This window comes from Lissotriton vulgaris, chromosome 12 (assembly GCF_964263255.1).
Source record: "Lissotriton vulgaris chromosome 12, aLisVul1.2, whole genome shotgun sequence".
Taxonomy (NCBI): domain Eukaryota; kingdom Metazoa; phylum Chordata; class Amphibia; order Caudata; family Salamandridae; genus Lissotriton; species Lissotriton vulgaris.
In genome coordinates, this window is record NC_141700.1 from 571,937,408 (window position 1) to 572,225,765 (window position 288,358).

Genomic DNA, 288,358 nt, shown 5'->3' on the forward strand with positions numbered 1-288,358 from the left:
GGTGAGCTTGAGAGGATTGTGATCGCTATAAGTGGTGGTACTTACCGTCATATCAATCACTTTAGACCACAGTCTTAAGTCCGACAGAAAATAATCAATACAACTTATGTTAGTCGATTGATTATAGGTGCTTGCCCCACTCTGGTCAGACTTCATCTAGCCAATGATAGCCCCAAGAACAAACTCAAGGGTCAGTGCGTTAAGTTGTATGGCCTTATGGGACAATTTTTTGATTGGGACTAGATTCAAGTGGGGGGGGGAGGCGAGGCAAAGCTTGTCCTCCTCCTTGCTATCACACAGGTCATCCTGCTCTAGGGGTTGATAAGTGACATTGAAGTCCCCAGCAACTACTAGTGGGCAGTGACTTTCCCTGACGTCTAGAAGGCCCTCCAGTTCCCGTAGCGTGGGTGATGTACAACCTGGTTTAGACCCTCCTGCGTAAATATTAAAAAGGTCCACCCCTACCCCATCTTCCCACCTGAAACTTTTTACTAAAATCAATAGGCCACCTGGTGGGCGACTGCGCTTGTTGGTAATTGCTGGTCGGTGAAATGTGACATACCCAGGAATATAGATGGGAGTGGGAGACCATGTTTCTTGCAAAATACAAGTATCAAATTGGTCTAAATACTATGTCCAATGGTCAAGGTGTATCTTGGACCATACCCCTGTCACATTCCAATATAGTAGGGTAAGCTATAGCGATTCTACTTGATCTCCTGGGTGTGCTGCAAAGTCACCCTCATTCCTGGACTCAGCTTGCAACCCTGTCAGGGGCTCCGGTGGGTAAACCCCTATACACTCCTGCTGAGGGTATCAACCATGTGATGTTTGTTGGGCTTGGCGGTGATTGATATGGCTGATGGAGGAATCACAACATAGGAGGGGCTGGCTTTGGCTAGCAAAGGTGTTGACTTGGATACATCTAATGAAGTACTCATGGGGGAAGGTTGATGTTTGAGTCAATCGTTGGTATCAAGGGGTGAGTCTGAGCACTGTTAAGGAGCAGATTGTTGTGGAACTAGTAATAGTTGTTGCATGAAGGGATGGTACTTCAATCGGACAGCGTTGTGTGTTGGTGGACTTATCCTAGCTTCAAGAGCTATAAGATTGTGGACTAAGTTCTCATCGGCCAAGTGCAATTCTATACAGTCCACCAGGGAGTTTGTATGGGTTAGTCTTTTTGCCCATAAGATGTCCTCCCCGATCACGGAGCAACACCCTCTCACACGGCGAATCCAGTGTATACTCTTATTAATTAAGGAATCATGACCCTCGTATTTCCCATGACCAATGGTCTCGGGGACATTAGTCATGTAGGTGCTCTTGCTGGGCCCTTGAGGTTTGCCAGTCCTACCGCTCTGGTATTGGTGATAGCCTTTGTCAATAGAAAAGTAAGGTGATGGGCCATTAGGTGGAACCAGGACTAGTGTAGACTGTCAGGCGCTTTTAACTAGAGGATTTTTTTTCTTGTTTGGCGAGTTGGGAGTCAACCTGCTGGTGTGGCTCTCAGCTAGTGCATACATTGCGGGAGATGGGGCAGTTGGCCTACTGGAATTGCTGGGAGGGCCCATAGCCTTTACAGAGGTCTGTTTGAAAGGCTGTTCTTCAGGGGCTTCTCTAGTCACTAGAAGAGCGAGTTGCTCAGTGAGGGTTTGGACAGCATATTTTAGTTGATCTACATCAGCCCTCAAATCATTTAAGACCCTGAGGGTATCCTGCCCCTTAGGGTCAAAAGCGTAGTCAATGGTGTAATCTTCCCCCACTAGGGTAGCTGATGGTCCTCTACGAGGGTCAATGCAACTCAACATTGTCCCTTGTATGTTTGTGCCATAATGTACTAAACATAATAGGGCCAAGGCCGTGTTTCATGTACATGTCTAAGTTGGGAGTGCCTTCTGGAGGCGCAGGCTGACCCTCTTCCATACGAGCATCAGTAGAACAACAACAACCCCCCTCACAACATAATTCAATGAAACTGGACATTTTTCACGATAAAATTGGTTCACTATTTATGCCGCGCAGACACTAGCAAATGTCTTCTCAAAGTTGATCCTCAGGCCTCACCAAATACAAACTAGAATGGTACCATGTTCACAAAGTACTCAAACAAATTCAAGCGCTTGTTCCAAAACGGTCCTCAGACCGCACCAAGCACAAACCAAAATGGCGGCGTAGCTATCACAAAGCAAAGCAAACTCACCTGGTGCACACAGGTTGAACCAATTTATTCTCCACTGCGGACTCTTCCGACCAAATGGTCAGATTCAAGGGTTTCGCCATTTAGGACCCCAGTCGGAATGTCCACTGTCCGATGCACCGCACCGGTCAGACAGACAGGGCAGCTGAGAGTACCAGATTCTCTTATGCAGGGAACCCAGGTCCGCCCGTCCGACCCAAAGTGGCCCCGACCGCCCTAACCATCCGAGGGCAGGCAAGGGTCACTCACCCAATGGGGTCCCTGTTTGGGCGCCAACTGAATGAAGTGACCCGACTAGGGCACCCGGGTCACTCGCGACCACCTCTCAGCCTTCCATATAAATGAAGAGTCCGTCAGACAGTAGAGAATACAAACTAAATTTTTTATTAGTATAAGCTTGAGCGGAGCCCAATCCGACCAGCCTTCTTAGATTGCTGCAGATGGGACTGACCCTGCCAACATGGTAATACATAATATACATTTCCAGTACCCCCAAGGACATGCCCAGACTGGAATTCTCCAGTTAGTAGCCGGTAAACAAAGGAGATACAGAAGGATGAGCTGCAATCCTGAGACAAGGAAAATGCTATTGCAGTTTCAAGGTTACTCTGCCCGTACCCGCCACTAAGAGTGGGAGCAGGCCTATTCTAACGAGAAAGGTATGTAGTGACAAAACCGTCTATTCATTAGTGCAGTGAAGGTCAACCTTGGAGAAATAGAAAAAGAACATTGAGGCTGCTTTCTGCTGAGTCAAACAGAATGAGACAGAAAGTTAGTTTCGGTCACGGTACAAAATGGTGCTGCAAATGCTAACTTAAAACGTACAATGCAAAGGGAAGTCAACCAAAAACATTTTCCATTTCAACACTGTGGAGTCGGGAGTAGATTTTAATGGTATCATGTGGTGAGTTGAATCCTCACCCAATCTAACACTGATACAATGCAGGAGCAAGGGCTACCGCCCACTCCCACGCATATGTGTTTTTTAAGTATTGGGGAACGAGGTCAGAAAAAGCCAGCATAATTACCGTTTCTCCCTTTGGGCATGCCACAATAGTAGGTGGACAATCTCTTTCAGCTAAAAGGATGTGGTAGCCAAAAGCCAGGTTCTCCCAAGAGACCTTTCCTTTTTCTGGGCTTGTCCCCCTTCATTTGGAGTGTTATTTCATGTAACTTATGTCGGACGCTTACCCTAATATCCCGTGTTTCCACCGTGATATGTTCACACAACTCCGCTGTCACCAGAAATTCAATCAGGTTCTGGCAAGCTATTGTTACTTCTGCTGCGCTGTCTAGCATCGTCAGAGCCCATTCCCCAATCAGTAGTGAAGTCCATAGAATTCTGGGCATGTCTAACTTTGAAACTTGAGACTTGCTAATTTCTTCTTTTTGAATTGAGGTTTTGATTTAGGCTTTTCTTCTTTTTTGGAAGTGTAGTCTGAAGTGTGTTGGGCGTCTCTGGACTTTGTACACTCTTCTTGTCTGTGTTCTGACTGTCCTTCCCTCTCTGAGTTTTTCCAATGAACCCTGAAAGGGAAAGGAACGAGAGGAACGTGTATCAGTGTCCCGATACCGGTCAGGTTTTCTAATATTATCCCTAAACCTAAGGTTATATCTCCTTTCGGAGGGTTCCTGTTGAGGAGACCTACCTCTGGATTGAGATCTATTGTATTTATTCTTTTGTTGTTTATTATCCCATTTCTTCTTGGAAGTAGCAGGGGCTAGCTTAGTGTTATGCTTCTCAGGACCACCCATGATTTGAGGTTTTACTGCTCTAGCCCCCAAACTGTGTCTACCTAATTCTGCTTAAGCAGTTTCAATTATTTTGGGTAATTCAAGTTCTTGTTGTAGAGGAGTAAACTCCCTCAGGCGTTGGCGTATTGCCACCAATGCTGTTTCCCCTTTAATATTCACTATTAGAACATTGGAATGTTGGGAGCTCCATTGAAAACAATGGAGTGCCCTGGGCTTATAATGGCTGGTATAAGCCTGGAGCTCCAACATTCCAATGTTTATTTGTTCACAGCTCTGGTTGTGAACAAAGGCTTCAAGGAGCCTGAGGGGATTCCAACCCCCTCAGGCTTCCAAAAGGCTTTGTTTTTTTGTTAGAACATTCTGTCCTCTAGTGGCAGAATGTTCTAATAGCCTTATACCCTTCGTAGATGGGCTATACCGCTATTAAAGTCCCTCTCCCTTGTTAAAGGCCCTCGCCTTCGGCTCGGGGCCTTTAACGCTGGAGAGGGCCTTTAATAGCTGGTATAGCCCTCCACGGCGGGCTATAAGGCTATAATATTACAGCTGATACCTGGGCAAAATTACCTAGTAATTTCATCCCTAAAATCAGAGCAGGTTGTGCTCTATACTCATGCTGTATTTGTCTTAATACATTTGGTATTACTGCTAATGATAGGATACCATGAGTCCTGGTATATATATATTGCAGAGTAAACTGTACCTCAAGAGGTACTATCCTCTATCTGGGTTGTTATCCCAATGGGCAAGCAAATTGTTAACATTGTGTTTTTTTATGTGGCCTGGTGTTTGGAAATACCGCCTCTAGGGGTGTTATTTTTTGAGCCACCCAGAACGGCATTTGTTCAAGTTTAGTGGGCATCTTGCCCATGACTGCGTGTAACGTTTGTGGTGTAGTTGTAGCTGTTGATGTTTGAATCAAACCTGTTGGTGTAGCCGTTGCTGGATGAACTGTAAGTGACTTCATCAAGAACTGTGTCATATTTCTGTAAAGTTTTATTAGTTCTTTATGAAGTATAAGTAAGTCTCCTGCTGGCATTGTTTCAATGTCAGGATGTTGGTGTGTAGGCTGTTGGTACTGGCCACATTGCTCCATCTCTTCCGAGTGGACCAAGCCTTACTTTATTTCTTGTATGTGGAGGGCGCCTTTAAACCAGTATAAATGCTCCTGGTAAGTGAGCGGAACTTCAATGTCCTTGTACGGACAATATTCCTTAGGCACGTCATCTTCTGTGTAGTAATGAAATGTTTTTGATAGTGTATTTGCCTATGGGAATGTAACCCATGAATATAATAGGTCTGTTCTAAAAGATTTGTGTGCCTCAATCACCAAGGTTACTGGCCCACCCCTAGCTGTTAAACCATATGGAGCTAGTTTTAGAGTGATGGCATTTCTAACATTTTCTGTCATTTGTATTGCGCCTGCATCTTCTTCAGCTGATTTAGCTCGTGAACAGTGTTGTCCACTTGTTCAGTCATTGTCTTAGTAAGAAGAGTTTTTCAAGGGAACCAAGAGGTGCACAGACATAATATCGAGCCAAAATATCGATTGGACATAATATCGAGTTTTAAATATAGACTGGACAAAATATCGGCAGGACAGAATATAGATAACAAAAATATCGTTTTAAGGTAAGTGAAGTAATATTGACTGTTAAACATATAGATAGTTAAAATATCGAAGTATATAATCTAGATAGTAAAAAAAAAAAAATCGATTTTTTAATATCTAATTTTTTATAGTGTATTTTAATGTTATATGTGTAAAAAGTGTGTATTAAGGTTATAATTAATTTTATTTAATGAATTTTGTTTTTATAATTATTGCGTAATTTAATTCTGTAGCGGGTTGTGGGTTTATAGGGGAATAGGGTGGGAAGTAATTTAATTATAATTAATTAAATCTATAAATGTATTTATTGATAGTAATTTGTAATTAATTGTTAATTAATTTATATTTGTTAATTAATTTAATTGTAATTGGTAATTAATTTTTATTAATTGATTAATTGGTAATTATGTGAATTTTACTAATTTAATTCTGTAGCGGGTTGTGGGTTTATAGGGGAATAGGGTGGGAAGTAATTTAATTATAATTAATTAAAATATGTAAATGTATTTATTGATATTAATTTGTAATTAATTGTTAATTAATTTATATTTGTTAATTTATTTTAATTGGTAATTAATTTATTAATTGATTCATTGGTAATTATGTACATTTTACTAATTTAATTTTTGTAGCTGGTTGTGGGTTTATAGGGGAATAGGGTGGGAAGTAATTTATTCATAATTAATTAAATAATTAAATGTATTAACATTTATTTAATAAGAAATAATTGTTAAATAATTTTTAATTATTAAATAATTAATTGTTAATGTTTAATTGATTTGTATTAATAGGTGATTAATTTAAATAATTATTGTTAATTAGTAATTTTAAAATATTAATTATTATATTAGATAACATTTTTATTTATTTTTAATTAATTATTAATAGATATTCATTTTTTAATTTTTGAATAATATTAGAAGTATTTACTTTCCCTAATGTTGTATTCTCTGGAGTGGGAATAGTAATTGTAACCCCTACGCTATCCAACGCTTTCCCTACTGTTGCATCCACTGGAGTGGGAATAGTAATTTTTACCCCTACGCTATCCAACGCTTTCCCTACTGTTGCACTCTTTGGAGTGGGAATAGTAATTTTAACCCCTACGCTATCCAACGCTTTCCCTACTGTTGCACCCACTGGAGTGGGAATAGTAATTTTAACCCCTACGCTATCCAACGCTTTCCCTACTGTTGCACTCTTTGGAGTGGGAATAGTAATTGTAACCCCTACGCTATCCAACGCTTTCCCTACTGTTGCACCCACTGGAGTGGGAATAGTAATTTTTACCCCTACGCTATCCAATGCTTTTTCTACTGTTGCACTCTTTGGAGTGGGAATAGTAATTTTTATCCTTACTCTATCCAACGCTTTCCCTACTGTTGCACTCTTTGGAGTGGGAATAGTAATTTTTTTACCCTTACGCTATCCAACGCTTTCCCTACTGTTGCAACCACTGGAGTGGGAATAGTAATTTTTACCCCTACGCTATCCAACGCTTTCCCTACTGTTGCACCCACTGGAGTGGGAATAGTAAATTTTACCTCTACGCTATCCTACGCTTTCCCTACTGTTGCACCCACTGGAGTGGGAATAGTAATTTTAACCCCTACGCTATCCAACGCTTTCCCTACTCTTGCACTCACTGGAGTGGGAATAGTAATTTTAACCCCTACGCTATCCAACACTTTCCCTACTGTTGCAACCACTGGAGTGGGAATAGTAAATTTTACCTCTACGCTATCCAACGTTTTCCCTATTGTTGCACCCACTGGAGTGGGAATAGTAATTTTAACCCCTACACTATCCAACGCTTTCCCTACTGTTGCACCCACTGGAGTGGGAATAGTAATTTTTACCCCTACGCTATCCAATGCTTTCTTTACTGTTGCACTCTTTGGAGTAGGAATAGTAATTTTTACCCTTACGCTATCCAACGCTTTCCCTACTGTTGCAACCACTGGAGTGGGAATAGTAATTTTTACCCCTACGCTATCCAACGCTTTCCCTACTGTTGCACCCACTGGAGTGGGAATAGTAAATTTTACCTCTACGCTATCCAACGTTTTCCCTACTGTTGCACCCACTGGAGTGGGAATAGTAATTTTAACACCTACGCTATCCAACGCTTTCCCTACTGTTGCACTCACTGGAGTGGGAATAGTAATTTTAACCCCTACGCTATCCAACGCTTTCCCTACTGTTGCACCCACTGGAGTGGGAATAGTAAATTTTACCTCTACGCTATCCAACGTTTTCCCTACTGTTGCACCCACTGGAGTGGGAATAGTAATTTTAACACCTACGCTATCCAACGCTTTCCCTACTGTTGCACCCACTGGAGTGGGAATAGTAAATTTTACCTCCACGCTATCCAACGTTTTCCCTATTGTTGCACCCACTGGAGTGGGAATAGTAATTTAAACCCCTACGCTATCCAACCCTTTCCCTACTGTTGCACTCACTGGAGTAGGAATAGTAATTTTAACCCCTACGCTATCCAACGCTTTCCCTACTGTTGCACCCACTGGCGTGGGAATAGTAATTTTAACCCCTACGCTATCCAACGCTTGCACTCTTTGGAGTGGGAATAGTAATTTTTACACTTCTGTTATTGTACCTTAATAATATTGGCTATTATCTATACTAATATAATAAAGAAAGAGCCCAAACCTTTGAGGCGGGTAATCTCAGGAACCACAGCACCAATCACAACACCCAATACAGCGTTGGAAAGGGCAGTTGTAGCAGAAGGACATAGGCTATGTAGACGCCCACCATATACATTTAAAAGGTAAAAGAACCGTGCCAGCAAAGTAGTTCCTTGTGGGCGTGTCTGCGTTGTGCTGTGGGCGTGTGCTGGGGGCGTGACAAACGCTGAGGGCGTGTGGTATGTTCCGCCCTTCATGCCATGTCTCATATTGTGTGCTAATCCCACCCTGCTCCCTTTAAATACCCCTGCACCCCATAATCATAATCCACCCTTACCCCTTAAAATACCCCAACACCCTTTAACACTAACCCATCTTAACCCTATAAATATACCCTGTACCCCAAAACCCAAACCTATCCCTATCCCTAAACCCTAAAAATACCCCTGTACCACAAAACCCAAACCTAGCCCTGAACCCTATAAATACCCCTGTACCTCAAAACCCAAACCTACCCCTGAAGCCTAAAAATACCCCTGTACCCCAAAACCCAAACCTAGCCCTGAACCCTAAAAATACCACTGTACCCCAAAACCCAAACCTACCCCCCTGAACCCTAAAATACCACTGTACCCCAAACCTAGCCCTGAACCCTAAAAATAACCCTGTACCCCAAAACCCAAACCTACCCCTGAACCCTAAAATACCCCCGTACCCCAAAACCCAAACCTAGCCCTGAACCCTAAAAATAACCCTGTACCCCAAAACCCAAACCTAGCCCTGAACCCTAAAAATACCCCTGTACCCCATAACCCAAAACTATATCTGAACCCTTAAAATACCCAAACATCCAAAAACATATACCTCAGTACCCCAAAACATATACCCCTATATCCATAGTTACCTTATCCAAACATTTTTAAAAAAACATGCTTTTACAATTCATGCATTTACAACGAATTGCGTTGTAAATGTATGCGTGGTAAAAGCATATAAAATGTAATACCATGCGTTATAATGGCATTGCGGAGTCATGGTACTTTCGTAATGAAAGTATGCGGAGTGATGGTATGCAGAAAGAAAGTTCCGGAATAATGGGTGTTTACCCTCCCCCGGTAAGTACATTGGTGGCACGGCGGCCCACATCTCCAGCAACATACTCATATTTTTTCACCACCCATTTGAAAAATGCACAGGTCTCTCTCATTGATAGCAAGCACCGACATACACTTTTAGACACACCTCCCGCCATAAGTTCTAGAATTGCGAACTTTAGAGCTGGGAAGCTACGTTCGAATCTCGGCATCAGCTCAACATCCTGTGATTCCAGGCAAATCGCTTTGTCTCCCTGTGCCTACCACAAATGAATGTGTTCTTCTGTAATGTAAATTGTGCTCATGCCATGTTGTCGAGTTCGCGCTATATAATATTGCAACGAAAAATAAAGTAGGGAAACTCGAGTTCCCCCACTACTGAACGCGCACTCTTAAGTGCATCAGCAGTGCACTGTGTCGGAGCGTTTCACAGGCCTGTCACAGATAAGAACTGCTATCAAAACGAAATCCTACAAAACAATATACTACTGGCCGGCAGCAATTCATACCCGGACAACGTTGGGACGGGCTGCTAGTTTAATTATATTTTGTTACTATATATATATGTTTTAAGAAATATGAATGAATTTTTTTTTTTTACTTTCATTAATTATTATAAGTTAATTTAAGTATTTTTAAGTATATTTTAGTAATTAATTTTTAATATTAATTTAAAATTGTTTTTAGTAAAGTCGATATTTTTTAAAACTATATTTTTGTAAACGATATTTTTAACTCGATATTTTTGTACTTACCTGTTTGTAGATAGAAACTCGATATTTTGTCAGTCGATATTTTGTCAACGATATTCTTGATGGTCGATATTCTGTCCCTCGATATTATTTCAGTGATCCGAACCAAGATAAGGTGATTATGCACAATGTTAGGAACACTGTGTCCTTCAAGCTTGAATAACCAGCAGCCAATAAATAGGATTTTTGGCTACTCAGCTGTGGCAGAGTTTGTGCCTTTCCCACTCCAGACGTCTCTGGGAAAACGTGAGAAGGGGTCTCGGAGAATAGCACCACTAAACTACTCAGATTTTACTGTTAATATGGAAATAAGACCTTAGATTTAGTGGGTTTTATTGAGGCCCATCTGGAATTTTAAGGGGCAGAGGTACCCTCAAAAGTTTGTTTTGCAAAAGACAGTGCGTCTTTGTTAGGGTGGCAGTAACAAAGAGATTTGGGCATAAGATTGGTTCTAAATCATCCTGAGAATGTTCTAGGAGCTTAGTCTGATGTAAATGTGACCAGTAGTACATCTTGTGTTTCTTTATACAAAGAGCTCACTGGTGTGTTCATCAACAAGTTAGGGTTGCTGAAGGGTTTTATGCACAAGATCATTCTTAACAATGGTGCGGTGCTCAAAGTCCACAAGCCTCGGGTGGTACAGTTAACTATGAGAGAGCAACTGCATCTGTAATTGGTAGATTTGTGTGACAAGAACATGATAGAAGAGATTGAGGCATCAGAATGGTTGGCCCCAGTAGTGAAAGCCAAGAGGAATGGCGATCTGCATTTGTGCGTGGATCTTAGGAACTTAAATGCAGCTATTTAGGTAGACAGGCATCTCTTGCCAAATATTAATGATATGCAGTAAATCATCAAAGAGGCTTCAGTGTTTACGACCTTGGATTTTTCATCTTAATACCATCTGATTATGTTGCACCCGGAGTCATGCAATTGGACTTCCTTTATTATACCGGACGGGGCATACAGATATATGTAGATGCCATTTGGCCTAGCATTCGCGGTTGCTGTTTTTCAGCGTGCCATGCATCATTTGCTGAAAGGTTTGTCTCAGGCACGTATTTCCAAGATGACATATTGGTGTTCGGGGCACATGTGGTTGAACATGATTAAGCACTTAGGACAGCGTTACAAGTGTTGGCTGACAATGGTGTGACTATCTAGAAGAAAACATTTAAGATAAGAGTGAGTGGGGTAGAATATCTGGCACACTAGATAGATAAAACAGGTGATTCTCTAAAAAGTAAGTTGATTATAACTATTGAAAAAGTCCCTTCCCCAAGTAACGAGGACCAACTGTTGTTATTTCTTGGACTGACCAAATATTATTGTAAATCTATTCCTAATTTCGCTGACCAAACGAGGTGTATGCGAGAACTCATATCGAAGGGAAACGTGTTCATGTGGAGTGCGTGAAAGTTTTGCACATTGAAAAGTGGTATTGCGGCAGCACCTGCTCTCAAACTATTTGATGTTTATGACCCTATCATTATAAATACTGATGCATGCAATGTGGGTTTGGGAGTGGTGATGCTAAAGAATCAGAATGGTTTGGATGTGGCCATTGCATATGCCTCCAGACCTTTAGGAGCTGCAGAAAAGTACTACTCTACAATTGAGAAGGAGGCATTGGCCTGCTTTTGGGAAGTGAACTATTTCAGGAAGAATGTGTGGGGAACAGAGTCTGTGATCAGAACGGATCACAGGCAATTGTTGGAAGTGTTCTCTTAAAGGGGTTCTGGGAGGATCTCTCCAAGGACTGCCCAAAGGGTGATGAGTAGGAAAAAAACATGCTCTCATATGGACTGTTGACGGAATGGGAAACAAGGTGGATGAAGTAGAAGATTGCATAGTTGTCCCTGTGATAGCGGTTGTGGAAGGAAAGCTATCTCAAGGACTCCATCAAATGCACCGCCTAGGACGAGAACACACGCCAATCAAGGAAAACCTCAACTTTCAGATCTGACCAGATGCCAAAACCACCATCACAGGAGCCCTTGCCTACAGACACCCTGACCCCCATCCCAGCATCTGCAACTCCATCCTAGTCTTCATCACTCCCCTGGCTATTGACTCCAATCAATGTATTTTCCTAATTTCCTGGGAGACCTGAACATCCACCTAGAAGATCCCAACGATACAAACTCTACCACCCACCTAGAGAACATGAACAACATCAACCTTTCACAGCTGGTCACAGCTCCCAAGCACAGCGCAGGACACACACTGAACCCCATTTTCTCCACCATCGAGTCCAGTTCTCCCATACAACCAAGATCAAGTGGACAGACCACAATATCGTCCACTTCACCCTTGATGGCTCACTGGAGCCCCGACGAGACTTCCACCCACCCACACCGAAACTGGAGCAAAGTCACTGAACCCCTCTGGATCTCTGCCCTCAAAGAAGCAAGACCCATCCCCTCAGACACTCTCAAGCTCAGCGTTCAGAACTTTTCCAACTGAATCTCCACAGCCACCAACACCCTCGCCCCTGTGAAGGGAAGAAGGGGAGGCAATGGACTTGTTCGTGGAGGACTTGGTGGAGAAGCACTTGGCGCCGGGCGGCTTGAGTAAATTCTTTTCGGTTGAGAGGGCTCACAGACTGCCTGGTGGCCAACCGAGGTTGGGTGCGTCCCCGTGCCCCATCATTTCTAGACTATTCAATTACCGGGACGCCATCTTGCAAGCGTCGAGAAGAGGCGGCCCGCTACGGTTTCAGAACGCGGACATCAACTTCTTCCCCGACTTCACCCAGGCCGTCCAGAAACGCCGTCAGAGTTTTATGGGCGTGAAACGGAGGCTGAGGGAGATGGGGTTAAGGTACTCTATGCTTTACCCGGCGAAACTGCGCATTGAACATGGCGATCGGACGGTGTTCTTCGATTTACCGGATGCTGCAGGGGACTGGTTGGACACTTTGCCCCAGCGACGGACCACTCCAGAGGACCAGTCGTAGGGGGCGTTAGGAGGTCCAGGTTCCCAGGAATAAACTTTATAAAGTTGGCTTCTCTCTGGGAGGGATGCGGAGGACGGCATCATTCACTGACATTTATTTCTTCTTTTTTACTTCTTCTGTTTTCTCAATTTGGAGGGTAACGGGGGGTGATAGGATGCCTCCTTTCTCCTCTGGGGGCTTTTTGTAGGTTAGTTCTAAGGGGCGACAGGCACACTGCTAGTTGGGGTGGCTTCTAGTCTAATGCAGGGGTGCAGGGTGGGGGGTAGTTGGGTTGTGTGCTTTCCTTTTGCTCTTTCTCCCTTACTTTTCTCATGGCTAAGGTATTACTGTTTTGCTTTCATCACTTCGTTGGCTGCTTTCTGGGTGGGATGGCTGGGACGGGACATCATTGATGATGGGGGGTAAGACCCTAAATGTACTCAACTGGAACGTGAATGGGTTGGGGGATCGTATTAAACGTGGTGTTGTGATACAAATGCTTAAACGTTGTGTTCCGGACATTGTTCTCCTGCAAGAAACTCCTCTTATTGGCAATACTTGTAAGGCTCTGAATAGGAAGGGGTTCAAAATGGTGGCCCATTCCGGGTTCTCTACCGGGTCCCGAGGGGTGGGGATAATGGTGCGCATGTCTCTCCCCCTGGAGGTGGAGTCCACGCTGGTGGATGATAGAGGCCGCTATGTAGCCGTGGTGAGCAGGTGGGAGGGGCGCACTCTGGTTTTGGTTTCGGTTTATGTCCCCCCGGGGTTGCAAGCGGCTACCTTCCAGGATCTTGGTGGCGCCATTTTGGGTCTCCCGGAGGGGCTGTTGATACTGGGTGGGGACCTCAATTGTTGTTTCAGGCACATTGGATCGTTTCCCGTCCAGAGATCTTCGCAGTGCACAATCATGGCTCCCGGACTTCATGAGCACCATGGGCTTCATTGATTGCTGGCGACTTTTACATCCCGCGCAGCGACAATATACTTTCCATTCTGGGGCTCATGGCAGTTTCTCTCGCATTGATTACATTCTGGCGCCATCGGCTCAGGCACAATCTGTTTCTAGTGCTCGTCTCATGGCCAGGGGTATCTCGGATCACTCTCCGGTTTGGGTGTCGTTTGACTTTGGCATTGTGGCAGCGACTAGGGTGGTGCCGGTCAACCCCTGGTATTTCCGCAACCCTAAGACTCGAGACCTCCTTGCTAGAGCCATCGACCTGTATTTCACCAAAAACACGGGCTCGGTGACGTCGGCCGTTTCCCTTTGGGAGGCCTTCAAGACTGTCCTTAGGGGGGAGGCATTCTCCTTGATAGCCGAGGTGCGCAGACGACGGGATGAGGACTTGGTGCGGTTGGAGTCCGAAATTGCGGACTTGAATTCTCGGTTAGCGCCGGGACCGACACCAGAGCTGCTCCATGCTCTCTCCCTGAAGCAGTCGGAATACAGGGCCACTGCCACGGATGCGGCCAAGGCGATGGGCAGGGAACAGCAAAGGAGGATATACGATGCCGGAGACAAGGCGGGCAAGCTTCTTGCCTGGCTGGACAAGAAGGAACTGGCTTCTCGGGTGGTGCCCGAGATCCTGGGCGATGATGGACTGGTGGTTACTGACCCTCCTGCTATTGCCACAGCGTTTGCCGACTACTTTGAGACGGTTTATACATCAGTCTCCGCTCTGACCGAATCCGACTCGGCCTCCTTCTTGGAGGAGGTTGAGCTACCTTGCTTGTCTGACATTGAGCGTGATGACATGGACCGTGGCATAACGGTTGACGAGGTGGCGTTGGCGATAAGATCGTTGCGCTCCGGGAAGGGTACGGGGCCCAATGGTCTCCCAGTGGAGCTGTACAAAATTAAGGCGGACACTGTGGCCGCGCCCCTGCGGAATATGTTCCTGGCAGCTCGGGATGCCGGTGAACTCCCGCTTGATCAACGCCTGGCCACCATAGTGGTCATACACAAGGAGGGGGAGCCCCGAGACCTTTGTAGGTCGTACCGTCCTATTTCCCTATTGAACGCTGAGCCCAAAATTCTGGCAAAGTTGTTGGCCAATCGGCTCGTGGGCGTGATTGCGGACTTGGTCCATCCGGACCAGTCTGGTTTCATCCCTCGTCGGAACACCGCCCTTAATCTGAGACGGCTTCACGCTGTCATGGCGCGAGCGCACATGCTTAGTGAACCAACAGTCCTTGCCTCGCTTGATGCGACGAAGGCGTTCGACTCGCTCGAGTGGAACTACCTCTGGGCGGTGCTTTCTAAATTTGGATTTGGCCCTGACTTCATTAGTTGGGTTTGGCTCCTTTATTCCTCCCCGATGGCCAATGTGACGGTCAATGGCCGCTTGTCAGCCTCCTTCGCCTTGCGCAGAGGTACCAGACAGGGTTGTCCGTTATCGCCGCTCCTTTTTGCCCTGGCGCTGGAGCCGCTGGCCGCCTGGATCCGCACTCACCCTGATATTACTGGTATCAAATGGTCGCCCGGCTTTGAGGATCGCGTCTCGCTCTATGCGGACGACATTCTTTTGTATCTCACCTCCCCTTGTCGGTCCTTAATTGTGACATTTGACGTGCTGGGTACCTTTGGTAGATACTCGGGCCTGGTCATTAATTGGTCTAAGTCCTACTTATATGTGCTGCGCGGAGACACTCCGCGTCTCCCTAGAGGTTGTGCCATACAGGTCTCGCAACAGGGCTTCAAGTACCTGGGCATCTATATTTCAATGGATGCCCGGGTACGGTATGCGATCAACTTGCTCCCCCCTCTGGCGCGCCTTCGGCAGGACGTGGAGGGTTGGAAAAGACTGCCGCTGTCCCTGCTGGGCCGTGCGGCGCTGTTCAAGATGATGTCCCTGCCGAGGTTCCTCTATGAGCTTCAAAACACACAAGACCCAGTGCCATCTAAATACTTCGGGGAGATTGAGAGCCTGCAGCGCGCTTTGTTGTGGGAAGGTAGACCGCGCATTGCCGTCGTCAAATTGACCATTCCGTGGTATGACGGTGGTATTGCTTTGCCGGACATACGCCGCTATTATTGGGCCTCTCAGTTAGCTGCCATTAATCATGGCTTCTATAGGCCGGTGGCCAATCCGGGATACGCCATGGATCGCTGGCTTATGAACGACGGGATGTACTACAGAGCGCTGTACTCTAGATCTCTGGACCGGAAACTGACTGGTCCCACCAGGACTGCGGTGCACTTGTGGAGGGCGGTGACTAAGGCTCTGGGGTGGAAAGATAGGCTCACCATGGCTACTCCCCTTTATGATTCCGACTTATTGGGGAGTTTGTGGCACTCTAAGGGGTTTGACCGGTGGGACTTCATTGGTATCTCCAAGGTGGCGGATGTGATGTCCAAGGGGGTTATCAAAACGTTTGCTGTTCTAAAGGCGGAATTCCAATTGGGGGCCACGGAGTATTTCCGTTATGCGCAACTGAGGCACGCCCTCACGTCTTCCTTGCCTGTGGGTGAAAAAGTTCCTGAGTCATCCCCTCTTGAGGACAGAGTGCTGGACGGCCACATGCCGGATAGTGCCATCTCTCTCGCAAGGTAAACATAAATAAAATAATAAAATATAAATTATATATATTATATAATTTTTGAAAAATACAGTAGAAATCAGCAGCACTTTTTATATTCACTGTTTGTTTATGACCTATCCTGTCTACCTAATCTAACTAGTCCAAACCATCCTCTGCTTGCCAGAAATTACTATAAACTTTATATAAGAATTCAAAGAGAAGATGCCAAGATAATAAGCGATACACAGAGTAATATATCAAACATTAAAATCAACACCAATAGGTAACTTTGCATCAAAAATAAGACCATTAGGATATATGGGAAACTAAAGGTAGAAGTTTTAGAACAAAGACTAGTCACTGCAATTTTATACTAGAACGTAGGATTGGGGATGAGACCTAGAACATGTACTTAATCTAAGTATTTAAGCTATTCTTGCTAAGTTCACTGCAAACCACTAAAGGAAAGGGGAAAAAACGGGAACATGCTATGGTTTTATAAAATCAATGAGTTTCTAAAGGATGGGGGGAGAGAAGGAACCAACTAAAATTCAGACACATATAATTGCAATGGCAATAGAGCAATAACACAGGTAAGAATGCTTTTACCAGATCAGATAAAAGAGAGAGAGAGAGAGAGAGAGAGAGAGAGAGAGAGAGAGAGAGAGAGAGAGAGAGAGAGAGAGAGAGAGAGAGAGAGAGAGAGAGAGAGAGTGAGAGAGAGACGTAAACCCACAATCTATATTTACCTAGTTCAGATTGAAGACCAACCCTGGCCACGGGTCAGTTGGGAAGACGGGGACAGGGACCCTCAGAAAGGGAATGCCAGAATGCGAGCAGGTACAGCTCACGGACAGTAAGGACAGGATACCCCTCAGGTTCAGGTCAAAGACTGGGCCTCCCAGGGTACGACCAACACCCACAGCTTCGGACAGCAACGCCTGCGTTACCCACTCCTGCAAGTAATCCGCCAGAAACCCCGATTGGGTTTTCGAATTCCCCAGCAAAGTGCTTCGCCAGCACTTAAGATTTTCCACCCCTTATGAGATTGTGGAAAGTATGGACAAAGTGCTCCGCAGCACTTTCAGAATGAGCACCTATTGAGATCGTAGGGTCAGTGACAGGTCTGCTACTCGGACAAGTCGGACAATTTTCCTAAGCTAAACTAGGGCAATTATACGGTTTTGGGGACCCTTAGACCACCCACTAATGTTGCAAGTGACAGTTTCCCACATTGTGATTGGTCAGGAGAGGTGGTGCGGTCATTACCACCTCCTAGAAATTCAGTTTTCTCATGTTTAATATTCAATTTTGCACACCCGCCCCCCGGGTTCACGTTCCCATGCATAGAATACAGCAGTACAGGACAGTTCACAATAGGTAGCAACAGTATTGCTTTTTCCAAGGTAAGACTCCGTATTCCCAGCGATGTTCCCAGGCGCATTGGGCTTCAGAAGCCAGCTGGCTAGATTTAGCTTCTGCGCGGTTGGAACTTTCTCCGGTCATGTGACGGTGCCCAGCAGAGCTTCAAGTATGGCTCCGCTCATGATTGCCCCAGCCCACAAAGACGCGGTACATGAAAAGTAAGCGAAAACAAATTAAAATCATACATAAAAATGATCACACTGTATACCAAGATAAAACTTAACCAACCCTTACTTTATAATGACTATAGCATTAAGGATTAGTGCGAAAAGACAGATAGGCTAAAGCAGCTGCAGCGAGCAGAGAGCGTGGTGAGAGACAAGCGGCCATATTTAGCATCAATGCGCATGAGCACAGAATCCCTCCAGAATGCGAGTGCGTCACATCACATGGGTATGACCGACGCATGCGCAGACTGAATTTCGGCAAAGCAGCCATTTTCAGTGCAAGCTTCGTTTTAGTACGAAAAGACAAACAAGCAAGCATCCTGGGGACACCCGCGTGTTGGGAAAACGCTTTATAAATGACGAATGACGAGGTTAATATTATTATGCAGTTTAGACAAGGGTTTTGCATACGAGCAAGGCGTTTTACGGGCAAATCCTTGCTCCATCACTCTGACCTATAAGAAATGTATCAATTTACGGACGGATTTGTTGGTGAAAGTGCGAGACCTCTGGGTGAATGATGGGATTGAGTTGGATGACGAGGACTGGCAGTCAGCGGTCTCCTCCCCTAAGGGGGTGGCCATTTCGGCCAGGTTGCGTTTGGTCCAGCTGAAGGTGCTCCACAGGGTGTACGTCACTGGCCCCAGGCTGATTCGTATGGGGCTCTCCCAGGATGGCCTCTGCAGGAGAGGATGTGGTGCGACGGCCACTTTCATGCACATCATTTGGGAGTGCCAAGTCATCGCCTCCTACTGGGAGCGAGTGCATGCGGTTATGAGGGTTGTGACTGGTGTGACTTTGCCTGCGGAGGCTCGACGCTGCCTGTTGAATGTGTGGGGTCCGAATGATTATAATACTGCTCAGACCCGCTGGGTCACCCTGGGTAACATGGTTGCTAAGAGGGACATCGCACAGAGATTGGGTGCCCCAACCCCCCCACCGTTGCCTTTGGAAAACCAACATGGACTGGTGCATGCTCCGGGAGAAAACTGTTTACGTAGCCAGGGGTAGGCCTAAAATCTGGGGTTTGGTCTGGGGTGCCTGGAATTCGTATAGAGGAGACATCTGCGTGCCCCCAGAGACAATTCAACCGGAGGTCCATCTCTCTCCGTAGTTTCCCCCTTTACCCAAGTTTCACGTGGATTGATCCTGGATTTTGCTCCCCTTTCATATGTTTGCTTTCATGTACTGGTTATTTCGTGATGCTACTGCTCCCGCCTCTCCCCCTGGATATGTGCCTTACCGTTTTTCTATGCTCCTTTGCCTTGCCAACTTTATCTTCTTCTTCCTCTTTCTTCTTTCTTCCCCTTTCTTTCTTTTTCTTGTCTTTCTTAGATTCTTCTTGTTCATTGAGTTCATCTTTAACATTTATAAAATTAAACCTGATTGCTCCTTTTTCTGTTTTGTACACATTCCCGAACTGCTTTACCATGCTGCCTAGCCTCCGGGATGTACGGCTGAATAGCGGTGTACTTTGTTTAAGTAAATAATGGTTTAAAAAAAAAAATAATAATAATTGTATCAAAAAATGACAGGGGTAGCTCTCTTCAATGGATCTGTGTCGGCCATTAAGAGAAGAACTTATGTCAGTGTGCCGAGGTGGCCCCTATATAGCAGACGCGCTGAGTTGACTGACGCCACCTATCGGCACGCAGGGGACTGCTCAAGAAAAATCTTCCGGATCCAGTCTGACGCCATGGAAGTTCAACGGCAAGAAATCTGCGGCTTGTTGGCTCTATCCGATTTACAGTGCAATCGTAGTTCAGAAATGAAAGTACACTGCCACTGTCTCTTGATGCAATTAAATGAAAGACATGAAAATTCACTACCACTGTTTCATAATGAAACATTAAACTACACTACCACTGTATTATGAGACATGAAAATACACTGCCACTGTCTTATGAGACATGAAAATACACTGGCACGGTCTCATAATACGACATGAAAATACGCTGCCACTGTCTGAGATACGAACCCGTCCTCCGCACTTAAGAGATTAAAGCCATCTCCATGTTTTTCTCTCATTCTTACCTTCCACCTGAGACGTTTTCAGTCTCCTCTTCTGTCACTGTTGTGTAGCAAGAGTGACCGGGGCTCTAATGCAATAAATGTTAGACATACCTGCTCTTTACGCAGGGCCTTGGTGCCACTACCTGCTGAGATTTATAGCTAGCTCAAGCTTTAATTTTCTCACAACCTACCTTTCTTTATCAGCACATCACCCCAGTAGCCATAAGGATCCTCATTTTCCCCATAAAAACATCTTTTACATGTAATAATAAAGAAGCAAAGCCAGGAGTTTTTGCAGAGACGACAGGGATTGAATAGGTATAGAGCAATAATCCACTCTAAACTTTTAAAGGAAATTAGGTGTACAGAAAGGTAGTGAGAGAAACAACGTTCCTCCAGTATCAATTTAGGTCTCAATACAATTTAACTGTTCACCAAATTCATGTCACCAACTCTAAAGCATTCACAGTGGCCCCTCCCACACACTATTCAGCCATTGGTTCATTTGGATTCGCCTCATTAAGCCATTTCTTGAGGAAGAGGTTATTCTTTTTTTGAATCGGGAAAGCGCCTTTACATGTACTGTGGCTATTGACTGTTTGGGGTGGTAGTCCACCTCCTTAAACAGTGCCTACCATCCCATTGCAATATCGGTGAAGCAAAGCATCTATGCACTGCAAAGGAGGCACATTTGTGCTCTTAATAGTGTTTCACACTTTCGCTCTGGACAACTAATGGAAACTTACATGCATATTCAAGTAAAATATATTGTTCTTTTGTGTAATGTCCTCTCTATATCCTAGATATAAACATTTGTTCAAAGACGAAAGCTAGAAGTGCCGAAATATTAATGTAATCATTAAATTAACTCCTCATTTTAATTTTAACCCATTTAAAAGTATTCAGGAACAATTTGTTTCTCATGCTCCAATATGGAGTTGACAAGGACCTTTATTTGAGATTTAAATACCTCACTGCTGCAGTTCTTAACCTCTGTGTTCCGGGTCATATATCGGACTCCAGCACAGCTCATTATCAGGCCCTGCTATCTGCTGCATGAATACAATAATGTAAAATAAAACCAGACTTCCCTTAACTTTAAAAGGAAAATGTAATCCTGTGTTTATTTAAACTGAAGGATATGAGCTACTCTGAAGGCGTTTGTGAGCCACTGATAGATCGCGATCTACTGGTTGGAGACACCGGATCTAAATGTAAATATATATATATATATATATATATATATATATATATATATATATATATATATATATATAATCTCTAAACACGTCATATATATGGTAATGGAGAAGACAAAGGAAAAAAAACAATTACTACTCTTAAATGAGACATTTTTTATTTTCAGCTTTTAACACCCTCCTATAATGTCATAAGGAGGGACTGGATCTATGTAGCTGATTTAAATAAGAAGCTACTTTAACACGTACTTGGATGCGGGTAAATCCCCAGAACATGACATGAGCAAACACACACCAGAGCGCACTGACGGTGTACATTCTGTAAAATAGAACACATTAATTTCTCTTTCGAGACATTCTTTCAGTCGCACTCGTTGGGTTGCTGCTTATCTGTCCACTTCCCCAAACACAATATCCTGAGTGCCTGCAAGAGAGATTATAAAAAGAGACAGGAAGAAAAAAAATTCCACGTTAGCATTTTCTTTTTGTGGCTGCCTCCCACACTTACCAAGTCTTTTAATCAGCACAGATAAACCTCTGTTAAAAGCACTCCATAACGTGTACGTCTATTAACCAGATGGACCCATATAAAATAATATATATATTTTTTAAATGTATCAATTTAAGCACAAAAAAATAGCACATCCCAACACTTTTATCGTCCAATGCAGGTTGAATGAAGTCTTCCCTCTTGTAAACAATTACCTCTAAAATGTACTAGTACTTGACATTAAAATGCAATTCACCAAACTTGGATTGTGAGGAATTTACTTGGATCCCTGAACCAATTGCCATACAGAACTGGTTACTTACTTTCCTTAACTTTTTTTCCTGATGGGTGTGGTGGCTTCCTAAAATTTCTTAAATTAACCTCGGGAAACCGACAGGAAGATTCTGAACCAATTTTTGAGTCAATGACTCAAGGTGCACCCCCTAAAGCAGAGGCCTCACACCCCTAGAAGCAATATGGCATTGTACATACGGTGCTTGAGAACAACGGACATAAATTCTGTCCACGTTTTTCCACGCCCTCGAGAGAAAAGTTGGCAGGGTCACAAGTAATCTGCCGGAGTCACTGTATTCATCAGAAGGAATGCTACCAAAGGTAATTATTTTATTCTTCTAATGTATTGTACCAGCAAATTCTTTAATAGAACCATTCACAATACTGCTCTGCGAAAGTGGCGAATAATTCTGCACTTTTGAGACAAACAAATGACTTACCTTCGGTAACTATCTTTCTGGTGGGTACTCAGTCTAACTGCAGACTTCTGACCTTTAGAATATTCTCAAGGTACCAGGCTGGATGCGGACATTTTACAGCAGTGCTTGACTGTACCGCTAGTTAGTGTCATGCGGCTTCTGCATAGAGTTTTTAGACAGATACCTTACAGTGAGGATGACATCCACAACCTCAGGAGGCAGAGCACATGCAGTCAAGTGCCACTGCTCATCCTCCAAGCATGGAGGTGTAGATTGTGCAGGCACAGAAGCCTGCTTCGACAGAAGAGCCTCCTGAAGTGGTAGCCAGAAGGAGAAATACATATGCCCAGAAGCTGCTGATACCACAATCTTCTGGCCCAATCCGGAGACAATGGGATGACTTGGCCCAGTCATTCCAGATCTTCAGAACTCAGGAGAGGTAGCTGTGGAGAAGGCGTAAAGGAGTCCAGTGCTACACTCTAACCGCAATGCTTCTCCAAGAGACAGCATGTTTTCGAACTCCAACACACAGATGCATTGATAGTGCACATTATAAACTGTGGCGAAAAGATCTATCCAGGGCTCCCCACACTGTCAGAAGACGTCCTGCACCTATTTAGGGTACAACGGTCAGGAGCCACTGGCAAAGCCCGACCAATCTGGAATATAAAAGTCCTGCTAGATGGTTCATGATCAGGGAAATGCACTGACACTCCAGCCAACCCCAGAGGCCCACAGGACCCATGACCACTCTTCATGTTGCAGTGCCACATTGCCATGTGTTGTCCATGGGAACCTGCAACTGCCTTTCACTAATGGATGGCAGGAAGGTCTTAAATTCCATGCAGCTGGCCAGCAATACCAATAGATTTATATGGAGCAGAGTTTCTGCCAGAAACCAGAGTCCTCTGATTGCAACCTCTCCAAGTGATCTCCTTAGCGGGGACACATTCGTCACCACCATCAGCTTGGGGTGGGGGAAAATTCTGTCGCTGGTTAGGGCGAGATAGAGCAGCCACCACTGCATATCTTATACACTTTACTCTGAAACTTGGATAACATCTGTCATGTTTCCTTGGTGCAGGCCCACTGAAACTTCAGATTCCAATGCAGAGTCTGCATATGCCACTTGGCGAGTGGACAAAAAGGATGCCTGAGGCCAGCAGGTCAAGAAGACTTCAAGCTGAAACAGCGATATCCGAGCTTGAATGTCGTAGACTCGTTGCGAGGGAGGAAAGGTTCAGAACTGCACTGTATCTAGTAGAGCTCTGATAAAAGGAAGCCTCTGTGAAGGAATCAGGCGTGACTTTGGCTCATTGATCAGGCACCCAAAAAATCTCAAAAGATTAGAAATTGCCTAGAGAAGTCTTTGACCGACTGGTCAAGCCCTCCTTCAATTACCAGTCTTTGAGGTAAGGATAACTGGTATAACCGCCCTCCAAAGATGAGCGGTAACCACCGCCATCACGGCCTCCCTTGAACCACAGGTAACATCTGTGAGACTGCAGGACAGGCACATGAAAGTACAATGGATGCAGGCTCACGGCAATCATCACGTCTACCAGATTCAGGGCAGTGTGAACTTGGGGCAGCGCAGTATGTGCATTTCAATTTCTCCTTCTGCAGGTAGGCATTCCGAGGGCACATATCTGAAAAAGGACAAGGGCTTCCATCCTTCATCTGCACAAGTAAACCAAGGGAGTCACAACCTGTCCCTGCTTCCAAGGGCAGCACCCTCTAAATTATTTTTTGGACATTAGTTACCTCGCCTCTTGCCACAACATTGATAGGATCGCCATTGAAAGTTGCTCTGATGTGGGAGGAAGTTGGGGCATGTTGGGAGCGGTAAAGGCAAAGTATTGCAGGATGATCTGGAGGACACATCGGTCGGAAGATATGGCCTGCCACTCTGGAAGAAAATGTCTGATCCTGCCTCCTACACGGAGGTTGTGCGCCCATAGGGACAAAATAAAGTGGCTTGGAGGCTGATTCAGCACACGCAGATAATGTGTGAAGCAGTGTCCCAGGAGACCTGCACTGCGTCTGATTGTTCCCGATCCCTGGCCACAAAAGGACTGGGGTGACCGATACAGTGGTGGTGGGGTTTGTAGATGTCAGAGGACTGTAGATGTATATAACTCAGCCCCCTGGAGTAGCCTTAAAAGTGTTGGGCTGCTGAAGAAACTGTCAGGCAGGAATTGAAATGCTCCTAAAAGCACTCTGGCGCTCCTCAGGGGCCAGTAAGGAGTACCATACATGGGAGACCCTGAGCAGGTACAAGTTATATACAGGACCCAAAAGCAGTAACCACACACCATCATGGGCAGCCTGTAACATCAACTCGAGGACCAAGCTCCCTTGCTTGCAAGTAGTAGTTCTACAGTATCAAGTAATGTAATCTAGGAAAACAGGTATACCTTACTAGAGTACGACTTATTGTTCGACTGCATGCACTGCTGTCATTAGCGCATGAACCGGATGAGACTATACAGTCTCTGAGCAGCAACTTCTTTGTATTAGGCCCATAGTGCCTACTATGAAATGAGCCATGGCTCACGTCACTGCAGCAACCACCTGTGCATGATGTAACAAAATACATATATTTATTTAAAAAGTTGCACTGTGACTCGCATGGCCGACGAACAGAGGCATAACGGAGTACCGATCTAGGACAGGCTTTCGTCATGCTTTCAGCCACACAGCAAGGATGCCACTCTATACGCACATATAGAAAGACACATACAATCACACGCAGTCCCAGTACACAGGGAAACAAACATTCATACAAAGTTTGTGCCAGCTGAACACAAAGCTTACCTGTGGAAGTCCTCTTCCAAATCAGCTTGTTGTATGCTCTTAAACTTTAAGGCACACTATTCCTAAATTTTACAACTCATAGCTCTGGCAATCGGCACACCTGAGCCAGGCCCACAAACTACTACCAATCAGAAACCTGGATAGGGTTATATGTAGACCCTTTTGTCTCCATTCCGACAGGGCAAAAATGTGTATGATTTACAAGCCTGAAAACGCCATTACCTTTCATTGTGCACTCTCTAAAGTGTGTGCAGCATGTCCGATAGGTGTACGGCTGTTGAGTAACAGCCATTGTCAGACACATGCACGATGCAGCCAGTGGGGGCCTCTTCTGCTGCAATTGTGACATTGCAGCTTTTACATGCAAACAAATGATCATTGAAAAAGCTGCAATATTTTGAGGAATTAGTGGTAGAGAGAGGCAGCGGACCAGCACATTGGTGCCTCTATGGATGAGCAGCCACTAGTCACAGTCCAACATTTATCATGGATCCTGCTGCACTGTTTATAGGTTTACAAGATTTTCTCGGTCTAGGATTTAGGCTCTTTCTTCGGGTTTTTACCCACACTATAGGCACCATCTGTCTGCATGCAGCTGAGAACAGGCTACATTATCCATAGGCCCAATCGGCATTGGTCTTGGGCTTTACAATAATATTAGGCATCAGCTCACTAAGCACTCAGGACTGTGCTACAGAAGAATATGTTGTTCATAATATCTTAATATCTCACAGTTCCTATTTCAGAAACATGTGCCATCTTATAGTGAGAGTCAGCAGGCTATATGAGCATATAAAGCTAAACATTGACTGAAGCAACTTAAAAGAGAAGCTGTAGTGTGTGGAAGCAAAAACAGACCTGCATACCGTTTCTCCTTTGAATGAAATGAATGAAATGAATGAAATGAAATGGGGTTTTATAAAGCGCACTTCTACCCTGAGGCCTCGTAGCACTTAAGACGGGTGGGAGGAGGCAGCCATCAGACTGTGAAGTTACTGGAAGAGGAAGGTTTTCAGACGTTTGCGAAACTTGAGTAGGTCAGGTTCGCTACGTAGGATAAGGGGCATGGAGTTCAAACAGGAGGCGGCGTTCCAAGAGAATGAACGGCCCCCCATCTAGCTCATTTAATTTTCCGAGTTGCTGCCAGAAAGGTGGTACTGGAGCGTAGAGTTCTTGGGGGGTGGTAGGGGGTGACTAGGGAGCAGATCAGTGCAGGGCCTGCGTGGCACATAGCTTTATGGGCTATGCACATCGCCTTGAATTGGATCCTGGCCTGTATAGGCAGCCAATGGAGTTTTTCCAAGGCGGTTGACCCGGAGTGTCTCCGAGACATTCCAAGCAGTAGGTGTGCTGCAGAGTTCTGAGTGACCTGAAGTTTTTTGATGGAGCTCGCCGAAGCGCCTAGGTACAAGGCGTTCCCGTAGTCGAGGCGGGACAGGATAATAGCCTGCACCATGATCCTCGTAGCCTGAAAATTTTCCTCAGCATCCTCATCAGGCCGAAGCAAGTTGCAGGTGCTGTCTAGCCATACTCCAAGACTTTTGATCTGGTATTTGGGTTCTGGTAGGGTGCCCATATAGGTCGGCCAATCCATGGTTGCTCTGGGAGATGGGGTCTTCCCCAGGAACATCAGTTCCGTATTGTCCCCATTTAATTTCAGATGGGAGAGTGCCATCCAATCGGCTACTGCTTCCAGGCAGCTACCCAGGGTGCTAGACGCGCCCTCTGGATGGTTGAGCGCAACCACCAGTTGGGTGTCGTATCCGTCGGTGACAATTTTGATGCCGAAGGGGCGCACTATCTCTGCTAAGGGCTCCATATAAATATTAAAAAGGGTGGGACTTGGGAAGAGCCCGGGGGGACCCTGCAGTTGAGGGGCCATAGTTTGGATTGAGTGGCACCCTCCGAGACCTGGAACACCCGTCCTCCAAGAAGGATTGCAGCCAGGTGAGTGCTAGCCCTGTGACTCAGAGGTGTCTTATGCGTGAGAGCAAGATGTTGTGATTCACTGTGTCAAAGGCGGCACTAAGGTCCAGCAAAATATTTGCTGTAGTGCCGACTTGGTCCATGTACCTCCGTGCTGACTCAGTTACTACCAAAAGGGCAACTTCTGTCCCGAGCTTCGGGCGGAAGCCTGCTCGAGAGTCATGGAGTCCGTTGTTCGACTCCAGATGGTTGACCAGAGTGGAATTGATATGCTTCTCTAGCAGCTTGCCCAAACATGGCAGGAGGGAGATTGGGCGGTAAGAAGCCTTGCACCAAAGTCAGAGATGTCCCACATTACTTGTAAACTGAATATGTTAAATCACCTAAAGTTAATCTCACAAAGCATGTACTAACAGGAATCACATACAGGACATGAGGTGCTGAGAAACTATGCACTGGTAACATATGAGCCAAAATCTCCACATGCACTATTTTAAGCTTGTGACTTGAGCCATATATGAGAATCTAGACAAATACAAGCAAAGTCAATGACTCAAATCCTACAGTCACATAAAATGGTACTCAGTGCCTGGAAAACAACAGGCGCAAACAGGGGGAGTCCAAATGTTTAATGGCAGACCCAACTCCATCCAGAGTAAGAAGTGACCAAGAAATCAAACTTGGCAGCATCTGGACTCAAAATTCAGACCACAATCAATTTAATTCTGGGCCATAACAAGCTTTTATTCATAACATGATGTTCCATAAGTTTAGCAGAAAAATCTGTGCTTTGAGAAAGAGTGGCCTACAGAATGATCAAAGCCTATATAGACTCTTAGTAGATGCATTGGATAAACAAGTGTTTGTTAGAATTATTACACAATGATGACGTTTTTCAGAAAAAGATTTTCTACCTTTGACTAATAATGATGCTTTATCACACATTTTCAGTTTATAATTTTCTATGGTAGTTCAGGGCTGTTTCAGACTAACGGTCACAAGTATAAATGTTTAACTAATGAGCTGAAACAAACTGTCATATCCAGTTACATTCTCCCTTTTACAAGCAGATAATATTTTAAACCGGTAAATGTATAGATGATCAAACGTTGAAGAATCATCCCACATGAAAGATAAACCTACCGATGATTGCCACAACATCTGCCAACATGTGCCCCTGGGCCATCTTATCCAAGCCAGCCTATGGAGGAAAAGCATACATGTAAGAGGCTTGTCTAGCATTACCTGCTTTTATTCATTGAACGCCACATTAAAATCAACATATTTTGATATCCTTTTACAAATTAAAAATAATGTGAACACTGAAGCACATCAGCAGGTAGGATCATTATATGCCTCAACTGGGGAAAAAATGCAATTTTTTGATCAGTTGTTGCATTTTAGGATAATGAAATTCTAGCAGTTGAGGACACATTACAAACAATAAAATGGAGTACGTTCATTGGGCGGGACCAAACTTTTGAAATAAACAGAATAAAAAAATATTTGCGCACATGAGCTATCCCTCATGCTGCCATGTCCTGCCATGGCAGCATCCAGCTGAAGCAGTTGTTTGCATGTAACTATAAACAAAGACTTAAAGCTTAACAGGGTCGAAGAAACATGTTAATCCGTCCGAGGTTCATAAATTGAATATTAAATCAGGCAATTTTAACCGCTATATATCGAGTGTCATGTGGCCAAAACTGTGATGATTATTTAAAAAAACTCCTCAAAGTACTTGTTATAACCTCCGCACATCAGTATCCCCTTGCTTGGCGCTGGAGGTAGAAGGACTATGCGGCCACCCCAAAAAACATGCAGAACCAAGGCACAAGAGCTGGAGGATAAACTGTGCCTTAATTGCATGCGGACACAAATGGTACCCTACTGTTTCAAATGCTTCTCAAAGCCCAGTTGCATGGCACCTGGTTTTGGGAAGAACCAGCATTATCCTGTTGCAATACACAGCTGCAGTTCTAAAGCTAGCCTTGGCAATGGCACGAGTTAAGGAGGGAACATTTTAATATCGGCAAGCCTCAATCAGGCTAGTTCAAGCCCGTTCGCGATACCACCTGCAGAGTTCACCGGAGGAAACTGCCTACGTCAACAATGATAAGCGCAAAACGAATGAGGGCAAAATAAGTTTTTTAAACTCTGGGTAGTGGTGGTGCATGTTTGATCCACCCTCCAGCAGGAAGGCATTATAAGCCATGAGTATGAAGTGAAATAAAATGTTTCCTTTTTCCAAATAGTTCTTTGGATGCCCTCTATTACTAACACATTTGTGTTCCAGCTCTGAGTGCAGAAAGCAGTGCTCCATCTGAAAGACTAGACCTGCTTGCTTTTCAGTTCATTTGCTTCTTTTGTCCTATCCTCAAGATATCCAGGCTTTATATCCATCATGTTTTCTAGCAATGAGATTGTTTTCCTTCCAGTCGTGCGCGGACAATCCAGACCTACGACTGGCTCTGTCTGTCAAGTTACCTTTCATTCAATGCAGAAAGCCTTGTTGAAAATCATCATAGAGAGAAATGCCTTGGCCACAGAGGCGGACATAGATTCATGCCTATGCGCAAAATGTAAAAAAAGCTTTACTTCCCCTCAGAACAGATTCTTCTACTCCCAATGACTCTGCAGCAGTTACTCATTCTCCCACTAAGGCGTAGTGCTCCTAAGAGCACTCCTTCAAACACCGGCTTGCACCAGTAGCAATTCTTATGATTTTAAACACTTTATTACCTTTTGGCAGCTTATCTGTCACCCCGATCACACATACAAATTTTAGACCATCTACTGTGAACCAGCCTCTATGAATTTTCAAAGCAGCCTCATTTTTCCATTCAACACAATAATGTGAGGCTCATAAATTTGTTTATCTGTTATCAGGGTTTAAAAACCGTATGCAGAATGGCAAATATTTGCCTACAGGAAAAGATAGGATACAACTCACATTCGATCACTGAATGGAGGAGCTGAGGTACAGAGAGGCGGACTGGGTTCTGTGTACAACAGAGCAATCCAGCGCAAAAAAGGTTCCGGGAAGCCCATCCTGCGCAGTACTGTAAAACTAAATACCAAATCCACTGAGTCAAAGGCCTTTGCCGCATCCAATAAGGCTGCAGCTGCTAGCAATTCAGGATTCAATTGGTGAAACATTGCAAAGATAGTCCTGAGGTTTTGCGTAGTGGATCTTGGCGGTATAAAACCAGCCTGATCTGGCAATATGAGATTCTGCAACAAAGGTTGTATCCATGTTGCAATAATTCTAGCTAAAATGTTGGCATCTATATTTATTAAAGACAGTGGGCGGTAGGATTCACACTTAACTGGGTCCTTGCCTGTTTTAGGGAGAGTGATCAGTAGCGCCTCTCTCAGCGAGGTCGGGAGCAAGCCCTCCTCATATGCCTCTTCATACATCTCAGCTAGATGTGGGAACAATAAATCTCGAAAAATTTTAAAAAATTCCCCGGGGAGCCCATCCACCCCGGGAGCTTTATTATTGAGAAGAGAGTCAATAGCCTCTTTGATCTCATCTTTCGTAAAGTGAAGACACAGGTATTCCCGATGATCATTCGATAGCCATGCCAGTGCAAACGTCGTCTAAGTAGTGGCAGATTTCAGAAGGGGACACAGTAGTTTGTGTGGAATGTAGGAGAGTATAACATTCTGCAAAGCAGTCTAGAATCAATGGGGTGTCATATGAAAGTTGTCCTTGCATGTTTGTTATTTGTGTTATATATGTAGACTGGTGGGGTGGCCGTATACTGTGCGAAAGCGCCCATCCTGGTCTACCCCCCTCTCCAAAGTTACGTGCCGTCTATTTACGGGAGATATACTTAATCTCATCTTCCGCGAATTCATGATAGTTATCAACCTTCTGCCTAATATGGGATAGTATATTGCGGTTCTGAGTGGCCGCAAATTCTGTCTCTAACTGTTGGATCTCCCTTTCTGCCAGTGATAATTGCTGTTGAATGGTTTTCAATATACCTGCACTCTTTCCTATACAGTGTCCCCTTTTAGTAGCCTTAAAGGCCTCCCAGATTGTTTTCGCACTACTAAAGGACCCTGCATTTAGATCAATTTATTTATTTTATTTATTTGAAAAGTTTTATATAGCACTGGCTAGACCCGGAGGTATCAGAGCGCTTTACATGAGGATCAGCTAGTTACAGGTAACAAAATTAGACCAGTTACAGGAGCCACGTATAGACATAGGAGGAAAACATGAGATTACACAGAAATGTGAGTTACAAACGCGTAGCATAGCCAAGACAAATATCTTGTGGGGAGTGACAGGTAGAGGGGTATGTTAAACAGGTGTAAGGGAACCAGGTAGGAAACAAAACGGGAAGGTGAGGAAAACAATGTCCGGCTGGGTAGGTGTCGGCCAAGGGGTGAACCAGAGCCAAACTCCTCTATAGCTGCATAGGACAACTCCACCGGGCATCAGCCAAGGTTGCTCAGGTAAAACAGGGGTAAGGAGTGCAGATAGGAAACACAACGGGGAGACGAGGAAAAACAATGTCGGATGTCCGGCTGGGTAGGTGACGGCCGAGGGGTGAACCAGAGCCAAACTCCTCAAAAGCTGCATAGGACAGCTCCACAGTGCATCTGCCAACGTTGCTTGGGCACCGAGGTGAGTATATTTGAAAAGTATTAAATTGCGCTGGCTAGACCCGGGGGTATCAGAGCGCTTAACATGAGAAAGGCATACAGAAAGATTACAGGGTTACATAAGTTACTGGAGCATAAACATAGCATAGCGAAGAACAGTGATTTAAAAATTACATCAGTTACTAGAACAATTAAATAACAATAGAAAACAAGTTCTGTGGAGCATGGGATGAGGTGGGGGGAAAGTAAAGGGGAAAAGAAAGCAGAACAGTTCTGGCAAACCTGCCATGGAGGAAAGTACTTCACGATAGGGGGAGCAGGCTCATTGGTATAGGCCAGCTGCGTCTCAGCATTTTCACTGCTGCTTTTGTTGGGCGGAGGTAGAGTGCATTCTGTCCGCTTCCGCCTCCATCTTAGGGTCAGGCGGTTATTTGTGAACGATCATCGCAAGGTTAGAAGGAAACTGATCCTGTGAACAAAAGCTGTCCGCCTTGTCGGGAAATGGGTCCGGTGAAAAACCCCATGAGAGAGGCGTTCCAGCGGGGCAGCACGGCCGATGTCTCAGGACCTTCCGAGCAGGATATTAAAGTTTCTCGTCCTCCGCCACTTTGAGACTTCCCATTTCTTTGTTTAGCGGGACATCAGCAGTGGTTTTGCCCAAAACAGCGCAATCGCCAAGCCACGAAAGACCACAATGGCAGCGCTCCATGCCCAGCGCAGCAGGGTGATTTGGCCCCAGAGCTACGGTGGCAGCTCGAATGGCCCCACCAAGGGGGGACCCGGGCGTCACCACTTCAAAACTGCAAGGCGTCTTCGGAGGAGGTAGGCTGGACGACACACATACTCCACAGGCAAAGGAAACAAACCCGCAGCGGAGAAGAATGTCCGATGGTACAAGGGCAACAGCTTCCATCCGCCTGGAGGTGGCGGGGTCGTCGATCATACAAGCCGGAGGGTTCAACGCTGCAGAGAAGCAGCGAGGCAGTTGGGGAAGAGGACTACGGAGTCCAAGCGGACCTTCAAACCGGTAAGCCACAAATAAATCGGAGATCAGGAAAAAATGTGGCATTTGAAGTAGGTAGTTTGGGAGTGGAGGTCTGGTAAATAGGGGATATCTACCGGTTTGGAGATCACCAACACGGGAACTCCAGAGGAGAGCTCCTACCTGGCGGCGTATATCGATCAATGTATTCTACTATAGCCTGATGCAGCGCAGAGCAAAATACCTGGTCTAGGAGTGCTCCCTGTTGCAAACGCCATGTAAACTGACGCAGAGTGCGAGTTGGGACTGCGAGCACCAGACGTCTGGGCGCATGGTCTGACAGTGTCTTAGGCATGTGGTCCATGTCCATGTACTAACATCTTGTGTAGCTAGCCAGTAGTCTATTCTCGACCACGTATTATGTACCATGGATGTGCAAGTGCCCTCCCGCGACCCGGGTATCTGAAACACCACAGATCAGTCATTGTGCATTCTACCATGCCATCTCTAATCGCCTTTGCCGCTTTCCTCCCATATTGTTCATTACATGAAGACCTAAGGCAGGATCTAAGCACGCGTTAAAATCCCCACCCCATATAATGGGAGTGGGTGGTAGATCTCGTAGTTTTGCCCATATAGAACCAAAAAATAAGCGTCTCATCAGTGTTTGGGCCATATGTTGTGACTATGGTTAAGGCGGTGCCTGCAAAGTTTCCCTGTACTAGGACGTATCGCCCCTGGTCGTCTTTGATGGAGCTAATAAGGGTAAATGGGGTACCACGTCGAACCAGGAGCATTACTCCTCTGGCATAGGTGGATTAGGAAGATGCCATTCTGTAAGAACCCCACCTTGCACCTATTCTCTTCTCTGTGGTATCTGTAAGATGTGTTTCCTGCAGGCAGGCAACATCTACCTTAGGTCGGTCTAGGTATGCCAGAACCTTGTGAATTTTCGTGAATTCTGAAGGCCTCCGACATTCCAGGTCAGGAATGTTAATGATCTAGTGTACTGCGTTCTTTTATCCGTATGCATCATTGCCTGTGAATTGGACTTGCCAGTGACTTGTGTGTTGGTCTCTGCGACGTAAGATGGTATCTTCTACAGTCATGCTGGCCAGGATTTTCGAATTTTCACCCCACCCATCCCCCTCCCACTTAGCCAACCCCGTAACTACGGCGAAGACAATGGAAAAAAGACCAGGTGACTCCCCTCACCCCTCCCTCCCGTTTTTGAAACAGGAACTTGGTGTGGTGCACACAGGTTGGCGGGAGCTGCCAGCCATGATATTCCGGCAATATAAAAATCGCAAGGGTGGTCACATCAAGAAACTCAAAGGTTTTGTACACCTGTGACCTATCCTTGATAGTGCAGCACATCTCTTGTCATAAGTGACCCTTTTTTGTTTAACTAAGCGCAATACACATATAACACAAAGTCATGAAAGGGTTGCTAAAAACCCAGTATCAGAGTATGCATTTATCTATGCGAGTGGTTACAGAGGCGTGTTCTTGTATCTGCATCTTGCAACCTCACACCGGCGGTGCCGGTGGAGCAAGTCAGTTATTCAACGTCAAATGTGTCCTGCTGTTCATCCGGGCCGCCCCTCGGTGACTGCCTCCTGGGGGCTTGGGGGCTTTTTTGCTGTAAAAACTTGAGCACATCCTTAAGTTCATTATACACAGTTGACTTGTCGCCATCCGTGATCCGCAACAGCGCGGGGTCATCATTGCATATGGAATGTTCTGGTCACGAAGCTGCTTCTTCACTGGCAGGAACTGCTTTTGGGATTCCTGGACCTGCTGTGTGAAGTCGGGGTATATGGAAATGTCCATTCCTTCATGCTTTAGACTTCCCAGTTCTATGGATTTCCGGAGCGCCGCATTACAATCTAGTTTAGTAGCCTGGCAATGATCGGCCTTGGTCTGGCGCCCAGTGGAGGTGGTGGGGCCAGTGATCCATGTGCCCGTTCAACAATAAAAACACCAGAGAAAGTTTCCCTTCCCAGCAGAGTCGTTAGCAGTCCTTCGATGTATTTTTCCATCAGGCCTGTGTTATTGTCTCCGCAATACCCATTAGTCGAAGGTTGTTCCTTCTTCAGCGTGCTTCGGAGTCTTCGGCCCTCGCCATTAGGGCTAGTATGGTTTTATCCATCTTACCCTGCCGCTGGTCCATTTGCTGGTGCACATCTTCAACATCAGAAATTCTTCATTCAGCCATTTCTATGCACTCCGTATTCTTCAGACATCCAATCCACTCTATGTGAGGGTGTCTATTTTCCAATTAATATTTGTTAGGTTGGCCTGTATAGTCGTAAACATGGAGTGCACATCCCAGGAAGCTTCTACGACTGTGGGCGCCACTGCGTTCTGAGTAGGTTGCTGAACCTCCTGACCCCACTTGGTTGCTTTTTTCATTTGTTCGAATTGTAACTTTGATTGGGTCCTGTCCGTTTTCCCCATGGTCCTCCTGTAGGGTCTGTAAGGGGTGCGTGCCTTTGCCTATCCAAATTAAATATTCAAAATGCGCCGTTATCTTTGACCTTTGCCCCTGTCTTTAGGCGCATCAGATACAGTCCGCTCAGGGATGCCTTTCTTACAACGGCGCTGGGCCCTCGGACGTCGCTGCCAACTTCCCCACTGTTAAGCAGTTTCTCCCGGGCGTTGTTTTATGATTAGCTTGCTGTGTGCCAGTCTATGGCGTGGCAAGTGGACCTCCCCATCAGCAGTTCCTCTATGTTGCAGCTAAATTTGTACTGCTCTTTTTCGGACCCAGCACCTTCCAAACAAAACCCCAAGGCAGACTCAGGTGATGTTCAACATTTGGTTCCTAATCTACTTGTGCCTGTGGGGCCCACCAACACTTATCAACGCACTGAATTTCCTGGCCGCAGCCCTCTATGGCGCACTAGGGTAGTGGAAGTAGTTCATGGACAAGGCTGCTGCTGGCCGCGCTGTGAGCAGACTCGCCCTCCTGTGTATTGGGGCTGTAGCAGGCAGACCCTGGACTTGGTCTGCCCGATCGTGCTGTCTTCCCCTGTAAGGTGTATGTGCTGTGTCGACGGGGGCGCCGTCCCCCGGTAAATGGCAGCTGTGGCGTATCTTGATTATCGTGTCAAGCTAAGGTCTGCCCCAGCGCACCACCTTTACCCTTGGTTGCCCCCTCAGTCGACACTTTCAGTGTGTGCCTTTAATTTCTCACAATATCTGCATTGGGGGCCTTGCAGTCTCACCTTCACGATCCCACGGCCGTGGTTCGCCTTGATGTCCTCCCATGCCGGAATCTCAGGGTTAATGCTGCATAGGTTTTTGTGCCCTCTGGCGCCACAACCGATGCCGTCTTTCGCCACTCATTTGTTGCTCCGGCCTCGGTTACGCTGCTCAGGCCGTGTGAAGGGGTATTGAGTTTTTTGTGCGCCGCCCTCGAGTAGCGGCTGCGTGCGTCCGCCGCCTCCCTGCTACTTGCAGCAAGGATTGGCGATGCCGCACTGCAGGATGGGGGCTGCCACTTGCGTGCTCTACGTCACGGCCGGTGTTTACTTGAGCTCGCGGCTTCAGCCCACGTCTTCCTAACCTGGGCCTCCCTTACGCCGCACGGCCACGCCTGATCTCCAGCTTCTCCAGATTGATTTTCACGCCAAGCGGGTTTCTAAGGACGGATCCAGTCCTCCAATGCAGTTCTGCAAAGGACACAAGCTTCATGGAGCTCACTAGGTGCAGGATAGATTAAGGATTGTTACGTGACCAAAGTAGCTCGCTCAAGAAGCGGCCATCTTCGGGCTTGGCTAGCTCTGCCCCCGATATCTCATTTCTATAGTATATTTTCATTAAGATTAACCATATAAATTCCATTTCAGCTATTTAGTCTATTACCCATTCATCTAGATTATTTAGGCAGAGCTGAACACCATCACCTGAATATTAGTTAACATGATCGATTAATGTCACACAGAAAGATCCCGCCCTAAAACTATGTATTCGTAGTTCGCTTTGGTAGCAACATATGAATTTGTAGTGATTTACTTGTCAAACTGCACTCTACAAGAGCACTAAGGAAGGTTGTAACAATATCCAAGTTGCTTGACCTACATTAATGTCACTAAAATCTACTACACATGGTAAACAGCTGAGATGCGTTCAATGTACATGGCGGAGGTGTTGTCATTTGATGAGGCCTCAACTAGAAGTTTTTCTTAACACCAAAATATTGAATTCAACAATATTATGAGGTAGCATGTCTGAACTCATCTTTTTCAAGTTACCGACAATAACAATCAATCACCAGCCAAAGAAAAAGCTTAAATAATTTTCACAGCCAGTATTTAGTTTAGGTTCGTTGGACTTCTCAAACAACATGAGAGAGACCTGGATTCATGTCTTAGTAGCATTTTATTTTAATGTAATCACTATGATTCAAGACACAATGTGAGGAAAACCTTTTTCACCAATAAAGATAACGTCACACATTAACCTTTTGAGCAAAAAGTTTTTTTTTCTAGATGATTATGCGACAGCAGTAACATTCTCCTATTACCAACAAAATAGACGTGCAAGCAGATCTACCATACGCTTGAAAATTAGATCTAGCAGGAACAACGTTTTTTGAGAATGGCTTCCAAAGGACATGAATAACAAGTAGAGAGAGGAGAACCAATTCAAGGGGTTGGTATAACAAAAAGTGAATTAAAAGTACCCCTCTATTACAAACAATCGTTCCAAGACTAAGCCGTTAGGGAATGAACAGAGCCACCCATTCTGGAATCTGAATTGAACTACTAAGTTTTTAAAGTGTTACAGCTGCTTCTACACAATTTGATGAGACTGCATACATTCTTGCACATACGGATAGGACGTCTGGATGTATGACTACATTTATTGATCATCATTTGCAGGAACAGACAATAGTAAGAAACAAATCTTACCAAGTGAGCAAAACCTGGTGCTTTGATTTTGCAGCGATAGGGTCGGCTACTACCGTCCGAGACAAGGTACACACCAAATTCACCCTGTAAACAAGAAAAAGCCAAACTAGTCACAAAGAGAGCTTTACCAAGTCACAGATGACAATACACATGCCCGAGAAGGCTGCAGATGTACATAAAAAAAAGCATCACTGAATTTGAGCAGACTGAAGAAAATGACTTTTTTCTCTAGTAAATTAACTATTTTAAATGCAAGTAGAGTTTGGTGTTTCATACCCTGCTTTATATCTAGCTCCATAGACAAGTTTCAGCTGTTAGCATTACAGCTTACTTACATTTCACATTTGTATGTTACAGCCCTGTTTTGTACAGGAAACCACCATAACAAGAAGATCAAAACATTATATCATAAGTTCCTTAATAATGAAGAAATTAGCAAAGTTTTTAGACATGTACTGAGAACCACCCTATAGCAAGATTCCATTTTAATCTCAAACCAGTTTTGCCCAAAATGTCTCTAGGATGGCCATTGTTGACAGACAGTTCATTAGGTCTTCATTTCTTGTTAATCTTAGGATTTATTTGTAGTTAAAACATACTTAGTCCTGTAGTACCCAGTGGCAATGATAATAGAAAAATGAAGTACATTTCTTGCATCACCTCACTCATCCTTTTATTTCTCATCAGGCCACTTTCCTTTGTATTCAATATCATTTGTACTTTCCGGTATCTATAAGCTTGGGGTAAACAAAAGGTCAGCCCATCGACTGCAATACCCCCACCTCCAACAGCGATAAGTCAGAGAATTTGCCTCAAAGTTTAATAAGTGTTTAGGCTCTCAAAGGTCGTTGTTAAAGAACAACATGTCTCAATAGCTCAGTATCATGAAAAAGTCTGTGACAGAGTGAAATGGGAACATTGACGGAGCTTGTGCAGTCAGGATAAAAAAAGTTTGCTTTTATTCCACTACAGTTTCCAAGTCTTGGTATCTTTCATAGATTCACGGGCTTTGAATTATTCACCAGACTGGCTGCCCCTGTTGAAGAGTTGTGCCCAGAAGTAATAAAACAGATTTAAAACAACAGTACTGGACCTTATCAACCAAATCAATTTGGATGTGGCAGGCAGCCAAAGCGAAGGAGTGGCTTGTCCCGCCTCTACCATGGAGGCTTTATCCTCAGATTTTCACAACAGGTGAGGAGAAGAAACGTTATAAAAGCATCGTACAGAAGGAAACTAGGTCAATGTAACTTTAACAATACCAATACTAAAGAACAGCAGTTATAGTGAAGTATCTCTCTATTGTCCAACATAGATGTATATGCTTTGGTTTTAGAGAAGCAGCAGTCAAAATAGGAAAAATAGGGAAAGCTGAACTGATACTCATGTTATTGAAGCTGGTAACAGAGTACCATATGTCAGACGTTGCACCTTTCCTCAGACTGGCCTTGTAGGTCGTAGTAAGGAAAAAGGCTTGATACCTCAACCACATTGTCACTTACAAAATACCAAGCAAAAAATGAAATGCTAGTATAGCTCTTATGCCTCTTGTATTGAGCAAGGATGGATAAATAGTTTGCAAAGTTTTCTAAACATTAAGGTGTGGGCCAATGAACCATTTAACATCTCCTGAATGAGGGAAATTCCTCGAACAATAGGAAATGTTCACTAAATTACAGGACGATTATGGTAGAACTGTGCACGATATTTCAAACAAATTTGGTATTGGCTTGACACTTTGACCTTAATTTATTTTGTAAATGTTCTTTCATGGAGAAGGCCAGGCTGTCCCCATACTTATTTTAGTTTTATAAGCCAATAGGACATTAGTCTTCAATGTAATGAATAAAGTTTCAGCTTCAGATATGGACTCCAAACATCGATTTATGCTGCTTGACAGGAGGTGGATTGTATACAGGAGAAAAAGAGCCAAAAGATGTTGCATAAACTGTGTTGGGACACGTTGCAAGAAAAGATACGAGTCTTGTTGTCTTCAAAGTCTCAATATGACAGGCTGGACCGATCAACAGATACTTGGATGGAGGAATAGGTGTGGCCTAAGTGCCTCAAGATCAGTATGTAGATAATGCAACAACTGCCGGAGCTTGAGGTAATAGTGGATGCAACACTCTTCTCCCTCATTAGTAATAATGGGGATAAAGAGCTTCGGGACAAGTTAGAAGCCCTTGAAAACAGCACAGGAGAAACATCATCAGGATTTTGAATATACCACAAGGATTTGATGGAGAGAATATCAAGAGTTTTACGATCAGTCCCCTTATATTGACGAATAAAATTAGAAGAAGATATTCAAAGGGTTCCTAGTGATCCGTTTTCACGAAAGACAGCAAGGAAAACTCAGAGGAAAATCCTTGTTAATTTCAAGTCATACTCTCTTAAAGAGAAAATCCTTGTGGGTCCTTAAAGCAGGGAGCTATCAGAAGGGAGACTGGCCCCTCTCATATAAGGTCGGATCTCTCACGAGCTACGCAAGATAGACAATGGGAGTTAGGGGAGTTTATTCAAGACCTTAGAGAACTGGGTGCTACTGCTTATATTTGTTTCCCCGTCTACCTGAGACTTATATGGAACAACCAAATGCATAATTTTAGATACCCTAACAAAGTTAGCTCCTTAATTGAACAGACTAACGTGCAGCAGAAATGACAGACTCCATTGGCGTGGTGTAGGGGGAGAGCTTGAAGAGGAAATCTTTTAGAATACCTTTAGTTATTAGGGAGGGTTCCCCAGGGTGGGCCACCACCAAAAAACCCCAAAATATACACAGTTTTTTTCTTTTTCTCACGGGTGGGCGAGCATGTGGGAGAAAATAAAAGAAATAATACGTCCTCATCATATAAAATAGACCAGCTAGATGTGCTAGGGTCACAACTATATTCAGTTAGTCCCGGCCATCAAAGTTTAATCTATGACGAGCCTAGGGAGACCTAGACATTTAAAAGTTCTAACCTTGAGTGTCACTGGTCTTAGGGTTGCCTCCAGAAGAAAGAGAATCTTAGAATATCTTAGAGTATCTTAGGCTCTCAGATTGTGAGGTTTTCCTTTGGCAGGAATCGCATTTACATAAAGAGGAATGGGGAGAGATTAAAAGGACAGAACTGGATAGACCACTGCGTGTGTACCACCACTCAGTCATGCTCGGTGAAGGGGATGGCGCTTCTCTTTAAGAAGTCCATTCAAGCCACTCTGGGGGAGTGTGTTGTTGATTTGGCAGGAAGATGGGCAATAGCCCAGGTTAACATTTTTAGCTCTTGGTTGGCATTTGTAGGGTACTAAGGGCCTATTTTAGACTATCCCGCCCCCTTCGTGCTTTATTCCTCCATCTTGTACACCTTAACCTCCCTATTATACTAGGAGGGGATTTTAATATAGTAATTGATCCTGCTCAGGACAAATCGTCCATGAGGACAACCACAATTGCACCCACTATGAGAACTGAGCTGAAACTGCTGAAAGAGGATATTGGTCTTATTGGCATCTGGAGACTTAGGGGTAGCAAAGGAGAGAGTGCTGGGGCGAGGTTTACTTTTCACAAAAAAAATATGTCCACCAGTCCAGGTTAGACTTCTTCCTGGTAGATTATTTAATCAGAAAAAACACTACCAGAGTTACTAATATTCCGGAGCACTTATCGGGCCACTCAGCAGTTGGCCTAGAGTTTACACCGGTGAATAGGTCTTCTCGTAGCTGGACACATAACCCTACATTACTTTTAGATCCACAGGTAGTTGAGAAGTTGAAAGTTGTCACAAATAATTTTTTCCTTTTAAACTATGCGTCCACTTCCTTGAATATTGTATAGGACACTTATTAGGCCTTTTTAAGAGGCATTTTAATTAGTTTAACTGCTGCCCAAAATAAAAAGGTAAGGGAGGAAATTTGTATACTCGAATAGTCAGTATGGACCTTCCAACTAGAGCTTGAGAAGGCTCTCAATGCTCAATCATTGACGCAAATTGAACAATTCCTACAACTAGCAAGGCTAGAACTTTCTAACTACTTGGAGGCAATAGTGAGGAGGAAGTGGAAAGCCAGCAATCTTTCCCACCATGAATATAGGGAGGGTTGTGGCAAATTGCAGGCCTGGAAAACAAAATCTAATCAGACAAGGAATAGGATTAAGGCAATAAGATGTGAAAACACAGGTAAAACAGACTCAGACGATGCAGAGGTTGAAAACCCCTTTGCGCAATTCTTTCAAGATTTATATACAGAAGATCTGGTGGAGGGGGGACCAAATCGAGAACTTTCTTCAAGACCTAGAACTTCCATCCTTACAGTGGCCTCTAACGACGACTTGAATGTCACTATCTGTCTTGAAGATGTTTTTAGCGTGATCAGTAACTTAAAAAAAGGGAAAGCAGCTGGCCCCGATTCTATGAGATTTACATGATTCTAAATGAAGAATTGGCACCCATTTTGTTACAACTTTTTAATTCAGCTTTTTTGCATAGACAGGATCTCCCGCCTTCCTGGGACGAGGCCACTATAAACATAATTCTCAAACAAAACAAACACCCTAGGGCTGCGAGTCTTACAGACCTATCTCCCTCCTAAAGTGTGACTATAAAATGTATACACCAATTTTAACCTAGCGGCTCGAAAAGGTTTTGGGCACTCTGCTTCAGAGTCATCAGAAAAGCTTTGTTAAAGTTAACTATACAAACTAACGCATTACCTAATTGGGGCAATAGATTCGGCTGGGGAGCACAGTAGATTCCTGACAGTACTGACTTTCAATGCTGCTAAGGCCTTCAATAGAGTTAGCTGGCCCTCAATGTATAGGATGATTCAGCAGTTCAATCTCGGAGAGGAATTTTTAGTGGCAGTTAGTTCTTTATATAAAACCCCCTCGGCCAGGATTTTAGTTAACGGAAATCTCACCAAACCAATTCATATTGGAAGAGGGACCAGGCAAGGGTGCCCTCTTTCACCTCTCCTTTTTAACCTCTATATGGAGCCATTGGCATGCAAATTAAGCGCATGTAAGAATATGTATTCCTTTGTTTGCTATGGATAGGGAAAAAATTGGTTTGAATACAGCTGATTTGATGGTTTATTCAGGGGATTTGGCAATCTGGGATACTCTGGAAGGGTGTGGAAGGGTGTCCAGTTATGGTGTTAATCAGCAACGAACTGAGATAATGGAATACGCAGCACACCAGTGACCTGATAAGACGGGAAATAATGTACCTGGCAATTCAAGTAGTACACGATCTAAACAAATTAGCTCAGCTTAATTTTAATAAAGTAGCCTCTGGGGCCAGAAAGCTACTTAAGGCGTGGGGAGGTCTTTCAATTTCATTTATAGGCAGATCCAATCAATTTAAAATGTCAATTCTCCCTAAATTTACTTTTTCTTTTAATGCAATTCCAGTAGAATTCAAAAGAGAGTGGTTTAAGAAAGTACAAGGGGAATTTAGTAGTTTTATTTGGAGGGATAAAGGGGTCAGAATTGCTTGGAGAAAGCTCCATTGGAAAAAGGAACATGGTGCCATTGCAAGTCCAGACCTCTATTATTATTATTGGGCCTGCCACTTAAATAATGTATGACAGTTGTTGATGGACAGCTCCTTTTTGTCGCTGCTATTAAGAGCTCTTACTGCCGGCCTTCCCGGACATAGGATTTTTTTACTCTTTAAATTTGGCCATGCATAGTTCTTCACCAAAGTGAGACTTAAGATCCTTTTGGGCGCATGCAAGCGGTGGTACAGAGTAAGACTTTCACTAGAAATACCTTATTACAGTAGCCTTGCTCAGATATGGCCCACGGGACCCTAGCCTGACTCCTGGAAACATTCTTAATCCCCTTGCGCGACTGCGGTATACATAGATGGGGCAAATAATAGACGACAATCAGTTAGTACCCTGGCAGTATTTGGTAGATTTTACTGAGGGCTCCGTTTCGAAATGTAAATATTATCAACTAGCAAGTTGGGGAAAGGGCCTAGGAAAGGATGGCAAGGGGAACCAGTACTGGGAAGACAGGATACAGCAACAAGCACTCTTGGAGAAAGAAGTTTCAGAGCGGTACTGGATGTTACTCCAGGCCGGGGAAGAGGTGCAAACTCTGCTCACGGAGATCTGGAAGAGGGAACTGCCAAACCAGGACATTAAATTACTTTGGCAAATATCTAGGTCTTATTTGTGGCTATCTGTAAAGGATGCCCCGCTTAAGAGAAAACATCTGTTTACTGTCCACAAGGCCTATTGGATGCCAAGGAAATTGGTGAAGCTTGGAAATTGGGTGGCAAGAAAGTGCTTTAAGTGCAGCGAAGAAAAGGACGACGATGTTCATATGTTCTGGCAGTGCCCTTCAATCCAAATCTTCTGGCACAAAGTGGTTAAGACTCTCTCTGAGATTACGGGTTAAGAGATTAAGATGAGCCTGGCTTTGGTAATTTTCGGGGTGGTTGGTGGAAGGGGGGATTAATTGCTTTTTTCTAAGGCACAAAAATCACTTATTTGTGTTCAAATTCTGCTTGCATGAAGAGAGTTATGTATCAAGTGGATTCTCCCTTGCCCCCCTGGAGTCAGAATGGTTGAGTTCAGTACAAAGAATATCTAAACTATACCGCAGCAACTCTCATTCGAAAGTTCTGGGAGATATGGGAAGACTAGTACAATCATCACCCTGTTGGCAATATCTCTTAAGCACTCTTTCTTTTGTGCATAAACATATTGGTCCAATGATTAGCAGTATGCTATACTGGTCGTATGGGACTGTTATGTTGCCCTTTAATTCTTTAGAATGTTTCTGTATGCATTCCATTGTATCCTGGTTTCCCCTCCCTAGCAACTATGGTAGTTGCTGATGAAGAAGTCCTGTGTAGGTTGTTCCCTACCTTGCTCCTGTGTTCCTGTAATAAACTACACTTACTTCTCAACTTGTGTGGTTTCAACTTTACAATTTTGGCGACTTGGCTTCAAGAAGGAACACCAGGAATCTGAAGAACCCATATTTCTACAATTTTTCTTCTTATTTTTTTTTAAAAAAAGAGAAACTTCAAGGAAATTCATCTTGGAAAAATTCTACTTCAATGATTAACTTCTATCAACATTAAACTTCGACCTGCTTCTAGTCGAGTTTCACCTCTTAATAGCCTTGATGAATGCTTCCTGAATTTAACCTCGAGGTACTTGATGAATGCTTCCTGAATTTAACCTCGAGGAACTCTGTGAGTAACCTGTTACTGTTTACTCTGCTCCTCTCTTAACGGACTTAATTCATTCCGTTTTTGTTATTCTAATTTTTTGTGACTTTCTATTAACTTTGGATAATTGAAAACCTTGTTGCAGCTAATGCATCTTTTGAATCTCTGAAGCGATCGTTACCTTCAAGCGCTTCTGCACGCAGCTCATTCCATGCTCGCTCTCCCTTCGTCTTCGCTCCTTTGTTTGGATATGACGTCAGCTCGTCTTCACAGCGCAACGTCTTCCACGCATTGACGAGCGTCGAGGATCAGCGTCAGGGATCATCTCCTTGGCAACCAGAGCGTCCATTAGAGCATTGCGCGTAAGCTTCCAAGTTCATCACCATAGCAACACTTCGTTTTCGCTACGCGTTTGAAAGCGCGTTTTAAAGCAATTTACACCCGCTTTATTTTACCTTTCTCCACGCGTTTGAGAGCGCGTTTTCAGAGCGTTTACATTACATTACGCTCATCTATGAAAAGGTTTAATTTTATTTATCAAATTCTTTAAGAGTGAATTATTTATTATTATTTTCCTTTTTCTTCGTTCCAAGTGCACAGTCAAAGGATTCTCCTACCAAGTCTTCAAGTAAGATTTTATTACTCTTTATTATTTTCATTATTCATAATGACTTCTCAGAATTTTACAATTCAGTCACCACAACCCTTTTGGCCCACTGGTTTAGAACCTTGCATGAAATGGCTCCAGTGGAAAGCGTATTTTATGAACTTTATTGACACTATTGATGAGGATGGCAAAATGAAACCTGAAAGAAAGAAAAAACTTTTCTTACACTCATTAGGTGCAGGTTGTCTTAAAGTTTATGAAGAAATGCCTAAAAGTGGTGGTAGTGGTGATTCTAATGTCTTTGATGACATTCTAAAAGACTTTGACAGTCATTTTTCACCTAAAGTTTGTATAGGTATTACTCGTTACAAATTTTTTCACAGGAAACAAAGACCTGGAGAAAACATTGATGTTTATATTGCTGAACTTAAAAAAATTGCTGAGGATTGTAAATTCGATCATCTTCAAGAACAGTTTATCAGAGACCAAGTAGTTATGCACGCTTCTGATCCTTCCATTCAGGACAGACTTTGGATAAATGGAGACTCAGACCTCAAAGATATTTTAGCCATTGTCAGAAAAGCTGAGCTCTCCGGTCGAAGTGCTAAAGCTATTAAAAATGAGGAAAAAGCTGTCTCTGACTCTAAAACTACTAGTGATCAAACTGTTTCAAAAGTTCAAGGGAAATCCAACTACAAACAAAGGCTTCAACATAAAAATAAACCTACTGAGTTTAAAAAGAACGATAATTTGAAATGCTTTCGTTGTGGAAGCGGTTCGCACTTAGCTAACTACAAACTTTGTCCTGCATTGAAGGAAAAGTGTTCTAATTGCAATTTAATTGGACATTACTCCAGAGCTTGCAATAGATTGAAAACCAAAAAAGTTAAAATTGTTTATGATTCATCTTCTGATGATGAAGAAGATTTGAGTGACAAAGTTATGCATTGTTATGTTGATAATGATTGTGTGAAGAGTATTACACCTTGCTCTATGAATGAGATCTGCATACCTAAACCCCTTGAGAAAGTTTACATTTTTAATATTAATGACTCAGGGAAAAGGAATGTTCTTAAGAAACCCATTTGTAATATGCTTATTGGTGGTGTTCCCATTGATATTTATGCTGACTCCGGTTCCCCATATACCATCATTAATGAAAATGTTTGGAATTCTAAATTTGTTCAATATTTAGGAAATGATCTCTTTTCTCCTGACATCTCTGCTGAAGGATTTTCCGGTGGTAAGATCGATGTATTAGGTTACAAACCTTTATTATTCAAGTTTAAAGGTAGAGAAGCTTTATGCAAATTGTATGTTGCTAAAGTTGGACCTTCCGTCTTGGGGTGGAGAGATCAATGGGATTTAGATATCGTCTTGAATCCCAACAGTCCAGATCCTGTTTTGGTTATTAATGAGGGAACTGAAATTGGTGATGCCATGCTCAAGAAATTCCCTAAGGTCTTTAGTGGTAGAATTGGAAATTTTCAAGGTTTTTCCCACCACATTGTTTTAAAAGATAATGCTAACCCCAAAATTTTTAAGGCTAGGAACATTCCTATTTTGGTTCGGGTTGATGTTGAAAGGGAATTAGAAAAACTTGTAAAGGAAGACATTATTGAACCAATAGAGTCCTCCAATTGGATTTCTCCAGTGGTTATCGCAAGGCGTGCCAATGGCAAAATCCGTCTTTGCGTGGACCTCCGCCACTTAAATGAGAATATTGTTGTCGATAAATTCCCCTTACCCAAAATTAATGAAATGTTGTCTCTAGTTAATGGTGCCATGTATTTTTCTACAATAGATTTATCCTCCGCATACCATCAGATTTCCTTAGACACTGAGAGTAGACAACTTACGGCGTTTATCACTCCCATGGGATGTTTCCAATTTAAACGCATGCCATTTGGCTTAGCGTCTGCCGCTGCCATTTTCCAGCGCATCATGCACCAACTTTTCGGGAAACATCCTAAAGTTAAATTCTTTCAGGACGATATTCTTGTTTATGGTAAGGATAAAGATGAACACAATACCATTCTAGAAGAAGTCTTAGGTATTCTAGAGAGTAAGGGTTTAACCATTGAATATTCGAAATGCCATTTTGCAGTTAAGTCAGTGACTTATCTTGGACACGTGTTGTGTTGTGATGGTGTTTCAACCAAAACTAAATTAGTTGATGCTATAAAAGATGCTCCTTCTCCCGCCAGTAGAGATGATGTCAGATCATTTCTAGGGATGGTAGAATTTTATTCTAAATTCGTTAAAAATTTCTCATCCAAAGTATTTAACATTAGACAACTTCTAAAAAGCAAAGTTAAATTTGAATGGTCTCCTCTTTGCGAAGATGAGTTCAATAGTATCAAACTGGACATCGTTAATGCTCCAGTACTTTGTCCTTTTGATTTAGATCTTAGTTCTGTAGTTACTGTTGACGCTAGTAACAAAGGTCTGGGAAGTGTTTTATCCCAGATTGACAGTTCAGGTAAAGAACGCATTGTAGCATTTGCGTCTAGAGCACTTTCTGTTCCGGAGAGTAAGTTCTCAGTTATTGAGAAGGAGACTTTGGCTGTAGTTTGGGCTCTTGAGCATTTTCGCAGTTTTGTATGGGGAAGAGAATGTATAGTACGTTCAGACCATAAGCCTCTCACTAAACTCCTTTCTACTGAAGGCATGTATAATGCTACTGCTAGAATTGCAAGAATGTCCATGCGGCTACAAGATTTTGTTGTTAAGATTGAATACCTACCTGGTAAAAGCAACGTTATCGCTGACTTTCTCTCCCGTATGCCTACTGATCTACAAGAATGTGAGGTGAATGAATGGGATTCTCTCCATGTTGCTTATGTCCTTGATAGTAATCCTTTTTGTATAGATAAAAAGGTGTGGAAGGATGATTATCTCAAAGACAATACTTTAACTTCTATTATCACCTACATTCGGGAAGGTTGGACTGATAAGAAGGATTTATCGTCCGATCTTAAACCCTATTGGGAAGTTAGAAATGAACTAACTGTTTGTGATGATACAATTTTTAGAGGTGAGAAAGCCATTCCCCCTTCTTCTTTGAGGAAGGGCATTATTGACCTGTGTCACAAAGATCATTGTGGTATTGTAAAGACCAAACAAAATGTCAAACAATGGTATTGGTGGCCAGGTATTGATGTCCTTACTGAAAGAATTGTTCGTGAATGCATCATTTGTTCTAATTCGGACAAAGTCCTCAACACACTTAAACCTGACATGTGTGAGCCTTTGGTTCCAGAAGGTCCTTGGCATACTGTTGCTTTGGACATTATGGGACCAATTGGAGTCAATCATAAGTTTATAATCTCAATAATTGATGTATTTTCCAGATGGCCCAATATCACCATTGTTGACAAAGTTGATTCTTCTTCAGTTTTGAATTTTATTGATAAGGTTTTCATTGAGGAAGGCCTGCCCAATCAGGTCATCAGTGATAATGGCGTTCAGTTCACGTCTAAATTAACTAAATCCTATTTTGAACGTGTTGGTATTGTTCATAAGACTACCTCTCTTTACAACCCTAGCGGTAATGGACTTTGCGAAAGGTTCAACAGAGTTTTGAAAAATGCTATACAAATAGCTGTACAAAATGGTGAAGATTGGGAAACCTCAGCCTTCAAAGCTGTCTGGTCCTATAGGACCAATATTCATGATGCTTTAAAAATGTCTCCCTTTGAGATCATGAGAGGTCGTGTTGCCAGAACTAAATGCAATCCCAAATGGTTACACAAAAAGTCTTGCTTAGACATTTGCATGAACAAAGTCAGATCTGATGTTATTGATAAGCACCTTGAGTATAAGAGAAATTTTGATAAGAAATGTTGCTCTAGCACGGCAGAAGTTGATGTTGGTATGTGGGTAAAGGTAAAAAAACCCTGGAAAGTGTGTAAGGGTGATTCCCAATTTTCTGAACCTCTTATGGTTAAGAAGATACTTCGAAATGCCGTCCTTCTTAGCGATGGCAAAGTGTGGAATCTTAAAAGAATTGCCATCTACAGAGGTAAAAATTGTTTAACTAATGACTACTCCATTTCTCCTGACCTGCCATGTTCTTCCACTCCCAATTCTACTCCTTGTGAGGATCATGGTGGTTTTAGTGTTTCTGAAAATCTTTCCTCCGATTCCAACCCTTCCTCCCCCATTGTACATAATGTTCCTCCCAGTGCAAATGTAGTATACCCTCCTTTCAATTCAGATGGGTCAGTTCCGCCCTCTTGTGTTCCTGCTACCTCTGATCCTATTCCACCTAATCATGATGTCAATTCTACATCTGTCAATGAACCTTCATGTAGCAGTGATATATGTGTAAACCGGAAACGCATTTGCTCTAAACCTAAGTGGCTAGAAGATTTTGTTTGCTGAAAGTCTTATTTCTTTATCTTGTTTCTTTTCCTCTTTATCTCCAATTGTAAAAGAGGAAGATGTGTTATGTTGCCCTTTAATTCTTTAGAATGTTTCTGTATGCATTCCATTGTATCCTGGTTTCCCCTCCCTAGCAACTATGGTAGTTGCTGATGAAGAAGTCCTGTGTAGGTTGTTCCCTACCTTGCTCCTGTGTTCCTGTAATAAACTACACTTACTTCTCAACTTGTGTGGTTTCAACTTTACAGGGACCTGGGCTGCCATCTCACGATCGTAATCCCTCTCTCTATGGACCTTATTTGCGTAGGTGGCTCAGGTCTTTGACATGGCTGGCTGATTGTTGGCCTGTGAGGTTCGCATACCTCCCTGGAGGGAGAGATCAGGCCTTTCCAGCCATAGTTTTAAATCCTCCTGGCCCTTCAGCATAAACCAAAAAGGAGGACAAAAAAAAAAGTGCATCTATTGGCAGAATGAGTTGAGGATCTAATTCCTTGAAGAGTAGACATGGCATCTGAGGGCAGATCTTCGATCAAAGTATGGAATTGTAGTCAGACCTCAAAAATCTAAATGTTTTTACTAGCTCTGCAGGTCGAGTAACTCAATAATCTACTCGACCTAACTGTAATGTACTTGATTCATAAACTGGTCACAAATTGTGTGATCATTGGCAATTGTTTTTTTTTTTTTTACAGTCACCTTTTACTTCATTCTCACATTTCAGTGCACCTTCAAATATGGGAGTTCAGCATTTCTGCTGTACAAAACAAACGATTTGTTTGATTAAATAGACTAAACGTTTTCTCCACATGTAATAAGATTCTAGCCCACATATAGGGTACACATGATCCCTGACGTGCCTCTCAGTTACTTATAGCATTGCCCTCAGGGCAAGGGCAGGAATGTTTCATAATTCGTGTTTAAACACTCACTTTTAATAAATATATTACTAAGGCATGATGTGGTAAGGCACTGTCATTTACAGATAGGGAATTTCCCCTAAAAATGGCCAAAAACCTTACCACTACCTTGCAGCTTTACTGAAAAAACTATATAGTGTATTAACAATAAAATGTCAAAATCGGATTCCCGAAAACATATTTATCATTTGCACATCACCAAGTTAAGGGTCCTGATTTTTCATCCTATTAAAATATGTTTTTCATCACACAGAAGTACAAAAAACGGGTGTTCACACTGAAATATATTTTGAAATGTTTGTACAGTTGAAATACTATTTGAATGTAGTGTAGGAAAAACATGATACCCTACAGCATTTAATTATAGACTTTGTACAGCAGGTCAGACATTTCACTTTACAAAATTTTGGAACTCTGTAGTTAGAGAAGGAAAAGCAATTGTAAACTGACTTCGGTCTCTGAACACAGAGCAAATGTGACAAGATCAAAAGAAGATTTAAAGACATCTTTTTTTGCTCCTTCACTTTCTGACTGAACAGAACACCTGTTCTTTGTTACCTCGCCAGAAAGGACAAGTAGGCCTTAAATATAGTTCGACCTGATAAAATCTACTCGTCATAGCAAGTAGATATTTTGAAGCCTGATCGTTGATGCCATCTCACTACCTAGTTCACCTTTGATGTCTACTCTATTAAAGACGACAGCAAAAAGGTTATCATTCAGGCACTGGAAACTGTTGAGGGGTGTATGTATGAATTAGGCCGGAGGAATAAATTGTAAATTTTCTTGGATGAGCCTAAGGCCAAATCGCAACACTCTGTTGAGGATAAAACAAATGTTTCGGGTGAATCAGATGTAAACACCCTGATTTCATTTAGCCCCACAAATATTGGAAAACAAACCCTTTGCTTTGATGATTTTCTATGAATTTTCTATGAATTTTCGATTGTCCCTTTCAAGAAGACAGAATGTTCTAAACATTTGAGCACTTCTTTTATTGCTGGGGTTTGTGTTTTTTTATGAACTCCAAAGTATGGTTGACTCTGAAGGTAACCAGTAGGCATATGACCTCAATAGATACATTCCATGCCTCCTTATGCCAAGACATTCTACACTGTAAAAGGTATGGTGAACGTGGAGGTGCCAGAGTGAAGTGATGGTTGCCCTCTTGTTTCTTAGCCTCTTTAGTGGCTTGGCCCCTGCACCCTTTAGTGACTTGAAGGACTGCACTAGTAGCTTGTAATGTAGGTAAGGGTAACCTGGGGAGATCAGCAACACGACTACCAGTAGTGGTCGGCAGTCTGGTTGATGAGGTTTGTCCTCTTTCTTCATGAAAGAAGTATACCCTTTGAGACTGCAGGCAGGCCAAGAATCTGTGCATTTCAGTGCCCTTTTCAATTAGCTTAACACTTTGTCACTAGTATAATAACGCTCATTTCCAGTTAGGAGCAACTGCAAAGTCAACCCTCTTCACCTCAAAACTGCTATTTTGTCTACTGGTGAAACCTTGATTTAATGAACAGGATATCTATAAAATGACCTGATGTGCTCCTATAAATCAAGGGTGAAGGCAGGCATTACAAAATACTAATACCATGCTTGTGCAATATTGAATTAAGAAAATTAAATTAAAAACCAAAAAAATAATAAATAGGGGGAGCAAATACTATGGCACTTAATGGGTTGAAAACAATGACCAGTATCTTGATAAATCTGATCTCAGCCTTGCATCGGTTCCAGAAGGCAAAGGATGCAATACATGCTCTTAATTTATAGCTAAGAGGACTCAGAAACTACCCAAAAACTTGATAAAATAAAAAGCAGCCCCTGTAAAGGGTATCAGGGTTGTATTGGTTGCACAACTGGAGATTTACATTAGTCAGACAAATTAATCATATGCCATAGGTAAGGTTCCACAATTCAATGTAATGCAAATGGAAATTTTTAAGTGCAAAGGCAAACCACAGGAGAAAATCATTTTGTAACAGAATATAATACAACAGAGGGTCAAGCCCACTGAAGTGTCCTGTGACCTAAAAGAAAAAGAATGGAAGTCGGGATGGCACAGGCATGGCAGACGATCTTGTACGAAACAGAGCCCGCTTTTGTGTAGTTATTTAAGCAACAGATAAACACTGCAAGACAATAACTATCAAAGTAGAATTTACTGACCAATCACCCTTGAAATCCAAAACAAAATTGAATAGGAGTGCTTATTAGTAAAGTCTTGGCAAACAGAAAAGAAAAAATAAATGTAGTATGAATGGGATTATAAAGCTATTGGGATACAGCTCAGGAAAGAACTCAGATGCTAATACCCAATTTTAACAGCTGGAAACATTTAAATGCAGTACCTTAGGAGCTTCAATAGCAGTGTACGTGGCTCCTGGTGGCACTTGATATCCTTCAGTATACAGCTTGAAATGGTGGATCAGCGATTCCATAGATGTCTAACGGGAAACAAGAGACGCATAAAACATATTCCAACATACATACTTATCGTGACAACACCTTCCCTAAGACGAAGCTGAGGTTTCCGAACACAACCATTATCAAGGCTGTAGCCAACTTACCGAAAACATCAACCTGACAGGTGTGAACTTAGCTCCATACTCTCGCCAATCTTAGTCAGTCAGAAACCCCTTAGGCACCGATGCCGATAATGGACTATTATCATGATGTAATAAGCATCATCTATCCACAAACATTTATCCTAGTCAATACAACAGACAGCCAACATACTCTCTACTAATACAACTAGTTTTTCCTAGGTAGTTTTGATCACTTTTAGCATTGACATAGGACAGGTTTGTTTTTATTTACATTTTAACAGAAATTGAGGGATGAGATGAAGTGATATTCTCCTCACACTAGTACTTCGGATATAGACTATCTTTAAAGTTATGGTTTCAACTTCCATATTTTTGTGCTTATTTCCCTTACATAGGGATGCAGCGAGATGCACATTCACTCAAGTCTTTGGGAGAACTTAAGTAGTGATTGTTGTTTGTGGGTCTTCTTTGCAACTTGATATCTGGCTACGAGTGGGCTTCTTTTTAACAAAGATACAAAACATTTGCAATTGCCCATTATTCGTAACCAATGCTTTCGTTTTTCAAACAAAGAGGAATTGCAGAATGAAACCGTGTTCTTGTAACCACTCCCAATCTGCGCCCTTATTGCAGAAAATATGTTGATAGTCATATAGAGTGGAAAACCAAAAGTTCTGTCACACATTTAGTTTGCCAGACCTAGGATCGAGAATAAGACCATTACAATACAACACCAAAAGTTACTTCACTTTCGATTAAGGTGTATTTCAGAATTAAATGTTCATCCATTACATCAATTGGAAGCAAAATGAGAGGCTGTCATTTAGTCAGACCTCTGAGCAAGGATCACAAGTTGATTCAATTTCTATGCAAAAAGGCAGTGCTTTTTATATTAAGGCCGTAACATATTACAGTCAAAATTATTTTTTCAGGAATTTTCATAGTTGTTTCGGTGTGATGCAACTGACCATGTCATGAGTGATGAAATATGTGAGGTCATAAGCAGTGCATTGCAGGGATGTAAGTTATAGTTAGCTCAGGTAACTGTAACTGCTGGTTTTCTATGATTAAGTGAAATGTGAGCCTAACGTCCCTGTAACCTTTGTTTTTTTCAGTGACTTTTTAAGGTTAAAATGTTATTTCCCAACTATAACACCCCTATAATCTATGTTTTTTCCATTGAATTTCTACTGTTTCATTTTTATTTCTTAACTGTAACCTGTAACCTTTCAGATCAAGTGTGTGTGGGCTGTGAGTGCATGAGTGTCTAAGAGGGTGTGTGAGTGGGTGCGTGAGTGTCTCAATGGATGTGTGTGTCTCAGTGAGTCTGCGAGTGGCTACATGAGCTTCTGAGATGGCCTGAGTGGGTGTATGAGTGGGCGTGTTACTGGGTGCGTCAGTATCTGAGTAGGTCTGTCAGTGGTTGCACGAGTCTGAGTGAGCCTGTGAGTGGGTGTGCGTCTGTCTGAGTGAGTTTGTCAGTGGGTGTATGAGTGTCTCATTGGGATAAGCGAGTGGCTGGTGCTGCACTATGGAGGTGAGGAGAGGGTGTTGTGTCAGGGAGGGTTAGGAGAGTGGTCGGCCTCAGGAGGGATACAATGCTGGGAAGGAGAGGATTGCCTTGTCGCATCACATCGTGCAAATGGGCAGGGCCACTGGAAGTAATCGATTGTGCAGCTGCAGCTATTTTTGCAGAATGGTCACATTTGCCACATAATCCACAATTGGCTGCATAATCTCCAGATATTAATGAGAAAAGTAATGTTTCTAGCTCAAATGGTTCTAAGGGTAGTGAAGCCTCAGCGATACAGGATTTATTTTAATGAGGAGGGGGGGGGGCGAAAGACCCTCCTCCCAGGGCTGATTTCGACCCTCGGGACCCATTCCCTCGGGCCCAGTCATACACAAATGGGGGAGGAGGGCTATGCAGACCCTTTTCATGGGCGATTTTGGGCCCGGGGACCCACCCCCCTGGACCTACCCATGTCACCTGGGTGCCCCGAGTATGCAATGGTACCACTGGGGGAGCTACTCGTTAGTAATGTTAGTAGATATTGTACATTAAACATGCATAATGGACAACTCATTTTGTATTTCTATGTGTCACTCTTCATTTGTTTCAGATGATTAATAACTTTTTTTTTTTAATCGTCGCAACTTCATGGCAATTTGTCAATACAATGTTCCATTTTCACGGTGATGTCGTGAAGATCACATGTGTTTTCAAAAAGTGTAAAACATATATACACATTTTACACACTGTTTGACAAAAGGTGTTTACTAAATTCTGTTTGAAGTCCTCTTTCTGCATTTTATTTTTTTTACTTTAAAAAATATTTCCCAATTTTGCGGTGACGCTGGAAGTCGCAATGACATCAGTAGTCGCGAAGACTGCATGTTTTTCAAACAGTGTAAACCACATATATGCACATGTTTTAAGCAATGTTTGAGAATACGTGTTTTATAACATACTGTTAAAATGTGTGTTTCTTCAATCATTTTTAAAGAAAACCACTTTTAAATTGTATTTCCTGTTTTCCAAGTGACGCTGATAGTTGTGATGACTTCTGTATTCGTAAACTTAATGTGCATATGTAAGAAAGTGATTTGATTGGACAAGACAGCTTTCATTTATTGCTTTATGGCAAACCTACAGCATATCTCAGAGGTCAGTTATGTCTACTAAAACATGCTTTTAACACTTCACAAAGAGATGATACATGCCATGTGTAGTTGCCAGTGAGACTCCATAGGCACATTCTACACTAGTAAGCCTGACCAATGTTAAACAATGCATGTTTAACAAAGCCTAGCAGTCTCATACTACAAATGACTCAGTGTAACCTGCCTCTTTCTGCCCATTTCTGACCGTAATTTTTGTCTCTTTTTCCTCGTTTCTTGCCTTTATTTTGCCTCTTTCTGCTCGTTTCTGATATCCATTTTGCATCTTTCTGCTCATTGCTGACCTGGTATTGCTCTTGTATGGAGTCAGCTGCTTAAAGGAGCAATTCTGTAGTCCGTTTCCCTGCGTGCTTCCCAGCAGGCAGAGAAACAGATAAAATTCTGCTTTCAGCAAGCAAGAGCATTTTATCAGCTCTCGTTTGCTGGAAGCGGAGTGTTTGCTCCAACTTGGTGGAAGTTGCCCACCCATTACAATATTTGAGCACTGGGGAGGAGGTGATCCCCAGGGCATAAAAATGCCCAAGGAGGGGGCCCAGCATCCCCCCTTAAATTTTATGTAAGCCTGCATGCCCCTGGGACCTGGCTACCCCGGGGGATAAATAGTATAGAAGCACGAGCCACGGATCCAACACGACTCCTGCTGAAAAAGCTATTCAAAGAAATGCTTTTTGCCCCAGGCGGGGTCAACCCCCACCAAGAGGCCTAGAGGGTCAGGTAACTCCTACCCTGCCTACTTCTCTTTCTTATTTATTGTTTTAACTCTGAAGCCAAGTCCCAAGATGGCTGCCAACACTTACTGCTTGAAGTAGCCAATCACATTTCAGTAAGAGGACTTTTGGATCCTCAGAGGATCTGCTTCCTTATATATATATCCTTATTTCAATTTCCTTTAATATCTCCCAAACTACTGAATGAATTTACACCAAATTACAAAAAGGGTTCTTTCAGGACAAAGAGATACCTTTCTGACAAACTTGGTGTAATTCTGTCCAGAGGTTCGGGCTAAAATCTCTATGGGAATTAACACAGGAAACACACTTTTTTTTACCCCCCCCCCCCTTTTTCTCAGATCCCTCTTGATGGATCACCCCAAAACTTTTCATGAGCAACAAGAATCACCGGGGCACTTTTTGGAGGAAATTTCTTAAAGATTTATCAAATGGCACCAAAGATATTGTCAAGTCAAAAAACGGGTTTCCTATGGAAACATGGTCCTAACTATAACTACCTACTTGCAACCACCAGTAGGTAGGTAGGTAGGTAGGTAGGTACCAGAAGGTAAATATATATACCAGATGTATGGGAATATATACGTATTCCCATACATCTACTGGCTGACGCGAATCTGCCTGAGCGAGGGGAGCGTAATAATTCATGGTGGCTATGAGGTCTGTAATATCAAATTCCGAAGTCAAATCCAAAAAGGAACGGCTCCAACGCTACTTGGGATGATGCTAAATGAACTGATGCACACTAGAACATCTTTCAACTGATACAACAGCCCTGGTCACATGTCACTTGCGACTAAGGCCACTTTGTTCAGTCGAAACGCCATATTTACATCTTCATTAATTTTTTAGACGATACGAGCAGTGGAAAAAACGTTTTTTGGGTGTTGGGGCAAAAATGAAGCGATTACTCATTTTAGCCACCCTTAGGAAATTTTGCTCACGCATAAAGCCTGTACCACTGCAAGGAATTCCACCAAACTTGGCATGAAAGTAGGATTGTATTCACAAAGCATGCTTCTGTTTGCAGCAAATCCATTGAGAAGTTTTTGTGATATAGATGTTTTAAAAAAGTTGATGAGGAGTTAACACTTTTGTATATCTCTGCCAATTTAACTGGAGTCATATCTCACCATTCCGGTCATTAACATATAAAAAAATTGTTTTTTTAATCTTATTGGCTGGATAAGGGCTCTAAAAAAAAAGTTTAAATCTTGAAACTCTAAAGTTGGCTGTGACTCAAGAGTTTTGTTCTGTGGAATGCATTTCTGCACAGTCCTGTGGGCCCCAAAAGGTGTAGAAAAATAAAATCCTATACCAGTCAAATAAAAAAACAAAAAAAACACTACAAATGGGTACGTGACTCATGCATCAAAAAGGCGCTTTTAGGTCACGGAAGGGACTGCCACTTTCTGGGTGCTAAATTTGAAGTTATTGTTTCCAGACGTTTTTTTATATATTAAAGAGAAATCCTTCCAAAGGGAATTTGGGACACTTTTTTTTGCGTGACAGGCAAAGCTTGTCATGACAGCCTTCAAGGGAATTAACATTTTTAGTTGGGAAAGTTTTGTGTAAATTCATTCAACTGCACTAAAGTTATTAAGGAAACAAAAAAATTCTTTCCTAAGCAAACTCTGCTACAACCATAACAAAAGCTACGCTATCGCAGCCTCAGCAAAATAATATATATACACACACACACACAGTTTATATATACATAGCGAAAGAGGAGTAGTTAAAAAAAATGTAAATCACCTCTCTGATTCTATTTATGCTACAGATACAGCGCTCTACAGATTCATGCGGCGTAGTCATATGAACTGTTACTTTCTACAACAATATGCTTAGAAGGAGGGGCCTTGAGCTACCTTCAAAAGAATTCTTCGATGGCTTACCGTAGTGCCCTACAAATGTACATGATGGAATTTGCTAAGTAGTGAAGGGTCCAATTATTTTACTGAACTAATTTTCAGGTTTATGGGAAACTGCACAAAGGAAATGAGGCTGTATCACTGATTGCGCTTGTTTACCTTCATTTCTGATCGCTTTGGTGGTGATATTTTAGCATCATCTACTTTAATCTCCCCTTCTGGCATTTTGTTAAGGCACTGCAAGCAGATGCGCAAGGACTGGCGCATCTCTTCCACCCGGCATAGGTACCTGCAAAAGTGAATACACAAAATTAGCTTTAGTTACCTCACTGAGGATAGCAAGATAACTGATACTTCAGTAAAGTAATTGACAAATTTTAAAATGTACCAAAACATAATTAAGCCAACTGGAAATAAGCCGTTAACCCGGCCCTATTTTTCTAAAACCTATTTTGGGGGTTTTGTGCTTTTACTATACAAATTAAAGATGGTACACACAACTATTCACAATTAAGTAATGGAAATAATGAAAGGACCGATCTGGTGATATTTGACTACAATTCAGCTTCATATTGCTCAACCATTACGCATGGATGATTGCATTATATATATATAGCCTTTAAAGAGTGCAAACAACCAACACTCCCCCAGCAAAAATATATTTAAATATTTACAACAAATATCTGATCTTCCTGGTTCATCTAAAAAAAAAAAACAAAAAAAACTATTGCAAGTAAAAGTGTAGGTAGTGAGCGTTTCTTCCTTGCACTGTACACCTCGCACTTATCAACCTTTGATTCAGAATGAGACGATAATCTACATCTCTTCACCGAGATGGGTCGTAAGGATACCAGTGAATCAGTCATCAGACATATATATATTTTCGAACTGTGGTTTAACTTAATTAATATCTGCTCGGAGCATATTACTTTGATCTGGAATAGGAAATTCAATCATGCCGGCAATGACTCACAAAATACAGAGCCATTTACATTCTTCAGCCTAGTGGTTGTGAAACTTACATCTGCCAGGAAGGGACTGAACAAACTGAAGTAAGACTTCAAAGTGTATAGACAGAGTGTGCATACAAAAGGCATTTAATGTGCGCTCCAACGTAAATCGTGTTAAAACTCACCTGTCATAGCAATCACCCCTTGAACCAATGGGTACATCAAATTCCACTTGATCATACACATCATATGGCTGGGACTTGCGGAGATCCCACTGTATTCCAGAGCCTCGAAGCAGGACACCACTACAAGAGAAAAATGGATACAGGTAATTGGTAGAACCTTTAAATGTATAAGAAGGAAAGGTTTCTCATTTGTAATTCTAGCTCTCGAAATCGATATCTTCTAGGAGCGTATAATAATAATATCTTCACCAAGGTAAAGGAATCCAGAAGCACATTTTCAATACAGCAACTTTTCCATTTTTAAAATAATTACATGCTGAAAACTCTCATATAAATGCACATTTCCGAATTTGTTTGCTTTCAATATACTAGATTTCAAAATGGACCACAGAATACAGGGACCACCTCAGCTGAAAAGTCCACAATAAATTGCTCTACCAAAACGAAAAATAAGATTTTTTTTTAAAAAAATGTTTACGTTGTTAACTTTTAGTTGGAAGAAGTTGATCTTGTTGACACTAATCCTAAATAGGCAATAAGGCTCAAATAGCCCTGCTTCCCCTCTCCATTTAAGATGCAGGATGAACAACCTGAAGGCAGCAAAATATTCATCTAAGAAAACATAATTTTAATTCATGTGGAAGAGGTTCTGATTTTATTGCTCAAGAAGAGACAATGCTACAATATTTTCTACATTTGACTAAATCGTATTCAGATTTCTTCTCTATAAAATTACATTTATTGCACTTTACCACAGCACAAAATGCTCTTTTCAGACAAAGTTATCCACAATCCCTGTGGTTAAGGATTTTTGAAGGGTCTAAACAAAATCTCATACTGATTTGGTATGAAGGCATCTCTTCTATTAAGTAGCCAACCTCTCTCAGTGAATTGCACCAAATAGTTTCGAAACAAGCAGACCCTTCATTAGAATCTATACATAAAACTACCCTTCCTCAAATGTTGAGGATGGTGGTGGAAACTGCAATTCCAGCCTTTTGCTGAAACAAGTCTTGCATTGTATTCTTTCTTATGGTTTCAAGAAAAACACAACAATCATTCCTTCTAAAGGCCATTTTAGATTCCTGGATAAATTGGAGTATTTTATTTTCCTCTTTCCTTCCAAACCTAAACTCCTCGCCAGCTGTGAAATGGGTAAATATGCTAGAGTTATTAAGAGCTATTGTATAACCACATTGCTGCGGGGCATATTTTTGCGCTGTGCTGCTTTTTTCAAAAAGCCGCGTTAGATGACGAGCTCAGCTCGTCATCCGCACACGACCACCGTGGCTGATGATGAGCTGAGCTCGTCATCAGCAGCGAAGGGGTTAATATATTCTTACAACTGCATGCCTATGCATAGGCATTCCATAGTTACGGCTTATAAACGAGATCTCTACAACAGTTTGTGTTCTTTTGCTAGATATTGTAAATTAATAACCTAGCTGGAGCGCATCCAGCATCACTGAGAGCATTGAAAAGGCTAACTGGTGACTTGCAGTTAACCCTATGGTTCACTCTGAAAGAGGGGAAAAATTATGCTATTCTGATGAGAATGAACAGATGCCTGAGGGTTACACGACATCTTTGCTGATTATTGTTGCTAAAATCCTGGCTTCAGAAGGGACATGATTGAAGCCAAGCTTCTTTGTGCAATGTTTGTTTGTTTAGAAAACATTTCGGTCTCTTATCCAGTTGGATTTGCGTCTCTAGGCGAATTGATAAGCTTGTTATTCAAGTTTGACGTTTACGAATATTACATCCTATGATGGAGCAGATGTAATGCACTTGTAATCCTGGTTGTGCAACATGAGTAATTCAGTAACACTCCTCCCACTTCCTGTTAAGTCTGGAGCACAGATGTAAATTTGTAATTTAGATATTGACTCTGAACGTCTCATCGCAAAGAACTGCTGGACTTTCATAGCCTTCACTAAGACACTGGAGCTCCATTACCCGTTTGTTTATCCTTCTTGCAAGGCACTACACCGGCAAACATTTTAAAACAGTAAAGTGGAAGGTTCTGAATAACAAATCGGGGGAATGAATGTTTTCCATCGATTCAGATTGAATCCGAAGCACTTTTATGTGACAGTTAAAATAAAAACCATTTTCGATAGTCTCCGGCCTGAATCGGGTCTCTTACCATGTATGAGTCACTTCGAATTGGCTTTTCCACCAAGTGGTTTTCCAGGATACTTTTTTATTTCTATTTAGAAGGCATTTGAAACATAATAAAGAGATGCTCTTTTAAAAGACACATTTACATCGTGATTTTTTTATTTTGTTTTAAAATGAGAGATTTGCTAACTTTTATATATGCCTCACAAAACGCTAGACCCAAAATTGGATTGGAGACTAAAACATACCTTTACAAAGAAGTGAAACACAGGGTTTTCCAACAAAAGCGAGTAGACATGTAAAAGTAAGACACCTTATTGTATTTTCTCTCCTAATAACACCTTAGTAAATCTTGTTTAAGATCATATTGCACAGGCTATGAAGCTGCAATGTAAACAATGCAATAGGTCTCGCAGCATTAAAGTTTGAGTTACCGGCATTGTAAATGACAATGCTTTGCATTAATTTTTTTGTTTAATTTGCAATTGGTATATAAACATGGGTTGTGAATGGTTAGCTGTTGCTTATGCTAAGCAAAGTTGGCAGTAATATAGAGTGCTAGTCTTGCTTGTAATAAGTATGCCGATTTAAAGCGCTCCAATACCTGTGGGTAAAGTTTGCACTATATAAAAGTGAAAACTAATATGCTGTATTAGAAAGACATGAACACGCCATTCTGATAAATTAGTCCAAGTAATTCTTTAAAAGCATTTACATTTTTGTTTTGCTTATACATTTCCAACTCCTTTCATAAGGAAGCACTGTTCTTGTAGTCTTGTTGCACCTGTCAACACACAGATAATTGACAGTGGTACGATATCTGAAGTTTTTTAGGTGACATCACTGAAGCATACAGAGTTTGAAGACAGGCTACTCTCCCACACTGGAGGGCTTGTGGGGAGCTCTGAAGAGTCGTGGCTAGTGACAGGAGGGTGGACCAGCTCTAGAAGGTAAAACAGGTGTTGCATGCTGGGATAGGCTGCGGCGAAGTAACAATGAATTGCGTTCATAGCCGGGAAGTGTTCGTGGGCACTCCCGTCAACCTATTGTAACAGAAAAAATGGTTTGGCTCGGAGGGCCACGCCTGCTAGACAGCATGAGGGAAGGGGGTGCACTTATCTCTCATCAAACGGCAATATGCCCACAACTGTCAGGGAGCACAGAGTAAAGCAAAACCCAGCATGTGGCACGAGTAAGCCCCATAACAAAGCTGGAACATTAAGCTACCCACTGTAGAGGCAGGAAGGTCACATCTGCCAGGCAGAGTCAAGCGAAACCTTACAAGTGACAAGAGGGTAGGGCTAAAATGCCACACCTGGTAGGAAGGGGCAGCATCCAGTAGTGCCATCCCCGGAGAGTAAAAGGGCAACCCCTGTTTTTGTTTTTAAAACATAAATAAAAGGCATTGTCATTTACAATGCCAATAGCTTAAACTCGTGTAAATGCGAGACCTATTGCATTGTAAATGCTTGTTATTCTGCTCACCAGGACCTAGCATTTTAGGTCTGGGTATTGACAGTGATAGACCTATTGCTAACAATATACATAGAGTGGGCTTTGAATCTACTCCTTTCAACTGTTGGCTTTCTTTGTCCAGCCAGTATCAGCCACTGGTTTGAAACTTTGTTAATGAAATCTTGGCTCAGACCAGAGCAGTTTGCTATATGGGTACATCCTTCCGCCTCTATATGAATGCTAGACCTTCTTGTCTACTCATGCTACACCTCTCCCCCTCTAATGTCCTAATGCTGCATGCATCAGCACATTAATTGCAGAACTATTGGCTTTGCCAGTGCTTATGGATCTTGGTTTTGGTAACCAACTGCCTTCTGGGAGTTTTAGTCTAGCTTGAGAACTGATCAAATCCTCCTGAATTCCTCGAGCACGGTGGTTTGTGGAAAGCTGCAAAGGACTACGCCTGTATACATGCTGTCCCAGTGGCTGGGGTCATACGGTCACATTAGGCCAGTGGGCCAGTGGGCCAACCTCAGGCCGCGACAGTACTATAGGGAAAGATTGCTCCTCTGATAGGCTGTTAGGATTGCGTCAGGCCGACAAGTTAAACTTATAAAAGACGTTGTCAAAGCCGAAGTGATTTTTTTTTTAAACACTGGTCAGCCTTGACAGAATGCAACTTCCTACAAAATTAAGTCCCTTCTAGACACAAAAAGTTATTTTTCTGTGGTCTAGAACAGAACTAACGGCGGCCTGAGATTGGGAAAGGCCTGACAGACTGCTGTGGCTGAGGCTTCCCGGCATGACTGCGCTCGGAAGGCATGGGGCCTGTGTTCCTTTTCTGTAAATACACGGCAGGCTTCGGTTTCCAGCAGTGTCCAAAATAAAATTCATGAGCAAAAGGTTAAAAAATAAATTCATCTCAGTAGTTCGGCCTTTACCATTGCGTTGCCTGCGTCACTCACGAAAACGCGTACGGTGGGTCATAGGGCGGCACCCATGAAAAGGGATCATCTGTGCCCGCCTCAAAATAACCCAGCTGAGCGGCCAGAAATACCGGGGCCGGAGAGGGGCTGTGCGGACCGGTGAGACGGGCGCCGGAGCTCCACACCACGGCAGGCTCCAGTCACCCCGCTTGGGGGGGCTCGGCTTATAACTATCCCCTGTCAGGGGCCGGGAGGAGGCTGCCCTGAGGCAAGAGCAAGGGGGCACTGCCAGAGCAACAGAGGAGATCTTTGGCCAGGAGCGAGAACATGAAAACCTGTCCGGAGTGAAGGATAGTCCTGGCCAGAGAGAGTGCCTGAGCCATGAAGGAAGCGCTATGAGCAAGGGTCTCTCTGGGTTTTATATTTACAAACAAACGCGCATGAGAGAGCAATGAGAAAAGGGCAATACAAACCGTGGCAGGAAATGAGTCTGGTATGAAATAACCAGGCGAGGCTCCTGGAAGTGCTGCAGGCTCAGGCCATCCGCCTCCATTCCACCGACAGCAGTGCCAGAGAACGAAACTGAAAGCTAAGTCCAAGCGCGCATTCTAAGCTCATTCCGGCCTGCTGAATGGAGCGCGTGTTCGCGGCCCGCTCCAATCCGATTCTTTTACATGCGCGTGGCCATCTCTTGTCTCCTGGGAGGCTGAGCCGGTGACTATAGGTCTCAGGCGAGACCCCGCTTTCGCGCGGTAATCGCCACGAGACCTAATAAAAATGAACCCTCAAACATTATTTATTTGTCAAAAGGAATGTGATGTTTCAATAAAACTGATCTTTCATTGCTTTACCAATGTAACGTTATTTGCAATTAGACCCAACCCTTTGTAACTGTGCTTTGTTTTAGATATAAGGTTCTCAGACCGTGTGTCGAGAACCTAAATTTAATCCAGTCATGTTTATTCAGTATGTTCTGCGCAAGAGAAAAGTATAATCCAAGCGATAAATGAAAGAGAAAGTGTAAAGAAGTAACTAGTAAAAAAACAGGAAGCAAAAGTACCAGGCTAGTGGAAAATTAAGTCTTGCAAAATAAAAGAAAACGAAACTTTACAAATAATGGGGTCACTGCATACAGTTTCCCTTGCGGTTTTGGGCAAGGCTGAAAAGCCTACATATTGCTCAACTCCGGAATCATTTATGAGCACTGTCTGCCCTCTGGTGTCCACCATTGGTATCTGTTCTCCTGCAAAAACAAAGTAGCTTTGGTTCGTAATAATGCTCAGAGCTATTAAGCTCGGGTGAAATGTAAATTACGCCGGAGTAAATTCGCGACTTTCGCATTGCTCGAAGTTCCAGAAATTAGACAATTACGCCACTTAAATGAAATTGGCGGTAAAAATGTACACCGAATGCCTGGGAACAACAGAAGACGAGCAGCTGTTTAAATGCATTCTTGCACCCAAAAACCGACACGAGCATGCATTTCATGCTAAAATACAGCACAAAATGACAGGTTTGGATTTTGTGTAATTCTGCAACAGTTTACATTTAAGGTGTCTTTTTGTATAATGCTATAAAGTGGGACCGGGAACCCTACATGAGTGTCTTTTCAAAGCTGAGAGATATGAGCAGAGACAAACTGGCCTACCAGGCTATGGGTGTTTCGGTGGACTGACAGTTTCTGGGGACCTGCTGGCCACGTTCGTATTTACAGCGCTTCTAAATAAACAAATCAAAAACAAATGGTTTTAAGGTACGCTTTATGCGGGCATAAAGCGTACCTTAAAACCATTTGTTTTTGAACCTCAGTTACAGAAAGTATAATACTAGGCCTGAGCGAAATTTAATTATGCCGGCGTAATTTGAGAACTTTGCGTTATTCCCACAATTATGCTACTTCATGAAAATACTCACCACATGTGATAAAAATTTGCAGTGAAAAGCAACATTCGTCATAAAACTTTACTATGAACGACCTGTGGTGTTTTATTTAAATGTCTCCTTGTGCCCAAAATTTAGGATGCATTCTGTGCCAAAATGTAGCATAAAATTATGTTAAGCAAATTACGTAAAATTCACTCACCCCTATATAAAGTCATGGTATACAACACTGCCCAAAGGAGTTAAGAGTGCAAACTTTGATGTGAACTCCAACTCCTTGACACTTCTTTGTGGTGTCTTTTAAGCCAGGAATCCCATTTTCTTACCTTCAAGGACAAGCAGTGCACAATCATGTGCATGGTGTTGCAATTATGCAACGCAAAAGTCAGTGCAAGTTGTTTACATTTATCATTATTGATAGTCTTTGTAAAAAGCCGACACACTACTGTGGCAACTTACAATGTATTTATATTGTTGCCAACACTGCATTTGTGCCCCTAAGGTAGATGGAGGGCTCCGATACCCAGGTTTAGCAGCAATGTACTCTAACATCCTTCTAATTCTATATAGATGTGTTTTTATTCATTTCTTTAGTCTACTACTTTTTGACTGGAAACTACATTTTCCTTTTTTAGTCATGGTGTTAAAATCTCAAGTCCTTCATCTAATTTTAGACCAATTGTTTTCCTGCTTCGGTCTGGGCAATTGAATGAAGAGTTTAAATACATTTAACACCTACAACTGCATGCACTTAAAATAAGCAAGAGAGCACCAAAACGAAAACCATCATCTGTGATAAGTCTACTCATGAGAAGCAAGAAGCTAAATTCAAAACAACACTTCTGTGTTTCACATTCCATAGCTCTCTATTGGGCACACCCTACTACTGGCCTACAGTTCTCGAGAAAAAGCATTGAACTGGCAATCTGAGTAGAAAAGAGATCACATGAGCACATATGACATTTAACAGAGCTACTAAGGTTGAATTACCTGAAGCCATAATTAAGAGCATCTTCAGCGGATATTACACCAATGTCCACGGTCCTGTTCTTCCAGATTCGATTGTTGGTCAGCATCTTATTTTTTACAGATACAGGAACAGAAAAGCAAGTTAGGAAGTAACACAGAACAAGTTTTTCCCTTTTTCCCATCACAGAAACGTTTTTGTCAGTCATTCATTATTTTGCCGTTGGAAGTTTCAAGCCCTCTTTGAAGTAATGAAATATAATCGATTTGTAGAGCACATGCTAATCCAAACCAGCAGATCATTATGACCGCCCATACTGATAGCTAGGGAGAGATGACTATTTGATGGACAGCCATGTCTTCAGAGCCTTTCTGAAGGCGGATTCGGATTCTATTTGACACATTTGGAATGGCAAGGAATTCCACAGTCTGTGTGCTAGGTACTTAAAAGAGTGACCAACCCATATGGATCTGCGGATTCCGGGTGTCGTGAGGAGAGAGGCGGCGGACCTCAGGGACATTCCAGGATTATACGGTTTGAGCGCAGAGAATTTTAGGTCCCTTTCTGAGGAAGGTCCTATGCGTGATGCACAGAGATTTCAACTGCATCCGCAGCCAATAAAGTACAGAACATTGAAGTACAATCAAAAGGTCTATGAAGTAATTTACCCACTCACTGCTTTAAAACGTTTCACAAACGTTTTCTGTGAAAAAAACCCACACAAAACTGCCCAACTATGTTTAAAGGCTCTCTTCACAAAATATTAAAAGAAAGAAATTGAGAAGTAAGTTAGGTCCAGTCTGCTTATTTCCCAGTGTACTGAAACACCACCATCTCTTCACTGTCGGGCATCTGCTGTGACACGCATAAGCAATAATGGTATTTCTGTCATGATTCAGTGCTTACCTCTTCCAGTTCGTCAATACGAATCGAGAAATTTTTTAGGAACTCATAAATGTCATCCATGAGGCCAATAGGCATGTCCTGAAAAAGATGTAAAGACATTGTAAGGGGACATAGCGCGTCACATTTGAAGCAGCAGCAGAGGAGCATCAGCTAACATTCCAAGCAGTGCTGAAGCATCAACAAGAGGGGTCACCACTCCTAAGGGCTAGAAATAAACCAAGACAGAAACATGACTTTTGCACACACTGTCCAGTGGTAAGATAGCTTCAGAATGCTGATTTCCAGGCTTGAAAGTCAACACTTAATAAGCAATACATTAAACAAATGAAAATAGTTTTTTGGGGGGGAGAAAGCTGTGATAGCTGCTCACCCACACCATTTCTACGGCCGCCTACCACAGCTGCTCAGTACAACAGATAACGTTCCACAAGGCAAAGCCAACTTTATTGGCTGGTAGATTTCAAAAGGATTTTCCGTACACAAGAAAAACAAAATGAGTATATTCCCCTACCACTCCACATCCTTGGCTCCTTACCCCATAAAATAACAAGCATTTGCAATGCAATGGTCTCGGCATCATTAAAGGTAGAGCTATTGGCATTGCTCATGACATTTTTTTTTCTTTAAATCACAAATAATCGGCATTGTCATTAACATTGCCAATACACAATGCTCTGCACTCAACAGCACACAATGCTCTGCACTCAACAGCACACAATGCTCTGCACTCAACAGCACACAATGCTCTGCACTCAACAGCACACAATGCTCTGCACTCACTACTCTGCACTCACTACTCACTACTCTGCACTCACTACTCACTACTCTGCACTCACTACTCACTACTCACTACTCTGCACTCACTACTCACTACTCACTACTCTGCACTCACTACTCACTACTCACTACTCTGCACTACTCTGCACTCACTACTCACTACTCTGCACTACTCTGCACTCACTACTCACTACTCTGCACTCACTACTCTGCACTCACTACTCTGCACTCACTACTCTGCACTCACTACTCTGCACTCACTACTCTGCACTCACTACTCTGCACTCACTACTCTGCACTCACTACTCTGCACTCACTACTCTGCACTCACTACTCTGCACTCACTACTCTGCACTCACTACTCTGCACTCACTACTCTGCACTCACTACTCTGCACTCACTACTCTGCACTCACTACTCACTACTCTGCACTCACTACTCACTACTCTGCACTCACTACTCTGCACTCACTACTCACTACTCTGCACTCACTACTCTGCACTCACTACTCACTACTCTGCACTCACTACTCACTACTCATCACTCACTACTCACTACTCATCACTCACTACTCACTACTCTGCATTCTCCCTTCCGTAGTGTAATGCCCTTCACGGCCGGATGCAGTATGTAGGTACTCTCATATATTTCTTGTCACCTACGATGTAAGACTGTGTGTTGGATCTAGGAGGACATATATAGCAGTTTTGTTTCACTCATTGCACTAGCACTGTGCTTTTATCCTCTCTTCTCCGTTTGATTAAACACATAAGCCAGCATGTAAACATTTGTATTAATGAACACTGTGCCCCGGAAGTCAGGCACGGTCGCCTGTGACGGGGGCGGGGCCACGTCCAGACCGGAAGAGGAGGCAGGCGGAGTCAAATGCGTCTCGCGCCGGGGCTCCTGTGAGCGGTGTGGAGCCCGGGGCCGCGCCAGCAGGAGGTTGGGCGCCGCGTGCTGAGAGCAGAGTCCCCGACATTGGCCAGGTAAGTTCCAAAAGGCTGGGGGGGCTTGGTGCACTTGTGTGTGTGCGTGTATGCTCGTGTGTGTATGTATGTGTGCGACGGTGACAGGGGGGAGGGAGGGAGGGAGGGAGGGGGGGGGGGGGGGCCTCGGTGCACTTGTGTGTGTGCGCGCGTGTGTGTGTGTGTATGTGTCAGGGGGGGGTGTCTCTGTATGTATGTATGTGCGTGCATGCATGGGCGCTTGTGTGTGTGTATGCGCATGCGTGTGTGGTGCTTGAGCTTCCCAGGAGACAGCGCCTGGCCACAGCGCGCGTTCCCGTTTCAAATCGGCTCCAAGGATGCGCGCGGCCGAAACTGTCTCCTGGGAAGCACACTCGCTAACAAAAGATCTCGGCGAGACGCGCTTCCGCGCGTTTAGCCGAGCCCTAAAAAATCTGGCCAAGTCATTGCGTTTTATTTTTTCTTATTTCAGTTTTGGCTAAACTACTGTACAACATGGCTAAAAGAAACATTTACAAAGGCGATATCACATCTCATAGGCGAGATCTTTGCAAATAATAGTTTAAATGAGATAATATGAGTGATGTGTACACCAGAGACCACCCGTTACTATCTGTATGTAGTGTGAACACCATTTTGCATGCTTGGTTTTGTTTAATACTCCAAGGTGCTCGTGTTAAAGAGTTCCCTCTGCTGCCAACATCCCCTCAGCGGTGCAGAAGACTGTTCATAGTCTTTGTGTTATACGCATCTGTTTCTTTTCCCAGCTGTGTTCATGACGTTTCCTGAAGTCTGCGTTATATACACAGTTCTCTCTGCTGCAGTTCTCAAAGGCTCTATGCGGGGACAGCTGTCTAGTCAAGACCTAAAAAGTGGGGATTTTTAGAAGCGCTAATTCCATTTCTCAGTCTATGCCGGGAGCGGAGGAGCATGGGGCAAACCACTCTGCCAAGGAGCCAGGGGGCACTCAGAAGACGCCCATGATTAACAGCTACCGGAGTGTACCCCATCTTGCCACCCTCTCCACGGAGTATTGCATTTTCTTCCCACATAAACAGTGGAGTTAACCTTTACAAAGACACCGAATTCTGATCGGATTGAACGGAAATCCTTCTCCTGCACAGCGTGCTTGTGTTCAGAAGCAAGATCTAGTAGCCTCTGGAACAAGCATTTGCAATGCAATAGGTCTCGCAGCATTAAAGTTTGAGTTACTGGCATTGTAAATGACAATGCTTTGCATTAATTTTTTTACATTTGCAATTGGTAAATAAACATTGTTTGTGAGTAGTTAGCTGTTGCTTATGCTAAGCTAAGTTGGCAGTAATATAGAGTGCTAGTCTTGCTTGTTATAAGCATGCTGATTTAAAGCGCTCGGATACCTGCGGGTAAAGTTTGCACTATATAAAAGTGAAAACTAATAAATAAAAAAACAGCCTACCTGTACCACGTCCGTTCTTATGACAGAAGCATGCACAAAGAGAGAAGGGATAGAGGTGTGCACACACAAGGAAGCAGGGACGTGCACACACGAAACAATGGAAGCGCAGAGGTAAGCATAAACGCAGGGCACGGGGAGGCAGAGGGATGCACACAAGAGAAGCCGAGAGGTGCAAGCGGGGATGGGGAGGGACATGGATGTGCACAGCACGAAAGAGACAGGGAGTGTACAGGTGCACAGAGGAATGCATAGGAACCCTCCCTTCTCAGGGGTGCAGCCGCATCCATTATTGGTTAGTGACTGATATTTTTAATTCTATTTATCTCTGGTCTATTGTAAAGCGCTCTGATACCCGCAAGGGTTATGTTGGCGCTATAAAAAACTCTAAATAAGTTGCCAAGTTTTTTAGAACCCTGAAAATGGCAAGGGCATCAGAGTTACAAACTTATAAAAGTCATCCTCTCTTCAAAATGGCTTCTGTTGTGCAAAGTTTAGAGCACACAGCAAGCACCGTGAGGCAATGGAAACAGAGGATACTGCGCAGCCACCAAAAATGCACACAAAACAGAACTACTAAACACCAGCTCAACTTGGTCCATGTTTCATCCAAGTTGGAAGGATAAAACACCAGGTCCAGGACATGAACCTATGATCGTGAAATGACACTGAAATGCCTGCAGCAGACTTCTTATTAGTAAGCTATCTCAAACACCAATGAGTGACTTTACTTACAAAAACAAACAGATCCCAAACATTTATTTCCAGCCAAAAACGTGCAGATCCAAGAGAGTATGGCTGGGAAGTAATTGCAACCGGTTGTGGCCGAGCCCTGCCTCAGAAATGCCCACTTAGGGCCAAAAACAGAGTGTCCAGCTCTTCAAAACTGCAGCTGGCAGAGAGCCTTCAGCGCAGCCCAGTGACATTATCGCCTGCTCTGCCAAATACTAGCGCTTCGCACACATTTAAACCCCAAGAGTCGGAGGCGGAACAGCTCTTCCTTTAACCCTTCCACAGGCGACAAAAAGAAAGGGGTAGAAATGGTAAAGTCATCCCGTCATTTGCAGCGCCAAGAAGACAACGACCTCAAATGCTATACCGAAACACATCTTTTAAATGCATTTAGAATTTATATTTAAACATGTTTGGCAGTCGAGATGGGAGGTCATCTTACGCTCCTATTCAAACCCTGATCTCCTCGCTGAGAAGCATTTTGTGCTGGTTTAGTGGGGGCTTTTGGTGAAAGAGGGAATCCATAGGAGAGAAATCAGCAGCTTTGCTTTATTTTCGGTCCCGGGTCTTATTGGCGCTTATGAGTGTGGAATATTTGTTTAAATGTTTAAACCGAGCTGACACCGGCCCAGCAGACAGACGAGCTGCATGCGAAACCTATCGTGGGGCGGGACTTCCGTTTTGTGAAGCCCGCGCCCACGGATTGCCTGGAGGAGCACCGAGGGAGAGCCCCGCGGTCGGAGGCTGCACAAGTCCGGAGGGCCGGTGAGCGGGGAAGGGGGGGGATGCCTGTATGTGTGTGTGTGCGACGGCGGAGGGGTGGGGTGGGGGGGGGGGGGGGGTGCGACGGCGGAGGGGTGGGGGGGATGCTTGGTGCACGTGTGTGTGTGTGTGCGTGTATGGGACGCTAGGATATTAGTTAAGATCTTACAATCTGTCTTTAAAATAGATAGCAGACAGATCTTTATGTGGTTTCAGAATAGGTTTAAGGCTCCAGATGAAAGGGGCCAGTCCAGAAGCAATTGTCTTAGGGCCCCAATGCATACTCGGCAGGGGGGTTGGTACCAGCCTTTTATCGCTGCATAGCAATGGTTGTTGCGGGCCAGCAGAGTTTAGCCGAGTAAAGTTCACAGCGGTATGGAGGCCACATGAAAAGTCACTCACAGATAAGGTTGCAGGCAGCCAGTGACCACTGCGGTTGTCTTTGGGGTCCTACAGGGTCTCTGTATGTGTGGGTGCGTGCGTGCATGAGCGCTTGTGTGTGTGTCTGTCGCTGTTTCTGCGCATGCGAGTGTGGTGTTGCTGCTTCCCAGGAGACAGCAGCTGAGCGCGTTCGCGAGCGCGTGGCCAGCGGAAATCGCCTCCTTGAAGAGGCAATGCGCGTGGCCGAGGCTGTCTCCTGGGAAGCACAGTCCGTGACAAAAGATCTCGGCGAGTACAGCGCTGACGCACTGTATCGCTACGAGACCTAAAAATGGATAGGGCAATAAAGATCAATGATAAAATAAACTGTGGGTGAGGTGTATACTGGACCTCTATGAACTCGGAGGACAGTCATAGTGTTTGTACAGCCAAAGGCTGCGGATGGACACTATGTACCCAAAAGTGAAGTCCACATTTGATGTATGAGACACAAAAGTTTAGGATTTTTCAGAAGGCAAAATATAGGGCGCTTTGAGGAAAATACGGAACAGGGATGAGACTAAATGCATTTTTGACAAACAGAGAGTGAAAGATGAATAGCAATTGGAGATATATGTATAAACATATAAGAAGAAAAAATAGAGAGCAAGCATTTTATTTAACGTATTTTCCATTCATGTTAAAGGTCCTTTACTTTTCACCACTGGTGATAAAACAGTTCTTTTATAATTATTACAAAATATCTTTTAATGACATTTAGAATTTCAAAAGTTTTATTATTACTAAGCGATACTGCAGTAAACATTCTCGTTGTGCAGTGGATTTAACAAACAAGCAGGGAAACCGGATTTCTTTCTGAGATGCTAAAAGCTCAAGGATTTTGTTTCTAAACAGAGGTAGAACATAATTTAGGTGCATATTACGTAAAGCACAGTAATGTGAATGTCAATGAGGAAAATGGTGGCTTTCAGCGCTGGAGCTTTCTAAGGAAATTAAGAAAAGGTGACTTGACTCTTGAGCAGCGACAGCATTCTGAAATCAATCTCTATTAAATGTCTAGTGCTGGAGATAATGTACATTTATATAAAAATAACACTATTTGATTTTGCATCTTGAAATGTTATTTTTGATCGGGCATGTTATGTTTTTCATGCATCTGTAGCATGTTTGCTGCAACCTGTGTAAGTGGATTTCATTTCCTTGCTATCTGTGAAAATACTGCATATGCTCTAGGGACGTGTTACAGAGCTATTGGTTGACGTGACCACAAATAGATCGATTGGGGAAAAGGAAAATGCTTAAGGCTCCCTCTTCGAACATCCACATTCATATGTGATTGTTGCTAGCTTCAAAGATAGAATACCTGGCATCAACAACAATTGATAGTGAGCTGCGCCTGCAATGTCTGTTAAGTGATGAACGCTTAACTCGAATGTACAAACATAGGGTTGTGCTATGAACTCACCCTTGTTTCCAACATAAGTTAGTTTAATGCCTATGTAAGAGAGAGAAAGAGAGAGAGAGAGAGAGAGAGAGAGAGCGAGCGAGAGAGAGCGAGAGAGCGATATATATATATAAAATAAAAACACAAATAAAGTTGAGAGGGGTGAGGTGGGAAAGGAATCAAAATGGGGAGCTAAAGGTAAGGAAGAAGAAAACACGGGGAGTGAGGAGGGAGAGATACATGTGGAGAAAGGACAGACATGGGGAGAAGGGAAGAGGGTGATGAGAAAGAGGAAAAAGAGCAGGAGTGGGAAAGATTAAGAGCGCATGAGAAAGAGAGATGTTGGTGGCACGTCTCTCCAGTGCTGCATCTCTCTTCTTTGTTAGGTATTCATACATAGGCTGCCTCTGAAAATGGCAATCATCCTCCTGCCACACAGTACAGATTTTAACGTTGCACATCTAAAGAGGTCAATCTAACTTACTTTAGGGAACTACGCGGGTGATGCCACCAGAATATATCTTTTTGGGAAACGGTTATTTTAGATCCAAGGATGCTCAGAAAAGAGACTACACAGGGATGTTGCATAGTATCTTATATGTGAGCTGGCATTACAGCTCAAGAAGCGTAGCATAGTTTCAGAAGCAATGGCAGGAATGCAGAATACGATTAGAAAGATACCAGGACTGGTCATGTCCTGCTTTGAACACAAAAAGGAGGAGTCACGCACCAGTACAGAAAATCACCCTTGATTCTGGAAATGACAGTCTAGAGGGCAGCTGGAAGGTCCTATTCTGTCTTGAATAAGACCGGCGCTAACAATTTTCTGCCGCACAAAAAAATAAAGGATCATGGCCGGTTTTGAGCTGTACAACTTGTTGATGTAAGTCTATGACCTTTCAGTGCTGATGATAATTTTCTGTCGTGCATAGCTTGGGGACCTAAAATTAAACTGTACAGCTGTCCATGGAACATGATGTTGGGAGTCAGCCAACTTGGGCAATGGTCATTTTCTATTTACCTGGTGAACTCCTCCTGGGCGTACATACGCTGCATGCATCCTTGCGCCGGACACCCGCTCATAAAATTCAAACATCTAGAGAGATATTAAAACAAAATCATAAAAATTAGGCTCTTGTCTGCATAGGTAAAAAGTTAATAGAAGTTTAAAATCACCAACATATTCTAGGTGTATCTTCAGGAGTTGAAGCCAGCTTGCAACTTCTGAGGATCATCATAAATGTAAGAACTGGCAGATTTTGAAAAAGATGTCATTTTAGCTTTCAGCATGTTTCTTTCATATCCATTGTAAAAGGTCTGTCACAAACAACATAAAAGGGGAGTACCTATGTCATTCTCAGAGAGAAGGAATCTAGCTCTGGTTTTAACTAGGATGTTAAAAACTGCTCAGGTTGGTGATTTGTCTTTTACAGTAAAGGTTGAGGCAAGGAAGTCTTCTTAACGCCCTTTCATATGCTCTGTATTGGTAAAGTCACATATTGCGCAGGCAGATATGAACGCTGCCATCAAAGCTTCTTTACACTGGATAGCACAGTAAACAACACTTCTTGGAGAAACACAACATGCCTAACTAGAAGCATACAACTAAAACACAGTTGTTTCACTTTAGCTGTTAACCGTATACTGTGGCATTCCTGCTGGGATTGTACATGGGTGGGGGGGGGGGCAACAAATACTGGGAGTTAGGTTGCCATGACAGTAAACTAAAATCCTGATTAAGTCTGATCTTTAATTAAGCAATGGCTTTCTAAAAATGCCGGCAAACGTCAAAACCAGCAAATCCATTTTATTTCTTTGAATGTGTACTGCCACTAGCAGATGCTGCAGCAACGCAGGTAAACATGTTTTGCCTTGGTTTTCTGTTATTAATATGAAGTTGCCATCAAGTGTTAGGAATGTCTGTATGTTGTGGTAGGTACAGTTGTCAGTGATCTCCTTTTGAATTCGTTGTGGATCATCCATGCATTTTAATGAAACTAGGGCTGTGGTGAAGGTCACACCAATGGATGCAGTCAGAGTCCTTGTATCGTGCTAGATTGTGCATGGTCACCCAAGTAACCTACTCAAGTTCTCTGCCTATTTGTTGGTGTTAAGTTGAGAATTAATTTGAATGTTTATTCCAAGCTTAAATGAAATAGAACCACACCTCAAAGCAGGAAAACATCACATTTAAAAACCGGACAGCCACAAACTAATTCAGATATCCATAATATCTGACAGCATTTAAATCACATACATTATCCTCCTTAAAATGTGCAGCAGTGCATTCCCATTGGGATCCAAACCAAAGACGGAAAAGAGCATTAGCAATACAAAACATTCAAGACAAGAGCAGTAAAGGGCATTGGAGAGAAGCAATAAAGTGGCTTTTTTTCAAGCAGCATGGCTTGTGAAAGACGTTAAAGATTATACCCTGTATTTCCCAAAGAACACAAAACTTATCGCCAAAATGCACCTGGTGCTAAGTTCTTTTTACATGAGGTATGTTTAGAGGTGGAAAGAGGGCATCTCTCTAGTGTGGCTTAGTGAATGCAAAACTATGTTTAGACTGTTGTGCCATACTGAATGCCCTTGGTTTCGACGATTTGCAAGCATTTCTCCAATCACCTTTTGTGTGTTTGTTGCAATTGTGATTCTAAACACACTATTCAGGCTAAGTTTAATTCTGGATCGAACTGTTCAATAACAGCTAATGGGCAACGGCTAGAATATCCTAAGATGATAAGAAATGTGTTTTTTCTGCACTTAAGCTTGGCATAAAAGTGTAAAGTCAACATAAATTGATTATTTTTTCAATGTCATTTTTAGTGTCTGGAATGAGTTTATAATTCTTTAAATGCCAAAAGGCCATAGTGAAAAATAGAGTCCCCTCCTCAATGTGGAAATAATTCGAAATTACCTTCTCTCTCTCTTCAAACATCCAGAAGAAGGGGGTCATAGCTCCGATGTCCAGGGCATGAGTGGTGAGAGCCATAATATGGTTGGCGATGCGAGTGAGCTCCCCAAATAGTACTGTAAGGACAGAGGAAAAGAAAGACACAGGCACATCAGATAAGCCCTTCATACCAATTAAATGCAGAGCAAGGACTTGAAGCATACATGTCAGAGTGATGTGTTATGCTCGGATATCCATGAAGTAACCTTCCTTGCTCTACTATGCCTAGGATTTTGGTAAGTCACTCGGAGCTACAGAGGAAGCCAGCTGAAGGAGTCGAATGCAGAGTACAGCAAGCTGAGAGTGATGCATGAGCTCAGTCATCGCGGTAGAGGATATGGGGAGTCTTCCATGTACTATCTTGTCTTTCCTTTGTATTGCAGGGCCTTTCTTTAGGATTTGTGCTTGACCAAATAAACTATGTTGCTTTATTTTGATCCTATTAAAATCTTTATTTCAATCACACTTCAAAATTACTATAAATGTGCTTAATTTTTGCTTTTTTAACTGCTAAATGTGTACAGTTCATTTACAGGTATTTACATTTTGTTGAGTAATTCTACAAAATGACATCCCACAGCCTTTCCTTGACACTCCCTGTACCCCAGTAAGATTGTCATATAATCCACTTTACTTTTGTTTCTCTGACTGCAAAGTGAAAGGAATTTGTAAACACCAATCCCCAGGTCAAAGAAATAAGCAGCAAAGTGTCATAGCCCGACATTTGACCTCTGCCTTTGAAACGCAGCAAAGTGACATGATAAATGAGGAATTTAAAGACATTTTTAGTTATTTTTTGCTTGAACTTTTGCAACGTGCCAAAAATTGGCTCGCGAACACAGTTTGGGAAACACTGCTGTAGAATATATGTACGTACAAGAGAAGAAAATATAAAAGCAATTGAACATCTTCAAATCTTGAGGGTGGAAGAATGAACATTAATCTCAATAAGTGCACAGGGAATATCAGGAGACATGCAGTGGATTATGCAGCAGGCTGGATGTGAGGTATTGTGAGTAAGAGCGCTGATAGAGGGACAAGTCCTGGCCTCCCATTAAAGCATGGTGTAGAGTATTGGTCGTCTAGGTAAATTAAATTGTGCTATACCATAACACAATAATGATGGATAGTTCTAGAATTCCCTATACCTTTATGTAGTCCTATAGCAATGTGTCTAAACATATATTTAGTCACTGTATCTCAAAAACATTTTATTGCCCTTTTGGATCACTGTATTTGCGGACACAACATTACCTTTCTTCTTTACCTTTGAGAAAGGCCCATGTTCTATTCCCGATAGCTCCCTACCTGGTCTTCTGGTTTCTGGAGGTCTGTGCGTGGGCTCCTAAATGGAATCTTTTCTCATAACAAGGCCTGGACTGTTTACTACAATTACAACAAATGTAAGACGAAAACAGAGTGCTGGCATTCTGAAGCACTACTTCATAGAAACTCATGACCCTGTACTGCTAGGATTTCAATTGAGCTTAATCTGGATGAAAGTATAAGAATATTAAGACTCAAAAGAAGTGTCTTTAGATTCAAGACAACTGCCAACCAGCACAGGGCCCAGTGTGTTTTAAATGTTGCAACACCAGGCACTATCAACTGCACAATTTAAACTGTACAATGTATTTATATCATTTATAAAGCGCTCTGTCACATAACGGGTATCCTGGCCCTAAGGGAATCTAAAGGGGAAGAAGAGTTAACGATTCCTACAGTGTAAGCAGTAATTCAGCTTGCTAGTAGAGACGGTATTTTACAATGTTTCACAACATTTGGCCACAGCCCAGTTTCTCGTGTTCTTCTGAAGTGAAATAACTTGGGGGTAGATCTCAAAGCATCTGGAGCACTATTCCCTAAATGAGCTGCTGTGATCATGAGTGCTTGACCCCATTGTCTTGTTTTTCTGGCTTTGGCCACATTAGCGGACAAGGAGAGAAGGTTTGTGCCTGGTATATACCACTGATCTTCATTTGCAGAGGGTTTGGGCCAAATCCAAGGAGCGATTTGTTGACGTTACAGAGTGCCTTAACACCTTAGCAGCTATGGAACGTCCAGCTCCAGTGCTGAACGTTCCATTGCGCAGTTGCAGTTGGAACGTCCAACGGCCGACGGCAGCACTCCCGAGGTAGTGGTGCCGTCGGCCGTTGGACTGGGCGCAGCACTTATGAGGTTAAACCTAACTCTTGGTCTCAATGGCAACCAATGTAAGGCCTTCAAGGCCAATGATATACAGATTACCTTCTGGGTCTATTCAGGGCTACTTTAGCCATCACTGCTTGGACTCAGGGTAGACCATCAAGCAGGTATTCCTGGGTTCCCACCAACAAGGCATTGCAATAATGCAGCCTGCGGATTACCAAGCATCTGGGTGAGGAAGGCAGTAACAGAAGGATCTTATGTGGTATTCTAATTAGGAAGAAACAAGACCCAACAGTCTTATTTACATGAGATTCCAGGCTCAGTTTTTTGCCAAAGGTATCCTCTAGATTTCTGACAGCCTCTGACGGAACAGGAGTCCTGTCGGAGGGACCAGGCCAAATGTTAGGGGGTATGGAGCCAGGGACTTAGTTGCTGAGCAGCAATGGAATTCAGTCTGAACTTCAACAAGTTGAGCCAGCTACTGATATCATTCATACACTCATGGAAGGTGCCAACTGACGTCCTGTGATTTGCTTCCAATGATAAGATGAGTGCAATCAGCATAGTTGACCAAACTGACATTGTGTGACTTAATAAGTGATACCAAGAGGCTTACATATATGCTATAGGGAATTGGGCAAATTGATGACCCTTGTGGGCCGCCATATCGAGCAGTCCTGTACTCCAAGCAAAAAGGTGAGAGGGACACCAGTAGCGGTCTATCCGAAAGTGAAGAGTAAAGTCCCTTTGCAACCGTGCCCTTATCCCCAATTGACCTTACTCTGATTTACAGTATCAAACGCAGCAGACAGATCTAATAAGATCAGTACCACAGATTGACCATTATCTACTCTCATTTTAAGTTCACCAACAGATGTGAAGTTTTTCTGTCCCGTGTCCTGGTCGAAAACCAAATTGCTCTTCTTCGAAAATGTTGTTGACTTCCAGGAACAGAGAAAACGTTTTGCTGACAAAACGTTCCAGAATCTTGACGGGGTATGGTAGAAGAGGGAGTGGTCTGTAGTTACTTAAGATTGTAGGGACCAGCGATTACTTTTTTTAATAAAGGTGATACAATTGCTCTTTTCCAAACTGCTAGTACTTTGTCAGTTTGCAAAGATTGATAACAGATTTGCCAGAGCCGTGGAAATAGTTTTCCCGCCTGTTCCTTCCAAACCCTGTGAGGTGAAGGATCCAGGGGTAAGCCGGAGGAGATAAACACTGTAATAGTTTGAAATTCATCCTCTGCTAAGTGCTCAAAATGATCTAGTTCACTTACTTACTCCTTAGCACAGAGTCTCGACGAGACCAGAATATAAGGTAAAATAGTGATGCCTTCGATGATTTTCAAGATTTTGTCCTCGAAAAACACAGCCAGATTGTCACAAAGTCTGTGACGCCGGTAAAAGATGGTTCACACATTCTGGATTGGACAAATCTCGCATGATGTTGAACACTTTCTTTGCGCTGTTGGGTGCAACCAAGATAACGCTAAAAAAGTCTCCAGTTTTAGCTTTAGAAATTTCGATCTTATGCCAGAGCTGCTTTAATAGACAAAAATCTTCAGAGTGTGCATTAGTTCCAAACGAGTCTTCATGTATGAAACTGTAAAATACTACATGAAGAATCCAACCTCACTCTATAACTAGTTAAAAAAGCTAATCTTACTTGGATCTTGAGCTTCCAACATGTACAGAAGAAATGCAAAGCCGGTACTGGAACTCTGGAGCTTATGAGTCCTTGCCCCCTCGATAATGGAAAGCCTAATGAACGACTGTGGAATGAGGGTAAAATGAGGAGATACATTGGTCTGGATTCTGAAAATCAGCAGTCTGAAGAGATACTGCAATCTCCTATTCAGAAGCCACACAGCAAACAGGGAGATCCAGTCTGCGGCTTTAATACTGAGCCACACTCATATAGTGGAGGCTCAAGAGCTGTAGCCTCACGCAAAGGAAGTCTTAAAGCAGGTAGAGTTCTGGTGTGGCTTTCCAACTAAGCCACATCTGTGATCCACAAGGACAAAGGAATGACACACGGTAAGATTAAGATTGACTTTAGTAGGTCCCTCTATCCAGCACCTCCTTTTAAAATAGAAATTGGGGTTAAACTCATATAACTCCTGCTAGAATAAATATTCAACCTGAATAAATATGCATGTGCAGTAAAATCGTATACATAAATTACATCGCATGATCCTTTACCATAAATTTGGATATACAAGGAGGCTGGCTTTTGTTTATGAATACTGGTGGGAGAAGTATAATTGCATATGCAATTGAATACTTATGTAAGTTTAACTATTCCACCATTTCTATTGCAGTCAGAGGAATATTACAGCATGTTACGTGTTAATATAATACGTATCCTGTATTGACTTAAAATAATTTGTGTTGTACTGCTAATGTTTTTGTAAAGTGCATATGGATTCTAATTATCTTAATTATTTTAAAGTTGAATTATAACTGTGTCTGTAATCCAACTCTGCTGATTTATAAAACTATGGAAGATGCCTATGTTAAGAGAGTGGTAACAGAAGTCATTCATTGGTCCCGCCAGACAATATTGTATCATGTTAAGACTGTGGATGCAAAACGGTGACATTCTCCTTACCTCTGATCCACTGTGCCCTTGGTGGTGGTTGAATATTCAGCAGTTTCTCCACAGCCAATGAGTAGGCCTGTTCATTGCACATCATAGATACATAGTCCAGGCGGTCAAAGTACGGTAGGGCCTGTGGATAAAGAAAATGCAGCAGACAGCGACAGTAATTAAGGGTCTATGGCTACATGAATATTCAGTTTTTACGGTTGCAATATCAGTGGCTGGTGCTTATTGCATTAATTCACAAATAAATGATGTGGGCAATTAAGGTATTTGGAATCACAGTACCCAAGCATGGCCAGTCACAAGCATCTAACCTGACACCAGCAGTGCAACTTCCCCTCTCGCCGGTCATTTTTCGCTAAAGTCAATATCCCCCTCTGAGCGCTTTCATTCTTGAAAATACTGCACCAGCAACTGTACTCTGCCACCCACTTATTCGGAGCAACGTAGCAGAAATGAGAGCGTAATTTTGAGAAAAGTCCACTTAGCTGCCCAAGCCATGGCAACCTTGATAATCTTCACGAGGGAGAGATTACTGCCCAGCCAACTACCCTCAATGAGAGTTTTGTGGATAGTGGAGAAATGTTTTGGAATGTTAATACTGGTGTTTAGTTAGTGCTTTGGGTACAATTAACATAACAATAGATTCAATCCAATGATACTAATACATTCTAGTAACACATATTCGACAGCAAGAGCTGGATGGTCGTGGTTGAGTATTCAAAGATATCGGCCCACTGGCTTGCCCACCTTCTTATATGAAGCCTCCTACCTCAATTCCAAATTGTCAATATTTCTTCTGATTTATAGACTCTTTTGCACCTCCACTTTATGTCTGCTTTTTGTTGTTATTTCCAACAATTTCTTTCTAGGTTGACCATCAATGCCTCTTTGCTACCAACCAACAATGACATTTTAACCAAAGAGGGACAGAGCCCTTTAATGAACGGAACACAAAAGATTTATGGATGCCTTTGCACAAATACCAACATTGCGTTTTACCATACTAACTTAATATTGGACAAATCACTATCATATTGTAACTCAGTTCATTTATGTGTGAAATTGACAGCAATTCGAGATGGAGTAAAAGAGGAACTATTTAAAAACTGGCAAACTGCATTTGGTTGCAAGCAACACGTTACTTACCTAGAAACAAGTTACTTACCTTTGATAACGTCTTATCTGGTAGAGCCTTTATCTAGCTGCAGATTCCTAACCTTACGAATTCCCCAGGCATCAAACTGGATCCGGAAGATTTTTCATGAGCAGTACCTCTGCAGGTGGCGTCAATTAGGTCCACGTGGCACTGTCTGCACCAGAAGTGACATCTATGTCAACAATATAGGAGCCACCTAGGCACGCTATAGTCAGTTACTTTCACAACTTTCCACGCCAGAAGTGTGGAGTCATGAATAACACAACACTGACCACTGATGTGGATACATTAGGGCTCTGAAAGGAATCAGCCCTGACCCTAGAAATCTGTTTGCAGAACGGGGAAGATGGGAGAGCTCAATAAGGAATCTGCAGCTAGATATAGTCTCTCCTAGATACAACATTACCGAAGGTAAGTAACTTGTTCATCTAGCCACAGATTCCTTACCTTAGAATAGATACCCAGGCAATACCATTGCTGGTGGTGGATCTGTGGACCAATTCAAAACAAGGAAGGTCTGCAGGACCGAAAGGGCGAAGTGCCCATCCCTGCAAACCGGACTGTCCGGGAAGTAGTGTTTGATGAATATGTGCAAGGAGGCCCACGCTGCTGCCTGATAGATTTCCAGGACGGGAATTCCCCGTGCTAAGGCAGTGGTCGCAGCTTTATCTCTGGTGGAATGAGCTGGCAAGCCTTCAGGAGGTTGTTTCATGCCAATGCGTAGTAGATTTTGATGCAGAGGACGACCCAGAGAGTGATAGTTTGCATTTGCACTGCCCGACCTTTCTTCGCACCAACATACCCCACGAGGAGTGGGTCGCCCACCCGGAACTCTTGTGTGCGGTCAAGGTAGAACGATAGGGCTCTTTTTGGCTCACATCGATAGAGTCGCTCCTCTTCTTTAGAGGGATGTGGAGGAGCATATAAGATAGGCAAGGCGACTGATTGGCCTACATGGGGTGACCACTTTCCGCAGTAAGTAGGACCTTCTGCGAAGCACCACTTTCTCAGGATAGACTGAGAGGTAAGGCAGCTTAGATGATAAGCCTGCAGCTCACTCACTCCAGAGGCAGATGTAATTGCCACCGTGAAGGCTGTTTTTGATGTGGGAAACATGAGGGGACAGTTGTGGGGAGTCTCGAAAGGATCACCCATTAAAAGTGAGTACCACATTGAGGTACCACTGGGACATAATGAATGGCAAAGGGGGGAAAATGTAGAGGAGACCCCTTCAAAAACGTATGTACAATGGGGAATTTAAACAAAGAGGGTTGGTGAGTTCGCCGCAAGAAGGCAGACAAAGAAGAGAGATATCCCTTAAGAGCACGCAGAGCAGAGCAGAGCCCTGCTGGGCAAGGGAAAGAATGGAGAGTAAGACTTCAGAAAGGGGGGCAGAAGGGGGTTCAATGGGTTTTTCTGCACACCATGCCACAATATTTTTCCAACGGCAGGCGTATACCGTTTTGGTGGAAGACGCTGGGCTGCCAGGATGACATTACAGACTTTGGGAGGAAGGTTGAAAGCGGTCAACTGCCACTGCTCAATCTCCATGCAAGAAGGTGGAGAGTGGACAGATTTGGTTGGAGAACCCTCCCTGGCTGCTGCAACAGAAGATCCTCCCGAAGAGGTAGCCTGATTGGAGGAATGATGGCTATGTTCAGTAGCTCAGGATACCAAATTCTCTGTGCCCATTCCGGAGCCACAATGATTTCTTGGGCCCAGTCGTTCCCGATCTTCTTGACAACTCTGGGCAGGAGTGGTATGCTCAGAAAGGAGTACACGAGGCCTGAGCTCCACTTCCGACGGAAAGTGTATCTGAATGAGAGCCGCCTTCGAAACTCTAATGCATAAAACTGCTGACACTGCTCGTTCGAGGAAGGTGAACAGATCTAACCAAGACTCTCCCCACTGCTAAAAGAGACCTTGCACCACCTCAGTGTGGAAACACCATTCGTGATCCGCTAGGCATCGACAGCTGAGTTTGTCTGCCCAGGTGTTCTGGGATCCTTCCAGGTGTTGAACCACCAGATATATGCTTTGCTGTTCCAGCCATGTACAGAGGTGCAGGGCCTCTTGACAGAGGGTCCACAACCTCACCTGCTCTGTTTGTTGCAGTACCCCATGGGGGTGGTGTTGTCCATGAACATCTGCACTAGCCTTCCCTTGATGGAAGATAGAAAGGCTTTCAATGCCAGTCAGATCGCACGGAGCTCCAGCAGATTGATGTGGAGTCCGGATTCAATCAAAGACCAGGGTCCTCTGATTTCCATTTCTCCCAGATGGCCACCCCATCCCAGGAGTGACGCATCTGTCACTACTGTCAGCTCTGTTTAGGGAAGGGAGAGGGTTCTGCCGCTGACCCAATTGTGGTTCATAAGCCACAACTGCAGGTCTTTTGTAGTTCCCTGTGTGATCTGGACCATGTCGGAGAGGTTCCCCTGATAGTGTGCCCATTGAAACTTCAAGTCCCACTGCACAGCCTGCATATGCCATCAGACATGTGTTCCAAGCAAAATGCAAGAGGCCATGAGTCCCAAAAGCCTCAGGGTCTGCCTCACCAAAATCCAGGATAGAGGCGACACATCGGTATAATAGCCCTGAATATCCTGGACTTGCTGCTCAGGAGGATAAGCCAGATGAGAAGGATGGGAGCGTCTGAGAGGGATTCAGGTGTGACTCCGGCATGTTCACAGTGAACCCCAGCAAGTGCAGGAGGTTCGACGTAGTCTGGAGGTGGGAGACGACAACCTGGGGCAAGCCAGCCTGAAATAGCCAGTGGTCGAGATAGGGGAATACTAGCACCCCTAATCTTCGCAGATGAGCTGTGACCACGGCCATCAAGTTGGTGAACAGCCAAGTGGTGCTGGTGAGGTCCAAGGGGGAACACAGTGAACTGAAAATGCTTGTGGCCTACTGTAAACTGCTGACAGCACCGGTGTACAGGCAGGAAAGGAATATGGAGGTAGGCGTCCTGCAAGTCCAACGGTACCATCCAGTCTCCTGGGTCCAGGGCAGACAGGACCTGCGCTAGCGTGAGCACCTTGAATTCTCGTTTTTGAGGAAGAAGTTGAGGGCTCGTAAATCAAGGCTAGGACTAAGGCCTATTATGAGGAACACAAAAAAAGTACAGGAATAGAAACCACAGCCTATTTCTGTCATCGGAACCCTCTTTATGGCTTCCCTGGTCAAAAGAGCCATGACTTCCTTGAGGCAGAAGGATAGATGATCCTCAGTCAGCCGGTCTCGAGATGGTGGCATGGAGAGAGGGTTAGTTTTGGAGGGGAGGGAGTAGCCACTTTCGATGATCTGCAGGACCCAGCTGTCCAATATTATGAACTGCCAGTGGGACAGGTGATGGTGAATCCTGCCGCCAACTGTAAACCCAGGACTTTAAAGGGGCAGATCAGAAGGGCTTGGAGGCAGGGGAGAGACCAAACCGCTGGTTACCTGGCCCACCAGGGCTGTCGGTACCACGCCATTGTCCACACAGAGGCTGGGAAGCATATGCGGCTTGTGGCTGGGAGGATATTGGCACAGTTGGAAGAACCTTCTGCAGTCATGTAAGGAGCGAAAGGCAGATTAGGGATGACATGGGGCTGCCGAGAAGCCCAAGGACATAGCCGTAGCCCAGGAGTCCTTAAAGCGCTCCAGCGCCAAATCTGCCTTGCCTCCGAAGAGACAGGTGCCATAAAAGGGCATGTCCATAAGGGAAGGTTGGACACTGCCTGAAAGGCCAGTCATCCTCAACCAGGCATGGCGCCTCAGAATCACTGTCAATTAAACTAATATGCAGTGAGTCAATCATGTCCAATCCACAGTGAATTATGAACTGCATCCCTCCCATCGGCAACAGCCTGACAAAGGATGGCCCATGCTTCCTTCCAGACCTGAGCAGAACTTTCACAACCATTTCCCACAGAGTGTGGAAGCAGCGGCCCAAAAGACATGCAGTGTTCACAAACCGCAATGCTATGCAGGAGGAAGAAAACATTTTCTTCCCCAATAAGTCCAGCCTCTTGCATTCCCTGTCCAGGGGAGCGGTAGGGAATGTATCCTGGGAAGTTGAGGCTTGGACCACCAAGCACTCCAGGATAGCTTGTAGGGTGGGGAAACTTGGGTCTCCTGAATTGGGGCAATGCTGGCAGGCGATCGTCCTGTTCACAGGAGCTCCTGTGTTGGGTTTAAACTGGGTCTCCAACAGGACGTCAGTGAGTGCCTCACTGAACGGGAGTAAGGCTCAGATGAGAAGACTCCCAGTTCTAACACCTCTGCCATAACGTTAATCTTTACTGCCACCGAGGGCAACTGAAGGTCAAGGACCTCAGCCGCTCTCTGCGCCACTAATTGTGCATGAAGCTCTATCCTCCGTAACCACAGTAGAGGGAGAAAGCATGCCAATATCTGGAGAAGTATACAGTCCACTGATGTCACCAAGACACCCCAGTTCAGACACTGCCATATGCAAATCCGTCTTGGCCCTGTGCCTCATGGGAACAGTCCAGCCCGAACTGCCAAGCCATGTCTTCCCTGGACCGGAATCAAGCATCCTAGGACAGATTTCTGGCTATCAGCCGTCTTCAGCCAGGATAGCTTGACTCCAGTGGCGTAGTGAGCACGGGACCCACGTCTGGGAGTGATTCCGATCCAGGGAAGACATGGCTTGGTAGTTCGGGCTTGACTGTTCCCATGAGGCACAGGGTCAAGACTGATTTGCATATGGCCATGTCTGAACTGGGGTGGCTTAGTGAGCAAAATAACAATGGATTGAACACAGATCTGTGACTAGGGGGGGAATGTTTTGCCATTGTGCAACATTCAGTCCATCATTTTGTGTGTTTTGCTGTTCACCCTATGTGGGAAGGGTATGCCCAGACGTGGGTCCCATGCTCACTACGCCACTGGAGTCAAGCTATCCTGGCTGAAGATGGCTGATAGCCAGAAACTGGTCCTAGGATGCTTGATTCCGGTCCAGGGAAGACATGGCTTGGCAGTTCGGGCTGGACTGTTCCCATGAGGCACTGGGTCAAGACTGATTTGCATATGGCCATGTCTGACCTGGGGTGGCTTGGTGAGCAAAATAACAATGGATTAAACCCAGATCTGTGACCGGGGGTGAATGTTTTGCCATTGTGCAACATTTCGTCCATCATCTTGGGTGTTTTCCTGCAGAGCCCAATGGTGTGTCAACAGGGTCGGGCTGCCCAAATATGAAGCACATGGCCTCATAAAACTCAGAGGTGGGAGGGGTCACTGAGGCTCCCGGAAAATCGGGTGGCACAAAGACGGCCCAGGCGCAAGCTACGAAGAACCAGGCCTTGAATGCTGATGCTCCCTCGACTTGTTGGATGACAGACAAAGAGAAGTAAAAAACCACATCTACTTGTTACTCTTCTTTTTGTGCCTCTTATCTGAATGTCCAGAGGACTACAAGTGGAATGATGAAGACTTTGTGAACGGTGCCTCTCTTGACTGGGACCTCAATTTTCACAGTCACATGCAGGGCTGCCATGCGTTTTAGGGACTGCTCCCTCGAAGCCTTCAGATTCATGGCCCGGCAATCGGAGCATGACTTTCTGCTGTGGTCGCGCTCCAGACACCACAGGCAGACAAGGTGCGGGTCCATCACCAACATTGGTCCATGACTGGCGTCTCAGGGCTTGAATCCAGTCTTCCTAGAAGATATTCTGTCCCACCAGGAGGAATACCCCTCAAAAGAAGATGACAAACCATCAAAAAATGACAAAGGGGTAGCTGGCCCGGAAAGAAAATAACTTACATCAGCGCGCCTAGTTGGCGCCTACATAGGTGATGCGGATGTCACTTCCAGCACTTATGATGCCATGCAGAGCTGATCGACATAACCTACAAGCGCGCAGGGGTACTGCTCATGAAAAATCTTCTGGATCCAGTCTAACGACTGGGGACATTCTAAGGTAAGGAATCTGCGGCTAGAAGTCTCTATCAGATACTTGTTTTCAGATTGTTGCTAATTACAGGAAATAAGGGAATTGAGGTGTTAGAAAATAAAAAAAATTGTCAAACATCACTGGATTTATGGTAAAGTTGCTTAATGATTAGAATGCGATCCCCTTGGGTTTATAGTGAGCAACTTAGCCATTACACTATATGACGTTTGAAAAAAGGATGGCACAGTAGTGTGAAGAGGAATCTCATCTGGCAACAAACGTCTTCCGTGGGTCGTGGGAAAAAAAGTTTGATGTCCTGCGTAATAAGGACGGATTACCTGCAAATAGGTCTTGTATTCAATCAGCTTCTCTGTACCACGATGGAGTAAGCCAATGTGGGGGTCACATTTCTTCACAGATTCTCCACTGAGCTCCAGTACTAGGCGCAAAACTCCGTGAGCTGCAGGATGCTGAGGCCCAAAGTTGATGGTTAGGTTGGAAACATCCTTCTGAGCAGGGGGGTCCTTGTCTATGCAGAAGCACAAGTGCCAGAGACATTTTAGTTTTAAAGACGCTTGCATGGAACCCATAACATATTTGAAGCCTAAGTCTCAAGACCCAATTTTAAATAGAAAATGAGAAGAAATGAAGGTAGTATGGACGTGCAGTCCATTTGAAAATTGCAAGTAATGTGATTCACTGATGGATAGTGTTTATGTAATTTCCAAAACTCTAAGGTGGCGCCTTATGCACACACTGATACATCTTCCGAATACACTGCCCTCCCTGTTCCCTACCAGTTCTGCACACTGGTGGTGGATGATGATCTTGGTAGAGTGTAATGCATGCTACGAATTCCACCAGTGAATAAGACTTCTCTTAAGAACATTAAGGGGATTCTCCCCAGGGAATATTTTTAAAGAACTAGGTCAAATAGGGCATTTTAAAGCACAATTTGATAAAAAGCTATAGTTTCGGAGAGAGACTCCTGAAATATTCTAGTACTTACTAGTGGTGTCAAAGAAGCTGGACACTACACATTAGCTGACCCCATTTATTTTCAAAATCTGCCATAGATTCACCCTATATGTTAGCAATTACCTCTAGTACGTCACATCCAGGATGTTGTCATGGGTGCCACACACCCTATGCCACAAAATACACAGAATAGGCCAGAATTCTGCTTTAGGTGCCCCATGTATTAAACTAGTGCCTTTAAATGTCAGGAATTACGTTGTGTGCAAGGACTAGCATTTTGCCATATGTGCCTTCATACCATGGGTGAAAAAGCAACACTGGGTGTGGGCTTCCCACAGTAAGGCCAAGCCTCTTTAGCACTACAAAACAACACCAAAACCAGTACTGTGACCCTTATTTGACTTAAATTACCTGCGCGCAAAGAATTAAACTAAGTGCGGGATGAAAGCAAATTTCACAGATATAATCATTTTTATTTTTATGAAAGTATTTTTGAATAAATTCGTTGGTTGATATTCACCAGAAATTCAAAACAATTAGAAATCACAAACAACACAGGGTACAAATATTCATAAAAATGACATTTTCATAAAAGACATATTAGTGAGAAAAAAAAAAACAATCATACCTAGTTGATCAACATTTACATTCAAAAACTCACACTCTCATATAAACCATATATACAAACATCAATATTTACAATTTACAATGTCACAAAAGAAATTTTTAAAGGGGGAAGAACACCATAGAAGCTTTCTTTGGATTAAATGACCTATTTTTTGAAAATTTGTGAGGTACTATTGAGGTTCCGTGACAATTGTAAGTGGTGTTTTCGACTCGCACGAATATGGTCGAGTCTGGTATCTAAGAACCGCAAATGACGAGTTTAGTAAGTGTGCGCAGTTTCGCTGTGCTAACTTAAACCGTTCGTTTGTTATGTGGGTTTTTTCATCTGTACCCACGGGTTCCATCTTAGATACGGCATCCATTTTGTCTCTTGCCCTCAAGTAGCCAGCGAACGGACGATGTCCGCTCCGCGACCCTGGGACTCCCAAGATATTTGCGGAAGACACATGTTCTTTGTAAGTGTCTTTATGACGAGGGGGATGATACTGTAAGGCAGATGGCCCCACTCGAGGCTCATCTTGCCGTGCCGGTTTATTGTCTCAGCCGTGCATCTCATTAGGCACGTCCCTTTGATGCCTGTATCTCGTGTTTCCCGATACCTCCCCTTTTACACCCTTTCCGATCTCCCCACTGTCTCCATCTTCCTCTGCACCTGTTTTTGTTCCTATTTCGATCTGTTTTACTGCCGATTGGAATGCACTAATGTTGGGAAGATGGGTTTTTACAGTTGGGAACCGCCAAATGTTTCCGCACTTATGTTCCGGACCTTATGTGTATCAAAGTGACCAAAGCGACCCCTCTGGGGGATAATTATGGGAACCGGGTTGTAAACTTTTGTGTACCATGTTGTCCTATGGGTAAAATCTGAATAAAAGGAGCGATCCACAGAACCAATTTGAAGCAGTCTCCCCAAGTTGCACGTGTTGTACTTGTCGTGACTTCTGTGTTCCCTGCAGTAAATAAACCTTGAATCTTTGACGCCGAAGGAAGTGTCCCGTGTCTCTGTCATTCGTACGCCGGAGCAGGTTACCCACGAAGGTTTCAGGTGTTGTGCCCTGGCACCGCTGGGTCTTAAAGAACCCAGTCCTTCAGTTGGCGCCCAACGTAGGGCTGCATCAGTGGTACCGGTCCAAGCCCGACGATCGTGAGGAACTTCGTGTGAAATCTCCGAGGGAAGGTGCACTCCGCTTCATCGATCCTGTTGTCGAAACAAGTGGCCCGAAGACTTTTCCCGCGAAGATTCCCGCCTCCTGACGGCTGCGACGGACTGCTGCCCTGACTGTAGACCTGTTTTGGCGCCTGGCGTAGACCTAGGTATAGCGAGACGATTGACGGGCCTTCCTGGTGACGCCATCGATCTTTTAGTTAAGTATTTGTGGGTCGCTCCCAGAGTTCTTGGTTGTTGACACTTTAGCGAGTGTTTTTGTTGTTGACGCTGTGTGAGTGTTTTTGTCGGTGACAGTTTACTAGCGTACTTTGTTGTGTTATTTGACGACTGCAGCCGCCAAAAACCGAGGGTATTAGCTCTTTGCTGGGACTTGGTAAATCCCGTAACCCTTGAAGTTTGTGAAACTCGGCTAGTGTGCAAGATGCCTGGTCGTAGTACTTTGTTCAGTTGTTTCAGACCTTGTGGTGTGGATTCCCGACTGGAGGACTCGTGTCCGATACCTCCGGTTGGAACTCCGACTTATGAACTGTACAGTAAACATGGGCTAGGCCCGATTACCTTTAATGATTATTGGATTCGCTACACAAAGAAGGATGGTGTCCTTAGTTGGCCACCTCATGGTAGCTTTGAGACCCCGATCTTAGATAACCTAGAGGCTAAATTGTTCGAGAAAAAGTCAAGGCCGGCCATGTTTGATGCCTTTCGGTTGTGGCGTAAAGAAGCCCGACAGAAAGAAATCAGACAGACTAAACGAAATCAAAGAGATAATGTTGCTACTATTGTAAAGAAAGCAGAGCAATTTCAGCATGATAAGGAGGTTAAGGAGAAGGAAGTGTTTGATAGATTACAGCGTATGACTATAGATAAGTGCTATCCTGCTTTGCCTACGGAGTCGGAAAAGAAGGATGAGTCAGTTGAGGATCCTTTAATGTCCTATCTAATGAAGTCGCCACCTCCGTATGTACAGGGTACCACAGCCCCTGTGATTCCCCCTGTACCTGTTCCTGCACCTATTCTTCCTTTGCCTGTTCCTCAACCTGCACCTGTTCTTCCGACTGTTCCTGCTCCTTTGGCTGTTGCTATTCCTACTGCTCCTCCGCTTCCACATACTCCTGCTCACGCTACTGCTCCTGCTCTGTTAACCCCTGCTGTTGTTTCTGTCTCTACTCCTTCACTTGTTAGTCCTGTGTCCTATACTTCTCCCTCTACTCGTAGTCGTAATTCTCCTCTTGCGGCTAGTTTCTTTCATTCGCTCGGACCGGTTCTTGGGTCCGCTGGTTCAGATGGTCCTCAGAGACGTAGTCAGCTTCCTGGTAACAGGGAACGCGCTTCGCTATACAATATGGCGATGGGTTGGATGACACACCCCCTTCGAAATCCACCCCGTATTGTACTCGACACGTTTTGTCAATTTAATATACCAACCCAGAGATTTGTGTTCGAGGAAATGTGTAAGGTCCTTCGTGATCAGATATCGGCCGACGCACCTGACGAGGTGCTGACCGCTTTGTCTGATCTACAGCTTCAGTTTTCGGCTGGACTGATAGTGGACACCAATGTTCGACGCGCTGTTGAATGATTGTTGTCTTTCCGTCCCACTCCTATACCTCAAGCCTTTTTTGTTGAGGATGTCGAAAGACAGCAAGATGAGTCTGGTCAGTTTCCTATGCGGGAAGTTCCACCAGTATGGATGCCTGGTAACCCTGGGGCAAACCCCCCGATTTTGCCATTCTTCCAGAGAGTGTGGATACATCTCCCATGGAAACGCTCAGAAGTGTTACAGGTGAAGCAATCTTTGCCTGACCCTCGCAAAAATCCTGCAGGGTATTATAAAGAATTATCGCAGCTCGTAGACGCTACGGTAATGAATCTTGCCGATATTGACATGCTGTTTGGCAATGTCGTACCGCAACCGGTATGGGCTAAGATTCGTCAGGAAAACCATCCGAATGAATTAGGTGGTGCTTGGGCTGCCATAGTAGCGGCGGATGCCCGACAGACTGGTGGTGCTAAACCCGACCAGCTGGTTGCTGATCTTCCTCAAAGAATAATAACGTTAATGAAAACTCTTATGCCAGCTATGAGGGTCAATTGGGACAAATTGTCAGCTTGTAAACAGAAAAAGGACGAGAATGTCTCCGACTTCTTTACGAGGTTCGAGGAGGCATTCATCAACCATAGTGGACAGGATATGGGTACCGAGGGTGGTCAACGATTGTTTGTGGATAAATTTGTTTCGAACTTATTGCCCGATTTGAGCAACAAATTAAAGAATTCGGAAAGTGCATGGGCCGTTTCTACCTCAGCTCAGATATTGGCCACGGCACAATATTATGAGAATAGAGAGAAAGAAGAGAACGACCGTGCTGATAAAAAGACGAAAGAGCTTAAAACTAAAGTGCTGCTTCAGCAAGCGTATCCTCCACGTTCGAATCAGAACGCTTCGCAACAAAATAGATCGCAGCCGCAATCGAACAGATCACAATCTCGTAATGACTCCTCTTCCCAAAGATCCTCGTTGGGATACAATCAATGTGCCTATTGTAGACAGGAGGGTCATATCAAATTCAATTGTCCTGTTCTAAACGAACGTAATAGTGGTAACTCATCTAGAGGAGGTCGTGGTGGCTCACAGCAGGCACCACGTGGTAGAGGTCGTGGAGCTCAGAATGATCGCTCAGATAACTCATCAAATTCCGATAATTGTTTTGATCAACGTGGATCGTCGCAAGGACGATCTGCGCAGTACAATGTAGACGATTATTACGTCGATCAGGGAACTGACGACAGTAATTACTAGGACAGCCATAGACAAGGAGAGGGAGTGGTATCAGTTCCGGTTGATCAGAGAGGGCCTTACGTCGCAGTTGCTACATCGGGCGTCGTTGAGCCTTTTCTGTTGGACACTGGTGCAGCGAAAAGTTCCATAAAGCATTCGAAACTCCCTGGCGCACCTTTGTCTGGCTTAACAAATGTTTCCGTTGGATTCTCTGGCGCCCCCGTTAGCAATCCAGTTTCGCGCCCTTTGCCCCTTACAATTGGGCCTCGTGAGCTGGAAGCTCCGTTGATTTTGACCACGGGTTGTGGTGAAAATCTTTTGGGTCTGGATTTGCTTAAACGTTTGTATGCAACTTTGTATTGTTCCCCTGCGGGTATAAAGCTTACGTTGGGAGAGAGGGTTGTCTCTCCTATGTACTTGTCTCTCGATAAGCTTCCACCGGAATTGAGTTCTCTTCCTGCATCTTTGTGGGCAACAGGTCCCAATGATGTGGGCCTGCTTGACATCTCCCCTTATGTTGTTCAGTTGAAATCCAATGTGCGATTGCCACGTATTCCCCAGTATCGTATCTCTCTTGATGGTGAACGTGCATTGTTAGCGATCATCTATGATTTGATCGAGAAAGACGTTATTGAGGAAACACGGGGAAACGTGTGCAACAGCCCTGTACTGCCCATTCTAAAACGTACTGATCCTTCGAAACCACCTGTTTATCGTTTTGTTATCGATTTACGGGAGGTGAATAAAATTGTGATTCCTCAGTTCCCCGTTGTGCCTGACATCACGGCGCTACTGACTCTGATTCCAGCTTCTGCATCGTGGTTTTCGGTGATTGATTTGAAGAATGTGTTCTTCAGCATCCCGATTGCAGAAGAGAGCAGAGACCTTTTCGGTTTCTCTCTTGGTGGACGCAGCTTCCGGTTTAAACGCGCTCCTCAGGGCTACTGTGAAAGTCCATCGATTTACAGTCAAGCCTTGAAGGGTCAACTGGATGCGTTTAGGTTGCCGGCTGGTGCGGCCTTAATCCAGTACGTCGATGATCTATTGGTGGCTGCAGATACTCAGGACATTTGCAAAATTGCTACGGTGTCGCTGCTGCAACATCTCTGCAAGTTGAATCACAAGGTGTCACCTTCTAAACTCCAATATTGTTGTCAAGAAGTAACTTATCTAGGTCACTTGTTGTCAAAGGAGGGACGGCGTTTGACCCCAGAGAGAATTGCAGCAATTGCACGAATGGCTGTGCCAACCACCCAAAGAGATGTGCGTGCCTTTTTAGGTATTACGTCGTACTGCAGGCAATGGATTCCAAATTTTTCATTGCTAGCGAAACCATTAGTGGCTCTTACGTGCAAGGATGTTTCAACTCCTTTACCATGGACGGAAGAATGTCAGAAAAGTTTTTCTGAATTACGGGATTCATTGTGTTCGGCTCCTGTGTTAGGTACTCCTGACTATAGCAAGCCGTTTACATTATATGTTCACGAGAGAGAAGGTTGTGCGTTGAGTGTCTTAACGCAACCTTTTGGTAGTAAGCAACGTCCATGTGCATATTTTTCCTCGACCTTGGACCCGGTAGCTAGAGCATTGCCGAGTTGTTTGAGAGCAACAGCGGCAGCCGCGGTCTCCATCCGACAATCAGCAGGATTGGTCATGGATAATATGCTTACGGTGATGGTTCCGCATGCAGTCGACACTCTTTTGAATCGTACGAAAACTCAGCACTTGACGAGTGTGAGGTTGTCTGGGTACGAGTTGACGCTGTTGGCAAGCCACATTCAAATAAAACGTTGTAATGTTCTGAACCCGGCGACTTTGTTACCAATTAGCTCAGAGTCAGATGAAATAACAGAACACAACTGTTATTTGAGGACAGAGGAGGAAACGAAAGGTCGAGTGGACCTTAAAAACACCCCATTGGAAGACCCAGATGGTACATTGTATGTGGATGGTTCATGTTTCAAGTTGCCGAATGGTGATGTGACTACTGCTTATGCTGTTGTAACGTTGAATACTGTTGTTGAGACTGCACGACTAAATCAGAATTCTGCCCAAGCTGCAGAGCTGATCGCTCTCACTAGAGCGTGTGTGTTAGCGAAAGGGAAACGTGTGAATGTGTTTACCGACAGCCAATATGCATTTGGCGTCGCACATAGTTTTGGACGGTTGTGGAGAGAGAGAGGTTTTCTAACATCGCATGGTACGAAGATCCAGCATGGCCAGCTTGTGAATGATCTTTTGGATGCACTTACGTTGCCTAAGCAAGTGGCGATTGTTAAATGTAGTGCGCATCGTAAGGTGACGGATGATGTTGGTCGAGGTAATGCGTTTGCGGATGAGACTGCTAAGGAGACTGCCCGGAACATTAGCACTCGAATGTATGTGACGAGTTTGGTTAGGTGGCCTACAGAATTGAGTATGTGTGAGGACACTATCGAGAGTGTAAAGGCAATTCAGAATGAGGCCACCGAGACTGAAAAGGAGAAGTGGAAAGAAAGCACGGGAAAGTTGGACACGAATGGTTGTTGGATTGATTTATCGGATCAGAAAAGATGGATGTTGCCTGATGCGTATGTGCTGGCTGTTGTGACTATGGCGCATGGGTTAGCACATATCAGCGCGAAAGGTATTTGTAAGTTGCTGTCCCCTGTGTGGAAGAATGATGGTATTACGAAATGTGCTGAACGCTTGGTTAAGAACTGTATGGTGTGTATGATGTACAATCCTGGCAAGGGAACCCCAACTCCTCCTGGCAGTTTTGCTCCCCCTTCATGCCCCTTTGAGGTGATCCAATTGGACTTCATCCATATGGAGCGATGCAATAACCTGAAATACGTTTTAGTTGTGGTTTGCGCATTCTCCCGATGGATCGAGGCCTATCCACTCAAAGACAATACTGCTTTGTCTACTGCGAAAATCCTACTGAAGGAATACTTTCCTCGGTATGGAATGCCTAGAGTCGTGTGGTCAGATAACGGAAGTGAGTTTGTGGGGAGTGTGATGAAGAGTGTATGCAAGGGCCTTGGAATTAATCAGAAATTCCATAGTGCCAACCATCCCCAGTCAGCTGGTTTGGTTGAGGGGTATAACGGCACCCTTAAACTAAAACTAGCAAAGATTCAGGCTACGACTGGTCTCTCGTGGCCTGACGCTTTACCCTTAGCATTACTGTCAACAAGGGCAACTGTACACTCCCGAGTAGGGCTCAGTCCCTATGAAATAGTGTTCGGTCGTCCTGCCAATGTTTGGGGGGTCCCTAGACCGGGTGCCTTTTGTGATTTTGAGTATCCAATGTTGATTGATTATCTTCATGACTTGACCGATAAACTGAGGTTAATTCACCAACAGGTTCACGAAGCATTGCCGACGCAGACGGAGGGTCCAGGCCACCAACTCCAGCCCGGAGATTGGGTGGTGACGCGCAACTTTTCGCGCAAGACCAACTTGGACCCGAGGTTTACTGGACCCTACCAGGTCCTCCTTGCCACGAGAACTGCAGTTCGTCTTGAGGGGCGGAAGAATTGGGTGCATGCCACCCATACGAAGAAAGTCCCTATCCCGTTGCCAGCAGACTCGTGGGTGAGGAAAGGCATTGCATCAACTGAAACCGAAGGATTGCCGGCGTTTGTACCTTTCAGCGACGCACAACCTGTCGGAGAATCCTCAGTGCAGCATAGAGACACTGTTGAACATTTGTCAGCAAAAGACTCAAGACCAGAACATTCAGCTGATCAACAGGACGTTGCCCCTTCAACGGATCCTTTGTTTGACGAACAGACACGTCCTGGGAAAACCCGATACTTTTTGCGATCCAGCACTAAAGATTAATAAAAGATCCTGTTCTGTCCCTTGATAATTGCATTATCCCGTTTTCCACGATCAGTTTGAACACTCATATCATTGTAATTGTTTTGTACATATTCATTGAGCTTCGTTCCTTACACTTTTGCTTCCACAGCTGAGAGACATAGTTTTCGCATATATATATTTGTGAAATAAAGGCCGTAGGGCCGCGCGCGTACTTCCTTCTGGTTAGTAGGTCTTGACGCTAGGTTAAAGACCGTCGGTTCCTGGGAACTCCTAGGGATTGACTGTTGCTACACAGAACGAAGTGCGTCAAGAAACGTTGCGGACGGTCATAGGGAATGGCATTTTCGAAGCTGACGGATTTGGAAGGAGCTCAGGCTCATAGATTCAAGCTGCAGCAACTCAGTCGTACCAAATGTTTTTTGTTCCAAATATTCGTATTATTTTTGACTGTTTCTGCATTACTGGCGGGTGGGGTGTATTACACGATGTTTTACTTCTTACCTTCTGCTACACCTACTCCTACCCCTGACCCTAAACTCACCTCCACTGTTTCTCCTCATTCCTTTCATATCTTACCTGAACACGAGCAGGCTAGACGTGCAGAATTCCGCAACAATTCCTTTATTCAGCTCCTTCACCAGCATCAGTTAGTGGTTAACACTACTAATTGTTGGGTGTGTGGGTTGATGCCACATACTACGGATAAGGGAATTCCATATCTGGTACTACCGTATAGTTCCCAAGGGTCTGCTCGAGCATTTCAGACAATGTTTCGAAGCGCACTGGGTTTCCACCCCATTCGAGAACCACGTTCCCCCTACTCTGGTCCTACCTCGTATCAAAAACCTTTGTCTATAGCAATAGAGGATTTAGATAGTGATATCTATGATCCCTCGCTTATTCCTGAAGAAGAGGTACAAGCCTATAGGGTCCTAAGTAGAGGCGAGTATAGTGTGTTCACTAGTGAAAAACAGCTTAAAAGCTCACCTCCGATATGGGTCGTACCCCACATTGGTAATTTTTGTCTAATAGGTCGTGGCCGAAGATCGAAAGCCCGACTTGGAGAGAGTGCTTGCACTGAAAATTACATTCTGCCGATGGTCTCGTCCCCTGTGTTCCTGGCTGCCAAGGGTACATACTTTATCTGTCATGATCGTGCGTATGCATGGTTGCCCTCTGACTTCATGGGCTCATGTTTTATCGCAAACTTGTTGCCTCCGACGTTCACTGTAGATGCAGATTATCACAAGACTAGAGTTGTGAGAGGCGTAATTAGCGAAGAGGATACTGCCGGTCAAGAGGCAGGAGACTTTTTCAAGGGTTTCCTCCCGTTTTGGGGACCTATGGTTAATAGTAGGAACCTGAGACAGTTGACTCGAGTGGTAGAATCGACAGCTAACATTACTGCCAGTGCCCTTGGTAATATCACCACTGAACTTCAGGCGGATAGACTTATGACGTTACAAAACCGTATGGTTTTAGATGTGATCTTAGCAGATCGAGGTGGGGTATGTAAGGTGATCCATTCGAGCTGCTGTATTTTCATTCCTGATAATGCTCCGACTGTCTATCAAGCCATCTCGAAGTTGCATAAAATCTCCGAATCCATACACGTGGATGTAGGGGATTGGACGCTACTTGGGTGGTTTTGGGGCCTAATGTCGACTTGGGGTTGGAAGATTCTGATGATCATCGGAGTCGTTGTGGCGTTCCTGTTCACGTGTTGCCTTTGTGTGCAGTGCGGTCCTGCCTTATGTGGCCTCTGTGCTACAACGTGTATGAGACAGCCACCTGTTACCAAGGGGACTCGGTTGGACAGAGCTATGCTACAACAACATCTGGATGGTCTAATGAATATCGAGTATGATTCCGACTAGTGCTTGCCTACATGAGGGCAAAAGGAGCGTCTGAGGTTCCGTGACAATTGTAAGTGGTGTTTTCGACTCGCACGAATATGGTCGAGTCTGGTATCTAAGAACCGCAAATGACGAGTTTAGTAAGTGTGCGCAGTTTCGCTGTGCTAACTTAAACCGTTCGTTTGTTATGTGGGTTTTTTCATCTGTACCCACGGGTTCCATCTTAGATACGGCATCCATTTTGTCTCTTGCCCTCAAGTAGCCAGCGAACGGACGATGTCCGCTCCGCGACCCTGGGACTCCCAAGATATTTGCGGAAGACACATGTTCTTTGTAAGTGTCTTTATGACGAGGGGGATGATACTGTAAGGCAGATGGCCCCACTCGAGGCTCATCTTGCCGTGCCGGTTTATTGTCTCAGCCGTGCATCTCATTAGGCACGTCCCTTTGATGCCTGTATCTCGTGTTTCCCGATACCTCCCCTTTTACACCCTTTCCGATCTCCCCACTGTCTCCATCTTCCTCTGCACCTGTTTTTGTTCCTATTTCGATCTGTTTTACTGCCGATTGGAATGCACTAATGTTGGGAAGATGGGTTTTTACAGTTGGGAACCGCCAAATGTTTCCGCACTTATGTTCCGGACCTTATGTGTATCAAAGTGACCAAAGCGACCCCTCTGGGGTATAATTATGGGAACCGGGTTGTAAACTTTTGTGTACCATGTTGTCCTATGGGTAAAATCTGTATAAAAGGAGCGATCCACAGAACCAATTTGAAGCAGTCTCCCCAAGTTGCACGTGTTGTACTTGTCGTGACTTCTGTGTTCCCTGCAGTAAATAAACCTTGAATCTTTGACGCCGAAGGAAGTGTCCCGTGTCTCTGTCATTCGTACGCCGGAGCAGGTTACCCACGAAGGTTTCAGGTGTTGTGCCCTGGCACCGCTGGGTCTTAAAGAACCCAGTCCTTCACTATTAAGAAGTCAAAATCTTATGGTGTTAGAGAAAACGGTCTACGTGTTTCGAACCCCAGACAAATGGGGGGGGGGGCTCTCATCAGGACCTCATAACTGAAAAAGAGAGAAATGAGATCAGTGTCACAAATGTGAAAACTTACGGGGGGTACCTAGCTAGGTACCATACTCCACTTCAATCTAACCCACTCCAATCTACTCTACTTCACTCTGCCATACTCGACCCTAATCTACCCCACTCTACCCCATTCCAATCTATTTTATCAACTCCAATCATCCCCTGTAAACTACCCTACTCCAATCTCACCCACTCCGTTCCAATCTCCCTTACTCTAATCCAACCAATCTGCTCCACTCAGCCTAATCAACCCCACTTCACTCTTCTCCAATCTCTCTCGCTCCACTCTATTATTAACTCCACGCCAATCTACTCCACTCTATCCCAATCTACCATAATCAATTCCTCTCTACCTCAATCCATTTCACTCCACATGCCACCCAAAATCTACCCCACTCCAGTCCAATCTACCCCATTCCATGCCACTCCAATCTACCCTACCCCACTCCAAATTACCCTACTTCAAACTACCCTACTTCAATCTACCCCACCCTACCCCAATCTATCCCACTCTAATCTACCCCACTCCACTGCAATCTTCACCAATCCACCATAGTCCATATCTCTCTACCTAATCTACCCCACTCACATGCCATCCAACTCTACCCCACTCCAGACCAATCTACTCCACTCAATCCCACTCCAATCAACCCTACTCCAATCTACCCGACCTTTTCCAATCTACCCCATAACACTCTATCCAACACTTCACTTCTATCTATCTCACTCCAATATAGCCTGCTTCCCTCCAATTTTCCCTTTCATAATCCACCCAATCTACTCCACTTCAATCTACCCCACTCCACCCTAATATAACCCACTCCACTCTTCCCCAATCTCCCTTGCTCCACTCCATTATCGACTCCACTCAAATCTATTTAACCCCACTCCAATCCAATCTACTCCACACCAATCTACCATACTCAATTCCTTTCTACCTCAATGCACTTCAACCGACATGCCACCCAAATCGACCCCATTCCAGTCAAATCTACCCCACTCCATACGACTCCAATCCCTCTACCCCACCGCAGTCTACCATACTCCAATCTACCCCACCAATCCCAACCCCAATCTACCCCATACCTCTCTATCCAACACTCCACTTCTATCTATCTCACTTCAATCTAGCCCACTTTACTCCAATCTTCCTTTCATAATCCACCCAATCTATTCCACCCCAATCACACCACTCCACCCCAACCTGCCCCACTCCACCACAACCTATTAACATCCAGCCAATCTACCCCACTCTAATCTACCCAACTCCACTCCAATATACCCGACTGCTCTCCAGTATACCCCAATATACACAACTCCACTCTACCCCAATCTACTAAACCCCAATCTAATCCCACTTCACCCCACTCTACAGCAATCTACCCCCACCCCATTCTGCACCAATCTACACTCACTCCATTCTAAGCCCACTCCGTTCTACCCCAATCTAGCCGCTAACTTTCAGCCATGCTGAACAGCAGCCACACTGGTGTACATAATGGCTAAAACACATTGCCAAAACCAATATTGGAAAAAACAAGTTTCAGTTTCTAATGTTGATTCTTTATTCTTTGAAATAATCGAAGGTTAATCACAGCAGTGGTGAAAGGGTGGAGCTGCACTTCATGTGCAGATGCTAGAATTCCAGTGCTAACTGGGAAATATTTGCACAACTTCAAAACAAAGATTGCAAAATATGTTACAGTCCCCCAAAAAAAGAGCCTTTGGGGGTGCTGGCTCTATGTCATAACACTACCTGTACCCATCACCCCTCATGTGGCCACGCTGTGCAGCAGTGGTGCAATGTAAAAGCTTCTGAATTTAGAAGATGCAACCTTTATTTCTGGCGCCTCTGGTCATATGCAGAGCACAGGCTTTTTTCAGTTGTGAAAAGATTCACAGTAGAAATATTGCTGGGACTTGTGCTCGTGTGCATCACAGACTTGGCACCCGAGCCCACATACAGCATAATCGGCAATATGCTCAGGTATCATTTCCCCACTGGTACTATTAGATCTTAAAATAATTATTCATGTGAATTTAGCCTGAAAGACTTGACAAACTAAACATCATTCAAGTTCCACATATGCAACAATTATGCCCGTTACTCATCTGACCTTCAGTATGGCAAAGCCTTAACCATTCATTAAAATATTACAGAAAGCCTGACGCGTTAAATGATTATCTGACAAGGCAGATATCTTTCTGAAATTGATAACAAACAGATATTTTCCCTATCTTAATTAGCTTCGTATCCCTGTTAATATGGATAACAAGCAGCCCTTTTCCCCAGGTGCTTCACTGTTTAATCTGTCTAATAGATAACATTTATTAACCGCTTCCGCGCTACCGCGTTGTCCCGCTGTGCGCTGGATTTTCAAAAATCGCGGGTTACGTGACAAAGCCAGCTCGTCATGCGCGTAGCGCAGGTAACGCCCATGACGAGCTGGCTTTGTCATCCGTGCGGAAGTGGTTAAAGACATTGAATCATGAAACATATCAGAGCTACACCCAGAAACATGAATACATTGATTAATTATGCCACAGTCAGGATAAAACAAGCTTCCAAAAGCTATCGCAGGTAGGCCAGTTGATTGGGCAGAGGCATGCTAATCCACAGGACAGCATGTCTAGTGAGATGCTTTAGTACAAATACACACCCTTCGTACCATAAATACTACTTTGATGCCAGGCTGCCTGGCTATGAGCTACCGGTGAGGAGATCCCCTCACCTACGCTTCTGCAACCCTGGGTCGTAAATAATATTCTGCATCAGATGAACAAGGGCAAACCTACGACTAACAAGCAAAAACTTGGGGTTCCTCAATATAACGAAACAGCAACAAAACAGTCAGTGTGGACACTCACTACCCATAAAGATGTAAAAACACAGATACGTAATAAAATTATTCGTGTGTACACACTCTGCTTTGGCAAACAAATTGCAGGGCTCGTCCAAAGAGAAAGTGATGAGGTTAGACTACTATTTGTGATACATCCTCAGGAGAGATCATGACCGCTAAAGGACTTCCAAACTGCTATCGACATAGAAAACCCACAGAAGAGATGGAAATATGGGGGACAAAACATAACATCGCTAGCTGCCACTACTAAAGAAGTTGCAGACTCCAGCACACACTCACTCCACCACAAACACAGCTCATACATACTTGGTTCATGCCAAGCTTTCAAGGTCTAACCACAGGCACCAGTCCGAGTCCACTGCAAACGTGAGCTGAAACATTACCTTCCTGGCATACCAAAATGGTGTGTGGTACGGTTACAGGGGTAGATATTCAATTGAAATTCATCCAACTATTGAAATCCATGAAACAATTAATTGCCGTCAGCGTTTCTGGTGGGAACTCATTTAACTTCAGGAAAATGGCACAGTGGTGTCTCAGTCTCAGGTAACAAACAAGCTACCAGTAGTCCTCAGCAAGAGGAATCTGAGGTAGTGGCTCACTGGTGCTCAAGACATGGTGGGGAAATAGACAAGCATTTACAATGCCATAGGTCTCGCATTTAAAAGAGTTTGAGCTATTGACAATGTAAACTACAATGCCAATAGCTTAAACTATTGCAAATGCGAGACCTATTGCACTGCAAATGCAATTTTTGGAAAAGCGCCCCCATGCCACACTTTTACGTTAATGCTGGCCACGCCACTTTCTTTAGACAAGCCATGTCTAAAGAAAGGGGCGTGGCCACCATTAAAGTGAAAGCCCCATATGGGGAGCTTTTATTTTTAAAAAAATCTGTTTGTCAAGTTTTTTTAAAAGTGCCCCTTTACGCAGTTTCACTTTAATAGTGGCCGCGCACCTTTATGTAGTAGCGGCTCATCTAAAGAAGGGGCTTGGCCGACTTTAATGTGAAAGCAACGTATGGAGCGCTTTTACAAAAAAAAAATTGCAATTTAATAGGTCTCACATTCGCTAGCATTTAAGCTATTGTAATTTATAATGCCAATAGCTCACTCTCGTAATTGTGAGAAGTATTTAACTGCAAAGAAGCAGCCACAATTGTGTCATGCTGCTTTGAAAGTGAAAGCTTGCAAGACGCACTGAATGTAGCAGGAAAGCACACGATGCCTGCAGTACCAGAAACTCATTAAAGAAAATAGTGCTTACAGACTAAATAAAGATACTGTGTAACAACAGAAATAAAAGGGCCAGTCCCCATGGGAGGTTGCAAATGAAGACAAGGCGGTACTAAGGGGGGGGACTAACAAGCCAGCATTAACGAAGGACAATGACCCAAGCCAATGAAAAATATGGGCGGAGAGTGGGCGGTGCTTCAATTCCATACTTGAATACGGCATGCCTCGCAGAGCAGCGCATGCGCTACCCAGGCTCAACCTAAAAACAGACAACTATATGCTACATCCTTTTAGACTTAATGGAGCGCCATGGAACACCGTACAGTCCCTCTACAGGACAGACTGTAAGTGATTCAACTTTAAAAGCTGCACATCATACATCTAGTGGTGTGACCCTAGGCAGCGGCTCTGGCTGTACAATGACAGAGGGACCAATGTGCAAACCCTAGCTCCATTGTTATAGCCTGAATGTAAATGGGACCATAAAGCAGCATTTCTCAATCACTTTCCATCATAAGAGAAGACTGAACAAGGACAATAGAATAAACATTTGTACTACTTTTAACCAGCTGTAAAGTGACCTTCCATACAATAGTGGAAAAACAAGCATGAAAGGTAGAGAAGAACAAAACCCTGTGGCCATGATAAGCATACTGAACGTCCAAGAAAATCAACAGGATCATCTAAATTGGCAGTCAGGTTGCATTCCTTCGCAGAAGGTCTAGGCTCACCATTCCATGGGGCCGGTTTCCATTTCTGTGTTATGGCGTCAGGATACATGACTGCTCCTGCGTACTGCTCCGTCCATTCCACATCCGGCTGCCATTGCCTTGCTGTTCTGCGGTTCATCATAAAAAGAGAAGGCATATTAAGAGAGGTTCCAGAACACCATGCTCCGCAAGGACTCAAATGCATTCCAATACGTCATACAGCAATCTGGGGAAATATTGGCAACACAATGTCTTCTTCTCAGCCACAGATGAGCATATATTAAAACCATGGATAAGGCCACAACCAGGGGCCACTGGGCAAACAGTAAGTTCAGTGAAGAGTGGCATGGGTACACATCATGCAAACCTACCCAAAATATAATAAAACCAGGTCTTGAAATGTGTTCCTTCCGTCTAACCAAAGCATACAAAAGTATTGCAGGTAGTCTTGTTTGTCTTTTTTTTTTAAACAAGTAAAGAGTCGCAGTGACAGATTGCACTAAACAAATTCAAATTCTCTGGACCTAGAGTGTTTCAGGCCAGCCCCAGATGACTAGATTCTAACCTCTTCTGTCTACATTTGTTTTCCCTAAAATCAGCTTGGAAATGCAAAGCTCAAAAATGAATCCAAGTGTTGACATAGGAAATACTTTCTTGGCTTGTTTTGCAAAATAACAAAAACATGTTTGTGTTTACATGTATAATTGCCTATGTTTTACTGTGCCTGACAAAGAATGTTAAAAAAAAACCAGTACAAGTGTCTGAAAGCAGAAGGACACCGACAAGCAAGACTAGCAAATCCAATAGATTTCTCACCTTTCACATTGGGCTACAGAACTAGTGGATTTGATATTGTTTGTTCTGGTCCCGATATTGTATTGTATTTTTGAAATGGGATTCTCCCTATTTAAATTATGCAATGCACTTCTATTACTCATTACAGTATTACACTATTTACGCTTTGCAATTTATTACATTAACTTCTGGTTCAAAGTCAAAACTTGTCAGTTAAGGTTTACCTTGAATTGTTTACTTTAATTGTCCAATTAAGATTGCATTATTTTTATAACTTCTATAGCAAGACACTGAGGGATTGAGGTGAAAGAGAACCGCACTCTCCAACAATGATATTGTGGGATGGTCGAAAAATATTGACAATGGTGCAACGAACCATGGAGTGCATCCCCCCTCTACTCCAATATGGACAACTTCCCAAACACAAATTGCAAATAATAGTTCGGCACTCACAATTCGTAATCTATTGTGTATAATGCAAGAATTTCAGCCATACCAAGAACTTTGTTTTCAAGTAAGCACTTTTGCAGTTATGAATTTTTACATGCAAGTAAATCGTTCACTGCAATGAGTCTTTACACAGCAATGCCTCCCTATGGGAGAAAAGGCAATTGCTGCATACAGGTATTTGCGATCGGTTTCAGGGGATCTTTTTTGGGACTTAGAGTCGTAGCGGGCCAAGGTCCAAAGTACCACCAGCTATTACTTGTTACCTGCCATGTGGCATATGGATGCAGAGGCGCTGGTCGGGATGGGAGTTTTGGGGACAGGTCTGGGAGTTCCCAACGGTCCTGGGACAAGGTGACATAGCCAGTTTGTGGGTACCCAGGCTGTGGCGCAGAGTGGCATGGTCGGCTGTGCTCTGTGCATCCTAGGGCCTTGCAGTGGTTGGTTTTCGTGGTTAAGGGGGCAAAATAAGGACAACTGTCCCACTCTGGAAGTGGGTCTCTGTGGAGCGGACATACCTCGACGGTTGCTCGGTCTTAGTGCAAGTGGGGGCAAGTGGGGGTGGGGATGTCCGGATTGGACTCTCACGGATGCTGTTTTCTGCAACGGGTCCGGTACCCTGGGTATGGGTCTTGTGTAGCTCTGATTGATCCTGGTGCCCTCTCACTGGGTGGGGGGACCTGTCTGATGTTCAGGAGCACAGGGTCCTCTTCCTGGGAGGCTGCTGCATCAGGCTGGCCTGGAAGCAGCAACCTAGTTGACTGAACTTTGCGTTTTGGTGCCTGCGGACTGCAGGGGAGTAGCTCTTCTACTCCAAGGGATGTGATTATGCAATTTGCAAAGGCTGGCAGTCCCGGTGCTCTTGGAAGCTGGTCAGCTGCAGAACAAGTCACTAGTTACGACTGTCGAGACTTGGTGCAGGACCCAGGGTTTGGTGCCAAAAGTCCACAGCAGTCTTCAGTTCTTGCATTTCTCGTGGCTCTTCTTGATCCGTCAAATCTTAGTTTCTAGTGTCAGGGGTGCTACCTAAATACTCAATTTATGGGTGGTACGGGCAATGACAGATAGTAGCCAATGGGCTACTTACCTTTAAGGAGACTACATCCTCTATGAGTCCACTTACTGTGGGAAGTGAGCATAACCCTGACCTAGAGAGCTTAATTCCACCAAAACAGAGATAGTGGAATTCTAAAAGTCGTGTACATTTCAGGTAGCCCACCTAAGGGGTGGTACTAGCCCGAGAGGTGAACATGCCTCCTGACTAGCTAATGTTCTTACATGTCCTAGTGATAAATGGGACCGCAGCAAGGGATGGCATTTACCCTGCCTTGGGAAGCCTTGGGTCGCATATCAAAGGCGGCAGAGTCCTTTGAAGCCTTCTGCCTTGATATGTGATTATTTGGCCATCCTGCTTGGAGGAGGGGACAACACCTCCGGCCGGAGCAGGCACTGTTTCTGCCGTCAGAGCCCAGAACCTCACCTGCAGGGGGTCAGAGACCTGTCTGTGGTGGCATGCACACAGGTAGTCGGTAGGGTTTCAGGGGGCACCGCTAAGGTGCCCTCTGGGTGCACGCATACAATAAATTCATTACTGGAATCAGTGTGGGCTTATTCATCTGAGGTGTTTGATACCAAACATCTCTAGTTTCAGTGACGCCCTCATGTAACTGGGAAACTTGTAAACACAAGTGTCCAGCACATGTACTCAAAATGGCTTCCCTGTCCACTTGCAATATTGACTTAGAGATCACAGGGGCATTTCTGCTTATGCAGATATGTCCACATTTGTAGTAAGGTGCACCCTTTCTTAGGGCTGTAAGGCCTTCAGTAGGGGTGGCTTACCTATACTGCATGTCGTGTCTGCAGGCATAGCACACAGGAGGTGTGCCATGTCGTGTCCTCCCTTTCCTCTGCACCATGGCACGCAGCCTGTAATGGCAGTCTACAAGTTGGTGCTGAGGGGTGTCTTAGGGTGGCTCAAGACATTCTGGAGCCCTTAGAGACCATCTTTAGCCTGCTTGCCCTAGGGACAAAGGGTACCATTTACTAGGGGCTTACAAGGGGTGCTAACGGTATTGCCAACTGGAGGAACAATTGTACAGTTGTAGGGAAAGAGATCTGGCACTGGGGACCTGGATAGCACGAATCCAGTGCACTTCGGTCAAAATTGTATCAGATACCAGGCAAAAATCGGGGGTGACCATGTCAAAAAGTGGCACTTGTCTACAGTAGTTAACGAGGCAAGCACGTCACCAGGGCAAAACATGAGACAAGAGAAACACATGCATCCCATACTGCCCTCAGTCCTCCCGTGGCCACGGCACAACACGGGAGGTTTGGGGACATCCCCCTCGCCACTATTTGCATGGCAGGGGCAATACTGCTGGTCAGGAGAGGTGCAGGACTTGGAGCAGGGCAGCAGAGCACGCCAAAGCTCATATAAAGGCGACATGTTGCATACATCAGGGCAGGCACAGTCTGCGCAACCTGTGAACCATGCGGACCAGCAAAGGGCCAAGGCACAGAAAGGAGCAAAGCAGGACGCCCAGGGCCAGGCAGACCTATCAGTAGCATGGAAAGGCAGCACCACAATGGGCAGGGGAAATTGCAAGCCGGCCAATGAATAAATTAGGCCTTCCCTGAGGGGATCCACTTATATAAGCATAATAGACTAGGCTGGCAAGCTTGATTCCTTTGGCCGTGAAGGAGCGAATATAGTGCAAGGAGTTTATATACATATACTTTCGCTGCTGGAGGCCAAACAGGCAGGCCTGCACCAGGTGCAGCAGGACAAAAAAAGAAGAGGACAGGAGAGAGAGGCGCATGCCCAAGCTAGAGTGGTCAACTGAAAATTGGTTGCGTGTATTCCGCATTTTGGCTTGCGGGTTTGTTGAAACGTTGTCACACGCTGCAGCGGCTTTGTTCTTGTACGAGCAGAAGGTGCATGGCGTGCATTGAAAGTACTAGGAGGATGCATGGTTAAAGTATGATGAGGGCTTGAGAGCAAAAATACAGACATGGCTTGTCATAGATTGGGACCATCAGGACTTAGCTGGGTTCGCTGAGCATATGATCACTGCGTGAGAGGGAGTAGAGACACATGAGCAGTCCTTCCGTTCATATGGGAGCAAGCGGAGGACAGAGTGATACCATCAGGGCAGCAAAGGGAGGCAGTATATGGGTAGCAAGCAGGCACGGTTACAGCCCGCAGCATGTTGGAAGTTTGAAAAGGGCAAGTGCAAATGGGGTGCGGCTTGTAAATTGAAGCACACTTGCAGCAGTTGCAGGGGGAACCACCTGGCCAGCAAATGAAGGGGAGTAATGAGAAGAAGGTTCCCTTCAAAAATTAACAGCGAGTCAAAGAAGGGGGACTCAGGGTGCAAGGTCTAGCACCCACCCCAATTCAATGCCAAACTCTGATAAAGTTACTCAACCCTTACCATAAGAAAGACGATGCACACTTGCTAGCGAAAGGTTTCAGGAATGGCTTTCGCCTACCTTACGTGGGGCAGATGTAAGGGAGACTTTGCAACAATCAATCAGTCACAGACAATTCCGAATGAGCTAGAAGGTAGGTGGCCAAGGAGTTAGAGGTGGGCCGCGTGGCTGGCCCATTCGAGAAACCACTCCTAAAAGACTTTATAGTATCCCCACTGGGGGTAGTTCCCAAAACAGGAGCCGCGCCAGTTCTGGCTCATCCACCATCTGTCCTACACGAGTGTCAAGAAAATGGCAGATTAGACCAGGAGAGGTGCTCAGGACTATACACCACCTTGGATGAGGCAACTGATCTGTTAAGGGCAATGAGTAAGGGAGCCCTGATGACAAAGGTAGATATAGAGTCTGCCTTCCGCCTCCTCCCTGTTCATCCAGATAGTCACTATCTCCTGGGTTTCCAATTGGGTGGCGCTTTAAAAATGTTAAATGTCAGCCCACAGGATGTGTAATCCCATGTGTACTTTGAGGGGTTTAGCTCATTCTTGGAATGGGAACTACGGGAAAGGTGCCCAGAGAAGGGGAAACTACCCTTATCTGTACGACTTCCTTCTTGTGGGCTCACCAGACACTGAGCAATGCAGGGTAATGGTGGAGCAATTCTAAGCACTGGCAGAGCAACTCAGGGTCCCGCTAGCACAGGAGAAAGCGGAAGGCCCACCACACGTCTGACATTTCTAGGGATAGAGCTGGAAACAAAAGAAGGGTTAAGCAGGCTCTGAAACAAAAAAGCAGCAGACATAAAGGTAAGATATCAAAGGTCTAATGGACAGGAAAAATGAAACACTCAAAGAAATACAATAGTGGTTGTGGAAGCTCAACTTTGCTGCCAGTGTTATCCCAGCGGGCACATATTCATGCGCGGCTGGCCTGGCTAACAAAGGGCATCACACGAAAGCATCATAGGGCCAGGCTAGCCGTGAGGGTCAAGTGGGTCTTGCAGCATTGGCAGAGCTTCCTTAGCAAGTTAAACGGAACCCTGGTGGGAACCCTGGGTGATGGCAGAGCAGCTGAGCCTTTACACAGATGCGGTAGATAGCGAGGGCTTCCTTCCCATTTGGGAGGGGGGATATGGTGCACCAAGTAGCCCAAGAGGTGGCACAAGACTGGCCTGACAAAAAACGTGGCACTGCTGGAGTAATCCCCATAGTGGTGGCATGTACACTGTGGAGAGAGCGTCTGGCAAATAGGTGACACTACGGTCAGACAACTACACGGTGGTTCAAGCGATAAACCTAGGGGAGGCACACTTCTCAAGAGTGCTAGGGCAGCTCCAGTGGGATGCCAGCTAAACAGCAACATTGCATTTAAAGCTACATGTTTGGGATGGGACAACGCAATCGTTGATGATCTCTCTCGCTTAAAGTGGGTGAAGTTCTGCCAATTGGCACCGTGGGGGGATGACAGCACTACCAGCAGACATATGGACACAGTGAAGCTGACCTAGTACACTCATTGACTGGGTCCTGGCCCTGAAACCCACAGCCAACTATCGTGAGGGCTTGGAATGTTTCAGGCGGGCGACGGGGGAGGAGAGGGGGCACATAAACCTGCACCAGCAACAAGGTAGAAGGGTTTGTTATACAATGGGCCTCTGAACAGGTCAAGTCCAGAGCTCGAGCTCAGTCAAATCTGAGCACGTAGCATACCACGCGAAACTGTACAGGGGAGTGGACCCAATAAACAAATTTTACTGCCATGCAGCAATAAAGGGCTGGGACTGCATGTAACCAAGAACAAAAAAATAATGACATTTGGGACACCAGACTACCAATTGGTTTTGAGAGGCTGAAGCCGATCTTAAGGAACCTACTGGGAATATATAGATGGCCAAAGGAGACGCACTTGTTCAGGTCAGAGTTTGTCCTGGTGTTCTTTTGGGAGTTTGAAGGAAAATGGGCCAATTAGTTGTGTGGCAAGCACAAGTAATGGGTCCGCATTTGTCCACCACTGGGAACCAAACACCCCATTGTAGCACTTGACTGTTATAGGGTAGTGTTGCAGAGCAGTCCAAAGCTTACTTAAGGGAGGTGGTGTGGGCTAGTAATCTCCATTCAGTGATACACAATAATAACACTCAAGAAATGATTGCCCACTCTGTGCTTTTTCTTTTGAAAAAAGCACATTACACACACACACACACACACTACTCAAAACTATGCAGCAATTTACAAATATCCATAAAATGATGCAAATGCTTTTTGATGACCATGCGTAATCATTTGTACCCCGCCCGAAGGGAGGTCTAGATCAACACATTACATGGCAGAGCATTTACTTGTATTAGAAATGCAATAATGTAATATGACTGAATGAGCACACACTTAATATGGGCGAAAAAGCAGGTTTACTTGGCATATATGTGGTTGTCAGCGTCACTATTCCCTTAAAGAATTCAAAGAGAATATGTCTAGGCATGTATAGGTGACTTGTCTCATCAGTTACTTTTAGCCTGAAATACACACTTTCAACATAGCCTCTGAAGGCAGCAGAATTATAATCACAGCATTTAAGAGATTATATTTCTCACCCCAGAGGGTGTTTACAGAATTAACACTTTCAACAATAATATAAATCAAATACTGCATTCTTACACATAGCCCCTAAAGGACATCACTTTGGTAAATACACATGTGTATTTACCACCTTTCACCCCTATAGGGTGTCTCAACATTAAAAAAATCAAATTAAAGTTTTTCAGGCCACAACTGGTTGCAACCGTAACATTTTCCCCAGAGGGCACACTTTTCCCCAGCAATAAAACAAAAGTTCCAACCTTGAGAAACTTGAAAACACTTCAGGGGTTATCTTTGTAATGTCACAGACAACTCATTGGGAGGTCTTTGTAACTGCTCCGGGAGAGGGGGGGGGGGAGCGGGGGGGGGGGGGGGGGGGGGGAGAAGAGTCTGCACTGCACTGCTCCTGCAACTCCCCCATAGCTTCTTTACTCCTTTGGTGGTGACCCCGCTCTCCTGGGGCCACCACAAAGCCAAAATGATGGATTGGTGTAAGAAAATGCAACTAGGCCCCCGCAGGGGATTATGGGGTGCTCCTTGCGCTGGCCGCGTATCTTTAAGCAGTGGCGCTCCTGCTGTGCTGGATAGAGCTGCGTCATTTTCCTGTGGGCGTTTCTTTTTCTTTGCATGGACTTGCTTCTGTGTCTTGGGGTGCCCTTTCCCACCCAGGCACCCTGCATACATTTATGTATGGGGGAGAGCAGCTCGGGGAGCAGGCCTCGAAAAATCATTAACATTTTACTAGATCTGCAGGTCTAGTGACTTAAATAATCTACTCAACCTATTTGTAATGCTCTTGACCCATAAACTGGTTTCCAATGTTGTGATCGTGGGCAAATAATGAAGAAAATGGCAGGTCTATAAATTAAATTATCACATACGAGAGCTTATTCAAATGTGCGAGCTCAGGATGGCTGTGTACACAAAACTCTTGTCTGATTTAATAGACTAAACTTCTTTTCATATATATAGGATACACAAGTCCGCTGACTTGCCACTAACAGCATTCCCATCAGGGCGGGGGCAGGATTGTTTCTCAAGTCATGTTTAAAAACTATCACTTTTAATAAATACATACCTAAAGCATGAAGTGGTAGCACACAGTCATTTGTAATCAGCAGATTTTACATTGAAATGCCCACAAACGTTCCCACTGACATGCGGCTTTGAAGATAAAACTATATACTGTACAAACAATAATGTTTGGAAATAGAGTTTCTGCAAATATCTGTCATTTGCATATCACCAAGTAAAATGTTCTGGTTTATTTTGCTTTTATTTAACTCTTTATTTGCATCACACTTCTTAATTACAAAAGAATGTGCTTTTGTAATTCCTGATATATTTTGAAATATTTGTAATATTAATGTACAGGGTATTTATTTAAATCTTATGTGTTAGAGAAAAATAACTGACATCTTCAGACAGCTCACTTGACAAAATCCTCTAACTCTGGTAAGAGAGAAAAATAAACCTAATATTCCCAGTAGCAGTTAGGCAAAAGACCAACTGACATTTGATCTCTTTCCTTGAACAGACCGCAAACGTATCAAGATAACAACAAGGTTTAATGGCACCTTTATTGCTCATTCGCTTTCTGAATGAACAGAACACCCGTTCCTTTCCAGCCTAAGTTTACTGGGACTCGTAGGTGATAAAAGTAGCTCAACCTGATAAAGTTTTACTTGCAATCGCTAGTGGGCGAGCAGATTCTGAGGCCTGAGGAGCCCACCCCTGGCGGCTCTTGCCGGCTCCCCACAAGGCCAGCACACTCAAGTGCAACAGCAGGAACGCCTCTCTTCTGGTCTGCCCGCTCCTGCGGGCAGACACGTGCTGGACAGGCAGACACATGGGGGGGGGGCTCTGCAGCACTATCCCCTCTTCTTCTCCTCCTCTCCAGGGTCCCCGATTGGGGTTCTGGGCCCACCTTGGTCTTTGCAGGGAGCGCAATGTCGCTCTCCAGCTTTTCTTCAGTGTTGAGCCTAGAGATGGGGTCCTGGGCAGACCTTGGTCTTCACTCTCCCCTCCTCAATCTTCCTCTCGCCGGGGCCCAGGGATGTGGTTCTGGGCCCCGTGCAGCTTGGTGGGGGCGCAACGGCGCACCGCATCTTTATTTCCTCACTAAGGCCCAGGGATGGGGTCCTGAGCCCCTTCTTCCCATTACAAGAGAGCGCAGCAACGCTACTTCAATAATTTCCTTCTCAGGGCAAAGGGATGGGGTCCTGGGCCCCATGCTCATCCTGGCAGGCAAAGTGCGACGGCGCTTCCCACTTTTCTTTGGCTCCGGCAGCCTCTGGACCCTGGTCCACCCCAAAGGCACAGCGGAGGTCGGCAACAGCGCTCCAAGCGATTCGTCGCAGACTACAGACAGAAAGGCGGTCACCTGCTTCACAAAGGCATTTCCCTGTCCACGTTGGGCCAATTGCAATGCTTTTAGTTTCGTTTTGCTCCTGGTGGCTGGCCCTAGCCACTTGGAACACTTTATTCTGCCAAACTTTACAGGGACCTGATTTCACTAGTTCCCCGAGCCAGCCTTTTGCTTAGGTTTCTCTGGGCCTCCTACTCCTTGAGCCCAGAGCCCAGTCTTTCACCCAACTGGCCCTCAGGGAGAGTAAGGGGACCAGCTAGCCTGGTCCTCGGGAGTACCCCCCCTGGACCTGGGGTCAAAGTCAAAGTCCTGGGGCCTGGAGGCAGTCAGGGGGTTCCCCCTTCCAACTGTCCATGGCGGCTGCCTTCCTGTCCAGTGTCCAGCAGAAAAGCACAACCAAGAGAGCTCTCTCACCTGTGCAGGACCTTTAAAGTGGGGATGTCCAGCAAGGCCGTGCCTCTGGCCTATACTGATGTGCCACATCATCTCTCCGCCCCTGTTCCAACCGCCCTGCACATGCTCACGGTAGAGCTCAAGATGGCATCACCAAGGAGTCCCTTGCCACATGGGCTTGTGGGGTCTCGGCTCCACCCCTTGCGGACATCACTGCCAGGGTCTTCTCCCAGCAAATCTTTAAAAGGAGCCCCCATTGGTTTGGCTCAAGAGGTAAGGTCCTTTGTTGAGAGGCCTGGAGCAGGCCTTCTTCCTGGCTCAGAATGGCTACTGGCTGATTGATGCAGAGCAGTCCACGCCACCCGTTCCTTCTGAGGACCTGACCTAAACAAGGGTAAATGCTCCCTTTGTGGGGTGAGGCCTTTGTCCTGGCTGCTGGAGAGAAAAGTAATTAACCCAGCAGAGTGACAAAAGGCAGAGAAATAGGACATTCGTGGATGACCCAAAAGCTGTACAGATATGCTTTTGGACTCAACAGAATTGTTCCTTTTACACAGGTTTCAATGTCCGTTGGTGAATCTCTGGAGTCCCTACCGCAAAGAGAATAGGAGTGTCAGGGACTGTCCGGGACTATGTGGGGAACACAGTCAGGGACTTGGGCAAGGACTGGGAAGTGGGTAGAAAACATACACAGAAAGAGGAGTACAGCGCTGCCCAGGATCATACAGGGAGTTAGAGGAGAAAAAGGGATCCGAAGGGGAAGCCTGTACAAGTGAACAAGATGGGTAAGACTCGGAAGAAAGGGCACTCACAAGGCAATTTAGCATTCAGACTAACTACACCCAGGACAGACGTGCAAGACATATATATAATACAGCATTAACAATAAAGGGGAGTGCGGGGTAAAGCACTCGGGAGCTCCACACGGTAAGACTGAAGCTCAGTAAGTTTCTCACCCACAATTGCTGTTACAGATACTGACTGCAAATACCCACATATAGGATATGCATGCAACGGCAGGGTCTGTGGAGCTTATACCTAAGGTGATGTTAAAAATGCAACTCAAAGACAATACTCACAGTGAACAAGAAACACCACCTAGGTAGTCAGCTGTGTCAACGGATCCTGGCGATCAAACAGGAACACGCAAGACCGTAACAGCAAGGGGGTAGAGCTAAACAGAAGCACAATAGACAAGGAGCTAGCAAGGAGGAGTGCTTAACAGGAAAGGAAGGAAATCACAGGGCACATGTGGCAGAAAGCAGGTAACAAACATACAAGGTAAAAGAAGTAAGACAGCAGAATAGAAAGACAGCAAACTAGAACTGGAACCAAGGAAATGGGAAGAAAGGCAGGGACTGGAAAGGGATATACAGAAGGGGAGGCTACATGGGTATACTAGAATAGTGCAGGTTAAGGAATCAAGAAAAAGTAGCATAGCAGGCAGTGCTGGGGCAAGAACAAGAAGTGAGCTAAGGCTCAGGAGTCAAGGCAGCACTGCAGACAGTGCCTGTTCAGGAACAGGGAACTACCAAAGCTTCAGGAGTCAAGGTAGCACTGCAGGCAATGCTAGTTCAGGAAACAGGACATAGCTACCGCTCAGGAGTCAAGGAGTCAAGAGAGCACTGCAAGCAGTGCTAATCAGGAACAAGAAATAGCTGAAGCCCAGGAACAAAGAATAGCTATAGCTCAGGAACTCATGAAACAAGAGCACTGCAAGCAGTGCTAATTCAGGTACAAGGAATAGCTATAGCTCAGGAACCCAGGAAACAAGGTAGCACTGCAAGCAGTGCTAATTCAGGAGAAGAGAAACTGCTGCATTTCAGGAACAAGGAATACTAAGGCTCGGGGGTCAAGGTAGCACTGCAGGCAGCGCTAAATCAGGAACAAGGAAAACAGAAGCAGGTCAGGAACCAGGCATAACGAAAGCTCAGGAAACAAGAATAGCAAAAGCTCAGGGAGCACTGGAAACAAGGATTGGTCTCACCGGTAAACAGCTACAATGACCAACCCTGGCCTGAAGGGAGCGGGGGTTTAAAAGAGCTCACAGTAATCATATGCATCAGGTGTGAGCAGGTTAGCAGCAGCCAGCCAAAGGTGAGCTGAATTCCTCCACCCATCCTTGGCCTGCAGGGGTGGAGACAAAGCAGTGAACAGGGAATTCTGGGTAATGGAGTTTCAGGCAGGAGTAGGCTGGCTTCATGTATAAGCAGGCTGGCTTTCACAAAACCCGGCATGGATTGGGAATGGATGTCAATTCCCAATAAGTGTCCAAATGCCTGGAAGTAAGGATATGCATACAGGTGAGTGTCCGGAGGCATATTAGAACACTGGAAAGCCCCACAATTCGGCCCCCTGGTGGTGGGCACGAGAGCACGGGGAGCGAATTGTGACATGGAGCTACGCCCTAAGGTTGCCTTCCCATAGGAGTACAATGGAGTGTCCCAACAGTCAACAGTAATGCACACTGACTATCCCTTACATGTGTACACCTATAAAGTCTATTTCAGGTCACTACCCAACTCTGCATAATCCCTTCTGCACCTTCCTACCTGTGCGCAGTTCTTGGGAAGTGCACAACAGGAGTCTTCTACGTGCAGCCCTTTCACATGTGTACATGCATATGCACACATGTTCATGTGTAACCAGCGAGGTGTCTCTTACCCTGGCTGCATCGCAGTGGCTTATGTTAAGAGGCAGACACTGGCGGGAAACACGTGCAGTCCATTTTACCATGAATTTACCGTGGGTGAGTTACAAGTTAGGAGGCTACCCCCCCCCCCCCAAAAAAAAACAGGTGATCAAAAAGCAAAAGGAGGAGGAGTTCAAAAACAGGCCAAGTAGGGAAAGGAAGCACACAAGGCTGGAGTGTCTCGCAGCAAGTGAGAAGTGCCTGGTATGCATGAACCATAGCTACATGCAGGTCAGGGTGGTAGCCAACCCCCATTCATACACAAGGATGGCAGCTACATCAGCAGGTTCCAATTTACAGTGCTACTGCACCAGACCCTGGCGAAGCAAGGCTATACACCGGCACACTTTAGATCACACTTATTTAGCATCGGGCAGCCACAACGGCACATGGCATATAAAGGGATCAGGTGCACAAAGAGGTGGAAATCCTCAGCATTTAAGTCATACTTCATGTCTGTTGCAAGCGAACACTGGGCTACTTCCGGTTTGAACTCGGACACGGATGTACTACAGGCAGAAGCGTACTCGCTACAAGATCTATTGTGGCTCACTAACAGGACATGGGAGCAATTACTGATATAATTTTACGGTGAAAGGAGTTTACAAGGTTTTGCCATACTCGGCTCCCATTCTCAAGAATTTTAGAGGGATATCACTACTTTTGAATACAAGACTTTCGGCGGCGCATCTCAGCCCTTAGATCCCACAAGTTTTGTATTTGAATACATGCCTACGGTATATGCAACGTACTCAGCTTGCCTTTTAAACTTGGAAGGATACACCCCATGAATGGGTTACCAACACCGACACAAGACACGCCGCAAAGTGACGCAGAGTTAATTTAGATTATCTGGACTACTTGAGCCACCAGGTTGGAATTATAACCTGTTTTGAGGTCTATGATACAACTTGCTCCATTACAGCCCTGAAGAAGTCAACGGTTTAATACCCAATTGACGAAACATGTGTCGGCTGGTCTGCGGAGTAAAATTCTATTAAAGACAAACACTCCAAAAGGACCTCATTTCTTTATATCTTTCATTAACAATCAATTTGTTGTACTGTATTTTACATGTATGTGTGTGCATAGGACATGTTGTTGTACAGGGCTACTCTCTCACCACAGGAGAAGTAGAAAAAGGAACAGTGTGGATAGTAGGACACTTGTGCATCTCGAGGGCGCAGTGGTGGGCTGGAGCCTAGAAGCTGCATGGCGGAATGTGGCTGTGCAACATCAAGGTTATATGGCTGAGCAAACCAGGCATGAGATGGGCCCAGCTACTCCCTGGGGTGCAGGATGCGCAACGGTGCACGGGAATCCCGCCCACAATGATAATTCACCTAGGGGGCAACGATCTCGTGGCATTAGGGCGAAAGGCCCTGTTGGAGGCCATCTAAGCGGACCGGATGACTTTATCGCGGTAAAGAGATTCAGGTGGAAATTGAACATAACAATGAGCAAGTTCTGCAAGGGCATGGGATGGAAATTTGTGAGACATGGCCTCATCAACCGGAGGATGCCTGGCTATTACGCAGACAATAAGGTTCATCTGTCTAGCATGGAGATAGACATGTTCCTCCTGAATATCATGGGGGCTTTGAAACTTCTGGGTTTCTCCTAGTATTGGGGTAAGTTGTCAGAGGTCAGTAAACCACCACAAGCAAGGCAGGGAGATACAAGTGTTAACAATAAATATCTTCTCACAGGACATAAAAGGACAAATGCCAGAACAAGGTCCTTGGGATGCTTCACAGCAGGGACACTTGATGGCAAACAAAAGGGGTAAGAAATGGTCAGTGCTGGGTAAACACGACACTTGCAGCCCAGGCATGGCCACAGGGCCACGAACGCCAGCCAGTTGGTAGCAAGGGAAGACTCAACTCGCTGTGCCAAGTAATCAACAGAAGGAGAACTGTCACTGCACCTGACAAACAATGATTTATCACAGCCAAAAAGAGCCATATGTTTTTAAGGATGAAGCATTGCAGGTTATGTGAGTTATGGTTATTAAATATGCAATAAAGATAGACTGTACACTGCAGTACCAGTTATGAACCTAATGCTTTACTTTTAAAATGCAGGCAAAGCAGAGAGATGAGCACATTAATGACCAATGCCATTGTGATAAATTATATACCAGCTTATGATGTGAATAAACTGCGCCCGTTCTAACACCACAAAGGTCTTGGTGTCCATGACTGATGGGAAAAGTGAATGGCGGGAGGGTCAATGGGTTACTTGATCAGCGGGGGGGGGGTCTCACCAGACCTGGAGGCGCAGTCAATCCTAGAGGGATGGTGGCTAACCCCCCCCCCCCATCTCACCGTGGGCAGCACTATGAGTGCCCGGCAGCAGGAGGGTGAGAAAAAAGGGTGCCAAAAATGAGTGGTCAGTGGAGGTAAAACAAGTTATGGTTTAATGACCCAATCCGGGCAACAGGGGAATGGCAGCAGGTACGGTAGATAGGTGACCGGGTGAGGCGACCAGCATCATTGTCAACGCAGGAGAAGAGCTGATCCCACCCACCCATACCAGATAAACATGGGCATCACAGCTGCTAAAAGGCAAGGAGCTACAAGGGTTAACAATAAATATCTTGTCACAAGGACATAAAAGGACATTAGCCCAAACAAGGTCCTTGGGATGCCTCACGGTATGGACACTTGAGGGAAAACAAAAGGGGTAAGAAATGGTCAGTGCTGTGTGGACACATCACTTGCAGCCCAGGCATGGCCACAGAGCCACGAACTCCAGACAGTCTGTAGCAAGGGAAGCCTCAAAGCTGCGACCCGCTGTACTAAGTAATAGAAAGAAGGAGCACTGTCACTGCAGCTGACAAAATAATTTATGACAGTCACTAAAGAGATGTATGATTTTTAACCTCTTGTCCGCTGATGACGAGCCCCGCTCGTCATGAGGCACAGTGGAGCTGGGCTAATCATAACAGCCGCGCGGCGAATTCCACGCCTGTGCGGACGTTCTACGGGAGTGGGAGGAGTCATGACGCACAGCCCCTCCCCCCTCCCGTGGTTAAGGGGTTACATTTGAAATAAAGATAGGCCTGCACACTGTAGGACCAGTTATGAACCTAATGCTTTACTTTACTAAAATGCAAGATAAGCAGAGTGCTGAGCTGAGAATTTTCGCACTGTGCAGGCGATTTGAATAGTGGGCGGGATTCAAGACGGCCCTGGGCCGTCCTCCGCACACACCCATCATGACGCATGATGGCTGGGGGACGTCCCAAGCATGCAAGGGGTTAATGACCAATGTCATTGTGATGAATTACATACCAGCGTATGATGTGTATAAACTGCGGCTGTTCTAACACTACAAAGGTCTTTGTGTCTATGATTGATGGGAAAAGTGAACAGCAAGATGACCTTTGGGTTGTTAACGCAGCTGGGGGGGGGGGTTGTGCTGCAGTCCATTTTAGTGTGGTAGTGGGAGTGACCATCACACGGGGTGCACAGTCACGCTGTTTGTTACTGAGATCAGCGTCTCTCATCTCAAGTTTCTAGTGTGTATCTTTGACATTGTAGGGTCTTCCTTTGCCTAATATTCTGAAACAGTGATTTCTATCCTTCATACCGTTTAGATCTCCAGCTATCTTAAACTCTGATGCCATCTTTATCATCGACTGTTCTAGCATGTGGGAGGAGGCATTGCACAACATATTCACATTTCCTCTGAAACATGGACTTCTCTACCTTACCTAAAGCTTCAGTCGGTGGCTGGACACAAATCCTTAGAAATTTTGTAACACAATTTGGGGCGTTGGTCTGCCAAGAGTGTGGAAAGTTGTTTGTCAGCGTGACGAGAAAGATTCAAACTTAGCATTTAGCTGCTATCAGAGTCTGCAGCTAGGACAGTTGATAAAGGGTCAAGGAAATATTAACAGCTGACATGGTTAAACCTCTGGACAGTCTCCACTTTTTAGGACGCTCCTACTCTCTGCAGATGCAGGTAACCTTAAATTCAATGGCATTGTATCAACAGTGAGAAGCACTAGCTCAGTGCAAATGCATCTGGAAAAAAAGTGGCACTTCTAGCACGTCACATGGCACCAAGAAGGGTAATTTCGAATGTTTAGCTCTACAGGGTATTTTCTGCATGGTTTAGTCGCAATGAACTCTCCCACATAGTATGGAATGTCAGAAATAATAGCACTTGAACCATGATGTCACACATAAGCAATCTGAAACTTGACAGCTATGGTGGTTGACAACCCGATCCCAGATTCTGCAACGACGGAGAGAGCGCTATGGTCCCATGTGATGTGCACCACCGTAGCTCATTCTTGTCTTTGCACGTTGGGTTTTTAAGCTTTTGCTTACAATATCAAAATGAAAACCTACAAATTCCAGAATGCAAAACGATGGTGGCTGAAAAGGAAGGACTGGCTGATGGAGTTAAACCTTACACGTTACCATTTGGCAGTTATGAGCTGCGTACGACAATCTATAAACTCACCCCCACCATCTGCAGCACTATTTATTAGGTGGGGGCATTCATGACAGCTGACAAACATCCCTCTCACTAGGGAAACAACACTGGCTGCAGTGAGACAACGGATTTATCCCAAACGTCGCTTCGGTTATAGATACCCACATCCCCCTTTCTGGCAGCCCTGACTTTCTCCACCCCGTTGCTTTCACCTGCTGTGCTGCAATTGGGGCTTCGGACGCACCCCCTGGAGCAGTCCTGAAGGTGCCCGCAACTTCCACAGGCCCCTGAGCGCCGCCATCTTGGCTTTAGAGCCCGCCCACTTCTGCACAGCTCTTACGGTACCTTGGTGTCGCACAGCCTGACAGTTTTGGAGCCACGGAGGACATATTGGTGAAGGAACGAGTCGCAGGGTAGAGTACTAGAACACTCACCTTTTCTAATCTCGCCTACAAGACGACGCCGTCTTTGATGTGTAAATATAATGTCGATACGTACGACATGCAGTTGGTGTTATTAAAGAAAGAAAGGAAAATACTGAGAAAACGCCTTCTTGTCGTCATTCATGAAGATGCGATTAACTCTATTATTCGCCTATGAATGAGAGCTTAGAGTCGCAGAAACTGAAAACTAGCGAGAGTCCACACAAAAACATCTATGTTATACATAATCCCCGATTCGATCGGGAGGCTCTCTATTTTTGAAGCCAACAATGGCTTTATTTTAGGCGTCTTCTGCCTAAGATTACTCCAGCTTCAGCATAAGCCAATGGGAAAAATACGGCCCCACCTTGATTTCTTTTTCAAATCCCCTACTTCATAGTTTGAAAATGTTGGTGTGTAGTTCCAGACAACTTTACAGAGCGATATACACCCAGACACATTTACGAGCAACTTCTGCAACCAATGTTTTATTTTTGATTTGTGCTACTTGTAGTCCTGATTTCGTAATTGCATACATGTCATCACTTGGAAACAAAAAAGAAGGAGGTTTAGGGGAAAATGATACAGATGATTTATTTTCCCATTGTAATGTGTAACTTATATTGAAATGGTACGATTTCAGACCCGGGAAAGTTAAATTAAGGCATATGTGGCAACATTTTAAATTGGAAAGTGAAAGATGTGAGAAAGAAAATTATTGGAGGAATGCATTTTCCAAATTAGGATATATTGAAGTACATAGCTGCCAAGTTTTGAGATAGTTTATGTGTTACATTCCGCATTTGCCATGATTTTATGTGTGACACTTCATTGACTGAGTGACACTTTATCGTATGTAGAGTCATGTCACGGAGTACTAAGAGATTATTTGTGTCAATAACGCCCTTTTCTAATATGTAATGGTCTACAAGGGCTTTGAAAGAGCTGCGCCAACATTAAACACACATGATGCTTACATTGACATGCCAGAGCTTCAGGAAACAATGGCTTGGATCCAATGGGCAATTATCAGGCAGACCAAAGCTGCAGCATGGAGCATGTCACCAGTACTACAGCCGCCTCTATGCTCTTTACTCCTGCATCTGAGTCTGGTGATAGACAGAGGTGGGGAGTATAGTGACACTTTGAAGCAGCATTGCTAAACAGCTGGCTACTGGCACAACAGACAGAGAAAACCAGACATCATAAAGTGGAGATTCACTAGTGATATTTCATCCACCAAGCTATCTCTATGGTGAAAGTAATTCCACTTATGAATTCTTTTCTAAATTGACCACTTTTCTTATGAGTCGAAAACGTCTTTCCATCTACTCCTGAACCAACCTAGTGAATCACAGGTCAAAGCACCAGAGACCCTGACCATCCTTTTGTTGTTTTTACTTACTAGAAGATTTCTAGCACACTCCTATTTCTTTCCAGTTGTCATTCACTCCTACCTTTCTCCCCTCGCATTCCTCATATCTCCATTTTTGCTTTCCACCCCCTTATCTGGCTTGCTTCCCCATCTCACTCATCCATTAATTCACATTCTCATCCCATCTCAATTAGTAGTCCTTTCCCTCTACTCTTTATGTATGTATTTTCTCATGCCTTCATCCTCTCCCTCTCATCTTTTACCCTTTACCCTTGTATCCTCACCCTGTCTCACTTTAATAGCTCAAGTTCTCTATCTCGTCCTTCCAAACTCCTCTAGCTTTCCTGTGTTCTCTTGTTCATATTACTCCTCGCTCCTCCTTTAGACCTTATATCTTACCCTGGCACCTTTACCTCTATCTTCATGATGCCCTATTCATTCCCACATATGGTGTAGTGCTGCTGTTTTACATACTGTGAAAAGCTCTCTGTTATACACTGTTTAGATGGAAACTGTCCCCTTATAATATGCGACATTATCAGCTAGTTCTAGATTTTTGACCAACATCACATTGCACTCTTAGATTTGTAGTTTTACTTTTCTTTTTTTAATTAATAATTTGAATTTAAATGCACCAGTGTTCAAAGTGATGCTGGGTAAAAGTTCACGATTTAAGACTAGCAGAACTGGGAGTGAAGCATGACAGAAGCACATGGCTGCAACTTGTTATTGTGGTTGGTCCACTGAGCACCTGTCTTGTCAACACTGTGTTTCTGCAGACGCCGTGATCGTCCCACATGCTGAAAGTTACAGGTCAATTGTCATCTCTGATGGCATAACCATAGTCACACAACCTGCACTGAACCTTTTTTTGTAGCAGATTTGAGTATCTGGTGGTCTTAAGCTGAAAATAGTTGCACAGCATCTCATTTAAGCACTGGTATTTCTAAAACTAGAATGGTGCTTTTATGTTCACCATCAAGTTTAGCACAGACTATGACCCACTTGCTTTGTGTTACTACAGAGTTAATGATAGGATTCTACAATATACTTTGGATACTTGGCAGCAGGGTGGTCCAGGCATTGGTTTGTTGTTAACCTTCCAATTAGTTTCCCCAATCGTCCTTCTTGCCACCAATGACGGCTCAGCTCTATTGTCAGGACTAACTTTGCCTCCTTCGAAGCACCGCTCCTCCCATCGCTGAGTGATAGTCACAAGATGCTATTCTCCACACAGAGAGCAGCTGGATTTGTCAGGTCACTGAGCACCAGAGGAGGCCGATTGTGCTGCACAATCCTAAATGTGATTGAAACTTCCTCTGCCAAGAAAAAAACACAATTTCTCCACAGCTAAGCCAAGCAGCACACACACATGGTCTGACATCATTGCACCATCCCCCAACCAGCGCAACGGAAGGAAGAGATATTAGCTAATTTTACCAATCTTGAGAGTCAGTGCTGTCGTTTAGGCCGCAAAATGCTGCAACAACAAATGATGGATGGAATGCTGAATAAATCAAACATTTACCCCCAGTCTAGAGATCTGGGTGAAATCCATCATTCTTTTTACTCTCTACGCCGCCCCAGTTTGGACCCAGGCATATGCCAATCAGTCTTGACCTTGCTCCTCATGGGAAGAGCCCAGATCGAACTGCCAAGCCAGGTCCTACCTGGACTGGAAACAAGCATCCTGTGACCTGCGAAACCCTGATACCGGTTCCAGGATGGTTGTTTTTGGTCCAGGGAGGACCTGGGCTGGGCTATTCCCATGGGGAGCAGAGTCAAGACTGACTTGCATATGGCTGGATCTAAACTAGAATGGCATGGTATGCAAAAAACGATGGATTTAGGCCTAGATCTCTTTACTGGGGGTGAATGTTCGACATTGTTTCAGCATTCCGTCCATTAATTGTTATTTTTGCATTTGTCGCCCAAAGTGGGAAAGTTATGCCCAGACGTATGTCTCATGCTAACCATGCCATTGAAGTCAACTTAGCCTGGCTGATTAGGGTTGAAAGGTAAAAACAGATCTGTCAATAGAAAACTATGGGTACGTCACCTTTGTTGCAAGTTACCTGGGATGCGTTGAAAATCACAAGCAAAACAGGAACAGGGAAGGTGATACGTCGGTTCCTAATGCCAGGGAAGGTGATGCATTGGTTCCTTTCTCCAGGGGAGGTGATGCATTGGTATTCCTTTCTTACTGTGCGGGGAGGTATTATGTCAGCTTTTTTGCTGCAGCCCCAGCATTGATGTAGGTTCGGCACAGGTGCAATGCTTGGAAATCTGGACACTCTGGAGATTGCTGCAATGGCAGTCACACAGGCACTGCATCGATTTCTTTAGCTGCAGTCGAACAATGCATCAATTCTTTTGGCCGCACAACAGGGCCTGTGTCTGAGTCGGTGCGAGGATCTCAGACTCCGGAGATCAGTGCACAGGACTTGGCGTGCAGGTTTTTCAGGCCATTGACAGGTGCTGCTTCGATTCTTTGGCCGCATGGGTCGTATGTTGGAATTATTATCCGTTTAAATAATTCCTTCATGTTCAATCAGTCTTATTTATGAATTTTACTGAAACTGTGTGTTTTTTCACTTTTCAACAGTTTTACTCATGTAAAAACGTAATGTGTATTATTAATGTCTCTTTTATGGTTTTTCCTTTGTGAATAAGCTGAATAAAGAAGTTTATTATTATTATTATCCTCATGGTGGTGCAGCATTGAATAAAACAGCCGCAAGGGCGAAGAGTTGATTTAATAGTTTCTTCAGTTCTTCACAGGTTTGTGTAGCAGGAGCAGCCAACCAGGAGACCAGAAGTGGAAAAGGCACCCCCAGACAGGTAAGAGCTCCCAACAGTGGAGTTCAAGAAGACTTCAGGTGAAGTCTTTGTGTCCCTGAGACTTCAGAACAGGAGTCAAGCACACACAAGTCCTTGGAGGTTCTTCTATTGGAGGTTTCAAAGCAAAGTCCAGTCTTTGCCCTCTCCTTGGCAGAGGCAGCAACTGCAGGGCAACACCAGCAAAGCAACACACAGCAAAGGGGCAGTACTCCTCCTCACAGCTCTTCTTCCTTGGCAGAGGTTCCTCTTAATTCCAGAAGTAATCGAAAGTTCTGGGGTTTTAGGTCTAATACTTATACCCCTTTTTCCCTTTGAAGGCTTTGTAAGAAAGTCTCTCTTGCTCATTAAAAACCAGTGCTGTCCTCTTTGGTCCAGATACACTCAAGGGGACAGAGACAGCATTGTGCAAGGCAGCCACTGCCTATTCAAGTGTTCAGTGACAACTCTAACGCAGGAAGACCCACCAGGAAATGCAGGGCGCAACTCACCTCCTTTTGTGTGAGTGTCTGGGGAGAATGAACGAACAGGCCCTGTCAATCTAAACCCAGACATTGATTCCACAGGCAGGCAGAGGCACACAGAATGATAAAGCAAGAAAATGCCCACCCACTTTCTAAAAGTGGTATTATCAAACACAATGTAAAAACCATCTTCACCAAAAGATGTATTTTTAAATCCCAATTTCAGGGAACCTAAACTCCAAATTTCTATCTCTACTTGATTGAAAGGTACACTTGTAGAATGTTAAAAGGCAGCTCCAATGATAACCTATGGGAGAGACAGCCTTTCAATAGTGAAAATCGAATTTGGCAGTATTTCACTATCATGACATGTAAAACGTACTACTACATGTCCTACCTTTTACATATACTGCACCCTGCTCTCAGGGATACCCTTAGTATACCTTAATGGCGAGTTAAATGTAAAAAAAGAGCCTGGCAAGTGGGTGCACTTGCCAGGTCGACATGGCAGTTAAAAACTGCTTACGCAGACACTGCAGTGGCAGGTCTGAGACACATTTGAAAGGTTACTTGTGTTGGTGGCACAACCAGTGCTACAGGCCCACAAGCAGCATTAGATTTACACGCCCTGGGTACACACAATGCACATTACTAGAGACTTACCAGTAAATCAAATATGCCAATCATGGGAAACCAATCCTGACACAATTTACAGTAGGAGCTCTTGCCTTTAGCACTGAATAAAAGTGAAAAAGTGCACAGAGTCACTAAATCAGCAAAATGAAGTCCAGCAAACCATCAATAACAGGTGGTCAGAAAGCAAAAAGACAAGGAAACAAGCCAAGAGACGCCAGGTCTAACAATGGCAGAAGTTGCGGAGAGGCAGAAAAGTGTTTCTAAATGCGGTAGACTAACCCATGATGTGTGTTACTTGACAGGCATGGAAATAGAAGCAATTTTTATACGTACCAACATTTTATTAGGGGCAAATGAGAGATTTAAAATATAATAATCTGGAGACTGTATTTCTCCCGCTGACTTTTATTGAGGGGGAGGCAATTTCAGGATGGACACAGCCAAAATAAAGCAATTTTTGGCTTAAAAACCAAGAGTCTCCCGCATGAATTGGGTCTATTGGCATGTATGAATTTTAGGCGGAAGACAGCTAAAATATAGCATACGTGCCAACCCTCCCAATTCAGGTGGGAGACTACCAATTTCAAAGCTAATCTCCCGCTTTCGAATTCCTGCATACAGAAACCCGATTCAGAGTTTTGCAGAACTGCCCAAAAGAAAGTGTTGATGACTGTCAAGCACACTTCAATCTCCCCCTTCAAGAACTGTCTCTGACATCAAATGGTAATACTTTGTCCTTAATTGTTGGAGTGAGAAATTAGAGCATGTGACAGACTTCAACATTTTATTTTTGGCATTTTACATAGCATAAACAAAAACAGAGATTAGAACTCTGTTTTTGTTTGTGCTGTTATTAAACTGCCAAAAATGAAATACAGATTGTCTGTCATAATACACACCAACTGACCCGAATCAGGCAGATTGCCTCTGTATCAATAAAAGTCAGTGTGAAAAATACATTCTCCCAACTATTTTTTCAAATTCTCCCACATGCCTGTTCTAAAGTGTTGGCATGTAGGAATATAACTATTTGTTGTCATGCACGTTTTTGGCTTTAAGAATTAAGAGTCTCCTGTCTGATTCTGGGGCTGCTGCCTCTTTTTGTTGAACTCCATATAAAAGCACTGACCAGGCTGGTAAAAAAGAGCTGCGGTGGCAACCCTACCTGAATCCGATCTATTTGCTTGTATCTAATGGGATTAAACATTACTTCAAGCCCCAGAAAGAAAAGTAATAACCTGACTTGGATGAGTTACTTAGGCATGGATCTGGGAAACACAAGATCTCTGTTTTAGATGTAATAATGCGATAATTTAAAGAACTATAGTTTGAAGAGCACTTGTGTAACCTATAGTTTAGCTATCTAAGCCAGTATTAGAAATGGGAAAAGATGCACCCTTACCATCAGCTACAGAGCTCTATGTGCACCATGCAAGCCTCTTGCTAAAATACTGGTAAGATAAAGCAGGGGGCTAAAGTGCGTGCTGTAGAGAGCACATCTAAAATAACTTGCAGGTTCACTGTTACTGCCAAAGTGCATGGTGTGCAACACGAAGGTCACATATTTGTGTTCTATGTAATGTTGGGAGCTCAATTGAAAACAATGAAGTTCTCCAAACCTCTAATGGCCGGTAGCTGCGCGGAGCTCCAACATTCCGATGCTGTTGTTTACAGCTGCTGCCGGAGGGGATTTCAATCCCCCTCTGGCTCCATGAGGCCTTTGTTTTATTTGTTATTTGTTAGAACATTCTGTCCTCTAGCGGTGAAATGTTCTAGTAGCCTTATAGCCCTCCATTGCTGGGCTATACCAGCATTAAAGTCCCACTTCCTTGTTAAAGCCTTGTTTAATGCTGAATTGGGCCTTTAATGGCCATATAGCCCACTACGATGGGCTATAGGGCTATAGTAAGGTGCCCATATGACTCCATCTGACAGGAAGGCAACTTTTCAATTTCTGCGTTTTGATTTAAAGTATCAGTGCTGTAGCAAATTGGGTTATTAGTTGAGGGGGATAAGTACTCACCTCAGATAATAAACACAATCCTTGTCAAGGTGAACTACTAAAGTCACTAAATAAGCGTTATCGCACCCCCTGGTAGATAATGCATAGAACTGACAGACTTAACTTAGAGGTAATGTGTAAAGTATTTATGCAGTGGTAAAATAGTAATTAAGCCAAGATGCAAAACAATAGAAACCCCACAAACCAATTTGAAAAATAGAGTAAAATTTAATAAACAAAAGAGGACCAGAATGACAAAAATCCAATATAGAGAACCGGAGATATGCATTTATAAATATGTACATGGAAATAGTGCCAAGAAACACAAAGTGGAAATGATAATGTTAAAGTTTTTTAAATGTGCAATTTTGGGTGATAAATTATTTTTAGAACTAATGGTTTTTATGATCAATTCTAGCCGTAACCTAGTAATTAATAATATTCACTTGAAGCACATTTTCTGAAGCATTCAGAAGTGTGTGAGAAAATGTGTTTTAATTGTATCATATTTTCCATTTGCACACCATTTTATTAAAATGGATGTTGTATTTGATGAACTGTTCAAGCCTCTCCTACTCATTTCCCCTCCCAATCAATCTTCCCCTGCGTGACTTCTCTCCCCACAGGTTTTGCAGTCTTTGCAGAGCACAAGACACTGTGGTATAGTTCGCTATTTTCCCTCAAACTCATGTACTGTAAATGAAACTTTCTTCGTGTGCTGAATGTAACAAGTCGAAGGCTCTTCCACTGTAGCTTTGTGATGTGGGCTTGGTTGACAATACTGTGTATGAGGTATTGTTTTACTAATGTAACATATTGTGTAGCGCATTTTTGTACAGCAACAGCAAATAAGTTGCTTGAGACTTCTGTAAGGAGGGCTAGTTCTATGTGCATTATGATGATGTTTAATTCTCCGATTGGTTTAGGGTGTGTTGTCACTAGTCATACCACTATTAGTTTGTCGTTTTTGTTCATTACTGATGCTAGAAATATGTGTAAAAAACCCTTGTTTTGAGGGTGACCCAGCAAGACTTTCCTGTTCCTCTCGAAACTCTGTCCATTTAATCAGAGACTTCCCCCTGGGACTCTGACTGATTTATTAATTTGTTTATTTATTTATTGATTTGGCTGTTCATTTGGGATTTGAATTATCCAGATTTCTGGTTGTTTACTCTGAATGTATGTCTTCATGACATTTAATAGTTATTCTGCATTGTTTTTTTTGTTGTAATTTAAAATTAAACTCTTTATCCTTCCTCTGATCTAGAACTCAGTTATTGAGTGGTCACGTTATTATTTACTCTGCTGTTAAGGAAGGTGGTGACTCTTATTGCAAAATCAAGGAATACCGGATCCAAATATCGAGAGGTAGATTTTGGGCTGATCTAAATATTGGGCTCATTAGAAAATTGTGATTCGGCTACTACAGTAGTCAATGTCCAGTGTAGAACAGGACCTAAAGGAAATTTGATACTGACTGGCAATATTGCGGGGGTCAGACACAACAACCAGGTTCGCCCTGGGCAAAATAATTTACCTTCTGACTTTAGCCCTTTAGGCCTAATCCATCACAGGAGCACACTTCTAAAGCCCCTCAGGACCTCAGGTGAGGCACTTGGAGATGCACTAGGTGGCAGACTGAGTCCAGTCCAGGTCCAGTCACTACTGATCATCCGGACAGCTGCAGTAAAGGCTTCTTGTAGCTTGTTATATTGCCATAGCCGGAACACCAGGTCAGCCTTATGACCCTTGGAGTCCACTTCTTTGTTCTGGTTACAAGTGAGAGAGAGGAGGTCCAGTCCTCCAGGGCTCTTCTCAAGTTGCAGACAGCAGGTTCGGTCCTCTTCCGAACTTCCTCAGGCCCAGGAGTGTTTTGAAGTTGGTGCACATTTATGCCTGGTATAAGCTAGTCAGTGGAAAACACAAAACTTGGGCCCTGCCCAAGTTGCATCTAACATTTACCTGTGGCATGAGAGGTCTCTTTGAAGAGCACCGCAAGTGTCATATGAAAATCTCCAGCAGACCTGTCAAGCAGGAAGTGACATTCACGTAAAAGTTGACACATTACTGTCAAAAAGAATCCTCACAGTTCCATTCTGCATGTGCTGTCAAGTTCAGCTAAGCCATCTCTGCCAATTCAGGTTAGCTTATTGTTTGCTCCTGCCGACAAGTTCACACCTTATTCACACCTATTCAAAAGCGAATTACTGTCTGACTGAAGTGAGAAAGCAAAATGTAGATTTAGCTTTAGACGGGGTAAATGTAACTTTCTAAACCCCTCCCTTACACAATAATTATTACAATTATATTTTCCCCACTATATTGGACTTGTAACAAATATTTATTAAAAGTCCAAAAATGAGATTTCTAGCTGTTTTCTAGCCCTAGATAACATTCAATAAATTTAATATTGTATCCTACGTTTTTCCGATGGAACAGGCAATTTTGCTAAAATAAAATAGATTATAGGGCCTTTTCACTGTATAAAGACATGTTTAAAATTAAACCTGTACATGTCCTACTTTGAAATATTATGCACCCAGCTTTATGACATAACGTGTATTTGTAAGGCACATGTTCACCCGAGGGTATCTTGGCATTGAATAACAACTGTTTATTGTTACCCAACTTAATGGTACTCATTTTATCGACCTCAGAAGGATAAAAGGCTGAAGGGACCCACCAGGATTTGAAGGTGTGACCATGAGGTCGAACACCGGTCCCTGGAGTGGATGCATTACTCCACTAAGCCACCAGAGCCGGCTCAATGTACAATAAGGCCTAATTGATGGTAACAGTAATATTTAAAAGGAAGGTTTAGGCCATTCAAAAGGAATTATTTTGAAAGGTCCAATTTGCAGTTTTAAAACAGCACTGTCAGGCTACAATGACAGACCTGGAGAGACATTTTACAGTGCAAATGTAGTGAGTGGAATAGTGAGTTCCATGCTGCAACCCATTGGCGACATTTAGCTTACAGGCCCTTGGCACACTTAATGTCATATACTAGGGTCGTTTAGGCAATTAAACAAACCAATCAGATGTATACCAATTTCACCATGTTGAAAAGAGGAGCAAATGCCCTTTACCTCTGGTTAGCAGTGGTATAGCGTATAGAATTTCCTAGCCTGCAAAAATAGGTTCAACAAAAAGGTAAATACATCCAGGGTCACACTGCGAGAAGGGCACATTTTCAACAAAAGCATTCTTGTAATTGTGGTCTTGGTTTATTTTAAATGTTCCAACTCACGTCACAACAATGACATGTAAAAGCAAACTTTAGGGATGAAGAAAAGGTGTTCTGGTGACATGGAACTACCTAGTCACCCTATGCAAGAGAGGACAATAGTTAACAAAGCTTTTTTGTGCGACCCAAGGTTACAAGTTTCAGTCACAGTAAAATACCATTAAGTATTGTGTATCCCTGCGGCAAGCAGCTGAATGTCACACTCAATGCATTAGTCTGAATCCTTGTCAAGAATTTTGTAATTGTGAGCATGATGTATAAGAGTTTATGTCTTAACAGTTTGCAAAATCACATGCTGAGTCAGCGTCTCTTTGTTTTCACTGACGGAATGTTGAGTGTGGGTGCCAGGTTTGAATATCCAGCTGCATTTTGACCTCTATCTGCTCCCCACCGAGATGTCACTTGGATACCAAAGAACTCCCATTGACAATGAATTGAGTCAAGTACAGGCAGATGATATGGAAAAGAAAACATGACTGAAAGGATTGGTGACGGTACAACGCGTACCGTCACAACGCGTGCTGTTACAACGCGTCCCTTACAACGCAAGTCGTTACCACGACTTGCGTTGGGGGCGCGGATATCGAATAGTATAATTTACTATTCTAACACCAGTCCCCGTGGACACTAGGGAAGGTGTTGGAATAGTAAATTTACTATTTTTAATCTTCTAGCGCCCTCCAGCGCAAGTCGTGGTAACGACTTGCGTTGTTACGGACGCCTCGTAACAGCACCGCGTTGAAACATCCGCGTTGTAACGGATGTTTCCCGACTGAAAGCATGCTGGCTTCATTGCATATGATCCTGTGTCGGCACACTGCACACGGACAAATGGTGATTCTTTAAGACACGTCCAGAACCTATTTATGTCTCAAAAACAGTGAATGGAACTGAATCCGCATCTATAATCAAATATTGCATCAGTTGCAGCACATACATACTATAAATCAGAAGGTATAACATTCAAAAGAACAGTCATAGTGGGGGTACAACTTCCTGGTTTCCAGCACAAGTCCCAATAAAGGAGGACATACATTTGTTTGGAAGAGTAAAGACTAAAGTTTATTGGATGCCTTCACTTAGAAACCATCCATAATAGTTTTCCTTTTGTGCTCCACATTCAAAGTGATAGCTTTATACCTTTACAACAGTCCACTGAACGTTCACTAGCACCATCAAAGGACCAGCACTGTGCTAGAATCGCTCCATTGCAACAGGTCATGCCCAGAGAATCAGCCTGGTCCCCTTCACCTGGGATGCCGTCATTTTCATCTGTTGAGTTCCTCAAGGATTCTCACTCATCCACACCCTCTTGAACACACACAGTCAGCATCATATCTTACGCTGATGACACCCAGATCATACTCTCCCATTTTGACAAAATGCCAAACACCTGAACCAAGTTTTCTGCTTGCATGACCAGCAGCGCTAGATGGAGAAAAACCAAACTGCCTTATGTTCAACACAGACTAGAGGGAAGTAGTAATCTTCGGCATTGGCACCTGCCCTGGAACTCTGGTGGCCCACTCAACTCAGAAACCTCAGAATAGAAGTGAACAACCAACTCACCATGACAGGCCAAGTGAAATCAGTCCCCATTTTCTGCTTCTATACGCTGAAGATGTTCAAGAAAATCTTCACATTGTACCCTTTCAACACCACCATCCAGGACCTCATCACCAGGAAGCTAGATTATGGGAATGCATTCTTTGGTGGAATAAATGCCCAACTGACTAGAAGTCTCCAAACCATACACAACTTAGCAGCCAGGTTCACCCTCATCCCCCCACCCTGTGTACACATCACCACACTCCTCAGAGAGCTCCACTGGCCCCCAGTCCACAAACAATCACTCTTCAAACTCCTCATGGTAACAAACAAAAACATACACAACATTGGCCACATGTACCTCAACTGCATAAACGTTCACAAACCTACCAGACACCTCCGCTCAGCTGTACTCCTCCTCTCACACACCACACATATGCAGAAGTAGAACCCATGGTTGTGTCTTCCCCTACGTGACTCCTAAAGCCTGGAACATCAGAGCCACCTCCACAGTTCTTGAATTCTGCAAGAAACTGAAAACCTGGCCCTTAAATTAGCCTCACCTTGGCCCATGCAGATCTTACTTCAGTGCCAGGAAACCTTCCTGAGTGAATTGTGTGCTACACAAATACATATAGTTTAACATAACAATCCACAGTTCTTCCAGACAACTGTACTATGTGGCTGTGTTGTTGAATCTGCACACTTGAGATAGCTGTGCTCAACTTATTCATTTACAATATAAGCTTAGGCTATGGTCATAATCTTAAAATAGCTATGTTTCATTCAACTTCAGTTAATCAGACATACTGGATGGCCATCCACTTTTGTTAGTCGTCCCTTCATCAGTAAGGCACAGAGGGTAACCCTTCATGTCTGATGGCTGTGCTTCAAGAGCAACAATCTGACAAAAGCCATGCTTGATCACCTACTGTCAAACAGGAAAGCAGGGTGTCCATCCAATTCTAGGAGTTGTGTATTTCAAGATTAGTGGGTGACCTTTCACTTCCAGTGACATTCCATCAGTGTTGAATCTCACAGCATCTATATTTTTTTCACCTTCAGGCAATTAGGTATGCCCAACTTCCCTTCGACCAGGCCTTCTATGTGGCCATACATTCCCTTGCATCTGAACCATGTCAGGCAAAATTGATCCCTCCCACAATCATTTCTGGCTTCTCACAGTGGCTTGTCATTGTAACTTATTGTTCGGCTGTGCTTCCTAAGAGTCGCCTTTCCACTTGGGCTGGTGACTGACCTTCCGCTGCAGTTGATCGGCTTGTAAGTTATGTGTGGCAGCTACTGCAACAAAAACAAGTTAGCTCATGTTGTAATATGCCCTAAAAGCTCAGCTCAGTGGACCTCCCCTGTCACTGCTGTTGGAGGGTGATTTTTGGTCTACCTTTCTAAAACAGTGAGAGAATTCCGGAGGGCGGCAACGTTTTAGATATCTTTCTACAACCAAAAAGGCCCTGCTTTGGGGTGTGGGTGGAGTCCATGAACCATCTCAAAATTTGCAGATGGGTGCTGGTCTTAACTAAGTCTGCGGTCAGACCCTGTGTACCCTGATGAAGCCTTGAAGAGGTGTGGTCTCCTTCCAGGGTCGCATCACTAATATCCTGGCCCCTTGATCTCAGCTCTGGGGTTAGGTATGGAATAAAGATTGAACCTGCAATCTTTAATTAAAACATTAATTTGGCGGACCAAACTAAGGACCAAATTTCCCATGAAATCTAGTTTTTTAAATTGATCTCCATACTGAGCAAAGTTCATAAATTGTAGGTTTCTCAGTTCCCTCTCTCTACTCGCAATATTTCAAGGCGGTTTGGAGATCGGGTTGGGGATATGGGGTTCATGTAAGCCCATCAATGTACCATGCATCCTTAAAGGGAGCATTAACAGCAGCTCTATCCCTAAGAGCCAACGCCACAGGCTTAAAGAAGCAGCAATATGGCATGCCTGCTCCTAAATATTGACATGTATGCAAAACTGTCATTAGAAATGTCATGCTATCATGGCAGTGAGTAGTTTGGATTTATTGTGTGGTGGAGAGAGGGCAAGCAGGATATGGTCTCCACTAACGGCATGGTCTGAGAGCTAATTCGGAACCGAGCCCGATGATTATGCCAGAGGTTTTCTTTGGTCCTATCCTCCCGCAGGGCAAGAATCACCGCAAACGGGAGTGGGATGGGAAACGACCTACCTCTGGGTGATCTCCGTTGGCGACTTGCAGACTCCAGGGCGTGAACAATTAAGTCTGAGGTGGTGGCCCGGAGAAAGCCTTTCTAGAGTTAAAATTCTGGTGGCATTATATGAGGACTCAAAAAAAAAATGTCATGCTATGGGCACAAGGAATGGAGAAAGTGTGTGAGATCAAAAGTGCTCCCTACAACAGGTGTACATATGCAGTGTAGTACTCATATTGTTATCAACTAGGGTTTGAACAAATCAGTGTAAGAGGAGTAGCATATTCGACAATATAATACATAAAATATTCAGTTGAAAATGTAAAGTGAATTTTTAGGATATTTCTAACTATTCAATTAGCTACCTTTGTAGTCAACAAAGAAAATAATGAAAAACGTAAATTCTAAGCAAAATGTTAGACACAAACTAGAAATCTTCCATCAATTTGAGGAGAGTAGCTGGAATGAGCAGCAGTGTTCTCTGTTGTAGACATACAGAATGTTTCAGAAGCATCTAGTGAGCCAGAAGGAGTACTACCTGCAGTAAAGCATAGAACAATAGGGGGCCTATCCGAATAAAGGAGGTGCTTGGAAGTAGAATTGGGCAGGTGTTTTATGTTGTATATGCCACATGTGCATGCAATGGGTTCCAAGATTGGTAAGGAACCTACTTCTGGATAATCACAAACGCTGAGGGAAGATTACATCGCCATTGTTAGACATAGTAGCAGCTGCTACTAAACAGGGGTGGTGGGGCAGGAGGGTGGATGGAAATAATAAAAAATAAAGCACTTACCTATACTGCAGACCGCCGGCCGCCGTCTCTTCTTCTTCCTCCATCCTACGTCCTTCTTCTGCAGAAAGCACACAGCCTCCCTGTAACCCTGTAACTACAGGCCTGCCATTGCAGCCTGGGTAAGCTGGTGCTAGCACCACTTACAAAATATATAGGTTTCCCTATATCTAAGGTCCCTGCACTTAAAACCTATAAGTCACCCCTAAAGCAGGCCTTTCAATCCTGAGGGCAGGGTGCTCGGTTCTAAGTGTGAGGGTGCCCCTGCATGAGCAGGACATCACGACAACCTTCGGGGTCCATTCTCCTGGGTTGTAAGTGCATCTGCCATTACGATACATAGAGTGGCCTTGCATCAACACGCGATGACCATCTCTAAACTGTCTGTCAAACATATTGGAATCATACCCCCACACCGTAATTAGTGTGGGAGGTATGATTCCATGCACTGTAAAGCTCCTCCAGGAGGCCCTCAGTGCTCCTGGTACCAGTCTTCTAGACCCGGACAGCACAACATGGCTGCTGCCACCCAGAGACACAATTTTGCCCTTCTGCTGCTATGCCAAGCTCGAGCAGGGGAAGGCAGAACAATAGGTATCCTGTCACAGGGAGATGTGACCAACTCCCAGACAGAGTTTAGTGTATTGAGGCCGGGTAGGAGCACTTGCCAGCACCACTCAGTCTGCTTGAAGGGCAAATTTGGTGCCCTCCATGCATAGTCCAGTTCAAACAAGCTCAGGGAGTCATTGGCTTCCGCTCTGGCGTGAAACTGGACAAAGGTCATGGGAGTATCCTCCCCACTGTCTGACCCCTCCCCTGGGAGGCAACCTTGAATCGTTCTATCCCTCTCCTTTGGTTACTTAAGGGCTTTCCTGACGGTGAGTCCCTGGATTCGTCATGGAACAAGATTAATTTCAAGACACCACTTCTTCTTCGATCGTCTGGGCACTCTGGACTTCAAGGCTGCAACTGGGAAGACTCCTGCTGCTCCTGATCTCATCGCCCTGCTTTCTGCTGCAAGCTCCATACAGTAACCTTCCAAGCCCTCTGGGCATCCAAGACACCTGAAGGATTCTCCCTTGAAGTGAAGGAATCACTTCCCTGCATCTGCCGTCACCGATACTAAGCTGACCGGTCTGCTGATACCGGGCTCCCACGGACCCTGAAAGGCTCAGCAACACAGATGGTGGGACTTCACATCACTCGAGGCCTGTCCTGTCCTCTCACCAAGTTCGAGGCCAGTATCCCTCGTTGGAGCCGCAGGAACAGGACCTCTGAATACCGTGTCGACTTGCTGTTGCAAAGGCTTGTTGGCTTCCTTCCTCCAAGATCTTCGTGCTCCAAGTACCTCAACCTTGATCATCTCCTGTGTCCAAGATCTCCATACTCACAACATCACTTGCACCATGGGCCTGCATCTTTGGTTAGCTGTTCAAGGCCCTCTTGCATCTCCATTGCCTCCATCCTGTTGTCTTCTTTGAGTTATGTGGGCTCCCCTGATTGCTTGGGTCTGCCCTGACTTCCCTGCTTGTGGGGAGTCACCTGAGCCTTGCTGGTCCCGAGAATATACCTTCTTTAGTCTCCTCATTGGTTGCAGTTGCAAAGGCTTGTTGGTTCTCCCGACGGACACCGATCCCTCAACTCTCGACATCTGACATGGGACAGCTTGTGCATGGCTCCTGGGGCCATATGTAGGTAAATCAAGAATACCGAATCCTTAATACCGAATTTTACCGAATCGGTATTAAGAATTCGGTAAACGCGATGTAGATAAAAAAATCGGTAAACTTTACCGATTCGTTAAAATTCGGTAAAAAATACCGAATTTGAATGAATCGGTAAAAAAAAAAAAAAAAAAAATACTGAAAGAGGAATACCGAATCGGAGTTACAGAATACATTACCGATTCGGTATATACCGAATCGGTAATTCAAAAAATCGCAATTTGTGGAATCAGCCAATCCTGCATCACCCAATTACCTCCCAAACAGGAAGTGGCCACACCCAGGCAGCTGCACAGGACCTGGAGCTCACTGTGAGGCAGGCAGGCAGGTGAGCTGAGGAGCCAGCAGCAACAGAGCCTCACAGCTACAAGCAAGAAAACTAATACAAGAAAACAAGCATTGAAATGGCAAGCCAGGACAGGGAGAAGGAGGGAGGTGACAGGAAAAGAAAACTGAAGTTCAGTGACAAGGAGCTGGAGGTACTGATCCAGGATGTCAGCCAAGACCATCACAAGCTTTTTGGAGCCCAGTCCCACAAAGTGCCCGAGTCACAGAAGAGGCAAATCTGGAGTGGCATCCGGGACAAAATCAATGCCATAGGTGTGACCCAGCGCACCATAGAGGACATCAGGAAGAGGTGGTACGACCTCAGGAAGACAGCTAAACAAAGGATGGCAGAGAGACAGAGGCAGACTGCAGAAACAGGTGGAGGAAATAACCGAGCCCCAGCACCAACACCACTGGAACTGATGGTGGAGTCCACCATCCAGCCGGAGAGTGTGAGTGGCGTGGGAGACGCAGGCAGCTCCGCCAGAGCAGCAAGAAAACAAGGTAAGAAGCATGCCAGCATGCTGTGCTACCCCCTCCCCAACCCCAATCCCCATAGTGGCATTGGGGCTCCCACTCCACTCCGTGTCTTACTGATTACCTGCAATGCATTATGGGTGATGTAGTCAGAGGGAACTTATGTAAAGGACAGTCAGGCTAGCAAACACAATAGCATGGTAAAGTAATTGGCTACCTCAGGACACTCACTTTGCTCTGTAGGCATGATGTTTAATGTAATTCCATTGCAGACAGAGCAGGAGGGGAGGCAACATGAGGATGACAGCATGCCTGCAGGGACTACAAGCTCTGCGCCATCACAGCCATCAAATCCTCCACCACAGCCATCACCACAGCGCCAGGGAAGGCCGCAATCCCCTCTCACCCAGCCCCACTGCGACGATCACCAACACCACCACCACCACAGTCAGGCAGGAGGCATGCCGTGGCCACCCTCCAGCAGATGGAGGAGTCATTAGAGGAGGGCACAGTGGGCAACAAAGTCCAATACATGTGGGATTCAACAGGCTGGTACTCCATCCGAGGGTGCCCACATTTCATCCCGACGCCGCAGGGCAAGGCTGGACAGTCCAGAAGCATCCGAGCAGGGTGAAAGTGTGTTTGCTGGACTGGAAGGCAACATGTTGAAGGTCCAGCGCCTGCAATGGAGGGAGATGAAATCAATGCACAGGGAGGTGACACACATCAACAAGCACATGCACAGGATGGAAAAGGGCATCAGTGCTATGGGAGACAACTTGTGTGCGGGAATGGAGAGAGTAGCAACCTCTGTGGACAACCTCTGCAGCCAGCTTGAGCAGGACCGTCTTGGCAGGTGCAGGGAGAGGCAGAGGCTACATGCCTTTACCAAGTCCGTGAACCAGCTGGCCACTACTACATCAATGATGTGTCGCAGGTCCATCCCCATGTAGGAGGAGATGGCGCATTGCAGCAGGTATGTGGCCAGGGAGATGGTGTCTATGACCTCAGGTTTAGAGATTCTGCAGAATGCTAAGGCGGCCACAATGGAAGGGGGGGGTGACAGTGAGGAGGCTACCAGCCATGGTAGCATTATGCCCTCACCCACCGAGTGCAGGAGGCGCAGTGAACGTCATGGGGCTGCACAGGAACAGTCCAACACACCAGACAGTGTAGCTAGTGAATGTGCACGTGCAGCGCGTGGACGCAGGAAGTAGAGACCTATGCCTGTTGCCATACATGAGATGGGTGATGTAACCCATGTCCGATTGGACATTGATCACAATACTGGAGGTGTGCTTAATAAACATCTTCACATGTAACTGTTACTGGCTCTGTCTCGTTACTCACTCAGAAATAGTTTGACGTAATCTCTGCCCGTCTCTGTCTCCCATCATGTTCATTTGCAACACCAGCTACGCAGGGCTCTAGCTGAGGGTTGTCCTCGTCCTCCTCCTCTGAGTCAGTTAGTTCCACTGCTGTTCCTTTTTTTGTGGCCAGATTGTGCAGCATTGCACATGTAGCAATTATCTTGCAACATTTGATGGGGCTGTACAGACGTGCACCTCCAGTTTTGTGGAGGCAACGGAATCTGCTTTTGACCAATCCAAATGTGCGCTCCACCACGTTGCGTGTGCTCCTATGTGCCACATTGTATCTCCTCTCCCTTGGGGTGGTTGGGTTGAGATATGGTTTGAGTAGATAAGGCTGGAGGGCATATGTGCTGTCGCCTATGTACAGTAGTAAGTGCCATGAATTTGTGTGACCAACAGCTTGAGCCAGGGTGTACATCAGGGTGTGTCACATTTACTTACCTAGTAGGTATCCGTCTCCAAATTCACCAGCAAGCAGACGTGTATGGATGCCCCTGTTCCGGAAGATGTACGAGTCGGGGCTATTCCCTGGCCACGATGTCAGTTATAATGTACTTGGCATTACATATCACATTGATGGAGTGGGTGGACTTGCGGTTTCTGTAGATGTATTCACTTGCTGCAGGTGGGCAGATGGGTATATGTGTCCCATCGATGCAGCCAATTACGTGAGGGAACTGCGCAAGTTGGTAGTACTCCAGCTTGGTCCTCTGCAGCTCCGCCTGTGTACTGGGGAAGGTAATGTAATGTTCCATTCTGTCCATCATGGCATCCAGGAAGGTGTTGAAGAAACGGGATAGACAGCTCTGTGACACACCACCCACTGCGGCTATCACACCCTGGAAACTTCCTGATGCAAGGAGGTGCAGGCAACAGAGTACCTGGACATGGGTTGGGATTGCGTGGGCCCTTGGTGTCTGATGCTCCAGATAGGGTTTTAGGTCCCGTATTAGGTCAAGGATGGTATCTGGGTGCAGTCTGTACCTTTCATGGATTTCAGGTTCAGTCAATTGGAACAATGTGATGCGTAGTCTGTACACCCGCTCTTCCCGTCTTCACATCCTCACTCCTGCTGCTCTCAAGCGTAGCCGCCTTGCTATGAGGAAGAGGGTCGCCATTGTGTTCACACAGATGCTTTTTGGGCCTGTTTTTATGCACTGCACCTGATTACCACCTGCTCTGGAAAAGTGGTAAATACCGAATCGTTATTACCGATTTTGGTCATATTCGGTAATTACGAGGTTTGTTACATCGTGTTTTAGGGTTTTTTACCGAATTGTTATTTCCGATTCGGTATTCATTGTTTCGGTATTCTCAGAACGGTAAATAAGGAATCAGTATTTGTTTACCGAGTCGTTCTTATCGATTCAATTCGGTATTACATACATCTCACATGGCTAAATAACGGTCGGTAACGCCGAAATAGACCCGTTTTCGGTGTTACCGACTGGTATTTGGCCACCTACATATGGCCCCTGGTCTTCCACAGGATTGCCTGGTCCACACAGTTGCAGTTTCATGGTCACCATCATCTCTCCTGCAACACTCAATATCGGTGCGCATTCGGCTTCCATGCCTCCTGGTCACTCCTGAGTTGCTTAGACTCTGACCCCTCTGCTTGCAGGTACTTCTAAACTTGAATCCCCCTTTGAGTTCCACTGGACACTTTCACCTTCTTCAGCAGCAGCATTTTCCTGAAGTCCTCCATTGAGTTTGATGGCGGTTTCCAATGTAACTTCACACCTATGCATCGGGCTTCCCTGGTGTAGGTATCCTGGTTCCTAGGGTATCCATGGTTGGGGTGACTCTCCAACCTTCTGTATTCTATGGGGTTTCTTCAGGGTCCCCTGGGAAGGGTTCTTCTTCCTTAAAATTGTAACAGCGACTTACCCATTGACTTGTATTGAGCCCACTGTTGTGTTCCCATTCTGCACATGGTCTCTGTGGAGTTCCTGGTTACTTACCTCGGATGGTTCCTTGGGTCCCCAGCACTTCTACGTCTTCTGGGTATAGTTCTGACTCGAGTCATGGTTCACATACCACTATTTTAGTATTTGGTTTAGTCTCCTCCTGGCGACCACTGTGCATTTGCGCTACTTACCTGTTTCTATTGAAAAGTATTGTGTGCATTGTGTATATCTCTGGATAGGAGATATCTGTATGTGTTAGTGAGTGTCTTATAATAAATACATATATTTATAAATATACTGTGTGGTTCTTTTTCACTTAATCTATACCAATAAGACTATGTTCTGGTAAAACAAGCAGCTTTACACTCGTTCTGGACTAAGCCTGACAGCTGCTCTCCATAGCTACCACTTAGAAAGCTTTCTAAGGTTGTCTAAGACCTCTTAAATTACCATAAGGGTCATCTGGATTGGAGCATCGTGCCCACTTACATAAGTGTGCACCATATACCAAGCCAGCTTCTTACAGACAGCTACCCAATGAGAACCAGGAATAGGATAACTGAAACTTCAAACTCAAATCAGTATCATATAGATTATTCTCCCACATTTATCTATAGGTATGGATAACCAAGATTAGTGTTCACTCACAAGGAATGATGAGTTAGATTAAATAGTAGAGTTTAGTTATTCAATCTAAAACGTTAGGAACATTTGCATTCAATGTGATGATAATTAATACATGTAAGTATAGGATACTCATATAAATTTTGTAAGTCTCAACATTATACATATAAGAAAAGGCATATTAATCTTTGTCTTTTATGTGTTATTCAACTAATACATATGTGAAATACATGCTAAAGAAGTTTCGTGAAACACATTTTAAGTATAATTGTGTATCACCTACTTTTCTTTTGTCATTTTCAGTGCACACATTATCACATGAAATTACATTGTAGTTAATTTTTTACAAGGAAACCAAACTAAATCATAATAAATTAATTTTATTCGTATTACTTTTCATATTCATTACGTGAAAATCAATTCAATTATCAATAAAATCCATAACATGAGATTTTTCTCCTACATTATTCTAACACATATAAATGAGGGGAAATAGTATTTCATGATTAATAGTCACAGCTATAGTAATTAAACGATAAATATGCCTCAAACCTATTTATCGTCCGCATGCTTTTACGATGCAGTAACTACAATTCATATTCATTTCAATTTTCAGAATATGAAACATTGCACACGTTTTCTATGGTTTACCAGAAGTGGTCATAATCATTTCTTTTATCGATACAATCATTTGATTTAATCTCTGCCCTATCAAAGGCAAGTGAGCAGTTTGTAGCAGGCAGCAGTGAAGGGGTAGATTCTGCAACATCCCTAATGGTGCTATTGGAAGGGTTATTCTATTCAGCGGATTGATTTCATCCAGATCATAAAACTGGACACCATTGCCTTTAAAGCATATGTACATGAGGCCAAAGAGGCCCTTGATAATGAGGCCAAAAGCTGCATCAGGAATGAATGTCTAAGGCTATCACTGGACGCAGGTTTGTGCCACCACCTGAAGTAGATTCCAAAATGTCCGTCTTCATGTCCAGATTTACTATAGGTTGTAAAAAATAGTCTCAATTTGGATGTCAAAAAAAGTGTTTGCATCATTGACTAAGATACTGGATATGGCTCTCCGCGCCAAGAACATTGGAAGAGTGGTCAGCGCCGTGGTGTTAGCTGAAGGCCTATCAGGAGGTATGCCTCTTGAGAACATACACTGCGCTCTCTCAACAGAATGGCAGGGTTCCATCCTTAATAAAGTAGATCCGAACTTGGAAGACATTGCAGTTACAAGGGGAGGGCCCAAAGGCGATGAACAGCTATATGGCGAACCCTTTGCGACAGAGCTAAAGGCCTTTGTTACTACAGTCGCAGATCAGACTCAGCCCAAGTGACTTTGAAAAAGAATTGTATGAAAACCTTGTTGTGAAGGCTGATCACGGTAGAGGTGGCACTGCTGGCTGCAGTCAGCTCCAAGTTGGAAGCACTGAGCTGTACAGAACCAGAATTGGTTTGCCACATTTTTCCCCACTAGAGTCCATGGAGGTTGCAGCCTTTCAGAGAAGGCTTGAGGGAGCCGTCAATTTCCAATCAGGATTTGTATGTGAATCATACTTTGTTCCCAAGTGGGTCTTGGGAAACAGGACCAGGCTTTGCATGGAAAACTGGGAATGACTGAGAGTGGATAGGTGGGTACTACAAACTATTGAAGGTTTCCAACTAGACTGCTGCCATTTAAAGATGAAGGGAGTTCACCTTTTGATGAACATCCTCAGATAGGGCAACTAGATGGTCCAGTTAGACCTCAAGGACACAGACCTTGCCATTCCAGTATATAATATTCCCTTGCTTGTATTGAGGAAAAAGCTGTAATGGGTGAAGTGCTACATGAGCCCAAGCATGGATGCTGTATTACACTATAATGTGTCAGAGTTTTGTGCTGATGCACCTCAACAAGTGGTTACGTGTTGGGAGGAAAGGCCACGCTGTCACGTATATACCGAGAACCATATACATAGCTCAGCCATTAGACTAGACTTATCAGCATATAACTTGCTGAATGGCTGGACATGCAGTGCATCAAAGGGAGGACCCTTAAAAACATCCAATCAATCAATCAAGTGACTTGTAACACACAACTTCTCACCCGTAAGGGTCTCACATCGCTGGAAAACATTGCAGCAATCCTCTCATGCATCGGAAAGTCCTGCAGGAATTCTGACTATACACTCTACTCACACCACAGCAACTGGTGCTGGTGTAATGCGCTCTGATACCTTCAGGTCCAGATTGCGCTTTATAAAATGCCCCCCCCCCCCCCCCAAAAAAAAAAGATTGTGCAATAAACAAATGAATGAAGGCATTTACAGCTGACTAGATGGTTCATTGGCATGAGCCATCCCAACATATCAATCGGGTTACAGGCCTTTTTGCATGCACCCCACTCTGGAGGCTGCCTACCACCTGTCCTCAGAGAGGTGTGTACATGTGGCTAATGTGTTGGTGTATAAGACATTGAATACTCTCAGTTAGGGGCCCTCCAGTAGGCGATTAGCACATACAGTTGTAAGGTGTTCCATGGGGTTTGGTGATAGGCTGAGCAGCTGTCTTCCCTTTTGCCTGCCTGAAACCCTGTGCTGACCTTTCTCATTGTTCTACATGCAGAAACAACTGTATAGCCAAATGTATGTGTCCTTGCTGAAAGCATAAACCCCTAACAGAGCAGAAAGATATATTTGTGTTCAATGTCCTTGTACCAACATTGTTTGTAATTTGTAATTTGTAATTTGTAGGGGTATTTATAAAGCGCAGCGGTCGCTCCGGAAGGAGCATCATGGCGCTGAATTTCCAGGTAGAAGATCAAAAACACTTCAGAGTTGCTATGTGAATTAGATGGCTGCCTTGATGTAGTCATCCGGAAGATTAAAGATCCACGTTTTTAGCGATTTTCTGAAGTGTTTTTCTTGGGTTTGGAGTCTAAGATTTTTGGGCATGAGGTTCCAGGCTTTTGTGGCTAAGTAGTTTAAGGTTTTGCTACCTTTTGTCTTCATGTTGAACCTGGCAGGAATGATGAGATTGTCATGGGAGGAGCGCAGAGATCTACTCGGGTTGTAGTGGGGGAAGCGTCTGGCAAGGTATTTTGGGCCGGAGTTATTGAAAGCCCGGAAGGCAACAATCAGCATCTTGAAAAATATTCTCTTGTGAAGAGGGAGCCAGTGCAGGGATCTTAAAGCTGCGGATATTGATGATTTTCTGGGCAGCTTTAGAACAAGTCGGGCTGCGGTGTGAAGTGCACTTTGTAGCTTGTTAAGTGTAGCTTTTTTAGCTCCAGCGAGGAGACCATTACAGTAGTCTAAGCGTGAGATTATTAGGGCCACTGTTACGGTTTTCCTAGAGTCTAATGGTAAAAAGTCGAAGAATTTTTTTAGAGATTTTATAATTCCGAAGCATCGGCCCGCTACAGTCCTGACGTGTTGGTCGAAGGATAAGTCGGTGTCAAACAGGACACCAAGATTCCTTGCAGTTGTTACAGTCTGGGGGGGGGCGGCTGAGTCTTCCGGCCACCAGAGGGATGGGCAGAAGGTGGTATTTTTTCCGATGGGTAGGATCTCCATTTTGCTGGAGTTGCATTTAGGATGGTTTATATCCATCCATTGGAAGACAGCCTTGAGGCAGTTTTTGAGGTTCAGCTCAGCCTTGGTCGAGTTTTCCTCTAGAGGTACGATGAGTTGAGTGTCATCAGCATACGATGTTACAAGTATGCCGAATGACTCAATCAGGGATATAAGAGGTATGAGGTAAATGTTAAAGAGGAAGGGGCTCAGGATGGAGCCCTGGGGGACCCCCGAGGAAACCCTCTTCTCTTTGGAGTGGAAGGGACCAAGAGCGATAGTTTGGGATCTGTCGGTTAAAAAGGATTTTATCCAAGATAGGGCCACATCCAAAATACCTATGTCTGTTAGTCTACTAATCAGGATGGAGTGAGAGATAGTATCGAACGCCGTGGTGAGGTCTAGGAGAATGAGGACGGCATTCTTCTTCTGGTCTTGCAGCGTCTTTATCGAGTCTGTAAGTTCGATCAGTGCCGTTTCGGTAGAATGATTGGGGCGAAAACCAGATTGTTGCGGGTGGAGTACATTGTGAGCTTCAAGATATCTTTTGAGTTCTCTGTAGACCATTTGTTCAGTGATTTTTCCCAGGGCTGGGAGGAGCGAGATAGGACGAAGATTGGTGAGGTCGGACGGGGGTTTGTTAGCTTTCTTCATCAGGGGTTTAACCATTCCCTGTTTCCACAGGCGAGGGACAGATCCCGTGCAAAGAGATGAGTTAACAATATTGTTAATGATTGGATTCACCACGTCGATGAGTTGGTGGAGAATTTTGGGGGGACAAGGGTCGGAGGGAGAACCAGATTTGCACGCCAAGATAACTTCTCTGGTTTGATCTAAGGTGACCGGAGAGAAATTTTTAAGACTTCCACCTGGAAATTCTTTCTGAGGCGAATTGCTTGAGACTTGAGTTGCTTGTGGAGGGGGAAATTTTTTTGGGATGGCGTCGATTTTTTCCTCAAAGTAGTCGGCTATTTTGTTACAAAGATCTTGAGATGGGGGGGGATTTCGGGTTGTAACGCTTTAGGCTGAGTGAACGATTTCACTATTGAGAACAGTGTTTTTTGTTTCTGATTGGACTCCTCAATGGCGTTAATATAAAAGATTTTTTTGGCTGATTTTATGTTGGAATGGTATATTTTCCTCAGCTGAATATATGAGAGTCGGTCAGCATTATCGTACGTAGCTGGCCAGCAAGGACAAGTGGCCAATGGCACTGCCAGAGCCACACACATCTGCAAAAGGGTGGATGCTGCCCACCCCCAGCATCCAATGTTGTTAACTTCCAGAAGCCTATCCTTGGCTGTCTGTTTCTCATCTCCCAGATGTAGATGATTTTATAGGGTGCACCCGACCCCAAGGAAACCAAGTACCTTTTTAATACCAGTTTCTTTAGTTCTGTAAATACCCCCAGGAAAATGCACCTTTCCGTGAATGACTACCCCCAAAACCTGGTGAATGGCTGTACAGTGGACAACATTAAACCTGAGAGGTCACTTGACCTTTGATCGCCAGTGTTTGTGAATACAAGCAGATCCCATTGACATATTCAGGGGGTTGTATTTAGTCTTGGAAGAGCTCTCTGCAAATGTTCAGAGAAAGTTTGACATAGAGGCAGGAAACTAGCAGGATTAGGTCCTAGACTTCGAGATCTTCACTGTCTAGAAGTCTGTAGAGAACATGCCTTATTCAGCACAGCGCCTGACGCCTATGTATATAGAGCTAACTCTAATCACCAGTCTCTTCTTTGTGTGACTTTACCTCTTGTACATTTGCTATTTTTTCTGTTTGTATCTTTTATGTAACGCATGTAATCCTTAGTCCTTATGTTTTGCTACTGGTTCTTATGTAAAGCGCTCTGACACCTTCGAGTAAAGTTCGCGCAATAGAAAATCGCATTAAATAAAAATAAAATAAAATAAATAAATACAAATAAAAAAGATATACTCTGCCCTGTCGTGACGAGTCTTGAGCCTTAGAGGCTTCCGTAGCAAGGGGCCTGCTTCTGCAGCCCGGCACAAACAAAGGTGTGCTTGCAGAGCTCCAAAGTAAAGGAGCAGAAGAGAGACCGGAAGCTGCCAGGAACCCTCTGCGAATGCCTTCCCAAGATCCCTTTCTGCCCACTGCCCTGCCAGGGTACAGTGCCCTCTACCCCAAAAGTTAAACGTGCAAAGATAAGGTCTGCATACATTTCCAAGCGTGGCTGGGTGTTCGTAGAGAACTCATTATCTAGCAAAGTGGTTGAAAGGCAGTGCTTTAAATGAACAGACATGCCAAGTAGGGTATAAGGACACTCCCATTAGAAAGGCTGTCCATTTAAACCGTTGGTGAAAATATTTTGCAATGCATTGAACAGCTTTGCACTTGTGAGGGGGATTTAAACCACACAAACTTCTCAAGGTGGGGAAAATAGAGAACTTCGTAAAACGTCACTAGAATAAAAAAAATAAAACTGCCACCCAGCTTAGGTAATGTATAACAGCTAAATAGAAATACGCATTGTTGCCTGAGTATAAATGCACTAAACTGTGCATATCTTGTAATATGACATAAATAATGACATTTAGCAAAACGTTAGCAAATAACATTAACTAACAATGCATCTCTTCCATTTAGGCTGCAGGGTCATCACTTCTAATTGTGGCACCTGTTTATTTAAAGTGCACCCTTTTACAATGTTCTCCTAGATTAAAAAAAAAATTGTACAAGATGTCAGTTCACTGCACTTTGGCGACTTAACTGAGGATTTCGCATATTCATCAACGTAACACATAATAAAAGCTACATTTCATGTACTGCACAAATAATCCAGGAGGGGGCACTAGACGATCAATTTTAGAACATTTTCTTGCTTAATAATTGTTTAACAACAGTTTTTTTAGGTTTCGTAACCTGGCGAGGGGCGAAGCCCCTCCCAGATCGAAATCTGTTGTTTTTAATAGTGGGGTTAGAACCGCCTCTGCCTCTCATTGGCTAGCTCCATAAATGGAGGCTAGCCATTGGGAGGCAGAGGCTGTCAATCGCGTTTTCTCTCGAAAACGCGATTCGGGGGCGTTTCTGGTGCTTTTTTTAAGCCCCGCCCCTTTGTCCCGGGCCGCGCTGCGATTGGCTGCCGGCCCGGGACACCCCCGTGACGTCATTCCCGGGCCGCGCTGTGATTGGCTGCCGGCCCGGGACACCCCCGTGACGTCAGCCAATCACAGCGCGGCCCGGGACCTGACTTGTTTTAGTTTCCAAGCACTGTACACAGATTGGTAGGGGAAGTTTATTCCAGTAAAAGGATGTCAGTTAAGAGAAAGACAAGGTTCTCGAAAATCAAAGGCTACACACTAGAAATGATATTTCTTTAAGTGCATAAAACATTACATGGAAATAACTACAAGAAAAAAAACTGTTTATCGAAGTAAATATGTAATTCTTAAGAGGTCAAAATAGGTTACTCCCCTTCCTGTGCCGTCCAATAGTAAGGCGTGTTAGTAACTCATTGCAGCGCCATGTTTGCTAGGCCGCAGGTTATTCCCCTTGCATCCATCTCCTTGCCGTGGTTGGAGCCGGGATCTCTTGTGCTGAAGAGTATGACGGGAGGCACTCCGCCTCTGCAGAAGGTCTCCGAGGTAAGGGCTAGGGAGGAAGAGTCCCGTTCGCAGCAGACCTGGCTCCCGACGGCCACCACAAACACACACTGATCCGAGGCGCGTCGTCACCTCCAGTTCTCCGTGGTTTCCAAAAAGGGAAGCGTCTTTCGAGGGTCTTGGAGGTGAACTTCGGTCTTCATGCTCGTGCCCGGATGCATTGTCCGCCATTAAGTGCGAAGAGGTGGTCTCAAAGCGAATTGCGAGGTCCGTCGAGCAGGTTCTGAAGCTAGCACATGAATGTGTACCTTACACCGGTCGGGTAAGGTCCAAGCCTTTCCTGTGGCTTGTAAAACAGGACTGCGGTTTACGGATCCTCGTGCATTCCTCCTCAAAGACCTGGAAACCAGAAGCAAAGACTCGGTCCCGGGAAGCTGTTGTCACTCCGTGTAAGCCACAAGTAGGCGCGCATAGAAATTTGCTTCTAGTTCCACCCAGCTATTATAACACCAAACAGTGGTTTAAATGGGAAGATACTCAGTACCTCCACTTCTTTACATATGGAACGGATGGTACTGGTATTTCTCAGCACGGCTCCAGAGTACCGGCACGTCTCGGCAGCACACAGGTACTCTGGGATGGCGAGTACCTGCAGTTCTATATTTCCATTCCAAGCACTGCCCAAACCCATTGTTCCGGTGTACAAGTGCGCCATAAAGGAAGACTGTGAGGAACCCGTGTCACACTTTCGGCTTCTGACTGTAATGTCTGTTTTGCTATTGTGTTTTTCTTTCCTGTCATAGCTGTCACTTTCAATCTCCTCTCTAGCGCCAACAAACCTTGTGGGTGTATGTGCATTTTATAAGTTCGGATAACTTAACATTTTTTAATCGCACCTCATTACATACTGGCGTGTGCAGCCTATGTTGTGATGTTGGGCATGTTATATAGCGCGAATTCTTGCTGTATATGGCCTCGCAGCGCTAATTATGCCGCACAAGAACACGTAAAACTAGTGAGCATTCGTGGCACTTCCCCCCCGGGTTTTCGACGCTCAGATACTGTGTTGCTTATGCGTTTATTTCACGTTCCCGATACACTCTGTCTCGTCAGCTTTCCACGCAGTTATCTTTCACTCTGGAAAATGATTTACACATATAAATAAATGCAAGCAAAACATTCGGTAAAATACGCCTCTTCTAATTTATTTTTGCATCATGCTTTCACTTAAAGTGAAAGCGATATGCAATTATATACAAACGGCTGCCTTTGTGCAATGCAATAATGTGTTCCGGTGCCCGGCGTGCTCTTCTACTGGCACCACCTCTCTGGTCTCTTGCTTGGGCCGAGTCAGCCGTCCCTGCAGCGTCTCTTCCTGCCCGTCCGTAAGCTAGGCTCGGAATGTAACCAAATAAATTAAAAGGCAGCCTGCTAGCTCTCCACACACCGCCGCACCCGCCTTGGCTCAAGCGCTACCACAAGCCAGTTCGGAATTAGTTTTAGTGTGCAAGCTCGTAGAGTGCTATTTAGAAAACAATCATGAAGCCAGCCAATTTGGAGCTGTTCGTGGTAGGTTTTTATGTAATTATCGCGCTCCTTAGGTGCAGATGAGATGCCTTACTCACCACTGAACACTTTACCCGACTTTAAAAAAAAAAAACATTTTTAATCGTTGCAGTTTGTTGGGAAACTGCTTGAAATCCAGGATAAATCTAGAAAACTGCTGCCTACTTCAGGGGAACAAAAGGTGTCTGGAAAGTTAACTTATAAAGTGGCGGTGGAGCTGCACTGGAAGTGAAATGGAGATCTGGAAAAGGTTCTGCTAGCCCCATGTTGCACCGAGCGAGCCCAGATGGTGCTCGCAAGAGAGCGCCGATAGGGATACCACGGTTGTCCATCTGAGTTGTCATGAGTCCCCGCACACAATCTTTCTTTAAATGTATTTATGTATTAAATATATTGCTGTTCCTCAGGCCATGCCACGTGGGCTTCAGGCGGGTTACAGCCTGGTAAGGTGGGATAACGAGCACAGTGCATTACACTGTGACTGTTTGGTTAGTGTCTGGTATTCTCAGCATAGGGGAGATAGGGGAGAAGGGTTACTGTGTGTATGTTATATTTATTGACCTACATTGGCAATATCTGCCCAAGATGAGTGCCTTTAAAAGTGTCCTGAATGGCAGTGAGTTATTATTGACTGTTATTTCCTCCGTTAGAACATTCCGGAGTTTTGGGGTCCAACGCGGGAATGTGTTTTTCAGCACATTGCTCTTCCTCTTTAGACATTTCCAGAATCGGGTATGTTTTGTTTCTGTGGTGCGCGCCCCTGCAGTGATCATGAGCATGTCTTTTAAGTATGTGGGAATTCATTTCTGTGGGCCCTCGCTCTCTGCTCCTTTGACAGCTCTGGCGAAACCGTTGCATTGTAAATGCTTGTTTATTTTTTCTTATTTATTTAATGCGATTTTATATAGCGCGAACTTTACCCGAAGGTGTTAGAGCGCTTTACATAAGAACCAGTTGCAAAACATAAGGACTAAGGATTACATGCGGTACATAAAAGATACAAACAGAAAAATTGCAAATGTACAAGATGTAAAGTCACACAAAGAAGAGATATAAACAGAAAGAAAAATTGCAAATGTACAAATAGTAAAGTCATTCAAGGAAGAGATATGAATGGATATACTCTAAGAGTCACTTAGGAATGGTAGAGAGTACAAAGGTATACTGCATATACTATTGATTAGACTTATCTCTATATACATAGGGAAGGGATACGAATGGATATACTCTAAGAGTCACATAGGAATGGTAGACAGTACAAAGGTCTACTGCATATACTAGTGATTAGAGGTATCTTTATATACATAGGGAAGGGATACAAATGGATATACTCTAAGAGTCACATAGGAATGGTGGAGAGTACAAAGGTCTACTGCATATACTAGTGATTAGAGTTATCTCTATATACAGAAAAGCAGAGTTCCATTAAGTGGGGTCGGAGGGTGGGAGTGATACTGGGGTATGGAAAAAAGGCAAATCAGAAACATTTGAGGATCGTCAAGGGGGAAACGAGGGAGGAGGGTAAAGGCCGAGGGAACGGACAAGATGGTGGGCCAGGGTCAGGAGAAAGACGCGGCTGAGAGCAGCAGCAAAATGGCGGCCATAGAGGAGCAGAGCAGAGGGGGGCAGCCACAGGAGCAAGGAGGGAAAGGGATTGGGGGACCACCGAAGCCAAACGAGTCAATTAGACGGGCAAACGCTCAGGGGCCACTGGGCAGCAGAGTCGCCGAGGATGTTCAAAGGCACAGTCTCTGGGTCGCAAGGGCAGCAGTGCCCCTCAGGTTGCACGCAGCACGTCAAATGTCTGTGGAAGTCCAAGAGGGTGCCAGAGACGCAGTCCAGGAAGGCGCGCACCCCCAGGTTAAGACAGCAAAGAAAAGCCCGGGGGCATCACGCTGTAGTGTCGAGATTCTCCCCGAAACAGCACCCCTGTACCTGGCAATACGGAAAGGCAACAGCAGCGGAGTGGCTGTAAAATGAAGCATCCTCATATCGCCTCTTGGTTATTTGGCATACCTATGCTGAGGGCGAGACGGCAGGAAGTGAAAGTAGTAGAAGGGAGAACGCTGCAATGCAGGGCCCACCAGTTGATGCAAAGGTTCAGCAGTGCGCAGATCGATCTGGCAGAGACAGTGGTACCAGTGGTCTGTAGTCGCCGCCATCTTGGAACCAGGCAAGCTACGAGTTGGCGCCATATGGTGAGTTCCGCAGAGGAGAACAGGGGTACGCGTTGTTACTCGCGCTGGTGCACCCGGAACCGACCATACACCGCCAGATTCCAGGAGTTCGCCAGGCAAATAGCGGGAGTCAGCGGCCCAATGTCGCAAGAGTGCCGCCATCTTTGGGTCAGGCGAAGGACCGCATGGTGTCCCTGCCAGGTAGGCCTCTCGCCGAAGAGCAGGGAGCTCTTCTCTACACCCGTGCTGGAAACCGGCTAACCTTGGGTGCGAGAGTGGGCGAGGAGAAATTCAGGTCCCGGGTGGGCCGTCCTCACCAGATCCAATGCTCGGGGTCGATTGGCAGCCGCCATTTTAGCACGCAGGCCCAGAGAGGACAATCGACGCACCAGTCATGCTGAAGGTACTCACGGAGCAGAGAACTGGCCCTTCTCTTTGCTCCCTGTTGCCTAGAGACGTGTTTTCTGGTCCCAGCTCTTGTTTTCTGAGGCTGGATCCTGGCTTGCAATCCAGTGAAGTTTCTCGTCTGAGAGTCCCCTCGTCTGCTCCCTCCCTTCCCTCATGACAGGCTCCTCTTTCCTCTCGTTTACGTTGAGCCGAACACCCGCTACAAGGCCACGGCGGGAGGCAGCGGCTGGGCACTATGGCGTGATCAGACCTCGGAGCGACCCGCCCGCCTCTCCCATCTAAAGTCTGGCAGCACCGGATAGGATAGGATGTCAGTGGTCCTTATTACGGGATGCTCGTGGTCCCTCCGGTGAGATGTCTGTGCTTCCCCCGGTGGTCCCTCTGGCGGGATGTCTGCGCTTCCGTGCGCACGGTTCTCTGTTGTCTGTTGGCATAAAAACGGCCCTTGGAGTGCACAACGGTTTCAGAATATGTAAGGACAGATTTAGAAAACGTTTGCGCTGGGTTTGCGTAAAAAAAGTGATGTAAAACTGGGTAAAACATTTTTTTGTTAATTTTATTTTCTAGTGCAAAACTTGTTTTGCATTTGAAAGCTGTCTGAAAGTAATGCAAAATAGTGCAAAGCCTTTTTTGCGTTACTCTGTGTCAAAGGAAGCTTTCAATTGGTGGTATATGGGCATTCTCATGCAATAACTGATGCTTTTTGATGCAAAGCCCTATCTACTAACAATAGTAGATGAGATTTGCACCTAAAATTAACACCCGTTTGATGCAGATGTTAAAGAAAAAAGAGAAATGCCTTTTTTTTCTGCTAACCTTTTCCACTTTGCATGTCTAAAGCATTGTACAACACACTTCTGAAGTTCGAAAAGTTTTACGGTTAGCCTAAGCATAGTATTTTGTACTTCAAAGATACCGTTCCAATACAAAACCTATGCTAGACTCTCTCAGACACCCTTGCACTATGGTGTCATGATGTGTTCTTGGCTCTCGGCAGCCTGTTTGTGCGCCAGCAGGATAGTGCTGTATCTCTGTAGATATGTTGCTTTCCTGCTCTCTCCCTGTCACGCAATGTAACACAGCAACTTTGAATGAAGCGCAACTTTGGTTGATGCGCTTCGTTGTGTGAAAGTTTGGTGAATCTGGGTCATTGTGTATGAACCTATTCAGGTCAAATATCAACCAAAAATAATTTGAGGTTTCTGTTTTTTCTTTTAGTTTAGAAAGTATATGTCCTGAAGTCTGACCAAAAAGTGTTGGTTTCTCATTCACCACGTCTGCATGTGCCTCGATTTTTTGTGGGGTGAAATCACTTAATAGAGACTGTGGTATTGGGAGCATGTGCATGATCTCGGATCTCTGATCATGGGAAGTGGGTGTGTTTAATCTCTACTGAAAATACAATGGATGATTTAACCCCTTCGGGGCTTATGACGGAACCGTTCCGTCACGCGCCTCAGGTGAGCTGTGCTAGTGACGGAACGGTTCCCTCACGGCCCGCTCAACGCACCTGCGCGGTGCTGATTTCGCGCCTGCGCGGCGCGTTCTATTGAGCTGGCGCGTTCGTGACGGAACCGTTCAGTCACTAGCACAGCTCACCCGAGGCGCGTGACGGAGCGGTTCCGTCACTCGCGCAGGTGAGCCGTGCGACCCCCACCCCCTAGCACTGCGGCGGAATTGCCGGCGCAGTGAAGGGGTTAAAAAGTGTTGGTAAGTGTTTATTTGTTAGTCAAACAAACCTTTTGACCGAAAATCTACAGCCCAATGTAACAAATGGTTCTGTAGTCGCCAATCTTGCCATTCACAAAATCACAACCTTTGCAGAAGCAAAACCGTGTGCCGCAGGGTACACACAAGATACACTGGGACTTGTCAATGTCTTTGCAAGTCCCCTTGTAGAGATAATGACCAATGGCTAATCAGAAACAAAAAGAGGTGTTGGGTAGAAGGGAAGGCTCCCTTCCTTTCTTATGCTTTTCTATCGAATGTATCAATGGTTTGTACCTTTAATTACATTCACAAGCACTTTATTGGATACCAACACCCATAAGGGAGTAGTGTCCAGTTGCAAATTGGAAGCTTCATTTGAATAGAAGCTTCCACTTCCTGAATGTGGGCTACCAGTAATGGGGAGGAGCAGAGGGGGACTAGACAGCACTTATAGGGTCACCAGCATGCCCTCTGAAGAGCCTTCACAGAACGCTTCTAAAAGCAACAATTTATACAGATAAGGCTCCTCCACTTGGGTGAAGCAGCGCCGCCCCACTGTTTTCTCACAGTGCAAGAAGCAGAAACATAAAATGGTAATAACTTTCAGTTATTACCATTTTATGTTTGGTTGCGGGCAGGCTGGTGGGTGGGCGGTCTGCTCTGCGAGCAAGCAGGGAAGGAGTGGTATGTGCAAAGACTGTTTGGTCGGCTACTTGGGGCTGCCCAAGCGAGTCATGCTCACTTTGCCCATCTCCATGTAGGCTTCATTGCATAGTTGTGATTGGCTTAGCAGAAGGAGCCTGGCTGCCTGCTTCTGCTGCCTACTTCTGCTGCCTGTTCCTGTGAGCAGGAGAGCAGGAGGAGAGAAGACTCGGGACCCGGCCGGCAGAAAGATAAGCTACATTTTTTTACATTTAACCCCCCATCCCGCACCCGCGAGCCATGCCAACCACGACTGGATTATAGGTGAATTGATCAAGACTGGAGACAGTGTCCATAATGGCCCAGAGTGAGGTGGTCACCCTACCTCATTTTTGTATCATTAACAGGGACGTATCTTGGTCAGAAATATTGTGGGGTTTGAACTTCAGATTTTCCATAAATCACGCTGACATATCTGTTACTTTATGTGCATTTATAAAGCTCATTATGACCCGCAAGGGCATCCTGGCACTGAGCATGTGTGTGCTGAGCTCTACCTATGGTACGTTCACTAATTAAAAAGCTCGGTCTTCAGCTTCTTGTGGAATTCAAGAATAGAGGAGGAGGCTCTGATGTGGAAGGGGAGGCGCTTCAGGAGCGATGTGAGAGAACAGTGGAGAAGTGTGGCTCACTGGTTAGAGGAGGCAGACCTGGAAGCAGAGGTCAGCCCGGGACCAGGGTTTAATTCCCGGCTCAGCGGGGTCTTGAGTCCTAAAATGTCCATGGACTCGACAATTCTCGCTCCAGTGCCTTCTCGATTCACGGGTTCACACTCTGCGACTCTGGGCAATAGCTTGCTTAATCTCCACAAAGGCCTCTCGCGGCGGGATGCCTGGCTTTCACCTTGTGGATACCCTGCCGGGGTTATCTCACAGGGGAATACCAGGACGGGTTCCCTAAGCAAGCGCTTAGAAACCACTGGGTGATTTGCGCTATATAAATTCCTGTACATTTACATTTACAACAGCCGTCTTTCTCATCTGGTTCCATGTATGCGTGAGATGAGTGCGAGCAGGAGACCTATGGAGCGCTGGTGTCTGACTGAGTGGTTGGTGCAAGGAGATGACACTGTTCAGATTGGTGGGCCTAAGTTGTGTAGTGCTCTGAATGTGTGTGTGAGAATTTTGAAATGAGCGCGTTTATGTATTGAGAGTCAGTGGAGCTCCATGAGGTGCAATGTGATGTGAGTTCTGGGTGGGAGAATGAGGATGACTGTGGCAGAGGAGTTCTGGATGGTTTGTGGTCTTCTGGTGAGTTGCTTGGTGATCCCAATGACGAGGTGTTCCCGTACTCAACTTGCTGGTCACTAGGGCATGAGTGAAAGTTTTTCTAGTATCTAATTAAAATACACTATACGACAAGTAGGCCAGAAAGGGGCTTCAGTGGCTGTAGCGAGAGAAAGGAGCGTGAATTGTTAGGTGTGCCCATGGCAAAAACACAATATTTTGTAAAAGAAACAGATCTCTCAAAGACCTTCAAAGCAGATGGTGGATTAGAAGTAGAGAAAGAGAGAGAGAGAGAGCGAGAGAGTTTGTGTGTGTGTGTGTGTCATTTGTGTGTGTATTTAAAAATACAGGTCAGAACTCTGACTGAGATCTCCCCATAACCGACTGAAAGCACCTGTTCTCAACTATTTACTACAGAATACATTTATATGGGTGGGTGTAACTCCCCAAACAGTCCTCTTGAAGCTCCGCCCCTGACCATTATTATTAATGAGGCAGGATTCTGTAGCTCCTGATTACTGGTCATTTTGTGCTCCAATGGAGCAGGACTTCTTGAGCATTTTAAAATGAAGGCCGCAGAGCAGTTTGTGTTCAAAAACACCAAATGCCTGTGACCAGACCTTTCATACATCCACCCCCTAACCCATAAACTAAAATCAGCATAACACTATATTTGTAATACATTGCAAAATACAGTGCAAAAAATCCTTCAAATTAAATAATAGTGCCAACTCTGAATCCCACGCAGAACCCAGCTTTCCCCTAACCAAACGTCACCTATAACCCCAAATTTATATCTAACAAGGACCAAATGTTACCCGACCTCAACCATATTTCAAAGAGGGGAAAACACAAATATTTTCCCTTTTAGACAAAATTGAACTAGGGCAAATCCAATGCAATAGTACTATTGGGTACCATGCACACTACGCATGTGGAAATTAATTTGCATTAACATAAATTGCAATCCCTAAATGTTTCACAGTAGTACTCTTAGACCTTTGTGTGAATCCGATATTAAAAAAATCTACAGCTAAGTGTAAAGCTATGAGTTTAAATGTTTCAATTTCTTAGCAAATAGGCCCATTCATAGCAGGCTTGTCAAAAAGGAGAAGCAAGGTGAACAAGCATTTGCAATGCAATCGGTCTCGCATTTGTGAGAGTAAGAGCTATTGGTTTTATAAATGACAATGTCTTTTTCCCATGCGTTTGTGTTTGGAGTGGACTGGATGTATGTGGTGTGGAGTAGAATTATGTGGGTTGGATTGGAATGGTTAGTTGTGGAATTGTGTGGAGTGGATTTGTGTAGTGGAATTATGTGGCATGGTGTGCGGTGGAAATATGTGAACAGTAATTATGTGGTACTGAGTATAGTGGAATTATGAGGAGTGGGACTGTGTGTCAGAGTTTAATTAAATGGAATGGCATTTTGTGTTGTGGCGTTTAATTATGTGATGTCCTGTTAAATTTTGTGGCATGGTGGTGAATTCTGTGGTGTGTATTGGATGAATGTGGTGTATTGTGTTGTTGAGGTGAATTGTGTGGTGTGGAATGGAACTGTGCAGAGTTAAAGTGTGTGGCATGGAAGTGTGTGGAGTTGATTGAAAGAATGCTGATTGTACCGCTCCATGATTATGGGATCTCATATCTCAGCCAAGGCCTTGTATTACGGCAAGGCTTTGCCCTCTGCTGTCTTCACAGTGCCACTGTTGAAATAAAAATGTGTCATTTCCTTAGCAGTGCTGCCGCAGTAGTAAAACTTTCCAGCAAACAGGAATACAAGCTCTTGAACTAAATGCCAGTCCACTAAAATAAATTTCGATACCGAACCTTGGCATATTCATCAACAGCCATCTGGCACGCATTTCTTCTGACTTTTTACAGTGAACTTGCAATTTCAAAGTAAGCACTTACTTAATCCAAAAAATGAATGTCATTGAAAATAGGAATATCTCAGATTTATAGAAATGCCTGTATCACTGGGTTAGTAAAGTCTAAAAGGCTGCCGAAGCGCTTCTGAAATGCAACTGGCTGATTGAGCCTTGCACCCTTCCAGTTGTCCTGGTGAGTCGATTGTTTGCCTCTGGCACCGAGGCCATCTTTTTTTTTTAACCGAGGAGCACGAACACATTAGATAACTCGAGAATTACATGTTTCAACGCCTGCTCACCCCGTGCTTTGTGACAACTTCACACATTAAAATAACAAAAACAATCTAGCACAATTCAAAGTTATTTGTGAATTCAAGCTTGAGGTACAGGCAAAAGAAGCTAGTTTTAAGAGTACAAAACTCCTTTTGCATGTAAGAAGTTGCTTTTGTCTGATGGAAGTGTAGTGGGCAATCACCACAGGAATGCCATGCAAGTTAGAGAACAACCAGAAACGTACCTATTTATGGACATTTACAAAGTGGTCTTCGTGCCTTTCCCACCCTAGAAACAATTGGGGATTTCCTCCTCGTTAGATAAAGTGTTTATCTCTTTTTTGCTGGGACTCTCGACGTTGTAAGGAATGTAAGTGATGGGATTACTCCCAAGGAAAACTAAATCTGTACAAAAAAATAACAGATTCATTGCATTTTTTATTCATCGTGTGAAAATACACAGATTGTTTTCCAAAGCATGTGCTGGATCAGGCCGAGACCTAACAAGCGCGCACGGCAGCAGGTGGGGACGGGTGGCCTGCGCGTATCACTTGTGGGAGCGATATTTGCTGCCATATGGTGGAGCGCGCTCTCGCAAGTGGATCGCCACACGTGCACGCGTTGCCATTGATGGCAATGGAACGCGTGCACGTTTTTAGCTGAAAAGCTAAAGCGATCAGAAAAGGTATTTTTGCCAGGTAGCGCATGCGCGCTGCGTAGGCGAGACCTAAAAATTAGAGCAGGTCTGGTGTCACCTCTTTTGTTTCCTTATCTTGCCCTTGGTAGAACGTTGTCTTTAATGTGAAGGGTTTGTGGTCATCACATGCCCAAATCAAGTAGACACATTCTGCATTGGAGAAAGATACAATTCTAGAGTCTGTGATCACTTGAATAAGGAAATAAACGTTATTTAACCTCCTTCTATTTTAAACATTACTTTTAAGTCGATTGGTAAACAATGATACCTCGAGGAGTGTTATGTATCATCATGATATAGGGTTGTACATTGAAGGGGTGTCACCTAAGCCTGTAGTCTGTGTGTCGCTTTGATGATGGGCCAGTAGTTCACCAATGCATTTCGTACATATTGAAGTACAAACAAATTGGAAAGAGCACCATGCAGCTAATGGAGGGACGTCATTGGTCGACCCAAGGGGGCCGGTTGTATTTAGCCTTTTGCGGGGTGGACAGTCTCTCCTCTCCATCTTTGTCTTATTTCCCACCTTTGCTAAAAACACAACTCGTAAAAGAGTGGGCAGCTTGCTTGGGTGACATCAGTCAGTGGGAGGGGCAATGGGCCTACAAACCCAAGTTGAGCAGCTATCACCCTCCTTGTACTCGCCACCCTTGGAAACGGACTACGCAGAGGCCGCGAAAATCCCACCCAAACATGCCCTGACCTCGTAATGGCTGGGGAACGGAAACATTGAACTTCATCAACTGAACCCACAATATGTTTAGTAATGTCTGCTCTTGCTATGAGAGTTTTTGGTGAGTGCGGGGCTGGCCGGAGGGTGGACTCACCCAACCCCTGGATGAACACGAATGGACAGTGCATTGTGGTGTGGCTGGGTCATTCAGAGTAGCCCCAATCAGGGAGGGTGCATTGAAGTTCCTTATATGCTCTCGCTGTGAGGTTTTGGTGGGTGCAGGGCTGGCTGGAGGGAGGACTGGCCTGCCCATGGATGATTACTTCATTGGGGTGTAACTGCGTGCCCCGAGCAGGTTTGGTGCCTTGGATTTCACTGGTTACATTCACTTGTAAATAAGTGATTATTATATGTCATATAATGATGTGCTGTTTATAGAATTTCAAATGCAGCGACATAGACATTGGTTGGCCATCGGAGTCAGCTCTGAGTTGATGTAAATATGATTTGATAATGAATAATAATTATCTGTCATAAAGAGTTCTGCAAAGAAATGACATGCAAACTTTAACATGCTTGGTGTTTGATTTAAAGCAAAGAAATATGCGGCCTACTATGAATACTAACAAATGTTGGTCTGACTTATTTATGTTAAGTGTTTGGAAATTGAAGGGCTGATATTAACTGGGTACATGAGTGAGCGTACTAAAATCTGGGGCCCTATTACAGTAAGTGCCCCCAGGGGCACAATGGGCGTTTGCACCCGCGTTGCGTGACCCCGGGCAACTTTGGTATTACAGAAGCCTTCAGTAATACCAATAGCGCTGGCACACTCAAAGCACCAGCGCTACCTTCTGGGGCATTCCCTCATTTGCATTGAGGAGTGCCCTATAAAAATTAGGGAATTCCTTTGCCTCTGCGCCCGCGCCATATTACGGGCGCAAAGGCAAAGAAACTCTCAGGGGGTGCACTCACAGTGCGCCCCCTGAGAGCAGCCTTCTGGAGGGGGGAAAGGGGGTCCATCGGACATCCCGAGACATCCCTTTGCAGGCGGGTGCAGCACCGGCCTGCAAGGAGATCTCTAATCCCCTACAAAAGTGCAGGCGTGTTGCCACCTGCACTGTGAAAACAAAGAGCACCTGCAAGCAGCCATTCCATGTTTTCACATGAATGTGCTGCCCCCAGGGAAATGCGAGAACGCAGCTGCCCTGGGGCAGCACAATCATCGTAATAGGGCACATTTTCATTGTTTGCGCCCTGCACACCTTTTAAAAGGTGCACCCAGAGCAAACAATGAAAATGCATAATAAAGACCCTGAGGTCTGGCTAAGGGGTTTATGATTCTAGCTAGTCATGTAGCAGCACCCAGCAGTGCATAGTTGTAGGAAGCTGAATTAGATATACTATACCAAAGTAAGGCATAATGTGCACAGAGTCCAGTGGATCCCCAGAGGTATAGCAGAGGCTATAGATAATCAATCTATTTGTGGTAGTGTGTTTGAGCCATTAGGCTTATCAGCGGCTCTGTTCATCATTGATTGTATTCACCCAGGCAAGAAATGATGACACACACTCAGAGACAGAATCCAGACCAATTAGGTAAGTATAAAAAAGGTATACTTTTGTTTTATTTCTTGAACCAAGCAGAACTTGGCACAGTTGATAAAATATACTTTCAAATGCAAGGCTGTAGACAGAAATGCAATTGTAAATTAAATTGGTATTGTTACAGGTTGGTATTTGCTTTAAAAACTGAAATAACTTAGGATTACTTTTGCGTTTCTTTTTAGACACATTGACTACTCGGGGTGATATGCCTAGATATCACACTGTGGGTCCTATAATACAGAGGTAAGTAAGCCAATTCACGTTTCAAAGCACATTTACTTTTTTCCATACAAAAAGCAGGTCGACAAAACATTTTAGAGGGAAAACCATAACATGGGTTCCTATAGAGAAAAATAATGTTATCGGTTTGCAGGTAAGTAAATGACTTACAATGCTGGGTATTTGCGGTTGGAACAAAGGTTCAAGGAGGCCCTCGATTTACACCACCAGCAGCACTAGGGTGGCCGGGTGCAGTTTTCAAAGGTCCAATGTTAGCCAAAGGGGCTAGGGGAGCCTTTGGTTAGGGACTGCTCACGAGTGGCCACTCGGTTGTGGGAGCAAAGGTCCTGGGGTTAAGATCAGCACTGCACTGCCAACAATCAGCACAGGAGCTGCACCACCAGCGAAACAGGGGCGACCGGATGAAGGGTGCCAAGGATTCGTCCGGAGACCTGTTGTTCCCAATGGAGATGTGTGGTTCGGAAGAAAGGGTGTAGGCTCGGACAAGGAGGTTTTCTCAGGGCGACCACTGACAAGAGAACGTTGAATTGTTTGGGGATGCCTGGACACCATTGGTCGGGCTTCCAAGGCCATGGGGCGTCGGTTTTCTTACCAGCTCTGGTCGCAGTTGAAGGGACCCCTCAGGTTCAGGCTGCAGGTGTTGGGTAGAAGATCGAGGCAGGTCCAGGATCATCGGACCCCAGGTCAGGAATGCTAAGGAGACCACCTCGTGGTGTTGGGGCACTCAAAATCAGGCAGTGGGCGTCGAGTGCAGAGTGGTGCAGAACTGCGGGTCTGTGTTTGAGTCTTTGGTTGAGCAAATCTGGGAGACAGAGTCTTTTTCAGGAAGTCAGGGTGGGTCCTCCAGGTTCTGGATGGTCGTTGGCTGCTGGACACGCTGGGGTTTTGCTGGCTGCTGGTCTAAGTCGAGAAAGGCCGGTGGGCTGGGGCTAAAACAGTTGTTGTCTTCTTCCTCGATCCGCACGGCTCTTCTGTCCTTCTTCCTTTCTCTTCTTGAGTCTGAGAAGGCAAGGTTCATTGTTGCTCCTATGTGCTAAATTTAGGGGTGTTACAGGGGTGTGCAGGTTGGGACCAATAGGTCCCTTCCTTGGGGTGAGTACACCCCCTATTATGCCAACCTCCAGAGGTAGAGGGGGCAGGAGCCTCTCTCTTATTGGCTGTGTCACCTCCTCTTCAAGATGAAAGGGACTGCTGAGATGTGTGCTTCACTCTCCTCCCCGACCTGAGGGGTGGGATTGGCAAAGGTGGGCACACCTCTCTTCCTACCTTGGTTTCCCTGCTGATTCTCCCACACAAATTGAGTTCAGCATCGGTGGGAGCCAGTTGCTGGGGGAAGTAAAAGGCAGGATCAGATAACAAAGGTGGCAAGTCTTTGAAGTTTTCCCTTCGTGGACCCAGTCAATCCTGGGGGAGGAGGCATGACACCTCGGCCCAGGATGGGCTTTGTTTCTAGATCAAGTGAGCGGAGGCCTTCTACCCAGGTGTCCAGACACCTGCTTGGTGGTGGAAAATGGCGGGTAGCCATTCAGGAACCACATGAGGGCTGGTCATTTTCAGAGGGGATCTCTAAGATGCCCTCTGAGTGCATTTTACATTAAATCTCACACTGGCATCAGTGTGGGTTTAATGTGCAGAGAAGTTTGCTACCAAACTTGTATACACACAAAAAGAGGTAGGAATGTAGATTTCACACTTATTAAGTTTAAGTGGCATGTGCCCTGTGTGGAAAAACTGCCCTCGCCCACAAATTGAGGCATGCTTCATCATTGGGTTTGCTAACTAACATCCCTGTGCAGATCAAGGCCTGAGGTGGAGGAAAGAGAAGGGGAAGAGAATACAAGCATAGAAATAATAAAGGGACCAAAAAAATTAAATGTGCTAATTGTGAAGTCGAAAACAGACTCAGATATACCCTCCCTTTATGCTTTATTACTGGATTATTCAGCCAGGATTAAAAAAGAGAAAATTGGGAAGGTGATGTCAGGGATTATTAGCAGCCCCTCGCCCCTCCTCACTGCATACTTGTCAACATGTTTCAGACTGTTGATTAGCCCTCAAGGGGGTCTATAAAGCTTTCTTCAGGACCCTTGATCCATGTATATATCCCTTCTCTCCTACCTTGATTCTGTAGGAGTGGGTAATCATCCCTTTTATCAGAGATTACTCAAAACACAGTTCAGTGATATTGAGTTTTATAGTCGTGTGTGCTCAAATTGACGTGGGAGTGGGAGCGGCTCGCTGTAGTCACACATTTGTCAAGGTAAGACCGCTGCCTCTTCAATTCCACTTCTCCGGCACTGTTCCTACTAAACTTCCCAGGTTTCAGTAAAGCTATTGTAGAGCTGTGGAGTTCGTAATGATCAGCTTCCAGGCTATATACTCTTTATAGCTTACTGCACTTACAATATCAAAGAATGGACTTAGACACCGTAGGGGTACAGAGCTCATACAACTATACCCTCACCTGTGGTCTAGTGCACCCTGCTAGAGGGGTGAATTACCTAGCCCACAGGCAGTGGATTGCATGCATGGTACACAGGGATGTGTGCCATGTCGACTGTTCACTTTTCTACTCACCAAAACACGCAGCCTTCAATGGCAAGGTGTGGGTGTTAAGGTGCGGGGTCTCTAAGAGTGGCACAATATGTGCTGCAGCCCTTAGAGGCCTTCTCTGGTTACAATGCCCTTGGTTCCCATGGTACCTTTTACAAGAGGCTTACCTGTGGCCAGAGATGTGCCAATTGTGGGTTCAAAGGTACAGTTTTTTGAAAGAACACAAGGTCTGGAAACCTGATTGGCAGGGACCAAGGGCACAGCAGGGCAAAGTGCATCAAGTGTCATTCAAAAAGTGGGGGGTAACTCTGCAAAGGGGGGCACTTTCCTACTCTAGTTAACCAAATGGCTACATTCAGTTGAGGTCAGTGGTCTGTGTGAGTGGAGATACAGTAGGTCACTTGGCAAGAGAAAGGGTAGGGGGTTGCACTGAGTAGTTCTAATTTGGTAGGGCTGAAAGGTGAGGCAGTCTGCCTTCAAGTGATGTACACTGATACCTCACTCTTGTTGCCCTTGCAAGGAGAATACTGGATGCTGCCTCCTCATCTCTGTGAGGATGGGTCAGGAGAAGGTAGCTGACTGAGGAGGGTATAAACGGTGCAACATTCAAAATATCAACCTACTCAGCTGTAGAGCACCACGCTACAAGGAAGGTATGGGCAGATAACTCCATATTTCTAACTTAAGCTCTCTTTGGTTGTATTTTCCTACGATTTGCTTCCATTTGACATGCATCCAAATGTTGTGCTCACATCACGCGATTGCCTCTTCACATAGAAACAACGCACTTTTTTCACGGTGTACCATGGTCTCACGTTGCCATGGATTTGTCGCCTACTCTATGTCAGAAAGGAAGTCACTGATGAGGTAGGACTGTGGTTGGCTATAGACTGTGGTTCCGATGAAGCATGCTCTCCATTTCCCGCATGTATGGCTCTCAACGGAATGCGTCAGCAACATACACGCCAATAACCAATGTCGCAAAGGTATAGGAACAGATCTAGAGCATCAACAAACTTCAACAAGATGTTTATTAGCAGGATATATACATGTAAAGCTGGCTGCTGAATGCTTTCCCCAACCCAAACTCACGACGTACTCCAGCTGTGTTCACAACATTGAACATCTGGGCATGATTCACAGAAAACGGTTCAGTTACTGGGCTTTTTTCTTAGCAATTTCGAGGAGAGTTCAGGACATCTCAACTCCTGTTTCAACACAAACACATCTCAAAAGCAGATATATGTGTATATTAATGCGCATATGTGAAATAAAGTTGGCAACTTGCAGAAATCTTTCTCTCACCTCCCTCTTCTCTCTGCTGGAAATTATCTGCATCCACTTGATAGATCCTTTCCAGATGTTTCTCCTGCCCCATGTCAGCAAAAAAAAGATACATTTAAAATTGTAAAATAAATCCAGCACAAAGAAGTTGACAATGGCAGACGAAGGAAACCAAAGTATACAGAAAAAAAGAATTGGCAGACAAGGAAAGTTCACAAGAGAAAACTAAAATTGCTCTTAGTCTGAGACATCTGACAGCAAAAAGCTCACTAAGCTCACAGGTGTGCCTAGAATAGTACAGTTTACAGTATGTAAAAAAACTCATTCATCTGCCGCGAATAGATTTTTGATACTTGTGTCTTAAGCATCTGGTTGCTGTTCGATTTTCTGTTGTACTCACTGAGTGAGTGAGTGAATGGGTTGGTGAGTGAATGTCCCTCACTAAACTTAGAGGATCACTTAGAGTTTTGCGCCAGAACTCAGGGTTCCCCTGCCTCATTGAGAAATGGAGAAGCTGCAGGTTTTGGACGGTGAAGTCTAAGCTAGCCCTGATGTCGTAAACCCTCGACCCAGCAGTTCGTCTACCACAGGGCGGCCATGTCACACTAGTAATAACACTACGACCAATGGGTGTCCTTGCTCAGGCCCGCCATGCATGCATGGAGACCCGGAAAAGGAAAAATAAATAATGGCTATCACACTTGAGGACATATTTTTCTACTGGTCAGAGCCTTTGATTTTTTTGTTTTTTTTCTCCAAAATTCCACGTTTGCATGTTTATCCATGTAAAAAAAGAATGCAGAGTGAGGCAAAAAAAACTCAAAAAACTTGAAACCCATATTCCACTGTGCCTGCAATGCATCCGCTTCATCGGCTGAAAGAAGCAATATAGGCAAAGAGATTCCTGCAGGGTCGGACTGGCCACTATGGCAATAAGGCAGTGCCCAATGGGCTAGGCTGACAGGTCAATGAGAGGGTTGTTTTTTTGGCTGTTTGTGGGCCTGTTTTATACTCTCAATGCCAGTATTTATCGTTATTTCCCCTGATATAAAAAAAAGCAATGCCTGTAGCAAGCTCGAATCCATGCAGTCTTCCATAACTCGCAAACAGCGTGTCTTTACAAGTTCAAAACTACCCTAATTTGGAAACATGTGCCCCCTTTTTTTAATGCTTTTTTTACTTATTGGAAGGCACTTTTATTTTGGTGCCTGGGCCTGTTTTCTATCCCAGTCCGACCCTGCTTCCCCGCCACTCAGTCAGGGATCTTTAAATATGGTGGGCGGTCCTCCATCAAGAGGGGTAGAGGCAAAGTACTCCGTCGTGAAGGCGGGCTGGCGAGACATCAGTGGCGGTCTAAATGAGTACTAACTTTAGTAATCTGCTTCTGCAGCAGAAGTGATTGACAGGGATTACTTTTCAGACTGCACTTTATATAACACTAATGTCACTCCTCAGTCACTTGCTCAGTAGTGCTATCTGCGGGCCTCCCCTTTGCACTCCATCACCCCTGCCACTCTAGCCCTTGTTTCTGAGTATTAGAGCCTAGGTATCCTGAGGGACCCCAGCTTTATAGTGCAAAATAAATTCAAAAACATAAGATCTAGCTTATTAACAAATTCTGATGAGTGCTCTGAGAGAGAAATAGAGGAAATACTCTATGTTGAGCCATGATTAATTGAAATCACTAAATAACATTAGCTATAATAATAAACTTTTACACTTACTTTTTTCTGAAAGTTGTCAAATGGCCCTTGAAGATGAAAGTGAAACATTCTGATACTCACAATGGCCATTGTTCACTAATCTTGGTGATAGAGCGCGCAGGTCACCCGACTATAAACTTACCATACTCACCTGGGCCCATAATTCAATTACACATTTGCTTAATCAGGTAACCTCCGCTCTACTATCAGTCTATTTTTACCTACTAGGTCTTATACCATTGACTTACCAATCCTTGTCACTGGTACCTATAACCTATTGGATCAGGGAATTCGTTTTAAAGGCAGTTCAATAAACAAATAGAATTGCACTCATAAAATAACCACAGACTCTGGAAGTTTTGAACTCTTTATCTAAATTTCATCAAAAGTCATGATCGAAAGATTGAAAGCAATGAGACTATCCATAATCAAAATCAGAAATAGTGTATAACTATGCAAAAGATATGTTATGCCAATCATTTAGTCAGTAGAATAACGGGAAGGTAAGACCATGGAACATACTATTTAATAAAACAGACTTTGCACCATTTATCTAAGGGTAGGAAAAGAAGGAACATACTAAACAACACAGCTTTACGCAATTATCAAAGGGTAGGTAAAAAGAGGAACATAATATGCAACGACGAAACCAAATTGACCTTATAGCTATAGGGAAGGTAAAAGTGGAACATGCTATTAAATCAGATAACCAAGTTAAATTACTTTAAAGGGAGGGTGAAGAAAAAGGGAACATTTATGCATTCATGACAAGCGTTTTAGCATTCAACTATAAGGAGGGTAAGAAAGTGGAACACGCTATTAAACAGCAAAAACACAAATTTATCATTTATCCAAGGGAGGGTAAGAAAAAAGGAACATATGCAAATAAAACTTTAGCTCTAGGGAGGGTAAAGAAAAGGACGCAATTATACTGACAATTACCCACACAGATTTATATTTACCTAGAATGGTGTGAAGACCAACCCTGGCCACGGGTCAGTTGAAAGGACAGAAGAACCCCAAAGGTTGCAGTGCCAGTAGGCCAGCAGGTGCAGATCAGAATCAAGACAGGAAAACCCAGATTTGGATCAGGACCAGACCACCAAAGGTTAAGACCTGCACCCGCAGTTCAGTTGCAACGCCTGGGCTACTCCCTCTCTGCAAGGATTCAGCCAAAACCCCGATTGGGTTATAGCATTCACCAGCAAAGTGCTTCGCCAGCACTTTAGCTTCCCAGAACCCCGATTGAGTCAGCAAATCTTCTGGCAGAGTGCTTCGCAGCACCACTGCTCTTAATCACCTATTGAGTGCATTGGGTCAGTGACAGGTCAGCTATTCGGACAAGTCGGACAAATTTACTAGCTAAGCCTACCCTAGTTATACTGTTTTTCAGGTCAGTGTTCCACCTCCCAATGTTGCAAGTGTAAGGATCCCCAATTTCGATTGGACAGAAAAGTTGGACAGGTCATCACACCACCTAAATTTTAGACTTTTACCGTCTCTTATTCAAATTTCGTTCCCGCCCATCAAATTTCAGGTTCTCATGAAGTTTTTATTCCACCCAACAATGGATGTTCTATTGACCAATACATTGTTTAACATTGTTTAAACTTGGGTTCATAAGTGCGCTTTCCCAGGAGCATCTTCTAGTCAGTCAGCTCCTTGGCTATAGTCCAAAGGTCACTGTTCCAGAGACACGAGAATTTCGCGCAGCCTCAGTTTCAACAAAGATGGAGTACAGCGGTACAAGCCAGGCCAATTTTCAAAGTGTAACATGAAATGGAAAAGAAACAGTTTTAGAACACAGAATAAATGAATACACTGTATACCATGTATTTCTACACTACACCCATTACTTTATAATAAACTATAGCATTAGGATTAGGCAGAATGAACAGTTTAGCAAAAGCAGCAGTGCAAGCTTCTCGCATGTGAGAACACAGAGCAGCCATATTAGTACTAGTGCGCAGAAGCGACAGTTTCTCTCCAAAGCTGAGAGTACGTCATGTCACGTGAGTGTGATAGACGCATGCGCAGTAGAAAATACCGCGTAGCAGCAGCCATATTAGATGCAAACATATTAAGGTTTAGTAAACACATAAGCAAGCTTCACTCGGACACCCCATGTCGATGTAAAAGGTGCAAATTTAGTAAAACAAACATGTTGGTTACATAGTTAACGTTATTCGAGGTTCATGAATACGAGCAGGTCGCTTCTCGTGCGAATCCTTGCTCCATCATTGGTACAGTATTTATTCCTTGATATCTTAGAGTGTGTTAATAGTCTGGGTTACAAAGTTCTGAATGACAATACTTCTGAATAAAGCACAGTCGAACACTTTGGTGCACTATTCACAATAAAGCACTGTTATAAATATGGTCCTCTATCTGTGTGATTGCTGGGTGTCTCAAGTCGTGTGGCATGGCCGTCATGAAATGACGTAGACTCTCATACACTGGTGACGTAGCACAATCAAAATCTGGCCACATTGTAAGTGGGCAGAGCTAAATATGTAAGAAAACGTAAGTACAAAAGGCCAGAGCTTCTTAGGTGGCACTGCAGAATGCCTGGGTTGTCAACACAAATGATACAACCTCTGCAGAATGCCTTGGTTACCAACACAAATGATACAACTTAATGCTTCTTTCTTCCACCACCTACCATTGCTTTCTCTTAATCTCACCCTTGCAATTGATTTTTCATCCCTGCTTTCTCCCTTTTTCACTTCACTATCTTTTGCTTTTTCCCTTTAATTCTGCATTCTTTCTCTTGCTCTGGGTCAAGGTCTGATGATAAAACATAAGTGTCAGTCCCATTAATCTGCAACCACTGGCACGAATTAGCACTAGGTGTGGGAGTCTGTGGAACAGATCGACAAAATACATGGCAAATCAATTTCATGCTCATAATTTCTATGTGGATGGGTTTCAGATGTTTTGCATCTTGCTGAATTGTTTGGCCACTGCTAGGCAAGATGCGATGTGTGCTGCTAAAAGTTGGTTGTGCCCTGTGTTTTTTGCTCTACTCCATATGACCTGAGGGATCTATTGCCGGCCCTGAGCCCAGAGCCACAGTGAGCATCAGGGTGTTCAGTCTCATGTGCCCCTGGGTGCTTCTGTGGTTCTTGACCATGAGAGCCTGTAGGAGGGGTTTTCATCCCATGAATGAGGTGCAAACAATAGCTGTCAATATACAAACTACATATTTAAGCTCAGTATAGAAAAATGTAAGGCAGTATCATTTTAGCAAGAATGTTGTCACACAAACACAGGCTCTCCTCAAAAACAACAGTAAAAGGCACATTCTCAAGTTAATAGAGAGTAAAAAATTAGACTGTATTTCATTGCAACATGCAATACAACATATGTAATCTAATGAAAAACAATTCACAACTTATTTGCTTACATTCCTTTAGCACATTGTTGATGAGTGCACAATAAATAATGTCCGCCTTTCCAAAATAAATCTTTATAGTTACACTGACCATGAATCACCACCTAAAGATTTCTCTTACTCTTTATGCAACTATACTTGGGGAGCATGAAGGTGAAGCTTCTGTTTGCATATCATTCACAGCCAAATGCACTAGAGCCTATATTTACCACCTCCTAAATAATGGCATTGCAATGACTCCCATTAGACAAATTTGGTGGCCATCCTCATTTCCGCTGCTACCTCATTCCATAAAGTCTACTCTTTACAAAATGCTGCATTCCCCTTTGCAATGTATCTGACACTGATTCCTCACTAAAAATCTGCACCAATCTACATAAATACCATATGACATTTAGTCTCTCTTTATAATAAATCAAGGTTAAAAACATTAACACCCCATCGAATGTTGACACCATCATCCCATTGTTTTGAATAATGTAATATTTCACCCATATGCTTGCTTCAAGGTCCACCTGGTCTACACACATCCATACACATCTTGAAGAATCCATAGACTTTTTAAAATCTAAATCAACTGGTGCGAACCACTCATAAGATTCTCCATTCTCAATTAGGCTCTTGTTACACAATCACTCAAACTCTGCCTATAGATCCATCCCAATCAAACTGTTCTTATGCTGTGCTCCCCCCTTTAATATGTTATTCTGCAAAAGCACACCATCATTTTCTTCCACAATAAGAACTTTGTGGAAATAATTACGATCACATTTTTTTTCTCAGAGTATATTGTTGTAGTCACACCAACAAAAAAATTAATTCTAAAATACATAGACCATTAATTTAGTCTCCCAGATTGTGAATCTCACAGTAGAACCCTCATATGATATTATAAGATCATACCACCAAGTATTCATCATTACAATCAGGATAGGTTTTTGCCTTTTGCAAAGGAAATCAATGGAGCGTTCCTAACACATCTTCCCAAATCCACAAGTAATGTGTTCCAGAATCCTACACAATGTTAATTTATCTTCCAACCACCAGTGGTGAGCAATGTCGCACATCTAAGCATGTACCGTTGATTTGCATTACAATACCTTTCCTCTTTTACGTCGTGGCCAAGTCTTCTACCATGGTCCACCTGCCTTCTACAACATGTAAGATTTCTTACAAATGCAACACGTGAGCAGGGCCTCATTTATCCATATCCTTAAGCTTTTTAAATGTAAAAATGAGTTTACTCGATGTATTCACTTCCTTTATGCAACTGGAGAATTGCTTAGTAGTTCCATGACTTAGGAGAACATTTAAACACATTTACCAATCTTAGAGTAACTATAACCTACGTCAGCCATGTTTTCTTGCTCATTCTAGCATTGTAAATGTAAATGTAAATGTGTGTGTACTTGTAAAGCGCACTGCGACTCCATGGAGTATCCTGGCGCTGAAGACCGCTGGGGAACCCGTCCTGGTTTTCCCTGTAAGATGGTCCCTTTCTGGGTATCTCCAAGGTGAAACCAGGCATCCCCGGCGTCTGTGGGGGGCCGTTGTAGAGATGAGGCAAGCTTAATGCTCAGAGTTGCCGAGTGTGTTCCCTGGTTAGAGTAGGCACCGAGGCGAGAATTGGCGAGAATTATTGAGTCCGTTTTGACCCTGGTCCACGACCCGGCCGCATCGGGAATTGAACTCTGGTCCCGGGCCGTTCTCTGCTTATGGGTCTGCCGCCTCTAACCAGTGAGCCACACCACTCCATTGCCCATAGGATGTGTCTCCATAGTAGAAACCTATGTGCATTACAGAATAAATGTGGTTCGTGTCTGTACAGAGAGAGCCTCCTTCCAACAATTATTTCAGGGTATCCCCTAGTTCATTGAGTCTGATATTTGCAGACTACAATTTTTCTCTATGTCAATAAACTCTTTAAAAAAACTGGCAAACGGAAGTAACGTCTTCTTCATTTAGCAGCACTGCCAATTTAGCATCTTTACCAATTATATACCTAAGCACCCTTGGATGCGCTTTCAACTACAGGTGAATCAATAACCTTTTCTAATATACGTTCATTTGCAAGCAGCACCATCATGTGAATCATAGCAGTTACAGCTCACAGACAATGTGTGCAATACAGCAACATATCACCAAACATGTGGACATATTTACAATGGAATGGCGGAAAATGTCCTTAAGCACAAAATTCTAACGCCATGCTCCGCCAATACAAAAATGCAGGGATGAGCTATATTTTCAAAGATACAGCACATCCCTGTGTGTTCCCTAGTGCTGGTACTAAATTGAGCTGCCTAGCGTCAACGCAGGCCCTCCCTGCGTTGAGGGAATGATTGTTTATGTGCAGGAAGGGACACCTTCCTGCAAATAAACAATCATTAGTGGCATTTTGCTTTTTCTATACGTGCTGCATAACGCAGCCGACATGGAAACAGCAAAAAACGAGGGGACATAAAGCATTTCTCCTCATTTCGCCATGTTAGTCCAGGTTTTTCCCTGGTCTTAATTTTGGCGCTGCCTCCAATTTTACGCCATCCCTGTAAATAGGGGGTAGCATCCAAATCAATGGGTGTTGCGGTGGAAAGCCCACCGCAACACCCATTGTCCACCCCTTTCACGCTAAGTACACTCATTTCACACTAAGATTAGCGTGAAAGGGTGCCTTATTTACAACGTTAAGCCCCTTTATAAGGCGAAGCCCCTATCGACCCAGGAATGTCGTTAAAAGTGACATTCTTGTGGCAAAAGGGGCTTGTACATATGCCCCATAGACCCTTATTTTGAGACTATCAGTTATTGGTGCAGGCACATCAGTGGAAGGACCAATTCTGGACAGTATACCGCCACCAAAATGTCACAATTACAAGATTTGCACCTGAAACAGGGAACACTATGTGGACTTGAGAATACTGGATCATTTACCCCTTTTTTGTTGCGATTCTAGGGACACATCCTTTGACATTTTCTGTCTGGCCAGATCAGGGTGAAATATCAAGAGGAGGGTCTGTGGAGAGTCTTGAGTAAGGTCAGGAAGGTCCATGGAGTTAAAGCTCCAGAGGATACCACTACTCACAACGAGGGCCTTGGTAACTAATGCATTACAAAGACGTGCCCCAATTGGGCCTCTGTTTGTCTTGGACAAGCTATGCTGCCTGACCCTATTTGTTTTTTTATCCTGTCCCATTTTTAACTCCAGTAACCTCAATACACCACCAGCACAATGGAGGCAATACAGTAGTTTCTGTACTGTTTATCAGTAGAGTCTAGCTCTGCTGACAGAGGTTCACCCTCAACCTACAAAATTGCAACTCCTGGCCTTAAACCAATCAAATAAGAAGCATGTTAGTGGTGCAAAGTAGCCCCTTTCCAATGGCACAGTCCTGTTTAGCAGGAGCATTTCTATTGGCTTACCCATCTAAATGACTGTTCACTGACCTAGACGAGGTCCTTGCGGACCCATGTCTTTGACACATGTGTATGCATGTTGCATGATTCACTGTGGTGGGACAGGGCAGTGGTGTCCTGCTGCAGCTGATGAGGAGTCTCCCTTCTGATTCGCCCAGCCCTTTTACGGATGTAACAAAATGCATTCTCCTTCGATGGGACCCCCTCTTTGGAAAACTTGTGTTTTCTATCCGTGGGTGAGGCCTCCTCTTTGTTCGGAGTAGGTTTTCTCCTGCAATATACAAGGACCTGATCCCAATATTATTCCCTCTTAATATAAAATACATGGAACTCAATAGTTGACCCCAAGAAAGTAAAGTGAACACAACTTCAAAAAGCAAATACACACAACATAATACCAAAATGTGTGCCACATCTTCACTTGATGACACCTTTGTGGTTTTATTAATTGAAAGCTTGATATTCACCAGGAGTGGATGAACACCTGTGATTTATTTATTTGTATTTGTTTGTTTATTTCTTTATTGGTTTTATAAAACACTAGAGCAATCAACTGGTGCATCATAGCGCTAGGAGAGATGGGGTAGGAAAGATTGACAGAGTTGTTAAGTTATTCTAGTCCAAAAGGTTTAACAAATATGTAGGTAGATGATTCTGATCTTTCTTTGACTCAATCACTTGCTCTCTATTTACCAGTGGCGGCTGCAGCAAAACTCAATGTGGGGGATGGGGAGATGGAGGATTTGGGAAATAGTAATCATCTTTTTTAAACATACCTATCCTGCTGCCAACTCTGTCGGACGCCCCCTGATGGTGTCCCATCTGTCCCTGGGACACCAGTACAGGCTTTCCACTCAATCCCAGTGCTGCTCTCAATGGCATTAGAGCAGCACCAGGATTGGTCTGAGTGACATGGTGAGTCGCTCAGACAGTGCCTAGGAGTCTGTGTTGTTTCTATAACCCGGATGTGCAACACTGCTGGGATGGAGAAACCTAAGTGTGCATGTCTGTTTGGCTGGCCTAAGATGGCCAGCAAAACCATCATGCGCACTTTACAGTGCACCTACCACTCCTCCTCCCTGCCATGGCCCGGCTCCAGTCTGCCCGTCCACCCCAAGACTCCCTGGCACAGTTAGTTAGCAGAAAAAAATGATAATATTATTTTTCGCTGACTGACTCAGTGGGGTGACGCTCCTCCGTCATTATGGAGGAGCCGCCCCTGTATTTCACCACCGATCACTTGAGATTGGTCTCTTGTTTTATGCTTCCATCCCTTTTGAGAGAGATTAACATTGTATCCTACAGTTATGGTCTCTTGTGTCTTCTATATCATGACCTATTGCATGATTATAAACAGATCCTAGTAGAATTTGTCATTTTCCAATTTTCCTTAACATGTCTCCACTATACTTTCCTACTGTAATTTGAAATTAATTGTTCTGTTAATGAAAACCATTACAATTATAAATACAGTGGTTTAATAAAATTGATATAAACTAACAATCATGCAAATATAACAGCAAATGTTATGCAAAACATGTGTAAAACCTAATACTATAATAATAATAATAATACATTTCTTTATTCGGTTTTTATCATAGTAAAACCATAAAAGCAACAGTATAAGATTACAGCACAGTACATTTAGTAAGATATCCGAAAGAGAGATAAATTTGCTCAATTTTAAAGGTTCTTCCGGTGCCTAATAATACATTTTAAAAAGTTCAATACATGGTAACAGGTGCGCTCGGAGTCTAACATCTGCAAGGATATCATAGCCGGGGGACATTGTCTGAAACCCCAAGGCTTTAGTAATGGGAATAACCAAATTTTCCTGTGAGGATGAAAATATTTACAAAACAATATCGTGTGCATACACGTCTGTGGAGAAGTCTCATCACATGGGCATAAGGTCAGTTTTGAATCCCAAGTGTTCCTTTGTGGGAAGGCCACTAGTCTGTGGAAAAGATTAAGTCTAAATCTAGTCAGGAGCATCTTGTCATAAGTGCTGATTTTCAATTCGAGATACGGCTGAATTTGTGGGGTTAGCTGTACCATATTTGCGTGTTGTACAGATTGTTTGGTTGAAAGCAAAGTGATTCTGAGAGTCTCTAAATGGCTCATGGCTTTCTGTTTCAGCTCTTTCTTGTTTATCTCGGTCAGAGTTACTGGAGTGAGGTAATATCTTTCCAGGCCCAGGTCTGTGAAAAACCGCCTGACATAGGTAAGCCAGGCTATTTTGTGCGCACGGTCCAGTGCCATTGAGTCCTCTAGAATGTCCTTGGTCAACATGTTCTTATCGGATAGCCAGATACGTCTCCAGAGTAACAATGGCTGAACTTTTATCAAGTCCTCTATGTAGGGGATTCCCAGTTCCGCATGGCATGCGTATATGGATGAGTACTTGGGGGCAGATAGAAGAAATCTCATGAATGAGTTCTCAGCTGTTTGGAGAGAACCAACGTCAGCGTGTCCCCAAACACCGGCCCCATATAAAGCGATGGCTTGGCATTTTGCGGAGTAAATTTTTAGTAGCTCAACTGGTGGTCTCCTTCCGAGTCTTTGGGAAAAGTTCATCAGGGCGGCAATAGCTCTCTTAAAAAGATGTCTCCTGGACTCGATGGCTGCTTTCCAATTTAGCCTTTCATCAATCATTAAGCCCAGGTAGGGGTACTGTGGAGTTCTCTCGAGTTTTTGTTCGTTAAGGAGGATGTTCTTTGTTCGTTTTCTCCCTCCACCTGCCACCATTACGAAAGTTTTTTTGACATTTATGTGCAAATCTAAAGCGCCCATAAATCCAGCATATTTATTCAGGGATTTCTGGAGTTCTATTGGTGTACGAGCCAGAATGACGGCGTCATCCGCATAGAGCAGTGCGGGGATCAGGCGTTGTCTTAGTCTTGGCAGGTCCTGCCCCCCCCTCAACATCTTCTCTTCCAGCCCGTTTGTATATAGGGAGAAGAGGAAGGGGGCTAGGACACAGCCCTGCCTGACTCCTCGCTCCACTCTAAATGACGCAGTGAGCTCTCCCTTTGTCCCATAGCGCACTCTCGCAGAAGCGTCCGGGTATAATTCCCTTAAGAAATCCAGGAGTGGAGGGTCCACCCCCATGTTTCTCAAAAGGGTCCATAGCTTCACGTGGGATACGCAATCGAAGGCAGAGGACAGGTCCACGTATACCATGTACATTGTCCCCTGCTTCGCATGAATGTACTTGGACGTGATTAGACTTAGATTGAGGGCCTGTTCTACGGTTACAAAGGAGTTGGACCAGGACTCCCTCAAACCCAGTTTCGCAGTCGCAGTACATACTCTAGTCAGTATGGGGGCCCAGAGATCCGGAAGTTGTTTAAAAAGATCTACAGGTACCCCATCTGGTCCTGGCGCTTTGCCCCCTTTGCTTAAATTCAGAGCCTGCAGTACCTCAAGTATGTCAAATTGTATGCTGATTGGAAAGTCGACAGGAGGAAGGGGGTAAAGTGATTCTTCCGTTGGAGATGTTAGTTTAAAGATGTGAGAGAAATGATTTACCCAGGTTTCCTCTTCTATTGCTACGTCGATCTGGGGTCTGTTGGAGTCAGAGAGAAAAGGGGTTTTTACTATTCGCCAGAAGGACTCGCTGTTTCTTGTGAGTGTGCTTTTATGTAGTTCGTCCCATAGAGCTTGTTTCAGCTCTTGTTTCCTTAGTTTCCTGACCTTTTTGTACTGGAGCCTTAAATGTTGGATCAATTGTTGGTCTCTTTTCGGTTGTCTGAGAGCCTCTTTTAACTTGATTAGCGAGGTGGTACAATCATGGTTAAACCAGCCTAAAGATTTTGTGTTATTTTGATTGTTTTTCCTGGTCAGCATTACTTTTATTTTGTCTAAGATGATCTTAAAGTTTTCGAGGATGGTGTTATCGTCTGTCTCCAAGTCTAGACATTTTATTATATTAGGATATAATGTCTTTATTATGTTGTTGCTTAGTTGGATTGGATCTATCTTCCCCCATTTTATCGTAAATCCGTTTATTCTGCCCGCTTCAAGATGATTTTGGGATAGAGTGTGTGCAATTATTGTTGTCTGCGTTAATTGGTTTGAAAGATCTAGATCCAGTCTAAGCGCTGAGTGATCGCTTAGAGTGTTTGCCAGTAGGGTAAAGTCCCTGATTAGATGTCTCAGCCCATCCGTTGAAAGGATATAGTCCACAGTGGTCTCATGCCCCCTCCCTAGGTATGTGGGGTCTAAAGTATTGCTAACAGGGTTTTTCTTATTTACTATTGATAATTCCAGGTCTGTGAGAAGGTTGTTCATCGCTTCCCCTATTCCATCATGGTGGAAGTGCACAAGGGGGTAATCATGCTCGTCCACTATCCCACAATTCTGATTGTTCAAACGTGGGCAGGGGTGTAGATTGAAATCCCCTCCCCATAATAGATGGACAGTGGCCTTTTTTCTGTATTGCTGTCTATATTTGGCAATTTTTTCCTGAATTATCAAGAGGGTATTAGTGAAATGCTCCTCCTCTAGGTTGTTATAAAATTTATTAGAATAACAATAGCTTCTTTGCCTACTGAAAGGGAAAGCAGTTGAAAATTTGGCGTGATTTCTGTTTTTAGTAGCTTCAGGCTAGGAATTGTATTCGCTATGTATATAGTCAGACCCCCCTTAGGCCTGCCCGCGCTGCTAGGGAGGGCTGGGGAGAAAAAAGTTTTATAGCCCACAATGTGTAGCTCTTTCGTGGCCCATGTTTCTTGGAGGCATATTATATTGCCATCTTCGAGAAACTGGGCTGCTGAACCGTCCTCTATTTTGGGGCGGAGACCCGCAATGTTCCAGAAAATAATGGACAGGGGTTGTGTCCTATTCTCTTGGACTGCGGTCGTTTTCCGTTCCAGATCTGGGGGTGGGGTGATATGTTCATCAATGGGGGTCTCGGGTGATGGTCAATCGACCATTTCTAGGCTACTAAACCGATTCATGGTCGGTATGCCCGGCCAGTTTTCCCAGTGTGGTACTTCTCTATAGCTAGATTTATATGGTCGCTGCGGTGGTACACCCCATTGTTCCCATTCTCTTCTTCTATTGCGGGGACCCATGATCTGCCATGTACCATCCTGTTGATGGTAGTTGGGGTCTCCCGGCCACCAGGGGGGCTCGTGTTCGTTTTGTTGTGGGGGCATTTTTGGTCTAGGGATGGTAAATTCCCAGGGCTGTGGGACTGCTTTGCGCCACATATTGTCGGATTCATTAACCCCTTCCGTGCGGCCGCGATTTTCCCCGTGTGCGGCCGCCGGCAGAACACGGGCGGGCCATGACGAACCCCAGCCGTCATCAGCACACGAGCACCGTAGTGCATGACGGCTGGGGTTCGTCACCAGCATGGAAGGGGTTAAAGCGGTTGTTGTAGTGTTTTTTGGGGTAGAAAAAGGAAAGACACTTTGTGTCAATTCCACCGCTTGTATTGTGTTGTTCCCAGGAGCAAATATACTCGACAACTCTAGGATCCTCAAAAGTGATCACAATGCAGTCTCCCTGTATTACTTTTTTGGTGTGTCCCACCCATGGGGTCTTGCATACTGTTGCTATCCTAATGGACCAATTGGGGGGAGAAGGACGATTTGTATTTAGCCAATATTGGACCTTATTTTTTAAGGACCAATTCGGCTCTATGGTCTCCCCCGTTAATTCTGGTACCCCATCATCACAACCACGAATGGTGATGCTTCAGGTGGCAGATTCATATAGGGTCTGCCCTCATGAGCTCCTCTCGTGATTCCTTTGTTCACTATAGGATTTGATTTTTTCTGGGCAGAGTTTGTGATAGCTGGTGTTTTGGGGACTGGCGTCTTTGTAGTTGTTGTTTTTATTACAGGGGTTTTTGAGGCTATATTACTCTGAAGAGTTGATATTGTGGCTTCCGGGAGAGATTTCCCCGCTGCGGGGTCTTTTGCTACTAGTTGTTGCTTGGGTGGAGGGCAGGTTAGGGTTGTTTTTTTCTTTTGTGGGGCAGGTGCAGGTGGGTTGTCTATTCCCTTTTTTTGAGGTTCTCGGGTTGGGTTGGATTGCATGAATATTGTTATTTTTAGCAGTTGATTCTCGATGTTGGTTAGTCTGGTTTCAAGAGGTAGAAAGAGAGAGTGCAGTACTGAGGTCATTTTATTTACTAGATCCGAGGTGTCTGGTTCGTTGCTGTGAGGGATTAAAACAGGTGAGCCTGAAACAATGGTACTTAGAATATTATTGAGTGAGGAATGGTGTACTAGAACCTGATGGTCGGTAATATCAGCCGTTTTTGGGGTAGGACCTACCAAGTTTGAGGTCGCACTTGGGTCAGTTATGTCAGCCGTGTCGATACCTATGACTTTGTCTACTTTTTCCTTGTCCTTTCTTTTCTTAACAGCCCCCTCCCTCCTCCCTCTTGCTTGTCTTATTTCCTCTGGTGTGTGGTCACGTAGAATTTCGGGTGTTTTTTCTAGATCAGAGTTTGTGAGTGATAGGGAAAGTTGGGAGGCTGAGAGGTCTACAACATTCAGGAGACTAAGTCTTTTGTTACCTTGCAGCGATTGTGCTGAAGAACCCTCTGCCTCTGGAGATCTTGCTGTAGCCAATGGCCCCATGGAGGATCGCCTCGCAATCGCGAGGTCTGTGGATACTCTTCCCTCTATTAAGCTGATGCTTTGGTCAATAAAGGTGTTTGCCTTAGTGATAAAATCGTCCATTGGCCCTAACAGCTGCTCACCAATCCCACCCTTTTTTGCTTTCTTAGACTTGCTACTCCTGGTGTTCATTTTCAAGGGAAGGGTTTCACTGAATTTTGTTGCGTCGGTGGGCAATAGTTAGTGTAAGAGTCCGTTTATTCAGAACTTAGAGGGAGGGCCCGGCCCGGTCTCCTCACGATCTTGAACGGCCTCAAACGGCCCGCTCTTTGCCCGGTCTTCGCCCGGGACTGCGACCCGCACGCGTCCCGCGATGCGCGTTACTGGCCTTACTGAAATTCGTTTAGGCAGAGAGGGGGCGTGGCACTGGGAGGGGGTGCGGCTCATGCGGGTAGAGGACCCAGCTGTTGTTGGTGAATGCTGGTCCTCGCAGTCCCGGGGCCGGCGCCTCTCACCTCCACTGCGGCCATGCAGTTGGTCCTTCCCTCACGCTGTCGGCAGAGTCAGTTGCAGGAACTTCAAAGCTACTCCTGTAGCGAAGGGCGATAATAGAACACAAGAAACCCTCAGAGCGAGCGGCCCCCGCGGAGCGGGGGCCGCGAGAGGTTTTAAGCACACAGGTGGGGGCGTGGCACTGGGAGGGGGCGCAGCTCACGCGGGAAGAGGACCCAGCTGTTGTTGGTGAATGCTGGTCCTCGCAGTCCCTGGGCCGGCGCCTCTCACCTCCACTGCGGCCACGCAGTTGGTCCTTCCCTCACGCTGTCGGCAGAGTCAGTTGCAGGAACTTCAAAGCTACTCCTGTAGCGAAGGGCAATAATAGAATACAAGAAACCCTCAGAGCGAGCGGCCCCCGCAGAGCGGGGGCCGCGAGAGGTTTTAAGCACACAGGTGGGGGCGTGGTACTGGGAGGGGGCGCGGCTCATGCGGGAAGAGGACCCAGCTGTTGTTGGTGAATGCTGGTCCTCGCAGTCCCGGGGCCGGCGCCTCTCACCTCCACTGCGGCCACGCAGTTGGTCCTTCCCTCACGCTGTCGGCAGAGTCAGTTGCAGGAACTTCAAAGCTACTCCTGTAGCGAAGGGCGATAATAGAACACAAGAAACCCTCAGAGCGAGCGGCACCCGCAGAGCGGGGGCCGCGAGAGGTTTTAAGCACACAGGTGGGGGCGTGGCACTGGGAGGGGGCGCGGCTCACGTGGGAAGAGGACCCAGCTGTTGTTGGTGAATGCTGGTCCTCGCAGTCCCGGGGCCGGCGCCTCTCACCTCCACTGCGGCCACGCAGTTGGTCCTTCCCTCACGCTGTCGGCAGAGTCAGTTGCAAGAACTTCAAAGCTACTCCTGTAGCGAAGGGCGATAATAGAACACAATTCAGATACTGGCATTCTACCTCTCAACATCTCTGTCGTATCTGGGATGATCCCTGGCTCCCAGAGAATGCAGTGGTAACCAAAGGGACCACTGACAATCACACCTCGCATTGAGTGTAAGACTACCGATAGCAAAATCCAAACTGCTATTGCCTTGCAAGAAATGCAGTAAAAAAGGCTGATACTGAGAACTATATTTTAATTTATGAAAAAAAAAGAAAAAAATACAACCTGGAGACGGCGGAGTGTAAGTCTAAATCGGGTTAATTGGCGGAACAGTTGAAGCCGAAAATAACATGACTGAGCCAGTTTGTACCAATGAGCTTTCATGCCAAGGTAATTGTCAAGGTCAAACCTAAGGAATGGAGAGTTGAGGCTAACTTAAGACAGATGTAGTTGATCTGGAGGGCATGCCTTCCACAGATGAGACAAGAGCAACTTCGGTCGGAGGAATACCTTCTTTTGGACGTGTAGTTCTTTAGGTACGTCATCATCTTCATGGCTCTTATCAGTGCTTTAGACACCCTCCCAATGTATCTACCTCTTTAGCATGTGGGTATGGGTGTACACACACACACACGCACACAAACCACACACACACACACTTGCTTAATCACATCCTCTCCTCCATCCTCACTATTTCCAACAGTAGATCAGTCACACAGTGAAGAAAAAGAAGAAAGCATAGTGATGCAGGGAAAGCTATGAGATTTCACTACGCCACTCCTAGGGTGCCACTGCGTCAAATCCTTATGCCTGGTGCACAGCAGGCGTAAGGAGTGATGAAGGCCTTTTCACATGAGGCAAGCCCCATATCAAAGGACACTTTGCAGGAGGTGCTTCTGTTTTCAGACACACCCCAGCAATGTGCTACTTTTGCACCTACAGATACATCAGGAATACTGACGTATCAGTAAATCCTTGCGAAATGGAGCGCTGTACAGTAAGTATGAAACATCCATGGTACCGCAAGGATGGCGGACTGAAAAGTGTTGCATCTCCGTTTTTATGCAGTGATGTAACACTTTTCATGACTGAGGCCCTGAGTTCTTATTATTTTCTTCTTTTGACATATTTTGCTGCTGATTATGCTTCTTTTTCTTCACTGTGTGGCTGAATTTTTTTAATGTATCCCTATCCCTGTGTGACTGATCTACTGTTGGAAATAGTGACGATGGAGGAGAGGATGTGATGAAGCAAGTCCTATTTGACGAGACCTGAGCAGTGGAAATAAAATAGGATTGAGGTCCTCATTATGATTGGCCATCAGGATTGTGTGCTACATATTGGTTCAGATAAAAACCGACACCCTGGGTATAAACACCTATTGGAGGTTTTGTGCTAACAACAAGGAAGAATATAAGCATATTTTGAAGTTTTCTGCACCAAAGTCTGCATGTCTCGGTTTTTACCAGGTCCTTTTCATTGTTAAATTCTGTCGTTTTTTACCTGCTAAAATTTGACAGGGGAAAACTCTGTGGGTGCAGACTTTACCACATCTGGAAATTTACTATTGCTGTAAAGCAGAGGTCTTCAAACTTTTGGATGCCGAGACCCCCCTGTCAACATTTCGAGGAATAAGGACCCCGCATGACAAACATTTCTAAACCTGTAGGCAGGGCTACTGGAATTATGAGGCAGGTGACGACCAAATTACGCAACAGGCTTGACTAAATTAGTGGGAAGAAAATGTAAATGATGTTATGTGATGCCACGTATTTTGGGATAGCAGTGCTTCATTATTTTGAAATGTTTGACACACCGTAACACTGAGGAAAGATTTCACCCCATCAGTACCCGTTTAGAACCAAAATACAGCAATTAGCATCAGAAAGATTTCTAGTCAACCTTTGTGAAGGGCCTTCCACTTTGCAGGAATACGTGCTGCCACATTAGAAGCTCACCTGGCCCTGGCCGGGAGAAGCAGGGGTCCCTTAAACCCCTGGCGGTTTTGTGCAGAGCTAAGCAGTTTATGTAGATAATAATAGGCAGAAGCAGGGAAGCCACTAGACCAGAACTTCAGAGGGGGGGCTAACACTCCCAGCCAGGGTTGGCCATAACACTAATCGCACACGGTGCAAAGATTTTTTGATGCTTCACCCCTGTTTCCTCCTCCTCCATGAATTCCTTCACTACCACTCACCAACATTGCACCTCATCTCTCTATGGCTCCTTTCTGACAAACATTTTGTTTTTTTAATATCGCTACTCATAGTTTACTCGACTAAGATCTGTGGTATGCATGGTACACATTCTTTGTAGCAGGCTTATTAACCCTCAGCACTGTGTGGGTGACAAGAGTGCCCATGTGAGTACACGGTGAGCGATGCAACAGTGTGAGAGAAGGATAAGAGGAGTGACCTTAGGGTAAGTGAGGTGGCTGTATGAATTTGGGAGCGTGTGCAAGTTCAGAATGTGACAAATGAAGGAATGATTACTGATGGGCTTGTTTGAGTGAGTTGCATATTGAGCAGTGAGGGGGACAGGTGAGTGAAGTTTCACATGAGTGCAGGATGAGTAGTGTGCTCGTGTGACTGCAGGGTGAGGTACAAGGCGAACAGTGCATGTGAATTGTGAGCGCAGAGTGATCACTGTGAGTACAGGGCGAGCGGGTGAAGGGTGTGAGTGCCTGGTGATCAGTGTGAGTGCATTGTGATCACTGTGAGTGCAGGGTGAGCGGGTGAATGGTGTGAGTGCATGGTGATCAGTGGGAGTGCATTGTGATCGCTGTGAGTGCAGGGTGATCGTGAAAGTGATGGGCGAGAATGAGGAGTGAGTTGTCTGAATGCAGGGTCCATTCCCAGACACTTAAGGTAACGCAGCATGTTATTGAAGGCAGTGTAGGGTTTAAGATCTAAGTTAAACTATTGCTTTTATGGCATTAATCGGGGATCGAGGGTGGAGGAAATAAATAATGTGCTGATTAAGCATGGGCGGAAAATCCGTTTCGCTCGCGGATTTTGCGGATTTTCGGTAAATTCGCAATCCGCGAGATTCGCGAATCTCCCGCAAAATCCGCAAATCCGCGAGCAGCGGATTTTGCTCGCACTGCTCGCACTGTTCGCGTGAGTTCGCGGCTTCCCAGTACAACTTCGCGCCCCGCGAATAAGTGCAAAATTGCAGAAATACGATCTTAGCAAAACTGAAACTACTTACCAGGTTCAAAAGTTCAGGCTCATCATTAGTAGCCATTTCCTGTAGTGCTTCCTGAGGGGCCCCTCCAGAGTTCAGTTGCCAGTTGCAACTATTATGTGACCCTGCTCTGAACCTCAGAATAGTTACACATATGCCACAAAGGTCCTGAATTACAGCTAAGGGAGACAAGCAGGAGCCAGGCTGGAGGTTCAAATCCATTAATCAGCCCCTAATTCATTATTGTCAGTTGGGGCAGGGCAGGTGTTGTAACTAATTTTGCAACAATGAAAGCACTTAGCAAGTGCAAAAGATCACTAATCAGGAAGCACTAAGGAAGCAGGTGCCAGCTAAAAAAATATTCTGTGACACATTAATCAGCCCCAAATTAATTCAGGTCACTTGAGGCAGGGAAGGTGTGCTTGCGTTGCCACAATAATGTACACTGACTGGACAACCAGAGGGTGCTGTGATGAAACAGAGGGTGGCATGGGTGGGCCAGAGGGTGGCATGAGTAGTCAGAGAGTGGCAGTGGTGACAGAGAGTGGCAGTGATGAAGAAGAGTGTCCCAAACAGGCTGGACACGTAGAAACAACAAGTTCGCGAAACTTGCGACCCGACAGGTAAGTTTGCAATTTGCGACATTGTACAAAACCCTCGCGAACTGGCAGAAACCCGCGCAAACACAAAAAAAAAAAATCCGCTAATTCGTGAGAATTCGCGGATTTTGCGGATTGCGAGTTCGCAAATCCGCAAAATTCGCGAACGCGAGATTCGCAAAATTCGCCCATGCTTAGTGCTGATCCTGCTACAAACTTACAGTCCTATGGTTAGTGTTGCCAGCAGAATATTTTGATGGCACAGTCGGTACAACAATAAGCAGTCACGTAAAGCTGTATTTTCAGCACTTATATGTGCATACTTCGAACAGCAAATATAAATTGGAAGCACTTTTAATTGTGTTCAAGAGCTGCCTCAATGATCCATGACTGATAATTAAAGAGAATAAAGACAGAAAAGTCACATAACAAATGAATACATACTTTTTAATTTATAAGTCTATTTGGTGTCATGAGGAGGTCTTTGCAGGCTATTTAAACAGCAGGCATTTTTCATTGGGCAACCCGACTTTATATTGCTTTTCATGAAATGCATTCTAACACTACGCAGTAAATTTAAAAGACAAATGTAAGGAATGGGCAGAGTGGGGACACAGGGGGTACTGGAAACAGGAAAAAAATTAAGCCTCTGTAACCAGTTTACAAAGGTATGTAAATATGCAAATGCTCTTTAAAGACCTGTGAAAAACTTGGGCATGCCGGAGTTAAGACCCCAGACACTGCCCAGCTGAGTCCCCAGCAGCTCGAGTTGCACTGCAGCAGCCCGGTCCGACACACAGGACGGGGGAAGAGGGGGGCTGAAGCTCTTGGGCCTGGGCAGAATTGTGACTGGGAATGCGCGACCCCCTTTGTATCGCTCCACGGCCCCCCTGGGGGTCGCGTCCACAGTTTGAAGACCCCTGCTGTAAAGTCTGCACTGCTTGTCATTGCAATGCAGGTGAAACAGCTTCCTGCTTGGATAGCAAATTAATTGTACGCCCAGTCATACTTCATTTATTATGACTGGGCCAAGGACGAGTAGGACTAAGAGTAATGAGGATTACCAAAGTAATCAGGGCATTACCACTACGTCCCTCGTTCTCAGCCCAGTCATAACAAAAGAAGTATGACTGGGCCGATGACGAGTAGGACTGAGAGTAATGAGAAATAACAAAGTAATCTGGCAACAGCGAGGAACTCATAAGCAAGGCCTAAAGAAGAGGTACCGAAAGAGCTGGTGTTAACTGCCCATTGAAGAGGGCGGGACTCAAAGTAACAGGAGGTTGTTACCTCCAAGGAAGGGTGAATGAGTTAAATGCAGGAGTGCAAGCCTGCTGGATCAGCTATGGGGGAGGCTAGAGGTACATCTGTGTAAAGGAGGGAAGGACAGGGATCAGGGGTAGAATAATTGGCAGGTTTCAGCAGCAGACGTATAGTTTTGCCAGGAAAAAATCTGTATGTTGTTCTGGAAAGGGAGCTCTCTGCGGAGATGTGAATGTTATTTCAATGCAAAAACGGTTCCAAGGCTGAGTTAATGCTAAGAGGTAGGGACTTTCCTTGTTCTGTTAAAATAAGCACTTGTACCCCGATTCTTAACTTTTTGAGTTCTGTGCACCCTCCACTGAATAAACTGGAAGCTGCGGACCCTGCCTAAGCAAATTCCTATAAGTTAAACTTCAAAAGGAAACACAAAAATAACAAAGTATACATTAAACAAACACACAAATTACGACATATTTATTGCACAAATCAAAAAATATCCTAATTCTAATGTTTAAGGGAAGGTTTTTAAGCTTCTCAATAGCTGGTTTTATTTCTAAAAGATGAGATGATATGCTAGACAGTAGCATATCTGTTTGTGTTTTTTACACAAATGCATGCTCTCTTTTTGGCACATATGTCAGTGCTTCACTTGAGGCCACCAATTATCCATGCCTGATTCCATTACTGCTCTTGTGCTGCTCCCATGAATCCTGCTGAGGATGCCAACTTAAGTTTTAGCCTCAAATTTCAAATTCCTTTACAGTTACAGAACATCACAGATCATGTAATGAGTGATGTAATATGTGAGGTCATAAGCAGTGCATTGCGGGGACGTAATTTATAGTTAGCTTATCTAACTATAACTGCTGAATTTCAATGGTTTTGTACGATTGAACCCTAAGCCTAACTATAACGGCCCTGTAAACTTTGTTTTTTTCCAGTGAATTTCTCAATTTTTAAAAACTTTTTAATCCTAACTGTAACCTGTCACATTTGAGCATGGGTGTGTGAGTGGCTGTATGGTCTGTGGGTGCCTGTGCAAGTGTGTGAGTGTCTGTGTGGGTCTGTGAGTGGGTGTGTGAGTACCTGTATGAGTGGGTTTGTGAGTGTATGTGTGTGTCGGTGTGTGGGTCTGTGAGTGCCTTGTGGGTCTGTGAGTGGGTCTGTGAGTGCCCCTGTATGTATGCGAATGAGTGTGTGAGTGGTGCTATGGATTTTGTGCATTCGCATACTTAGGGTATTGAAAAGGGAGATCCATGGTCTCTGCTCTCACCAAGAGACAACAAGTAAGAAACCATTTATCACAGTCACTACACATCAGATTGTGCTCCAATAGATCAACAAGAAATTAACCTCCATTAACCCTTTCGATGCTCATGACGAGCTCAGCTCGTCATGAGGCACAGTTGAGCTGTGCTGATGACGAGCTGAGCTCGTCATGAACAATGGGAAAGCTCACAAATAAGCACAGGAGGGGAAAATGCACAGCAGCCATGGTGTTAAGGATTTCATATTGTTTTTTAACATGGAATACAAGAGGAAACACACTTGCTTTGCCTTTGCCAAGCCCAAGAAGTTAAGATTGCTTATGTTTTCCTGAAGTGGAGCTTCAACTGGGGCACCTGCTATCTTTATATTTGTAAGTGCTTCCCATTGTGGTTTAATTTCTGTGAAATAAGCACCCAGGCCAGAATCAAACCTCATTTTTTCCAAGAAGAATCCTCAGTTTTGCCGAAAACTTCTACCCAACTGTTGTGCTTTAATTTGGCTAATTAGTAAGTGCTACCTTGTTGGGTAAATGCCTTGTGCATATTTTACTCTACAGTTGCACCAAAGCACACAAGGAGTGCATGTAATTTCCGCAATGTGATTGTTCCTTCAGCATCTTCATCCACAAATCTGTGATAATGTGAATCCTCATCAAGAGAAGATGATGAAACTACTAAGAAGTGATTCTCCACCAAACAGGGGTACTTCCCCTTAACTAAGGGAAGTAAGTGATTCTTTGGTGGAGATGTTGTCGTATTCCTCTGAATCAAGAACACGTCACCAAAATTGGAAGGAAATGCGCTCCGAGGTCTTTTGGTAGGCTGTCCATCAAAATGGGGAAAGGTGGGAAGACCTTTACATACTACCTAGGAAAACAGGGCGTGGCCAAATGGTTGGAGCTTGCAGATGATTTTGGGCATTTGCATACCCAGGGTAATTGAAAAGGAGAATCATGGACTCTACTCTTACAAGGAGATGACGAAAAAGACATCACTTGTCACTGTCACCCCATATCAAATTGCGCTCCAATAGATCAATGATGAAGTCACTTCCATTGAGGATTTCAGATTGTTTTTCAATGAGGAATACGATAGGAAGCACACTTGCATTGCCTTCATCAATGCCCAAGAACTTAGGATTGTTTTATGCTTTACTAACGTGGAGCTTTAACTTGGGCACCTGCTATGTTTATATTTGTAAGTGCTTCCTGACTTACATATGCCCCAGGGACCACCACTTCCCCGGACAAGCCTTGTCAAGTGCCACACATCAAGGGCTAGACTATTGCAAATTGTTATCCTTCCCACATCCCCGAGCTGGCACCACATTGTCATGCAATTCTGAGAGCTCTTATTAGCCTCGTACATCATCAAATTAATAAATCATTACAGAAACTCAAAGCAATATTATTTTAAAACAAAGGCACATAAAAAACCCAGCGCTATTGGGAAACACGGAGTTTATGGAGTGCTAACATTTTCATTCCAATTTCCAGAAGCCACGGATAACCTGGATTTTAAACTTTGTTTCTCATCGCTTCCTACGTACAACTTGGATATCTTGGGACCCAACAAATGAGTTCTGGCCAGTAGGTGGCACCAGAAGTCCAGCTCATCACCTGCTGCATAATGATGTCTGAGAGCAAAGGCACAAGATGTACATATGGGGCATCCGGGCTGCATACAGGGGTATGGTGTGGAGTAGTATTGAGTATTAGTATTGTGGTACAATCAATGGCATCCACCTCGTGAGCCCCCCCCCCCCCCCCACCCCACCCCACCCTTGGGATGTCCTCAGTGTTTGATGTTCTCCAAATAAGGAGCATTGCACGCTCTTGTATCAATAATTCTGCTGAATGTTAATTCCATAAAACAATCAGTAGATGAGCACGCACATATGCATCAGCCAATGGCGTCTTTCCCTACCTGTGCGTCACTCTCTCTAGATATAAATGTACATATATTCCCGTTCTACTGCCTTGTTTTTCCATCCATCCGTCCATCCACTCATCATCCTCCTTGTGTGCCTACATTTATGTTGCATATTCATGTAGTTCTGCCTATTTGCCCCCCCAGACTTTGCTTATTACAGGTAGACTCTGCCTAAATCATAACTCTGGTCTTATTTTCTAAATTGACCTCAGTCTGGCAACCCTTGACCTACAGTACATGGCAGGCTGCAGAGAGTGTGGGACAGCCCACACAACTCAGAGGTAGCCCACTGTGTGTGTCAATGCGTACATCTGAGGATAGACCTCGCCCCCTTTGTGTTTCTGTCGCACAGCTTTGTAAAATGCCTGCTAAGATGATGAACTGTTGGATGCCCACAGTCCCATGGTGCTTTAATTCAAGAGCCGTGCTAATGGTCATCCATAAGCAGTCCAGGGTGGTGCAGCAGTTTCAGTGCATTTCCCATAACTTCCCTTTCAGGAAAAGAAGTTGCTGTTTGGCATTTATCTCATTTCATGGATTTTGCTGCTCGATTCTGCCAGCAATGACGTGTCACTCAAATTGTCACACATAATGCAATAGATGTCACACTCAAGCAGGGTAACACCATGAAAATGTCACACATAAGGGCTCTCAAAACTTGGCAGCAAGGCGGGGCTAACTTAAAAATTATGCAGGGCCGCGCAGACCCGCCGACCCCAGGGACCACCACTTCGCCGAGCCAAATACACTGTTTAAAGTCGGGGAGGGGCATGTGGAACCCTCCCTGCCCACAAACGGTACCAGAGACCCCATCCAGGGCCAGGCCAATCGTACCTTGGTGCCCTGGCCCCAACCAGCCGCACCCAGTGTGCATCTTTGGGGACTGTGAGGGGAGCCACAAGGCACCTGCATTCCCAGCTGACTCCCTGCCTTCTGTGGGGGCCAGCAATGCTCCTGAGCACACAGTGCTGCTAAATATGCAGCTACCTGAATGCAGAAGTAATCTTTCATCTGTTTCCCTGCCTGCATGACAACGAGCAGGGAAGCAGATGAAAACTCTGCTTCCAGCCAGCGGAAACAGTTTGACAGCTCCCGCTCGCTGGAAGTGGGGTTAGTGTTTGCTCTCGTTTGGCAAGAACTGTCTCAGCTCTTGTCAAGCAAAGGCAAACTGCTATCTCCCAACGGTGGCCTCCTCAGGAGATAGCAGGAGCAGGTGATGGGGGGTGGTAGTCCTCAGGGGATCCTAGGACCAGTGCTAGAGAGGTCAGGGTATTCCTACCCTTCCCCCTTTTCTTTTCTTCTTACTTTATTTTTGGGATTCGGCTGAAGCCAAGTCCCAAGATGGCTGTCAGGGCTTCCTGGTTAAAGTGTTGGCAGCCAAACCGATATCAGCACAGGGACATACAGATCCCTGGAGGATCCGCTTCCCTAAATATACAAATTTGGATTTCTTTTAATAAATTTAAAACTACTCAATGGATTTACACCAAGTAACAAAAAGTGCTCTTTCTGGACCAAGAGTTAGCTTTCTGCCAAATTTGACGTAATTCCGTCCAGAAGTTTGGGTTGTAATCGTAGTTAAAATCCCTATGGGGATTAATATAGGAAACACAGTTTATTTGACCCACCCTTTTCCTCGCTCCATGCACAACTAGAATCATCGGCACACTTTTGTGGTAAATTTTCGTGACGATTCGTCAAAAGGCACAAAAGATATAGGCAAATCAAAAAACACTTTTCCTATGGTCCTAACTATAACTACCTACTGGGAACCACCAGCAAGTTTGATATATATATAAATATATATATGTGTATATATGTGTATATATATATATATATATATATTCAATGAAAAAACCATAGGTTATAGACCATATATAGTTAGGAATTTGCATTTACAAAACCTTATTTTACTCGCATAAAACCATTGAAATTCCATATATAGTTAGTTGCGCTAACTATATATCGCGCACCCGCAATCCACTGCTGATGATGTCACATATTACATCATTCATGACATGGTCAGTGACATCACTGATGACATCACTGATGACATCTCAAATGACATCACTGATGACATCTCAAATGACATCACTGATGACATCACTGATGACATCTCATTTGACATTACTGATCACATCACTGATGATATCATTCATGTGATAATACGATGAACCTCTTCAGACTCTAATATAACCTTAGATACAATCAGTGTAAACAGACACTCACAGACTGTCACTCATCCATGGAGTTACTCACACACCTAGTCAGTCATGCAAAGAATCAATCACACCTCCATTTCCTCAACTATACAGTTATACAAACTTTACTTATTCAAACATATACTAACACATATTTACTCTCTTATACAATCCCTGATACAAGTTCACAATGATCCATACAGCCACTCACACATTCACTGGCTCTTATGCACAGTTATTTATATATGTCAACTCTCACATGTACTGTGTTTTACATATGTACTTACTTTGACATGTAGCACTGAGATATCCATTCACTCACCAATACACTCATGCACACAGTCAACCGCCCATACAGCTGTTACCACATGCACTTTTGAAACCATACCTCTAGTGAATCAACTGCTCACACATCTATGCACAGAGTCATACACCTCCCAGCCACCCACACACACACTCAGTCTCCCATACAAATACTAAGGTAACCAATCAATAACCCATATAGTTACTCATATAGCTACTTATCAACACATGCAACAGTTTACAGAACAACAGACATAATGATGCACAAATTAAGACAGTTTAGTCACTAACCCATGCACTCAGTGAGACACATTTAATCACTCACTCATACAGTCAGTCATGCACCTACTAAATCCTTCATCCAGACACTTATACATCCACTCATTCTTCAATATGTAAGACATATTTTAACTTCACAGAAACATACAGTCACTGGATGTTGTCATCAGTGATGTCATTTGAGATGTCATCAGTGATGTCATCAGTGATGTCACTGACCATGTCATGAATGATGTAATATGTGACATCATCAGCAGTGGATTGCGGGTGCGCGATATATAGTTAGCGCAACTAACTATATATGGAATTTCAATGGTTTTATGCGAGTAAAATAAGGTTTTGTAAATGCAAATTCCTAACTATATATGGTCTATAACCTATGGTTTTTTCATTGAATATCAATGGTTTTTTAAATGCAAATTTCTAACTATATATGGTCTATAACCTATGGTTTTTTCAGTGAATTTCATTGGTTTTTTAAAAGCTAACATCTGTAGCTGTAAAATGTATTATTCTTTAAATCCCAAAATATATATAGATATTTATTGATAATTTTTTTTTAATATTTTTTTCTTCGCTTCTAGTTCGCGAACCGGGAAGCTTTCCGTTAGCTCATCTTGATGCCGCGATCTAGTACGCGAACCGGTCAACGTTACGTTAGCGGAACAGTGACGCGCCGCGGAAGCGCGATGTATCACGTTATCGCGTAATGCGTCTAATGACGCGTCGCGTTAGCGCTCCCGGAAGTGCTCCGGACAGCGAACCGGAAGCGATCTGGGACGCGGCGCGCGCCGCGTAACGTAAGCGGAACAGGTCATGTGACTTGTTTATCAAACTTCTCATTGGTTCATTTCACTTTTGGTTTCCAAATGATGTATGACTAGGTCATGTGACCTAAAAATAACACTTTTCATTGGCTCAGAACTTTTGTTTTCCCCAAATCAAGTAAACTCCTCCTTATTTCCTCACTCTGACTTTCATCTTGGTGAGAGAAAGACCATTATTCAGAAGTTCCACAATGGCTTCCATTCTTGCTGCAGCTGGTGCACCCCCACCACCACCTCCACCTCCCCATAAGAAGAGAGGACCACCCAGTCAAATTATGACTAACAGAGAGGAGGAAGATGAGGAAGAAGAAGAAGAGGAGAGAGAGGGACAACAATTTGTTGATGAGTTGCCCCGGGTTTCTAAACGAAAAACCAGTTTCATCTGGCAGTTTTTCACCATCCCTCCTGGAACCAAGAAAGTGAATGCAAAATATGCCACCTGCCTCATCTGTGACTACAGATTATCGAGAGGCACAGAAAAGAAGTACAGTATGGGGAACTATACAATGCATCGTCACATGAGCAGGTGGCATCCCTTGAACTACAGCCGGGCTGAGTTGAGGGATCTTGAAGACAATCCGACGGCAACTCCTGTGGCAAGATCTACATCCACATTGTCTTTGACGGGAAGAGAGGCACAAGAGACTGTGCCAAACATCCAACCTAACTTCCAGCACATGAAGTTGTCTTGTATTTACTGTGGTGCTATGCTGTCATATGGCAACATGAGTGTCAACCTCATGAACATTGCATATGAAAATCATAAGTGCCCTAATGCACCCAAAAAGTAATTTTCTTTTTTTTTGCTCCAGTTGAGCCGTTTTGAAAGCCTGTTTTTTGTTGTCTCCCCTCCATAAAAAACACAAAAAAAACATAAAACAGTTCTAAAAATACAAAAAAATCAAAAAATGTTCAAAAAATAAAAAAAAAATATAAAACAACAAAAACAAAAAAAAACAGTTCTTTTCAGAACTACCTCCCCTTTCAAACAAAATTGCTAGAATGTTTATCACTCTGGCAAGCTCTATTTCTTTTGGTTCGCTTCAAGTTCGCTGACCGGTTCGCGAACTTTAAGCGAACTAAAAAAATATTTTTTTAAAAAAAAGAAGAGTTAGTATAAGGGAAGTAAACAGAGAATAATGTAAAAAGAAAGACAGCTAGAGAGAGTAAATGAGAGATACTGTCAATGACATCATCAGCAGTGCATTGCGGGTAAAAAGAGTGGAAAACATTTACCTTATAATTCTTGTTACCTTTTTTAAATATTTTTTCATACTTTCAATCTGTAAAACAAAGAACAAACATTTCAAAAAATATTAAAACATGTATTTAAAAATTAGAAAAGACAAGGGAAAAGGTTCAAAAACAAACAGTTTTTCAACAACTTTGACATTTACAGAAGTCTCTGCTTCTCTACGTCCCCTACACAATCCTAAAGATTTATATTCGAAAGAAACTGTATCTTGATATTGCTGAACTGAGGCCTATTTTGGAACATGATGTTTTTCTTGCACTGCTAATGTCTCACAATAGTGATGCAATAGCAGCGCAAAAAAGATGTAAAGTCATAATAAAATTGTGTCTAACATTGTAAATGATTGTTTTAGGATGCAAATAAGATGTGTGCTTTCAAGAGCTTTCTTTGAGGTGAGGCCTCTTTTTTTTATAAAAAAAACACTACCCAGAAGTACAGCACTCTAAGCATTAAAATTGATATTTACAGAACTCACCTTACCCATATGTACCACACATTTCTAAATGTATATCATAAGGACAAAAAGCATAACATTAATTATACATGTTAAATGGTTTATTTTTGCTGTTCTCAGAATGTATCAAATTTCACTTAAATCAGTGACTTGAAGGTATTCATCATGTAACAGCGGGAAAAAAAAACACAATCAAAATGACTGTGTTTAAAAAACCCATACAACCTAAGAAATCTGATTTCAAAACTTCTTAAAATTAACTTACTTTCAATGACGTCGAAGGATCTCCTATAAACAGCATCCACTCTGTATTACAATATCTTGTGTAACTGCATGCCAGAATGTTACACCAAATATGCAATTATAATTTCTCTTTGAAACTAATTCTATTAGTATATCACTAGAGACAAAACCACATTTTAAAAACACAGCTTTCTTCATCATTTTCTCCTTAAATCATACTATTCTCTATCTAAATTAAATAAATCTTTTCTCACCTTAGCAAATATTTTTTGAGTTTTGAAAACAGTCTCAGAAATACACCAAATTGTCTTCAGCAGAAGAAAAAGGATGCACTCCAAAGGCTGCAGCTATTGAAAGCACAGAAATACAGATATTCTTTTCACATATCTCTCATATTAGCCAATCATACCTCTTCCCTCACTTTTTTCAAATCAAAACCCTTCCCCCCTCTGCCCTGTCTGCCTTGTTTCCATAGCAACCACCTCCTGGAAGACCTCTCATGTTTGCAAATTCACACAACAATGTTTCAATTGAACTCTGAACTCTCAGTGCACCTGCGTATCCAGTGCAATCTTTCATTAAATGTTTCTTCCTTGACCATTCAAATTACATCTTTCAAAGAACACATCCATGCACCCTAACTTTCTGTTTTCAGAAATGGAAATGCACCAATCACTGCTAATGAATCATTAGCATTGTAAATCCACAGTTTTTTTTCTTTAGAAACTCCTACTGTTTCAACTGCCCTTTCATTACCACACTTCATCTGACTGCAGAACAACCTTCTTCCACCATGTTTAACGTCTGGATTGTTGGACATAGTTACATCCACTGGGCTCAAAGGTATGCTGAGAGCAGAAATTTACACAACCTCAATTTACAAGATGTGGAAATTAAGTGGTTGGGCCAAAGAGGATTAAAATGTCACCAATTGATACCATTGGTGAAAACCTTTATGCATTTGCCAAAACCTGACCTGTTAATAGTGCACTGTGGAGGTAATGATTTGGGCACTTTGACAGGGGTAGGTCTGGAAATGCTTTTAAAGGACACCTTGGAGCAATTAATGGCACTTTTTCCTCAAACTGCCTTGGTATATTCCAATATATGCCAAAGACAGAAATGGAGGTGGTCCAACCAATTTTGTCCACAAATTGAGAAAGCGAGGAAGCATGTAAACAAATCTGTTTCAGCTTACATGAGAGACCATGGAATGGGCTCTCTGTACAACAATAACTTGCGTTACTACATGCAAGATATCTACAGAGGAGATGGAGTTCACTTCTCAGATGAGGGCAACAGAATTTTCATTCTGAATTTAAGACTGTGCATTGGTACCTACTTATAAGTACCTAAATGTACCATAAACCCAAAAGCTCTTCTCAGAGCTACCCTACATCTGATCACTCACAATTATTATTTTTCTCTAACTTTTTTCACTAATTTTCCACAAAATTCGCTCCCCGGAGCGCTACCCGGTTCGCTAACCGAAAGCTAACCTCGCGGAATTTTTTAAAAAAAAAATTTTTTTCCGCACATATAAGCCTCCTCAGCCACGCTCAGAAAACCTAGGGGGTCAAGATAAGTCTACCATAACCCCTTCTACCCATTCTAAACATTATTTGCCCTCCATCTTGTATCTTAATGCGAACGAAACACAAAATGGTGGACTCCCGTGACGCTTAAGGTTCGCTAACCGGGCAGCTTCCCGGAAAGCGGTCCTAAGAAAAGGCGGGAAAGTAATTTACAGAATAACGACTAGAAACACTCTCACCAAATATAGATTAGCTCATACTACATAACAATCCCTTCCATTCTCACAAATTTCATTGAAATTCCATTTAGCCATTTAGCCTGTAGACCTCTCCAAGTACCGTGAGGTAAATTACTTCACAAAACACATCTGAATTGTTGGAATTGACAACCAATGAAAATGTTACTTTCATTTTCTACTTTTATTACCTGACATTTAATTGGTTATATACCTGTATATATATAAAGGGAGAGAAGGAAACACAGCCATTTTGACTACTACTTCTTGTTGTACCTCCTATTTCAAAAGCTTCAAAAAACTTCAACTTCTTTGTGAAGGTAAGTTATAATTTAATATATTGTGCACTATGACTTAATATAGTAGACTTTTTCTGCTACATATACACTATCCCTCTGTAGTAGTAATGTATTTAGATAGACTTCTCTGTTATAGTTATCAATGGAGTAAGGCTTGTCTTGGTTAAATCACATACACTTTTTTTTAGTCCTATTTCCACTCTCATACTATACACTGCCAAAAGATAAATTCACTGATAAAAACTGCCTATCTAAAATTAATCCCAACAGTGCCCTATCTCTACTAATATATATTTTTTTAATCCAAATTTCAGGCAAAATGGAAGGCGAGCAGCAAGTTTCATTTTCGATTGAACTGAAGGAGAGCAGCCAAGACAAACTTGATGACTTTATGGATGACAGTAGAGACCACGAACTTCTACAATGTGTTGAAGCAGTAGACAACTTGCTTCAAAATGAAAAACAATTACACCCTATAATAAATTATGACATTTCTGACAATGAAATGTTAGAAAATTTAATAAAGTATGAAACACAATCATAATAAAAAAAATAAATAAATAAAGAAAACAAAAAAAAACAAGAAAAACAACAAACAATTAACATACAGTATTAGAAAAGTCTTTCATTCTTTTATCCATAAAGTTCGCTGCCCAGAAAGCTATCCGGTTCGCGAACTTGGCGCTTACCACGCAAAAAAAAATTTTTTTTTTTGGACCCTCCTAGGCCCTTTTAAAACCTCCACATAAAACCTAGGGGGTCAACGAGGATCTACTATGCCCCCTTATGGTAATTTCCCCCTTTGTTTTGGCCTCCTCTTGTCTCTCGATCCTACCGAGAGACAAGATGGCGGCCGCTCCGGACTGTTTAGAATGTTGACAGACACCGGAGGGCCAATCAGCTTCTCATCGCAAAGTTCCGTTACGCGAAAGGTTCGCTAACCGGATAGCTGCCCGGAGCGCTGTTACAGATATATATCTTGATTTAAACGTTAATTTCTCAAAATCCACTGAAGCACATATATTGAGACCTAGCAAAGGCACATCAGGCTAACAGTCCCTACAATTTTGCCAAGTTTCGTGAAAATCCATTCAGCCGTTCGGGCTAAAAGTGAGTCCAACCGCCCTATGGAAATTAACATGGGAAAAAGGCGTTTTGGGACCCCCCTTTTTTCTCGGCCCCCCCTCCACAAAACCCCCCCAAATTTTCAAGGTCTGCTCAGAAACAAAATGTGCCATTTTCCTGAAAATTTCAGCCAATTCCGTCCACGAACGCAAAAGTTATTAGGCATAGAATTTTCAGAAATCCCATAGGGAAAAAATCCTAACTATATATACCTACTGGCGACCGCCAGTAGGTAATATATATATATATATATATATATATATATATATATATATATTATATATACACACACATATATATATATATATATATATATATATATATATATATATATATATATATATATTCTACTAAATTTGATTCATTTTAAATGAGGAATAACCAGCCAGCTTCTCATCAAGAAAGGAATTAACATTTGTTAATAGGGGATTTGCTAGTATTGTGGTTTTGGAAACTCTGAAATGTAGTATAGGTACTGCACAGGGCCATTTGTAGTGAGGCCCTAAATCAGAGTATTTTCACTACTGCCGAGTTAATAAGTGATTTTATTTTCTGTTAAACTGCTTTGGGAGGATTGTGTTCAATTCAGTCTTGGCTCACTGAAGAAATGCTCTAAATACAAACAGAACTGTCCTAGTCAGCAAGCAAAATCGTAACCCCCCAAGAGATGTCAGAAAGTTATTTCCCTCCCTCATACTCAGGACCTCTGACAAATAATAGAGCTCTCAGCTTGGTGTAAAAATGTGCCTGCCCAAGAATTTTTCCAAATTGCTACCCAAATAATAAAATACCATATGAGGAATGCAGCTAACTTTCTGTACTAAGAATGTGCACATGAAATATATACAAACCTAGGGCCCTGCGCATGATTCTTAGGAGGCAATGCATTCACTGTTTTTGTGAGTGGTTTGTGACCAGGACTGGACTGGGAACCCAAAGCAGCCCTGGCAATTTTGTTCGGGGGCTGTGCAAGTGTGAAACACTGCTGCTTTTGTTACACAGCTGCAAAACCAGGCTCCAGTAACAAAACTGCCCCCCACTGTGGCAAAACCGACCCCCCACTCTTCCAGCCCCATTCCCCGCGGGGAATGCACTATGACAAATGTGCTAATTCGACACTGCGTAAAAATGACCATTCAATATAAATCCCTTTCTTATTATTATTTTAAAGAACCAATTTATGAATTTACGTTTTGGTATGTTGGAAACAAAGGATTTGATCCCCTCCTGGAAACACCATTACCAAAATCAAAACCGCCGACTGTGCAACTACAAACATGAATCTCTATCACATATTCTCTGTGCATGCCCGAAGTTATTAAAAGAAAGAAAGATATTTTTGAAAGAAATATTCATTAATTTGAACGTACGAATATGCAGGAAAGCTGTGACCACCTGGTTGGGTGGGTCTTCGATTCCGCTGGTCTGCAGAAGGTCAAATTCATGAATTTGTATCTAAAGGAATTAGAAAGAATTGTGGAAGAAAACCAAACAATTTAATATACAGTTGTATGATGATGGTTTTTAAGATGAGGATGATGTTGTGGTGCAGCATTTTTTGGATAGGTCTTTGCATTCACGAAGTGTAGAATAATGAACGAAGATTCTATTTTTTTATATATTGGATGTTTTAAGTAATGTAATGATATTATATAGTGTAATGGTTTTTAAAGACTGAAACATTTGAATACATTTGACTTTGAGTCTTTTACTATCTTACTATCAGTTACTATTAATGAGACAGAATTGGATGGGAGTGCAAGGTTAGAGCTCGGTTCCTTGCAACTGCAGAATGTTGGCTTTGCAGTCCCTGTCTCTTAAAAGGACAGATGCTGCTATATTTTTATTTTAAAAGTCTGGAAAAATGCAAAACATACATTGGGCGGAGCATGCAACGCTCCTATGAACCGCTGTCCACTCAACCCCGCCAACTCTGGCAACTGATATTCACAAATTGGAAGATAGTTGCAGAGCACTCATACATTTTAGTTTGCTTCTTAAAGAAGGGAATACCCAGGTCCTCGGGAAACATCCTTTACAACGGAACCGTTACAACGCGGTACCGTTACAACGCAGGATTTACAATGAAAGTCGTTACGACTTTCGCTGGAGGGCGCTCTAGGATAGGGGATAGTTTAATTTACTATCCAACACCTTCCCTACTATCCACGGGGACTGGAGTTGGAATAGTAAATTAAACTATTCACTATCCAGCGCCCCCCCAACGCAAGTCGTTGTAACGACTTGCGTTCTTAAACCTGCGTCGTAAAGGTACACGTTGTAACGGTACGCGTTGTACCGTCATACATCCCAGGTCCTCTCTCCTGGAGGTGAGCAATATAAAAATAATAATAATGACCCCCACACCCTAGGAGAAAACTTCAGAGGTATGGAGTTCATTCGTTTTTTGTTTTTCAATAGTGAACTCCCACAGTTGGAGTTTGGTTTCAGAAATCGGGATCCCTACATTTTAATTTTCTTAGGTGCTCTGAGTTTTGGGATGGCAAAAGGGTCAGGTTTGAGGATGAATGATCCTCAAGATGCCAAAGGACGCCCCTTGGCACTTACCGAGCGTAAGGTGCCCTAGGATATGGTGTATGAAATTTAGCATTAATCCAGGATGCCAAGATAGCTGCTTTAGACTCCTGCCTGCTGTGCTTTAGCATTTCAGGGTCATCAGCTGCTGGGGGGAAATTGAGTGAGTACAATGCATGGCTTTGCGGTGGGTCTACCTGGAAGTAGAGTGCAACAGGAGGGCCTGTCTTAGGGAACACAAGAGTAATGATGAGGGTTAAAACCATTAGATAAAATCGTTCACCTGCCACCATTTTCTACCACGCCACTCTAAGTTATACTGAATCCTGCATTCAATCGAAAGAATCTGTGGCTGGAAGTATAAAAGACCTGAGGGTCACACACACTGCGATTTGCAAAAGCATCGCGTTTGCAATTACAAAAGGGCTTTTTACAATGTCTAAAAGCACTTTTGCACTTTTACGAGTCAGAAAATCCTGTGGACAAAATACTGTGTCAAGAATGTTGTGGAACAAATATTTTGAAAGTAAATTTCTTTGGGCAAGCAAGTTTTACTATAGTTAACTCCACATATATGTACCTTGATGATATATACATCTTCAAGGTACGTAGATGTAGAGTTAAGATTAGTAAATCTATACTTACCTAGCTGCACTTATCTTCTCGATATATTGCTCCTTGAAATATTTGACACGATATTCTGTCCACACAATATTTTTTGCATAAATATTCTATCAGACAACTGACATCTGCACTGCCTGCCTTGATTGCATCACAAATGACAAATCCATTGGTAAACGAGTTGCAGATCCCAGTTCTGCAATGTATGTTTGTACATCGGGTCCCAGATTGCATGTCTTATGATGCTTTGTTATGATTCTGACACACTGCACCACAACTCTGAAATGGACATAAAATCAAAGGCAGTTTACTTTCTCACCTCCTCTATGTACCATCCAGTGTATACAACATCCAACCATATTTACATTGATTTTTACGTGCATGACAGCAATGCCAACTCTCCGCGGCAAGCTGAAAAATAAACTTTTTTTGTGTGAAGGCTTTGCTTCTAATCACATTCGTCAGTGGGGGATGGTTAGAGTCTGGCAATGTAATTCTGTCAATATAATCACATTTCACTTGTTTTTTTCCCTTTCCAGTCTGGTCTCCCCCTAGACCACTCCACTGAGACATCTCTATTTAGCATCACCTATATTATCACAGAACCATTCCACTCTATTCCATGAACTCTAGTGCCTTAACTAGTTGCACGCTTATCCTTGCTCGAGCTCACTCAGTAGGGTTAGTAAAACCAGTAGCGGCCGGCATGGCTCATTGGTGGGGGGCTTGTGTGGGGTCGCGCGGGGAGTCGACAATAAAAATTAAAAAATTAAACCTACATTTCTGCCGGCCCGGGTCCAGCGTCTTCATTGATCCTGCTCTCCTGCCTCCGACAGGAACAGGAAGCAGGCAGCCTCCCTCCCCTCCTCTTAGCCAATCACAATGCTACAGTGGAGCGTTGTGATTGGTCGGGACGACTCCTAGCCAGAGGCTGTGGGGGAAGGCATGTCCTCCATGTAGGCTGCAATGCAGCTTGCATGGAGAAGTGCAGATTGCGCATGACTGGTTTGGGTGGCCCAAGAGGGCCAACCAAACAGTCTTTGCGCACACAGAAGTATGCAAACCACTCCTGCCCAGGCAGCTCCGCCCTACCGCCCGCCCGCAATGCGCAATGGAACATAAAATGGTAATAACCAAAAGTTATTACCATTTTATGTTTTGGCTTTCTCGCACTGTGAGAAAGCAGTGGGAAGACGCTCCTCCGCCCTAGTGGAGGAGCCGCCTCTGAGTAAAACATTGGTGATGCTTCTTGCCTCTAGAAAGAGCAAATTCTACAAAAGATTCACTAGTTGATAAAGCTCTGTCTTCAAGCCCTTTGGAAAACCTAATTTTCGTCGTTGTTGGATATTACTGAAGCATTCAGAGGCAGCGAAGCTTCAAAACGTTTTTCGAAGATGCAATTACTATTTAGGCCTGAGTGTTTTTCCAAAATGCAGAAACTAAGTAAATTCAATGAACCATATTTTTCAGAATCGGTAAAAAATGTTCTAGGTCTTTCGTGGTGGGTTGCTGTGGTTCCCAGTTCACATAAGAGTGGGGAATTACATTTTTTTTAAATGTCTTGAATACTGTGAAATTTTACAGAATCCGCCAAACTGGTTAATTTCACAAAATGTGATGATCCTGATACATGTTCTCCCATAGACAAACTCCATGTATTTAACTTTTGGCAAGAATTTTTTTCCCATCCCTGCTACGATTCTAGGTAGCTGTTCCTGTGGCTAGTAAACTGGTGTTTTACTTTAAATATCTAGTAAGAATTTTCAAACTGTTACCCAGATCTTACTTTCGCAACTCATTTGGAATGCAAAAATTCTGTGAAGGAAATGATGTAAGTAATTAGACTGATTTTAACAATAATGAGTGGGTGTACATACACAATTTCAGGACACTACCTAATAAAGAATAAAGACAACAGATTACTTCCACTTGTCAAATGATTGCTATTATTACTTCTACAGAAACTCTTTTCTTGGTTAAGAATTTACTCAACTAATACCTATGAAAAAAACAAACTCAGTATAGTTCCACCAAATGCTTCATTCAAGCATTAATTATTTCTCCTCTTGATCATAGGTGTCTCTGTCCATTATCTTCCTTCCTCCATCATGTCTTCTCTTCTTTTACTTTATACTTCCTCCGACTGAACTTTATTTTTTGTCTTCTGTCATCCCTTTGCGTACACTTCTTCATATTAATATCTTCATCCTGCTAGTGCACATTCTTTGGCATTTAATATCTGTCTTTTCTTGTCAATCTACCATTAATCCTACAAATGTTGAAGTTTGCCTAAAACATGCTTCTTTTGCGTTATTTCTTATCTTACTCGTCTACCTCTGCATTTGCAATCACCAGTTTCGATCTTTTATAACTCACTTTTTTATTACTGTTGATTTTTTATACATATTTGTGAACTTTTATGGTTTTACAGCTGTAAACCGAATAAAGTTGTCTGACAGACTGACTACCTCACATTTAACTGTACTGACGTGTACCTTGGTACAACTTTCTCAACACCGTATAGCAAACACTGACATAACAAATAAATCAACAAAAAAAATCAAATTCTAAAACCTAAGAAAAATCATACCTTATTTTCTCGTATATACTGTACTTTATTCATTACTATTGTATGTTAATAATACTATTGTATGCGAAGTGATATACAGAAAGAGGCTGAGGCAGCAAAACTTAGCACCTAATTCTAAAGTGGGTAGAGTTAAAAATGGTAACTGGAGAGCACTAGTCAAAAAGGCCAGACCGCTTAGCCTTTCACACAGGAAAACCCCCTTACACAGTTAACAAAACAGTTGAGTCAGCACTACTGCTTGTACCACTTATATCAATTTATACCTTACATCAGGTAGAATCCTCCTGATCCAATGAGCGACCATGCTCTTCAGATCTGGAGGCCTCTACCTGATGCAAGGTGAATTAAATGTACTGCAGATTGAGTGCAACTGGTGTCATTACTTGTGGGACTGTTGGCTCAATAGAGTGGAATCTCAAGACGTAGCACTGAATAGTTATATCTGCGTACAGTGTCCCACTATCTCCTAGGGACAGAGGGTAATAGTGTTGAATTTTGTCAACACTTCCTGGTGGCTAGCCAGTGGATGCCATAATATCTTTGGCTGTATATCTTTTCATCCACAATAAGGAGCATGAGAGGGACTAAACAATCAGGTCGCCCTCCACCCATGACATCAATATTTCAAAACAGACCTGATTGTGCTCGGACACGAAATTTTTTAAGGGTCCTAAAGGCAGGGTAGTAATTTCTCTGCCTAAGAGCTGGCTTCTAAAGAATGCCACTGACAGCCGGACCTCAGTGTCCTAAATTCAGTGTTTGTCATTTCACCACACTTGTTAACTCACTAGTTAGTGTATACAAGACAAAATATGTAATAGGTCAGAAAGTACCTTACGTAAGTATCACCAAGGGATTTGCTGGTAGGTACTCACCTCATTACTCACTATATCTTTTCAACCAATCCTACAAAGTGTGAATACAATTACAAGCCCTGAAGAAGTCCTATTGGCGCTCTGATTTCGGACGCAGCAAATACTGGATGAATATAGTCCTGTTTGCCATAGCTGAATCGTGTTGGATAACCTTGAGTGGGCTATTGCAGTAGATCGAATCCAGCTGAAATAGCGTGCTGACGTTTATTAGAAATCGTATTCCACTTTGTTCTTCTAATCTGGCTTACTACCGCCTTGATTCAGCAATTGGAACGCGGTCCATCAATTATGTTTTTTGCCTGATGAAGTTCTGATGAAGGAAATGAAACGCGTTGGCTGATTTCCTGTTTTTGTTATGAAATAAAAAATAAAGGAATGTGAAATGACCATTCTGGCTAAAGTGTGACTTCATCCCTGGTGCTGACTCCACTTTTCTTCACAGCATTTGGGCTTTGTCGATGCTTGTGTTCTGTCTCGTTGTTTTGATCAACTTTTTGTTGTGGAGGCTATCAGGGTCTCGTCAACATAAATAGTATAAAGTCGTCTAAAAGCAAAAATAATTATTGATCTCAAAGAGCTACTTTGGGTGCGGATGACCTCCTTGAGAAAAGATTGAATGCCATCAACCACCATCAACTTAGCTTCATGAGTATGCCACAGCGGATGGAAGAAAATTTGTTTGACACAGTAACAAACTAATGGATGAGGAGGGCTGTCTAAAAGTCCCCAAAAGTTAGAATATTGTCAGTATCATTTTAGGTCTTGGCCAGTACTAAAAACGAGAAACTATACCATGTATGAGTTCAAGTATTCAAGTTGTCTTAAAAAAGAATCTACAAGCAGTCTTGGGGATGTGAGATGTTTGATGAAAAATTACTCCCTGGTTTATTTCACGTTAAAAAGTATTTACTTGAATTTCCTCCCAATAGATAACCCCTTAGCATGTGCGGAATTTTACGTCAGGATAAAATACATCAGATTTAATATGGGTTCTGGTGCCAGACATCTATTAGTGGTTCCACTTATGAGAAAATAGATTTTTGTGTCCTGAGCAATTTTGGTTTCAGCATATCCATGTTATGACTCATGATTGCTCCACACATTTGCTCATTTTCGCATTTTGGAAATAAATGTAATTGAATTTTCCATGAGTGGTCACAGTTCTCGCCTCCTACTTTCACTATGCTCTCCAGAGGCAGTCTTTTTTTGTTTCTTACTGTGTGAATTTAATTCTTATGAAAAAAAGACTTATTTTAACACTAAAAAAAAGTTATATTCTTGATCTATGAGTTTTTTGTTTTGTTTTCAGATGTTGTTATATCTTAATTAGGCAGCTCATTTTTTTATACCCACTCTTGTTGGCTGAAAATGCATTTTAACCACAATATAACCAAAGTATAAATGAATTGTGCCCCAAAAAAGTCCTCGGTTCTGTCTCTGCCTCGCTCCCATTCTGCTACGTATGCATTCTTGATAATGGGTTATTTGACCTTGCAGCTTGGGCTGCTGGCCTTGCTATGTCCGTCTCCTACATTGACTTCCGGGTGCATGGTTTGATTGGGAGGCACTGTGGAGACACAGAGAAGGTCTACGGTTGGTAGGGACTGGGGGATGGTCCACGTAGTCAGGATCAAAGAATAATAAGAGGAGAAAAAAACCTGGACCAAGAGGCAGAGAGTGTAGCAGAGTTGGGTAGAGACGCTAAGGTCCAGATGTACGACCATGTCATTTTACGAGTCGCAAATTGCGCTCAATTGTGAGTCTCAATTTGTGACTCACAAAATGACATGTACAACAGTGTCAGAGACACTTTTAGCGATTTTCAATGGGGTCGCAAATTGCATGCCTCAACAATATTCATGAGGCACTCGCAATTTGCGACCCCATTGAGAATGGCAGGCCCTCCCAGGTATGGTGGCCTGTTGGGGGCAGCAGACCTCCATGTCTGGGACTGCTTTTAAATGAAGCAGTTTTTTAAAAAATGCAGCTGGTTTTCCTCAAAGGAAAACGAGCTGCATAAAACATTTTTTTAAATGAATCGTTTTAGTGTCTTTTTTTAATGGCAGGTAGTTGTCACTGGGATCACTGCCTGCCCCTAAAAAATATTTTCTCCTGCATTTGCAAAGGGAAAGGGGTCCACTGGGGACCCCTTCCCATTTGCGAGTGCATTACCACCCTCTAGAAGAGGGCGGGAAATTGCGAGTGTTTTGCCACCGCAATTGCGGTGGCAAGTCATTCTTACATAGGGTAGCGAGTTGCAATTAGGAAGGAAGCCCCTTGAAACCCCCTTTCCTAATTGCGAGTCGTAAATCCTATTTAGCGAATTGCTAATAAATTGCGACTAGCTAAGTAGAGTTTGTACAGCGCCCGGTAGGTTTTTGCATGCACAAACGGGTCGCAAACCCGTTTGCGCATGCAAGAACGGGTCGTACATCTGGCCCCAAGGACCTGAATATAAGTCAGGTGAATGGGACTCCCATGTGGTAATTTTGCTCTACATGATCAAGCTGGCCTAGAGTTTCTGCACCCCGGGAATTCTAGATTTTATTTTATAAGCTAGAAAAAGACAACTGACAAAATCACCTAAGGCTTTGGTAGCAAGAAAAGCCAAGCCACTGTCGCATTTCCCAACCACATTTTTCCTATGGAAATGCGGCAGAATGCAATGTTCTTCCCTACTAGTTTGCTCCCTTCCCTCCCCTGTCTTGCTCTCCCTCCAAGCTGCCCCGACTCCCGACTCTCACTTAAAATCTGCTATGAGTGGGTGGTAAATGTGAACATTAAGCCCAAGGAACAAGGAATACCATGCAGAATTTTGCCTGGCAAACCTGTGACTGCACAGCGATCCGCCATTTCATGGGGATTAACTCATGACTAAACAGTACTATGTTGTTAATTTTGTGCTTGGAGTGTGCACCCCTCCAGTACCGTGCAACTTATAATCAGGGCCTAAGTACATGGGCGAGAGCACATTGTAACTAAAATACATGCATTAAATCTCACGACAATAATATCGCTATCCCCTACCTCATATGGTAATTATAGGTAACGAGATGTGGAGGTGAGAATAGGAATAGTACTTCCCTAGATATAGTGCTTCGATTACTACAGTGGATACACTATTACTGTGGGCTGAGTTGCTATCAATGATACAGCAAAACAAACAAGATGATGGACGGAATGTTGCACAATGGCAAAACATTCACCCCCAGTCACAGATCTGGGTTTAATCCATCGTTATTTTGCTCACAAAGCCACCCAAGTTCAGACATGGCCATATGCAAATCAGTCTGGACTGTTTCCATGAGGTACAGGGTCAAGACTGATTTGCATATGGCCATGTCTGAACTGGGGTGGCTTGGTGAGCAAAATAACAATGGATTCAACCCAGATCTGTGACTGGGGGTGAATGTTTTGCCATTGTGCAACATTCCGTCCATCATCTTGTGTGTTCTGCTGTTCACCCTATGTGGGAAGGGTATGCCCAGACGTGGGTCCCGTGCTCACTACGCCACTGGAGTCAAGCTACCCTGGCTGAAGACGGCTGATAGCCAGAAACCGGTCCTAGGATGCTTGATTCCGGTCCAGGGAAGACATGGCTTGGCAGTTCGGTCTGGACTGTTCCCATGAGGCACAGGGTCAAGACTGATTTGCATATGGCCATGTCTGAACTGGGGTGGCTTGGTGAGCAAAATAACGATGGATTCAACCCAGATCTGTGATTGGGGGTGAATGCTTTGCCATTGTGCAACATTCCGTCCATCATCTTGTGTGTTTAACGATACAATGGCATACAACCAAACCAAGACTACCGAGATGGGCCACGAACTGGGAGTGGAACCACCCAAGATAGTGATCCAGTCCGAGAAGTGCATACAGAGAGACTGAGTCCATAGGAAGAAGTAGGAGGATAGAGAAGGTGAGAGGGGCAAGAAGGAGGACCAATGAGTTTAGGAGAGTGTCTGGGCTTTTTGGAGAGACAAGGGAGAAAAAAGTCTTAAGATGGGGAGAAAGAAGTGGGAAGTATGACACTGAGCAGTAATAAAGGAAGATAAGGAAGGCTCAAGGAGAATGAACGTGGGTAGCGATGAGTAGTCTTCACACTTAGGGGGGCATTAGCATGGCGGGCAAACTTTGTCTGACCGCCATAACCCCGGGAAATGGGACCGCCAGCAATGCATGCGGCGGCCCCGCACATCCCATTAGGATGCGCCCGCCACACTGGCGGGAGCATTGGCGGGCGCATCCCGCATTTCTGACATTGCGGCGGGTGGAAACCACCGCCCCCTGCCACAATGCCAGAAATGCAAGTTGTGCATTTGACAGTACAACGTGGCAGGCACCGCATAGTGGGGTACCATAGGTACCCCCACATGTGCACCCCCCACCCCCCAGAATCCGCGGGAGCCCGCTATGGGCCCCCGATGGTGAGAACCACCTGCCTTTCCATGGCGGCGAAAGGCAAGACTCTGCATGCGTCATAATATGGATGGCGGTGTCTACCAGACACCGCCAACATATTAACAGCTTTTCCTCCCGTGAGGCAATCGGGGGGATTGCCTACCGGCGGACGGTCTTTCGGTACACCAGGGTCCCCCATGCCATAGTAATATGGTGGGGGGAAATGGCATGCGAGCGGGCAAAAATGACCGGCTGATCGCCACAGCCATGCGGGCGGTGGCGATCCGCCCAACATAGTAATGGACCCCTAAGTGCCTGGGAGACCACTAAAGGATGGGAAGAGATGTAGGTGAAAATAGGACTGTATGGGGAAGTAATGGGTCCATTGAGATTGGGCAGTGCTGAGGTGGATAGCAAGGCCCTGAGTAAATGAACACAAAGATCGCGGAGCATGGAAGACACAGTCAGGGAGCAGAGGCAGGTAGAGGGATGGGCGGTCGAAGAGATGGGGAATGAGAGAACAGAGGGATGCCTATAGGGGACAAATGAAATATAGGCAGGTGGTGAGAAAAGTGAAATGAGAGTTTAAAGGATGTGTCACCAATCTAGAAGACTGTAGTATGGGGAGCAATACGACGCAGTAAATTCACTGTACTGCGTTGCACTCCATTGGATCATCCACATCAGTTTGTATTCTGTAATTTGCAGTTTTATTTCATCTCCTATTAAAGCTGGTATTCAGGTACCTAAATGCAAAGGGTTGTGAGATAAGAGCTTTGATTTGGAGAGCACCAAAACCCCCATGTGAAACCTCCTGATGCCTCTTGCCTTTTGTATTGTTAGTGCTTAAACCTGTAGTTATAGGTTATTGTTGGTTACTGGGATTAGCTATGTGCTCTCAAGGAAGAAGCCTTGCATACATTCACTCCTGTATCTTTATGTCAGGTTAAATTAATAGTAGTTAGGTGTGATAGTGATCGTCAGTGGGGGCTATGTGGGTTCATGCAGTGTGGGATGAAGATATATGATGGTAAAGATCAGGTACTGCTTAGTTGTAGTGACAGGGTTTTACAGAAGAAGAGGTTGTGATCTATGAAGTGGGGTGCAAACCATTTGCAGAAATAAATAATTGAGATTAAAGTAGACTGGAATGCAACTGAGAGAGGGTACTACTCAGAAAGTGGAGGCACGCAGAGGATGGAAGGTATGGAGAGGTGACTCTGAAGAAAGAAAGGGGACGAACCAATCTAGAGTTGCAATTCAAGGTGAATTTTTCATGAATGGTTTAGGAATATAGTGGGAGGAGGCTTTCTGAGATAACATGCAACCTGAAGTTATAAGGTGCAGAAAGAAACAATATGTGTAGTCAAGGCAAACTGTTTAAACTTGTGAGTGCGAGCAGACAGATCACTTGAACATTACTGTATTAAAACTTATACAAGCGAGATATATTGACAGCGCACACTCTGATCCGATGAATTTCAAGGTGCTGTCAAATGTGATGATAAAGGAAAAGTAGGTAAAAAAAGGTATATTCAATAAAGTAATTGTCTATGATCACACAATATGATCCAGTAGGGAACCTGTAATTGATCCCAGGTTACCAAGTTAGGCATTGCAGCTACTAGATTGAATCCTGTCTCCCACTTCACAACAAAGGTTGATGCTGGTTTTTTTGAGGAGATATATTTTGTTATGTTCTGTGTATTTGTAAAGCGCATTATCACCCGTGAGGGTATCCTGGTGCTGAGCAAGGGTTTCCTGGCGCTTATATCAACATACTGTGTTTAATAAACATGGAAACTCTTACAAAGTGGTTATTGAGGTAAGATGCCTGGACAACAGTATGCTGTTGTTCCTCTCAACAGCCACACTTAGGCTTACAATTGTTACATTCCAAAGTCTCCTAATAGTGGGTGATCATAGGACTTTAAAAAAAGCCATAAATCAAGAGCCCAGCATATCTTGGGATATTTTAGATGCTGTCTGGTATGACGGATGATGGTAGCATGCGAGGAAAAGCTATGGGAGCCTGAAATCTTGAAATGAGTCCAGTCTAAAAACTCCATGTACTCTGTGCAACCCCCCTAAACATATCAATGATGTTTTTGTGAGCTGTGTTGAGGAAAAACAGGAAAAGGGAAATGCCATGTGGGTTATTCATGCAGACATGTTCTTAAGACGTTTTATTGAGTCTGATAGAGAAAGATAAAACCTCCAGAGGGGCACCACGCCCTACCCTAGATCATCTCCCTGGAATGTGAAGATTCCCAGAGCACCAGTGTCAGCTGGAGAAGCTGTGGTCTTTAGGAACAGAGGAGTGGGGGTGGGTGGAGGGGCAGGAATCTCTCCGATGGCGGCGGTGGGCACCGGTTGCCACATATTTGAGGTCTGTGACTGGGAGGAAACCCCCCACTGGAAACAAGAGACGTATCTGGAAAACGTTCATCGTTTGGCATATCGTTTTTCAAATATTGTGCACTTTGCTGGAAACAGCGTGAATATCGCCCGTTGTTATTGCCCCAGAAAACAGATGGTTAGAACATTGCTCATCACCTGCAGTGTAACTGAAATTAGAAAGGAAGCTTAGCTTGTTCTTCCAGGACAAAATGCAGTCTGTGACGGGCACACTGGGCGAAACCAACTGGGCGGAATCATGGCAAGGACATGTAATTGGTTTTACTGTCTTTGCAGTGTTTGTTGCACTTGTCCCACCTACATCAATAGCAGCTGGCACGGATCGGGGGTGGCAGAACGGGGATTATAAAAAAAAAGGAAAGTAACTTACCTTACCTACCTACACGTTTCTCCATTGTCTCTCCTCAGGAATGAAACCGGAAGCAAGCAGCCATGCCCCCCTGGCCAATCACAACACTGCAATGCAGTATTGTGACTGGTCTGAGTGCCGTGGTTCGGCACTCAGCCAGGGCCTGGGGGTGTAGGCATGTTCTCCACAGAGATGCTGTGATGAAGCCTGCATGGAGAACATGCGAAGTGCGCATGACTGTTTGGTCGACCCGAGAGGGCCACCCAAACAGTCATTGCGCACTTAAGAGGGTGCTACCCCTCTTCCACTGCCAGAGCAGCCCAGCCCCTCCCTGTCACACAAAGCTGCTGCAGCAGTACAAAATAAGATGATAGTAACCTTACGTTATTATCATTTTAATTTTCCTTTCTTTACCTGCATCAAAGCAGTGGGCCGACGCGTCTCCGTCTTAGCGGAGGAGCCACCACTGGCTTAAAGTCTTCCTTCCGACCCATCCTTATGTGTCTCTATGGCCACAAACAAAAACACATGCATGCACACACACACACTGAAAAACATGCACACATGCATGCACTTTCACATTCTCACATACACACATGCATGCACATTCACATTGCCACGTAAACACATGCGTGCACATTCGTACACCCAGACACTCACATGCATGCATACTCACACAAAGACACACTTGTATGCACATGCACACACATGCAAGCACATTCTCTCTCATGTGCACACGTATGCACAACCACACCTATTTTTTACACACATGCACAGACTCTAATATACACTCAAATTAGGGTGACCAGACGTCCCAGATTTCCCGGGCAGTCCGGTTTTCAGAGGATTGTCCCGGTGTCCCAACGCTTTGGTTAATTTTAAATAAATGTCCCGGTTCTTAAGACAGAGGTCGATAAACCTGCAAATCAGAAGTAAAAGGTATGATCTCATTTCAAATGCACCTCCAAAGTCTTAAATACCAGAATTAATATATTGGTTTCTGCCCGGCAGCACAGGAGGTCATCCGCTGCCTACTCCCACAAGCAGAAAGACAGGGTTTGGGAGGAGGGCAGGGATTGCAGAGTGGAGGACTTGCCATTATATATATATATATATATATATATATATATATATATATATATATATATATATATATATATATATATATATATATATATATATATATATATATATAACAAATTACCTCCTCACAGAAAGAAGAAGAGGCCACAACAGGGGAGACGGTGGAAGCCTCTTCATTGAAGAATTCACCACATGCAGGGCGGATGCATTTCGGGTACTACTGCCGTCTTCAGCGCCAGTGGTGAGAGCAGGATGGGGGCGCTTGTCTCAGGTTTAAATACCTAGCCTCCTCCTGGTGGGTGTCAACTAACTCCGCCCCCCACCTAAAGCGACAGTTCGCATAGATGTAATCCCTTCATGTAGGATGCCAGGTGCGTCAAAACTACAAGTCCCAGAATGCTGTAGGTCCTGCTGGCGATACTGCGGGGGTGATTTAAAAACTGAATGCGGGAAGTTGAACGCCCAAATGTTCCAATATTGATGCCTCCTCCGCTCCCCAGAAAGCATCAACCCTCGAGTCTCGGTGAAATAATCAGCAGGGGCAGGACTGGTGATCCAGCTAGCCCGGCGTGGAGTCAAGTGACTCCAAGACTACCTCTTTTTCTCCGAAGCTCAGAGGTGGGCCCCGGTCCTCCCAGTAACCTGGACACAGCAAATTCCACCGTAGCAGAAGCCAGCGTCACCGTGGCCAACTTGTAGTGCGGGGGCCTCTTGAAGCGCGATTCTGGCACTCGCGCTGTCAAATGATCAAATTACCTCCTCACAGAAAGAAGAAGAGGCCACAACAGGGGAGACGGTGGAAGCCTCTTTATTGATGAATTCACCACATGTATATATATATATATATATATATATATATATATATATATATATATATATATATATATATATATATATATATATATATATATATATATATATATATATATATATATATTTATATATTCACTTAAAAAACCATAGGTTTCAGGCCTTATATAGTTAGAAATTAGCATTTAAAAAACCATTAAAATTGCTCCTATATAGTTAGTTGTACTAACTATATTTTGCGCACCCGCAATCCACTGCTGATGATGTCACATATTACATCATTCATGACATGGTCAGTGACATCACTGATGACATCACTGATGACATCTGAAATGACATCACTGATGACATCTCATTTGACATCACTGATGACATCATCCAGTGTGTTTTACATATTGAAGAATGAGTGGATGTTTAAGTGTCTGGATGAAGGATTTAGTAGGTGCGTGACTGACTATGAGTGAGTGATTAAATTGTTTTTACTAAATGCATGGGTTAGTGACTAAACTGTCTGAATGTGTGCATCCGTATGTCTGTTGTTGTGTAAGCTGCTGCATGTGTTGATCAGTAGCTATATGAGTGGTTATATGGGTTATTGATTGGTTGCCCAAGTATTTGAATGGGAGACTGAGTGTGTGTGTGGGTGGCTGGGAGGTGTGTGACTCTGTGCGAGTTCAAGAGTGCATGTGGAAACAGCTATATTTGCGGTTGACTGTGTGCATGGGTGTGTTGGTGAGTGAATGGATATCTCAGTACTACATGTCCAAGTAAGTAAATATTTAAAACACAGTGCATGTGAGAGTTGGCATATATAAATGATATAAATGACTATACATGAGAGCCAGTGAATGCGCGAGAGGCTGTATGGATCATTGTGTATTTGTATCAGTGATTGTATAAGAGAGTAAGTATGTGTTACTATGGGGGGGGCGGAGCTTGCTGGCGTCCATGCAAGACGTGTGAGAGCTGAGCTCCTCGCCTGAGCCCCTTTAATATTCGTCAAATTGATCCTTTTTGGCGCCTCACTGCCCTCAGCGAGGGCGGTTTTTGCTTCTACGACCCCTGGGGCTGCTGGGGGCACTTTTCCTGGTCGAAATCGGTGGTGGCATCGATCGACGGACCGGCGGAGTTTGGAGTTGCGGACCAGGCCGCGATCCGCGGACTATCCTTGGGGGCTGCCCGCCCTACGTAACACTACGTGCGGCGTGAGGTTGCTGTTTGGCCCCGGTCTGCCGGACTGCCTTCTACCCTGCGCCGATTCTGGACCGATCCTCGCCAGTGCTGGCTCACTGTTGCCCCTCTGCCACGTGTGTGTTTGCTGCATCTCCTGGGTGGAGACCTGGGGCTCCCCGAAGTGGCCTACGGACCGGACCGCGGGAAGTTGCGCCCTACGGTTGCCAGTTGGCGGGCTCCGCCACTACTCTGATCGGCCTGAGAACTGGAGAGACACTGGTGTTGGGCAGTGTGCTTTGGTGTGTACTGGCGTTTCTCGACACCCTGCGGTGTGACCTGCACCGAGTCTGGAGTTTGGATCTCTCCCCCTGGACTAATCTGTGCCACGCGGCTCGCGGCCGCCATCTTTGACCTCCATCCCTTGCTGCGCACCGGACTGCTTCGCGGAGTTCGCTCCCTCCGGCTCTCCCCCTACATCGGGCCGCCTCTTGCTTCTTGCTTGGCACATATTTTGTGTGCTCTGCCATGGGGAAAGGGGACAGAAATCAGCCAAAGCTCACGTTTGAGCAACGGAGGCCGAAGGGCGCGGAGGGTGCTCCCCCGGAAACATCATCACAGGCGGCGGAGGGCTCGCTCTGTGCGGACATACGTGAAATGCTCAGCGCCATGGAGAAAGGCCTGCAGGACAGCATGTCAGCGATCGGCTCGAAAATCAATGCCTTATCGTTCCGTATGGACAGGATGTCCGAGAGGGTGGACAAGCATGCGGAACGTTTGTACATGGTTGAGCGTAGGCTGACGAAGGCGGAGGAGGCCCAAACGGAGTGGGATAAGGACCGTAAGCAATTTGGCCGCCTCCTCCAAGTCATACAGGACAAAACGGAGGACCTGGAAGCGCGTTCACGGCGCTCCAACGTCCGCATCACGGGGGTTGCGGAATCCACCAACACCGGAAAGATGGAACTGTTCGTCGAGAAGTTGCTCCTCAAGCTCCTAGGGGAGGACGTCTTCTCCCCCATGTTTATTGTTGAGAGGGCCCATCGCACTCTCGGTCCCAAACCGCAGCCTGGCCTCCCCCCGAGACCAATCATTGCAAAACTTTTGAACTACAGGGACCGCGACCTGCCCTCCGTCTGGCGAGGGAAAAGGGGGACTTGCAGTTTGAAGGAATGAACATTTCCCTCTATCCTGACTTTACAGCTAGGGTGCAAGAGGAGCGGAAGCGATTCGCCCCCTACAAGAAACAGATGAGAGACATGGGGCTCGACTACGCCATGCTATACCCGGCGAGACTCCGGATCAATAAACAAGGTCATTCGCATTTTTACACCGACCCGGCTGAACTGAAAAAATCGCTTTGGAGGGTCAGGGCTGAACTGTCTCTGGCTGTGTAGCTTGGCTTGGCTACTTCACCGCGACTGTATGTATTGCATTCCAGTTCTTGAAGTGTCTCTCCTTTGCCACCATAGCACTTTGGTTGTGACTCTTGAATTGCCTGGCTAGTGGTGGTGCCACGACTTGGGGCTCGAACATTTGTTGCTTTCCGTCTGTTGTCGGGGGGGGGTGCTCCCGGTGGCACGTGGGGACTGTTTATTCACCACTTTGCTTGCTCTGCTGCTGGGGCTTAAGTGGGGTGCCGAATGCAATGGGGGTGGGGCTGGGAGCAACGACTGTATCTGGCCCTTGTTGGAGAGTATTGTGGTCTGGCCAGAACCTCTGCCCCTGCGCTTTCGGCTTTCTGACCCTCTAGGGGGTCCTGGGTTTGTAGTGGGGTGTTTCGGGTGGGCTCAGGGTGGGTAGTGCTATGCTCTGTCTGACCGGGTTGGGGTTGGTCGGCTGTGGGTGGGTGGTTGTTAGCTGTGTTTGTGTATTGCTGCTGCCATGCTGTTTGGGGTTCAGGGTTCGTCGGGTGGGGGGTTTGTTTTTGCCAACTACTGCAATGTGTCTGCCACACTATCTGCTCTGCGACATTTTACTTCTGAACTGCCATGTCGGCTGCTGACTCACTGAGTGCGGAGAGCTCCCTGGGCTCTCTGCGATTGCTGTCCTGGAATGTGAGGGGGCTTAACGATTTCCGCAAACTCAGGAAGGTCTTAGCCTATTTGCAACGCCATCACATTGACCTTGCTTTACTGCAGGAAACACATCTGCCGCTTTCCAGCCCTATGTTGCAAGTGAGGGTCCTTGGCCCCGCTTGTGTCGCTGCGGGGTTCACAACGCATGCTAGGGGGGTGCTCATATGGGCTAATCCCAAATCCCGACTGTCGCTGACCCCGGTGGCGGTAGACCCGGAAGGGAGGTTTGTGGTTGCACGTTGTGTTGGAAAGGATCATGATCTTCTGCTGGTGAATGTGTATGGCCCCAACTACGATTCCCCGGAGTTCTATTCTTCGCTTGCTGACAGCTGCAGGCAGTTTGTGGGCTCTAGAATGCTGTGGGGGGGGGGATTTTAACTTGGTGCTGAACCCGGACCTCGACAGATCTGCGGGCCCCCCTAGGTCCCCTGCGCCTTCCGCGTCCCTCCGCCTGTCGGAATGTGTGAAACTTGATTTGCTTGATGTGTGGCGGCATAGGCATTCGGGGCGGGGTGGGTACACTCACTACTCGGCCTATCACAACATTCATACACGCATAGATTATTGGTTTGTTTCCCGCTCTTTGCTGGATATGGTTAAGGATTGCACAGTTCTCCCGCGCACGCTGTCGGATCACTGGCCCTTGCTCTTGTTGCTGGTGGCTCCTCCCAGGAGGATTCCCCCCTTTACGTGGAGGTTCCCTCCGTACTCCCTCTTGGATGAGGTTTTCAGAGGGGAACTCGCCGAAGACATAGAGGCCTATTTCGCAACCAATGTGGGCTCCGTGGACAGCGTACAAGTTCTCTGGGACGCATTTAAGGTCTACATAAGAGGAATGACTATGGCGAAGCATTCTGGGGTGCTCAAAGCTATCAGGAGACGCCTGCAGTCGCTCGAGACACAGCTCGCTGTTCTGGATGGTCAGGCGGTGAACTCGGGGGACACGGCTGACACGGTCAGGCTTAAGTCCTTGCTAGATGAATTTCAGGAGGAAGCGGACAGGGAAATTAAACACATGGGCAAATACGCGACGGCGCGCATGTATGGGGAACGGGAGCGGCCTGGTGCCCTCCTAGCTAAACTTATGCGCAACAGTAGGCCCCCGTTGGTTATCGAGGAGTTGGTGACAGCTACTGGGGCGGTGGTTACGGAGGAGCAGGATATCTTGGCGGAATTTCATACCTACTACACTGCCCTCTACTCCTCGAGGGATGCACACCTCGAGGACGAAATCGATGACTATTTGAGTTTCATTCAAATGCCCTTCCTAGCCGACTGGCAGAGGGAGTTCCTTATGTCCCCCATACAGAAGGAGGAGGTAACGGAAGCGTTGGGGGGCATGAGATCTGGTAGCGCTCCTGGAGCGGATGGTCTTATGGTGTCCTTCTATAAGGCCTTTCAGGAACAACTGGTCCCGTACTTAATGCTCCTGTTCGATGACATTTGCCAACAGGGCAGCATGTTGAAATCCATGAGAGAGGCGTTGCTCATTACCATCCCGAAACCTGGCAAACCCCTTAATCAGTGTGGCTCCTACCGACCGCTATCGCTGATAAATGTGGACGCGAAGCTGTATGCTAAGGTGCTTGCGACTCGTTTGGCGTTGCTGGTCCCGGATCTAGTTGCTCCGGAGCAGGCTGGGTTTGTTCCCTCACGCAATCTCACTTATAATATCCGCACGGTCCTAGGCACGATCCAGCATGTCAAACAAGAAAACAAAGCTGTGGCCATCTTCTTGGATATGGAGAAGGCCTTCGATTCTGTTGAGTGGTCGTTCATGCTGAGGGTCCTTCGTAAGTTCGGCCTAGGGGAACCGTTTCTACAAATGTTGGGTGCCCTGTACTACAAACCCACCGCGAGGCTAAAGATAGGTAACCTGGTCACTGCTCCCATCGAGATTGGGAGGGGCACGCGCCAGGGCTGCCCCCTCTCTCCGTTGCTGTATGCCATGGTAGCGGAGCCTCTCGCCTGCGCTATACGAGAGTATCATCGGTTTGAAGGGATAAACTTTCCGACGTACCAGATCGGTATCTCAACGTATGCGGATGACACTCTGCTATATGTCCGGGACCCGGAGGCTAACCTCTCTGCGGTTCTGCGGGAGGTGGTGAGGTTCGGAGCTCTTTCGGGCCTCCGCGTCAACTGGAATAAGTCAGTGGTGTTGCCCCTGACACCGGTGACGCTCCCTTTCGACTCAGAGTACCCCCTGCAATGGACCACGGACTCTATCCGCTACTTGGGAATACGCATTCATACGGATCCGGAGGTCCTGATCCGCGAGAATTATGGAGTTGCCTACTCCAAACTGGTGGATGATGTTGAAGTGTGGTCCAGGCTCCCGCTTTCCCTTATGGGCAGGATTGCACTCATGAAAATGGTGGTGCTTCCTAGGTTCCTTTTCCTATTTGTGAATATACCGGTAGTCCTTTCCAAAGCCTTCTTCCGGCAGCTTACCCAGACACTTGTCCGCCTGGCATGGGGGGGCAAACAGCCGCGGGTGCAGTGGCAGACGCTCACCCTTCCGTACGAACAGGGGGGCCTTGGGGCTCCAGACCTGGAGCGATACTATAGGCTTGCTCAGGGTGCACATCTACATACGTGGATTCATGGGGATCCAGGTATCCCTCATGTGAAACTGGAGCGACTCTTCGCAGACCCCGTCCCGCTACCGGCGACAGTATGTTACCCACCTGATAGAAGGGTCGGCAATCTGGACTCCATAGCTGCCACGAATCATGCTTGGCACGCACTGATTGGCTCCCGTGAGTGCACGCTGCTATATTCACCTTTGCTCCGTGTAGAATGGGCGGCCTGGTTGGCTCCATTGACGGAGAAGGGCGTCCTGAAGGCGCTACGTGACCTAGGCATTGTTACCATGGGAGAGCTCTTCTCAAAGGGCACTCTGAAAACGCTGCAGCAGGTCCTTCAATCCTGTCCCGGGGCAACGCTGCTTCATAGTTTTCAATACCACAGGGTTCGTAAAGCGGCCCTCGCTGTTTTAGGCCCGGACCTAGCTGAACCGCCGGAGATGCCGGAACTCACCTATGTCATCAAGACTCCCTCGTCTCGCAAACTGGTCACGGCTCTTAGGTCACTGGGTGATAGACAACGGCATTATCCCCCCTCCAAGGCCCGTCTGGCCTGGCAGGCTGACCTCCAATCTCCCATCTCAGACGACATGTGGCATTATTGTGCGTCTAATACTAGGAAAATCTCGCTCAACGGTAGGCACCGCCTGGTGCATTTTAAATTCCTACAGCGTGTCTACTACACGCCCGAGAGGTTGCACAGGTACGGCCTTAGGGAGTCGGCGGAGTGTGAGCGATGCCACTTTCACACAGCAGACTTTCTCCATATGGCCTGGACTTGTCTTGCCATACATAAGTACTGGGTAGAGGTCTTTGCGGACCTCAGCGCTATCCTTGGTGAGGTGATCTTGCCTGACCCGGCGCTCGCCTTACTCGGTTTTTCAAAACCTCTTCCTGTGGCTCTGCGGCGACTTGCGGACATGGCATTACTGACAGCAAAGCGGCTGATAGCTCTGTGCTGGATGCGGGGGCCGGTCCCTACTAAAAAACGATGGGAAACAGACTTGCTTTACTGTTGCATGCAATCGGAGGTGTATAGTGAACTCCTACCCCCGATGAGTAGACCCAAAAACTTTTGGGGTCTGTTTAGGGCGTTTCAAAGTTCGAAAGAAGATGGTGAGTCGGATCCAGAGAGTGTGGAACTGGATGTGCTACAGGAGGAGGGGGCTGCGTCAGCTATGGATGAGGAGTGTGTCAGTTGAAGGCCTTCATGTTGTGACAGTGTGGTGAGTCGTGCCTGCTTCTTGTGGTGTTTTGTGTTGGGGGTTGCTTGTGACGGCTGTTCTGGCTTGTAGCGACCGCTGTCCCCTTCCCCAAGCGTTATCCCGCCCTAGTGGGCATTTGCTTCCCTCCCTTAGCCCGGCTGAGGGGTCCAGGGTTGTGGTGCAGAGTGGGAGGTGAGTGGTGGACACGGATTTAGGTAGTTTGGCTTGTTCTTCTTTCGGGGTGGGTGGGTTTGTTATTGTCTGGGGGGTCTCCTCCCCTTTATACACCTCTCCCTGGATCCCCGTTGGTGATGCCCTCGACTCTGGGTATATACGCAGTACTTCCCGGGTGGCTATTTCGATCCTGCCAATCTGGCACGCCTAGCTACACCTGGGTCTGATTTTGTTGGCGTTGTGGGGTGTGCATCCTGCTTATATGTTGTGATCATCCAAATGTAGCTGCTATGAACTATTGCCTCTGCACACTTGTTCCACACCTGCAGTTTCGCCGCCAGGCCCTCGGGCTGTTGGTCTTTACGGCTGTGTAACTTACCTTTACCCAGGGATTGGAGGGAAACATTTTTTTTTTATGCCGCCGGCCTCCGGGTTGTAGGCGATGCTGGCTGTGTATGTGACTTGAAGGTGTAATAAAGTATAAATTTAATTAAAAAAAAGTATGTGTTACTATGTGTTTGAATAAGTAAGGTGTTGTGTGTATGACTGTATAGTTGAGGAAATGGAAGTGTGATTGATTCTTTGCATGACTGACTAGGTGTTTGAGCAACTCCATGGATGAGTGGCAGTGTGTGAGTGTCTGTATAGGTGTATGAGTGCATATGATAGTGTTGTATTGATGAGTGACTGTATGTATGAGTGATTCTATGGGTGAATGAGTGAATGTGTGTGTAGACCTAGGAATCAGTGAGTGCGTATGTAGTAACTAGTATTGGTGTGTCAATGGTCTCAAGAATGGTAGTCTGTATTTAACACTGGGTGTATCAAAGGTTATATTAGAGTGTGAGGAGGTGCATCGTATTATCACATGAATGATATCATCAGTGATGTGATCAGTGATGTCAAATGAGATGTCATCAGTGATGTAATCAGTGATGTCATTTGAGATGTCATCAGTGATGTCATCAGTGATGTCACTGACCATGTCATGAATGATGTAATATGTGACATCATCAGCAGTGGATTGCGGGTGCGCGAAATATAGTTAGTACAACTAACTATATAGGAGCAATTTCAATGTTTTTTTAAATGCTGATTCCTAACTATATAAGGCCTGAAACCTATGGTTTTTTAAGTGAATTTGCAAGGTTTTTAAAATGCTAATTCCTAACTATATAAGGCCTGAACCCTATAGTTTTTTAAGTGAATTTGCAAGGTTTTTTAATGCTAATTCCTAACTATAATACTATATAAGGCCTGAAACCTATGGTTTTTTAAGTGAATTTGCAAGGTTTTTTAAATGCTAATTCCTAACTATATAAGGCATGAAAGCTATGGTTTTTTAGTGAATTTGCAAGGTTTTTTAAATGCTAATTCCTAACTATATCAGGCGTGAAACCTATATTTTTTTTCAATAAATTTCAAAGGTTTTGTAAATGCTAATTCTATTAGCGGATAACGTTTATATATGTTATTATCCTTCTGGGACCACCTGAGCAGACATCTTGTTTCTCAGGAGAAGTGAGGCACAAGAGAGCACAAAACAAGAGTGGAAAACGCGAAAAGGGGTCAGGGTAGAGACCCCCTGACCCCCTAGCCCTTCTCAGGGGGTCCCAGAAGGACCACCATGTGTCCAACAAAAAATTATTTATTTATTTTTAAATCGCGGGGTACGCACACGGTATGCGTACCATACGCGTACGGTGTGCGTACCCCTCGATTTTTTTGAATTTTATTTATTTTATTTTTTTGCCCTTGGGGGTCCTTCTGGGACCCCCTGAGAAGGGTTAGAGGGTTGGGGGGTCTCTACCCTGCCCCCTTTTCGTGTTTTCCACTCTTGTTTTGGGCTCTCTTGTGCCTCAGTTCTTCTGAAAAACAAGATGGTGGCCAACACTTCCTGGTTTGGACAGTTTGGAATGTTGACAGTCGACTGCCAGCCAATCAGAAACTCGCTCGCGCACGTACGGTGTGCTTACCCCTCGATTTTTTTGAATTTTCTGAATTTATTTTTTTTGCCCTTGGGGGTCCTTCTGGGACCCCCTGAGAAGGGCTAGAGGGTTGGGGGGTCTCTACCCTGCCCCCTTTTCGTGTTTTCCAATCTTGTTTTGGGCTCTCTTGTGCCTCAGTTCTCCTGAAAAACAAGATGGTGGCCAACACTTCCTGGTTTGGACAGTTTGGAATGTTGACAGTTGACTGCCAGCCAATCAGAAACTGGCTCGCGCACGTAAGGGTACGCGCACGTACTCGTACGGTACGCGTACCGTACGCGTACGGTGCGCGTACGGTGAGCGCATATAGATATATAATTTGCTCAAATTCAATTTTCTCAACAACTACTGGAGGGATTTTCACCAAATATAGAAAAGGCACTACTGCATACCTGTCCCTACCATTTTGCCAAGTTTGGTGTAATCCCGTTCAGCCGTTCGGGCTGTAGCCGTGTCTAAAGGTCCCATAGAAAATGCCATTTGAAAAATTTCAAACTCAATTTTCTCATGAACTACTGGGGGGATTTTCACCAAACATAGCAAAGGCACATGTGCATACCAGGCCCTACCATTTTGCCAAGTTTGGTGTAATTCCATTCAGCCGTTCGAGCTGTAGCCGTGTCTAAAGGTCCCTATGGAAATTAACATGGGGAAAACACGTTTTGGGACCCCCCTTTCGGCCCCCGCTTGACTAATCCCCCCGAAACTTTCAGGGAAGGAGCGGAGCAGAGCTGGCCAAAATTCTGGAAAATTACACGCAGATTCCTCAATCGGCGCCAAAGTTATTCCCAATAGAATGTTGAACGCATATAGATATATAATTTGCTCTAATTCAATTTTCTCAACAACTACGATCGTGATTTTCACCAAATAAAGAAAAGGCACTACTGCATACCTGTCCCTGCCATTTTGTGGAGTTTGGTGTAATTCCGTTCAGCCGTTCGGGCTGTAGCCGTGTCTAAAGGTCCCATAGAAAATGCCATTTGAAAAGTTTCAAATTCAATTTTCTCAAGAACTACTGGAGGGATTTTCACCAAACATAGCAAAGGAACATCTGCATACCAGGCCCTACCATTTTGCCAAGTTTGGTGTAATTCCATTCAGCCGTTCGGGCTGTAGCCGTGTCTAAAGGTCCCTAAGGAAATTAACATGGGGAAAACATGTTTTGGGACCCCCCTTTTTTCTCGGCCCCCGCTTGACGAATCCCCCCGAAACTTTCAGGGAAGGAGCGGAGCGTAGATGAGCAAATTTAAGAAAAACTACACGCAGATTCCTCAATCAGGGCCAAAGGTATTCCAATAGAATGTTGGGGATTTCCTGTGGTAACTAGGTCCTAACTATATATACCTACTGGCGACCGCCAGTAGGTAATATACATATATATATATATATATATATATATATATATATATATATATATATATATATATCTCACACAAAATCCAGTTTAGCGAGAATAACAAACTCACTGGTGCCGTGGCCTCGATGCAATTCAGACGTTTATTTGGCAAAAACGGGTGTCCCTACGCGTTTCGGAGTTGCCTCACTCCTTGCTCACGGGTAAGGTTTACAACCAAGTGAAAGACATTTAAAGGAACAGAGTTCATTTCCTTGTGATCATAATAAACATAGTAAACATACTATGCAATACATTTTGATGCAGGCTTGCAATCGGTATTTACATGATCACAATTCCAAAATACAATTAGATTAAATTATGGGAACTGAAAAGAATAATTTGTAATGTACAATTCATTTTTACCCTAGTGGGTTGCCCAACTCCAGGATGGATAATGGCAATACTCAATCATGGACACAGAAAAAATATACTCTGCAATTCTTTGCAACCGGTACTGAAAGATCCTTTGGTATCAATCATAAATCACAATTAATAAATGTATTCAATTCTACCCAAGTGGGTTAATATTCAATTGTAGTGCATAAGTCCATAATAAACTTTTTTTCTCAATCAAGCTCAAGTGAGCACATTGTTCCCCTTCTTTGAACTGTAATCCTAAGGCAGTAATCAACTGTGGTCAGATATGCGTTACTTCTTTCCTGCAACAGAATCAGATAACCTCATATTACCAAACTCAGAACTTCTGTATACCAACACTAAAAACTTGTTAAAAAACCTTATTTAAAATTAACAGAGGATGAGATCAGATCCGGACATATATTTTATCTTAAGTGTATTGACATTTCTTCATCAAGATTCAAACCTGCGGGACTCATTGTGTTATATTTGATAATCATTTTCGATTCCAACTTTCCCAATTCAAGTGTGCGGTTGCCTCCTCTTTCTCTTTGGGGAATAGAATCTAACATACAAAACTTGAGAAGGTTCTGATTTTGCTTATGTTCAATGCTAAAGTGACGGGCTACCGGGTACTGTTTGTCATTCTTCGCAATAGCTCATAGATGTTCTAAAATTCTTAATTTGGTTTTTTAATCGTGCTCCCAATGTAAAACAGATTGCAGGGACACTTTAAAGCATACACTGCAAATTCTGTTTCACAGGTTACATGTTTTAAGATCTTAAATGCTGGTTTTTCCCCACATAATTTCACTGATTTACAGTTGTGGCTATTTTAACATGCTTTGCATTTCGTACAGGTGAAAAACCCTTGTATGGAATTAAACGTTTTGGGATCCTTAATAGTACTTGTCATGAGGCTGTCTTTTAACGATTTTGTTTTTCTAAATGTTATAGATGGAAAATTCCCAATGTTGTCTCTTAATTCATCATCTGTTCTCAAGACATCCCAAAATTTGCATAGGCTTTTTCGCACTTCCCATGCCTGATTGTGATAGGTCGTTATAAACCTTATTTGATTATGAGCTGGCTTCAATTCTTTTTTATTGGTCTCATCCAATAAATCATCCCGTTGTACATTTTTTACTTTCTCAATAGCTGAATTAATAGTTGCTTTACTATAGCCCCTATCTACAAATCTTTGGGTCATGATTCGTTCTTCATTAAGGTAGTCCTCTTCTGTACTGCAGTTTCGTTTGGCGCTGTTGGATTCCACAGGCCCAAACACTGCAGGAACGATGTATGTCCAAATCCACCACCCTGACTCAAACACCTCCCATGAGATAAAGAACCATGAGAGGATACCCGAGCCCAGGGCAGGGGACAGGAATTCAAAACGAAGGGACTCCAAAAGGCTTCACCCCTGAACTGGATTGAGCGAAGAGACTCGACCACCACCTCCACGCCTCTGCACCTATGGAATAATGTACACACAATTACTCTGTGTCCCTCATACCTGTGTACCCCCTTAGTCTCCCAATCCCATAACCACACTCCACCATGTATTCACAAAACACCTCCTTACTTGTATTATGTACAGGATTAGCCTCGGGAGGTCTTTGGCAGCAGGTAATAAGGGTACACCGATATGAATATCTCATCAGCTCCAGTCAGAGATAGTGAGAAACAAGCGAAACAAACCCCTGCCAAAACGGGATTCTTTAAGGGGAAAAAGCCATAGAACTCGGCATAAAAAACCCCTGCCAAATGTCCTTATACGTTATAATAGTCCTGGAATCAAGACGGGGAGCACAACAAACAATCGAGTCCCTCTTCCGGGATCTGCAGCTCCTCCGTTCTCAGCGCGACAGATTGCGCCCAAGCAGCACACAACGAGGCGGATAGCCTACCAAAATGCGGAAGAACGCTGCGAAGGATCCACGCAGCTAACACGCCAGCTGGCGTCCCTAGGGGAAAGTATCCCTGCCAGTCCGAGGAGCAGTGATACGAGGGGACCGGAGCCTCAGTTCCCTCGAGTAAACCAACACCACAGCTCAAAACTCAGAAACGAGGGAAAGAGGGAGTGAAAAAGAAGGAGGGGGCGGGGTGGAATAAAGGCTACTCTAAACTAAAAGGGAAAAAACGAAACAACTTGGAAACGGGAAGGGCAAGGCACAAAACAGGACTAAAGTCACAAAGGGGACTCAGTTAAATTGGAACACGAGCCCGTGAACCAAACTTTCATTCAACGTGGATAGCAAGACCCAGAACCTGGAACCCAAAGCTAAAAGATACCAAGCACTGAGCAAAGGTAAGGGCGGTTCCTAAATACCCTCAGAGCTAATCATGTGATGGTGGAGCATGGAAATGGAAGATAGACTAGACCCAATTCCTAACAGTATCTCCCCCCAAGGGTCCTTCCCACCGGACGGGGCTTAGAGGGGTGTTGTCTATGGAACAAACGAACCAGCCGTGGCGCATGCACACTACCCGCTGGCTCCCATGTCCGATCTTCAGGTGTATAACCCTTCCAGTCAACAAGGTAAAAGAGGCGCCCTCTCCTCCGCTTGGAATCCATAATAGCCTGAACCTCAAACTCTTCTTCCCCATTGACTAGCAAAGGAGGAGGTGGTGGCAAAACCTGTGTTGTTGGTATATAGGGTTTCAACAGTGACGTATGAAACACTGGATGAACCCTGTACTCATCCGGTAAGGCAAGCTTCATAGCCACAGGGTTTATCACTTGTGAAATGGCAAATGGTCCCACAAACCTAGGCTGCAATTTACGAGACCCCTGCAACCTAAGGTTGCGCGAAGCTAGCCACACCTGATCACCCACCTTATAAGAAGGAGCAGGAACCCTATGCTTATCTGCCTGGGCCTTCATGGAAACCTTAGTTGCCTGTAACTGTTCACGTGCTCTGTCCCAAATTCCACCCAAAGACCTACAAATATCATCTATGGCTGGCACATGCCCACTAGGTTGGATAGCTAATGCCCTAGGATGGTAACCCAATGAACAAAAGAAGGGGGTCATGCCTACTGCGGAATGCAGACTGTTATTGTAGGCAAATTCCGCAATAGGAAGAGCCATCATCCAATCACAAGACAATGACGACACCAGACACCTCAAATACTGCTCCATAGTCTGGTTCGTCCTCTCAGTCTGACCATCTGATTGCGGGTGGTACGCAGATGACAAACGTACATCAATCTTCAACACAGAACACAGTTCCGTCCAAAAGTGAGACACGAATTGAGCTCCCCTGTCCGAAACAATCACAGATGGCAACCCATGGATCCTAACTACGGATGACATAAACACCAAAGCCATCTCCCTGGCAGTAGGTATCTTAAGTAACGGGATGAAATGTGCCATCTTTGTAAACAGGTCTACTACCACCATTATGGCGGTATGTCCTGACACAGGGGGTAGATCCGTCACAAAGTCCATACTAATGGTGTGCCAAGGAGAGGGAGGGATCTCTAAGGGCTGCAACAGACCCGACGGCATGCTATGTGTAGGTTTGCTAGTTGCACAAATGGGACAAGTGGTCACATAACTCAGTATATCCTTACTCAACGAGTCCCACCAGAACCATCGCAAACACATCTCCTTCGTCTTACGTATCCCTGGATGTGCTACCAACGAGGAGGAATGACACCCCTCCAAGACCATCTTTCTCAAGGCAGGAGGAATAAACAAACGGTTCCCCTGATACAACAACCCATCCTGCATCGATACCAGGGGTAAAGCCCTCCAAGGAGATAAATCCAATTGTCGTAAATGCCCTTTGACGAGGGAGGGGAAATCCTCAGTGTGTGTCACCCCTACGATTTTCTCTTCACTAATCATAGGCCTGTCTTCCTTCACTCGTCTCTCCTCCTTCCCTTCCACATGTATCCTAGAAAGGGCATCAGACTTTATCTGCTGTGCGGCGGGTCGATAAGTAATGACAAAGTCATACTCGTTAAAAAACAAGACCCACCGCATCTGGCGAGGTGTTAACGCCCGAGCAGACCGAAAGAATTCAAGATTCTTATGATCGGTATAGATCGTGACTGTGTGTCGTGCGCCCCAGAGATAATGACGCCACTCCTCAAAGGACAATTTCACTGCCAGCAATTCCCTCTCAGCCACCGTGTAATTACGCTCCGCGGGCAACAGGGTCTTGGAAAAAAAGGCAATGGGGTGCATCAGACCCGTTTCCGCATCCCTTTGGGACAAAACCCCTCCCACTGCACATAATGAGGCATCCGTTTCCACAAAAAACGGTAAGGCAGTATCGGGATGCACCAAAACAGGAGCTGATGTGAAGGATCGCAACAACAGTTGAAAAGCATCCTGGACTTCGGTGGACCAGACAAAGGGAACCCCCTTCCTTAGTAATCGGGTCAATGGAGATACGACATCAGAAAAGTGGGAGATGAAGCGCCGATAGAAATTGGCGAACCCCAGAAGGGCCTGGATCTGCTTAACAGTAGATGGTATAGGCCAGGTGATAATAGCCTCTATCTTTCTAGGGTCCATTCGGATACCCTCTGCTGTAATAACAAACCCCAGGAATTCTACCTTCCGTGTACCGAACTGGCATTTCTCCAGTTTGGCATATAGCTGATGGTCCTGTAACTTTTGTAATACCTTAGATACATGGTCATGATGTTCAGCTTCCGACTCCGAGAAAATCAAGATGTCGTCCAAATAGACGATGACACTTCTGTCTAGATATTCCCGGAGCACCTCGTTAATGAAGTATTGGAATGCCGCCGGCGCGTTGCACAGGCCAAACGGCATCACACAATACTCGAATAGGCCAAATTTGGTTTTAAACGCCGTCTTCCATTCATCCCCGGGTCTGACTCGAATGAGATGGTAAGCACCCCGCAAGTCCAGTTTGGTAAAGATGGTTGCCTTGCGGAGCTGGTCCAACAACACGGGGATAAGTGGAAGAGGGTACCTATTCTTCACGGTAGCCTTGTTTAGAGCCCGGTAGTCCACACATGCCCTCAACGTCCCTTCCTTTTTTGGAATGAAAAAGATTGCCGATGACACAGGCGAACAAGAGGGACGAATAAAACCCATCCCCAACATTTCTTCCAAATACTCCTTCAGATGTAACTCCTCGGGTTCAGAGAGCGCATATATGCGGCAAGAAGGCAAAGGAACGCCAGATATCAAATCGATTTTACAGTCAAAGGACCGATGAGGAGGGAGACCCTGTGCTTTAACCTTATCAAAAACACCCCGGAACTCGGAATACTGAGAGGGAACCGTTACCGCCTCCACCCCTGCACAAGACAAGGGATGAATCCGTTCGACAGCCTCCCTATAACAATGCGTAAGGCAATGTTTGGAATCCAGCGTCACCAAACGTTGCACCCAGTCTATCTTGGGGTTATGTTCCTGAAGCCAAGGAACTCCTAACACCAACCCAAAAGAGGGGGCGTCAATAAGGTCAAAGACCACCAATTCTGAGTGCCCGTTCTCACACAACAACGTCACAGGTTCCGTCTGGCGTGTAATGGACCCCGAGGTCAATTCAGTCCCATCGATGGCTCTCACAGGTTCTGGTTGTCTCTTATATTGACATGGGATTTCTAGCGTTTCCGCCAAGGAGATGTCAATGAAATTCCCAGTCGCCCCGGAGTCCAATAAAACAGACACTGGTACACGTCTACTCCCTAACATCAAGAGTTGTGCCGAAATAATGAAGTGTCTTGGCACCTGATCGATCACACCCAGCACCTGATAGGTCCCCCCCACTCCACTGGTCATGTCTTGACTACGATCCACCTGTACACATGCCACCTTTTTATGGAAAGCCTGTCCAGAGGGTTTAACAGGACACTCACGGGCAAAGTGCCCCCCTTGACCGCAATACAAACATAAGTTCAACTCCCTCCTCCTTCTTTTCTCTTCCATAGTTAATGGGCCTCTCACCCCTCCTATCTCCATTGGTTCGGGAGCAAGCTTACTCTCCCCAATGGGTCTTGTTTCCGGTTTCGTGTAACTCCTCCATGGTCCCTGAAACCGACTGCGATCACCCCGCCTCTCTGTCAACCTGTGGTTTAACTTCACCACCAGATCTATAAAAGCAGCACAGTCATCAGGAGGATCAACCACCTGGGATACCACATCTTTTAGTTCATCGCATAAACCCTGATAAAACAAGGAGGTTCTCTTATCGGTGGGCCAATGTGTCTCTGACACTAACCTATTAAACGTTGACACATAGGTTAGCAAATCCTGTTTGCCCTGTCTTAACTTGAGGAGCTCCGCATCACTCGCCTGCATAAAAGCATGCTTAGCAAATAGACCCCTCATTAATTCTTTAAAGGCCAGGTAATCTTGCAATACCGGAGCATCACTTTCTACAAGAGGGATAGCCCATTGTGCCGCAGTGCCAGCCAAATAAGATATTGTGAACGCCACCTTAGCCTTATCGTCCGGAAAAGCGGTCGGCCTGCACATAAAGTGTAGTTGACATTGAGTCATGAAGGTCCCGTATTTATTGCTGTCTCCCATAAACCGCTCAGGGGGGGCCAAGGGAACAGGAACAGGTGTCGTAACAGTAACAGCCACAGGGGCTCCCCCCTCTGCTCTCTGACCCATCCCCCCTCCATACTGAAAGGTAGCTGGTTGGACAATGGGAGCCTGTGTCCTATCTCTCTGCTGTTCTCTGGCCTTCACAGCCCCCAGTTCCTGTTTAAGTCCCAGATTTTCCTGTTGTAAATCCTGTACCTGAGCCTGAAGGGCCGCTACAGCCCCCACTATGTCCTGCATTGTAGGTGTCCTCTCGGCAACCCCCAAGTTCTCGTCCATACCTCGTCCGGGCAGTGTATATATCGTGGGCTTGGTATTCTGTTGGATTCCACAGGCCCAAACACTGCAGGAACGATGTATGTCCAAATCCACCACCCTGACTCAAACACCTCCCATGAGATAAAGAACCATGAGAGGATACCCGAGCCCAGGGCAGGGGACAGGAATTCAAAACGAAGGGACTCCAAAAGGCTTCACCCCTGAACTGGATTGAGCGAAGAGACTCGACCACCACCTCCACGCCTCTGCACCTATGGAATAATGTACACACAATTACTCTGTGTCCCTCATACCTGTGTACCCCCTTAGTCTCCCAATCCCATAACCACACTCCACCATGTATTCACAAAACACCTCCTTACTTGTATTATGTACAGGATTAGCCTCGGGAGGTCTTTGGCAGCAGGTAATAAGGGTACACCGATATGAATATCTCATCAGCTCCAGTCAGAGATAGTGAGAAACAAGCGAAACAAACCCCTGCCAAAACGGGATTCTTTAAGGGGAAAAAGCCATAGAACTCGGCATAAAAAACCCCTGCCAAATGTCCTTATACGTTATAATAGTCCTGGAATCAAGACGGGGAGCACAACAAACAATCGAGTCCCTCTTCCGGGATCTGCAGCTCCTCCGTTCTCAGCGCGACAGATTGCGCCCAAGCAGCACACAACGAGGCGGATAGCCTACCAAAATGCGGAAGAACGCTGCGAAGGATCCACGCAGCTAACACGCCAGCTGGCGTCCCTAGGGGAAAGTATCCCTGCCAGTCCGAGGAGCAGTGATACGAGGGGACCGGAGCCTCAGTTCCCTCGAGTAAACCAACACCACAGCTCAAAACTCAGAAACGAGGGAAAGAGGGAGTGAAAAAGAAGGAGGGGGCGGGGTGGAATAAAGGCTACTCTAAACTAAAAGGGAAAAAACGAAACAACTTGGAAACGGGAAGGGCAAGGCACAAAACAGGACTAAAGTCACAAAGGGGACTCAGTTAAATTGGAACACGAGCCCGTGAACCAAACTTTCATTCAACGTGGATAGCAAGACCCAGAACCTGGAACCCAAAGCTAAAAGATACCAAGCACTGAGCAAAGGTAAGGGCGGTTCCTAAATACCCTCAGAGCTAATCATGTGATGGTGGAGCATGGAAATGGAAGATAGACTAGACCCAATTCCTAACAGGCGCGTAGTAGGTCTCCAAACAGTACTCCGTTCTCCGATGTCTTGAGAACAGATGATGATTTAAGAGACAACATTGGGAATTTTCCATCTATAACATTTAGAAAAACATTTAGAAAAATATTATAGCTTCGCAAAGTCTGGGGAAATCCTTCCCTGAATGAGAGGCACTCGCGGGGTGAGTTTAAAGGATTTTAATCACTCATGCAAAATAAACGTGTTTCGGCACTAGCCTTCTTCATTGTTCAGTGTCCAGTGACAGTTGAATGCACATTACTGGTCGCTTCAGGCAGTAACCACCCCATGCAGCCCATCTCACCACACCCAGGCTACACTTCTTTCACGTCCATATACCTAATCTGCCTCACAACAAGCCCTGGCATTCACTCTGCAGATCATATGCCCAATCTAAAGGGAAGGTAAGAAACAAGGAACATGCTATTTTGAGATAACCACACTTTTGCAACTAGACTAAAGGAGGGTAAAGAAAAGGTACATACTAAACCAACAGCTTTTGCAATTATTGACAGTTTGGAAAAGAGAAACTAATATGAACTACTGAAACTCGATTTTAGCACATAACTATAGGGAAGGTAAAAATTGGAACACACTATAAATACAGATATTCAAGCTTGACTCCTGAAAGGGAGGGTCAAAAGAAGGAACAATTATGCTATCATGAAAACACAATTAGCATTTGACTAAAAGGTGGGTAAGAAAATGGAACACGCTAATAAACAGCAAAACATGAATTCATCATTTACTAAGGGAAGGGTAAGAAAAGGAACATATGCAATCAAAGCTTTGCACAATCAGGGAAAGTAAAGAAGAGGACGCAAATTAGAATGACAATTACCCACACAGATTTATATTTACCTAGAATGGTGTAAAGACCAACCCTGGCCACGGGTCAGTTGAAAAGGACAGGAGAAACCCCAAAGATTTCAGTGCCAGTAGGCAAGCAGGTGCAGATCAGGAAAAATCAGGACAGGATAACCCCAGGATTTGGATCAGGACCGGACCACCAAAGGTTAAGACCAGCACCCGCAGTTTCGGTTGCAACGCCTGCGCTACTCCCTCTCTGCAAGGAATCAGCCAAAAACCCCAATTGGGTTACAGCTTTCACTAGCAAAGTGCTTCGCCAGCACTTCAACTTCCCAGAACCCCGATTGGGTTCTCGAACCTCCCGACAGAGTGCTCCGCAGCCCTCTGCTCTTAGTCACCTATTGAGTGCGTTGGGTCAGTGACAGGTCAGCTATTCTGACAATTTCTCTAGCTAAACCTACGCTAGTTATACTGTTTTCCAGGTCAGTGTACCACCCCCCCCAATGTTGCAAGTGTAAGGATCCCCAATTTCAATTGGACAAAGGAGGAGGACAGGTCATCACACCACCTAACTTTTAGACCTTTGCCATCTCCTTATTCAAATTTATGTCCACGCCCATCAAATTCAGGTTCTCATGCCGATTTCTTCTTCCTAACAATGGATGTTCTATTGACGATTACAATGTATACAATTTAGAGTTCATTGGGGCAGCTTCTCAGGAGCATCTTCTAGTCAGTCAGCTCCTTGGCATTATTCCAAAGGTCACTGCTCCGGAGACTTGTGATTCTCGCGCAGACGCAGTTTCAACAAAGATGGAGTACAGCGTTACGAGACAGGCCAGTTTTCAAAGTGTAACATAAAATGGAAAAGAAACAGTTTTAGAACACAGAATAAATGAATACAATGTATACCATGAATTTCTACACTATACCTATTACTTTATAATAAACTATAGCATTAGGATTAGGCAGAACGAACAGCTTAGCAAAAGCAGCAGTGCAAGCCTCTCGCATGTGAGAACACAGAGCAGCCATATTAGCACTAGTGCGCAGATGCGACAGAGTTCCCTCCAAAGCTGCGAGTACTTCATGTCACGTGGGTATGACAGACGCATGCGCGGTAGAAATTCCTGCGTAGCAGCAGCCATTTTAAATGCAAGCATATTAGGATTAGAAAACACATAAGCAAGCTTCACTCGGATACCCAATATCGATAGAAAATTGGTAAATTAGTAAGACAAACATGTTGATTACATAGTTAGGGTTATTCGAGGTTCATGAATTCAAGCAAGTCGCTTCTCGTGGGAATCCTTGCTCCATCAAGCTGATGCTGAAGACTAGTAGTAGGCAAGCCAGGTGTCAGTCCTGCACCACAGCCGATCGTGTTTGCAGACGGGGTGGAGCAAACCTAGCATAAATGTGGACAACACGGGCGGAAGATCGCTTTGAGTTCTAGTTGATGCGCGCGTGTCTTTTGCCCTGCCCTTAATTAACTTTTTGCTTCCGAGATCACCGCTTTGCAGTCGGCATATCCGTCAGGCTGCAGTGCGCCAGCTCTTTTATTTCACAGTTCTGGGACCTGTTCATCTTAATTGCTGTGGTCACAGTAGGCATCTTCCGGAATATGGAGAAAACAAAACAAAGGGCAATTAAAGTACCGGCAAGCACAAATAGGTCAGTAACACACCCTGGGCTATCATAGGATTATTGTTTACTTATATGAGAGTTAATCACACATCATTTTGGAGATCCCATTTTCTCTGTGCATTCCTGTTGCAGCTGTTATGCATTCCTGTTGATCAAATATAAATTACAAACTAGGGATTAGTTTATTTCTGAAGTTAAGGAATTCATCCATATTTATAGCCCTAAACATTTTTGTGTGCTTTCTTAATTTTTTGTTAGAAGAACAATTTCTGCTTGGAATCTATTCCTCGTTTCCTCTTTTTTGCGGGGGCTCTCACTGAATTCCTGATTTACCATGATTTTTGGTTAGTTCATATTTGCTTCTCACTTCAGTTATATGTCCTCTACTCTGATTACTATTAACACTTAATGTTCCTTCTTTTATCAGTATTGATTGGAATCTGATCCTGCATCTACCATTACTAGATCATAAGTGGAAGAAGAGAATTACACAGGTAGTTACTGCAGTAGTTATGAATACATTTAGAATAAGCGCACGTGTAGTTAGATGGAAATTGTACGTATACACTAACACTCATTCTTTTCTTTACTTGCAGGATTCACAGAGAAAGATTCTGAACCTTAATATTCATTCCTGAGTGCACTGTGGAACATGTGTCTTTTAGCTTCCCTTGTTTCCCCTCATCTCATATCTCACCAATTATTGCTTTGACTTTGTTGGGCTTTCTTGGTGGGTGAGAGAAGTTGTGACTTTACTTCGGAACTTGCTTCTCGCCCCTGCGGAAACCTCATTTGAGAATGGCAGAACGCCAATCCCACATTTACTTTCCGTTTGGGCGAGATGGAAGAACACCAGAGAACGCTGGTAGATTTAGCCAATATGATAGGGAATTCGCAAAAAGAAACTCAAACCCTTACACTTAGAGTGGGCAATTTACAGCAAGGCTCTATACCAGCTTCAGCAGCGGGGTCAGTATGGGGGAGACTGGAACTTTGTTCTCTCCTGCTCCTTCCTCTTTGAGTATAAGTCATCCTGTATTTCATGTAACCACTCCTTCTGCTATACCTTTAGCTCCTCCTGAAAATTTTATGGGACATCCCTCCAAATTCACTACATTCATAAATCAGTGTCAGTTGCATTTCATGTGCAAAGCGAAATGCTTACCTACTGAGCATAAAGTAGCCTTTGTTCTGTCGTATCTAGGCGGAAGTGCTGGCACTTGGTCCATTCCACTAGTAGAGCTTGATGACCCTTTGCTTTACAAGTATGCTGACTTCAAAGATGAGCAACGTAGATTGTTCAATAGACATTCCTTTATGCAATCTGAAACAAAGTACTAAGGATTTAATGACCTATATATCCAGTTTCAATAGACTAGTGGAAGAGGCAGGGTGTCCTGAGGCAAAGCGTAGTGCTCTCTTTTATACAGGACTCAAAGATGAGATAAAAGACCTATTGACCCAAGTAGTGGATCCCCCAGAATCGTGCAATGCTCTTATCGACCTTGTAGTCAACTTAGGCCATTGACTACATGAGAGATTCAGACGGCGATGTGGTGATCCTGGAAGCAGAAGGTGAGTAAAAGGCAGGGTGGAAGACACATGTGCGTCAACTAGAACATGAAGCGTTCTTCTGCCGTGCTGGCCACATTTATGCTAGGTTTACTCCGTCCCGTCTGCATACATGATCAGATGTGGAGCAGGCCTGACACCGGATTAAGGAGCAGTTCTTGTCAACTGATGCTGTAGACTAGTAGGCAGGCCGGGTTAAGTAACAGTTCCTGTCAGTTGCTGAGGGCCCCACCTGGCCTCCAAAGCTTCCACAAAGCACCTTCACAAGCAATGGAGTCAACAGAAGAAGGCTGCTCAATAACAGAGGTTTTGTCGCTTTGCTGAAGCAACGTTGATCAATGGATGACTCACTGATGTTCACAGCGGGACTGTTGGCAAATTTTGTACATTTAAAAAAAAATTGTTAAATAAATTTGAATATGTAATCTTACAAGGGGTGCATTTCGTGGTCAGTAGAAAATGAGACTTTTGGTGTTATTTTTACAACAATAAATTGAAAAGTGTGTATTCCCTTGTTAACGGTTATGTAAGCAACTACATGTTTAAGACCTCAGTGCGAGTAGAGTAGATTGCCAGGGCTCCAATTCCCCAAACTCATGGTTCACCCTCCTGATTTAGAGATGGACAAAGCACCCGGTTAATCGACAAGCTTCAGCCGGTCATTATTATTATTATTATTATCGATTTATTAAGCGCGGTTGCTGCCCAGGGGCGTCCAAGCGCTGAGTTTAGACAGAGACGAGACGGAACACAGGAGGAACTAAAAGGGCTTCCTAAATAGTATGGTTTTCAGTTTCCTGCGAAAAGGGAGTAGGTCGGGTGTGGATCGAAGATCAAAAGGGAGTGCATTCCACAGCTTGGCGGCGTTCAGTGAGAACATCCTGCCCCCCGACCTAGCTCTCCTTACTCTGGGTACCACTGCCAGAAAAGCACCGGAAGATCGGAGGTTCCTGTTAGGGTGGTAAGGGGTAACAAGGCTGGTGTTGATTGCTGATCCAGTCTTCCAAAAAGCTCGATGTGTGATACACAGAGCCTTAAAAGCCACTCTCTGTCTCACCGGTAACCAGTGTAGGCTTTTCAGTCCCTGTCTGACGGACTGTGACCGTGGGATTTGGAGTATGGTACGTGCTGCACAATTTTGTACCACCTGTAGCTTTCGAAGAGTCATCTCAGGCGCCCCCAGATATAGGGCATTATTTGAGTCTAAGCGGGACTGAATAAGGCCTTGCACTGCCACCTTCTTGGCATCTAGAGGTAAAAGTGAAAGGACCTTCCTCAGTGTTATTAAAAGGCCAAAACAGGTGGCAGACAACTTAGTGGCCTGAGTGGAAAAGGAGAGTTTATGGTCCAACCAGACTCCTAAACTCTTGACACTGTCCTTAGGGGTAGGAGGTGCCCCTAGACCAGCAGGCCATAAGGAAGAGAAAGATAGTGGTGAGGCTGGGCCTAAGAGCATGAGTTCAGTTTTCCCACCATTCAGTTTGAGGGAGGAGTTGGTCATCCACTCCCTCACGCTCTCCAGGCATTTCATCAGGCCGGCCGAGGCTTGCCCACCGTTCTCCTGGGCCAGTGAAACCACCAGCTGGGTATCGTCAGCGTACGACACGATTTTAATGCCGTACGGTTCTACTACCCCAGCTAGCGGTTTCATATAGGCGTTAAACAATACAGGGCTCAGCGATGAGCCCTGCGGAACTCCACAGCTAAGAGGCTTGATGGTAGATGTTGTGTTACCATCAAAGATCTGGAAGGATCTATCAGCCAGAAAGGACCAAACCACCTTAGTGCGTTTCCCGAAACTCCGATGTTCTGGAGACGGTTCAGCAGAGTGATATGGCTGACCGTATCGAAGGCAGCACTCAGATCAAGGAGGATCACTGCCACTGATCCCCCCTGATCTAGTATCCTTCGAGACTCTTTGGTCACTGCTAGCAAGGCGGTTTCAGTCCCGTGGCCAGGTCTGAAGCCTGTCTGGGAGGTGTGCAGTAGGGAGTGACTCTCCAAAAACTGAACCAGGAAGGCATTTATGTGTTTTTCCAGCACCTTACCAGTCCATGGAAGCAGTGAGATGGGGCGATAGTTGGAGTGGTCGTCAGGGTCCAAATTGGTTTTTTTTAAAAGCGCCCGCACCGAGGCTTGCTTCCAGGCAGTGGGCACTGTGCAAGTGGACAGAGATGAATTTAGCAGTTCCAGGACTACAGGGAGAATGGCATCACCTGCCTGCATCAGGATTTCTGGGGGGGCTGGGTCTCGAGGGGATCCCGACTTGACCTGGCGAACCACTTTCTCTAAGGTGACAAGATCCAGGAGAGGGAAGTGATCCAGAGTCGGCTCAATAGTAGGTAGGTCTAAACAGGGAGGATTTTCCGAGTTGGATAGGTCGGATGCCTCATGATTCAGAGCCATGGCTGGAAAGGTGGAATATATGTTCAGCACTTTGTCATGAAAAAAATCCATCATCAATCAATGTACATCGGAAAAGCTGCCCCGTTTTGGGTATGTCTTGACATGTCACACTTTTTAGTTCGGGCCCCTGAGCTCATTAGGAAAAGCCCTGTGGTCCCAAATTCAGGAAAAAAACTCCTGCTTCAGGGGATTGCATCTGAGGAAGAAAATGTTGGCCCAGCAGGAACGAAACACCATAGCTTCCGCAGGCCTGGCCAACTAAACGTCCCATGGGTCTTTAACTGAATACAGACATTTAAGTCATATCGTTACATCTCCAGCCAAAGTAAGGTCCATGTGGTGGCCAGTGTGTGTTTACTGGAGTCTGGTCCAGAAAGTGAATTAATTCAGCTCAAGGCTACAAGCTTGGAGAAAATGACTGCAGAATGTCAATGATGGTGTCCAAAGCACCCACTGTTTATGCATAGCTTTATCTGTTCCTTTTTTTAATCACTACATAATTTCTTTCATGATCTTTCATGATTGCGTAATTCCATGACCCCTTGGAAATATTTCACTCAAAGGGTTGAAAACATCCTCAGCAAACAGTTTTTCTAAGGGTTGGTTTAATCTAATTCTAGAAATCTGAACCCCGCAGGGCCCTTGATTACAAGCAAGATGAGCTAAGATGAGGACTTACCAGGTGGAAGGGATTTTGGTGGTATCTCTGAACCTGAAGCCACCTGTTCTGCACTAGTCCACCCAGGATTGGGGAACAAAATATGCAAACCTGGCTTTTCTGTGGAGAATTTCATATGGAATTCCCAATTCCTTGTGGACACTCCCATTTACCACCTGCTCAAAGCCGGTGATACATGTTAGTAGAGGCCCAGTGTGGGCAGGGAATGGGGGACATTTGAGTAGAATATTAAGGTGGATTATAGATGGAAAGGTGTGGAAGTGACCTGGCGTGTACAGACTATTACAGGATCTACCTCTCAGGGGGTGGGGTAAAATTGTGTCTGGAGTTCTTGCAACACGGAAACCTGAGTGCACCAAAGTTGGCCCACTTATAATTGGGCAGAGCATTATTCCACCCAGAAATACCAGTTCCTCCAACTGTTACTCAACCCATTGTTGGAGAATCCAAAGGTTTTTTCAATAATATTGTCTCTTCTGCAGTTAACAACTTATCACCGCTAGTAATCACTACACTTGAGGCATGATTATAAATTACATTAGTTTACCCTGGAGCTAAATAATGAAAAATTCGTTTTTCTCAATTTGGAAATAAGTTGAAGAATGTGGCCACATCACACAAAAGCTACAACTTGCAGGCTACAGTGTAGAGCGGCACACCCCTGCCAAGCGACTCAGTCCACAACCCTTCACCCCCTTTCCCTACTCATGGGTGTTTAAATATCCAGTGGCAGCTGGTAGAGGATGTGGCAAAGGCGGGGGTTTAGAAAAAAAAGACTTACCTGTGAGTTGCCAGCCACTGCCTCTCCTCTGTCAGCTGTATCCTGCCTCCCGGAAGCACCTTGGCTCGCAGACTCCCCTCACCAATCACGATGCTGCGAGACAGCAGCATTGTGATTGGTCTGAGTGCCGTTGTCCGGTGCTTAGAGACAGAATGTGCAATACAGCCAGTGGAGAACATGCAAAGTTTGAATGATGTTTTGTCTGGCCCAAGTTGGCTGGCCAAACCATTATGCGCACTTATGGAGCAGCAAGCACTTCTCCTTCCTCTTAGTCACGCTATACCTGCCTTACCCTGCCCTAACATGGAGCTTATAGCAAGATTAAAAATAAAATGATATTAACGTTCTGTTATTATCATTTTATTTTTACTTTGCTCTGCTCTTAGAGCAGTGGGACGATGCTCCTCCGCTTTTGCAGAGGAGCTGCCCCTGCAAATATCATAAGAAGCATACGCGCCTACCCATCTCCCGTTAGATCACTTCGCGAGTCTTGGGTCTTTTGTAGCATCTTCCACCTTATGTCTTCCTATTTGGAGGTTCTTCATGGTGAAATCCACCACACAACTCATGCTTACTTACATGTTTGTATGGCTGATGTTTGCAAATGTGGTGCTTGTTTATATTCTATTGTTCTGCATTGTAGGGGGTGCTAGCGGTGATGTAAAAGACTTTGGTGCAGAAAGCATCCACAAGCAAGAGCTAAAATGGGGGGCCCCATGCAATATTACACCCAGAGTCCTTATGGCAATACTCAAAGGTCGAAGCGGCGGTGTACAATTACTCCCAAGGGCAGTTGTAAGCCTCAGCAACTATGATTTGCCTGCTGATACATCACACTCTATGTGGATTCATTGTCCCTGACTATGGAGTTCAGAAGTGGGGGTAAACCCCAAAGATTCAGCACCAGATGTTGTGCAGCTATGCCACACACATGACTGTAGTCAAAGGTGCCTGAGTAATTGTAAACAGGAGCAAAACAAGATTGATTCTCTGTGTAATTTGGCAGTCCGCTGCCCCATAACAGAAGATTAAATAGAATCATTTTGAAGGTATCACTTTTTGTTCTAGCCTACAAATGGGTTGGCAAATAACTCTGAATCAGCATTATCCATTTTAGTAACAAACCAAGAAAAAAAACACACAATAGCAATGAAAAAGTTAGACCATGATTTAACTTTTAGAACGAGAAAATAATGATAAAGAAACAAAAGGAAGGGGAAAGGTGGGCCATTTTAGATACCACTCTCCCCAAAAAACCTTAGTGAGAAGTGTAAAAAAAACACAAATACACACCTTGGAAAACATACTCATCCCTTGCCTACAGGAGCCGCCAAGGTTCTATACCTAAGGTCGCAACTTGATGTATACTGAGGGGCATATTTTGTGAGATTTGTCACACAGTGTAGCGCAGCAAGTCACTGTGTGACAGGGAAAGGTCAGGAAGGTGCTATATTTAAAAGAATACAGGGCCTTTATGCCTTTTCCCTTGCACTGCACCATTTTGGCAGCCTAGTGCCAATGCAAGCACCCTTGCACCATGGTGCCCCACTGCCTGTGTTACATGCAGGATTGTTTTTGTGCTGGAAGGGGCAACTTTTTTGTGAGGAAGGTGCACCTTCCTGCACACAAACAATCCCGGGATGCAAATTCCTCTAGTTATGTAAAGATATTTCTCCTTGTTACGCCTCTCCTGGGAAGGCATATCTTTTTGGAGCATTCGCAGTTCTGGTAAATCTAGGGAATGTGTCAAAAACCATGAAAGTTGCATGGGAACACCAACGCAATGCCCTTGGAACACCTCCCTGGCGTAGAGTAAGGCAATGCCGCGGTTTGTGCTGCGTTGCTTTACTCGAGATTTATGTAGCCACTCTGGACCACGCAAGAAGGCATGCATGGCTTCATAAATCTCATTTTTGAATTGCGTCGCTCTTGCAACACATTGCGTGGTGGAAGAAAGATGCAATGAAGCTCATAAATATGAACCTTTGAGTACATAGACTACGGCACTCATCACACACATATGAAAGCCGGGCCACTATTTAACTTGTTTAATTGCTGGGCTAATTTTTTTGTATTTTTACTGTTTTTATCATCATGTTTTTATTGTGTACTTTTATGATTTTAATTAATCGAATAAAGTAATTTTGACTTGACTTGACTTAAACTTGTTTAATTACATCCGCAAAATTTGAGATGTACCAGGAAACAATTGCAAGGTTTATCTCGAGCATAATAACTTGGGTGCTTACTATTGACATGCAACAGAAAAGACTCTCACTGTCATTGACAAAATGATAACATCTGGTAGATTGTGATTTAACTTCCTTTCCAGCATCGACACATGCTTAGCATTATGTGTGGTAAGATATTATTTCTTTACACTGTACACAGGGAATATCCCCTTGGACCTGACAGTAAGAACCAAGGACGATTCATACAGATACAACCTTTCCAACAAATGACGACACCTCAATGTAAGCAAGTCCAGGATAGAGCTAGCAGGTAGAGGCTGCCAGCAGGCCAGACTTAAGCCAGGCCAAAACCCACATCCAAGTCCTTTTTGAGCAATTCTAAATTCACAGAAGGCTCAGTGATCTTCTTCATCATCTTTTTTTTCCGAATTCCCCAACTTTGCTCTCCAGATCCTTAAAAATCCTAGAATCTCTGGGTGGGAAGTTGCCTCTCTGCTTCGGTGATGGATAAAAAGCAGTGGCAGAGGACTGGCTAAGGGTCACCTGAGCTTATAAGCCTCCCATGAATACTTTATCTATGACCTTATTTTTATTTAAAAGAGTTTATAAAACGTACAGCTACCCCATAGGGGTTTCCCAGTGCTCGTTTCCAATATTGTTAGCCAGAGGAAGCAAATCAGAACAGACAGGTTCAGCTCTCTTCGAAAAATCGTGAGTGAGAGACATTCTCTTAACTGTTCTGAGAGTGAGTTCCACAACTTGGCGCCTTGATGTGCAAATGAGCGCCCACCCATGTGTGACAAACTTACTGTTGGGATCACACATAAGAACCGGTCACTGGAACGAAGAGAGCGGGGCGGCTGATGCGCTATCACAAAGTCCTGTAGGTATTGTGGGCCCACCCCTGCTCTTGCTCTGTGCACATAACACGAGGTTTTAAACCTACTTAGCTACTCTATTGAGAGCCAGTGCAACTCCCTCAGCCGGCCCACCACCGAGGTCCGCTTCGGAAGCCTGTAAAGCATCCATGCCACTATGTTGTGTCCACCTGCAACCATCTAATGACGACTTTATCCGCCCCTGTATAGAGTATGTTGCCATAATCCAATCTCTACATGAGACCGTGCCCTGGATAGGTTCCAAGTCCAAAGAATGACCTCCAAGTCCAAAACCTATGCCCTTTTTCTCAGTCCCATAAGAGCACTCAGGCACTTCAATAGGAAATATACAGCTGAAGCTAGAATAAGGAAGTGTCTCAACACTGATGTGGAACCAGAAATTCCAAGTTCCGCCCCAGTTAGTGAGATGAAAGACATGGCCACATGTATTCAGTCCTCCACTTTGACAAAGAATCGTACCATTTTGCATATGCAAGTCGAGCGTGCCCTCTATGTCCTTATGGAGGACCACGGCCCAGAGGGAGCTGCTGGGCCTTTGCATGGGTCCTGGGGATACACCTCGGACCTGTCCCGGTGGCCGGATTGAGCGGTGCCCCCAATGATGCAGCTGCAGGACCAGAATAGATGGCCCAAACGCTTGCCATCACTTTACTAGCACTGTCTGTGGCCAAGCTTCCCTACAATGGGCTGGAGTTGGGTGCGAACCAGCTCTGCCCAACTGCAGTGACGGAGCAGGGCACTGCCTTTTGCAACCACCCAGGCCTCCTCCATACGCTTGCAGCCTCTCTAAGCCCGGAGGATGCCTCCGGAGTCATCATGGGCTGGCTGCAGGGGCTCGGTTTCCCTGTCCTCCCACCTTGTGGACAATGGAGATGGAATGCGCCATCAGGGAAGGTGGGTGGAGGGAAGCTCCGACTGCGAATGAGGAAAAAAAGTGGGAACAGACAGTGGAACAGAAAAGGTTTGCCTGTGGCAGTGAGGGAGATGAAGAGGCACAAAGGAAGGTGTTGTAGAGCTACCCTACAGATGCTTAAGGAGCTGCCTTCCTCGAGGAGGAAACCCTAGAAGATTGATGTCCCACCCTCCCACACAGTCTTGAGTAGTAGGCGGCCCAATTAGATGAAAGTACAACATTACATTGACTTGTGAAGACAGCGAGGCTTAGGACTGGAGCGGGAGACAGACCCACAGACATGGGTGCGACCAGTTGCCCCAACTTGATGACGAGCGAGGAACGAAAAGGCGAGATTTCCTCTACGGGCAGCAAGACTTTCAACATGGCGGCGAAGGAAGGCTTCCCTCTGTCCCTGCGTGCACTCAGAAAGCGATCCGTCCACCGCCCCCACCGGCAGGGCATTCTTGAACGGAGGCCTAATGTAAAAATATAACAAAAGGACGGAATAAACCAAAGCAAACAAGCCCTCTCCCGGCAGCTATCTCGCGGCTGATCCCCGCGCAGACGAAACTCATGTTAAAATAACGCGAGGGCCTGACTCTGTAAACCCACAAAAGTCAGGGGACGGGAGGTTTGTGCTGCAGGCTGCCACCCCGTCCTCGGCTCACCCCGTGCCGCGCAGGCGCTGAGGCACATGTGCTTCTCGTTCAGAGAATGGGACGGGCGAGCAGCGCCTCACGCACATCCATTTGACAGTCCATGCAGTGTGTGTGGCTAGTACCAAACCAGCTGGAGGGGTGTCCAGCGTCCAAGTTTTTTTTTCTCCCATCTTTCAAATATGCACCGTGTCGACACAATTCCCAAGCAATCCCTGCTTCCTCTACCCTAAACTTAATCTCAGGCATTCTGGCTTAACGGCAGGCCAGGGGCCAAAATGTATCCCTGCCGGTTGTTTAGATTGGAGGTGTCCAATCTAGGTCCAAGTAGGCAGAAGCCAAATCATCATTTCAAAGTAACAGTCGATGACATAGATGAGTTCCATTCGGATTCATTTTATGTAAATTCATTTTATGTGGGTATCCGGAAAATCGAGCTTCGATATGGTCCACCAGGACCAGTCCATGGTTTAGATGATGCATAGGGGCATACTGAGAAGGAAATGGTGCAGCATGACACGGCAGCAAATTTTCCAGCACTGCATCATTTAAAAAACAGAGGGATGTGCCGTATTCGCAACAATATGGCACACTCCTGTGTTTTCCCTTTCACTGGCGCTGAAAATAGCTGCATAGCGCCAACACAGACACCCTTGCCCCATAGCGCAAGCGGGCCTGCATTGCAGGGATGATTTCCTGCAACACAGTCACCCTTGCACCATAGTACAGGCACCCTTGCACCTTTGCACAGGCACTCTTGCAAAATAGTGCAAGGGTGCCTGAGCTGCAGGGAGTCATCCCTGCAACTCATGGCCCCTTGCACTATGGTGCAAGGGTGTCTGTGTTGCAGGGAATGATCGTTTATGTGCAGGAAGATCCTCTACCCTGCACATAAACAATCTTTAAAGGCGATTTGCTCTGAAAGAGCGACAACACAGAGAAATAAAAGTATTTCTCCTCATTGCGCCAATCTTATGCCTGCTTTTGCATGGCGTTAGTTTTTGGCGCTGCCTCAGTTTACACATCTTGTAAATCTGGGGCAGCGTCAAAAAGCAATGGGCGCTGGAACGCCCACACCACCACCCTTTGCACAGCCATTTCACGTAGAAAAACGCGTGTAAGGGTATCATTTTTACAAAGGGGCGTTGAGCCACGCAAAGTGGCTTAACCCTGCTTTGTAAATATGGTGCAGGGCATTGCGCCACCAGAACATCATTACTCCCCACACAGTCTCAAAAACTGCTCATTCAAGGTCTAATCTTATCCAGATTAGACTACAGCAACGCCATTTTTTTGGCTGCCCCAGAATCCACTATTAACATCCTTCAGCGAACCCAAAACGCTGCAGCAAGGCTTCTGACAGGCACCGCTCGGAGAGCATCAGCTAAACCAGCGCTAAGGGCTCTCCATTGGTTGCCGATCCGTGAAAGGATCAAATTCAAGGCCCTGTGTACTACTCACAGATCTTTGCAGGGTAAAGGGCCCCCCATGCTGAAGACCATGCTCTATCCCTATAAACCGAACAGGTCCCTATGTTCCTCCCAAGGGAACTTGGCCACTGTTCACAGAGTCAAGAAGGCCCGCACTGGAGGGCGACGTTTCTCGGTCACAGCAGCAACCCTGTGGAACTCCCTGCCAACTCAGTTGCGCTCCGAACCGAACTATATGAAATTCCGGAAGCTGCTGAAGACCTACCTTTTCCCGCAACAATTTTAAATTCACCTCTTCTACCCCTCTGTTTCTCCTCAGTTGTAAATTGCAATCACAGCGCTGGGACGCTCCCGGGCAGCCATGCGCTATATAAATCCTTTTTCATTTCATTTCAAAAGTGCCGTTCCGGTGGCGAAATGCCCATGTAAATATGCCCCATAGATTGTTATCTCGACGTATCAATTACTCACATGCACCTTATGTTGGCAGCACATAGATTGAAAGGAGCCTAATTCCTTCCCTGAGCTATTTAGAAAACTCACCTTTGGAGGCTATTAAGCGATTATGGACCTAATTCACAAATGCCAATTTGTAGTACTACTTTACGTATTACATAATGCAATGCTAAACCTCTGACAGGAGCTCTCCACCTCTCTCTTTCCTTACAGAACTCTCCTCCCCTGGTGCAGAGAACTCTACACGGGGAACTGTACATTCCAGTAGTGAGTGCGGGTGAGAGCAAAAAGAGTGTCTGGAAAATGAGGAATAACTACTAATACATTTGTTGGGTTTAAATATAAAGGAGGGGTTTAGGGAGGGATACTCTGATACAAAAACACACCCACGAAAGAGTCAGAGACCGGCAAGTTACAAAGGACGCACCTTCCTCAAAAGCAATAGAACTACTGAGTAATCGGCTACTTCAGCCAAGTCTTGGAGGAAGTTAAGCACCACACATGACCAACCAGGAGGAGACAATATGGTCCATTGGTCAGAGCAGCGAAATTTAGAACTGGGGAACCAGGTTGGAGAACAAGGGCCACAAATGGCCTCTAGGTTGGTCATACATGGTTCTTAGAATAGATATAGGCTGAAACATTAAACAAGCATTTGCAATGCAATAGGTCTCGCATTAGGAAAGTTTGAGCTATTGGTATTGTAAATGACTATTTTTTTAGTTATGTTTTGTTTTTGAAAATAGCGAAATAAATAGCTTTGTCATTTACAATGCTAATAGTTATAACTTTCACAAATGTGGCACCTATAGCATTTGTAATGCAATATGTGTTGTATTTACGTGACTTACATGTATTGATATTACAAATAACAATTTTTAAAAAAAAATAATTAATACTTAAATAAAAGTTATTGTAATTTATAATGGCAATAGCTTAAAGTTTTGTAAATAACTTTTATGAAGATTATGTTCAGTGTATTTTATTGTGACGAAAATCCAAGAACAGAAGTGAAATATTAACATCTTTTTTTTACATTTGTAATAAAGCTTGAAATATTGAGAGAACATATTTGAACCAGGTGTTGTTGAATGGTTGCACAGATTGATGCTGTGGTTGCACAGATTGATGTTGTGGTGGCGCCAAGTGATGCTGTGGCGTTCACTGATGCTGTGGTAGCACATAGTGATGTTGTGGTGCCCCTGAGTGATGCTGTGGTGGTGCGGAGTGATGCTGTATGCTATGCTATGTTTTGTTTTGCTATCCTATGTTTTGTTTTGTTATGCTATGCTATGTTTTGCTATCCTATGCTTTGATTTGTTATGATATGCTATGCTGTGTTTTGTTATGCTATGCTATGTTTTGTAATGCTATGCTATGTTTTGCTATGCTATGCTTTGTTATGCTATGCTATGTTTTGCTATGCTATGCTTTGTTATGCTATGCTATGTTTTGTTATGCTGTGCTATGTTTTGTTGGGTTTTATTATGCTATGCTTTGTTTTGCTATGCTATGTTTTGTTATGCTATGCTATGCTATGTGTTGTTGTGTTTGGTATGCTATGTTTTGCTATGCTATTATATGTTTTGTTTTGCTAAGCTATGTTTTGTTGTGTTTTGTTAAGCTATGCTATGTTTTGCTATGTTTTGTTATGCTATGTGTTGTTATGTTTTGTTATGCTATGTTGTGTTATGTTATGCTACGTTTTGTTATGCTATGCTATGTTTTACTATCCTATGCTTTGTTTTGTTATGTTTTGTTGTGTTTTGTTATGCTATCCTATGCTTTGTTTTGTTATGCTATGCTATGTTTTGTTGTGTTATGCTTGTTTTGTTGTGTTTTATTATGCTATGCTTTGTTTTGCTATGCTATGTTTTGTTATGCTTTGGTTTGTTATGCTATGCTTTGTTATGCTGTTTTGCTATGCTATGCTAAGATTTGTTTTGTTATGCTATGCTATGTTGTCTTTTGTTATGCTATGCTATGTTTTGTTTTGCTATGCTTTGCAATGCTATGTTTTGTTATGTATGCTATGTTTTGTTGTGTTGTGTTATGCTATGCTATGTTTTGTTGTGTTTTGTTATGTTTTGTTATGCTATGCTTCGTTTTATGTTATGTTATTCTATGTTTTGTTATGCTATGCTATGTTTTGTTCGACTATGCTATGTTTTGTTTTGCTATGCTTTGTTATTTTATGCTATGCTTTGTTTTTTTATGCTTTGTTTTGTTATGCTATGCTATGTTTTGTTGTGTTTTGTTATGCTATGCTTTGTTGTGTTTTGCTATGCTATGTTTTGTTTTGTTATGCTGTTTTGCTATCCTATGCTTTGTTTTGTTATGCTATGTTTTGTTATGCTATGCTGGTGAGGGTGTGTGAGTGTGTGTGTGTGAGTGAGGGTGAGGGTGTGAGGGGGTGTGAGGGTGAGGGTGTGTGAGAGTGTGTGAGGGGGTGTGAGGGTGAGGGGGTGTGAGGGTGAGGGTGTGTGAGGGTGAGGGTGTATGAGGGTGTGAGGGTGAGGGGGTGTGAGGGTGAGGGTGAGTGAGTGAGGGGGTGTGAGGGTGTGAGGGTGAGAGGGTGTGAGGGTGAGGGGATTGTGAGGGTGAGGGGGTGTGAGGGTGAGAGGGGGTGAGGGTGTGTGAGGGTGAGGGGGTAAGGGTGAGAGGGGTGAGGGTGAGTGAGGGGTTGTGAGGGGTGTGAGGGTGAGTGAGGGTGTGTGAGTGTGAGTGAGGGTGTATGAGGGTGAGTGAGGGTGTGTGAGGGTGAGGGGTTGTGAGGGTGAGGGGGTGTGAGGGTGAGGGTGTGTGTGAGGGTGTGAGGGTGAGGGGGTGTGAGGGTGAGGGTGTGTGAGGGTGAGGGGGTGTGAAGGGGTTTGAGGGGGTGTGAGGGTGAGGGGGTGTGAGGGTGAGTGAGGGTGAGGGTGTGTGACAGTGAGGGTGTGTGAGGGTGAGGGGGTGTGAGGGTGAGGGGTACGAGGGTGTGGGGGTGGGAGGGTGAGGGGGGTGAGGGTGTGTGAGGGGGAGGGTGTGGGGCTGTGAGGGTGAGGGGGTGTGAGGGTGAGGGAGTGAGGGTGTGAGGGTGAGGGAGGGTGAGGGTGATAGGGGTGAGGGTGACAAGGGTGAAGGTGAAGGGGTGTGAGGGTGAAGGGGTGTGAGGGTGTGTGAGGGTGAGGGTGTGTGAGGGTGAGGGGGTGTGAGGGTGAGGGGGTGAGGGTGAGAGGGTGTGAGGGTGAGGGAGGGTGAGGGTGATGGGGTGAGGGTGAGGGTGACGGGGAAGGGTGAGGGTGTGTGAGGGTGTGTGAGGGTGTGTGAGGGTGTGTGAGGGTAAAGGGGTGTGAGGGTGAGGGTGTGTGAGGGGCTGTGAGGGTGTGTGAGGGTGAGTGAGGGTGTCGGTGTGTGAGGGTGAGGGTGTGTGAGGGTGAGAGGGTGTGTGAGGGTGAGTGAGGGTGAGGGTGTGTGAGGGTGAGGGGGTGTGAGAGTGAGGTGGTGTGAGGGTGTGTGTGAGGGTGAGGGTGTGTGGGAGTGTGAGGGGGTGTGGGGGTGTGAGGTTGAGGTGGCGTGAGGGTGAGGGTGTGTGTGAGGGTGAGGGTGTGAGGGTGTGTGAGGGTGAGGGTGAGGGTGTGTGAGGGTGAAGGGGTATGAGGGTGAGGGGGTGTGAGGGTGAGGGTGGGTGAGGGTGGGTGAGAGGGTGTGTGAGGGTGAGGGTGTGTGAGGGTAAAAGGGTGTGTGAGGGTGAGAGGGTGGGTGAGGGTGAGAGGGTGGGTGAGGGGGTGTGAGGGGGTGAGGGTGAGGGAGGGTGAGGGGATATGAGGGTGAGGGAATGTGAGGTTGAGGGGATGTGAGGGTGAGAGGGGGTGAGTGGGTGTGTGAGGGTGAGAGGGTGTGTGAGGGTGAGTGAGGGTGTGTGATGGGGTGTGAGAGGTAGGGGGTGTTAGGGTGTGTGTGAGCGTGAGGGTGTGTGGGGGTGTGAGGTTGAGGGGGTGTGAGGGTGAGGGGGTGTGTGAGGGTGTGTGAGGGTGAAGGGGTATGAGAGTGAGGGGGTGTGAGGGTGAGGGTGTGTGAGGGTGAACGGGTGTGTGAGGGTGAGAGGGTGGGTGAGGGTGAGAGGGTGGGTGAGGGGGTGAGGGAGGTTGAGGGGATAGGAGGGTGAGGGAATGTGAGGTTGAGGGGATGTGAGGGTGAGAGGAGGTGAGAGGGTGTGTGAGGGTGAGAGGTTGAGGGTGTGTGAGGGTGAGGGTGTGTGAGTGTGAGGATGAGGGGGTGTGAGGGTGAGGGAGGGTGAGGGTGAAGGGGTGAGGGTGAGGGTGACGGGGGTAAGGGTGAGGGTGTGTGGGGGTGAGGGTGTGTGAGGGTAAAGGGGTGTGAGGGTGAGGGTGTGTGAGGGGCTGTGAGGGTGTGTGAGGGTGAGAGGGTGTGTGAGGGTGAGTGAGGGTGTGGGGGTGTGAGGGTAAGGGTGTGTGAGGGTGAGAGGGTGTGTGAGGGTGAGTGAGGGTGAGGGTGTGTGAGGGTGAGGGGGTGTGAGAGTGAGGCGGTGTGAGGGTGTGTGTGAGGGTGAGGGTGTGTGGGAGTGTGAGGGGGTGTGGGGGTGTGAGGTTGAGGGGGCGTGAGGGTGAGGGTGTGTGTGAGGGTGTGTGAGGGTGAGGGTGTGTGAGGGTGAAGGGGTATGAGGGTGAGGGGGTGTGAGGGTGAGGGTGGGTGAGGGTGGGTGAGAGGGTGTGTGAGGGTGAGGGTGTGTGAGGGTGAAAGGGTGTGTGAGGGTGAGAGGGTGGGTGAGGGTGAGAGGGTGGGTGAGGGGGTGTGAGGGGGTGAGGGTGAGGGATGGTGAGGGAATATGAGAGTGAGGGAATGTGAGGTTGAGGGGATGTGAGGGTGAGAGGGGGTGAGAGGGAGGGGGTGTGAGGGTGTGTGTGAGCGTGAGGGTGTGTGGGGGTGTGAGGTTGAGGGGGTGTGAGGGTGAGGGTGTGTGTGAGGGTGTGTGAGGGTGTGTGAGGGTGAGTGAGGGTGTGTGAGGGTGAGTGAGGGTGTGTGATGGTGAGGGGGTGTGAGGGTGAGGTGGTGTGAGGGTGAGGGTGTGAGGGGGTGAGGGGGTGAGGGTGAGTGAGGGTGAGAGGGTTGTAAGGGTGAGGGGGTGAGGGCGAGTGAGGGTGTGTGAGGGTGGGTGAAGGTGTGAGGGTGAGTGAGGGTGTGAGAGGGTGTGAGGGTGTGTGAGGGTGAGGAGGTGTGAGGATGTGTGAGGGTGAGGAGGTGTGAGGGTGAGGGTGTGTGAGGGTCCGAAGTAAATGGTGGCAGGGCAGACATTATAAGACAGAGAGAAGATGTCAAATTTTCCGTCATGCTTTCCAACACAATCGCTCAATAGGAGGTGGAATGATACCCCAAACAACTAGTAGGCTGAAGTGCGAGAGAAATTCCGCTCTTGGAGGAGGCAAAGCCCACTATACATAGATTTAAAAAAATTGGTAACAATAGGACTTGCAATCGGTTGCTCTGTCAATCCATACTTAAACACAATCTCCTCCTAAGGACATTTTCTTCGTGACTGGGCAGGCAAGGTGCGTGGCTGAGGAGAACATGAGATACTTGTGGCGTGGAGACAGCACACCAGTGCTCTTTGTAGGAACTAGGTCTCTGTGAAACAATAAGAAGTCTTCACCTTCCTCAGGAACATCACTTTTCCTGGGACCAGTAGACCCCACAGAGTTTTCTGTGCCCCAGCCGCGTTATGTGGCATTTTATAGCCACATACCATAAAGTCACAGGCTTTGGCATAGTCTAGCAAAGAAAGAATTTGTGTGGGAAAGAAGCAGTTTTGCTAATAAACCTGGTACTAGAGATTAAGGGAGACTAGGGCGGAGTCAGTCATGTTGGACATAGGCAGACATCACAAATGTTTAGGGCCCGATTTGGATCTTGGCGGACTGCTTACTCCGTCATAATGGTGACGGATATCCCCTCCGCTAAAATATAAATCCCAGTGGATATAATGGGATTTATATTTCGGTGGACGCGATGTCCGTCACTGTTGTGACGGAGTAAGCTGTATGCCAAGATCTGAATCAGATAGATAAGCTAGATGTCCAGGTAGGAGTCATTCAAAACAACCACTTTATATTTATCAGTGTCACCTAAGTGATCACACAAATCAATAGAGTGACCCAAGGGTTTATATCAAAAATATATTGACTTTATTTTTGATTTGAAATTTAGGTTTTTTTCTATACAAGGAAAAAGTATCAAAACTGGCAACAGACAGACTAACATAACATGTAAACTGAATGCTAGTCTACATACACCTACAGCATAGTGTGTGGCTACGTACTATAAACCACAGCAAAGTAAGTATTTACACATAGAAATTCACTAATCAATTTGCACAGTGAATTATACAGTGTGTTGCATGTCAGGTGTTAAGCGTCGACGTTTCGGTCCATGCTGGTCAAGTTGATCCGTCGGACCATCTTCAGGACAAAGACGTTGCACAGCAATGTCTAGTATAAACACAACAATAACAATAATAAACCCTGAGGCACACGGAGACCAATATCCAGCTCAGCACAAAAAACCAACACAAAAAACCAACAAAGTGAGACCAAATTGCTAGTTAGCTATTAAAAATCACACCACATAGAACAATCAACCCATGCAACCAGTGAGCATGCGGGTTCTACACTACATGAGGTGGTATATCTCTGTGACTAGTACTCCACATATCACCATATGCGTGTAACCTCAAGTGAAAACACACCAGGTGAAAGAATAAATGAAAGGGGTATCTATCACTGGCAACTAAATCACGGTAGTCTTAGTATCCCGAGGTCTGAGCAATACTCACAAGGAATAAAATGCCACTCTGGTCGTTCTGTATGTGAATTAGAAACACAATGTAACACAAAGCATTAATCCCAAATGATGCCTGTAACTACGTAATCAAGTGCCACTGTAGTCATGCAACAGTACACCAAGTAACAAAAGTATGTGGTCTGACATGCAACACACTGTATAATTCACTGTGCAAATTGATTAGTGAATTTCTATGTGTAAATACTTACTTTGCTGTGGTTTATAGTACGTAGCCACACACTATGCTGTAGGTGTATGTAGACTAGCATTCAGTTTACATGTTATGTTAGTCTGTCTGTTGCCAGTTTTGATACTTTTTCCTTGTATAGAAAAAAACCTAAATTTCAAATCAAAAATAAAGTCAATATATTTTTGATATAAACCCTTGGGTCACTCTATTGATTTGTGTGATCACTTAGGTGACACTGATAAATATAAAGTGGTTGTTTTGAATGACTCCTACCTGGACATCTAGCTTATCTATCTGACATTACCCAGTCCCGGTGGGATTATTGGGTGGCTCTATTCTATATATTGTTAAGATCTGAATCAGGCCTTCAGTCTTTTGGGGGGTGGTGTATTGGGGGGTGTCTGTGTAAAGTTTCCTGACCATCGCTGCAGGGTCCCCAATTTAACAATATGATGAGTTGAGGTTAGGGGGTGCATGTAATCAAAAAAACATGGCAGTCAGAGTGAGGTAGTGGAAGTGTTAGTGCTTGTGATAGAGCCGATGCTGGGAAGAGAACTGTTTAACCGCTTTGCTGCGGCGCAAATTCCGCTGCGGTGTGGCGGAATTTGACACGTGCTCAGATAGGACAGCCCCTGGCCATCCGACACACACGCCTGGCCGTCCGACGCATGGAAGAGGTTAGGATGTTATAGAATCATATGGAGTAATCTAAGATTCCCGTACCCTGGAGGAATCACACCATCTTTAAAAGAGGTATTAAGGATATAACACATACATATGGCCAGGTCTCGTGGCTTTCTTTCCTCACTATTGAAGGGCAGGGATCTGCTGAACAAGCAGTAGGCTTCACTGTTTTTATGATGGAAATAGATTCTTCCAGTGAGATGTCCAAGATGTAGAAGTGAGTTAGGCAAAGGGACTAAGGGCTAGATGGACAAAAGAGCAGTTTTGCGATTTCCTAATAGCAAATTTTTGGGATTCGCTATTAGGAAATTGCAAAATGCGATGTACTACATTATGTTTAACACTGTTGTGATTCCCAAATGGGTCGCATGGGGCCTGCCTCATCAATATTCGTGAGGCAGATCGCAATTTGCACCCATTGGGAATGGCCTCCTCTCACAGGGATGGTGGCCTGCTGGTGTCAACATACCATCATGTCTGTGATTGCTTTTTAAATAAAGCAATTTTTTTGTAAAACAGACTGTTTTCTGTAAAGGAAAACGGGGTGCATTTCAAAAATAAAAATCTACCTCTTTTTATTTTTTAATAGTAGGCAGTGGTTTGTGGGACCAATGCCTGCTCTTAAAGACTGTGGCATTGATATTCACAAAGGGGAAGGGGTCCATTGGGGACTCCTTCCTAATTGCGAATGGGTTACCACTTCCTTCACCATAAAATATGAATGTTCTGCGACCGCATTCCAGTTGCAAAACATTCATGCACGCCCCTGCGACTCACTGTTAGGAAGGGACACCCTTGGCATGCCCCTTACTAATACCGACTCGTAAACCCTATTTTGTTAGTCAGGTATAGGCTGACAACTCACAAAATAGGGTTGACACATGCTAAAAGCTGTTTTAGCAGCTGCAAATGGCCCGATTCGCCACTTGCGATCGCTAAAAACAGTCGTACACCTGGTCCGTAGTCCTTGGGTTATTGTGTACTACTTGCGAGAATTTTTGCTCAGATTAGTTCAATCTTCTTATTGTGCTGTGAAATAGTGCATTAGTTCTTTGTGGATCTCAACAGATGTTGCTCCAAGTTTGGAGTTTACCATTTAACAAGAACCCGGCATGAAGGGGCATCTCACATTCTTTTGGAGTAACACTCCTTCTTGGTTCCCTGGAAAGCTTTCTCTTAAATGTTCTATTTCTTTTTTAGCTTCACTCTTAGAGAGTCACTAAAGGGCCTGATTTGTTCTCATCCCGTCCGACAAAATATAAATCCCATTATATCCCATGGGATTTATATTTCGACGGACAGGATATTAACCTGTCTGCCCTGCCAAGATCTAAATCAGGCGCCAAGCTCTCTCTGCCACTGTGGTTTAGGTGTCCTTACTTTACTCAGCGGGCGCATGAGATTGTCGTTGAACCAACTCGGTGATTCTGTGGACTTGTTCCACCCGGACGTTTTACAGGAAGCACGTGTATTTTAGGGGTTTGCAGGCAGGTTTGCGGGTCCCCCTCAGATAGCTTAGGATGTTAGTGTATACTGCAATGCTTTAAATATTACCTGAAGGCCGGTAAGATAGATTAGTTGGTTAATGCATTTGCTGCGTGTGTGTGTGGGTGTGGGTGTGTGTGTGTGTGTGTGTGTGTGTGGGTGTGTGTGTGTGTGGTTGTGTGTGTGTGTGTGTGTATATGCTGTACATGGCTGTTATTTTGCGAGTGAGTTCTGAGTTGAACCAGATTACAATTAGCAGAGTGTGAGAAGAGGGTGGAGATAGGAATATGTTATTGTGAACTTTTTCTGCATTGGGAAGTAGGACAGGATCCCGGGGCAAGTGACAAGGTACTTGCTCCACCCGTTAACCCACTAACAGTAGGAAAAGGTGCCTATCAACGTTCAAGAGTATAGATATTAATGACGAGACAGGGAGGTGGCACACAGACGAACACATTTGCTAAATTTAAATCCGAATGTTAGGATAGGCTTGCTAAAACTTGAAACCAGTGGAATATAAAAGATCTACAAAGGATGGAAGCATACATGCATTTTCTTCTTGCCCCAATAAAATATAAACATGTACTGAGAGGTGCCAAGTACTTTATTTATTTATTTATTTATTTATTTATTGAGTTTTATATAGCGCTGGCTAGACCCAGAGGTATCAGAGCACTTTACACGAAGAAGAAGCATTGTTTCAGAACATGATTACAAAGTTACATCAGTTACTGGAGCGTAGTTACAGGAATTACATGAATACAAAAGCATAGCATAAACATGAGGGGGAAAAAATAGGCAAGGGGAGAGAAGATTAGGTGAGTGGAGCTAGATGGGATTTTGGTGCTCCTGTGAGGGTTGCCATTCTGTAGTCCAGTCTGGACAGTACGAGGGATTGTGTGGGTTGTTTGAGGTCACTAAGAGGGATGAAGGGTTTAATTTTGTTGAGAAGTTTAAGGTTGAGGAATGCGCTTTTTGCAGTGTTTTGATGGGTTTGTTCATGTCTAGTTTTCTGTCCTGCTCTCTATTTCCTCCCCCAACTATACCTTGGTCAAGGAGTGAGAATGGGGCACCACTGCACCTGAAGAATTGTTTTCTTTTACTACCCGACATGGGGAAGTGGGTTCATTTTTGCTTGCATTAGTACTCATGGCACCCTTATGCAACTTGTGCCACCACCCTCCAAAAACAATCAGGGTTGAAACATAGGTGACCACTGCTATTTGACCTGCACCCTCCTTCCCATCACAAGTAAGATCTTTAACAGTGTTTATGAGCCCTGAAGCATCCTGTACAAAATAATCAAGAGAAGTGTGTGAAGAACATCATTGAATGGTACAGATGCTAGGGAGCCATCCGCTCTCAGTAGGCAGGGGCGGCTCCTTCATTAGGGCGGAGGAGCGTCGCCCCTCTGCTTTCTCGCACTACGAGAAGCAGAAACATAAAATGGTAAAATTACCATTTTATGTTTCTGCTTTTCTCACTGCGAGAAAGCAGAAGTGGCTGGTTGAGGGCAGGCGGGTGGGCGGGTCTGCTGGAAAGCAGGGGAGGAGTGGCTAGCCCAATGTTGTGAGCCCTAACTGTTTGGTCAGCCCTCTGGGGCCGACCACACCAGTCATGCATACTCTCCCTTTATGCTATGTAGGCTGCATGCATCCTACACAGAGAAAATGGCCTTCCCATAGGCGCCCGGCTGGGCCCCGTCCCCACCAATCACAACGCTGCCATTGCAAAGTTGTGATTGGCTTAGGGGAGGGGAGCTAGGCTGCTTGCTTCCTGTTCCTTACCGCAGGACCTGGCCAGAAGCTGTGACGGCACAGGACCCTTGAAGGTAAGTTTGTTTTAATTGTCTTTTTAATTAAGTCACCCCACCCCCCTCCACCCCATGCAAAACCCCCCTCCTGCCCCTCCACCCACGAGTCATGCCGGCCATGACTGTCAGTAGATGCTCATCAGCCTCCTTATTGACTCCTGTTTTGTGGTGTGTGGGAAGGTGAAGCAAGGATTGGTCTGAACAAGCTCTTCACATAGCCACAGTGACATATGCGTGTACCACCAGAGCTGCTGATCTAGAGCGAAACCTGACACAGACGGTGCTACAGCCAACTGTGAGCTCTTGGATCAACTGTCATCCTAAACCCCACCTGAATCTATGCCAATGGTAGCAACGGATGTATGACGTTAGAACGCATACATTGACAACGCGTACCTTTACAACGCGTTCGTAACAACGAAAGTTGTTACCACGCATTGCGCTGGAGGGCGCAAAATTGATTAATTTAATTTACTATTCCAACACCAGTCCCCGTGGATAGTAGGGAAGGTGTTGGGATAGTAAATTAAATCATTTACTATCCTTGAGCGCCCCCCAGTGCAATGCGTGGTAACAACTTTCGTTGTTACGCCCGCGTTGTAAAGGTATTCCGTGGTAATGCTTGCGTTCTAAACGCTGCATACCGTAGCAACTCCAGTTCACTGGCATGGCTTCATGCCATCATGAACTTGTGGTCTACTAAGAAAACATGGTCAAGCCTCTGTCCAGTGAGGTATGTGGCTCACAATGGACCGAGGAAGTTGCAATGCCTACAAGTTGTGGAGGATATTTTTGGAGCCAGATCAGACCTGTTCAACTAGTGTTGAAATTATGGAGAGTGGCCAGCATGATGCTTAAGTTGGAATAGCAGAGGCTGGAGCAAAAGCCCATTTAATGGAAATGCAAATGAATCACTCAGTCTAGTAGCAAGTATTTGCCACACATAAATACTATAAAATCACCAGGAAAGGGGGTTTGAGACACTGATGTGAGAGACAGGGACATAGAAAGTGTTGTTGTGCAAAGTAATGTAGTGTGCTTTGAGAAATATAAATGGAGTTGAGTGAATGCTCTGCGTGTTCTGTAGGCCTGGGTGAAATTAAAATGATGTTGGAGTGATCAGAGTCATTTTGGTAATAACCCCTTTCTTTTTTTATGAAAAATGACAGAAATTACACCATTTGCATAATCATGAGTAATTTGTAACAAAAACCATATTGAAAGAGCTCAGAACAACGAACTTGGAAAGTATGCGTGGCTGCTGGCTGCTGCCTATCATGTTCTATTGCATTAAGCGCTATTTTGTTACTCAAAATGCATCCTCGGCTCCATTTTGGGTGCATTTTGTGTGAAGAAAACCTGCTACATGCTAGGTTATGCTCCTTGCTTAATTCTGCATAATCTTGTGTCATTTTGCTTCAATTTCATATAATTACACTACAGCAAGTTATCCAATGTATGGCCTCCGCTAGTGTTCTGTCAGGTGCTGAAAGTTAGAAATCAGTGAGAAGTTGGGTTCATAATCTGGAACCGAGAAAACAAAATAAATTTGATATTTTATGTAGGCATCTGTTTAGAAGTTACTTCCTTACAGAACTCATTAAGATGCGACAAGATACTTTCCACCAGTTTATACTAACAGCTCTAGCCACTAGGCCATATTTTCTCCCTGGGCACTGCGTGTATTTAAAGGGACACGTTCTGTGCTGCCACACAGAGACATTTTAAGGCATGGGCAAAGGCAGGGCCCCAGCCTTTTAGGGAGGCCTCTCTTAGAACCAGCTCTGTTCTGCAGAAAGTCTTGCCCTGATGACCTTTAATAATTCTTGAACAGATTGCTTTAAATAACGTTTTCCTTTCATTTATTTTTAATGGGGGTGATGCAAGTGGATCTATAAGAGACATTTTGCAGAGAAAGGTTTATGTTTTTCAACACCATGCACCATCCATAAGCAAAGCTTCTTTAAGATCAAAATAGGACCTGACATGAAAAATGGGCAGAGTCACACTGCTGTGTTACAAAATTGAAAACACACATCACTCTCCTTGAATATAATATGCAAACACATTTAGAATTTGGACCAGTGTGCCTTGCACTGCCAAGTGACCTGGCCAAAGAAATAAAGGAGCTGGGTTCCATCTCTTGATTGTACTCCGGAACCCTCGGTCGATGGACCTTTGGTGGCTGCTTTAGAAGTGTAGAGGGGAAAAATAATTAATTCAGTTGGAATCACCGGCTCAAAGAATCAGGACTCTGAAGAATCACAGACTCCAGGTTGTCAAGTTTTGTGATTTATCACAAGGGCAAAAATAGCCGGACACACAAACACCTCCGGACGAGGTTGTGGAAATACATTGGAAGTAATGCAAAGCCAAACCTGCGGCCGAAATTCAGCTTCTGGACCAGGAAAAGAATGACAAATTATAAGACCAGAATGCAGGCAATAAGTGCCCCCAAATCTAGATCGGTCTTTATTGGAGCTTCGTAAGTAGAAAGCATTAGTCTGTTTCCTACTCTACCACTAAAGTGACGTCCTACTTAGCATTTCCCAGGCAAGTCAGGAAAAGCTGTCAGTGCGTGAAGACTTCCTAGGAAGTACACTCACATTGTATGGGTCAAGTACCCAAAGGCTACAGAGCTTGTTCTAAGATGCTCCTTACCTCCTCATCGATCTCCTCTCCTGACTCAACCACCGGGGCACTGTCCCTAATTCAAAGACCAAAATCTCTGATCACGCCCACTGTTCGTCTTCCGATCACCTCATCCAGCTGGGCACTCCTCATAGGTGATTTTCCATTTAGTTTCGATACTCCCAGTTCCTGGCTCGATGACCTTGATTCCCAGGCTTTCTCCAGTGAGAAAGAACACCGTCCCACGTTATCAGCGCTTTCTGGTGTAAATGCATCCTTTCCTCCCCTAAGCCTAACTCCTTAAACAAAAGCGTTATTCTAACTAACTAACAAAGACTGGCTTCTCCACCTGCAACAGAAACGTGAGAAAGAACAAATCTAACATGCTCATGAAATTCAAATATTAATTCCAAGTCTAAAGAGCACCAGAGAGAATACATTTCAGGCCTACAAAAATTGGCCAACATAAGAGAATAGTACAATACATAAGTCTCACGAATCTACATATAACTAAGCTCTTTTACTGAACATTTCTAAATCAACAGGTTACATGGGCACATCAGATGAGTGAATATATGGAAGCGTTTAGCACAAGTCTAGACATTAATGTTTTCAGCTAAACACACATGTATTGCAACAGAAATCTTTCCTTGTTTGTACAAAAATATAACTAACACTTCACGTCTCGCATCATTACAATGCACATTCTACTGTCACAGGTTAGCAGGACAAAGGAATAAATGTAGGGGTGAACTACTCATGATTATAATGCACCCCTACAAATGAAAGAGCACCATCGCGCTCTATCAGGCGGCTTGAAAGAGCGGAAACGGTACCATAAATTCCAAGCTGTTCGGAACATGGGCCCCCAAATTACCTTTGGCCCGAGGCCCTGAAATCCTTAAGATGTCCTGGCTGCCGCATAAGGAACAGTGCCACCACCCCATCTAAAAGAGAACATGGGGCTTAGAGCGGCCTGTTCCCGATGGCCCCAGCTGAGAGGCCGTCCCATCCCCAGCTCCCGGCCAGCACTCCCTGCTCCCACATCAAGAAAGACACTGGATGCTTGCTGGGCTGCAGGCCCAGGCCTAGGGACCACGAGGCCAGCTGGCCGGCGATGTGCTCTTAATTACCTTTTTTAAACACAAACCAAAAACCTCGGATCTCAGGCTCTCGACCAGGCTGGGTGGAATCATTTTTGTAACCTCAGCAAAAACAGAAAGAACAACGCCTCCCTCAGCCTCCCCTCCCCCACCGCACCAAAATATAAAATAAAACAGCTTTTGCAAGTTTCTCGTTTTAAGACCCCTGAGAGACCCCGTCAGGGGTAGAAATGAGCCCAGATTGTTTTTGTTAAAAACGTCTTTTGTTTTTCCTTTCTCTCCCTCAGGGGGTCTGACTCCACCGTGACCTTGGACGTTCCTAAAAAAGCCACATAAATGTCTCACCCAGCTCCCCGCATCCCCAGCCCCAGCACTACAAAGAGCTGGGTGCTCATGGGATATATTCTGAGTCCTTTCAGCCCAGTCCATTCCTGTTCTTGTAGTCTTTGAAGGAACACAGATCGGAAGTTCAACACCTCATCATGGTAAGTAAGTTCTACATAATTACAACTACAACATAGCAGCACTTTCAGATAAGTAGGGTGAGCAGCCATCGCCCAACTTAAACCCCATTTGCTTAAAATTCTGAATCTAATCTAAGCGACTGGTGTCCAACTTAGGTCCAGGAGGGCTAGGCCCATGCCAGAGTTTCAGGGTTTCCAAAGAAGGTACATTTATAGAGTCACAATCAGAAATGCATATATGAGCATGGGAAATAATACTACAGAAGCAATCTTTTATGTACATGCCTTTGTGTATCGACTCCGGAACATCCAACTCTCTGTTAGTAAAGGTGCACAGAGGGCACAGTCCTTCCTATTTGTATGTATGCATGTTCCGGTATTTCTAAATAGTGAATTTAGCTGGCTAGCAATGGAGTACTGATAAACCATTATATATGGATTACAAATTGCACATTAATATTCCTATTTTTGCTGTTTTGTGCTAATTCACAGAGATATGTAAAAGAGCACCACATCAGCATTATTGTATGCACTCCAAACAAAATGCCTTCGCGAACAGGCCCCAGTAATTGTATATGGAAATTATTTCCCAGCTAGGGTTTATCTTGAAAACATGGCTAGATCTCTCTCTCCTGGGCCTAAGTTGGACACGCCACTTCTAACATAACAGGATATAACAAAGACCAGCCTAGCATGGCAAGTGCAGGACAGAGAACAAAGGGAACTGCTTGAACATGTTATCAATATAGTGCCTACAAAGTAGTAACATGGTTATACAGGCAGTTCTGAGGAGGTACTCATGAAATATTCCAATTGTTTGTGGTTTGACACATTTCCAAGAGGCAGGGTTTTTTCTGTACAATTTTATGAGGCCTTTCGGCCCAACAACTAATGCAGGCTGGGGTGGGGGGTGGGAAGTCTGTGTGTTCTATATGGCCTGCTCAGTCAGGAACCTAAGACGTGGGCAGTCGTAGCATTTTATATGATCACATATCATACAAACATTGCCAGATGAAATAATATTGCTAAAAGATAACAAACCTAGAAGTTCATCAGTTCCGACAGCAAGGTAAACTTAACTCTCTCCTGGCCATGAACTATGAAAGATCCAGTGCATTTATGAACACTAGAGGGAGTGAGTGTGACTGGTCGTGTAAAGCTTGAATGCTTGTCTTAAGTTTACAGAGACAGGGCAATCGGACATTGCACAATGGTTTGATTCTCTAGGCAAGTCCTGCTAATTAGTGAACTCCTGTGACCGTGAGGGCATGACCCATAGGTGTGTTCTTGTGCTGAGCACCTAATGGATATCATTAAATGGCCCTTAGATTAGGCCCTGTGGGTGCTCAGTGGGATACTTTGTAGGAGCAGCATCCCCAGTGATAGAATTAAAGTACTGATGGTGACGGTAAACATCCTTTACCACAAAGTTTTTACCACGCGGTACCTTTACCGCGCGGCCGTTACAATGCAAGTCGTTACCACGACTTGTGCTGGAGGGCGCTAAAGGATTAAAAATAGTAAATTTACTATCCCAACACCTTCCCTAGGGTCCACGGGGACTGGTGTTAGAAAAGTAAATTATACTATTCGAAATCCGCGCCCCCAACGCAAGTCGTGGTAACGACTTGCGTTGAAAGGGATGCGGTGTAAAGGTATGCGTTGTGACGGTACGCGTTGTACCGTCATACATCCGATGGTGACACGTGAACACCTGTTAGTTCCTGGTTGGTGCAGGATCCCTTTCGATCAAGGAGAAGGTTGGCGGGTGTCATGTGCAACAACACACCCCGCATGGCCTTTGTGCAAGCAGTGGCGGCTGGCATGGCCCGTTGGTGGGGGAGCAGGTGTGGGGGTCAACAGAGAGGGTCCTGCGGGGGCGCGATTGGGGGGGGCAGCTAAAATATATATTTTTTTAATGTAAAAGTACCTTGCCGCCGGGTCCCACGTCTCTGCTCCTGCTCTCCTGCCTCCGACTTCAGGAACAGGAAGCAGGCAGCCAGGCTCCATCCCCTAAGCCCATTACAATGCTGCAATGCAGCGTTGTGATTGTGATTGGTCCGAGCGCCGTTTCTGGAGGGGTGGGCATGTTCTCCATGCAGGCTGTAATGCAGCCTGCATGGAGAACGGGGAAAGTGGGCCGGACTGGTTTGGGCGGCCTGAGAGGGCCGACTAAGCAGTCTTTGAACACTTAGGAGTGTGAATACCACTCTTCCCCTGCCCTGCTCCCAGAGGAGAGCAGCCCCACCCACAAGCCCGCCCTCAAAGCAGCACAAACATAAAATGATAATAACTGAAAATGATTATCAATTTATTTTCTTGCTTCTTGTATTGCTTGAATGTAGTGGGGCTACACTCCTCCGCCATTGCGTAGGAGCCGTCACTGTGAAGAAGTTTGTGGGTATTTTATCGAGACCCACTGGACACTATAGGCGGGGGAGCAGCCATCTTGTTGCAGCAACACAAGCCATCCTGGCCAGTGGGCAAGGCCAGAGGAATGAATGATGGGTCTGCAAGGGTGAAACAACCCATCCAGGCCCATGGGTAAAGTGTGAGAAAGGCCCAGCAGAACCCTCCATGCCTTTTGGACAATGTCGGAAGGGAATGAGATTGAATTGGGAGTTCAGGGCTAATAAAGCACTTTCAGGCCAGGACAAAATATCATCACAGAGGAGTTAATAATTGTGTGCTTAACTTGGTGATATTTTGACAGTCAATATTGTGATAGCGAAACTGTCTGAACACTGCGGTCTTAACCACGCGTGTTTCGACTACACAAGCTAAACCACGCTTGCCTTAACCACACATATTTCTTAACCACGCTTATGCGTTGTTCAGGCAATGCACGGTCTGGCTGCTGGTTGCGGGGGATGGAATCAGGAAGACCTCGCAGGAAGAGATCCATGGTGAGGTGATTGGGGCTAGGCTGTAGTTTTTCGGGCTGGGGGTAGTTTTCTGGGTGGGGTCGGGTTAGTTTTCTGAGCTAGGGGATCTGGGGTAGTTTTCTGGGCTGGGGATGATTGGGGTACTTTTCTGGGCTGGGGTGGGCCGGGGTAGTTTTTGAGGCTGAGCGGTTGGGGATAGTTTTCAGGATTGGGGGTTGGCAGTTGTTTTCAGGGCTTGGGGGGCTTGGAGGGGCCAGGGGTAGTTTTCAGGGCTGGGGGGTCAGGATAGTTTTCATGGTTGGGGGTCAGAGTCGTTTTCAGGGCTGGGGGGTCGGGTCGTTTTTAGGGGTTAGGGTATTAGGCCATCGGGGAACAGGGAGGGGAATGGATAGTCAGTGTTGTTTTGGGGCCTAGGGGAGGGCGGGTAGTGTTTAGGGCTGGGTCAGGGCTGTGCTGGGTCAGGTTAAGGGACAGGGTTTTAGACTGTAGGGGTTGAGGTTGTTTATTTAATTTTGGGTTAGGGTTTTAGGCCTTAGGGCATGGGGAGGGGAATGGGTAGTGGGGATAGTTTTTAGGGTTTAGGGGAGGAAGTAGTAGTTTTTAGGGCGGGGGTGGGTCCAGGTAGTTTTTTAAAATAGGGGTTTGCCTAAGGGCTGTGGAAGGGGTTGTGGTAGTTGTAGGAACAGCCAAAGGAGTGGGAGGGGGTCAAGGTAGTGTTTAAGGGTTCGGGACGGCGTGGGGCTTGCGAGGAGGTAGGAGTATTTGGACCTCTGGGTGGGGAGTGGGGGCAAGGGGGAGTTTGTAGCAAAGAACGGGGGCAGGGGAGTCCCGAACTTAGCCATGCATACCCTTTACCACAAAATTACATGGTAAAGGCATGCGCGGTAAAGGAATGGGTGGTTAAGACACATTCGCGATTTAGACTGCGTGGTAGAGGTACGCATGGTTTATCCAGTCGTGCCTCTATCATACAACCTTATGATCCACATTTATCACTGTGTCAATATCTAAGTAATCAATATTATTACACATTACTGTGTGATGCATGGCTTGTCCAACCGAAACATGTCTGCATCTTTTAGCTGTACAGCTCGACCAATGAATGTAACACACTTTACTACATAGCTGATATTTCGGGAGTCAATATTGGGATCCCTATATATTTATACTTCGGTATTTCAAGAGACGATATTGTCACATATAACCTAGCTGTTTAGCGCGTCCAATAGACACAATACACTAAACTACATTGGTGATATTTCAGGAATCAATACTGTCATCCATATGTATCTGTAATCGACATTTCAGTAGCTTGTCCCATAGCAGAAATTTCTCTATCTTAGAGTCCAGATGGGAAACATTATCTCTTGAGGTTTCTGCAGCGCCCGTACTTTAGAAGGAATACGGTTCTGCTTAAAATCCTTCCAGATTACCCCCTAACGGAACATGCCATGCGGAACTCATCAAAATCCACTAACATTCAACTAACCAGAAAATATAACAACACAAAACATAATAGAAGTCAATCACAGCAGACGTCAACTAGACGTCTGCTGAAGTACTGCTATACACATGCGAAGTACTGAAGTCTCAGCATTGCCCAGTAAAGACTGCATTGCTTCTGATGTATGAGAGTACATCTCCTTTGTGCCAACACCACTCACCCAGCTTGTTCCTATAAACAGTGCTCGTGAAGCATGTCCGCCTTCTTCCATGTGTGTTATGGTGGAAACATTAGCCTATGGGCATGTTACTCCCAGTAACTCCCAACAAAACAAACATACATCAAGGGATGCTTTGGGCCCATAAGAATGTCAAGCTCACGATTGAATTTAAAATGCAATGGGCAAAATGGTTTACGAAATATTATACATTTATATATGTGCATGTACTTACAAACATACATACATGCAAATATATATATAACAAGTTGTTCGGCAGTTATCAGTGGAATTTGGTGAAAAATAATTATTGTACCGCCAGAACCGCCCGACGCCGTATTGAGGAGATACCTGCTGTGAGAAGAGACATTACTACAGTGTCTAGACGGGATTACTATCACTTTTGCTGCTCACGTCGGCCAACGGCCGTCGCAAGCACTACCTCGGTAATGCTGCGCATATCCGTTGGCGGACGCAGACCTGCCCACCCGTTTAAACTGCCGCGTTGCGGCAGAATTCGCGCCGCGGTTAATGAGCTATAATCTACGCCTTCAGCTCTCCTTAAATATCGGTGTATGTGGCAATAAGGGACTGTAAGTAAAACCACTCCCAATAATACACTGGGGCTGTAAACACTAGAAAGACTATGTGAAGTTGACAGCATAATGTGCAGCTGTTACTTACCATACTAATGGTGCTACGTGAGCAAGAACATTCACAATTGCGACGCTAAAAAGGAACAACAGATAATGGAGAACATACTCTGTAATGGCTGCCGCGCATGATAACATATTAGATGCAACCCAGTATGATTTGAAATCAACCAATGGGAGTGGTCCTAGAACTCTTTTTAAAAGATGCTAGCATGAAATGCTGGTTGCAATATCAACATTGAGAAAGGCGATGACGCCGAAATGCGTCTGTTGGGCAATAAATTGGATTTCTACAGACCTGGGAGTGCTCAGTCCTCCTTTTCTCGGGAAGTTTGGTGAATATTATATTATGTACGATTCAGAAAAGGGGGGTGGTGATGGACAGAGTATCTGAATTAAGCAGAACACTCCTACCCAGTCAACAGATCAGGGCTTGATCCATCACCGTTTTTTAGCTCACTGCACCATCCCAGCTCAGAACCTGGCGATCAGGGCTTGATCCATCACCGTTTTTTAGCTCACTGCACCATCCCAGCTCAGAACCTGGCTACATGCAAATTAGTCTGTCCCTGGCCCAGTGCATCATGGGAAGAGGGCAGACCAAACTACCAAGCCAATTCTTTTACTGGAAAGGAAACAAGCTTCCGGGGACCGGTTTCTGGCATTACAGCCGTCTTCGGCCCGGCTTGCTTGAATCCTGATGGTGCAGTGAGCAAGGGACTCATGTCTGAGCATACCCTTCCACGCGTATGGTGGACAAAACGATTCAGAAAAGGGGGGTGGTGATGGACAGAGTATCTGAATTAAGCAGAACACTCCTACCCAATCAACAGATCAGGGCTTGATCCATCACCGTGTGTTCTGCTTAATTCAGATACTGCTTCACCTTGGGCCCACTCATGCCCTGAAGCGCAAACTGACAGCTCATTTTTGCTATCGGTTTGTAGGACTCTAGGCAAACTTTAGAACTGAGTACCTTCTAGTAGGGACCATCAGAGGTCCTGATGAGCAGACAGTAGGGGACTGTCTGTGAAACATGTCGACCTGGTAGGTGCCAACAGCCCTACCACACAACCCCTTTTTAACATTCCCAGCCAGGGAAGTGAATAAAATATTTTTTCCACTAGCCAGGGAATTTTTAATTTTTTTACTCACATTAATAGGTCCCTACACTTCACTAACCACACTGACACTGCACTAACACATAGTCTTTCATCACGAAAATAGTGCTCCCGCGTAATTCGTAGGTCGTAGCACGGCCCGCCCCGTAGAGGGATGGGAAGACCCCAATGATGAAGCATGACACTAAGGGATTCTTAGTGTGTGAGGGGTATTTTAAAAGCACATAGTGCCTTCATCTCACCAACCTGAGGAAGAGCCTAACACTACACTTAAAAATTCTAAAAACCGAGAATTAAAAATTATCACTTGCACTTTTTGATAGAATCTTTTTGTTTATCTGGATAAACTGCAAGGCTACTGAGTTTCAAAAAGGCCTCAAAACAACTCATCATTGACTAAGATGTAGCAATTTACATACTGCGCCTGAATTATACTAATATGAGTGGCGGCTCCTCCGCTAAGGCGGAGGAGCATCACGCTCACTGCTCATGGAGCAGTGTAAAAGAAAAACAAAAAAGTTAAATACCTGATGTTATTATCATTTTATTTTTTGTATCATCAGGCTAGAGGAGGCAGGGCGTGGGTCCCCTGACGTTGGGTAGGAGGAGTGGTTGTGCACTCTCGGGCTAGCCAAACATTTATGCGCACTTCGCATGTTCTCCATGTAGACTGCATTACAGACTGCTTGGTGAACATGCCCAGACCCCCATTTCCTGGCTGAGCGCCGAACCACAGCACTCAGACCAATCACAATGCTGGATTGCAGCATTGTGAATGGCTCAGGGGAGCCTGGGTGCTTATCAATCACAACACTGCATTGCAGCTTTGTGATTGGCTATGAGGAGCCTGGGTGCTTCCTGGAAGAAACTCACTTGATGCAGGAGAGACGAAGCAAGATCAGGTAAGTGTTTTTGTTTTTTTAATTCAATCCCAGCCATCCCCCACCCCCGTGCCCCACAACCACCGTACCTTACCGACTGTAACTGAATAATACTGTAGCACTGGCCCACAGCATTCACACAGGTTTAACCGTTTAACACTAGAAAACAAGAACCGTTGGCGAGGATCTCAAACATAGACTCTGGTACTCCCATCATAGACACACACTGGTCTAAAATGACATTAAGAGCAGGTGGGGGATACAATAGGTAAATACATGTTTACACATTCCATCAACATCAAAAGTGACCAACCATGTAAACAGACGGCAGACTTCTCACTACAACAAAGCCCTCCACCTATGGTAACTATAACCACATTAGTTAACGCACCAAGGACTTTATGGAACGATGTGAGACCAGAAAATAGTCTTTGAAGATCTTGAAAATGACTCCCATCCCAACAATGTGTGATTTTGAGGTAGTGGGGGGAATTATCTGGATTTGCCTAAATTGCCTAAATCCTATAGCCAATGTATGTTTCTGTCACTACTGAATCCAGATAATTCACAAGCAATTGACCTTGAGAGAAAACACTGGACCACTGATCTTAAGGTAATCTGGTAAATGGACACCAGACATCATAACTAGTGTTGTCTGTTTCCAGCTGAAGGAGAGCGTCATGGCGATCTCAAGATCCCTCCTGGACTCCCAATTTGACATTTCTAAGATCAGCTTCTATCAAGATCTCTTGATACTTACGGCAAAGAAATGCAGAGCCTTCCAGTCTATCATTGCCTTTCTGAGGGCTAAGAACATGTCCTGCAGCTGGTGTCACCCATTAAGCAAAATGTTTGAATGGAAAACAAGCAGCTTTTCAAAGTTAAATCCATCAAAGAGGTTCAAGAAACATTGTGTATTGACATGGACACTGGAGGAAGAGACCAACAGACATAAATCGAGAGCTCTGACTGAACACACCAGCGATGGAATAAAAAATGGAATCAGATGTTTCTGAAAATGAACTTTGTCAAAACATTTGCAAAAATAACAAAAGGTCCAACTGGCAAAAGCAACCAGTCTCATTCTCACAGGAGAAACCGTAAAGAATCAGATACCTGGCTGAGAATGCTGATGAAAAGGTGACTGGCTCATGGTCGATGGGTACTTGAACCTGCAGATAACTTGGTGGCAATGGAGGGATGGGAGACACTTGTTTTTATTAGGTGCGGCATGGACTAGTACTTTAAGGTTTTTCATTCGGTTACTTCAAGAACACAGTTAAGAACTTAAGGTTCATCCTCCTTGGTGTGCTGTGGTTTACACTCTAGTTGTTGAAGCAATCATGTATTTGGCCTCTCGATACTACTTAATGCATATAGCATTTTAGTTAGTGGGCGAACCAGCAATGCACCTGTTACAGCGTTTACTGGTCCCTTGTATAAATACAATATATATATTCTTAACTTCTCGCTGCCTTATACATACAGTTGGTCTTCTGATGGATCTTGCTCTGTGCTGAAAAGGGTTGGATATTCGGAGGATAGACAGTTACCCAATGAGGACCAGGAATATGATAACTATATCTTCAACTTAAATGCATTACAATTAGGTGACGCTCTCAAAGAGGCTATTATCATGGGTAACCCAAACCCAATAAATCACTCACAAGGGATGATGATTCAGAACAGCAGAGTCAGATTAAGAATTTAAAGTTTAGTTATTCATCCTATAGGTAAAGAACATTGGCATTCAAATAAAGTAGCATAGAGCCCTAATAATCAATTAGTAAAGTATTTATTTAAACATACCAAGCCTCTGAGATTCAGGAAGAATATGATAGAAAGGTTCAATCTGCCTCAGGACACCGCTCAGCTGCAGCGAGTCCTAGTCCCAACAGCAGAATTGGAATCTGAATCAAAGATCAGAAACCCATATCATGGAAGGCAGCCGCAGACTCTATGTTTCTCCCAAAACGGAACAATTATACGCAATCAGTTTCCGGGTGACACCCCCTGGCATCACCAAATTGTTAGGCCACTCAGTTCCATTGGTCAGTCTAAAGTAAGATGAGGGTGATGTAGCGGTAAAGAAGATACAAATCTGGAAAAATTAAGCAAATTGTTTAGGCAGCTTCCTTAGATCATCTTATCTTAAGACCCATTGAACAATAGGACATTTAAAAAAGAAAACATAAGAAGTTATGTGTGCTGTCTCCTAATCAGCTGTTCTAAAGTGAAACAACATTTGTTGCAAGTATGCTCTTTAGTATGGAGATGTCAAAGGAAACAGTTATCATTTCAATACAATTTGCTATATTTCAAGAAGTTCCCATACTCTTTAGAATATTCGGTCAATGACTGCACTTAAAAGGGAAAGTATAAAATGAGGCTTACATGGAATTTGGCTAATATATGACAAGATCATGTTAAATTGAGAGTCACACATTAATAGGAAACTAGCATATATCTTCAGAATACATTATTAAACATTTCAATCTGATCATAATTAATACATGTAAGTGTAGAGCAATCATCAAATTTTTGTAGTATAACTTAAGAAAATACATATAAATTCTTGTCGTTTATGTGTTATTCAACTGATCAATACATAAAGCACTGTTTAAGAAGTTTCATGAATGCACATTTACGTATATTCATGTAACACTTACTTTCTTTTGTCATTTTCTGTGCACACGTTATAACATGAAATAACATTTTTGTAACTATTTATATGAAAATCAGATCCTACATTATTCTAACACTTATAAATGAGTGAAAAAAGTATTTCAAGATTGATAGCCACATCTATATAAATTAAACATACAATATGTCTCAAATCTATCCTTTCATCTGGATGCTTTTACGGTGCAGTATCTAAATTGCAGTATTTGTATAATTTTTCAAAATGTGGAACCTAACACACCTTGTCATTGTTTGTGTAAAAGTTGTCATAATCATTTCTTTTATCAGTAAAATGGTTTGCTGTAATGTCTGCTCTGTCACAACTAAGGCAATCCTATCAGCAACCACCCACGTCCCAGTTGTTCCTTATGCCAGCCATGTTACCTGATTTCACCGGATCAGCAGTTTAGTCCCACTCAACCGTCTTATTCTGTCATTTGTTACTACTTGGTCTGGCTTTTATTTTGCATTTCTTCTTAACATCACTGTTCCAAGTTATCAAACCCTTGTCTTGACATTTCCCGCTCCTCCCATGCTGCAGTTTAAATGTCTCTGGAAGAATGCCCTGTCAAGAGGGTAAACACAGATTTAAAATCCACAACGTAGTACTCGACATCTTGTCTATTACAGACTCCTGGGTCTGATGTCTCAACACCAAATCTGGCTTCGGCCACCCCAATTTATTTATTTATTACATTTATCATATTCTTAACCACATGGCTGCTAGGCGTTTTCCCGTCCTGCGCTAAAAAATGTAAAACACCATAAATCATGACGAGCTGGCCTTGTCATCCGCGCACGGCAGGTAAGCGCCATGACGAGCCCAGCTCGTCATTAGCTTCGAAGGGGTTAAATCATCACATCTCCCCATTTTTTATAATTATTAATCAGCTCATCTCCCACACCCAAACAAAACAGGCGGTGGCCTCTCTATTATTTATAAGACACCATGGCAGTTTCTCCAGTAAATCCTGATCCTTTTCTTCTGCTGAACTGTTTGCTCTCAAATGTTCTACTCCACCCCTTGTACTCTTCTTAGTCTTCTAGTCTAAAGGCAGCTGTCTCTTCCATTAATTTCATTCCAGCTTTCCTTGATTTATTATCTGTGATTGTTTGGGCTTTTTCACAATGCCTTATCACTGGAAACCTTAAAATCTGGGCCGAAAAAGAGGTCCTTACCAGGTAGTCAAAACATTCTTGTATCCTGTTGTTTGGCATTCTCCACCATGTTACTCATCTCACCCATAGTTCTTGCTCCCACTGATTTTTAAAAAAAACATAGTTTATTGGTTTAGAGCATTTTAAAACACAGTTATGGCAAGCCAATGTCATAATAGGTGACCAAAGGGTGTATAATGACAAAAGATAGCTATACAATAATGCTAAAAAGTGTGTTCATCAACGTTTGGCATTATTATTTTCTTATACAGAATAAGCTAAACAAAACAGCATTCCTCTCCACCCTCCCGAGCTCTATTAACTATTAGAACATTGGAATGTTGGGAGCTCCATTGAAAACAATGGAGTGCTCTGGGCTTATAATGGCTCGTATAAGCCTTGATCTCCAACATTCCAATGTTTCTTTGTTCACAGATCTGGCCATCTAGTTAAATGTCTCCCGTTCCCCATGAGATATGTCATGCATACTAGTCCATGTGTTTGGGGTTCTGTGCCATCTGGTGCCCAGGTCCTTCTCATATATTAACTAATACTAGCATGTAGTATATAAAGCGAATTGGGGACTCTTTGCTCTCTTACAAATGCATTATGATCCAGAAGCATATTATCAGCAGACAGCGTTCCTACAGTAGTTGCTTCCTCCTAAGACCACTTGGTCCGTTGCTTAGAGGAGATTATACAAGTTGTTGTGGGGATCCCCATCAGAGGGATGGATATTAGGAGCATACGGGTTCAGCCCTTTTGTGTAGTGGATAGCTTTTTCCAGTACAACATAGCCACCTTTAATAGTGGGGGTGCTGATCGAGGAAGCCAGCTTTTGGGGAGTAATAACGTGTGTAGTGCTCCCTTCTCCCATGCTGTCTGTGTCATGCCTATTTCTTGCAAGTGGCATCCGGCAGTCCAGTAGGACAGCCATTGCGGGTTGACTCGCATAACAATATGCCTGAAAGTCCGGGACACCCCGATCAGTACTAAGCTGTAGTGTCGGGAGCCCAGCTCTCCTTCGTCCATTACCCCATATCAGTTCAATAAGTAGTGTGTTATTTGTTTTAAATATATGTGTCGGGATTATTACCTGTATATTAGTGAAAAAATAAAGCAGTCGGGAAAGCATAACCATTTTAGATATGGCCACTCTCCCTGCCACGGAGTGTGGCAGCGAAGCCCAGAAAGAGATTTGTGATTTAAGCGCTTTAATTGCGTGGTCCAAATTACCGTCCAACAGGTACTGTGGTTTCCTATATATGTGAATACCCAAATATTTAAATGTGACAGGTGCCATATGGAATGACCAGTTTCCGAATCTAACCCGGTCAGCGCAAACGGAGTCATTTAATTAATAAGCCGTATATTTGGATTTGTTGATAGCTAGGCCAGACAGTGTTTGGAATTGCTGGAATATCACTGGGAGAGGGTCACTGAGGCCTCGAAGATTGTTAAAATACAGAATAATGTCATCAGCATAAACCGAGAGGATATGGGTGGAAATCCCCAATCTAATGCTCCTATCTCTCGCTACTGTTCGCACCTTAATGTCCAGCGGTTCCAGCGCCAATACAAAGAGCAGGGGTGATAAAGGGCATTCCTGCCTTGTGCCGAGAAATATGTGCCCCTATCCGGGCTCGCGCCGTTAATTCTGTATACAAAAGCTGGACCCATTTTATATAGCCCTGGGAAATACCAAATAGAGAAAGGGCTTGTAGCATACAATCCCAATGAAGGGTAACAAAAAAGCTTGCCGCAGGTCCAATGAAATGCAGCCAGTCAAAGTATTATCTGAAGGCGTTGAGGATATTATTTGGTGTTGGCGCATGATGTTTGGGGAAACGCTCCTAACCGGAACAAAACCACATTGATCGATGTGTATTAGGCGTGGTAAATATTGTTTTACTAAGGATTTTGTAATCTGTATTTAGTTTCTTGCTCCCACTGGTTATGCTCATTCCCTTGGCACATTCCATCTAACATGGACCCCTCAGCATCAGTCTCCTTCTGCTTCACTTCTAGACATAAAAGACCATGCATAAACTGTCTGTTCCTGCTCTTGAGGCCCCCTTCGCTCTCTTGTCCTCCATAAGTCTGTCTTCCACTCTCTACTTTCACTGAGTGTGTTAATGCTTGAGTTTCAAATTACCTTGGCTCTTTAATTCCTCCTAGGCACTTTACTTTGGTCTCTCAAGAACTCAGAATCCAAGATTCACTGCAACTTGGCTGAAAAAGTTTGGAGGAAAGACTATTCCACAAGCAAATCTCAAAGCCAACAAGAAACAAATTCATAGGATACGCGCTTTGTACTGTGATGCGCACCCCCTCTGCCGGTACCTCCTATCGACAGATCTTCAGATTCTTGGGATCACTAACCAACCAATCCTGTTGCGTAATTGACATCATGCCGTCCCAATCTCTCTAGGACTTTTCTGAATTTTTTCACGATTGTAGGAGAGTAGGGTCTGCTATCCTATGGTCACCCCAATTTTTGCTTTTTGCTTCACTGGTTTTCGACTTACTGAGGCTGTGGGCCTGCTAATCAGACCCCCAGCCTGCTGTTCTCTCTCTAAATTTATAATACATGTGCTATAGGTACATACCACAATTGGAAATGGACTCCTTGTCAGCCCCTGTACCATGCACTATAGGTGCCCAGGGCATAGGTGCCACCAAGGCCTACCAGGGGCTGAAGCATAGCTTTTGCCACCCCTGGCTGGTTCTTAAATTGACACAACTGGCTGATCACTCCGCTGGGGCAAGTGGGTGTAATCACCCCTTGCTTAGATATAGTATACCTATATCTAAACCTATATCTGGACACATATATAGCCTGTAAGCCACTCCTATGGAAGGCCTCATCAATCCTGGAGGCAGAGTGCGTGGTTTTATGTGAGATGGTGCTCTGGCATGAGCTGAGCCTGTCTGCAGCTGTCGGGAACAACTCCCTAAGCTGATCCGGGATAATGCCATACCATATACTCTTAAGCGCATTATAATCCTCGCGGTTATATAGCAACTTTGGTTTGGCTTTATTAAAACATGTCGTGTAAGGTGTCATACGAATTGGAATACTATCCCCTCGCCAGTTCTGGCGACGGGGATAGCATTCCACCCTTCTAGAGGGAGAAGACATGTTACTTTACTGAAACGCGGTTGATTTAAAATGAGCCTCAGATCCACAAAATGGATGCCCCTGCCACAGACACGGGTCTGACCTCCTGCTGCTGACCGAAACCCGGCAGAGGAGGCCTGGACAAAGAGTTTCCTGTCACAGGGCGGTGTCAAACCACCCCAGACAGGAGATAGTGGATTGGAGTAGGGAGGTTTCAATGAAACCAGACACTGCCTGGGGAGCACAAGGCTGCCCCTTGCAGGATCCGGCCAAACCGGTTCTGGGGCCTCCCAGCCCCTGTCCCAGCGCGGCCAGGATCAAAGGAGAGGGGTGTAACCACCCCCTTCCTGGGTCCCACCCATAGGAGGGGACCTAGCAGGATGTCCAACCCCCTAGATTCGAATAAGAGGGGGAGCAGTCCCAACGGACCTCAGATCATCCTGAAGAAACATAAGAAACGAAATCTGGACCCTTCGACTTTCTACACGACGTAAGAAGACTGAAGAATCTCCCTTGTGGTCAAGGAGTGACCACCCTGTGCAAACAGGCACCATCCAGCCCTCGACCCTTGCTTTGTTGCAGTTCCCGCCGGAACTCGAGCGACAGAGATCGACGAGATCAAGCTTGCCTGCCTTCTACCTGCCCGATCCACAGTCCCTGCAGAGCTGAGACCCGTGGAGGCGACCGGAAGCGTGGGGCACGCCATCTTGAAAAGGCCACGAGACGCTGACCGTGCGGCCCACGAGTGACCCTCGAAGCTGTACACCGGGGTTTGAGAAGCCCCAGCCCCGAGCTCCACTTGCACCAAAGCTCACCCCTCCACACTCGACGAGTGCTGCGTGGGGCCCTTCTGCTTGTGTGTGCTCGACGCGTTGGCCCGGTCACTTGCCAGCTGGCTTGTGGCCCCTGTGCCGACGAACTTCGAAATACGACTTGCTTTTCTGGTTGCTCCAGATCTGCACCAGCTCCTGTGAAAAGGAGCACCCACTCTGACCCTCCTGGTTCGAGTGATAAGCAATCTCCCGGTTCCGCGTGGATTGCTTTTGCCAAGTGCTGTTTGCTACAATCTTCAAGCCGACGGTGCTGACGGCGAGAGCCTACGTGGGACAGATCGTGACCTGCTCCTGGACGTCGCAGATGCCCCAGAGCCCACGTGACAGCGGAGAGAAGCCTATCGACAACCGCCTGATTGCGCCCGACATTGCCTGGTTCCGTCCTGGTTCCACCCTGGTCACTGCTGAGTGACCCAGACTCTGTCCCCTCTGCTTTCAGGTACTTTTCTACATCGATCCACCCTTGGATCGCACCGGACACTTCTGCTTCACAGCGCCTGCAGCTGCAACAGCTCCAAGCACCCAGAACCTGCGTGACAGAACCCGACGCCACTTCGACCCTGTGCACCCACGGCCTGTGGGTGAGGTAACTTTGCAACGCCGGTATCTTTACACTGGTACACACCTCTAGGGTCTGTGTCTAAAGTTTTGTGTTCCTAGGTTCAGCGGAAGTATCTTTTTATTCACTTTAATTGACTTTTACGCACCATTGACAGTGCATTGGTGCGCGCTGCACTTTCCGTGCTGCATCCGTCTCCTGTGGGCTACTCCCGACTTCTTCATTGCTTGTCCTGACTGCTCCCAGCGAATCTCTAGGCCCTAGGCCTAACCATTGTTCGTAAAGTGTTACTTATACCACTTTTTTGATATATGGTCTGAGTGGCCACCCGCCCTCATCCATAAACGTGCAACTTTATATGTGTAACAGTGCTTTTGATTTAACGCTTGTGCCCCTTTCCTCATAAAGAGTACTGGGGAGTAATTTAGAAATAAATACATATATTTTTATAATATATACTTGTGTGGTGTCCTTTCATTTGATTACAGGATTGTATGTGGTAAAACAGCTCGCTTAACACGACCTCTTAAGTTAAGCCTTTAAGGCTGCTTAGTCCATGCTACCACTAGGATAGCTTGTCTACAAGGTTGACTTACAACCTGACATCTTTGGGGTTTGTTTGGACTGATAACCAGTGGTTCCAGAATTGGAAACACTACCTATCAGGCCAACTTCTCACATTGGTGTGCAGCGGTGCGGATTTGAGCTTGCTGTTTGTTTTACCATTACAATCTTTATCAAATTGAAAGATCACATCAAGTACCTCTAGGTACATATAAATCAAAAGCTTAGCATATTAAGTTCTACTGAACTTAGTAGTTGTAGATTAAAGGGATTAGCACACCCTGACTACAACTCACTAGCAAGGTACAGTAGGAAACCACTTAGTGTAGGTAAGTGCACCACTTACACCTCACTAGCAGTCATGTCTGATACAGAAAGAGCCTCAGGCTCTGCTCCTGTAATAGTTGATCCTATAGGGACAACATCCAGATATGACAACCTTAGCCACAAAGACCTGAGTGCCTTGTGCACAGCCAGGGGGCTAAAAAAGGGCAGAGGCCCTACCATTCCTTCCCTAGTAGCTCTCCTAGAAAAGGATGACCTAGACAAGGTGAGTCAGACTCCCTTAGAAACAGAGGAAGGGATAAACTCCCCTGAGAATGAGGATCTTCAAGAAGGAATAGAGGAGGAAGAGGAAGACCCAGAAGAAGGCTCTGATATAGATGAGCCTGAAGATCAGGATCAGGGGGGAAACCAGGTACAGGTTGCCAGGCTTAACCAGGCCAACTTGGACCTACATGGGAATGGAGGGGGCCAGCACCACTCCAGATCTCATAACCAAATTCTCCCAGGTAATAGAAGGGAGAGATCTCTGTCAAGGGACTCTCACCTTTCTAGTGCCTCAAGAGAATCTCAAAGAGGAATGACTTCCTCCCAGAGAAAAGAGCATAGGGCCAGGATGAGGGCTGTCCAACTCCAAATAGAAAGGGAAGAGGTAGCCTTGGCTCAAGCTAAACTTGCTTTAGCAAGGGAAAGAAAATTGTGTGGCTTAGATGCCACTGGTGGCAGCAAAGTTCCTAAAGAAAAAGACAGGGCCTATGACAATAGAAACCTGACAAAAATTGTGCCCCCCTACAAGGAAGGGGATGATATCCACAAATGGATGACTGCTCTTGAGAGGGCCTGCATGGTACAGCAGGTCCCTGAGGATCAGTGGGCAGCAATTTTATGGTACTCCTTTTCTGAGAAAGGGAGGGATAGGCTCCTCACTGTTAGACCTGAGGATGCCAAAAACTACTCTGTTCTGAAGAGTGCTCTTATTGAAGGGTTTGGCCTAACCACTGAGCAATACAGGTTGTTGTTCAGAGACACCCAAAAAGCACAGACTCAGGACTGGACTGATTTTGTAGATTGTGCCACTAAGGCTCTGGAGGGTTGGCTGCAGGGAAGTAAAGTTTCAGACTATACAGGATTGTACAATCTTATGATGAGAGAACAGATCCTTAATAACTGTCAGAACCAGCTGTTGCATCAATACCTTGTTGACTCTGATTTGACCTCTCCCCAAGAATTGGGAAAGAAGGCAGACAAATGGGTCAGAACAAGGATTAAGCAGAAAAACCAGAACCAAGGTGACCAGAAGAAAACAGACCAGAAGGGTGGGAATCAGAAAGATAAAGAAAAGGACCAGAAGTCTTCAGGCCCCCAAACTAGCAATAAGGAGGGGGGTTCCCAAAATGGAAACAAGAAAAAGAAGAACGATGGCCCAAAGAAACCTTGGTGTAATACCTGCAAATCAGTTTCACACTGGGGCAGTGAATGCACTAAGAAAAATCCAGTCCCCACCACTGCAGCTCCTAAAGCAACTGCACCCCCTAGTACAGTCAGCAGTGGTGGTACACAGCCAAAGGGTTTAGTAGGGTTGACCCTGGGTACTGAGGTGGAATCTGGCCTAGTCAGAATCCCCACACAGGCAGTTCTCCTATATGATGTGGACATATCTTTGCCCACTGCAGTAAGCCCCAGTAACCTGGGCAAATATAGGCAGACTCCCTTAATTAATGAGAAACTGGCTCAGGCCTACAGGGACACTTGTGCCAGTGTCACAATGGTGGCACCTGGCTTTGTGGACCCTGGACAAATTGTACTAGGTGAAAGTTACCTAGTGACCAATGCAAGCAACTCCACTACTTCCCATAGTGTGGCTGTTGTGAACTTCTCCTGGGGAGGGGTAGATGGCCTAAAGAAAGTTGTTGTGAGTGCAGACCTCCCAGTAGACTGTCTGTTAGGCAATGATCTTGAAAGCTCAGTTTGGTCAGAAGTGGAGTACAGGACTCATGCAGAAATGCTAGGGATTTCAGCTCATGTCCTTGCAGTGACAAGGTCTCAGGCTAAGAAGTGCCTTCCTGAACCAGTGGTGGATCTTGAAACAATAGACCAACCACAACCCAAGAGAAGGAGCAAGAGGGTTAAGGCTGTGCCTTCCCACTTGCCCCAGGTTGAGGATCAGGTTTCACAGGAAACTGATTCTGCAGTCCAAGAGGAGACTGTCTCTGAGGAGCTTGAACCTGATCAGGTTGAGTTTCTGGGGACAGGGGGACCCTCAAGGGCAGACCTGGGGCAGGCCCAATTAGATTGCCCTTCACTTGAACCCCTCAGACAGCAAGCTGCTGCTGAGGCTGCAGGGAATGCTCAAGGTACCCATAAAGTGTATTGGGATGAAGGACTCCTTTATTCAGAGGCTAGAGACCCCAAGCCTGGCACAACCAGGAGGTTGGTTATACCTTTGAAGTTTAGGGGCTTCCTTCTTACCTTGGCCCATGATATTCCCCTTGCAGGACACTTAGGCCAGAATAAGACTTGGGACAGGCTTGTTCCACACTTTCACTGGCCTCACATGTCAGAAAATGTCAAGGAGTTTTGTCGCTCCTGTGTCACTTGCCAAGCCAGTGGTAAGTCAGGTGGCACAACAAAGGCCCCCCTGATACCACTACCTGTGGTGGGGGTACCCTTTGAAAGAGTTGGAATAGACATTGTGGGTCCCATGGATCCTCAAACAGCATCTGGGCACAGATTTATACTGGTGGTAGTGGATCATGCCACCAGGTACCCAGAAGCAATTCCCCTGAGGACCACCACAGCTCCTGTGGTGGCAAAAGCCCTCATTGCAGTTTTCTCAAGAGTGGGCTTTCCAAAGGAGGTTCTTTCAGACAGAGGTACCAACTTCATGTCTGGATACTTAAAAGCAATGTGGAAAGAGTGTGGAGTAAACTATAAGTTTACCACACCCTACCATCCACAGTGCAATGGGCTTGTGGAAAGGTTCAACAAGACCCTAAAGGGAATGATAAAAGGGTTACCAGAGAAGCTTAGGCGGAAATGGGACATCCTTTTACCCTGCTTGCTCTTTGCTTACAGAGAGGTCCCACAGAAGGGGGTTGGCTACAGCCCTTTTGAACTTTTGTTTGGCCACCCTGTAAGAGGTCCATTGAGTTTGGTGAAGGAAGGATGGGAGTTACCTCTCAAAAAGCCTAAACTAGACATTGTGGATTATGTACTTGGTCTCCGCTCCAGGATGGCTGAATACATGGAGAGAGCATCCAAAAACCTTGAGGCCAGTCAGGAATTACAGAAAGCCTGGCATGACCAAAAGGCTGTTCTGGTTGAGTACCAGCCAGGGCAGAAGGTGTGGGTGTTGGACCCAGTAGGGCCAGCAGCTCTCCAGGACCAATGGACTGGACCCTACCCTATCATTGAAAAGAAGGGAGAAGTCACCTACCTGGTTGACTTTGGCACCCCTAGGAGCCCCCACAGGGTGCTCCATGTCAATCGTTTGAAGGCATTTGTTGACAGGGAGGACATGAGTCTCCTCATGGCCACAGATGGGGAACAGGAGGAAGAGAGTGACCCTCTCCCAGACCTGCTTTCCCAGAACCCTGATGATGGTTCAGTTGATGGAGTAGCCTTGGCAGGCAGCCTCACTGAGCAGCAACAGGTGGACTGCAGACAGGTGTTGCAGGCCCACAGACACTTGTTTTCACTCACACCCAGTCAGACTAGCTGGTGCACCCATGAGGTGGATACTGGTGACAATCTGCCTGTGAAGAATAAGATCTACAGGCAACCTGACCATGTCAGGGATTGTATAAAGGCTGAGGTGCAAAAGATGTTGGAGCTTGGAGTGATTGAGCCATCAGAGAGCCCATGGGCTAGCCCAGTGGTCCTTGTGCCAAAACCTCATACCAAAGATGGGAAGAGAGAAATGAGGTTTTGTGTGGACTACAGAGGTCTCAATGCTGTCACTAGGACAGATGCTCATCCCATTCCAAGAGCAGATGAGCTCATTGATAAATTGGCTTCTGCCAAGTTTCTGAGCACATTTGATTTGACAGCTGGCTACTGGCAAATCAGACTAGCTGAAGAGTCAAAAGCCAAAACAGCATTCTCTACCCCTAGTGGGCATTATCAGTTTGTGGTAATGCCCTTTGGTTTGAAGAATGCACCTGCCACTTTCCAAAGGTTGGTGAACCAAGTCCTTGCTGGGTTGGATGACTTTTGCGCAGCATATCTAGATGATATTGCTGTCTTTAGCTCCACCTGGGAGGATCACCTGATCCACCTGAAGAAGGTTCTGGAGGCCCTGCAAAAGGCAGGCCTGACTATCAAGGCTACTAAGTGCCAGATAGGGCAGAGCAAGGTTGTGTACTTGGGCCACCTAGTAGGTGGGGGTCAAGTTCAACCACTGGAGAGCAAGATCCAGACCATACAGGACTGGACTCCTCCAACTACCCAGACACAAGTCAGAGCCTTCTTGGGCCTCACTGGGTATTACAGAAAATTTGTAAAGAACTAT

At 44.8% G+C, this 288,358-nt stretch overlaps 1 protein-coding gene across 1 annotated transcript; it reads right to left on the reverse strand.

Annotated features, from left to right (window-relative positions):
• Positions 1–21,463: 21,463 nt before the first annotated feature.
• On the reverse strand, positions 21,464–124,011 carry NDUFS2 (NADH:ubiquinone oxidoreductase core subunit S2). The gene is made up of 14 exons (XM_086945431.1): positions 123,857–124,011; positions 106,511–106,617; positions 89,712–89,902; positions 82,315–82,435; positions 77,518–77,630; positions 75,619–75,693; positions 68,099–68,176; positions 67,216–67,301; positions 59,843–59,962; positions 58,867–58,996; positions 53,229–53,324; positions 37,790–37,873; positions 28,412–28,469; positions 21,464–21,746 (listed from the first exon to the last, which is right to left on the reverse strand). Exons 1-14 carry the CDS (start codon positions 123,943–123,945, stop codon positions 21,709–21,711), a joined length of 1,386 nt encoding a protein of 461 aa, XP_086801557.1. The 5' UTR covers positions 123,946–124,011; the 3' UTR covers positions 21,464–21,708.
• Between the last annotated feature and the right edge of the window lie 164,347 nt (positions 124,012–288,358).

Excerpts from the sequence above, each read along its gene's own strand:
- NDUFS2 (XM_086945431.1), bottom strand. The coding sequence starts at position 123,945 with ATGGCGGCGCTCAGGGGCCTGTGGAAGTTGCGGGCACCTTCAGGACTG. Across the intron at positions 68,177-75,618 it reads GCCCAGGAGGAGTTCACCAG|GACATGCCTATTGGCCTCAT; the intron begins GTAAATAGAAAA and ends CATCTTTTTCAG. Across the intron at positions 21,747-28,411 it reads AGATGTTGTGGCAATCATCG|GCACTCAGGATATTGTGTTT; the intron begins GTAGGTTTATCT and ends TCTCTCTTGCAG.